Source organism: Capra hircus, chromosome 18 (genome assembly GCF_001704415.2).
Source record: "Capra hircus breed San Clemente chromosome 18, ASM170441v1, whole genome shotgun sequence".
Classification (NCBI taxonomy): domain Eukaryota; kingdom Metazoa; phylum Chordata; class Mammalia; order Artiodactyla; family Bovidae; genus Capra; species Capra hircus.
The window spans coordinates 45648045-45914191 of record NC_030825.1 but is presented as its reverse complement, the minus strand read 5'-3'; the positions used below and the strand labels follow the sequence as shown (position 1 = coordinate 45914191).

Here is a 266147-nt window from a genome sequence, read left to right as displayed (position 1 = left end):
TTCTCTTACTTCCAGGCACTTCATTCCTCAGAGAATTCAAGGAAGGCAACTACAGTGCCTCAGGGAACAGGGAACCTGGGTAGGGAAAGGTCCGGGCGCAGGCTGACCAGGGCGTCTGGCCTCAACGTTGCTGAGGAGCGGGCTGTGGCGCAGTCTCAGCTGGCAGGGGAGCAATGTCTGACCCAGCTACTCCTCCCTGCTTCCACCTTTCAGAGCTGGGAGAATTCCAGCCCCTACTCCCCAGGCTGGGTGGCAAGGAGGCACAGGTAGGGGCAAGCCTTTTGTGGGGAGCAAAAAATCCAGAGGCGCCTCCTGGTGAAAAATGATCTCCCGCTCCGCGAAAAGAAAATAAATTGTCAACAATAAGGTATCCTATTCCACTGATCACATTATCTACCACCTAAAAATGGAAATATTGGCAAGACTGTGGGGAAACGTGTGTATTTTACTGGTAATGAGTGTAAGCTGGTACCTCCTGTCAGAAAGAGCAATTTGGTGTTAACATCCTCACAAACAAAAACATTCTTGAAAGCAGTAATGCTCCAAGAATCTATTCCGGGGAACTAATCCCATCGCAGATGACAGTGTAGGCACAACTGTTTATCACATTATTTATGTAATCTATACAGTCCTAGAATCTCCAGCCTTTGGAGCTCAGAGGGAGCTCTCTGCCCTCCAATGTAACTTAAGTTCCACCCTTATCTGCCCACTTAGAGCTTTCAATATTTAAATAATATATTGGCGTCCAGGGTCAGCTAAAGGGCTTTCTTACTCAAATAGATAGATGACAATAACCACCGACACACTGGAACAGAAGCAACCTAAAATATGTTTGCTTTCTGGCAGTCGTGGCTTGGCAGCTGTTCTTGGCTGGGGGACATCCCACATCTAAGACAGGAAGCTGGTGGCAGCAAAGATGAAAAAGTTGCTGGAGTCAGTCCACTCTAGGCTCCTAAAGTACTGCTGGGGTACACGCCAACTCTGAAAATGATCAGACACGGCAGAACAAAACCAGATAGCCTCCACAATGTCTCAGCCTTGAGGAAATCTGAAATAGAGATCTACACCTGTTGGCCAAAATTTGTGTCCATCACTACTGCAGTGGCAATAATATTGAACTGAGCAGAATGGGTAGAAAATATTAGAGTTCCAACACTGGCTATCATTATTCTAAGTGATCCTGTTTAGAAACATACTCAAACAGACTGGTGAAAAGTAAATCACACAAAATTATTCTTTAATAAAGTCAACCAGAACCTGTTTAAATAAATATTCACTGTTTAACATTAAAGTACTTCCATGAAGTGGGAAACTCATTAATTATTTTAAATACCTTTAAAATATTTAATGCAGTGGGGAATCCTACCATCATTCCACGAAGTGGATACAAAGTAGAATTTGAAATTGTATGCTCTCCTTTATATATTAACTGAATGTGTCCCAGACCCCATCTTCCTTTCCTCACTAAAGATGTGTCTGATCTGTTAGCTGGCTCTTTCTGCCTGAGAAGTGAAGGGCCCCTGATTTATAGCATTTGCCAATAACACCATGGTCAATTTTATGTTTTTATTAAAAAAATTTTTTTTCACTGCACTGCACAGAATGTGGGCTCTAATTTGCCAACCAGGGTTCTAACCCCCATCCTCTGCAGTATAAGTGAGGAGTCCACTAGACCACTAGGGAAGTCCTTCACTAGGGTCAATTTTATTTTTTAAAATATTTATTTTTGGCTGCATCAGGTGTTGGTTGCCCTATGGCATGTAGGATCTTAGTTTCCTGACCAGGGATCAAACCTGTGTCTCCTGCCTTGTAAGGCAGATTCTTAACCACTGGACCATGAGGGAAGTACCCCCATGATCAACTTTAAACTGCCAATATGGTGTTATTAAACAGAGTTGGAAAGAAATGGGTATAATCAGCTCTTGAAAGCTAGAATAGAGCTGGCTCCAGTGACTACTGCCTGCATCCCACTGTTGGAAAAGTTTCACAACAGAACTGCCAGTTCTCTGGTTCTATCATTGTTTCAAGTTAACTAGGATCTTCTGTCGAGACAAACCAACACTCAGAAGGCTAGAACAGGGCATGTTCAATCTAGTCTCACACCAAATCCTGAGCCACCATCTTTTTTTCTAAGGCTGATCCTATCCAGACTGTCTACACTAACAGTGATTTTTGTTTTTAACAGATCCCATTGTCTCTCCTTGTAGTCTAGCTTCCATAAGACCCCCTTATCTGTCTGTAGTGTCTGTATTTTCTGGACCCCAAGGGCATCCCTGGTGGCTCAGATGGTAAAGAATCCTTCTGCAATGCGGGAGACTTGGTTCAGTCCCTGGGTTGGGAAGATCCCCTGGAGAAGGAAATGGCAACCCACTCCAGTATTCTTGCCTAGAGAATCCCCATGAACAGAGGAGCCTGGCAGGCTACAGTCCATGGGGTCACAAAGAGTCGGACACAACTGAGTGACTAAGAATGGCACAATTATGATCACAATTCAGGGGTTTTCTCAGTCTTGGGACACACTCAGATGTCAATCAAATGTGGACTAAGTAACTTGGGTTATGAGGGAAGGGGATGGCATGCAATCAAACACCACATCTAAGAATCGCTGAGATCCACATTTCTCTCCCTCCCCTGAGCTTGCAGCAGTCTACCTTTATAAGTTTTCCTGGGGAGAGCACAATCTTTCACCTAAACCACATATGGACCCTTCCCAGCTCAGCACCTGTGTGCCAATCCCATTAAAACACTGCACTAGACCCAACATGCATGTTCTGCTTAAGCCACTGTGAGGCTGTCCACTGGGAGTTGTGCCCAAAGGGATTTTTCCATCCATTTTCTGAGGTCCAACTCTTCCTACCAGATTGAGTCTACCAACTTCCCTTGGTCCTAGACACCCTTTAGGCCTCTCTAGGGGCACAGACGGAGAAGGCAATGGCATCCCACTCCAGTACTCTTGCCTGGAAAATCCCATGGACGGAGGAGCCTGGTAGGCTGCAGTCCATGGGGTCTCAAAGAGTTGGACATGACTGAACGACTTCACTTTCACTTTTCACTTTCATGCCTTGGAGAAGGAAATGGCAACCCACTCCAGTGTTCTTGCCTGGAGAACCCCAGGGACAGGGGAGCCAGGTGGGCTGCCGTCTGTGGGGTCCAACAGAGTCGGACACGACTGAAGCAACTTAGCAGCAGCAGCAGCAGGGGCACAGAAGTTTCAAAGAATTAGGGTTGGGACCTTATCCTGCATTCAGGAATGGCAATTTATGCATTAACTTTACAGGGCAAAAACCCCAGTCAGTCTGCAGCTCCATGGGGAGGAGCTATTTGGGGATGCTACAGCTTTGGGAATCACATTAAGCAAGAGGTTGGTGTTGATGACTTGCAGTACTGCTAGAAGCTGCTGCCGGGACCAACTGGAAAGCTTGGCAACTGAGGATATGGGTTCTCAGATCCTCCTCCCACTACCTACCTATTGCGACAGTAAGAAGTTACGTTTCTGTGTATACCAGCACTTAGTGTCTTTCGACTTTCAAAGACTTCTATCAGACTAGCAAACTTGGCAAGGTTTTCCAAATGAAGCATAGTGCCAAGTAGGGATGCAATACATTTACTATCTGAAGCTCCAATACTTTGGCCACCTGATGCGAAGAGCAGACTCATTGTAAAAGACCCTGATGCTGGGAAAGTCTGAAGGCAGAAGGGGACAGCAGAGGACAAGATGGCTGGATGGCATCACTGACTCAATGGACATGAGTTTGAGCAAGCTCCAGGAGCTGGTGAGGGACAAGGAAGCCTGGCATGATGCAGTCCATGGGGTCGCAAAGAGTTGGAAACAACTGAGTGACTGAACAACAGTATGTTTATAAAATGAATGATGGTGTGCGCAATGCCTATATCTTCTGAAACTGATCTGAGAAAGAACTCTTCTAAAATAAATCCTGAGGAACTTCTTGGAGCATTATATATTCTAATATTGATATACTCTTTCCTCAGTCTTTCCGTATGTAGTAAGTTATCATTTGTTGCAAGATTTAAAGTTTTTAAAACTGTTATAGGGAATTCCCTGGCAGTCCAATGGTGAGGACTCTGAGCTTTAACTGCTGAGGGTCTGGGTTCAGTCTATGGTTGGGGAACTAAGATGCCATAAGCTGGATGGTGTTGACAAAAAAAAAAAAAAGCTTTTATGAGATACATTTAGCAAAACTTCAAAAAATGTTACCAGTTAATAACTGTCTTCAGAAATACAAGCAAGTGCACAGTAGCCTCAGAAACCTGTAGTTCAACCCAGTTGCTTAGTTAAGCAGTTCAAACATTTCTCAAATTTTTGGCTAGAACTTAAATTACATGCAGGAAAAACAACAAAAGAAGTCCCTTCTGTATGCAGAATACAAATAATGTATTCCCAGCATGAAAAGGTCTATAAAAATACTTTGCTAAATATATCTTGCAAGACAGTCAAATGGATCCTGGTCCTTAGCTACACTGCTTTACGAAGGAAATGGGAGATCTTCACATCTGCAAGCCACAATGACTAGAAACACATGCCAACATTTCTTCTTCCCTGATTTCTCTGGGTTTTTAAGATTTGTTTTTTGTTTATTACAAGAGGTGTAAATTTGCCCATGTTCCTGGGTCATAGGAAACAATGGGAACAATGATGGGGAAAAACAATGGAAACAGTGACAGACTATTATTTTGGACTCCAAAATCACTGCAGATGGTGACTGCAGCCATGAAATTAAAAGACGCTTGCTCCTTGGAAGAAAAGCTATGATCAACATAGACAGCATATTAAAAAGCAGAGACATTACTTTGCCAACAAAGGCCCATCTGGTCAAAGCTGTGGTTTTTCCAATAATCGTGTATGGATGTGAGAGTTGGGACTATAAAGTTGAGCACCAAAGAATTGATGCTTTTGAACTCTGGTGTTGGAGAAGACTCTTGAGAGTTCCTTGGACAGCAAGGTCAAACAGTCAATCCTAAAGGAAATCAACCCTGAATATTCATCAGAAGGACTGATGCTGAAGCTGAAACTCCAATACTTTGGCCACCTGATGCGGAAGAACTGACTCATTGAAAAAGATCTTGATGCTGGGAAAGACTGAAGGCAGAAGGGCACAACAGAGGATGAGATGGCTGGATGGCTGACTGAACTGGGTCATAGAGCAAGTCCACTTCAGACATATGTGCCACCAACAGGTGAGTTTCAGGAACATTGATCACGAACCAAGTGTGTTCTGGCAGCTTCCCATTGGACCACTAACCTACTGGAAGCAACTGGTTCTCTTGACTTCCCTAGAAAATCAAATGAGAGAGACTTCTTCCTAAGTCACAGCCTAGTAATAAGGATGAGTAAAGCTGATTTCATCAATGCCAACCCAGGAATTGCTGTAACACTTTCTCATTCCAACTGGCATTTTTAATAATCTTTATTACTTTTCTGATTCCAATCACAGGATATATATTCAGTACAAAACTTGAAAAAGTCACAGAGGCACTAAAGGAAAATACAAAATATATCTCCACTTTTATTATTAAAGTTCTCAGAGAAAAGTTAGATGGCACAATAAACAATATATATAGGCTCCATTGAGATCCAATGTTAATTTGGTTTTTCTTCCTGTATTTTTTATTTTGCTGAGCCATTTAGAAGTTGTAGGTATTGTGAGCTTCATCTCTAATCTCTCTCAAGAATAAGGACAATGGCCTACATAACTATAAGAACAATACCATAGCTAAGAAAATAATTCCATTATCACTCAATTTGTTCCATTTTCAAATTTCCAATTGTCACAAGAATCATTTATTTTACACTTGAGCTCTAGAATGTTACACATTCTATATTCATCCAATTATTTCCCCTTAATGTTTAACTTTTCTCTACTCCCTCTGCTTCCTGTTAGTTGGAAGTCTCTAGATGCTAAATTCAAGTTACCTTTTTGGGGTGAGGGACCTAGATGTTGGATCCTTCAAATCATCATCTCCTATCAGGAAACACATACCAGGCTGTCCCATTAGTGATGCCAGGTTTGATCACTTGATTACAATGATGATAGATCAGTCTATTGTCAAGACAGAGAGCTTTTCACTTTTGCAAGTTTATATAGCAACATTTGAGCACTCCACAAAGATTCTGTTCCTTAGTAGCCTTTTAGGTTTTGCATCCACAGATGATCTTTGCCTGACCAGTTATTCCGTTAATGGTTCAGGCTCTCATTAAAACATCAAATCCTTTCATGGTACCTGCCAAGTACGCAGCATGATCTTTGGGACAATGGACTCTCTAGGTAAACTTGAGTCACTGGACTGCTCCCAATGAGGCTGGAATATGGTTTGTCAGACTGTTTCAGGATGGAGCTGCTCGGGAAGCATGCTTGTCGAGCCTGCTTCCGGCTCCATAAACTGAGAAAACTCACATAGGAAAACCATGAATACAAAGGCCAGATCTAAAGTACCTCCACACTCTGGGGACAGAGTAGCAGTTTGGATCTTAGTCTACTTAAACAAGACCACTATGGTCAGGCCTGCTTTGCTGGTAAACCCAGATTTTATAAAAACAGAAACTGCTGGAAAAGTAATAACAGAGTTGTTGCAAAACTGAAAACTGCTGGTCTGCCAAGAGAGAAACACATCTCTACAAATCACACTGGCATTTAATACCACTATACATTCACATAAGAAAGAAAACAGAACAGAAACAAAATGCTAGAAATACACTGTTGATAACTGTTGAAAAATGCAGGATGGATGAGGTTTAAAGGAATGGAGAGACTTCCAAAATTCAGATTTTCTTGAGAACTCTTCAGATTTCAAAATTTCAAAACAGGAGATGACCATCAGTGACCAACCAGTTAACCAAAATTTGTTTCTGAGAGGGTATTTCAGGATATCCCATTTTTATCTGTAACACAGTTCTATAATTTCGAAAAAAAATTTTTTTTTCTGGAGGAAAATGAAACCTTCGTAAGCTGGATGGCAGAGTAAGAATTACACAACGGCAAACAACATAATGAATTACCAAGTTGAAATTTCATTGACAGTGGCCAAAAACACCAAGGCAGAGGTACAGAACGGGGACAAACAGCTTCATGGGTTTCTGTTATCTGAAAACTCCAGGCACATCTGCAGGAGAGCAGCCTAGGGGCCAAGGCGTTCGGAGGTTCAGGAGATATGAGAGCTGATCCGTCGGACTGGCCTGGCCACATGTGCTGGTCAGAGTTGGGCCCGGAAGAGTACATGCAAGAAGGGCCCTGGATGACCTGGGGACACCCAGAGTGGAGGAGACTTGCCATGTGGAATCTCAAATCCACGACTCCAAGTTACTGGGGCTGAGCAAAGATCACTTGAATGTTCTCAACAGAAGGCCAACAGTTTACAATCATTTAAAAAGCAACATGCCTTTAAAAACTGTCTTTTAAAAAGTACTCATCTGTGGTAAACAGTACTCATCTATGTCCATTTCTGAGTTAATTTTCTAAAAGGAAAGAAAATAGTATGCCTGCAGCAAATACAATGTACAAACCCAGTAAGGCAGCAGAAACATGAACTGTGCAGGCATGTATAACAAGTATGCAGATGTCATTTATTTGGTCCATAAGTACAGTATAGTTGTATTTGAGTTTTACAAAACATCAAATATAAATAACCTGAAACTGTAACAATACACAAAAATTGGCTTCTTACACAGACATACCAGGCAGTACAAGCTGAAAACTTGAGTAAATTAACAACTGTTTTACATTAATATACATAGTGCCAGTTAACATTTAAAAACAAGTTTCAATGCATAGCACTTGATACTTCTTTGAATCTGTTTCAGTCAGTTAAGAGTATGAAAATGGTTAGATCTAGGCTAAAAATAATTCTTCTTCTAACCAAAAATAAAGGCATAATATTTATAACCAGGTATCAACTTTACTAAACCACAATATTTTAAAACTGCCAAATGATACCTAAGGGTATTTACATTAAAAAGGCAACATGCATTGTGTTGTTTCATCTCATGGACTGGTTATGCACATACTTTGTTCAAAGGGTTTTAAAACTATATTCCTACTTTCAATACAGCATACTGCAATGTTTCTAATAGTTCTAGCAAAATGAATGCTTTCAAAGAGAGCAGAATCATCTTCAAGTCACTGGTGTCAATTTTTTCCCTTTGGAACAAAGGACGTAACAAATAACCTGGTTCTGCCCAGAAGGCCTTAATGGAGTATAAGAGGTTCCATTCAGAGGCATTTCTGTTCAATCTAATGCTATAACCTCATCAAGCTCCTCTGCCTGCTCTATGCGTGACCTTTTTGCACTGACACTCTCTTTCTCATCTAGCTTCCTCTTGCGACTTCTTTCTTCTTCACTGATATCAGCATTATTTGAGGGACCTTCTTCATCCGAATCAACTATGAGCACATCATCTTGCTCTTGTGCTTATTTCAGAAAAAAAGGGAAAAGAAATGGTTAAAAGTGGGGGGCGACCAGAAGCTCACTACAATTTTATGTACATGAAAAACTAACTCTTCTAACACACATCAAACTTCCGAATGCCTACCCTTAGGGAACCTTTACACATTACATATTTCTGTACTGTTTCACTGTTTTCTGTTACAAGCACCTATTTCTTTCCTAATCAAAACAAAAAATTTTAACAAGCATTATACAATTCAGAGGAACTGTTACAGTTCCTTGTTTCTATTTCTCCAACAGAAAAGGGGAGGGTGCATATCCTAATATTCGTAGCAGTGATAATAATAATAAACAACAACAATAACAACATATACATAGCACTTACAATGTGCCAGGAACTGTTCTGAGCACTTTGCATATACAACTCATTTAATCATCACAACCACCCTATAAAGAAGATAACATTATTATCCATTTTCCAGAAGAGGAAACGGAGGTACAGAGACTTGCCCAAGGTCACATAGTAGCAGCAGAGGACGGGATCGATTCAAACCCACAAAGGGGGGCTCTACAGTGCATGCGCTTAACTCACACTATGGCTGGAATTGTGTCACCCACCCCCGACATTCCACCAAGTCAAAGGCACAGTACCTACCTTACTGCTAGTCTCCAAAAACCTGCCCACATGGTGGAAAATAAATGCACGCTGCAAATTATGATTTTTGAAAACTACCAGTCCTTTACTCCAAATAGGATGATGAACCTTTGTATTTTTCGGGGGTGGGGGGGGCAGGGGTGAAGGGTCATGGCCCACTCTAGACCAGCAGTCTGGACCTCAACCTTTTTGGCACCAGGAACCAACCTCATGGAGACAATTTTTCCATGGACTGCGGTGGGGGATGGTCTGGGGATGACTGAAGCGCATTACATTTGTTGCGCACTTTATTTCGAATCTAATGCCACCGCTGATCTAATAGGATACTGGCTGATGGCCCAGAGGTTGGGCAACCTTGCTCTAGACGACGACTAAATTCATTTTCACAACGCTCAGAGAACATCAGAACCAAAGACACACCAATATTCCAAAGAATACCAAAGACACAGCGTCAAAGAAATGAAAATAGAGAAGGAAAAAATGAGTAACTTTTAGCTTCCTGACACTAAAGAACGAAGAGGTGTGTGTGTGTTTGGGGGGGCGGGTGGTGCAGGTAGTGTACATTCACACTGGAGTACAGTAAAGCACCAACACTGAAAACCCAGGAAACAGAGCTTCTGACACACTCTACCAAAGTCACTGGTTCTGAGAAAACTGAAATGTGTACTTACCAAGCACCTGTTCATTCAAAATAGTCAGATGCACTGATTCACTGTCCCCCAAAACATGCATATAAAATCCCGAAGTAGTACTACTCAGAATGAACTATCTTTACGCACTAGTAAACTGACATTTCCAGTTGTAAAAACAATAAAATCAATGTATTTTCTATAAAAATTTTACCCAGTCTTAAATATCTTCATGGGTTATACATTCAAAGTTCCATTAAAACAATGCCGAACCAACACACACCTCTAGTAGTCCTGTGAGTAGTTCTATTTTATGGTCAACGTTCATAAGACAATCAGTTTGTTGTAAACCGTCCTGCTTGGTGGGTGACTGCTGGCTGGGGCTGTGACTCACCTGTGGATGTGGAAGGCTGAGCTCCATCATCGCTGCCATTGGTTATGCTTTTGGCAGCATCTTCAGCTTGCTTGGGCCCCACTTTTTCTGGAGCATCACCAACAACTTCAAATTCAACATCCTTTCCTAGGTCTTCACTGTAAGGAGAATAGCGTACTGTAACACTGAACCACTGCTATGACTACTTACAAAAGAAAAGGCACACCAAACAGAAACTGTCCTCAAACCTCGAAAGGCGTATACTACATACACACCTTTTATTTGGCTTCTGATTTTCAAAGCGTTAAAAAAAGACACATAATAGGTTTTTATGTATTCGAAGCTCAATTCAAATGGTCAATAACACTGTCCTTTCAATTCAGGGAAAAAATTTTTAACTTTTATACCTAAAGCAGAAAACTTGAGTCAAAAATTGTGAGGCCTGGTGTAATTCTTAGGCATTCTTTCTTCAGCTATATGAAAAGATTCTATACACACTCTTCTGATGAGTGTTTGGGGGCAGAGTTACATAGCTTCTTGGTTTTCCCTCCATCTTCACAGGCAGCACCCTGCTTTTGTAATGAGTTCCCAAAAACATGTACAAAAATTTAACACATGAAAGTCAAACAAAAGACTTACATGTTATAAGGGGGGTTCTGTTCCCAGGGAGCTAAAAGATATGATTAAAAAGACCCTAATTATGCCTCCTCTTTTAGACACCAACTGATGTATTTCCATTTCATTGTACATGTCCTTCCACAACTGCACACAAGCACACCACTGACATCCAACTAGTGTGTAACTGAGGCCAGAGATCACCCCCAGCAAGACCTATCTCTGACTCACCTGTCTCATTTTATACTATTATTAATAACCCACATTCAGTTTTTCCTGTCCTTTCCTGCTTTTTATAAACTAAGTATCTATAATGTAATACTCTTGAACAATTATACAAGTTCTGTATATTTGGGTATAGATGGCAACACTGGCAGTATTTTGGGTATAGATGGCAACACTGGCAAAAATATCTATATAGTTAGATATAACCTGAAGAAATGAGCCAGGGTGCAGCTCAGAGGTATCAATGAGCATGAACCAACCTTATTCAACAGACAACCACACCAAAAGGAGAACCATCTGTATTTAAGCTGTGCTACACATGTACAAATATCCTGTAATGCAAACAGTATGGATACTTTTTCAAATAAAGAGGGCAGGATATAAAATAAAGTAAAAAGAAAAAAAAAGTGACTCAGGGATCTGTATATGGTAATATTTAATGCTCTCTTGTTACTGTTCCAGATCACAAAGAAATATTTGTTTTACAGGAGAGATATTTCTTCCTTCCAAACAAATCTCTAACAATTAAAATTTTTTATTCCAGTTCAACTATGAAAAGGAATGTACCCCTGATTATAACTATTCACACACCTGCATTTCTACCCTCTCTAGGTCTGTCTGATCAGCTACCACTGATGAGTTACCCTCAAACATTTCTTTCTGGATTCTCAGATTTTTCTGTAGGTCAAACCTCAGGGAACTTGAACATATGTATGGTGCAGCTTCAAATGAACAGCAGGATTTAAGGGTAAGAAAACATTTTCTCTCCACTTTAAGTTTATATATTCAAATAACTTCTTACACTTAAAATATTAATAGTTCCTACCTATGAAGGATGTTGATCAATAAAGTGTAGTCCTGAAGGAAGTCATCTGCTTGAAGTCGGCTCCCATTTCTAATTCCAAATTCTGACAATTTCTTGTGATTATTAGCTAAAAATTGTTTTAAAGAAATTTAGATGCTTTAGTTATATCTCCATGAAGCAGTCAACCTTAGTTTTTACAGGTAAATCCCCTGCTATAAGCTGAATTGTATCTCCCCAAAATTCACATGCTGAAATGTCTCAGAATGTGACTGTACTTGGAGACAATATTTTTTTTAAAGAGGCGTTAAATTAAAATGAGGCTGTTGGGGTGGACCCTAATCCAATCTAATTGGTATCCTTAGAAGAAGCCAAGGAGAGGGGTCTCAGGAGAAACCAAACCCGTCAACCACCCCTCCAACACTCTCGCTAGACCCTTTCATCTTAAGACTTCTAGCCTCTGGAACCAGGATAAAATGTGTTAAGTCACTTGCCTGTGTGTTTGGGTGTGATGGCCCTAGTAATCTAGTTCACTAAAATATCAGGCACTTAGGAACTCAGCCCCGAAAACTCAACTACCAAAACAAGGAAACTAAACTGAGAAGTTCTGAGAAACTTCTCCCTTTGAAACCAAATTAATATGGAATCCTACAGCAGTCAACGACAACTTTTAGAATTGTTCAAAACATACTATTTCTAAAAAGGCTACCCACAAGCCAATTTTACAATTCAGTTATTGAATTGTAAACTTTAATAATTTTTTTAACATAAATTTTCTGCATTTCTCAATGGACAGCCAGAGAGGTCCCCAAAAGCTAATCACTCCAACTCAATTCTCTCTTCCATGTCATTTCTGCTAAATGTGAACAGCCCCAGGATGTAGCACACGATGCCAAGCACCCACTAGCACTCAGTAAGCCTTTGCTACATGGATTATAAATATTCCAGTGAAGAACAAACTCTCCAATCAAACTTTTGGTGTTACCACCTCCTCCTACCTATTCTAGGGCCTTCCTGTCTTTAACCATCCTTTCTCTCCTGCATGTTCAAATGCTCAAGTTTCATTTACAAAACTGCCTCCTCATTTAGCTCCCAATTTACACTCTCTCCTCACAACAGTCAGTCTGCTTTACTGAGAATTTGCTCTTGCCTATGGACTGTATAGAATCTGTATAGCCACAGTGCCTGGCACATACAAAGTAAAATGTATTTTAAATTCTTAAATTTTGCTTATAATTTTAAAATTTATGTTGTTTTCTACATAATCCAATGGATTCTCTGGCAGCTCAGCTGGTAAAGAATCTACCTGCAATCCAGGAGATCCCAGTTTGATTCCTGGCTTGAGAAGATCCCCTGGAGGAGGGTAGGGCAACCCACTCTAGTATTCTTGCCTAAAGAATCTATGGACAGAGGAGCATGGTGAGCTACAGTCCATGGGGTCACAAAGAGTCGGACATGACTGAGCAACTAAGCGCAGCACAACTATCTTTTTTTTTCTTCTTCTTTTATACCTTTTCAGTCTACCTGGAATGTCTCTGGAGAACAGTTAATTCTACCCAGACTTCCATTGCCAAGCTCTTTCACTCAAATTCCACAGCCCAACATGTTCAAAAGGGAAATAGCCTCTGAGCAATTCTATCCGGGTGAATTAGCATCACTTCCGAAGCCAGAGTCTTGGCAACAGTTCTGTCTAAGCCTAACAATGCTACTCTTCCTCACCTGTACTCTACATTCAGACTCTACAAATCTCAAAACTGTCATTTGCTTTTGCATTAGTAAAAATCTCTCACTTCCCTCAATTATTTTCCAACTGGCTCCCCACCTCCACTGTCACATCCTTGCCTTAATCTTCTTCAGATTACACATTACGCCCCTGCTTAAACCCTAGAGGGAGCAGGATATCGGCGGCGGGGGGGGGAGACACACACACCCATACACTACACACATGACACACAAAATCCTCAAGTTGCATCACTGCTGCCAACCCCACAGCACCCCACCTACCAGGAACCAAAACAGCTGGTCATTCCTAAAGCCCTTTATATTGCTTTGTAAGTTCATGCCTTTGCAGATGCTGTTCATTCTGCCCAAATGTCCTCTCCCCTCTCAGTTCAAGAACTGCCCCAGGAATCCTCTCTCCTGTGATATGCCCCCTTGCTCTGTTAACCTTCCCTTTACAAAACTTAATTCAAACTTTGTACACCTTCTCTCTATAGTATTTCTTAGATGACACTAAATCTACTTGTTGCTAATCTCTCATCTCCTTCTAGGCTGTGAAATACTTTAAGCCAGGGACTATTATTTATCCTTGAATTACAAATATCTATGACTATGCCTGTAATACAGCACTCCAAAGGCTACTGGAATAAATGCTTTCTCACCCTCAACAGCACATGTATTCTGTGGAAAAGGGTCACATTTAAGCCACTGAGATTCTAGACCAGTTTCCATTTTAAGGTCCTAGCCTGAAAAACAGCTGGCTAGAACTAATGGGAGGACGTTTAGTCATTTTTTCTTTTTGGTGAAAACATATTTAACTAGATTTTTAATAAAAAACAGACTACTACCCAGCCAAAGCACAACCTCCAATTACTTATGACCCAATATCCCCCAATTTCTGGGCAAGGAACTATAGCCAAAAAGAATCCTGACACTTTCCAACAAGACAGATGAGGTGTGGGAACTTCAAAGTCTATTCAGATTGACCAGTGTGACCCTCAGTACTATTTACAGTAAATGGAAAAACTAATGTGCACCCCTTCACTCAGGCAGTCTCCATCCAAATGAGGGTGAGTGAACAAGGCAATGTATAATACCTTCTGTCTCTCCCTCTTCTGAAGATATTAGGATTGTTCCTTTTCCATCTTCAATTTGGACATCTGGTGCTACCATAGCAAATTTTTCTTTCACAATCTATAAGGAAAAAAATTCAAAATGTTAACATATGGAATTAAAAGACCACAAATAGCCTAGACTTCTTATAAAGGCGCTTAATTCTCTCCTTCCACTGGAATTCATCCAATTACCTCATGCCCACGTTCTATCCGGAGAAGGCAATGGCACCCAACTCCAGTACTCTTGCCTGGAAAATCCCATGGACGGAGGAGCCTGGTGGGCTGCAGTCCATGGGGTCACTAAGAGTCGGACACGACTGAGCGACTTCACTTTCACTTTTCACTTTCATGTACTGGAGAAGGCAATGGCAAGCCACTCCAGTGTTCTTGCCTGGAGAATCCCAGGGACGGGGGAGCCGGGTGGGCTGCCGTCTCTGGGGTCGCACAGAGTCGGACACGACTGAGCGACTCAGCAGCAGCAGCACATTCTATCCCATGTTTGACCACTGATAAAGATCAGGTAACACTTCCTCCCGATGGAGACTAAGAACTCTTGGCCGGCTCTTGGTATTTTGTCCTTCCCAGCAGATTAGGTATTATGCTAGACATTTAACATATTTTACCTTAGTCTCTATTACAACTCAATATTGGAAGGTGTTTTATAGATGAAAAACTTATCATCAATCTGATTCTCAGATAAATAGTTTTCCCCTTCCCAAGCTCCATCTCTTCCCACGTTCCATATCCCCTTCGCAAATTCCAAGATGGATCAGGAGTGAAAATACTATTAAATCTTACCTGATCCTAAACAAACAAACAAGCCAAAAACCCAAACAACAGATAACTCTCTAAAGATCCAATTACACTCCAAATATGTGGAATTACCATTAGCTCAAGAATGAGTAGATAGCACTTATAATCATTTCTTTCCTAAGAAAGAACACGGGGAAACCACCCTCTGCTGGCCAACATATCAAGTCCAGCTCCTTCTCCATCCAAAACATAAGTTCAAATCAACCTGTCCAATGTAACCAGTTCTGGGAGAAAGGCTATTCATTCTCAAGCAGCCTTTAAGGCCACGAAGTCTACTCCTTCATGTCGGGAGGCATATAAGCATGAAACATCACAATGTACATAATCAGAGGAACTATGTGAAGTGATTTCCAAACTGAGAAGTGTCACCATTCAGGTCACTTGCTCTTCCCTAATTAAAAAAATACTAGGAGGAACTGAAGGACCAGGCTATAGGACCAAACCCTACCTTAACCATCCATCTCTCACACCAAAGCTCTACAGGTGAATCCAGGTGTGCTCAGGGACTAGCTTAATACACCATCACCAGAAACCCAAGGAACACAGAATTTGCTTGTAAAGATACTATGCTACCTATCTATGTGCCACCTGTGGTCCACATTCTAGCGAAATACACTCACTCCTCTCTGGGATGTGAAACACACATTCTGGAACCACAGAGAGAAAAGTCAACAGGACACAGACGGCAAAGGAACACACCTCAGTCTTCAGGGTAATTATCTGGCTTTTAGTTTATCACAGTACACTGTAAAAGGCAAAAGGGGACTTGTTTTTTTCCTTACAAACAGTAACCCTGTGGAAGAGAACCAGGCTCTGCACTTACCTTATCTTGTAAGGTGAGAACAGTCACTTTATGAACATTCAGCCGCACAGTCACCTCTGGCTTGCTGGCACATACGTAACAGTTAGGGTTGGGAGCATCCAGTGCACAAGGCACGAGAAGCTTCTTTCTTGGGTTTGGTTGTTTATTCAAAAAAATCTTTGGCGAAAAAAAAAAACCACGAGCAAAAATCAGAAATCTGAGTTATAATTTATATACCATAGAATAGTCACTTAAATTACTCCCTTCCAGATGGCAGAAGATAAGGAAAATCAAGACCTTAAAAGGCTGACTTTTTTCCCAACCTTTTCAAATTAGCCACCTTGTAAATAAGGCTGAACTTACTGAAATCTCATTGTACTGAAGACTAGACTATTCTGCAAACTAACTTAGCATGAATAAGGGCCTAATCATACTTGTTTCTGGTATCATCACTGAATCAGTTTGGAGTGCCTTCCTAGTGGTTATTCTTACCAACTTTAAGTCAATTTCTAACAAGACCAGTGCACTAATTTCTCTAATTAATGTCTGCAGAGATACAAGGACCAAATGAGCTGCATTTCTTTTCTAATTTTCTGATGATTGTGATATTAACATTCACATAACTAAAGGAAAAATAATGTATGTCTGGCACTATTACCATTTTCCTAATACCCAAACCAAAAAAAAAAAAAAAAAAAAAAATTACATGAACCAAGGGAAATAAAAAACAAACTGCACTGAAGTTACAATTCTCAAGAGAACATTGGACGCTAATACACAAATTCTTACTGTGGAACTACCATGTAGTATGGTATCTGTTAAGATGAATTATCTCTAAAGAAGAACCCTATCGATTCCCCCCAACTTAAAGAAGTAAATCCCTTGACGGGCATTAAGTGCTAGGCAGAGGCCTCCTGTAGCCTCTCCCCACAATGAATACTAGGCGTATACACTTGTACTGCCAAGGCTGGAATAGGGGACAATGGTTGACCTTGAGCTTCACTGGGAGGGTAACTCCGCTAAGGGAAATCGACAGTAATAAAAACATCTGCTAACACTACTAATACTCAGGCTAACACTTCTGTTAACCTATCCTGATATTCATTTATAAACGGGAACAAAGGAAGCCCAGACATATGGGTATCATTAGCCCAAGAGAGGAACAGAGATGAGCAAGCAAAAAAATGAGAAAAATGTTACAGGACAAAGTAAGACACTTGTTCAGGCTGCTATAAAAAGATAAGACATAAAAAAATATAGTTCTTAGAAATTAAAAACATGATAGCCAAAATAATTTAAACAGAAAGCTGAACCAAGATGTCAGACTGGCATTATGATTCTACATTCCCTTACCCTAAAGTATTTTAAGAATGCGTTAATAATGACACTGAAAAGTAAGAATACCATCATAGACTAGACTAGGTTTTTTGCTTTTGTTTTTAAAAGACATTCCTGAAAATAAACTGGTCCTTTTATTTCAACATTACTGTAAAAAGGACAACCTAAAACAATAGCAAAATATTGGCTCCAATATTTATAGGAAGTTTTTAAAATCCTCAGTGGTATGAAAGCAAGGTATCTTCAGACATGCAAATTCAATTCAGAAAGAAAGCAGGAATCCAAAGGGAATATTCAAGTGGCTTTATTCTTAAGAGATACACCCAGTCCAACCACTACTAGTGCAGGAAACTCATGATAGGAGATGTTCACATCAAGTAAGGGGACGATAAACAAAGAGGAGAAAAATTTCTTCCCTGCAGAAATAGCAAGAAAAATTATCTCAACCTTGGTGCTTCGTGAGGGAAGAATATCTTCCTTTATAATTCATTATAGTAAGATAGGGTTCATGCAGATTTGCTGTCTGAATATATATGTGGGCTAAGAAGCTAAAACTGAGAATGTAAAAGTGGTCTCAGGTTGGTAGAACCCCAGGCACCCAGATATAAACACACACAAATCCTCTTTGAAGAAATACACCTTCAGTGGGTCCTTAAAGAATTATCACAGATATAGTGTTAACAAATATAATTCTGTTAAAAAAATATATATATATATATCACATAAGCAAACAAAACATTATGAGAGAGATCTAACAGAAATGACATAAGCTCATCCATAAAGATTTCAGGCATTAACACAACCAAATATAACATAAAGTCACAATAACATAAAGTTTAAAATAAAAAGGGAGACTGACAAAAATACCTGAAGAACAGGGGACTATCAAGTGACCAAACAGAATTTTAAAACCAAAGTACTCTTAGAATTGGAAAACAATGCAGAAAAGTTAATACAAAGGACCCACAGAATGAGTTCTTCTAAGAATTCAGTAAAACTAGAAATGTTAGAAGCAAACTAGCTTCTGCTTCCATTTTAAACAAAAATAAGAGAAGCAAATGTGTTTTCCTTTTTGTAACTTCCAGGAAGCTTATTTAAACATGCAACTCACAAGGTAACTTGAACTTTTCCATTGCTTTAAACCATATGTTATTGTTTTAATTTTAAAATTGCAAAGAGAAACACTCACTGTTCTACACTGGTCTATTTTTCCTGATAATATCTTCAATCCTTCCAATACTATCAACCCAGCAATCACTGCATTAGTAGTAGCGATAGCAGGAATAATGTTCCCTGCCATTGCTGGAAGAAAAAAAAAAAGATTAGCTGTTAAAAAAAACACAAAAGAATAAACTTAGAATTTAGATGATACAACTGAAGTACAAACAACTTACATTTGATATCGAATCTGCTTTTCATATTCATACTGAAAATATGCATCCTGAGATTTGCAGCAGAGGTGACAAAATCCATTGCAGATGGGTCATCCTGTCAATAATTTAAACAATTTAACAAGTCTCCCCACAAATTTACTAATTTGGCTAGTACTGCTTTCAGAACAGCTCTTTCACAAGTTTCTAACACGTCAACTAGAACAAGAGATGCCCTCCAGGGAAAGGCTGGTCTGGATGAGAAGTGAGCAAGTGCTTGCTTGGGATCATCAGCTCCAGGGATACAGGAATGGGGCCTGCCAAGAGCCAACAGGTTTTAGGAATTCACTCCTGCGTCCACAAACGCACTGGAGACGAAGCGTACAAGATCAGAACACCAATTCTATTTACTGATGGTGGCAAACCTTCTCTGGGTCCATATAGTCAATAAGCTTGTCTGACGAGTACAGAACTCAGGGATGAAGACACAGACTGGTTTAAGAAAGCTACTTCATTAAAGCCTCAGAAATACCTAGACTACCTCTTTTTGCTTTGTTTCTCCAAACTCCCTTCACAAGCACTGCACCCCTATATTGGCTGATTCTTTTCAGATGTGGCAGGACAAAGAAAGTTTTCCATTATTCCTAAGCATATATCCTACTCTAATTCAATTTCAGCAAAGTTTCATGCTTTGAACTGAGAAAAACCATACTAGCCCATAATGCAGAAACACCAAAGTATGAAAGAAAAAGCACTGATAGGACTTAGGTTCTTCACATACTTATCTGGCTGGCTGAGTAACCACAGGCAAATAAATCCCCCTGACCCCAAATTCTTTAATGTGTTAAATGGGAAAAATTATATAAACATCTTATAAGGCTGTGGTGAGGATAAGTATGATTACTTAAGAGTACCCAAAACAGGGTCCAACAGGTACTTCCCCAGGCAACTGGCTTATCACATCCATTAGTTACAGATTTTACTCAAAGAGAGTAACAATTTGCAGTCCCAAGTTTTGTCACTGAGTCCCTGTATACAGATGAACACCTCCTAAACCAGTTATAAAAATACAATGAAAAAAGGTTTTAATACTGATCCCTTATAGCACACAAAACCTAAAGACTGATGTTAGCAACTCTCCAAAATCTAAATTTACCAGCTTTATTTCAGATGTCTGATTCAACCCCCATTTCAAAATTTGCACATATAAAGCTATCATGTGCTGAGCTGTGTCCAACTCTTTGCAACACCATGGACTGTAGCCCGCCAGACTCCTCTGTCCAAGGGATTCTCCAGGAAAGAATACTGCAGTGGGTTGCCATTTCCTTCTCTAAAAGTTATCTTAGTTCTCTAAAACTGATCAAACTTTTCTCTTTACTTTGAAATTAATGGCAAATCTTTACCAACATCTGAACAAACTTAAGCAGATTAATCACTTATACTCATAGAAAGTACTGAGTATAATTTTAAAAAAGTAAAATTAATTTACTAAATACCAAAATGTAACATTTAACTGCAAGATACTATTAAATATTGTTTTAACTTGTAAGAATAACTACATATCCTTATTGTACAGATAAGTCTCTCAGAACTCAAAGCATTATTAACTATTTCAATAGAAAGGCAATTTTATTACTTTCAAGGCCAAATAAGGCCTATAAGCTGTTGTCTCCAAAAGGATATTATGACTTCTATTAATAAATCTCTATTACGTAAGAAGCTCTCTTAAGGCTATTTTCTTAAGTCAGAGAAATATTTTACTCCAGTAAAGTCACATTATTTCTCTAGTCAACAGTTACAAACCATGAACATATGAGAATTTAAAATGAGGTTTTATGATATTGCTTAAATTCACATATAGAAAATTCATAGTTCAATGTAGTAATTAGAGATGAAAACATCAAAACAAAATCAATGTCCTCAAAATCTGGTAGAATAAAAACAATATCCCAACATTACTAGTTTCTGATATAGTTCAAGAACTGAAACACACATTTGATATACAAGTAACTGCCACACATTTTTGACACAAACCTTGTCCCATATGAGCTCAGCTCCATCCCCCTTTTCTGCTAAATGAACTCTCAAAGTCTCAATGCTCTTTGAAAAAAGACACGCATAGCTCTTGACATCTAGAACCTGCTGGTCCTTCAGACCTAACTGAGGTTCATTTTGTTGATCTGATGCACTGGTTTCTTCTCCTGGAAAAAAAGTATTAGAAAATTTACTCCTAACATCTTTCCTCTACTCAGTTTAACATTCAATGCCTGACAATAAAAAAATTATATAATATGAAACAAGTTCCATTAAAGTAATTATCACTATGACACAATTATGCATACATATGCAAGAAACTGGTCAATATTATGGAAAATTAAGCAAGAAAATGGTCAATATTGACGTGGGAAAGGTGTGAGACTGTCTCAGAATTTCAGATTACTGGAGGATTCAAGAATACAATGTAGGCAAGGTAATAAGCATTATGCCCAGAACATAGTAGCAATAAGTGGAAGCTATCACAGCAATACTAGAATTGAGCTGTAAAAGGAAGTATTTGTTACTGTAGATAACTACAGGAAACCGCTTCAAACTGACACCCTAAATCTCCCGGGGACCTTTTAAATTTCAATATGCTAAACACTGCTATGCAAAACAAGTTGAGACACAATGTGTTGAGAGGGGTAAGGAAGCAGTCACTACTACATTAGTTTTTCCTCACTTAAAGCTACAAATATGTCCCAAAGTTTAAGGAACAACACTTCACATCAGGGAGAATATGAAACAATTAAATGTTAACTGATAAGGGACTAGCTTAAAAGATACTAACTGAAAACAGCAAGTCAGAGTATGTAAGTAGTATGACTCCATTTACATAAAATGACCACACAACTGCCTGTGTCTATGTGCAGTTATCACCAAGACATTCTTAAAACATTCGTAGTAATTATTTCTCCAGGTGATGAGGTATCCAGTGATTTTGCTTCTTCAAACTTTTCTGAACTGTTATTTCTTACCATGGGTGTATACCACTGTATATCAAGAAATAACAAGGCTATTTAAAGACTTCAGGTGAGAGAATTTCCAACTTAGGAATCCCAAAGAGAAAAATGTACCCTTCACCTTGACTTTGCACTTCAGCCCAATCCAATGGAACTGGAGGTTTCCTTTTCCGCCATAGTTTGTCCATCGTCAACAGATACCTGATATCATCTTTAAAAAGCTAAGACAGAAAGGAAGAAAGATAAATTCCATGAACCCTATTGTCACTATCCTGATAAAAATATAACAAAATTACCCTGCTGACTTCACATTATAAAATCTGATTTAAAGATTTGAGGACATGTTATATAACAGGAGATTACAATTCTCAAGGGGGCAGGGCAGGGGGAAAGTGTGCACCTAAAATCTTTGGGTAAAAAGAAATTTTACACACAACGCTTACACTTGAAACAGTTAACATCAGAGATGCTGACAAAAGCAGAGTAAGGGAGCTCTGAACTGTGCTGATTGGACCCCATCCTCTCAAACCACTTCCCCATACTGGCTCCCCAGATCAGCTGCAATCACAATCATACCATTCAAGGGACTGAGTAAACACACACCAACTCCACAAGAAGTGAGCCTAGAGGTGCCAGTTAGCAACACCTTCAAGTTTGTGGGCACTTACCAATAAAGCATACACATTTTAAAAGTGCTCAAACAGAAATTAAGAACCGCCTGCAACACCTTTGAAATGGCCTCCCCTGCCACCCCCCACAAAGAACCTCAAACACACAAAACAATTCCTATTTCAAAACTAAAACCAAACATTACCACATATAGACTGAGACAATCACACGAATCACACTTTCTATGTGGTAGAATTTCAGATGATTTTAATAGTTTTACATTTTCCTTAGTTCTATTTCCTATTGTTGATTTACTCCACACATTTTTTTGAATATATTGGATATGAATTTAGATATGGCTAAAAGTTAGAACTATTTGTCAAAATATACTCAACTGAGTATCTATCAAACATCCTTAATCTTTGGAAAATCAGCCAAATATACAAATAATAGTACAATTTAGTGTGAAAATCACACAGCTGAGTACTGTTATTCTGTTCTACTTGAGGAACAGGGTCAGAGTTGGTAACGTATGACATGGGTACAAAGGGAAGGAAATGAGGGGTCCTGTATGATTTGCGTAACAAATTTAGCTAGAGACATTTTATAGAGGAACCTTAGTGCTTGGCTGTAAAGCCTGCCAGGCAATGGGGAATTAGCATGGATTTCCAAACACCAGCTCCACAGCCTTCTCTGTTCAACTATTAAATACTAAGATCTTCATACTCTGTCTCTTTCTATAAACCTAACTCAACCAAATCTCTAAACTGGTTAATTACCCACAGAACCATGCGTCATCTCGCTCATACTCCACAGAGGAATCTCTGTCTGTCGCCTTCCACACTCCCCCGATCCCTAAGCACCCACCTGTCTCCCTACCTACCTCAGAGACTGGCACCACTATTCACCTGCTGCCCAGCAGGAAACCGGAAAGTATTCTTGGTTTCTCATGTTATACAAAGTTCAGTCTGTATAAAATGGATAATCCATGCTCCAATGGGACTGCAGATGGGTTCTACTTCCAATTACTCCAGAAGGCACTGTCCCATGCTGGTTACAAGAGGAACACCAGGTCCTACAAGAGTGCACTGCATATTTCCTATACCTTATACTGACCCTAAGGACTACCCTTCAATGGATTCCCACTGTCTTGGTGTAATATCCTTATCATGACCTAGAAAATCCTGCCAGATAGAGTCTCAGCTTACCTTTACAGTCCTCTTTCCACTCTCCCTTTAAATGGGAATTATTTCAGTTCTTCAACCTGAGACTGACTTTCTACAGGTTGCATTCTCATCCCCACCCTTATTTTTTGAAATCTGGAGTTGAAATGCCATTTCCTCCGGACGGCCTCTTCTGAACCCTCATTCCAGTCAATAATAATGTTTAATAACACGGAGGATTAAGTCTACTTATTATTACAGGGTTCCAATACATTTGAACTTAATCTCATTACACCCTGAACTCGGAACTGCTTGTTCAATGTTTGACTTCCCTTCTGGACTCTGAGTTCTCTCCCCTACAAAGAGCTGGGACCCTATTTTCTGTCTCTGTCACTGTTAAAGCTTCTGTACTTTAAGTGTGTGGCACACAGCAGATGCTTAAAGTTACCTGTTGAACAACAGACTGGAGACATACTTCAGATTATTCTGGCATTCAACTGCTCAAATTGGAATGGAAATAGGCATATGGACACTAGTTTAGAAAATACTGTCACTATCCATATCAGAGTTAAGCACATTGGATTTTAAGCATAATCAAAATCAGCAAAGGAGTGAAAGAAGAGAAACAGCAGAAACCAAAGGTGAGTTATATAAAGAAAATCAGTGAAAGTGAGGGAAGGAAAGACAAGTAAGAGTGCATAAATAAGCCTCTGTATTTATCTTCTATAAAGATGCTATACTGATTTAGTATTCATGTTAAAATTTCAAACCTGTTTATCCCAACTACATCACAATGAATTCACTAAGACAATGCTGTGTTCTCTGTGTGTGCTCAGTGGTGTTCGACTCTTTGCAACCCAGGGACTGTAGCCCACCAGGCTCCTCTGTCCATGGGATTTCTCAGCCAGTAATACTGGAGTGGGTTACCATATCCTTCTCCAGGGGATCTTCCCAGTCCAGGGATCAAACCCATGTCTACTGCATTGGCAGGCAGATTCTTTACCACTGTGCCACCTGGGAAGCCCAATTAAATCACACACTAGCTTAAAACACCGTGATAAAAATCGGCCACAGTTATAAAAAAGGCAATCCTAACCTTGGTAAAAAGCTTAACTGGATCATATCCAGTTGATTTAGCCCATTCCTTGGTGGAAACACGTTTAATGTCACCATCTTCATTAGATGCTCTGGCTCTGGCTTCGGCTTCCATTGGTTCCCCTACAAAACAAACACTAATTTATTTTCAACTGTAGTTCATGTAGAATGAATCTCTCACCCACCTTTGAGGTGTGGGGTGGCATGGGGTCACTCATGGAAGCCACCAGCATATGACACATTCTGAATTCAAGGAGAAAGAATCAGAATATGCTCATCACCGTTTTTTTCTACTTCAGTTTCTGAAGGCCACATGCAGAGTAGTACAAGTATAGACCTGGGAACAACTCCTACCCAGCTCGATTTACTAGATTTGTGAGATTTCTCTGCAGCGTGTTTCTTCACAAGTAAAATGGCATGACTTGTTTTTTAAAACATCATTTAAAGATCAAACAAGAACATAATACATTATCTAGCTTATAACAGCAATTATCTCCCCCTCTCCCTGCCTTAAGCTACCAATATTAAATTAGCAAAATAAAGACAGTGGTCATCAATAAAAAAATATATCCCAACTAGTTTACTCACAGGAAGCTTCAGGGTCAGCTCTGTCAGGAGATACTTCTTGATCAGCATCTTCTTCTCCAAACAACTGGCTATAATTTAAGAATAGTAAATATTTATGTATACCAAAATATTCTGAACAAATGTTACCTTTTCCAAGCTTCCTCAAATCTTCAGTTAGGGATGAAAATTAAATAATTGATAAATTATCTTCCAGAAACCTCAAAGTATTTAACCAATCTGTTTAAAACAGCTTGCATTCTCATTTGAAACACAACACAGAGAAGGCAAAATTTTAATAGACCCAGATTCATTTCTGTCTGCTAGCTTCTGCAAATTCCTGTTAAAATCACTCATCAAGAGACAGGTGAGTGGCTTTACATTCCAAAACAGACAATATTTCACTTCGAGAATGACAACTGTGACGTATACCTGCAACTAGCTATTAAACAAACACTGACACACCTATTATGTGTGAGGCACTGCTAAAGGTGCAGGAAACTCAGCAGTAAGACATTTTATCATAGTAATATGTATCTTTACCTATCTTTACCACTTAAGAGTCATATGAAATAATGGGAAAGTATTAAGCTGAAACTCCCTCTTATTAATCAAGCTATCCTAAGAACTGTTTAATAACTTTTCAACCTTCATTAAGCACAGGACTTACATTAAAATCCCAAAGATCTTGATATATTTTACAAGAAAATTGTTTCCAACACTGGTTGCACCCCCAAAATACACTCCCAAAATAGCATGCATAAGTTCCTACCGATCTCTCCAAAACATTTTGCCAAACTACCAAGTATAAAATATCAATAGTATGTTACTGTGGCTTTATTCTTGATTTTCCAAGTTAATCATACAGTTGAACATTATCTGTTTATTGCCTAGATTTCCCTTTAAGTAAAAAAAAGTGTCTATTAGTACTGTCAGGTTGTCCTCTTATTACAGGAATATATTCCAGACCACAATTTTAGTTCCTTATGTTGCAATTAGTTCATCCCATATAATAGCTTAATTGTGTATACATCATTGAACCTCTCTTGATGATGAAATACTAAATGAATTTGAATGTATCAATCCTTTTTTATAATTACCACTTTTATATCTTGAGAAATTGTTCTTTAACCCAAAGGATAAAGATTTTCTCCTATATGCTATATCAGAACAATTTAAAATTTTGCCTTTCACATATGAATAATTAATCCACTTGGACTTAATTTCTATACATTATTAAATTACACATATTGTTTTAAGTAGAGAATAATTTTTTCCACATTGGTTCCACTTAGGCTTTAGTCTTCCATATAAATTTTATAATCAGATGAACAAGTTCCATTAAAATCCTTGATAAAATTTTAATCAGAATTGTACTGAATCATTAATACTTTATATACACAAACTAAAATAAATGTACATTTTGCTCTGTCAGCTAAGAAGGCCTAAAACAAATGGCACCCACATCTATGCCTAAGCAGTTGTATCCGGGCTTCTAATATCATTCTTCAATAAAAGGAACCAGGTTTCCTTGAAGAAATGTCTAATTCTAGGGCTGAAGCAGGAAATACACAAGATGAACCTGGAGCATCTTACAGTCCCAGAAAGTAAGGAATTACTCCAAAAGAAAACCCCCCGTCACACTTTAATGGCTACATATCAAAGAGCACAAGGCCAACTGAAGAGCTCCCAATGGCCAAAGATGGAACAATCTGAGCAACAAAATTAAACAGTGTATTAGATTATAGTCAAAGTCGCTCAGTCACATCTGACTCTTTGCCACGCCATGGACTATACAGTCCATGGAATTCTCCAGTCCAGAATACTGGAGTGGGTACCATTTCCCTTCTCCAGTGGATCTTCCCAACCCAGGAAATTGATTTGGGGCCTCCTACACTGCAGGTGGATTCTTTACCAACTCAGCTATCAAGGAGGAAAAACCCATTAGATTATAACCCAAAGTATAAAATACATTCAATATCAATGAATCTACATGGATGACAAACACTACCTTAAGTGATCAAGGCCTACATTAATAGTCATAAATTACGTTGATAACATGTATCCCTCATATGATATGAGGAAAACAACACTTTATCTCTGAGGTCTTCCTTCCAATAACCTATAACCACACTGATATGAATAAGAAAAACATCAGACAAATTACAATAGTGGGGCATCCTACAAAATACCTGACTAGTACTCTTCAAAATTAACAAGGTCCTCAAAAACAAGCAAAGTCTGAAAAACTGTCACAGCCCCCTTAAGGGGGATCTAAGGACATGGGAAGTAATTATGTGGTATCCTGGAATAGAAAAGAAACACTGGGTAAAAACTAAGGAGATTTAAATAATCTTTGGACTTCAGTTAATAAACAATGTATCAATATTGATCCACTGTTACCTATATATCATACATTAGTATGATAGGATGTTGACAATAGAGGAAACCAAATGTGGGAACTTGCTACCTTCTCAATTGTTTTCTAAATTTGAAACTTCTAAAAACTAAAGCCTACTGAAAAGAAAAAAAAAAGTTTCCCAAATAAATAAAACCTGCAAGTGTGTTTCTTGTGAAATTTTGTCATTATACCGTTATATGTGTACTTTCCTGAGTGAATATGTTATACCTTAATCAAAACATAAAACTGTTTGCTGCAGACTTCTAGAAGATATCAACTTGATAACGTTCTCTTCTTAGTTTACTAAGGTGAAAAAGTATTTGCTAAATTTTACCAAACATTTTTCCTTTATCTATGAAGATTATACAGTTTCTCTTTCTTAATGAAATAAACGGCATTTATAGACCTTTCCAGTGTTAAATCATGCTTGCATTCCTGGAATAAATACAACGTGGCATCCTTTCCGTTTTACACCATTTAGATCTTTTTACTTTATTTTTGGCTGTGCTGGGTCCTCCAGGTGTGATGTGGTGGCTGCTCCTGCTTCGGAGCACAGGCACTTGGCTGCGCGGGCTCCAGCACTCGTGGAGCACAGGCTTAGCTGCTCCGTGGCACGTGGAGTATTTCTGGACCAGGGACTGAACGCGTGTCCCCTGCACTGGCAGATGGACTCTCAATCACTGGACCACCAGAGAAGTCCCCCTCTTTCCTTTTTACAGTCAAACCTGCCAATTTATTTTCCACTCTTATCTCAATTACATCCTAATTTTTTGACTTTATGTTGTTCTTTTTCCAACATGAGTTGGATCCTTTGCCAATTAATGATCACCACTCTTCATCTGTGTAAGCCTGTTAACTTCTTTCAACTACCACATACAATGTATCCTACAAGTTCCACATGTATTTTCAGTATTATTACAAACTATTCTCAACTTCCATTATTTCTTATTTAACCAGTGAGTTACTTCTAAGTATGTTTTAGTGTTTTCAAATACAAAGACTTGTGCTCATTTAGTTATATGCCTATTTCCAGTCAGAGTAAGCTCCATCATCGTTAAGTACAATTTCTCCATGGTATTTAAATAAATAACCCCACTGTCCATCACCAGTACTAAAAATATGCCCAGAAATATATATACTCTTACTTGAACAAATATTTCGCCCAGACAATGCAATGAATAGGTTCTGAAGGTGTGTTACGAATTGTACAGCCAGGAAAAGTTCTCTGGGTTGGTTTGGGATGACATTCGTAACACTCAGTCACACCCTGCAAAGTAAACATGTGAGAAAAACATTTAACCCATGACAATGGTTTCTCAGTACTGTAATTCATTCTTTCATTTACATTCCAACTATCAAGAAAAATTTAAAATATTAGTGACTCCCCAAATCCTTACTTTACAGATAAGAAACTCTAACATAAAACCTAACTGAATCTACCTGTCACAGCTAAGGCTAAGCCAGGACTCTTGATTCCTGGCCCAGTGAGGAGAAAACACAAGTTTATCTTGGTCACAGTGAATAGAGGAAACTACTGAAAAAACAAATAACAACTTTCCAACCAGTTATCTTCCAAAGTTGTGAAACTCTTATTATTTAAATATTTATAGCTTTCCCTTATAAGCTCCTAAAGATTAAGTGAATTTAAAGCATTTAATTTCTAGAGCTAACCAGGTACATGGAAAAAAGTCTTAGGTGTTGCTAAACCAAATACTCTTCATTTCATTGCTAAAGGGTTATGTTTAAATTTACGCTGGAAGGAATCTCTGAATGAAGTCTACAACACCTGTGATAATTTTTCAAAACTTCAAATGAATATTCCTCATTCTGGCAGTTCTCTATCTCAATCTTAATAGATACTAGCGTCTCAGTAGTGGATCATGATAATGAGCAATGTCTTTCTAATAATGGTTAAAGACCCCAAACCTGCAAATACCATTTTAATAAAAATTGCAGCAGATCCAGGGTTTTCTCCATAATGCCATTTCTGGTGTCCTTCCAACATGCTTTCTTGGGGCCAGCCATATAGCAAGCAGTCTATCCCTCATAAATTAATATTTACAAGTTTTTGTAGAATGATATGAAGTAAGCTCCCAAGAGTAATACTAAACACTAAAAACAACTGAAGCAGAGCCACAATTTTCGCTATGGATAAACTGCCAAAAAACAGACAAAAGTATCAAATTTCAAGTAGAGTATATAATTTCTTTTAGTTTCAAGACCTGCAAATGATTCTTCCAATGGATCTGTTTAATTTCTTAAAAGAATTAAGAGAAAAAAAGATTTGAGCAGAAAATGAATAACAATATTAAGATGATAGAAAACTGAGTTATGAACATACAGGTACTTGTTCTTACTCTTTAGTTTTATCTAAATACTTGAAATACTTCACAAATAGACAAAAAAATTTTTCAAAGTACTCCAGACTATAAATCTGGACTCCAGCCAAAACTAACTTTTTAGAAGCTGGTTTAGCATACATCAACATGTCATGTAGCCTCTTATGCTTGCCAACCTAAGGATTTTAATACACAAGCTACATTTTAATACATGCAAGGATTTTAATACATAAGATCTTTGCCTGTACTCTTTCGTACCTTCATAGCATCCTAAGTTTTAGAGGAGCACAAAAAAATCCTTACATTCTGGAGGCTGACAAACCCATGTAATACATAGCCAAAGTTAACTTCTTCCCTCCTTAAGGTCCCAAATAAATATTTGGGGAGCAAAAACAAACAAAAAAGATGTTCTTTACCTTTTTGATAGTGGTTACTTGCCCAAGATAACCAGCAGTTCCACTCTCAATAAGAGGGACATCAGCTGCTAGACACATTCTATTAACATGGTTGCGGGCAGCTGGAAGAAAAATACTAGTTAACAGGAGTTCATAGGGGAAAAAAAAAAAAAAGTTACGTAGTTACCGGTAATCAAATGAAATTTACCCGAACCATTCTCTACTGTTTTTATTTCATGTACAATTCTCTTACAACTATGACCAGAATAATACAACTACTATAGACATTTAAGAGACATGCAACAGTAAAATTTCTAACATAAGAAATTCGTATTACAAATTTACTATATGAGAAGCACCCCTATATACTACTTTTTAATTCCAAAGTGCCATCTTCCTCTTCTACTGCTGCTGCTGCTAAGTTGCTTCAGTCGTGTCCGACTCTGTGAGATCCCATAGACGGCAACCCACCAGGCTCCCCCGTCCCTGGGATTCTCTAGGCAAGAACACTGGAGTGGGTTGCCATTTCCTTCTCCAATGCATGAAAGTGAAGTCGCTCAGTCGTGTCTGACTCTTAGCAACCCCATGGACTGCAGCCTACCAGGCTCCTCCGCCCATGGGATTTTCCAGGCATGAGTACTGGAGTGGGGTGCCATTGCCTTCTCCAACTACTGTGGCTACCTTTTATTAAACTTGGCTAAAACATTGTTTCAATGTTTTGCAAGCCCCTAACTTACTCTTATTCTACTAAAATTATCAGACAATACATGGAAATGAATGGAGAATATGGAATATCAACTTGGAACTATTATGGCAGTTTAAGATTGGGGGGGGAGGAAACAAGATAAAGGGAAAAAAGATGAGTCTGGTTAAAAGAGTTATCCTGCCTCTTTCTTATGCTACTTTGTATGTCTTTTCTTTTGATATTTCTGACCTGAAATTGTTACAAACTCACTTGACAGATGTACTTTTACATGTGGAAGTCCTTAGAGAAGGACTAAGTATTTTCATTCCACATTTCAGACACACAGATCTGTTAACAATAACTGGCTATACAGTATTTGATATATGAAATATCACCAACTTGTACAAGTTTAAATGGTCTAAAATGTGTACATGCAATAGGATCCAGTCTGGTATCTCACAGCACCAGATATACCGAAACTAATTCAAGAGCCATGATTTCTATAACTTTGGCATCCTGTTGCCTTACTCTCAAAACAGTGGTTTTTAGCCCTAATTGCCCTTTAGATCATCTGGGAAACTACGAAAAAAAAAATATGATCATTAGGTCCCACTTACAGAGTCTGATTTAATTGGCCTTGGGTGAAATCTGGACCCTGATATTTCTTAGATCTCCACATAAACAAAGGAAGTCACTGTGTTTAAGTGCTGGGATAATGTGAAACAAATAAACATGCACACAACATACGCAGTCATCCTCTTTAATAATTTTAGCTTCCCCTATTTCACAGCAGTTCCAGTTAAAACTACAATCAAATGGCAATCTTTAAACCTGATCTTACTTCCCTTTAGCTCTTTTAAGATGTAACTTGTAAGGAAATATTTTAATTAACACTAACTGAATAAACAACCTTGTTACGGAAGAAAGGAAATACTTAAAATTATTAAAATAATCTCACCTCTGTTATCTAAAGCATTCATAACCAATATAAATTGTCGAAAAAATTCCACATTATAGTCAGGGCTACAAAGTAAAACAACAAAAAAAAGTCACCAAAACAACTGGCCTTATACATGAGCTTTACAGAATAAAACAGGGTACTAAAAAGCATATTAAACTAATAACAGTGCAAAAATAACTGGTATTAGGGGTCTCTACCATATATATATAGGTCTGACTATTCCCAAATACCATCAACAGATTTAAAAGAAATTATTTCCCTTTAATCCCTGTGAATAACTACACATCCTTTTTGGCCAGTTACCTTGGGCACTGAGCAGAAAACCCAAACTGGCACGACTTACGAGTCCCACCAGGCCTTCCTGGGGCAGCAAGTGCCTGGGAACATACAAAGAATACATTCCCAGGATCTGCCTAGCCTGTGGCTTCACCTCACATGGTCAAGATCAGTAGGGTTCAGGCCCCTAGGGTCCCTGCTTTTAGAAGCACTGGGAAAGCAACACAGGGTAAGAAGGTTGTAGGGCTATCAGCAAGCTTGTAGAGCAAACATCCAGAGAATTAAAAGGAACCTGGAGACATAAATTCCCTGAGAAAGCATAAGACTTTCTTTAATTCCAGGCCTCAAAAAAGAACTCATTGTTTTTAATACCATTTATACTTGTTAGCCGGACAACGACTACAGATAAAGGATTATTTTAGACACAGGGTTCCTTTGCCCCAACACCTCCAAAATTATATATTTATCCTATCTCTACTGAGATCAGAGAATACTTATGTACCATCAGAATTACTGCCCCATCACAATCCCCAACGTTATATTATAGAACTCACAGCCCTAATAAACAAATTATTTGTGGAGGGAACCTTTTAAACTGAGAAAGGCTGTAGCTGAAGTCGACCAGAATGAGTAATATATTTAGAAAGGTCTGAATCATCACATATAATGATTTTTCATAGAATTATATATTTAAAACAGGAGTATAAGTTCCTTTTAAGTTTTCATAACTTATTTACGATTTATTGAAAGTATTAAAGTATCTCACTTATCTAAATCATTCAAACCATATGTGTCTGTGTATGAACATATACATATGTATATACAAATATACTGCTAAAAGAATGCCACTTAACTTATGTGGGCATAATCTACTGCATTTTCATTATTCCAGAAAAACTTAGAAAGCAGAATGACTTTGAGTTCATATATTTAGCTAATAAAAATATACTTTGAAGGTTTAATTAAAAATTCACAGCAAATGCAATTCTGTGACATAATAATCAGAGCATACTTCATGATGCTGTCATGGTAGGCTATGATATTAGCTTTCGGGTAAAACTGCAGTACACTCTCTTTGGCAACCTGGAAAAACAAACAACACTAAATTACTAATGTACTAAATTACTATAACAATTCTAATTATATACAAAATCTATTTATGGCAGACAACTGCTACTTCACCTTATATAATATTTACATTAAAAATAAAATACAAAAATGTAACAGGAAAATTTCAACAAGATTAAGCTATATACACCTATTTATAAACTAACAGGACAGCTGCCTCCTCTCATACACACTTGTACGTGAATGGCCAGCTTCAGCAAAAGTATCAAATGCTTTAACCAAGTATCATTCATCCATTCAACGACTATTCACTAAGTATCTTCCATATATCAGAATTTGTATATGGCACTTGGTGAATAAAAGTGACATATATCAAATAACCATCTAGATACATGTAACTACAAAGTATGATAATGATACACACAAAAAGCAGAGATTGTAATGAAAGGAAGATCTGATTTAGAGATTTAGGAAAGAACTCCTAGAGAAAATGTGAAAAATGAAAAGGGGAAAAGAGTGAAAGTTCACCCAAAAGGCTGAGAAAAAAGCAAAGGCAAAACGTATTTCAAAACCTTGAATCAAGATGGAACATTCAAGGAACTAAAGAAAGGTCAGAATGGCAAGAACTCAGGGGACGCTGTCTTCTTCTAAAGTGAACAATGGCCTAAGCTGTAGCTTCACCTGCCCAAAATACAGGAGAAGCCAACCTCTGAGGAATGCAGAACACAAGGCTCACTCTAAGTAAACACTCCAAAATTTAAGCAAGAAGGGGACCCATTTACAGGGTCAGGAAAAGCACTTATCTTCTCTGCAGACAAAAAAAGGACAGCACAGCCTTCAGTCCTTTACTAGACAGATCTTTCTATTCTTCATAATCCCTCAGCTGAAAAAGAGACAATTTCCCCCATATTCTCCCTCCTGCTAGAAACCCCAAATTAATCTAATGCCAGAAATAGAAGATCCCCCAAGGGCAGAAATAATAATGAACAGATAAATAGAAACCATATGAGAAATACAATTACCTGGGCCTTTGATCTTCCAACATGTTTCTTTTGAAACAAAAACTGCCTGTTGAGGTTGCTGACATCAATAGTATCCAGATCAATCTACAAATACATAGATCAGAAAAATCACCAATTTTCTTATGTTTGAGCAATAAATATCACTATTCTCTTCATCCATAACCCAAAACTTTTGGTATTTACTACATATAGTGGAGAAAAGGCTCTTAATACCAAAGTGTTAAATTGATAAAATAATTCAATACATATTAAAAAAAACAAGATTTACTTTCAAAGATAACGTCCTCTCTCCCCCCAAAAAACTGATTCTTTTCTTCATTTGCTTGTTTAATCATCCTGGCAAATATGTTAGGAAATTCCTTAGATGGCACATAATCATGTTGAAAATGCATTAAAATTTTTTTCCTTTTTTCAATTCCCATCACTTCTCTATTAATCTCATCAATTACTCTTTCAAATCCAATATAATAAACTGTGCCTTCTTTTTCTTAAATGATACTTGACAGATTTATTGGATTTTTAGCACGTTCTTTAATTCAAAAGTCCTTACCCATCCACAATTTTATTTACAATTATTACCTGAGGCCTGTGGAGGGAACCTTCTACACAAGGTTAAGTGTCTCACGTTTTAAGTCTTACCTAATTGCTGTTTAAACGTTAAATAAAAGGGAATAAAAAATAATTATAACTAAAACCACTTTCATTCCACTTCAATAAACTTACATGAAAGGTAATCAAACGTTCTGTATAACATCCATGGTTTTGGCTATAATTTGTGAAAATTACCAGTACATATAATCACATAACTTTTTTTATTCGTGCTTTCTAAATTACTATAAAAACCAAACCAAATAAAAAAAGATCAACATTTATTTCTCAGGTGCCCCAACTCATTGTCTATGACAAAATGAACCTTTTAAAGGAGTATCAGTAATTATCAGCTATGCCACATTCATTTTTGGGATCTGTGATACAGAACTGAATGGGAAGACAAACCCTATAAAAACCAAAGGAAAATGCATAAATGCTTTTCCCTCCAGTCACTCATTTATTAGTTCAGTCGGTCATCTCTAATTCCATGTTTCCACTACACCTTAAAACGCTATAAACTCACAACCAAATTGTAGGTTACAACTCCAAACCTCTTAAGTTTACATAACAGAAATAACCTGACTCAAAATTGCAGCAGATTCTCGCCACTGCACACCAACGCAAAAGTTAAAATCCTAACCAATACCTTTAACGAAATAATCTATGGTGATAAAAATGATTGTCATGCAGATTGTCTGTACCCAGAAGAGAGGAGCGCAAGCCCCAAAGGAGTCCTACCAGTTGCCTGGCGACCCAAAGTAAGTTACCAAACTGCATCTCACTTTTCCTCTTATTTGTTAAAAATAAAATGGGATGAAAACAGCGCTTACAAAGCCTGATAGCAGTGACGATTAAATACGTTAAGGCGAGTAAAAACCTCAGGACAGAGTCGGACTCGGGACAAGCGCTCAGTAGGTCCTGATTGTTATTAACGCGCCATACTCTGCTCTGGATATTAAGAGGGACTTTGAATTGAACACTCGCAACATCCTCAAGGGACTCGAAACAACCATCTCCTGCCTCCCGTTCAAACTGGCGTACCGCTCTGAAGCGAAAGCACGAGGGCTCCTCCACAGCCTAGAGCCGCCACAAATTGGCGGGGCGCGGGCGGGGTGGGGGGGGGAGGCCCACCGCAGGACGCCCGGAAGACCCGGGCCCTCGGCCTCAGCATGCGGAGCGGGCCCGGCGAGCGGCAAGGCCCGCCCCGTCGCTGTGGAAGAGCTCCCTCTCCGTGGACAGCCACGACCCTGGGGCCTCTGGGTCTGGCCCCGTGCTCTCAGCTCCAGTCCCGACCTCCGGGCCCCCAGCCCCCCGACCCCGGCTCCACAGCCCGCCATTCAGCCCGCGCGCACGCCTGGCCCTCACCAGGTCGATGTGGGAGAAGCCGGTGAGCACGAGGTTTTTGAGGAGCTCGCAGCCGATGCCACCCGCCCCCACCACCAGGACCCGGCCCCCGGCCACGGCCTCAGCCAGTTCCCGGGGCAGCCCCCGCGACAGTGCCATGGCGGGACGACCACGAGCCGCGGCGGAGGCGGAGGCGGGAGAAGTGAGCCGCGGCCGGAAGCAGGTGGGGGAGGGGCGGCCCAGCTTCCGTTCCTGCGCACGTCGGCCGCCTATCGGCGCCGAGTGGGCGGAGCCCGAGGGTGTGGCCAGTCCGCCGGCCCTAGACAGGGTTGGGCTTCAAAGTGAGCGAAGGGCTTCACACCTCCGGTAGTAGTTTCTCAGCGACGCGCACGGCCGGGTCTTCGGCCTAAGTAGCCTAAGGATGGTGTTTGGCCTGGGATTTGGATCTCCCAACCAAAACTTCTAACAGGTTAGAAAACCTATGTCCCTCTATGTAAAGAGCTCTTACAAATTAACAAGAAAATGAATGTCACACAAAAAATACAGGCAATGGATGTGAAGGAGCACTCATGAAGACAATGGGCAATATGATCAATATTGAAATTTCATCAAAGACATGCAAAATAGTTTTCAAATGCTTTTCACCCATTGAATGGCAAAAACATTGTGTTAGGCACTCCCACACACTGCAGGTATACTAAGGCAAAGCTTCCTAGAGTATTGTGGCAATTTGATATTAAAAAAACCCCTAAAATTATGCATAGCTTTTGATTCATTCTTTTCAATGCGAGGAATTTATCCAATGGCAGTTATCACTGGTTAAAAAAATAATTAAATTGGAATAGAGAGGCAGATGTACAGAATGGACTTGTGGACTCAGCAGGTGAAGGGGAGCGTGGGATGAATTGAGATAGTAGGATTGACATACACACACCACCATGTGTGAAACAGTGGGAAGCTGCTGTATGACATAAACAGCTGGATGCATACTTTTCTTTTTTTGAAAAATACTTTGCAGCATATGTGTAATGGAGTAAAGGCCTCTTGTGCCCCAAGCGAAAAAAGCCAAACTCTGACAGTGGGAATTTGTAGATGAGCCACCCCACGCCCGAGGAATGGAGGCTGCACGATGGCCGAGAGGAGCTACTTCACGTTCAAGGTCAGGAGGGGCAGCTGTGAGGAGATACCCCTCGTCCAAGGTAAAGAGCAGCGGCTGCGCTTTGCTGGAGCAGCTGTGAAGAGATACCCCACGTCCGAGGTAAGAGAAACCCAAATAAGACGGTAGGCATTGCGAGAGGGCATCAGAGGGCAGACACACTGAAACCATAATCACAGAAAGCTAGTCAGTCTGATCACACGGACCACAGCCTTGTCTAACTCAATGAAACTAAGCCATGCCATGTGGGGCCACCCAAGATGGGCAGGTCATGGTGGAGAAGTCTGACAGAACGTGGTCCACTGGAGAAGGGAATAGCAAACCACTTCAGTATTCTTGCCTTGAGAACCCCATGAACAGTATGAAAAGGCAAAATGATAGGATACCAAAAGAGGAACTCCCCAGGTCCATAGGTGCCCAATATGCTACTGGAGATCAGTGGAGAAATAACTCCAGAAAGAATGAAGGGATGGAGCCAAAAGAAGGGGACGACAGAGGATGAGATGGCTGGATGGCATCACTGACTCGATGGACATGAGTTTGGGTAAACTCCAGGAGTTGGTGATGGACAGGGAGGCCAGGCATGCTAGATTCATGGGGTAGCAAAGAGTAGGACACGACTGAACTGAACTGAACTGAAAGACTTATTGCAGGGTGTCAAGCAAGGAAGTGGGGGGCAAGCCTTAGGTCCCTTCAACTTGGTCTTTGAGTTAGGGGATTTTTTTAAAGGGAAGAACAAAGAGAGATTAATCATCATCTTGTGACATTTTTAAATAGTAGTTTGGGGAGTTAGGATATGTCTCTAGTTTACAATTCTCTGGTCACGTGGTCCATGCCTCTGGGATCTGTTAGCTCACCTTCCTCTGGAGAAACAACTTGAGTTTGTACCTTAACAATGACATCTATAATAGCAAGTTTACTACATTAATGAGGTTATCTACAACAGCAATTTTAGTCATCTGACTCTGGTTGATTAGTGTTCAGTTAGCATCAGACTGAGATCAGAGGAGGTTACGAAAGGGAGTAAAGTTGTGGAGAGATTTATCATAAACTCAGTAAGGGAACTTGGTTTCAGGAGCGGGGGAGACCCAGTTTCAATTACAAAGTACGTAAAAGATTAAATTTTATTAAAAAGTTTTCTCAAATGGCAAGAAAATAACCATGGTTAGCATTTTTGTGTACTTATGTATGCTGGAATTGTGGACAATTTTTATTTCTTCTCTAAACTTTCCTGTATTTCCCAGATGCTCATGCTCCTCAAAGAAAATGTGAACTTTAAAATCGGAAAAAAATTATTAGAAGAAAAAAGGAAAAGATGGTGTAAAAGGAAAATCCAAAGAGTCATTATTGCTGAGAGAGTTCTCTAAAATGGAGGTAGAAGGCCACTGATAAAGTGTAACTTATGCAAGGCTTCCATGAAGAAGTGAAGTGAAGTTGCTCAGTCGTGTCTGACTTTTTGTGACGCCCATGGACACCAGGCTCCTCCATCCATGGGATTTTCTAGGCAAGAGTACGGGAGTAGGTTGCCATTTCCTTCTCCAGGGAACTTCCCAACCCAGGGATCGAACCCAGGTCTCCCACATTGCAGACAGACGCTTTACCGTCTGCGCCACCAGGGAAGTCACCATGAGAAGGCTTCTGTAAGACCCCCTTATCTGTCTGCAGTGTCTGTATCTTCTGGACCCCAGGGCTTCCCTGGTGGCTCAGGTGGTAAAGAATCCTCCTGCAATGTGGGAGACTTAGGCTCAATCCCTGGGTCGGGAAGATCCCCTGGAGAAGGAAATGGCAACCCACTCCAGTATTCTTGCCTGGAGAATCTCCATGGACAGAGGAGCCTGGCAGCCTACAGTCCATGGGGTCACAGAGAATCAGACACCACTGAGTGACTAAGCACAGCACGGCAGTGAAGTCTGACCTTCTGACCACGCACTGTCCTAATGAAGGCATTCAAAACATCTGCCAGAAACTCAATGCTTATTCCCCTTACCCAAATATAACTCATGACAGCCTATCTATATCAGACCCTTACCCTAAAACAACTCATGACCATCATCCCTGAAGGACAACTATTTCCTTTCTTGTGTCAGAGTACAGCCTCAAGGCATTTGTCTTCATAAGCCCCTGAATCTCTTCCCTGGAACACTCTTTCCATTTTACTCAAATCTGTGTCTTCTGAACTATTACTTCTTTAAGATTTATTGATTTATTTATTTTGGGGGGCTGCACTGGGTCTTTATTGCTGCACATGGGCTTTCTCTAGTTGCGATGAGTGGGAGCTACTCTCGTGGTGCATGGGCTTTGCATTGTGGTGGCTTCTCTTGTGGGAGGGCGTGGGCTCTAGGGTGTGTGTGGACTTCAGGAGTTGCAGAATGTGGGCTCAGCAGTTGTGGCACATGGGCTTCCTTGCTCTGAAGCATGTGGGATCTTCCTGGTCCAGGGGTCAAACAGGTGTCCCTTGTATTGCAAGGCAGATTCTTAACCACTGGACCATGATTGAAGCCCCAAATTGCAATTCTTATGATGCCAAATATACTCTTTTCTTCTTTGTCTTGTTGGTTGACAAAGGAAAACAGAAGAAAATTCCTTTTGACTTCTCTGGTCCTTTTCATCAGTTGATTGGTTCCCCAAGCACCCACCAAGCTTGGTCTGTGAGAAGCACTCAGGCTGTGGTTCTGAACAAGGTAAAGGAGGGGCCGGGGAACCCAACCATGGCTTGGGTGGGTCGAGGGGCAGGGGGCACACCCTTGCGTAGTACGCTGCTGACGTCCCTTCCCTACCATTGGCCTGCCTCTCATAAACAGACATCCTGAACAGGGGGCTCACCTTCCTTCTCCCTCAAGACACGAAGTGGATAGAGCCACCTTCCTTTGCTTCTCTCCTGCCCACAAAACTGCACACCTAATCCTACTCCTCAGGGCCTTGCTGGTATTTCTGTTTTCCGATCTAGATCTTTTACACAGCATGTAAGGGGTTCACACTGGACTTGTTTTCTCATGTCTTGCTTCCTTAACAATTATGTTACAAACATTATTTCTATTGGATGATGGCGATGCCTCTGCAATCTGTACTCTATTTAGATAGATCTGATACAAACATGTATAACTAGATTCAAGAACGCATTTGGTTGGAAGCACAAATTGTCTCCACCTAAAAGAAACATGACACCTAACTCATATCTGAAAATGGCTGTATCAACAGTTTCAAGCAACAATTATACCCCATTCTCTCATCAAAGAAGGGTACTCTCTGGCCACTTAAATAAATCCAAAGTGATGTACCTGCAGTCTGATGTACCTGATATGAGCAGTCTGTTTTCTGCTCTAGTTGGAGTGAGTGGTCTGAAGTCTGAGGAATTATCTGCCCACAACAGAAGTGCCACAGGGGAACTGGTGATGGCTTCTCCAACATGACAGAGAGGAGGAATCAAAACCTCTTTCTACAGGACTTCCCTCGTGGCTCAGTGGTAAAAAAAAAAAAAAAAAAAAAAACAAACCCGCCTGCCAATGCAGGAGACATGGGTTCAATCCCTGATCCGGGAAGATCCACATCGTAGTTGCCATGGAGCAACTAAGCCCGTGCACCACAACTGCTGAGCCTGCGCTCTAGAGCCCAGGAGATGCACCTACTGAAGCCCACACGTGCCCTAGAGCCCATGCTCTACAAGAGAAGCCAGCACGACGAGAAGCCGTGTACCACAACTACAGAGCAGCCCCTGCTTGGAGCAGAGAAAGTCCTCGCAGCAGTGAATCCAGCACAGCCAGAAATAAATAAATGAAACGAACAAAAAACCTCTCTCTGCAGGTCCACACTCGGCCTCAGCCCGACAAACCCAGTGTTCCTGAAACATCTATAACCAACACCCTTGCTTGCTTCTACACAGCCAGCCACTTTCCCCAGGTACCTCTGCCCACCTTGGGAAGCAGGGAGAGGGCAAGGAAGCAGTCAATAACATAAAATCTAAATGGAGAGAGGGGAGATGAGTGGTGGACAGCTGGGTGGAGGGACAATGTCCAGAAGAGACAAAAGGGGCAAGAGGTGGGAGTAGATGAGGGTGGGAAAGTGGGGTAGGCCTCAACAGCTCACGTCACAGGGCAGGATCCTCAAGCAGCTGGAACAGTCCCAGCAGTATGCTCTGTCAGCATCCAGGGACAGCAAAAGTGCAGAGGCCCTGCAGGGGTAATACATGGCTAGCTGCTGCTCACAGCGCTACAGCTGCTCTCCCTCCGAGAACCCGTCAGGGTCTTCCATAAGATCACCTGCCCTGTGGGCTACAGAGGAGCCATGTTCTGAGCTGCCTCTGTGGATGCAGGCCACTGACCCTGAAGGGCTAACCAGCCCATAAATGAGAGGTTCTAAATCCTGGCTCCAGACCCAGCACAGGTGCCAAAAAGCAAACAGAAACAAGAGCTAATATAAACTCTGAGTCAAAATGAGGTAAAAACACAATTTAAACATTAAAGTTTAATTTATGTAAATAAAAGGAAATGCACTACTTAAATAATAATTCATCTGGGTCCTCTTGGATAATACAGAATTCTTCCATGGGTGCCTGATCATCCTGAGGCCAGCAACTCTTCTCACATGTATAAATTAGAATGGTTCCGAATTCCACAGAAAGATCTGAAAAATACAACATAATCAGGATTCCAATAAAGAGAAAGTATTAGGAGATACACTCAATATTCAGTTTGCTTAGTGAATATAGCCCAGACACTGGAACAAGACTGCTTGGGTTCAAACCCAGCTCTACCACCTAGTGATTTCACCTCTATGATATTATTATGTATTTATCATGATGATAAGATTACTGTGTGGAATAAATTAGCTAGTACATATAAGATACTTGGAACAGAGCCTGGCACATCTCGAGTGTTATCTGTAAAGCAAAAAGGTTAAGCAGAAGAAGCTAATAGGAAGGAGAAGGATTGCTCAATATCAGGATAACTGATGTTGCCATAGGCAGTGGTTTTACCTTACAAGCTGAAAAGTAATTACTTAAGGCAAAAACAGTGCTCATTAGCGCTCAGTCACAATACAGTCACAGTATTCCTATAGAAAGTGACTGCCGATTAAAAAAAAACAGATAAGCAAAATATACTTTAAAAATATGGTACTTCCCAGGTGGTCCAGTGGTTAAAGCTCTGTGCCTTCCACTGCAGGGGGCACAGGTTCAATCCCTGGTTGAGGAACTAAGATCTTCCATCCTGTGTGGTGTGGCCAAATCCAGACTATTTGACATTGAAGATCATTTTAAAATGTCATGCTAACAGAACACTAAGTCCAAGAAAGGATACAGGCAAAAAGCAGAAAATAGATAAAAATTTATAGAAATGTATCAATGGATGGAGCCAGGAAGAATGGCATTAAGAAAACGCGAGTAATAAGAAAGCCTGTTGATATTAGAATAGGAAAACAGGAGTCAACAGGATGAGCTGAGCAACTGGTTTGGAGCAGCAAAGGCAAAATACTTTTAAAAAATGTAGGCAGGGCCTCCCTGGTGGCTCAGTGGCAGAGAATTTGCCTGCCAATGCAGGGACACGGGTTCAATCCCTGGGTCAGGAAGATCCCACATGTGCTGCAGAGCAGCTAAGCCGCTGAGGCAGTTATTGAGCCTGTGCTCTAGAGCGTGGGAGCTACAGCTACTGACGCCCGAGCACCCCAGAGCCCTGCTGCGCAACTGGGGAAGCCACTGCCGAAGAAGCCTGCACACTGCAGCTACAGAGGAGCCCCCACTTGGCACAACTGGAGAAAAGCCCACGCAGCGCCAAAGACCCAGCAAAGCCAGGATAAATAAATAAAATTTTTAAAAAAATGTAGGCAGTTGGGCCTTCCCTGGGGGTCCAGTGCTAGGACTCCGTGCTCCCAATGCAGAGGGCCTGGGTTCAATTCCTGCTCGGGGAACTAGATCCCACATGTTACAACTAAAGAGATAGCATGCTGCATACCACAACAAAGACAGAAGAGTCTTCGTGCTGCAACTAAGACCTGGAGCAGCCAAATAAATGAATATGCAAATAAATAAATATATAGATTGAATGTAGGTGGTGATAATAGAAAGAAAGTCAAAGACAGTCCCCAAAAAGGGTGAAATAGAGCTGATTTTGAAGAAATAACCTGGTGAATTTGAGAAAATTCCCAACTAAAATGTATAACAGGCAGTTTATAGAGGGCATGAGAAGGCTGCAGCCTCAGTAACAGTAACCACCAGGAGAGGAAAGAAGGAGGTGCAAAGAATCAGCATAAGTATGAAATAGCTGAGTATTATACATGAAACCAGAGACCTCCCACAGTGGGGACTGAAGGGTGGGGAGGAGAAAGAGGCATATGGAGATCAAAACAGTCCCATTACACATGTAATGAAAAACATCAGCAACCTCAAGAAACAGAAAAGACAGGTAAAATCTAATTACAGGTAGAAAGGAAAGGCTTCCAAGAAGTTCAATGAATGCAGAGGGAAAGAGAAAAGATGTTATCATGGAGTTGAGAAGAGAAAGGTGACCCAACCAACTGGTGTTGCTTCTGCAGAAAAGCTACAAACTCAACAGAAAAGATATTCAGGGGAATTCTCTGGTAGGCTGGTTAGAACTCTTCACTTTCACTGCCAAGGGTGTGGGTTCAACCCCTGGTTGGGGAACTGAGATCCTGCAAGCCGCACAGCATGGCCAACTTAAAAGAAAGAAAGAAAACAGAAGAAAAACTAAATATGCAGGTCCGAAGACCCATCCGATCCCATGATAAACAAAACTGCATGGGACTTCCCTGGTGGTTCAGTGGTTAAGACTCTGCCCTCTCAACAGGAGGCCAGGGTTTGATCCCTGATCAGGGAACTAGATCCCACATGCCTCAACTAAAAGTTCTCATGATGCAGCTAATGGTCCTGCATGCCACAACAAAAATCAAAGATCTCTCATGCCATACCTAAGACCTAGTGCAGCTAAAATAAGTAAATAAGAATTACAGAACAGTGGGACTGCAAGACCTGTTAGTTCACTGACAGGACTTCATGGATAAAGAAAGTTCTATGGGGTAAGTGTTAGTTACAAAGGGTGGAGGGGCATCAGTCCACCCTCAGACTTCTACAAAGCAACATTCAATGCCAAAAGATATCTATATGATCGTGAAAGATCTCAGGGATTTTCAGAAAAACGTCCTTCCCAGTGAGGCCCAGCCATGGGAGATGATAGGAGGTACCAGGTAAAAGGGCTGGTGGGGCCCTCACTATTAGAAGGTGACAGCATGGGGTTTACCAAGTTTTAAGAAAGAAAGTGGGGCTTAATAACTTTACATATAAGTTGTCCTTCAACTAGAAAGGCAGACTAGTTAGGGCTCAGACCTATGAGCCCTCTTTGAGGCAATTACATGATGGAATCCAACTAGGAGAGAACAGAATAAAGAATTCACAGGCTAAACAGCTATGAGAATTATGTCTACAGAATACAGATTGATAAACCTCGATAAAGCAAAACTGATACTAAAATATGTGGACATGGAGTAGGGTAAACATTTCCTTATCTATTAAAGGGTCAAATGCAAACTATTTAAAATTGAAATATGGAATGAATATAATTTTCTTAATTTCAGAGGATCTTTTAGAAACTAGGGCCTCTTTTAATAAAGAACCCATTACCTAAAAAGTCTAGCAGCTGCTTCACTTACACTTAATTTTTCTTATGTTAAATTTTCATGAATTTATTCTAGTACTTTAAATTAATATTACTAAATCTTTTCCTTTTGAGAAAAAAAATTTCTAGTCATACATCTATTTTAACTTTCTGTCTGCATTTATGTCAAGAATGATGACTGGAATGATCCTACACATGTGCTAATGGTGATTTCCAAGGTTTACCAGATATTTGCAGAAAATCTTCAATAGAAAACTCAGGGATTAAAATAAACGGAGGAAAAAAAGGTAAACTGCAAGAAACAACACAGGAACAAGTAAAAATTTTAAAAAACAGAACACATCCCAAAGATATGAAAGAAGATACTGAACTCATAAAAACAAACCAAAAAAGGGGAACTTATAAATAAAAAGACTTATATATACCCTATGAGTCAATGAGATTTATCCCAAGAATGAAAAGATGTTTAAACATACCAAAATCAGTGTAATATGCCACATTAATAGAATCAATAGAATTACATGATATCTCAACCAATGCAGAAAAAAGCATTTGATAAAATTCAATACCCTGTAGTGATAAAAATCACTCAGTAAATGAGGAATAGAAGGTAAATTCCTCAATCTGGAAAAGGCCATATACATGAAACACTCACAGTTAACATAATACTCAATGGTGAAAAACTAAAAGCTATTCCCCTAAGACCAGGAACAAGACAAGGATACCCACTTTTGCAACTTATATTCAATGAAGAAGTTCTATACCAAGAGATGGGACAAGAAAAAGAAATAAAAAGGCATCCAAATCAGAAAGGAGGAAGTAAAATTATCTCTATTGATCTGATCTTTTTTCCAAGAATGCTTGTTTTTGTCTCTGTACTTACATTTCCACACTAACAAAACAAAATCAAATTATCTGCAACTGAAATAATCTGACCACAAACTCAGTTTTTCATCTTGATGTTTTCAAATAAGAATTGTTTAAAAAATATGTAGAACTCATCAGTTCCTAGGATAGTTACCAGAAAGTGATGATTTTTTTTTTGGTGGCACCTCACGACTAGTGGAGCTTCCTTGACTAAGGACTGAACTTGCACTCCCTGCAATGGAAGTGGGGAGTTCTACCCAATGGACCAGGAGGGAAGCCTCTGAAAGTAACACATTTAAAGAAACTGAAATAGTAGTCTCCCAAGTTATTTTAGTTGTTGCTATATTTTGTCCTAGAAATAAGTTACCCCTTTGAAAAATTATACTAAGATCAAACCCTGAAATGCTTTTCAATGTAGTAAAACTCACATGTTATTATAATGTCCACATAGCTAATGATGTAGGTAAAGATAAACAGTGATCTCTTCTTACGTGTTCTTAGGGCTTCTCTGGTAGCTCAGCTGGTAAAGAATCCGCGGGCAATGCAGGAGACCTGGGTTCGATAACCTGGGTTGAGAAGATTCCCTGGAGAAGGGAAAGGCTACCCACTCCAGTGTTCTGGCCTGGAGAATTCCAAGGACTGTATAGTTCCTGGGGTTGCAAAGAGTTAGACACGACTGAGCAACTTTCAGTTTCACTTTCTTATGGGTTTAATGCAATTCAAAGAATATGTAAAATGGTCCTAAGAAATCAGGTTAAATTGAAATACAAATTTAAGTTGGGAATATAAAAAGCAAACCATTTTCCTTGCTTTTGATGGTGTACGAGAAGCAGCCCATGTGACAATTATGTCACATGACAAAGTGTGCTCATGTTAGGAACACTTCCATCACCACAGAGGAGAGATTTACTGATTGTATTGAAATAAAAGAAAAAATGTACATGACGCATCTTAGGTAATTACTGATAAACTGGAAAAAGACGACGTTGACATAAGAAAGCCCATCATCATGAGTGACTCGCTCGTTATGCAGGAGTGACTACGGCGGCTGTGCAAAGAGCTAGAAGCCATTATTCCTCAGCTGTGCATGATTTTGCCAAACGTGTGCCCTGGTTAGCTCATTATCTTAACAGACAAAATTTCTGCTCCTAAAATTAAACCACAATAACCTTTAAAATACTGTACAATGGATAAACATGTTTTGTGAATTCAGTAAGTATTTTCATGTCTGTTCTAAAAAGTACTTTAACGTGTATACCTGTGGTGGATACCCGCTGATGTATGGCAAAACCAATACAATATTGTAAAGTAAATAGCCTCCAATTAAAATAAATAAATTTATATTAAAAAAAGAAAAAAAAGTACTTTAAATACACATACTTTAAAAGTACTTTAAATGACACTCAGTGGTCATAAAAATCAAATGTAATCAGTCACTATATGTATGTGTGTATATATATGTACATATATATATGTTTATGAAGCCCTAAGTCATCTCAGTGGTGTCCGACTCTTTGCAATTAAGCAAGGATACTGGAGTGGGTTGCCATGCCCTCCTCCAGGGGATCTTCCCGACCCAGGGATTGAACCCAAGTGTCTTACGTCTCCTGCATTGGCAGGTGGGTTCTTAACCACTAGCGCCACCTGGGAAGCCCAATAAAATATATATTAGGAAATACAGATGATCTGATATTATATGTAGAAAATCCTAACAAATCCACAGCAAAAAACTTGGTTCTGAACAGTTTTCTGTTGTTTTTATATCATCCTTAAAGGCTCCGCCCTAGCCCTTATTCTTTCCTTTCTTCTGTGAGTTTTGGTTGGTTGGTCTTCTTTTTCTAGTTCCTTAAGGTAAACAATTAGGTCACTGATTTGAGATTTTTCTTTGTTTTCAACATATGTGTTTAGAGCTCTTAAGATGACACGGTTGGGGACTTCCCTGGTAGTCCAGTGGTCAGGATCCCATGTTTCTGCTGCAGGGGGCACAGGTTCCATCCCTGGGTGGGGAACTAAGATCCCACATGCTGCACAGTGCAGCCAAAAAATAAAGAAATTAAGACCCAGGGATGCCATTCAGAGGATATACCCCAAAAAACTAAAACCAGTGACTCAAATGTATCTGTATACCACTGTTCCCAGCAGCATTACTCATAGTAGCCAAAAGATGGAAAGCCCCACCACCAACTTAAAGAATTTAAAAAATCTGTGTTATACAGTGAAATCTGTATATCATGAATGAACTATATAAAGGAAAGACATTTTGATACATGCTACAACATGAGCCCTGAAAACATTATGATAATGAAATAAGCAAGACACAAAGGGACGAATATCATATAATTCCACTTGTCAGGTATCTAGAATAGGCAAATTCAAAGAGACAGAAACAGAATAGAGGTTACCAGCAACGAAGGGAAGAGAAAATGGGCTAGGGCTGGGGGGGGCTCATTCTTTCAGGGGAGGGGCAGAGTAGTTAATGAGTACAGATTGATGTTTTTGTTTGGGATAACAAAAAATTTCTGGGAATAAAATAGTGGTGACAGTTACATAACACTGTGAATATATTTAATATCACTAAATTATACACTTAAATGGCTAAAATGGTCAATTTTTAAGTATGTGTATTTTGTAACACATTTTTTCAAAAAATCAATTATATTTAAACATTTAATACTAGCAGCAAACATCAGAAACTGAAATTTTTTAAATGCCATTTACAATAGCATAAAAAAGCATTTAACACATAGACACAAAACCGAAAAAAGATATGCAAGACTCTACACTGAAAAGACTCTATTGCAAGAAATTAAAGAGGACCTAAATAAATGGAGAGATATACTAGGTACATGGATTGGAAGACTCAGCATTGTTAAGACATCAATTCTCCTCGATCTGATCCAGAGAACCAACGCAATACCAAACAAAATCACAGAAAGTCTTTTACTTTTTTTAAGAAGTTGAGGAAATAGCAACCCACTCCAGTATTCTTGCCCGCAGAATCCCAAGGACAGAGGAGCCTGGCAGGCTGCAATCCATGGGGTCACAAAGAGTCAGACATGACTGAGTGACTGAGCATCCACACACAGAATGGCTACCTTATCGGATAGCTCAGTTAAAGAGTTAAGAAATAAAACGCAATTTAAAAAAAACCCACAGAAACGCAAATGATCTGGAAGAGGCAAAATATTTTTGAAAAGGAAGAATAAAGCTGAAAGGCTGATACCACCAAGTTACAATTCCAACACTTTGGCCGCGTGATAAGAAAAACTGACTCATTGGAAAAGACCCTGATGCTGGGAAAGACTGAAGGCAAAAGGAGAAGGGAGCCGCAGAGGATGAGATGGTTAGATAACATCATGGACTCAGTGGACAGGAATCTGAGCAAACTCTGGGAGACAGTAAAGGACAGGGGAGCCTGGCATGCTGCAGTCCATGGGGTCCCAAAGGTCAGACATGACTTAGTGACCAAACAACAACAACAAATCTTACAAATCTACAGTGGTCAAGATAGCGTGGCAGTGGCGTCAAAACAGAAAAACAGATTAATGGGACAGAATGCAGAATAAAGAGTACAGAAACAAAGTAACACACATATGGACAACCAATATCCAACAAAGGTAAAAGTACCTGAGCAGAGAAAGAATATTCTTATCAATAAGTGGTGCTGAAACAACTGGATATTCACATGGAAAAGAAGGAACTTGAACCATACCTCATACCATATATAAAATGTAACTCAAAATGGACGCAAATCTAAATGTGAAACTAGAAACAAAACTTGTGTCCTTGGGCTAAGCAATCATTTCTTAGACAAGATATCCAAACATAATTCATATAAGAAAAGATTAATAAATTATGCTTCAAAATTAAAAACTGGTTTTAAAAGGACAGTTTAGAGAATTAAAAGACAAGTCAGTACTTTATGGAAGGGGGAGAAAAAGGCACTGTTTTCATTGGAGAAGCCTAAAATACCAGCCAACATCAATAATCAGTGTTTAGAGAGGCACCCTGGATAAGATGAGTGAGATGAAGAAAACGGCAGTTTACCCCGCACCCCATGATTTTCTTCTCAATAATCTGCAGTCTCACTCTAATTATGAGAAAAAAAATCAGATGAATTCCAACAGAGGGGCATCTTACAAAATAAGTGACCAGTACTGCCACAAATTGTCAAGATCATCAAAAATGAGGGAGTCCTGGGATGTCTCTGGCAGTGCAGTGGCTAAGACCCCACACTCACAATGCAGGGGGTGCAGGTTTGATCCCTGGTCAGGGAACCAGATCCCACGTTCTACACCTAAAAATCCCACATGCTGCAACAAAGACCCGGTGCAGCCAAATAAATAAACAAATATTTCTTTTAAAAAAATCTTGCTTAAGGAAAAATGAGGAAGTCTGAATTTTCATCACAGGCAAGAGACACACTAAGTGATATCCTGGATGGGCTCTTGGATATTAGGTAAAAACTAAGGAAATCTAAATAAACTATGGACTTTAGTTAATAATGCATTAATAATGGCTCATTAATTATAACAAAAGTACTATATTAGTATAAATTTATTTTAATAAAGGGGAAACTGGATGTGAGGTATATGGGAATTCTAGGTATTTATTTCTCAATTTCTCTGTAAATTGAAAGCTTCTAAAGAATAAAGCCTACACTAAAAAAAAAAAAAAAAGAAAGAAAAAAACCCAAAAAGAAAAATTGGCAAGCTAGACTTAGAGAAAATATTTGTACATTATATACCAGATGAAGGACTTGTATCCAGAATACATACAAAACTCTCAGAATTCAATAAGAAGACAAACTACCCAAATTTTAGAAAGAGAAAATGATTAGAACAGACAAAACATATAAACATATATAAACATACATAACAGAGAAAACATACAGTGATAAATCAGCACATGAAAATAATGCTCAAAATCATTAGTTATTAGAGAAATGAAACCATGAAAACCGTGCACTATCACTATACACCCGTGAGACTGAAATGAACAAGACAGACAGTATCGAGTATTGCCAAGGATGTGCAACTCTCACGTACTATCAGTTGGGATATAAGTGGCACAGGCTCTTTAGAAAACAAGGTGGCAGTGTCATAAAAAGTTAAACACACACCTACCGCACGATTCAGCTGCTTTTCTCCTAGATACTTAATCCGAAAGCCTATGTCCACATAAAGGCTTGTACACAAATGTTCAAAGCAACTTTATTTATACTAGCCCCGAATGGAAGCAACAAATATGTCTCCTAAAAATAATTCTAATTTCCCAAATTTTCTGTAATGCTTATATTTTATAAGGAAACAAAGATGAAACACTAGGTTTTCATTTTTTAAATTAATCCCAAATTAGTGCCAGAAACCCACAAACTCGAATAAATAAAGGGCCTTTTACCTAAATTAGCACTTTTGAGCATGCTGACCAGTGCTGGCATAAGCTGAAACTCAAATATCCTTCGGGCTCCACAGTGGCTGCAGGCTGGGAGTTCAGTGACTTCTGATGTAGGGCAGGTCAAAAAAAGTGGTTCTCCACTCCAGGAGTACCTAGAACAAGGAGAAAAGGAACACTGAATTAGGGCCACATACAAGTCACATGTTAACATCCAAGACTATACTTGATCAATTTTGTTTCTTTCTTGGAGAATATCCAGAGCAAAACCAGATAGCAAGGAAAATCCAAAGGCCCAGAAAACTAGCTGCAAGGCTGGAAATCACAGCAAGACATCTGAATTCTTATCAATGCTTGATTTAAAGTCTAGATGAATGCACTAAAGCTAATGTTGAACTGAATTTAACTAAAACCGCAACAAAGCCCAGACTGCTCGATTGCAGATTGAGACTCAGCTCCCCACAGTTCTGGTCTTACAGATAAAGGGGTGTGCACCCCTAAGGGATGAGTATTAACTTCAGTATCTATTGTCCTCCAACATATAGTTTCCAGTAAATAATTTTTTAAGTTACTAGATATGCAAAGAAGCAGAAAAAACTAACCCATAAAGAAAATGAATACATGGAGAGCCATAGCCAAAATGATGAACTTTTCAGACACACTTTATGTTTTTAAAAACTTCATTGAAGTATAGTTGATTTACAATGTTGTGCTTAACTTCTGCTGTACAGCAAAGTGACTCAGTTGGACATATAAATACTTTTTCTTTCTTTTCCATTATGGTTTATCACAGGATACTGATTACAGTTCCCTGTTCCATGCAATAGGACCCTGATGGACAATATTTTTAAAACCACCACCAGACTAAGTCTCTCACTTCAATCACTCTTGTAATCAATGTACTTTAATATTTGCAGATTTAGTTCTTATTTCATTTTGGGGAAATTTCCTATTTTATCTTTCAGTATTGTTTTGGATCTATTTGTTGAGGTCTCTTCTTTGGACACCAGTTATATTTATAGTAGTTAAATTTATCCACCTTCCAAGATAGCACCTTCTAATTGCTTTCTCTTTTTGTTCAGCATTCATGAGATTTTTGAAATTCTCTTCACATCAGTACTTTGATTTTCAGCCAAGTCGACTACTTCTAAATTTATTAGATATGCAATGTGTGGCTTGATTTCTTTAGCAATTCAACTTCCCTTGGCATCTTATTTTCTCAACTTTGAGCTCTTGGTTTTATTGAACACATTGTCTTGCAAAGTTCTTCTGTATCTTGAAAACTCTGCTGGGAATTATGTGCTCCTCAGATTATCTTTTCTTCTAGATATGGTTCTTGGCTCATTTTTGAATGTACAATTCATTTCTCTGATTTTACTCCCAACAGTATGATTACATGGGTGGCCTGCCACTTTTCAGCTAGTTCATGCCTCAAGAGGGCAACTCTGTTTAGACCACCTGTTTGCCTCAAAACAGTGTGTGGGTTTTCTTACTGACTTCCTGTCAATCACATCAGAGATCTGTTCTTTTCCCCTTCTCCAAACACATTTTTCGTTTCTTCTCCTCTTCTGTAGGTGAATCGGAGTTGGGGTATAGTTCTGTAAGACTCAATGCAATCTACTAGAACACCTGGGCTTCATTTTTATTTCTGACATAGTGTAAAATGTCTTACATGTTGGGGGATACCACTCTAACGGGCAAGAAATTGCCCTTGACTTCTTTATCATTTCTGTAACGCATCATGGAACCCAACAACTTTTGCTTCTGAGAGGCAATTCCTAATTCCGTGTATCTTCACCCACACCACACCCAGTTGTGTGGCCAAAAGCCCTACCGCAGAAGATACAGATTCTTCTCCTGTTTGCTTCTTTCCAGATTCAACATTATTACCACAATTCTCAGGATGCTACGGACTTATCAGTGGATTTTCAAGAAGTGAGAGAAGAAGGTTGAATGGCTAGAACTCACACTAAAGGTACAGAAATGTCTGTACCTTCCTCTGTGAAAAGAAAGTTAACTAAATACATGTGAGGCACCCAGAACCGTATTAGATGTTTGATGATATCACATCCTGGATTGCCACTTTGAGGTGTTTTTTTTTTTTTTTTTTTAATGAATTTAGGTTAATAACTTCGCTAGTTAAAGTGAAGTGAAGTCGCTGAGTCGGACATGTGTCCGACTCTTTGTGACCCCACGGACTATAGCCTACCAGGCTCCTCCGTCCATGGGATTTTCCAGGCAAGAGTACTGGAGTGGGTTGCCATTGCCTTCTCTATGAGTTTTATTTCAATGCAGATGGAAGGGATTTTCTTTTTAAAGTTTGTTTTTTTCTACTTTATTTTTGGCTGATTTTTACTTTTTATATTCACTGTAACCAGGTATTAGGATAGAAGGACCACTTGATTTTACTCTGACCACTGTATCTAGACCCATTTTTCCATGTTTTCCCTGTGTTGTCATTTTTATATACTACAACCTGCTGGATATGTCATTTCCTCTGAGAGCCTCTGTGACTTCCTATTTAGAATAGTTAAATGTTTTATTTTCCTCATTTATCACTTGTGGAAATCATACAATGTATCTTTTTAAACTCCCCCACTAGAAGGTAAAATCTATAAAAACATGGACTTTGTGTCATTTTCTGTTGTACCTGCAGCACCTATAATAGCTCCTAACATCTGGCTTAGACTCAGTAAATACTAGCTGAATGAATGAACATAGCTCACATGAACGAACATCCTTCCAAACATCCTACAAAGTAGGCATTAGGCCCATTTTACAGAAGAGTGAATAGTCATCTGCCCCAAGGCCAAGTCTTCTAAGACCAAAACCAAGGTTCTTTTCATCCCTACCATGTTTGAAAATGTACTGGTATCACCAATACCTATTATATGTAGGCACTATGCTCTGCATGAGAATAACATACTGTTCTCACTGCCAAAGATCATGAATACATAAGTACACCAATACTATTAAGAGATCCTTATAGATCTCTGCTTCCCCAAAACAGCATAGTGGGTTTCAAACAACAGTCAGTATTTATGGATGTTGTACAGAGGATTTTCATCATCACCTCATTTAGTTCCCAGAGGAATCCTATGAAATAGGTAGTTTGCATTATCATCCTCATTTTAGAGATGAGGCACGGAGGATAAGAAAGGTTAAGTGAATTTGCCCATGGACCTTCAACTAGAAATGGAAAACCCAGGCCTTGAACTTCCAAGACCTCTTATTCAATATCCTCTGGGCAGTTGTTACTTATTACAAAGTATGTCTTTGGTATAAGAAACTTGTAAAGTAGAATGCACAAGGGAAATAAAACCAAAACTATAACAAAGATTTAGTTTCAAAGATGTAAATCAAACTGACAAGAACACACTCTGTAGTCTAAGAAAAATCAAGACTCCACACCCCAAATAACAGCCTCCTAAATCCCCATCTCCAGCATTGCATCAACACTTATCCAATTTCACAAGCCAGAAGCTCAAAACCACTTTGTTGCCTTCCAATCTTTTACTCTCATATCCAAGGGTCACCAAGAACTGCCATTATACAAATATCTCCCAAACTCATTTCCTGTTTCCCACATCCTCTGCCTTGATCCAAAACCTTATACCATCTCTCATCTGGATTCCTTGAATCCCAAGTGATCATATCACTCCCCTGGCATCCACTGGCTACAGAATAAAATACAAATTCTTTAGTAAGAAATGGATTGAAAACATACCTAATCCATGCCAGTACTAGACACCAAGTCTGGGGAGTACCCAGTCTGTCAAGGAGGACAACAAGGGTGTGTGTCCTAAAGGAGGTCAAGGTGTGGAGCTGTGGGAGGCAAGAACCAAGCTGTTCTCACTTCAGACACCATGGTGTCCAGGCCATTGGCTTGCCCCTATCCCACCATGATGCACTTGGCCATCTTTTTCCTTAATCAGTTACCTCTGTGATGCAAAGCATCCTTGGCCTTTATCCTACAGGATAGGGGCTAGGGGCTCCAAGTGTGTCTCCCGCATGGTGCCTTCCCTGATGAAACAAGGCAAAGGGCCCTGGTCCCTCCTCTGGGTTGCTGGCACCCTTGTTCACATCTCCGTTGGGCACCTATCATAGCATATAGTGTCCTGTCTCCTCTGAGCAGACCAGGTACTTGTGTGGCTAGCAACAAGACCGGTTGTTATTGGACCAACTCCAAGCCCAGCACACAATAACTCAGCCCTATAGGAAGAGAGGATGAGTGTGAGCATTGAGTCTCATCAGTGAAGAGGCCCCTCCCGAGGGGTGGTCTCCACCTAAGAATTACTGCCACTACTGAGGGGCTACATGCTTAAGTAATTGGTTTAATCTGAAAATTCTGGTGAAGGTTTCATAATTTGGGCATGTTTTCAACACAGCATCTCTAGCTGTCATGCCTAATTAAAGTAAGGAGAAATAAAATGAATTATCATCAATAAAACTAGAATGCAAGAATCAAGAGTAAAGTCTGACTTTGTACTTAGGAGTAAAAACTACAATCAAACTATATATATCAGGAACCTTTAAACTTCAAAATTTCGCTCCTCAATTTCACTCCTAGAACTACTTAAACAGAAATCACTACCACATTCCAGGAGTTGTGAACAGGATGCATACTGCAGTGCTGAACTCTGCAAAACTGAAACCAGATGGAAACAATTAAACACCCAACAATACTGCCACAAGTACAGTCAAAAAACAAACAGGCCCAGAAAGTAAATCATAATGATTTTAATCATACAAAATTAATCATAACAATCTCTCCAATATATAAAAAGTCCCTAAAAATCAAAAGGAACAAGAACTTATGGAAAAACGGGTAAAGGTTATAAATAGACAATATTTGCTCACCTTTGGCAAATAGATCTTACAGAAGAACCTGAACAAACTTTTGGCTCACCCAACAAAAGTAATTCTACAACTCAGAGGAAGATATTCATAAGAAAAAAGTCAGGTAAAATTATACCAAGAGGCCCTTTTTCACCTTGAATTGACAGAAATACAAAAGCATGAAGCTCACCCTGCTGGCAAGGCTATGGGAAAACAAGCACGTATAGGTTGCCAGTAGGAATTAAAGATCACATATTGCCACAGGAGTTAAAGTCCAATGGGAGAAAACTGGGTGCTGTCAATTAAAACCACAATTGCATAAACCCCTCTGCTTAACTATGCCATTTCAGGAAATGCATCCTACAGAACAAGTAAAATGGACATGGGACTACAGTAACCTTTTTTTTAAAACACAGTTCTCAATGTTCTTAAAAGATACAGTAATAGATAATAGCACAGTTAAAAAAGAAGGAAACGGAATGTTTCTTGAATGCTTTCTTGTGATTAAAAAAAAGGAAAGTAACATGTAACATTTGCTTTGACATGTATAAAGAAATTATATAAGCACACATAGGAAACTAACAACAGTGATGACCTGAGTAGATATGAATAGTAGGAAAGGAATTATTTCATTATATTTATACATATATGCACACGTACATACTTATATGTTTTTCAGTCTTAAAAATGTGTTTTACCTATTGAATATTTAAATTTAAAACAGAAGAAAATCACTTGGAAGAATTTTTAATACATAGGGAAACCCTCAATACCAACAAATGTTTATGAAAAGAGAATAGCTATATACCATGACCCCAGTTACCAACAACAAAAGAATACACACAATACCTACTTATACATATACATCTAGATATGTGAAAAAAAACACTAAATACACTAAAATCTTAGCTTCTTGGTTTGGGGAATATTGTGGATTTCGGTTTTCTTGTCCTACTTTTCTGTGTTTTCCTAACTAGCACACATTACTTTTATCACCAAGAAAAACAATAAAAGAAAATATGCCTTTACCTTAAAATCTGCTCCTGACAAGCAGCAATTCTTTTCATGAATTTGTAAAACATCTTATCTCCACTTTTAATTATAGTCTTCTCATATTTTTCATCACCATCACTAGACAGACTAAAAAGAAAAGCATAAAACACTGTTGTGTGTCTACATTCAGAGAATTACTGTATTTAGAACAGGACGCAGGGAATTCCCGGGTAGTCCACTAGTTAGGACTCCACATCCTCACTGCTGAGGGCCCAGATTGAATCCCTGGTTGGAGAACTAAAATCCCACAAGCTGCTCTGGGCAGCCTAAAGAAAGAAATACATTTTTAAAAAAGAAAACAGAGTACACTTTTTAAAAACTTTACCACAGTAAAATATACATACATAACTTAGAAATCATAAGTTTAATACTTCATAATGAATAACAGTAACCCCCTGCCCACCTTTCTCCCCAGCCCTGCTTCTTAGCCATTTTCAACACTGGATGATTATCTGCAATGTAAAAAGTCATCATGGGGCTTCCCTGGTGGTCCCGTGGTTAAGAACCCGCCCTGCAGTGCAGGGGAGGCTGGTTCAATCCATGGTCCAGGAAGATTCCCCCATATCTCACGAGAACTAAGCCCATGCACCACAACTACTGAGCCCAGGCTCTCGAGACCCGGCTCCACGATAAGAGAAGCCACTGCAACGAGAAGCCTGCACACTGCAGAGAGGAGCCCCCACTCGTCGCAACTAGAGAAAGTCCGTGTACAGCAACAAAGACTCAGGGCAGCCAAAAATCAATAAATAAACAAAATAAAAGTCACATACCCACTGGCTCTTGTCAGGCCTTTCTCCATTACGGAGTATTTTCAAACACCAACACGTCTTTGTGCACCCCCACACTATCTTGAAAATGCTTACAAATGAAACAGCTCTGGTCATTTTCGTGAGAGTCCTTATAAATAAAACCAAGTGTTTTCAAGCTAACTCAAGGGTGGCTCATAAGATTTCCTCGTATCTGTCTCCGTTTCTAACCCAAGAGGAGTGAAGCAGACAGGTCCTACACACCTGTCCGTGTGTCGGACCCGAAAAAGTTCTGCCTGAAAAAGTATCCCCAGTTTTGAGGATAAAATCAAAGAGTACCCACTCTGGCAGCCTCCTGATCAAACCACCTCTCAAACTCAACAGCACACAGGCTCACCTTTGGGAAAGCAGGTGTTCCATATCAACTCCTTCTCTCTGCTGATACTCCCTCAGAAGGCTCTGAGCATGGTCCAGACTGACGAAGTCCGTGTAGTCATCCTCATCAACGACACAGATGTAGTAGGGCAGGAACTGCGGCACCGCAGGAGGCAAGACGGGGCCTTCCCCAGGAGGTGCAGGAGGAGCAACACCTGGGACAGTATCCTGCAGGCGGAGGTCCTGGAGCTGGGAGGTCCAGTCTCTGTCCCTGGCATTGCTCGAATCATTTCCAAAATCCGAGATAGGCTGCGGTGGAGACGCTTCCTCACTGTCACTTCCCCAGTCATCTGCACCTTGACACCAGTCCTCGGCTGTGAGGCCATTTTCCTGTTTCTGGAAAAATACCCAGCGAATGAGGTTCAAGCACACTGTTCCCTCGGCTTCCTGAGCCACCTAATCCTTCACCTGCCCCTCCCTCTCCAGCACCTCGTGGTTTACTCAAAAGCATGCTGGAGGTGACGAATGTTGTGTTTCCTTCTCAGGGGCGCTGTGGGAGATATACTGTGGTGGTTTCTTCAACACCTCTTTCAGTTGTGCTTCATGTACTGCAGAAGCTGGTAAGAAAGAACTACATTTCCCAGACTCCTAAGCAGCTAGGGTTCTAGATACGGTCAGGGGTTCTGCTCATAAGGAACACTAGAGAGACAAACTTAACAGAATGAAGCAGAAAGTGACCATGACACAAAAGGCAGCTGGTGTGTAGATGGAGGCAGAGCAAGGCTCTGGAGTCAACAGTGCTGACAAGGGCAACTTCATCAGAATACATCTGGGCTTCCAGACTGCATGGGAGGTGTCATGGTAGCTCCCTGACAGGACAGTTCTGAGGTGTAGTTCTGCACGTCACTCCTGGAGTAATTTCTTCCAGCCTATCTAGTAAGATAAGGAAAAATTTAACTTTAAATCAGCCTCAGCTATAAAAAGTCAAAACGCTTTACTATTATCTGCAATTGAACCCCAAGAAATACAGGCAAACACCACCTTTTTATTCCTATTGGTAGCACAATGCTTCGCACACATTAAGAACTCAGTGAATGTATAAGCAACATTTATTGGCAAAGAAAAGCTGGATTTTGTTCTGCAGTCCTATCTTTGCAGGCAGTCCACGGGGTCGCAAAGAGACACGATTTAGCGGCTAAACAACAACAATATGATGGTCACAACTGCGTTACCTGAGCGTTCTGAGTCTCTTTCTCTCTCATCTGCAGGCACTGGGAGCGGAACACCTTCCAACTTCATAGTAAAGAAAAACTGCGGTGAGGACTCCGTCGCCAACTGCCGGAGGGCTGGCCAGTCCCCTCCCGGTGCACCTGGCGCGGCCGCCACTCCCGCCCACTCGACAGAAATCCCGTGGGCAGCTCCGCTACTTCCCCGCCTACCTGCGCGCCCCGCCGCTACCGCACTCAGGGCGAGGGCAAGCGAACACGTGCAGGAGCCGATGAAAAGGAGAGCCTTCCAGCGGGCAGTACACCTGCACGACGAGGGCAAGCGGCTGCCGGCACAGTTCACACACCGGCCTCGGAGCTGCCACGGCGGGCAGGGCGTCCTGAGGACAAGGAAGGCGCTCAGACCCTGACTTTGTCCAGGGACCTCGCCCACTCCCTCACCCCGTAGCCCAACACCAGTTCCAGCCGACCCCGGCTCCCGCGCCCCACCTCACCGGAACGCCGCCCAGCTTGCTTGCGGTCCAGGCGCTCGGCCCCGTGGGACGGCCATGCACTGCAGCATCTCGAAGCCCGAGCAGCACTGGCTTCCGAACGGCCGCCATGACGGCCGGGAGAACACGTGAAGAGGCGATCTACGGCAGCCGAGAGGATGCGCCTCTCTGCGCATGCGCTTCGCTGACGCCTGTGGGACAGCCCCGCCCCTCCTAGACCCTTCGGGCGATGTAATTTGGAGTTCTGATATCACCAACCTAGATAGCATATTCAGAAGCAGAGACACTACTCTGCCAACAAAGGTCCGTCTAGTCAAGGCTATGGTTTTTCCAGTGGTCAAGTATGGATGTGAGAGTTGGACTGTGAAGAAAGCTGAGTGCCGAAGAATTGATGCTTTTGAACTGTGGTGTTGGAGAAGACTCTTTGAGAGTCCGTTGGACTGCAAGGAGATCCAACCCGTCCATTCTAAAGGAGATCGGTCCTGGGATTTCTTTGGAAGGAATGATGCTAAAGCTGAAACTCCAGTACTTTGGCCACCTCATGTGAAGAGTTGACTCACTGGAAGATTCTGATGCTGGGAGGGATTGGGGGCAGGAGGAGAAGGGGACCACCGAGGATGAGATGGCTGGATGGCATCACCGACTCGATGGATGTGAGCCTGAGTGAACTCCGGGAGTTGGTGATGGACAAGAGGCCTGGCGTGCTGCCATTCATGGGGTCGCAAAAAGTCGGACACGACTAAGCAACTGAACTGAAGTTCAATATCCTGGATCCCAGATGTTTTTTTTCCCCTGGTAATGCGCCACGAAAGGAAATAGGTACCGTCTACTGTGAGGTATCTTGCCGAGAAGTTTTATCTAAAATCAGGGGGTACTTCCCTGGCGGTCTGGTGGCTCTGACTCCGAGCTTCCAATGTAGTGGGCGGGGTTCGATCCTTGGTAGATTCCACTTGCCCAAGGGGCAGCCTCCCCCTAAAATTGGGGGGATAGCATTTTCCTAAACAACCGCCCACCCCACCCCCGGAAAAAAAGAAAAAAAAGAGAGAGTCCTAAATTTTTAGAGAAAAAATGTAGAAAGTATTAGTCGTTCAGTCGTGTCTCTTCGTGACCCATAAACTGTAGCCCACCAGGCTCCTCTGTCCATGGAATTCTCCAGGCAAGAATATTGCAGTGGGTTGCCATTTCCTTCTCCAGGGGATCTTCCTGACCAGGGATCAAAGCCGGGTCTCCTGCATTGCAGGCAGATTCTTTATCATCTGAGCCAACAGGAAAGCCCACATTTTTTAGACACATTGAAATGCCTATACTGTAGATGAAATGATATATCTGGGGGTTGGTACGTGATGCAGGGGTCGTAGATGAAATAAAATTGGCCCTGGGTTGATAATTGTTCGAATTTGGTGTGAGGCACAGGGTGGTCTGTTATGCTATTTGAATTTTATATGTTTGAGTTTTTCCCTAATAAAAATTTTAAGATGCCTGTGGCACACCCAAGGGAATTTTAAAAAGGTAATGCTAAGTGAAAGAAGCTAGATACAAAAGGCCACATTCTGGAAAAGGTAACTTTGTAGTCAAATTGATGCTTGCCAGAGTTTGGGTTTAGAGGGCAGCGATTGACCACAAAAGGGTGCCAGAACTTGGGGTGATGAAAATGCTAAAGATCTCACTTGTGCTGGCTACATGACTGGATAGAATTGTCAGAACTGTACACCAAAGGAAGATGAATGTTACTATATGTAAATTACACCTAAATAAATTGGACTTAAAAAAAGCATGTTGCAGAAGTACTATTTCAGGCTTTGTACCATGGTGTGTAAAAAGATAAAAAAGACACAGGTGCCTCCTTTTGTTTGACTCCAGCCCCAGTGAGGACTTGGAGCTGAAACCTGGTTTACTCCTGGTTTATTACTGCCAATCTGATGGCTTTACAGATACTGTGAAGTCCAATCTTGCTGTTCTCATCATGTCTATCCAGAATGGTTGGATGACTTGGTAGATACTTGTTATTTTAGCTAAATATTTCCCAGGATACATTTCTAAATTACTGCAATAAGAAACAAACTTCAAAATTCTTCCTGGGGATTTCTCTGGTGGTCCAGTGGTTAAGACTCTGTGCTTCCACTGCAGGAGGCACGAGTCCAACCCCTGGTCAGGGAACTAAGATCCCACATGCCCCCCCAAAAAAATTTTTTTAAGCCTTCTTATTCTTGCTAACATAGCAAGATCTCCTCCAGCAAAAGGCCACATTCTGGAAAAGGTAAACTTTTTGTGATTAAATTGATGGTTGCCAGTTACTGAGCTCTCTCCAACGTCATCTGATTATACCATAACACTACCTATTACAGCCTCTCCATCAACATGTGATCACAGCATGAAGGTTTATTACGTAAAAGGAATTTTTAATATGTGAATTACTACTGCATTCCAGAATTCCAGAAGCAATTTAAAAGCAATTTGACACTGGCATTATTGTGAAGTCCTTGGGAAGAGTCCTTGCATGTGTGAGACTTCCAAGTGTCTGACTTAATTCACGATTTTGTAGGGTTTGGGCCTCCTGACAAACTCACAGAAATCATCAAATGATGATACAGTTGGTATTTGAGGAAATACAGAATGAAGATGTTGAACACTGCTTCAGTCTCACCCAAAGAGCTGTTTGTGATGGTTAATTTTACATGCCAACTTAACCGGGCTAAAGAATGCCCAGATAGCTGGTAAAAACATATTTTCTCTGATTGTCTGTGAGGGTGCTTCAGAAGAGAATAGTCTACTTGAATTGGTAGACTGAATAAAGATCTGCCCACTATAATGTGAGTGGGCATTCTCCAATCTACTGAGAGCTCAAAGAGAACAAAACGATGGAGAAAAGATGAATTTTCTCTCCTTCTTGAGCCAGGACAACCATCTTCTTCTGCCCTTGTACATCAGAGCTCCTGGCTCTCAAGCCTTCAGACTCTGAACCTTAACATCAGTGGCCTCTTTGTTTTCATGCCTTCAGGGTCAAACTGAATTATGCCCCCTGGCTTTCCTGAGTCTCCAGCTTGTAGACAGTATATTGTGGGATTTCTCAGCCTCAATAATCGTGTAAGCCTCCTCCCATAAGAAATCTCCTCATTCACCTATATAGAAATATACAGACATATCCTATTGGTTCTGCTCCTCTGGAGAACTCATATACTATTCAAGATTTGCAACAACTGGCAGCCACAGAGTAAGTGGACGCTGTAAGTGATGACAGTGGCAGTGATGAGCAAAATAAGGTAGGGCCGAGGGACATGTGCCCAGTTGGTGGTTTCCAGGTCCTCTTCCTCCTGACATGAGACTTAGCAGCTGGCCTAGAACTCGGGGGTCTCACTGCTACAAGATCCTTTGTGTGAAACCAAGTCAGCCGGAGACCGTCTGCCACCAGGATTTTCCTCTCTGCAAGTTTGTGTGCGCTTGCTCTTTTGTAATAGAGGAAGTGCCTTTGCTGGGAATACAGCTCACTTTTCATCAGCTGTATTAAGAAAGGAGGTGGGTCAGCAGGGGTTTCAACAGAGCTTGAGTGTTGAAGAGCCTCTATCACTTCTGCAAAAGTGGGGAGAGAAGTGGATGTTCACTCTGGGAATAAAAAAAGAATCTCACTTCACCAGTAGGAAGATGAGAAGTGGTGACAATTGCTATTACTTTAGGTGGACATTTGCACCTATATGGTCACTCTACAATCAGGGTATTCCTTCCTTTCATGGGTGCAGTTTGTCTTCTTTTTATACAAGTCCTGACTTTTCCCTGTTTTGAGGAAGGAATATGACCAAGCCAGTTCAGTTCAGTCACTCAGTCGTGTCCGACTCTTTGCCACCCCATGAATAGCAGCACGCCAGGCCTCCCTGTCCATCACCAATTCCCGAAGTTCACTCAAACTCACGTCCATCGAGTCGGTGATGCCATCCACCATCCCATCCTCTGTCATCCCCTTCTCCTGTCCCCAATTCCTCCCAGCATAAGAGTCTTTTCCAATGAGTCAACTCTTCACAGGACAACTCAAATGCAGGCAGCCCAGAAGATGCGGTCAAGGCCACCCTGATGACAGGGTCGAGGGCAGCAGGGCCTTATGAGGGGCAGTAGTTTTCCTGGTTGAGATCATTCTGTGTCATGGTCTAGGGTGTAGGTCTGCAAAGCTCAGCCTCTAGCCTGCCCATCATTTCTGCTCATCATTTTTTTTCAATCTTACTTATTTTGGGCTTATTTATTTTGGGCTTCCCTTGTGGCTCAGCTGGTGAAGAATCTGCCTGCGATGCAGCCACCTGGGTTCAACCCCTGGGTTGGAAAGATCCCCTGGAGAAGGGAAAGGCTGCTCACTCCAGTATTCTGGCCTGGAGAATTCCATGGACTGTAGAGTCAACGGGGTCGCAAACAGTCAGACATGACTGAGCGACCTGCACTTCACTTCATTTTTGGCTCTGCTGGATCTTCACTGCCACGCCAAGTCTTTCTCTAGTTGCAGTGAGCTGGGGCTGCTCTTTAGTGACGCACGGGTTTCTTGTTGAGGTGGTTTCTGCTTTCGGGTACAGGCTGTAGGGCGCTCAGGCTCAGCAGTTGTGGCTCCTGGGCTCTAGAATTTAGACTCAGCAGTTGCGGTGCATGGGCTTAGTTGCCCCGTGGCATGTGGAATCTTCCTGGACCAGGGACTGAACCCATGTCCCCTGCACTGGCAGGCAGTTCTTTGACCACTGGACCACCGGGGAAGTCCAAACAATTCTTTACATGAAATTCCTTTTCAGCTAAGTTGGCCAGAAGTATTATTTAATCTTGAATAGAAGTACCTTAAATAGAAGATAAAGAGCAGTCTGTTCAAAATTCCTTTTTTTTTCAATATCTACCTTATAAAAGGAAAGAATTACCTGAGCACCTGGCCAGGAGTTATCAGTCACTCTTGATCTGGGCCAGGAATCCATCCAAAAGAGACATAATCTCACTGTGGTTTTAAAAACCATTCAGCACATGGAAGGATACAGTCCCTTCCAAAGCCACAGAGGTGAGCAGTGTAAGAAGATGGAGAAGAGATCCAGCTGCAGAGGCCAAGCTGCCCTCGAGACATGGACAGTGCTCCGCTGCACCCACTCTCTTCTCAAGGGACCATCTTCCAGTGTGGATCTGCTCACCAATTTACAGTCACGCCTCAGTCAAGGCAACCACTCTTCCTACTGGGCACCTTGACTTCTGCAGAGAGCCCATCTCATGACAAAGAGGCTAAGCCCATGACCTCCTTTGTGACATCTTTATTTTTCTTCCTGGTACAAGAACAATACACATAGATCAGAAAAATCAGTTACACTGAAACACTGCAGCCAACTGTAGAACAGAGAAGGTGTGGACACGGAGAGGGCAGGGGTGGCAATTCCAGACCAGCTTCCCCCAAAGGGCTCGTGGTCCAAGCCCAAAACCAGAGGGTGCTCTGGGCAGGGCCGTGCAGTGCAGACTCTGGGCAGGCAGACAAGAAGCACTAGTCACAACAGGGACTGCTGCTGGGCACAAGTTTATTAGCTTCTGGCCTCGCGCTCCTGCTTGATAAAGTTGATCAGCCCATTGGTAGAAGAATCATGAGAAGTCACTGGGCTGCTGCCATCAAGCTCAGGTTCAATTTTCTTAGCCAGCTGCTTTCCCAGCTCCACTCTGCCAGGGACAGGAGAAAGAAGGGTATGAGGAGGCTTCCAGCATTACTAGTCAAATCCACAAGCCAACTCACCTTGGGTAGGCATTCCCTACCCTCCCCTCGAGCCAGCAACTCACCCCCACTGGTCAAAGCTGTTGATGTCCCAGATGATGCCCTGAACGAAGATCTTATGCTCATACATGGCTGTGGAGGGGGTACATGTGAAGGGAAGCATGTCAGGGTTCCCCCAGCCCACTCAGACCTACCCCAAGCTGAGACCTTCCCCGCTTACTCACCAATCAAGGCTCCAAGAATGAATGGCGTGAGTTTGGTGAACACTATTGAGTTGGTCGGGCGATTTCCTTCAAAGACCTTCAGAAAACACCCACGAATATCCCCCAGTTAGTCGTGGTCCCCAGCTCTTCAGAAGGGAAGCACACCCTGCCCAAGGCTGGGGTGGGCAGGTCCGTGAGGACAGCACCCCCTACTGTGCAGGACAGGACACTGCTCCCCGGCCATGGCCACACAACTTTATCCTTCCGACTCCAGGATGCCACCCCAAAGCCCACTCCAAGAGAAGCACTGACCTTGTGGGGCAACAGCTTCTCAAAGTCCTCTGGACTCCTTCCAGCAGCCTGTAGCTCCTTCCGGGCCTCCTCTGTCGACTTCCCCCTCATCAGGGCCTCAGTCTGGGCCAAGAAGTTGGCCAGGAGGATCTGACGAGAGAGACATCAAGTACCATCATGAAGCCCTGTGTGAGCTCCAGGCAGACAGATGAGACTGCCTGGCACTGCCCAGTCAGGGTTAGTCTCAACAGCTGGGGTCAGCCTGACTGCCTTCGACTCTAGAGCTTATCTGGAGCAAGCGGGGACAAGAGAGCACATCCAAGGACACCAGAAACTAGGTAACGACAGTAAGGACCCTTCAAGGACTATGTACTGCTTGCTGAGGGCCCTTCTAAGAACTTTACCACTGTCTATCTTCTAAGACCACGAGGGGCAGAGGCATCATCTCTCTTTTCTAGCTGAGCCTCAGTTTCTTCAAGTCAACAAAACTGAATCCCAGCCAGAGGGACAGAGGGGAAGAATCAATTCAAACCCAGGACACCGAGTCCAAAGCTTGTGCCCACAGTAACCTGCTACTCTGCACACCCGAGACAAGGCAGGAGCAGTCCTCTGGTAGAGTAGGGTGGTTTTCCCCTTGCTGCTGTGGCAGACAAGATCTTGAATCCCTGATCCCTGCTGTTAATGCCTAGGTACCCAGCATGGCAAAAGGGATTTGGTAGAGAGAGGGATTTGGAGCTAAGGTTACACACGTTAAGATAAGGAGATTATCTGGGTGGGCCCAATGTAATCACATGGCCCTTAAAAATAACAGAAGGGGAAAGCAAGTGAGTCATCCAGAGACATGCAACTGAAGAGGCAGGACAGAACTGAAGCATCAGACGGACTCAGCCCACCCCTGCTGGTTCTGAGACCAAGAGCCAAAAGGGTTTCTAGAAGTTGAGCATGGCTCCCAGCTGTCAGCAAAGAAACCATAGGGAAATAGTAAAACTCAACATTCCAAAAACAAAGATCATGGCATCTGGTCCCATCACTTCATGGCAAATAGACGGGGAAACTGTGGAAACAGGATTTTATTTGGGGGGCTCCAAAATCACTGCAGATGGTGACTGCAGCCATGAAATTAAAAGACACTCGCTCCTTGGAAGAAAAGCTATGACCAACCTAGAGAGCATATTAAAAAGCAGAGACATTACTTTGCTGACAAAGGTCCATCTAGTCAAAGCTATGGTTTTTCCAGTAGTCATGTATGGATGTAAGAGTTGGACTCTAAAGAAAGCTGAGCACTGAAGAACTGATGCTTTTGAACTATGGTATTAGAGAAAACTCTTGAGAGTCCCTTGGACTGCAAGGAGATCAAACCAGTCAATCTTAAAGGAAATAAATCCTGAATATTCACTGGAAGGACTGATGCTGAAGCTGAAACTCATACTTTGGTGACCTGATAGGAAGAACTGACTTCTTGGAAAAGACCCTGATGCTGGCAAAGACTGAATGCAGGAGAAGGGGATGACAGAGGATGAGATGGTTGGACGGCATCACTGACTTGATGGACATGAGTTTGAGCAAGCTCCGGGAGTTGTTGAGGGACAGGGAAGCCTGGTATGCTACAGTCCATGGGGTCACAAAGAATTGGACACGACTGAGCGAATGAACTGATAGGGAAATGGATTCTGCCAACAATCTGAATGAATGAGGAAAAGGCTGCCCCCCAGAGCCTCCAAAAAGGAACATAGCCCTGCGGACACCCTGACTTCAGCCTGAGACCCTGAGCAGAGACCCAGCAAGCGTGATGGACTGGGGCCCAAAGAAACCAAGACAATGAATGAGTGTTGTTTTTAGCCACGAAGCTTGTGGTGACAGGAACAGCAAACTAGTCACTGCTGACTAATGCATCAGTCTTAAGAGGTCTGGGTGTGACATGAATCTGAGACAGCTGAAGAGGGTCGGGAAGAGTGTTTTTACCTTGTGATGCAAACCATTCCTTATGGGGTGCTGGCTCTGGACTGGGATGAGGAAGTCGCAGGGTATCATCTTGGTACCTGTGATGGGTATGGCGGTCACTCAGATACCCACCCCCGCCATGGGAGCCGCCCATATGGTCTCCAGGAGAACCCTCTGAAGGGTTCTGATGGAGGGGGCTCTGCCGGCAGGCCCTCCCCATCCCCAGTAGCACTCCTGCGCAGGCCAGACGGGCCCTACCTTGGTGGATGAGCTGGTAGAAGGCGTGCTGGCCATTGGTCCCTGGCTCCCCCCACACAATGGGGCCCGTCTGGTGGTTCACGCGGACGCCGGACTTGGTGATGTACTTCCCATTGGACTCCATGTCACCCTGGAACAGGGCCAGAAACCCAGCCCTCGATCTGCAAGTCCTGCTCTTCACACACCATCCCCAAAACCTGCCTGGGGTGCACCAGGTGTGCCTGCCCTGCCCCATAAGATATCCACAGGCACGATCCTTTTACGTCCTCACCTGGGAGGGCAGAGGTCACAAGCTTTTTGCCTTTGACCCATGACCAAGAGAAGGTAGGAATGGAGGTCCAGGGAGGACCTATGACCAGGGGAAGGCAGGTATGGCAGTACAGGGAAGACCTTCTTAAGAGGAGAAACTGGTCACAAAATCTTTAAGTGATTTCTTAAGGAAGGCTGGGGTCCAGGCTGTACTGCATTTGAGGGCCACCACCCCAACCAGACTCTGGTCTTGAGGGGCCTCAGCGCCTCCTCCAGTCACAGAATCTGCTGCTTCAAGGGGGCTGTGGAGATTCCAGGGGCAGAGGGCTGTGAGGAGCCCAAAGAGGCACCACAGACTGGGTGTAAACTTGCTTTTCTGGAGGGAGACAAAGGCAGTGCAAACTATGGGGATCCCAGGCTGTGGCCTCAGCCTAACAGATGATGTCCAAGAAAGAAGTGACCTGGTTGAGGCATATGCTCTGAGCCATGCCAGAGCCTGACCAGCATGATGCCATGCCAGCCAGTCCTGCCCCTCCCATGGTAGCCCAACTTGACTGACATGGATCCTGGTTACGGAGATTCACCATGAGAGGGGAGCACAGGTGGGCCTTGGACACGCCTGAGGCTAACAGGGGGAAAGGCCCTAGGAGGAGAAGTCACCTGGGCTCAGGGGGCCCCTGACCCAAGGCCTGGCTTGGCAGCTGGTACCTGCTGGAAGTAGGCAGCAAAGCGGTGCAGGTACTGGTCATAGGGCAGCATGGCGTGCGTCTCACACCCAAAGCAGTTGATGTACCATATGCCCAGCAGAGCCAGCAGCACGGGGGCGTTCTTCTCCAGGGGCGTCGTGCGGAAGTGCTGGTCCTGCAAGGAGACCAGGGCGGACAGGGGCTGAGCAGTGCCGAGGGGGACGGAGCTGCACCAACCCACAAGTCTCTGGCCGGCGCCTACCGGAGAACTCGGGCCTCAGCACTTACCATCCAGTGAGCCCCTGAGAGCAGCTGCTCGAAGTTGTCAAATCCTGCAACACAAAACCAGCGTCACCAGAAATGATCGTGCCCTGTGCTCCAGGCCATGGACACAGCTTCTTCTAGAACCAGGGGAAGGCTGGAGGGGGAGCCAGAAGCAACAGGATCTGGGAGGACGAGGGCCTGTGGAAAGCCTCTCAAATCAGAGTCAGTCCTGAGCTCAAAGACAGCTGTAACTCCACCTGGCATGGGGAATGAGCCAGACCACAGCTGTGAGGGGCAGGGAGAAAGGCCAACCTGCAAATCCCAAGGGTCACTCGGCCTTTCCCATCTGACCTGGGAGAAAGGGTCCCATCAAGGGCAGAGAGGCTAGCAGCCTGAGGGAACAGGAGGGCACCTGGGGACATGAGCCCCCACCCCTACCTCAGACTGCAGCAGCATCTCCCGAGACAAGAGACAAAACACACACTCACCTACGTGCAGGGCAATGGAGAGTCCGATGGCCGACCACAGCGAGTAGCGACCTCCCACCCACTGGAAGAGACAGGAACAGGCACTGAGGAGGCGTTGGCACACCCCGCCCCCCTCCCTCCTGCCAGGGAACTTGTCCCCGGGAGCCACGCTCTTCCACATGCTCTTCCGAGAGCCTGGCCCAACCCACCTCTGAGAAGCAAGACAGCAAGCCAGGTGCTGGCAGCTATTGGGCTGACCAACAGCACTAACTACACATGGACCGACCAGAGCCACAGACTCGACCCAAGACCTTACCGTGGCTGGTCCAGCCTCCCCAGACACCGACAGACCTGGGCCTCATACCTGAACCAGCTCCAGCCTCCTCAGACACTGACAGACCTGGGCCTAATACCTGAACCAGCTCCAGCCTCCTCAGACACATGACCGGCATACCGACAGGCCAGCTCCTCTGACACCAAGGGCCTCATACCTGCACAGGTCCAGCCTCCTCTGACACCGGACCAGAGCCCGAGGTCTCTTCACCCTGCACGCGGTCCCAGCCTCCTCAGACACCGACAGACCTGGGCCTCATACCTGAACCAGCTCCAGCCTCCTCAGACACTGACAGACCTGGGCCTAATACCTGAACCAGCTCCAGCCTCCTCAGACACCAATAGACCAGGGCCTCATACCTGCACAGGTCCAGCCTCCTCAGACACCGACAGACCCGGGCCTCAAACCTGCACAGGTCCAGCCTCTTCAGACACTGACAGACCTGGGCCTCATACCTGCACAGGTCCAGCCTCCTCAGACACTGACAGACCCAGGCCTCATACCTGCACAGGTCCAGCCTCCTCAGATGCAACAGACCCAAGGCCTCATACCTGCACAGGTCCAGCCTCCTCACACACCGATAGCCCCGGGCCTCATACCTGCACAGATCCAGCCTCTCCAGACACCGACAGACCCGGGCCTCATACCTGCACAGGTCCAGCCTCCTCACACACCGACAGACCCGGGCCTCATACCTGCACAGGTCCAGCCTCACCAGACATGGACAGACCCGGGCCTCATACCTGCACAGGTCCAGCCTCACCAGACACCGACAGACCCGGGCCTCATACCTGCACAGGTCCAGCCTCCTCACACACCGACAGACCCGGGCCTCATACCTGCACAGGTCCAGCCTCCTCAGACACCAACAGACCTGGGCCTCAAACCTGCACAGGTCCAGCCTCCTCAGACACCGACAGACCTGGGCCTCATACTTGCACAGGTCCAGCCTCCTCAGACACTGACAGACCCGGGCCTCATACCTGCACAGGTCCAGCCTCCTCAGATGCAACAGACCCAAGGCCTCATACCTGCACAGGTCCAGCCTCCTCAGGCACTGACAGACCCAGGCCTCATACCTGCACAGGTCCAGCCTCACCAGACACAGACAGACCCGGGCCTCATACCCGCACAGGTCCAGCCTCACCAGACAGGGACAGACCCGGGCCTCATACCTGCACAGGTCCACCCTCCTCAGACACCGACAGACCCGGGCCTCATACCTGCACAGGTCCAGCCTCACCAGACACGGACAGACCCGGGCCTCATACCTGCACAGGTCCAGCCTCCTCAGACACCGACAGACCCAGGGCCTCACAGTTGAGCCAGGTCCGGCCTCCTCAGACACCAGCAGATCCAGTGCCGAGCCCACCTCCTTGGACACTTGACAAATCAGAATCCCATACCTGTGTCTGGTCATGCCTCCTAGGACATCAACAGAACCAGGGACTCATACCTGTGTCCAGCCTCTGTAAACACTAACAGAGCCAGCACCTTCTACCTGCGCCCATGCTACCCTGAACAATGAAAAACCCAGCACCTCCTACCTGACTGTGGCCCCTGCTCCTCAGACCCAATGCCTCATACCTGGGGCTGGCCTTGCCTCTTCTGACAGGAGATCCAGTGCCTTGTACCTGAGCCCCTCCCCGACTCCCAGGATGTACTGACAGACACAGCTCCTCCTACCTGTGCCAGCCCTGCTTCCTGGGACACTGACAGGCCCAGTAGCTCATACCTGGGCTTGACTGATCTTCAGCATCAGCCCAAGACAGACCGAGACCTACCATCCACACTGTGTCCTCCCATGCCACACTGCAGATTCCACTTTGTACCATCGGAATCCTCAGAGCTCCAATCACATCTTTCCAACAACTATTTATGGAGTACCCATCAAGTTCCTAGCATAGGCAATGCCAACAATCCATGGGTGTGAAAGATATAAATGAAACAACCATGCCAATAAATGTGAAAATGAGAATAAAGTGCTTAGAAGACAGGAATATAATACTGAAACCAATAATAAAAGGACTCTGAAGGTGCTTCAGCCTGGATGTGAAGAATGGGACTTAGTTTCTCCATATTCCCAAGGTTGGTCCAAGGCTAGCATCCTTCCAGATGCAAAAGAGGGATGCTAATTCATTATATCCAATGGCTGCCTTGGGGCATTAGGATTTAATTCTCTCCTGAAAGCCCACTGAGAAAGGCTGGGCAGGAAAATGGGCAGCACAGTGTTGAAGATGAAGGAAGGAGTGATAAACTGGTGGGCAGAAGCTGAGGGGCAAGGATGGAGAACCAAGTCTGTGGGTGAGGGGAGAAGGGAAGCAGGAAACCGCGCGGGAGCCCCAGTGGTCATCCCAAGAGCGATGCTACCCTGGATGGGGGTGGTGCGGATGCACAGCACTGATTCAGGAAGTCCAGTTAAACAGGATGAACTGGAAGAATGAGAGGATCAGGAGTGAGAGGATCAGACGTTTCTGGCTTGGGTAATAAAGAGGAATATGATGGGGTTCTTTACTTAGAAAGGGTCTGGGTTTGGGGGAACCTGACCCAACAGTGTCAGGCCCACAGACCACACTATGCCTGACAGAGGCTCTCAGATCTCACCCAATAGACTCAAACCCAGAAACTGGACTGAACAGACGGCCAGGGCTCAGACTGACAGATTCCAGGCTGCTGACCTTGGCTCAGGGCAGGGTCTCAGACCTGACTTTTGGGAAGAGCCCAGCAAAGCCAGTATCTGACTTGAGCCTCTGAAACCTCAAGCTGCAGACACAGATCACTAGACCTCACCTTTACCTGCAGTGAGTTCAAAACACACCTTAAAGATATAGCACCTCAGTCAGTTCTAAGTTCTGAGCCTCACTAGCCTCAGACCTCACCTTCTCCAACCAGGTATAATCCAGTCTCTTTCCATACTTGGTTAGTGCAGACCCTGCCAACCAGACCCCAGTGCGACAGACTACACCCCGGACTGGTTACAGATCCCCTGGCCTCCGCAACACTGCCCATCACACTGGACCAGGGTGCTAAGGACAGGTGGCTGACGTGGCTCAGCATATTCTGCCTCTCCTACCTGAACCCAAGGGCTCCACAGACCTCCCCAGGCAGACCTAAGTACACATACCTACGATCACTCCGGCTTTCCCTCGATGACAGTCCACGCTACCCACTTAAATGTCCTGATCGATCCTACCACTGAGGGCCCCACCTGTGTCTGAGTCACCTTCTCAGGCCTTACCAATCACACCAATTATGTATTTCTAGGCTAGATCTTGCCCCATTCATTTCATCTAACAAGTCCAGGGATGCCAACTTGTACCTGAACCCTGGGGGCAAACACCCACCTAAGATCATGTTTATATACTTCTGCCCATGTGACCCTGATCCACGGACTCATTGACAAAGCCAGGCCCACAAAGAAATCCTGGGCAATGATACAGTGGCTTCACCTGTGAGGTTAACTCCGCCTACCTATGTCTGACTCCAGTACCTCATACCACAAGGTTATATACCTGTCAGAGACAGGCTCCAGACAGTCCAGCTCATGAACCAGGCTTCACACACCTGTCTGTGCCTAACTGTGACCTCTTACATCTCAACCAACAGACCCAAGCCACCTCCTTGAGCCCAACTCGACTCCTCACACCTTCCCAAGGAATCTCACCAAGAGATCCGATCAGTCCCTGTATCAGTCCCTGCTTAACCTGGGCATCAAAACCTCAGCAGGGAGTCTCAGACCTCATCAGACGCAAACATCTCTGCATATCTGTGCTCAGCAGTCCACCTCTAAGAGCTGTGGTTCTACCTGTGATTAACCCCAGGCCTAACCTCTATGACCTGGGTCAGAATCATGCTCCAAGGATTTCACCTGCAAGACCCAAGCATACATATGTCTGACCCCAAAGTCCTTGCTTGAGTCACCTCCACCTACTCATGTCCAACCAAGAGCCCCCAAATCACCTATGACCCCAGAGTTCCACCTACCTGCAGAAGACCCCAATGCCTGAGCAGAAGTCACTCTACCAATCCAGGCTTAACCCTGGTCCTTCAGCCATCACCAAAAGACCAGGGGTATATACCTCTGCCTGAATCCAACACCTGAGGGAGTCACATCTACCTATCTGTGTTCAAGCCTGCTCCTACCACTGAGGGTCCCACCTGTGTCTGAGTCACCTTCTCAGGCCTTACCAGTCACACCAATTATATATTTCTGAGCTAGACCTTGCCCCACTCATTTCCTCTAACAAGTCCAGGGATGCCAACTTGTACCTGAACCCTGGGGGCAAAAACCCACCTAAGATCATGTTTATATTATACCTCTGCTCACGTGACCTTGATCCTTAGGCCTTCTCAAGACTACACTTGGCAGACCAGCTTTGCCTTCCTGCCTGACCTGGGCTCCTCAGAACACACTTGCTGGGCCAGCTCTGCCTACCTGTACATGACCCTGGATCCTCCAATCATACCTAGGGGACCAGCTCTGCCTACCATACACGACCCTGGATCCTCCAATCATACCTAGGGGACCAGCTCTGCCTACCGTACACGACCCTGGATCCTCCAATCATACCTAGGGGACCAGCTCTGCCTACCGTACACGACCCTGGCTTCATGTGCAGTACCCCATGGACTATCTCTGCCTACCTGTACATAACCCTGGACCTTCAGACCGTACCCGACAGACTTTACCCACCTGTATATGACCCTGGCTCCTCGTGCTGTGCCCTGTGAACCAGTTCTGCTTACCTGGGTTTAACTCTTGAGTCCTCAGGTCATACCGACAACAATTCTGCCTACCTGAATGTGACCGTCTCCTCAGACCATACTTAGTAGACCACCTCAGCCTACACAAACATCACCCTGGATCCAGTCTATACCTGGCAGATGAGCCTTGCCTACCTATACTTGACCCTGGGTCCTCAGATTGCACTTGGTAGACCAGTTCAGCTTACCTGTACTTGACCCTGGTTCATCAGACCACGTCTTATGGACCAGCTCTGCCTACCTGTACATGACCCTGAGTCCGCACCTAGCGGGCCACCTCTACCTACCTGTACTTGACCCTGGTTCATCAGACCACGTCTTACAGACCAGCTCTGCCTACCTGTACATGACCCTGAGTCCGCACCTAGCGGGCCACCTCTACCTACCTGTACTTGACCCTGGCTCCTTTTGCCATACCTACCAAACCAGATCTGCGTACCTGCCTCTGACCCAGGCTCCTCAGAACACACTTGCTGGGCCAGCTCTGCCTACCTGTACATGACCCTGGACTGTCAGACCATATCTAGGGCACCAGGATGTACATGACCCTGGATTCATGTGCTACACCTAATGGACCAGTCCTGCCTACCTGGATACAACCTGGACCTTCAGATCATACCTGAGAGCCCAGCTTTGCCTACCTGTGCTTGACCCTGGCTCCTCAGACCATACATTATGAACCAGTTCCACCCACCTGACCACGACCCTGGCTCCTCAGAACACATCTTATAGACCAGCTTTGCCTACCTGTACGTGACCCTGGGTTCCGAGGCTGTACCAAGCGGGCCAGCTCTATCTACCTGTACTTGACCCTGGCTCCTTGTGCAAACCAGCTCAGCTTACCTGCAGGTGACTCTATCTCCTCAGATCTTACCTAGTGGATTAGCTCTGCCTACCTGTGCTTGATTCTGGGTCCTCAGACCATACCCAGCGCAACAGTTCTGCCTACCTGTACACGACACCAGCTTCTTATGCTGTACCTAGCAGACCAGCTTTGCCTACCTGCCTCTGACCCAGGCTCCTCAGACCGTATCTAACCAGACACCTCTGCCTACCTGTACACAACCATACCTGACAGACCAGTTCCGCCTACCTGTACAAGACCCTGAGTCCTTGTGCTGTGCCCAGTGGACCAGCTCTGCTTACCTGTGCCCTTGACCCTGGCTCCTTGCGACACACCGTGTGGGCCAACTCTGCCTACCTCTGCTGGAGTCCTCAGCCCGTATCCAGCGGACAGTTCTGCCTACCTGTACACGACCCTGGATCCTTAGGCTGTACTTGGCGGACCAGCTCTGCTCACCTGTACACAATTCTGGACTCTCAGACCATACCTGACAGACCAACTCTGCCTACCTGCGCTTGGCCCTGCATCCTCAGACCATACCAAAGAGCCCAGGCTCTGCCCCCTGAGTGTCCCTGGTCCCTCAGGCTGCACGCGTGGGCCGCCTCTATCACCTGTTCTCCACCCGGGCTCCTAGCGCTGCACCTGTGCTCACCCTTACCTGTGCTTGGCTCTTGATGCTTGGACTATGCTTAGCGGACCAGTTCTACCTTCCTCTGCGTGGCCCTGGATCACTTGACCATACCTAACCATACCCTACCTGCCTACTTGTTCATGGCCCTGGACCTTCAGACCATCCCTAGACCACATCTACCTACCTGTTCTTCACCCTGGCTCCTTGTGCAAGCCAGCTCTGCTTACCTGTGCACGACTCGATCTCCTCAGACCTTCCGCCTACCTGTGCTTGATTCCAGGTCCTGAGACCATACCCAGTGGAACAGTTCTGCCTACCTGTACATGACCCCAGCTTCTTACAGTGTACCTAGCACAGGCTTTCCCTACCTGTGCTTGACTTCGGTCCCCAAGCCATACTGAGCAGACAGCTCTGCCTACCTGCACATGACCCTGGGTCCTCAAACTATACCTACCCAGCCAGCTCCGCCTACCTGCACATGACCCTGGATCCTCAGACCACACATTATGGACCAGCTCTGCCTACCTGCACATGACCCTGGGTCCTCAAACTATACCTACCCAGCCAGCTCTGCCTACCTGCACATGACCCTGGATCCTCAGACCATACATTACGGACCAGCTCTGCCTACCTGCACATGACCCTGGTCCTCAACTACCTACCCAGCCAGCTCTGCCTACCTGCACATGACCCTGGATCCTCAGACCATACATTACGGACCAGCTCTGCCTACCTGTAGTTGACCCTGGGTCCTCAGACCATACCCAATGAACCAGCTCTGCCCACCTGTACATGACCCTGGCTCCTTGTACTGTACCTAGCAGACCAGCTCTACCCACCTGTGCCCCACTCTTGAGTCCTCAGACCATACCCAACAGAACAGTTCTGCCTACCTGTACGTTCCCCTGGACCTTCAGTCCATATCAGGCAGACTAGCTTGGCCTACCTGTATATGACCCAGATTCTCAGGCCATGCCCAGCAGACCAATTCTGTCCGCTTGTTAATGACTCTGGCACCTCACACACTGTACCTAGTAGACCAGCTCTGCTTACCTGTACTTGACTCTGGTTCTTCCTGACGTGTGACCAGTCAGTTCTACCGACCTGAGACCGACCCTGGGTCCTGAGCCCGCAGCTGGACGACCTTGCTTCTACCTACCTGTGCATGACCTTGGGTCTTTCAGCTGCACATGGTGAGCCACCTCTGGCTACCTGTACTTGATCCTGGCTCCCGAGGCTGCTCCTGACAGGCTAGCTCTGCCCCAGTTCAGCTCGCCAGAGGTCATCTAAGACATTTGGTTCTTTCCTGGACTTCCCTGTGACTTTTGAGATTTCACTGGACAGACCCAGTTTCCTGAACTTGTTCCACAGACTTTACCCGACAAACTCTATTCTACTCACCTGTGCTTAACTCACCCTGTGAGACCCAAAAATAAAACCTGTTCCCTATGCAGACTCCATAGATCTTACCTGAGAAACTCAATTCCACATACCTGCATCTGGGCATGACTCATCATCATAAGACATCTGCCTAGCAGCAGTTCTATCTACCTATCTTGACCTTAACTGGGAGATCCAGCTCTATTCATCTGGGCCCAATCCCAGCTCCCGAGATCTCACCTGAGACCCTCCCTCTATCCAACTGTCTTCACTTTATATTCTCAGAGATCATCTAAGAAATCCAGTTCTTTCTAGATAAGCCTAACTCCGGCTCCTGAGGCCTCACTTGACAGATCTACCTACTTGTTCCTGACCTCAACTATGGGACAGAATTTAATTAACCCAATCGTGGCTTTTCAGCCTACTTCCAGCTTGCCTCTGGCTTACAGACTTAACCTGAAAAACTCAGTTCTATCTACCTGCACTGAACCTCAGCTCCTCAGATTCAGAGTACAAACCAGGGACTAACCTCAACAACTCAGACCTCACCTGTTCGGGAACCAGGAGTACAAACCTGTCTTTCGCCTCAACTCCTCCAACCTTACCTGACATACCTGCTCTGCACACCTGAGACAGACAAAATTCCTGAACCTTCCAGATGGACGGATGCAGTGCTCCATCTCTTTGCCCGACTCCAGTTTTTCAATCTTTTCCCAGGGGCCCCTGGGCCATTGCCCTGAGCATCACCAGAACTGCTCAGACAACAACTGAGGACACAGTTCTGACCTGGGGCCAATCGTGGATTTCTAAGCCCACTTGTCAGACTCAGCTCTGTCTCTAACTATCTTTGGCTCCAGTGTCCTTATCTGACCAATCCGCTTCTGCCCAGATGTTGTCTAATCTCAGTTCCTCAGGTTTCCCCAAGACACCGAGTTATACACACCTCGTCTGATTCCAGCTTCTGAGACCTCAAACAGATGTAGCTTTACAGATGACCCCTAGCAGACCCCGCTGTACAAACCTAACCTGAACAGACTTTTCCCAGAGACCTGACAGATTCCTGGCTGCTTGCCATGGCCTGAGGGAAACCTGGTGAGAGCCCACTGGTGCCAAACAGGGTCTGAGTGGTCTGTGCCTCTGGCACTTCTAGAGACCTTTGTCTACCATTAGCCTCTCACACCTGGAGAAGGCAATGGCACCCACTCCAGTACTTTTGCCTGGAAAATCCCATGGACGGAGGAGCTTGGTAGACTGCAGTCCATGGGGTCGCAAAGAGTCGGACACGACTAAGCGACCTCACTTTCACGCATTGGAGAAGGAAATGGCAACCCACTCCAGTGTTCTTGCCTGGAGAATCCCAGGGACAGTGGAGCCTGGTGGGCTGCCGTCTATGGGGTCGCACAGAGTCAGACACGACTGAAGCGACTTAGCAGCAACAGCAGCAGCCTCTCACACCACATCTCAGTGATGCAGCTCCTCAGCAGTTCACCTGTCTTCACCTGCCCCGACTCCCCAGTCCTTACCTTTGATAACCAGGTACATTCCTGTCACTCCCTCATCTGGGCACCTCAAACCCTACCCCAGCCAGACCCCAGTGCCACTGACACGTCCTGGGCTGGTCACGGGACCCCAGGGGGCTCGACAACACCCTGAGCTCTGCCTATCTCACTGGGTCAGGATGCTGAGAACACGGAGGCTGACCTGGCTCGGGGACTTTTCCATGTTTGTCTCATCTGAATTCTAACAGCCTCGCTTGAGTGATCAGCCATCCAGTACCTGAGGCTCACTCTTCAGAGCCAGTCAGAGAGATCCCACTGTATACACTCATCCTGAACTCAGGATCCAGGTCTAAGTACCTGTGCGTAATTTTGGCTCCTCAGACACCACTCAACAGAATAAGCATCTGAATTCTTCCAGAATCTCCCCTGTACCTTTACCCATCCTGGGGCTGCCTCTTCAGACATCACCTGCACCTGTTCTGGCTCCTCTTCAGACATCAACAGCCAAAATGAGCCCCCCAATATATGCTGACTCTGGCTGAGCCCTGACAGACCCCCCAGTTTACCACCTCACCTCTGCCTAAGCCCGACACACAAGGATGCCCCATGGACCCTGGACCGTGGCTGCGTCCCCTGGACACAGATGAGCAGGCCTCACCACTTACACATGCCTACGCCTGACTGGACTCTTCTGATCTTACCTCGCGGCCAGCACAATATCGCTGTATCTATTCTGATGATTCTTTCTCAAATGAGAGACCCTAGGTCCAGAAACTTCACCTGTTCCTGGCTCCTCAGATGTCACTTTCTCAATGCAGCAATATACAAGCAGGTCCCTCCAGGTATGCCTGGCCCAGAGGCCTCCACTGTGCCCACTCCAGGCACTTGGACCTCACTAGCCAGTCCCAGCTCCATGTTCCTAGGCCTTACCTGGGAGACCCAGGTCTCTGTTTAAGCCCCACTTCAACTCATTTCTTCAGACTGGGTGGTTACACGCAGTGAAAACCCAGACCAGGACACAGCCCCGCTCTGCCGGGCTCCTTGGCTCACGGGAGCCCCCGCACGGCCCTGACCACCACCTGCTCAAGCTCGAGATCCCAGGGAGGAGGATGGCGCCCCTTCCTGTATCAGGCATGCATGCATTTGTTAGCAGCTGCACAGTCTCTCTCGACCGGGGCTCCTCATCTGAGCCATGCGACGCAGACAAGGATCTGAGTGACTCTTCTCAATTCTTCCAAGGATGGTACATAACTAGTCCCATTCTGGAAAGAAGTTAACTCATTACACACAAGAGACGCCTTAGGGCACGAAGGCTAAATTCTCTCCCAGACTCCAAGGCCTTTACAGCTTTCAAAGGAGGTTACATCTTCAGATGCTGCCACTCAGCAGAGAGCTTACGGTATAAAGGCTTGGAATCAGCCCCAAGGGGAAATCCCTCGATTAGAGGCTGCTCTTAGGTACACCTGCCAAGGTCATGTGTTAGAGCCACACCCACTGCACCCACGCCACTCGCTGCACTGCATCCCTGCATCCCAAGCCTGCCTGCATTCTGCAGCCAGAGCCTTTCCTACACCACGGCTGGACTCAGGCCAGCCGCAGGGACAACTCTGGTTCGCTGCTTGGCACCCACGGTGGCTTCAGCAGAGATGAGCCTGTGGGACCACCGTGGCTAGACTGGCCCACAGCTCTGCCCCTCAGCAGTGCTGGCTCTGCAAGCTGCCCAGCCGGGCCCCACCCAGCCCCAGGCCTGGCACCTCCTCTCTGCCACCTCCAGCTGCCCTGCAGCTCCTTTCCAGGCCTGCCCAGTCACACTCCTGCCTCGCCCTGCCCCTTGGCCTTTACAGATTGCGGCTGCGGTTTAGAGAAAGGTCATTACTGAGAATAACTCACAACCTCAGCTCACCGAGGGGGATGGGGGTGGCTCTGGTTACCCCACTGTGGGTGCTACTGCAGGCACCCAGGGGGGTGTCACCCTGGCCCTGAAAGCCCCCATCGGTGGGAGGGGGGCCATATCCTGACTGAGCGAAGCTGCTCCTGCTCCCTGAGGACCTCCTGGCCTGTCCCAAAGCCAGGCATACAGCAGGTGCTCAATAAACATTGACCTGACTCCATGGGCCCCTCATCTGTGGCTTGACTTAGTAAAGGACATAATTCACCCACCACAGGCAAGTGCCATTACTTACATCCCAGAACTCGAACATGTTTTGAGGATCAATTCCAAACTCCTTCACTTTGGCCTAAAAAGGGGCAAAGGGAGAGAGAAGGAAGAAGCCGGGATTAGCTGCGCGAAAACCTGCAGGCATGAGGAGTCATGCTGTCCAAGCTTCAGGAGCAACACACCTTCCACAGAGCCCTCACTGGGGCGGGGCTGGAGCTGCCTGTGAGCCCAGGGCAGCACCAGGAGACGCCCACCCCAGAGTCAGATGTCCGGCCAGCTCACACCCAGCACATCGGTGGCCTGGTACTGGCCAAGCCCTCCTCCTGAAGGGGAGCTGCACACTCACTCCAAGGACCTCCCTCACACTGCTCTGCAAGAGCCACCGCCCAGACCCAACTCCCGGGATATCGGGGAAACCAGGCCCCGGGCTGGACCCCGAGCACAGGCAGGGGCCACCTCCCAGGCCAGGGAACAGACAACCTGGACACCTGCCGAGCCCTTCTGATGCTGGGAAGGTGACTGAGCCCCAGAAAGCCTTCAGGAGATGACCAATCTTATTCTGTCCTCTACACAGACAGCGTCAGCAGCCCCCTCCCTAGACCCCACAGGAGACGCCCTACTGACCAGCTCTACCTGCAGGAGGCGGACAGCTGTGCTGTGGCTAGCCAGCCCTAAGATGTCCTTCTGTCTCCTCTCACAGGCAGGTCAGCACTGGAGGCATGGGTGGGGGTGGCATGGAAGGAGTAGGGGTCCAGAAAACCTGGGTGTGCTTCCAGCTCAGACCGCCCAACCCAAGGCCCACCACACAGCCAGCGTTCAACCAGGTTTGCCTTCCTTTTGATTCCCGGAGCAAAGCCCCAACTCCCACAGGCCTGCCCCCAACCCTACCTTGCACAACCTGGGGCCAGGAGGAGCTGGCACATGGGTAACCACGTTCTAATCCTTACATCACTGACTCATACAATCACTGGGCAAACTCACATCCCTTCACTGGGCTTAACTAACATCCTTATGTGAGAAGTAAGCCTGGCATGCTGCAGTCCATGGGGTCGCAAGAACTGGACATGACTTGGCGACTGAACAACCACCCTCCACCTGTACCTGGCACATTTCGTCTGGGGGGAGGCCAGTGGCAGAGGCCAAGGGAGGTCACACGTGTGGAATGCTGTGGTTATCAGTCAGGTTCCGGGAAACAGGTGGGGTTGATGTGATCCCACTGATTGCAAGCCCCTCAGGGAGCAGCAGCAGTTCGTCTGCCTTGCAGAAGTGGCAAGTATGGCTTGCAACTCACATCCCCCATAGGCAAGCAATCCGTCTTGGCTGAGCCAAGATCCCTGATGCTGTCAACACACGTCAGCTCATTTACTTGGAAAGGCTATGACCCTGACCTGGCTGGGGCCCCAACCCAGGGTGGTGGTACAAGAACCCCTGTGGGCACTTACAGTGTTGGTAGACAGGGCCACAAAGTGTTTCGCGACTGCAGAAGGCTGCAAGAGATAAGCCAAGTTAGACCACACTCACCCTGGGGACCGCCCCCAGGGACAGTGACCCTCCTGCCTTTGGAGAAACCCAGGCCCTGGGTGGGGCCCACCGCCCCCAGTCCTCAGTTCTGAGGCTGCTGGAGGAGGCCCAAATCAAGGCAGAATAGGCAGAGGGGTCAGAGGCTGGCTGGCCCATCCTACCTCACGGGCACACGAGGCCCAGGGTGCTTCCCCTGTAAACTCGGCAGGGCCAGGGGTAGAGAGGCTCCGCAGGGCCAGTAGCCTTAAGGAAAGGGCCCTCAGCAGTTAGAGCAGGGTCTGCACCTTGGGCTTGTCTGGGCTGACAAAGCCAAGCATCTTAACCAGAAAGGCTGCCTCCTGCTGCCAACTTCAGGGGAAACAGGGCTACAGGGCTGGGCAGACCCACTCTGTCCTTCCCGGCCTGCCCACTGCCCATGAGCACTCACGTCCCTGGCCGACAGGAGAAACCACTCCTTCGCCGTCTCTGCGTTCGTGATGGTCTCCTGGGTGGTGAAGGTCTGCGGGCAGAGAGTACAGCAGTTGGTCCCCAGCTGATACGGCCCTGAGCCAGAGCTCAGCAGCGGAGGCCACGTGGATGCCCAGTTATCACATGGAGTAGCGAGTGCGGGTCAGTGAGTTGCTCCGCATCACCTCCACCCACATGTCCTCAAAGCCCCGACTGGTGTGTGTCTGGGGCAGAGGCCTGGAAGCACCAGTGTCATTCTGTGATTCCAGAACTTCACAGAGGAACCACAGGTCAAAGGTTAGAATGTCAGCCAGGAGAGCTGCTGTGGCCTGGGACTCCTTCAGCCCAGACTTGGCTGTATCTCAAAACCCAGATGGAATTATTCTTAATATTTAATGTGTATGGATAAGAGTAAACAGGGTATAAATGACAAAAAAGCAAATGCTTACGTTATCTGGGCCTGGCTCTGGGATAAGAAAGGAGCAGACATTAGGGACAAATCTCTGAGAGAGACAGGAATGGTCCTGGGCTGAGCAGAGATTCAGCCAAGTGAGTGGGTGTGGCCTCAGACAGAGGCACACGTGGACCAGTGTGGGCTTTCACTGGGTGAACTGATGGCCACCAGATAAGGAATGGTCTGAAGGCAGCTGTGCCCACCCGAGCCACAGAGCACAGCTCATTCAGGCAGGAGGGTCCAGTGTGCAGGGCAGCGGCAAAGCACCCATTTCCCCCCACCCCTGCTCCCACCCCAGCACACACAGGGCTGGGAGACAGGTCGGGGCTGAAGCCCGTACCTTAGAGGCAATGATAAAGAGAGAGGACTCGGGGTTCAGGGTGGCCAGCGTTTTGGCAATGTGAGTCCCGTCAATGTTGGAGACAAACCAGACCCGGGGACCTCCTGAAGAGTAGGGCTTGAGGGCTTCAGTCACCATGAGGGGTCCCTGTGGGGAGATGGAGGATCAGAAAACAAGATTCCACAAGGGGTGAGAACAGCCAGGTCCCATCTCTGGGGAAACCAAGGCCGGATAGGACCCCCTCCTCTATCCCAAAGCAGCCCTCTCCTTACCAGGTCAGAGCCGCCAATGCCGATGTTGATGACGTCCGTGATGGCCTTGCCCGAGTACCCTTTCCACTCACCGCTCCGGACACGCTGGCACAGAGCAGGGAGATGCCATCAGCCCAAACCCCCAAGTATAAACCGCTGTTCAAAAGCATCATTACTTCTGTATCCTTACACCTTAGTTCCAACTTCCAGGCCCTCAGAGAGGCCTACGGAGACCACAGTGTCAGATTCCTGCCACACTCAGGCAGGGACTAGACTCTCATCATCAATTAGACCCTCGTCCATCATGAGTAAGGGTAGGAGGGAGGGGTGATACCCCCATCTCATAACCAGCAACATTATCAGAATTTGCAAAAGAAGAATGAACTTCCAGCAGAACCTAACATGACAGAGGCCAAGAGATGTGAAATGCCAACTACTGTGGCCAGTCTGTGCCAGGGACAGAACGACAGACATGCAGCCAGCCTCCACGTGCTCCTACGGAGTCCTGCCTCCTCAACCACACACTCTAGAGGCGTGGGTGCAGAGTGAGCCCTACAGAGGTGTGGGTGTAGGGAGCCCCCCGTGCTGTATAGGGCTGTGAACGTGAAAAGTGAAAGTGAAGTCGCTCAGTCGTGTCCGACTCTTTGCAACCTCATGGACTGTAGCCTACCATGTTCCACCGTCCATGGGATTTTCCAGGCAAGAGTACTGGAGTGGGGTGCCATTGCCTTCTCCAGTACAGGGCTGTGAACCCACCAGAATACTGCAGAAGTGATGGAGCAGGACTTCGGAAGCCAGGTCATGAGAGACCGTGCAGCTTCTGCCTCGCTCTCTTAGATCACTCACTTTGGGGAAACCATGTACATTTTAAGAAGACTTGGTTGTGTGAAGAAGCCATTGTGGTGAGGAACGGTGGCCTTCTTCCAACAGCCAGTGCTGACTCACCACCCACGAGTAGGAACCACCTTGGAAGAGAATCCTCCAGAACCCTTCAGATACAGCCCTGGCCAACATCTTGAGTACAACCCTCAAGAGAGACCCCCCCCACCCACCCCGCAAACCAAGACCAACCAGTTAAGCTTGAATCTCTGACTCACAGACACTGTGTATGTGTGCGTGCGTGCTAAGTTACTTCAGTCATGTGAGACTCTGCAACGCTATGGACTGTAGCCCACCAGGCTCCTCTGCCCATGGGATCCTCTAGGCAAGAATACTGGAATGGGTTGCCGTGCCCTCCTCCAGGGCATCTTCCCAACCTAGAGATCGAACCCATGGCTCTTACCTCTCCTACCCTGGCAGGTGGGTTCTTTACCACCAGCGCCACCTGGGAAGCCTCCATAGAAACTTCGAGATGGTAAATATTTACTGCTATTTTAAATCAAGTTTTGGTGCAATCTGTTATATGATAAATAACTAGTGCAGATTTTGGCACTAGAAGTAGGGTATTACCATAAAAGAAATTTAGAAATATGGGTAAAAGCTAAAAGAGCCCTCAGGAGAGTTAATAAAAGCCTGGAATAGACTGTTAGCAGAGGTTTAAAGGTCCTCGAGGGGGTTGCTGATGTAGATTTAAAGAAATAGGAGGAAAACATTATTGGGAATTGCAAGAAAGAAAATCCTTGTTATATAGTGAAAGAAAATTTAATAACACTGTTGCCTGCATTAATCGGGGGAGGGTGAAGTAGGGCTTCCCTGGTAGTCCAGTAGTTAAGAATCTGCCTGCCAACGCAGGGGACACTGGGTTCAGTCCTTGGTCAGGGAGGATTCCACACCCCGCGAGGTAACTAAGCCTGTGTGCCACAACTACTAAGCCCAAGCACCTAGAGCCCGTGCTCCACAACAAGACAGCCTCCCCCACTGCAACCAGAGAAAACTCTGCAGCCAAAAACCCACATCCATCTTTAATTTCGGAAGCAATTACTGCCTGGAGAGGCTGGGAATTTTCAAATCCTACAGTTCCTGGCTTCTTTTTGTTTAAATGTTCTATATTAAGTTTATTTCTCTCTGCTTGCATTTTACTGTAAGCAGTAAGAAGACAGGCAATTTGTAACAGCCTGAAAACTCTGTAGCTATGTCATCCAAATCATAATAGATACATCTTTTACTTTCCCTGTTTAAAAAATTTATTTATTTATTTTTGGCTGCTGCTGCTGCTCCTGCTAAGTCTCTTCAGTCGTGTCCAACTTTGTGCAACCCCATAGATGGCAGCCCACCAGGCTCCCCCATCCCTGGGATTCTCCAGGCAAGAACACTGGAGTGGGTTTCCATTTCCTTCTCCAATGCATGAAAGTGAAAAATCAAAGTGAAGTCGTTCAGTCGTGTCCGACTCTTGCCATCCCCATGGACTGCAGCCTACCAGGCTCCTCCACCCGTGGGATTTTCCAGGCAAGAGTACTGCAGTGGGTTTCTTGCTAAGATCATTGGAGTAATTTCAGATGCCATTTTCTCCTCCAGGGGATCTTCCTGACCCAGGATCGAACCCATGTCTTCTGCACTGGCAGATGGATTCTTTACCACTGAGCCAACAGAGAAGCCCATACCTTACTTCATGCATTTCAACCTTACTTTCATACTTTCTTCCCAAAGCAGCTGCTTTCCATACATCCATGTTGGGATAAAATGGAGCTTAAAGCTCCATGCTGAATATATAATCATCAAGGAACAACTGCATGGTATGTCTAAGTAAACTACAGATACTTTTCAAGAATGCTTTTGGAGACAAGAACACTGATCAAAAGCCCCTAGGAGTATAAAACTATACTAACAAGCTTACGAAATAACAGCGTGGAGTTATTTTCTTTCACTCATAGAACTTTCATGGTCTTTTTCCTTTTAAACTTTTTCTTTATTATAGCGAAACAATGTCAGATATCAGAAGGGAACAGAAATACTTATGGACCTGCTAATATCTATTCTTTTTTTTAAGCTATCTGTAAAAGATACTACTGTATTCAACTTTCAGAGGTTTCTAAAAAGTATGGAAGCCGCCAGAGTGTAACCATGCAAATATTCAATATAATGAGGACACTCAAATAGCCTGTGGAGAGGTTCACAAGGTGAGGAACTAAAGCCTCCCAGAAGTCAGCACTAACTGCTGGTGAAACATCTTGGGAGAAGATCTTCCAGCCCCCATCAAGCCCTCAGATGAATGTGACCTTGGGCCAACACCTTGACTAAATCTTGTAAGACCAGAGCCAGAACCAATCAACCGAAATGTTGACTGTTGTTTTCAGCTGCTAAATTCTTGAGTCATCTGTTACACACTGATAGGAAACTAATACACATGGCTTTCCCAAAACCAGTAAGACCTGGTAACATTTCTTTTAGATAATAATCAACTGCCATGAACACTTTTCCATCAATACAGAAAGAAAAATAAATTACTCAGCTTTTCAACCCTCAATCTCATCATCAGTTTTGTTATAATACAGCATCCGAAAAGGGAAACTTTGTGTATCTTTACTAGAACCACACTTACCCTTTATTTGACCAGATGGTGTCTAACGAAACCCACCAGTTTTGCAACTTCCCTTTTTGACTTCACAATATATCCTGAACAGAAGAGCAGGTCAAAGCAGCTGTAGGTCCCTAATTCCCAATGGTGCCCAGGACTACAGGGTATGAACACACACTGATTTTACTGGTCAGTCCTCTGATAACCAAGGGCAGGCTGTTTTCAGGTTTTGCCATGACAATCAAGGTCACAGTGAACATTCTCACCCAATCTTGGCGAACTTTTGCGAGCACAGCCCTGGGGAGTGTTTCTCACCAGGGAAATGCTGCTATTCAGCAGCTTTTTTGTACTATAAATACCCATCAGTCTGAGTCAGGTACTCCAGCAGCCAGCTGTAAGGGAGGGTTCTCCTGGAAACAGCTTCCCAGACAACCAGTGCCACACTCTCCATCTGGCATGCCTCTGCACACCAAGGTTGACCAAGCAGAGCACCATGCTTCACACAGAGCACATCAGTTCCTGCACTCACACCTGACAGCTGGAAACACCCTTTGTGGTTGTCGTGCAGTCACTAAATTGTGTCTCACTCTGCAACCCCACAGGCTGCAGCACGCCAGGCTCCTCTGTCCTCCACCATCTCCTGGGGTTTGCCCAGATTCGCGTCCACTGAGTTGGTGGTGCTATCTAGCCATCTCGTCCTCTGCCGCCTCCTTCTCCTCTTGCCTTCACTATGACCCGTCTGATCTGGGCGGCCCTGCATGGCATGGCTCATAGCTTCACTGAGTTACAAAAGCCTCTTGACCACGACAGGGCTGTGATCCATGAAGGGGGGCGGAAATGCCCTCTCCTCCACCCGAAGCCCATCACCAGCACCAACCTCTGTGAAGGGACATTCTGGAATTCAGATTCCAATCAGGATCCCAAGCCTTCCTCACCGCGTGAAGTCCGACTTGGCTGCCTTTGCCTCTAGGATGGATGCCCAGATCGCCTCCCACTATTTCAGTCAGAAGATGGCTCTCACCCAAAGTGACCAGACTTTGACCAGCCACACATGGTGGATACTGCTCTCAGGGAAAAGCTGACCAAAGCTTAGATTATCACTCCCAGAGCACGCATCATCCACACACACAGACATGCACAGGCCCACCCAAACAGTCCAGCCCACAGATATCACCCTTGCACTATAGGCTTAAGGACATCACGAACTCTTGCAGAACCATCCCTGGCGTAGACACTGAGGCAACGGCAATATATGTGGGGAACTCTCCAGGAGGTCTCTGAGGCAACCCCAGCACCCACAGAGGAGGAGGCACAGCCACGTGCGTTAATGCTGCAGCAGGGACAAGCTGCATGTGTGTGCACGTGTGTGGGTGTGTGTGCTTCAAAGAGACGACAGACAGGCTAGCGCATGCACAGGAAACTTCTGCGAGATTTCACAGTAAATAAAGACTGCCTCTGGAAATCTGGCAGGGGTGTGGTCAAGAAAATCCTAAGTTTTAAATTTTATCGAGTTCTAGACCAGGAAATAAGGATCCATGACTTAAGAAGTTACAAAAAGCAAGTCTCTCCCCGACTGTTCCACCCTCCAGAGGCCTCACTTTGCTTTTCAGATCTCTGACCTGGCCAGATTGTCACCGTGAGCCCACAGCTATTACAGTTCAAGAAGGAGGCTGCTCCACAGCTGCTAGTAGTGATTTCCTCGAGAACAGGGTTGGCGAATCCGTGCCTTAGCAGAGCCCCCATGGCCAGCAATCACACACACTGCCCCCACCTCAGGTTACTGAGAGCTGGGGTCCTCTCCAAGGAGAGTGGAAGGGCGGCCCATCGGGACCCTTAGATTCCCAAATACAAGCACACACGGCTAGTGGGAAGTCCAGCCCATACCTGGCAGAAAGACTTCATCTTCTCCAGGACTCTGTTGACCTCTGGCATCACATCCTTACCATCCACCAAAATGGGTGTGTTTGACCGGTTCCGAAGGGCCACGTGCAGCACAGCCCGATCCTGGGGGCGAGAGTCAGTGCGTGAAGGCCTTCGCCCCAGTGCAGCCACACACCCAGCTGCACCCAATGGACATTCAGGCCCTAAGGTCTGTTAAGCATTTGGACTCATACAGAGAACCCACTGTGTGTTCACGGAACTAGGGACCACCCCCAGGATCCGGAGGAGGGAGGAAGCATGGCAAGTGCCCCTTGCTTTATGTGCTCCAGATAGTCACAAGGGGAGAGAGACCAGAATGAGCCTAGGACAGGCCCCGATGACCCCCGGACGTTCAGGGCATAAAAAGTCAAGGAAAGCTGAATGGAGTGAGCGAAGGCAGACTGGTGGCCACACAGGCCAGAGACAAGCAGTAAGCGGCTACAGAGGACCAACGCTCATGATGCCCAATCTCATCTTCCTGGTAAAAAGTTCATGGTGCTTGCTGGCACCTTTTGAAAAGTGTCCTGGCCCCTTGGAAGTGGAGCATAGCAGGCAACTGAACCTTCCCTCACCAAGTGTTTCATCACACCCACCACCGGAAACCAAAACAGATCCTAAGTCTGTGATAGGCGCCAGGCAGCTGGCCTTATCAAGTGAGAACAGTCCCATCGAGCTTCGGGCAGCAGAGGCCTTGAAAGAAACACATCTGAGACTCTGGAGGGACAGGAAGGGATGATCTTAGGACTCTAGCCCAGGGAGCGGCTCGCTAAGGTAGAGGGCTTCATGCCACACCACCCTCACCCTGTCCAACCTCACTTCTGAGCCATGTTCTATAGACAATGAAATGACCTCTCCAGGAAGCCCTCCTTGATTGCAGCCTCCCTCAGACTGCCCAGCAGCGAAAGACAGGACGTGTTTGAATCTTGAATCTGCCACTTAGAGAATGACATTAGATAAGTGACTTGATCTCCGAGTTTCAAGTTCCCCGTGTGTAAACAGAGACTAGTAATATGAAGATGACGCTCTGCGTGCTCAGTGGTTCTTAAGCCTCCAAGGCTTCCACAGCGATTCAGGAACAGGGTGACCCAGACCTGGCCCTGCCATAGCTTCCTGTTGACTCCTCCCACTGAGGAGATTGATTTTGACAGGAGTCTGCTTTTCACTAATAAAACTTGCAGCAAGAACAGGTCAGAGTTAATTTCTCTGACCATGTCTTGAGATGCCCTCTCCCTGCAGGCTTGAGAGCTGCTGTCCCCAGGCAGACATAGACACTGGACGTCATCCAGGCTCACCAGACCTAGACTGCAGGCTTGGAGAAGACACACCATGGGGTGTGTCTTGGGGTGTGTTGGGCCCTGCAACTTGCTTGAGGAAACAGACCTTCAGGTCCCTCGTTAAGCAAAAGCATTGCCTAAGAGGAGGAGTATGACACAAGGCGATGCTGCTAACAGTCAGACGCACCCCAAAGGGAACCAAGAGGCTGTGGAGGGTGTGCAGAGACTGCTGTCCACTGGCCAGCTCACCTCAGTGAAGTTGATCTTCTCACCGGTAAACATGCGCTCCCGGGCGGCCTCCACACCCCTGGACTTAGCCTGAGAAGAGAAGACACTGAGACCCGGTCCCACCCACGACGGTCAAGAGTCCAAGACCCCAAGCACAAGGCTTGGTGCAGATCCCCAGTGGGACTGACGGACGGCTGCAGCCTGGCGCCCTCCCCCATTGCCTGGGAAGGGTCTGCTCAGATATCCCGGCACTGGGTCCCCTGGGCTGCCAGTGAGAACCTGAGCCAGGGGCAGGGGCACACAGGCAGTGACTGAGATTCACTAAGAGAAGGAAGTAAAGATGCTCAGGAATCTGGGGGCGCCAGGAGCCCTGCTCGCCTGCCACATCATGGGTCACCAGTCAAGCCTTCCAAAGCAGAACATTACCAGGTCCACCAGCATCTGCATCACAGTCTCCGTCACCAGGTTCTTGGAGTAGTCCACCAGAATATGCCCATGGTTGGTGTTGAGGTTCAAGCTGCAGAAAGATAGCAGAAGCTGCCCACCACACCCCAGACAGCTCCCTGACAAGATACTTCCAGAAAAAACATCCTCCCCGTGCCAAATCCAAACAAGCCTCAGCTGGCCAGCACAGTGGTGTCCTCTGTCAGCTGCCCGCCCACCCGGCTGACCTGCAGCAGGAGCAGCACAGCACAAGTTGCAGACACTGGGTGAGGGGCCCTTGCTCCGCTAAAACTGAGCTGGGGGATGGGAAGACAGAGTTGGGGGCCCTGCCATCGCCTTGGCCAGGGAGTGACCATTCTGGCCCAGGGCTCCTTAACCCAACCTACTCAGGGAATGCCCCGGAGGACAGGGCTGGCCATCAGGGGCCTCAAATCTGGCGCCACAGATCTCCCCTGCCCAATACCTGCACCAATGGGTTCGCCATTCCCAACCCCCAAGATTTCCTCTTTTACCCCTGATCACGGGTCTCCAGATCTAGCCTCCAGGGCAGGAATCACAGCCCCACCTCTCCAGCGTTCCACCGCGGCTCCCCGCAAATCCCACGGGCCTCTCCCACCCTGACCACACCCTGCGGATGGTCCGTTCTAAGCCAGGATCGCATGAAGTGGGGAGCAGCCCTTCCGCGCCTGCTGCGTCAGCGAGGGCCCTTGCTCACAACCGCGGAAGGATGGGCTGCTTCAGCCGGCCGAGACTGGTGGGCGGGTAGGGGAGGGAAGAGAGAGATCCCCCTGGAAGGGAAGCGGGGGGTGCGTGCGGAAAGGGACTCCTCCAGACGAAGCTGCCGGGGCCCCGAGACCTCCAGCGAGCACCCGGAAACCTGCTTCAAGGAGGCGTCAAGGACGAAGTGCAGCCTGGGCCCAGGCCCGGATCCACGGCCGACCCCCACCCCGGGGACCGCCGCCCCGCCCTCCGGGCCCTGGCCCTGCACCGCACGGCCCCGCGAGCCGCCTCCCGGGGCGGCACGTCCGCGCCCCCGTTCCCGTCCGCGCACGCACCTGAAGCGGTTAAAGCGGTCCCTGTCCCCTTCGAAAAGGCGGCGCAAGTTGAGGTCAGGGCCGTGCTGCTCGTACCACGTCTTCAGTTTCTTGAACTGCGGGTTCTGGGTGAGCGCGGCCATGGCGTGAGTGGCTGGGAACACGGACCCGGGCGAGCGCCGACGAGGAAGCGTGGAGTGCGGCGCACGACAGGCGGAGAGCCCCGGAGCGCGGCGAGCTTTATGGCGCAGGCGCCCGGCCCGCCCCGCCCCTGGCCCCGCCCCGTCCCGTCCCGCTCCTCCGTCTGCGCCCCGGGGGCAACCAAGCCCACGGCCAGCCGGGGATCCGGGACCTCAGCTCTTCTCTCCTTGCTAACTGGCAGCCACTTGGACTGCTGCTACTCCACCAGCCTTTGCCTGGAATTGATTGGGGAACAGAGGCCGAGCTCCTGCCTGCTTCATTCGTTCATTCGTTCACTCATTCATTCACTTAACTCCCTCCAACACCTTCTGTGTTACAGGCAGTGTTCCAGGTGTTCGGGCTGCTTAGGTGACAAGTAAAATATATGGCTTATCAGATGCTGGTAAATGCTACTGAGAAAAGGAAAACTGAAAAGAGTGCTGGAGATAGAAGATGCAATTCTGAACAGAATGGTCAAGGCAAAACTCACTAAGGAGGTGACATTTGAGCAAAAGCCTGAAGGTGAGAAAGCAAGCCACTTGGATATCTGGGGGAGAAGTGTTCAGGCAAAGGGAAGAGCAGCTGCAAAACTCCTGAGGAAAGCACGCTGATATTTTAGCAACAGCAAAAGGCGAGTGTGGCTGGAGCGGCGTGAATGAGGGGAGAGTGAAAGGATGAGGTCAGAGAGGGAAGGAAGGCGAGAAGTCATTGTGAGAACTTTGAGTTTTATTCCCACAGAGATGGGAAACCATTGAAAGGTTTAAACAAAGGAGGGGGGGCACCATCTGACATGTTTACCAAAGGATCAGACCAACAATTCAGTAGGCATGAAAGTAAGGACAACAGACAGGATGCTACAGCAAGAATGCAGACCAGGAATGAAGGTGTCAAGGTAGGAGGAGTTGGGCCTGGTGATCTGTATATATGAGTGAAGAAGTAAGAGAAAGAAAAAGAACAGTCAATGATAACATCTGGTTTTTTTTAGCTGAATTCCTGGAAAAATGGAATTGCCATTGCATCTTGGAGAAATGCCAGTTTTACAGGGAAGATCATTACCTTATTTTTGACAAGTTTTCAAAACCTATTAGACATCTAAGTGGAGGTGTTGAGTTGGGTGTTCATGTCTGGAGTATGAGGAGGGATGGTTCAGGCAAGATGAAAAACTTGGGAGTCATGAGTGAATAGATAGCATTTGAAGTCATGACCCTAGAGGAGAGTGTGGGTAAGACGGAGTAAATGTAGTCAGAGAGAAGAGGCCCAAGGACTGTGCACTCAAATTGAGCTTCTCCATCAGCCAGTTCCCCCAGAAACACCATCCATCCAGGAGTGTGCCCTGTCCTGCTGCAGTCCTAGGCTTAGATCTTCCTCTGACCTACCTCCCAGTACCATGCTGTCACTGCCACTTCTGGCCTTTCTCTGTCTGCCCAGAATTATTTGGGTTCCTGAAGATAAGGAAAAGAGAGAGGGGTCAGAGATTGAAGAGATGGTCACAGGACTTTGCAGGGAACAGCCCTGCCACATGGCCCTTATTTGTCCAGAGTTTTGGGTCATCTGTCAACTCTGAGGTTTAAATGGGCTTCCCATATCCAGCAGAACCCTGACAGTGCTGAACAGCATCTGTTCCACTAGTTTCTGAGAAACCCTCCAATCAGAGTTCCCATCCAACCAGCTATCTGCACAGAACAGCACTCTCAACCCTCAATCCTGTGTTTCAGAACAGAACTCCATCCAACAGGAAGGCCAGTTTCAGTAGCTATTACCCATATCATCCACTTGCTCTATGATTCCTTTGATGACTCTCGACAGTAGGAGCCACTGCCTCCCTTTTTCTCAAGCAGGCTCTTTTCAGTGATCACAGTAGACGTCTGTTTATCTGTTGTCTTGATCCAAAGCCACTACCTCTCACCCTTGGGTTTCTTCCTCTGCCTCCTTGACTAAATCAGAGATGAACATATGACTTAAGCCAGAGATGAACACATGACCTAAGTAGTCAGAAGTGAAAGTCACTCAGTTGTGTCCGGCTGTCTGCAATTCTGTGGACTGTAGCCCACCAGGCTCCCCTGTCCATGGAATTCTCCAGGTGAGAATACTGGAGTGGGTAGCCATTCCCTTCTCCAGGGGATCTTCTTAAGCCAGGGACTGAACCTGGGTCTCCCACATTACAGGCAGATTCTTTACCATCTGAGCCACCAGGGAAGCCCAAGACAGCCAAACAGGGGCCCAAAGCCAGTAGGAAAAACTCAAGTTTTTTTTTTTTGTAGTGTTAAGCTGCCTGTCAGAAAGGACAGACCATGAAGAGAAGGACCTCCAGAGAGATGGCAGAGTGAACCCCATCACCCAAGTTCCTGGGGCCAGGCCACCTCAGTCTGCAGCTGCTGCACGAACCACTGATTTCCCCTCATCTTGATGTTGTTCTAAGCTAAGCTGTCATTTACAACTCCCAATCTTTCCAAAGATTTTATGGGTGTTCACCTGCCCCCTGCCACACTATCCTCCCCAATGTCCACTTCCATTCACCTGAAACCCACAGGAGCAGCTTAGGTCCTAAAGAGGAAGGAGGCAAGGCCTCCAATGATTACCTTTTTAGAGGTTTCATCTTCTTTTTAACATTCTATAATGTACACCTCCAGCAGTTTGGCCTCTGTGATTCCCAGCAGCTTCAATTATTCTAGATTTCCCACCTATTCTCAGATCTCCCCGTAATATTCTAACATTGTACGTTGAAGTTCCAGTTATGTGGATTTTCTATATTAGCAGGAAAGTATGGGTAGTTTCCTGCTCCTGCTAGTTTACCGCATGCAGAGCTCTGCGCTAAATTCTCTGCCACATACCCCTCGTAGCACCCCATGAGTGATATCCCTTATCCTCTCCACATAACAGACAAGCTAAGAAATCTGAAAATAGCCATTCTGCTAAACCAAGAAGAGAATCAGTTCAAGGTTGCCCCAGTCTTGAACCCTGTTCTTAATCACAACCCTGCCCTGGCCCTGTCCTGGGCCACTTCCTGACTCTTCAGCCTTGGGGAAAGGGTACCAGGAAGGAGAAGAAGCAGGCAATTCTTTCAGGCCCTCTCCACCACCCCTCCCCCACCTTCTATTTGCACATCAATTAAGCCTGTAAATCTGATTGACAGGGTAGAATTTTACAAGAGGAAATGGCCAAGAATGACATTTCCAAAGGCAAGAACAGCAGCATAGGCAAAGGCAGAGAGGTAGGAGAATACAACCACTGGATCAACACTGCTCCCCTTGGACTGGATCTGAGCATCTGAGTAGGGCAGTAGGGAGATTCTTACCAGGAAAGGTGCAGTGTGTGTGTGTGTGGGGGGGGGGGGGGGTGCGGGGGAGGGGGCAACGATCAGACACTGGGGTGTGGAGGTAGCCTCTCTAATCAAACCTTGGGGAGTAGGGTGAGGTCTGCAGTTTGGAAAAATATTAAGGTAATTTTATATTTATATTGATAAAGTGGCTTCCCTCGTAACTCAGTCGGCAAAGAATCTGCCTGCAATGCGGAAGACCTGGGTTTGATCCCTGCGTTTGGAAGATCCCCCGGAGAAGGAAATGGCAACCCACTCCAGTATTCTTGCCTGCAGAATCCCATGGACGGAGAAGCCTGGTGGACTACAGCCCATAGAGCAACAGTCGGACACGACTTAGTGACTAAACCATATACAGATGAAAGTTAAACCTGTTTTCTATCACCATCCCCACAATCGTCTCCGCATGCTGAGCCAAGCCCTGTCTGCAAACCGCACAGTACCAGAAGTGGCTCTCTCAGAGGGTTCTATGCATCCAGACCCGGGGCTGACAACCACCATCCAAAGAAAACCTGGCTCTCAAAGTTCAATAGACCGCTCCAGTGCCAGGCACTTTCAAATGCCCTCGGCAAAATGCTATGAACCGAGATAGAGGGGTGGATTAAAGGGTGGACCTAAGTCAGGCCTCAATTCAGGGCCGTTGGACAGGAGTCAGGCAGGGCATGGAGACCAGGAGATCACCAGGACAAGGGCAAAGGGAGGTTCCGGGACAGGGTAGCAGCAGTTCTGGGGCTCGAGTGTGAAGGAGGTCGGGTGTGGGGCGATACACGCCGATGGATTTTCGGGAGTTGCTCCGAGGCGGCGCACCCACCGAGGATGCTGAGTCACGGTGACCTGGAAAGGGTGAGGAGTCGCGGTTCCCCGGAACTCCGCGAATCCCCTGGCACCCTCCACGCTCTCCAGAGGGGCGGTGCGCACGCGTCTAAGCACAGGGAAGGCGGGACCAGCGCAGGTAGCGAGCGGGCGGGGGTGCGCACGCGTCTGCGTGTGGGCTCGCACGTCCGGGGGTGCACGTGTGCGCATGTCCCCGCGCTCAGACAGCCGCCGGCTCCTGACCGGCGAACTTGCAGACGCCTCTACCCGCACGTCTGGGATGGACATGTGAGCGAAAGTGCGCAGACTCCGGGTCGGGGCAGACTGCGCGTGCGCAGGCTAAGAGAAACCCGGATGGCTGAGTCAGCGCCCCCAGGAGGTTCGGAGCTGGTGTTCCGTGCTCGCAGTGCTTGCCTGCTCAGCTGAGTTCTGTCGCTTTGGGATGTCGCCAGATTTTCCTGGTGAATCCAGTTACGTCTTTAAAAAATATTTCTTCTCCGCACATGGGCGTAGGTTTTCACTCTAAGAGAAAACTCTGTACTTGGTAAAGAGCTAAACAGCCCTTCCTTGCGGCTCTAGTACAAACCCTGGTCATTGTGTATTCTTTTAGCCCTATGTGAAAACCGATTCAAATCTAGTTCTGTGTTTTGGTTTTGTATTAGAATTTGCCTCTGGCCTTGGCGGCACCTCATTTCGTTTGTATTATCTGGAGTTGCTTCGCGGTATTCTGCGCCCTGCACTTGTGGCCATGAACTAGACTTACTCCTTGCTCTACTGAGGCTTTGATTCTGGCGAGAGGGACATGTGCAAACACACATTATGGCGGAGTACTAAACAAGGCCGGGCAGAGGCTGAGCTCTGGCCGGACAGAACTGATGGAAAGGCCCAGGCACGTGGGCACCGCAGGTAGGCTTCCTCGAGGTAGCAGGGGTGTCCAGGAGACGTTAGGCCTGAGAAGGAAAGGCAGGAGATGGGGAGGACCAGGTTGATGGCAGTGGAGATGTAAGAACTTGGTGGATTTGAAATATGCTTGCAGAAGCACTTGTGCTGTGCTGTGCTTAGTCGCTCAGTCGTGTCCGACTCTGTGACCCTATAGACTGTAGCCCTCCAGGCTCTTCTGTCCATGGGATTCTCCAGGCAAGAATACTGGAGTGGGTTGCCATGCCCTACTCCAGGGGAATCTGCCCTATCCAGGAATTGAACCGGGGTCTCCTGCATTGCAGGCGGTTTCTCTACTGTCTAAGCCACCAGGGAAGCCCGAGAATACTGGAGTGGAGAATACTGGAGTGGATAGCATTTCCCTTTCCAGGGGAATTTCCCGACCCAGGAATCGAACTGGAGTCTCCTTTATTGCAGGCGAACTCTTTACGGGCTGAACTACCAGGGAAGACCACAGTAGCGCTTGTAGGACTTGCTAATTAAGTGAAAGAGGAGAGTAGAAAAGATCAAAAATGTCTTCTAGGATTTCTGCCTGAGCAGAGTGCTTGAATATGTATCTCTTACCAAGAATGGGAAAGAGGGAGTTGTCTTCCCTAAAAGACTGAGTTTATGGGCTGCTGCTGCTGCTAAGTCACTTCAGTCGTGTCCGACTCTGTGCGACCCCAGAGACAGCAGCCCACCAGGCTCCCCCGTCCCTGGGATTCTCCAGGCAAGAACACTGGCTGCTGCTGCTGCTGCTAAGTCGCTTCAGTCGTGTCCGACTCTGTGCAACCCCATAGATGGCAGCCCACCAGGCTCCCCCGTCCCTGGGATTCTCCAGGCAAGAACACTGGAGTGGGTTCCCATTTCCTTCTCCAATGCATGAAAGTGAAAAGTGAAAGTGAAGTCGCTCAGTTGTGTCTGACTCTTGCCAACCCCATGGACTGCAGCCTACCAGGTTCCTCTGTCCGTGGGATTTTCCAGGCAAGAGTACTGGAGTGGGGTGCCATTGCCTTCTCTGGAGTTTATGGGCAGAGACTTCATTTTCTATGCAGCCTGGCTCCTATCCTAGCAAGGAGCGTGACAATAGTAAATGTTGAAATGAACGTGACACTCAGGAAACAATCCTTCCTCCTCACCTAGGCCCACATACAAGACCCCTCACAGACAAGCAGAGGCCTGGGCCCAGCCAGCCAACCCCTGTGGATCCTAAGGCCATCTGTTTGTGTTACTTCCAAGAGCCTGGCCCCAGAGGTTCCTCAGACTCCTGGGCACATGTGGTTGAGACCCTGACAGTCACTTGTCCACATACATCTTTTTGGGAATCAAGGAGCTGACCTTTGGCAGGGTTTTTCTTGAGTCCACATCAGGAAGCAGATCACAAGGGTCACACAGTGGGCCGTCCTTTCCCAGAACCATGGCTGGGATGCAGAGTTTCAGCTACACTCCCAGAGCTGGATGCCCACTCTCCCAGGAACCCCAGATGGAAAAAGAGGGTCACCAGCCTCATAAGGACCTGCCTGCGTGTCCTCCGTTTCTCAGCTGAGCCAAAGCCCCCAGGGACCATCTTGAGGCTCTGGTGAGCATCTGCCTGCTTCCATCCCCACCCATTCAGGACGGAGCTGGGTTTACAGGACTCCTGTCTCCACCACTGTTGTCAATTAGAACTCAGTGAACAGGACCATGTGTGTGAGTGCGTGTGTGCCAAGTCACTTCAGTTGTGTCTGACTCTGCGACTCTCTGTAGACCTCCAGGCTTCTCTATGGGATTCTCCAGGCAAGAATATGGGCTTCCCAGGTGGTGCTAGTGGTAAAGAACCCACCTGCCAATGCAGGAGATGTAAGAGACTCAGATTCAATTCCTGGGTCAGGAAGATCCCCTGGAGGAGGGCACAGCACCCATCCAGTATTCTTGCCTGGAGAACAGCACTGGGTATTAATGTTAAATAGGAACACATATGAATAAAATGTGTTCACATTTTATGCAATTTATAAATAGTTACATTTATAACCGTTTACATTTATAAATGTTACATTTAACATTTATAAAATGTTCTGGCTAGCATTTTAATATGAACTTTCAGTGTCTTCCTTAGCAATACTCATACAGCATGGCTGCTACTAAGTAACCTTGTCCTGAGGTGTATTTAATGTGCCCGTGCTCAGCTTCTGGGAGTTTCTGCAGAAAGAAGCCAGAGTGGTACTTGTACTGTAGGTTATATATTCATACTCATTTACCCCGTTTTCTTAAGTTCATGGAGAAGTTCCAACCAAATGCTGTCTTGCTGTAAGTGACGATGAGCTGAGGCTCCCCTGTAACCCCCGCTCCTTTGGTGGTTCCCACTGTACAGCCTTCCCTTCTCCGCAGCAGGATGGCTCCACCCAGTGCAACGAGTCCTTCTTGTCCCTGTGAGGGAGGGTCTGCCACATGGCGGGTGTCTGGCAGAGTTAGGGGAGACCTCCTGCCTGGGTCTGCCTCTTGGAAAGGCTGGCTGGGCAGCTCACAAGTGCCCACACTTGGTGGAATGTGTGTGTTGGCAGACCACAACCCAAGGAGAGTCTGCATTCTTCACCACAACAGTGGCTCTGACCACACAGAGGCCCTTTCAGCTTGGCCTCAGGGAAGCCAACAGGAGAGATGTGGTAGGTTGTCCCACTTTCTGTATGCCAGCACCCCCCTGCCCCGGCTTATCCTAATACCCCCAGAGGTATTACAAGGTATTACAAGCCCTTGCAAGGGCTCAGAATCAGAGGACAGGCTGACCTGAAAACCTATTCGTGTGCAGCTTTTCAAAGTAATGAATCAGACAGGGCTTCTGGCATAATTATCTGCTGCAGTTCATTTTAGACAGAGATCCAAAAATTATTAAAGGTATATTTTAATAAAGCCAATAGTTATTTTACTTATAGGAGCTTTAAAAGTAAGATACAAAATGTAGAGTTCCAGTTTGGAAGCGTTGTAACTAGTCACACGAGCAAGGCAGCCACGCCTGGCCACACAAAGGACACACACACTCACACACGCATACACATGCGCTTTGGCGAGACCCCTCTGCCGAGCGCAGCACCTGGAATTACCAGTGTTCAAAGCAAGGCGGTACTGAGAACACAGCACCCACAAGGAGACTACACAAACAGCTTCACACAGTCTCACAGCCCATGGAGACGCAATTACAAAATGTCTTCCTTAATCGAGAAAAAGAGACTGGAAAGTGGCAGTTAGCAATGTGGATGTCACCTGCGCTGGAGCACACAGGACTGACCTCTGTCCAGGGCGAGGTCTCTGGGGAGGCACTATTAAAACAAGGGTACTTCAGGACAATAGAACTGGAAACGCGGGGTACTGGAGACACATTACTGAAGGAGAGGAGAAAACTATCTCACAAGGAAACAGCCACAGATAACTTCAACAGACGTTAGCGCACACACAGTGACAGCTAACACGGACAAGAGCCACGCAGGGTCGGTGCAGAGCACGTGCCTGAAAAGTCTATGTACAAAATAGTTCTCTGTAAACATGGTGAGGTGAATGTTCAGAACCCACGGTGAAAGGATCATGACTACAGGCAGCACTGACATCCCCACTCAGCACAAAAGACAACACCCGAGGCCTGGAGACAGCCTGGCACCACAGTACTAAAGATTCAATGGCTGGGCTCAGACACCCTAAGGGTCCTCTGTAATTAGTGTGTCTACATACATCATATATATATATATTCTTTTTGGTATTTTTAAATATAAATTTACTTATATTCATAGAAAAATGAGAACATAACTGTGTTATTACAATCTTTGCTGGAAAAGCTTATATGGAGTTAGAAAGAATAAACCATTTATTAGTAGTTAACATATATTAAAATGGTTTAATGATTTAAGAAAATATAAAAAAAATATTAATACTGTCAAACTTTCATACCAGAAAATATTATGGATTTTTCTCAATTAGACTTTTTCAAAGATGAAATATGAAAAATTTAAATAAGTTTTATATAAAGAACTTCTGTAACCTCAATTAATATACAGTGGGATATGTCTAGTCTATATAGATATATTTATTATTTCTCAATTTAAGCACCATTCAATTCTTCTGGATCCATTCTGGCTGGAAAAATATCCCTAAATCCACAGGATGTTATCTATTTAACAGCACATGTTAACTGAAAATGAGGTGGTTTATTTTTTTCTTTAAAGAAAAACTTTTAAATTAATTCCTATCTACATCTTAATTGGTTTGTCTTGAGCCAGCTCACAATGTTACTGCAATTTCAAGTGTCTCTTTGCAGCCCCCTGACCACACCCCCATGCTAGGAAACCGTGTCGAAGCCTCTGGCCGTGTGTGGAAAGATGTGAGGGCAGAAGGTGGAGCTTTATCCCACACACGGGCAGCAGCCAGCAGGCTCATGTCCACGCACCATCAGTGCTATGATCCTGCTTCTGTAAATCCCATAAAGGTCACACCCCTTTGGTGCTGCTGGGGGTGGCGAGGGGCTGTCCATCTACAGAAAACCCAGGTGATTGCTTCTCATCACAAATATGCTATCCTTTGCCCAGTTCATACAAGCTTAAATATAGTGTTGAAAAACCTCCAGCCACTCTATTTGTTATCTTAAAATATTCAATGCATTTTAGGCAGGAGATATTTTAACTAAAAACCTATATGAAAAATAGCTATAAAATACAGTGATTGGTGTGGTCATCACTCAACGTGTTAAGGAGGGAAAGGGAAGGTTTCAGAAGAATGGTCAGTTTTGCTCTCAGCCTTCAGCCCCAACGCCTTCCCAACACACAGTGGGGTCTACAAACTTGAGAGCTGTGTTTCTCAAAGTGTGGCCAGTGGCCCACCTGCATCAGAATCACCAGAGGTGCTTATTAAACTCAAACATCCCCTGGCATCTCCCTGAGGAGAGTCAGAAAACTCCATCTTCATCTGGCCCTCCAGGTGTCTGATGCCTCCAGAGTTTTGAGAAGCCAGGCCTTAAAGGCTTGGAGCTGCCAACCACCTCCATCCCCAAGGATCCCTGCCTGGGACAGGGGTACACTGGTCCTCTGGGGGGCTGTTGCCAGCCAGTCAGCCCTGGGCTGGGGCCCCTGGCCCCAAAAGCTCTGGGCAGGCAGGCAGGCAGGCCCGGGGTCAGTACTGGGGCAAGTAGGCCGGTCTGCGCTCAGCCTTCCCAGGGAAGGCCTTGAAGCCCTTGGGGGCTGCCTTGTGTGCTGGTGGGGGCGGGGGCTGCGGCGGGGGCTGCACGTAGGCGAAGGAGGCGGCACTGCAGTCACTGGTGGCGGCCCACACCGGGGACTGCAGCATCTGCATGGGGTCGCTCCACTGGCTGCCGGGGCTGGCGACTGCATAGAGTGGTGCGCTTGGGCCAGGCAGGGTGCTGGGCAGCGGGGAAGGGTGCTGCCAGGGGGCTTTGGGCGGCCACGTTTTGGTTTTGTTATCCTGAGAGACAGAAGACGATTCTTAGTGGCATTTCTGGCAACTGATCCTCCTTTCCCACCTCCCCCGGTCTCCGGTCCTTATTCCCACCAAGGAAATAGGGTGTGAGCCCCAGCCCTTCCCAAAGTCCTGGAGCAGTGCCGCCCAGCAGAGCGCGCAACCTCAGGCGCACTCCATCCATGCCACCCAGTACAGCAGCTGCTCACCACACGTGGCTGGCGCAACTCAGGAACTCAATCTTTACACTTAGGTCATTTCAACTTAAGTAGCCACATGGGCTAATGGCCATCATTCTGGACAGCACAGCCCCAGAACTTCCTCTGCACGTGGCTCTTGAGTCTGCTGAGATGGCTGATCATTTAGACAAAAACCATAGGAAGAGTTGTTCACCACAAAGAACCCCACACAACTCTTAAAACTTAAGGGTTTGGAACTTTGCCCATGGTCCGTACCCATGAAGCCAGCCCTGTGTGGCCAGAGCAGGGCCCACATACCTGGTTCACGTCCTCCGCTGCGGTGAGAAGAGGCGCTGAGGGCGGCGTGCTGGTCTCCTGGTCACCACTGCTGTGTTTCCTGAAAGAGCCCAGAGCTCAGGCCGCAGCTGCCTGCCACCCAGCCCCCTCCAGGGCACACCTAGCTGCTTGCTGTGGGCGTCTCTAGGCCCTGGTTCTGGGTGGGGAGGCCCTGGGCCCACTGTGTGCAGGGGGCAAAGGTGGGTCTCCATGGTATGGTACCCTTCTGGAGGCCGTGACAGGGCTGGGCTGGGGGTGGGGGGTGGCGGGCATGAGGACTGGCACCAGCCGCTTCAGCTGCTGAGTCCGCCAGCTCCAGCCTTTTGTTAAGTTAGTCAATAGATACAGACTGACTGACTACCATGCACTGGAGACAGATGACTTAAAAAAAAAAAAAAAAAAACAGCTGTTAGTTTTACCACTAACATGAAAAAATGTGTTATTAAGTGGAAGGAAAAAAGCAGACGCAGCAGCAGCCAGCCAGGTAAATCAGTCTATCAGCGCTCCGGTGCGCAGCAGCAGCCTTTGCTGAAGTGGTGACTAGCTGGACCTCTGGCCAGCCTCTCTGATTTCCAGTCTGCACTTCTCCTCAAGGCTCCCACTCCTCCCGCAGCCTCCACATCAGGGTCCATGACACCCCCCTTTCACACAGAGGCTCAGGCCAAAACCCTGCATCTCACCCTTGATTCTTCTCTCTCCCACATACCCACTGCCACTTCCTCCATCATTTTGTTCAGCTTTCTGCTCATCAGAAGCCTCCCTGACTCTCATTTGGAACACAGGAAATCCACCTGTCCCCTGCATTCTCTGCCCTCAGACCCCGCTTTATTTTTCTTTATAGAACCTAATCCAAACCAACATACTGGATTTTTTTATCGGCCTTCCTTCAGTAGAATATCAGTTTCATGAAGAAGGGGACTTTGATTTATTTGCTGCTCTATCACCAGAGCCTGGTACATAACAGGAGCTACAGAATAAATGAAGGTGTCCCTCCCCCGCCAAATTCATACGTGAAAGCCCCAACTCCCAGTACCTCAGCGTGTGACTGCATTTACAGATACGCTGTTTAAACAACTAAGTTAAAATGAAGTCATTAGGGTGGGTTCCAATCCAACGTGACTGCTGTCCTTATAAGAAAAGAAGATCCGGACAGAGGTGCACAGAGAGAAGACCACATAAGACACAGGGGAAAGAGGGCCAGCTGCAAGGCAAGGAGACAGGCCTCAGAAGAGAGCAACCTTGCTGACACCTTGATCTCAGGCTCTGGCCTCCAGAACTAGGAGAAAAATCCTTGCTGTTAAATACTTCCCTAGTCTATTGTTCTTTGATATGATAGCCCTAGTAAACACACACAGTGTTTGCGATAATTAAGTGAGAAAACGCATGTGAATGCCAAGCCCAGGGCCAGGCATGAGAATGCACCCCAGCCTGGGTCAGCAATCACTGCCAACACCACAGTGACTCCTCTGTGCATCCAAGTCTGCGTGACTCAGGTACCCTTCCATCTTCATCTACCTGCTCCCCACTCTTATCCGACGGACCCTGGTCCTATCACACGAGGCCATGACTTCTGACGCCCAGGCGACCCCATGTGCTTTCTATTCCTGCTCATGTCCTTTTTACCTGGCAGGCCTCTGCTTTCTCACACCCACAACAGTCTCTCCATTTCTTTCTAAACAAATTCTTCTCTTATTTCAGGGTCCATTTTCATTTTTGTGACTACTTTTGAAAACTTATAATGCCTTTGGTGGCTCAGATGGGAGAGAATCTGCCTGCAATGCAGGAGAACTGGGTTTGATCCCTGGGGCAGGAAGATCCCCTGGAGAAGGGAATGGCAACCCACTCCAGTATTCTTGCCTGGAGAATTCCATGGACAGAGGAGCCTAAAGAGCTTCAGTCCATGGGGGTTGCAAAGAATTAGACACAATTGAGCAACTAACACTTATACTTGAAAACTTTAGCTCCAAATATACTCTGTAACTGCTTTTTCCAACTTTGAAATACCATTCAGAGGTTATTTTTATCCAGTTCCACCTTTGATGAAGAAACTGAGGGTAAGAGGGGGCCAGGCCCATGTCTGGAGTTGCAAAGCCTGTTGGTGAGTTGATCAGAACTTGGCTGTCCTGGCCCTGCTCCTCCCACAGAAAGCCCTGTCCCCTACAAGGTGCAGACCAGCCTCAGCAGACCCTGCTCTCTGTAATACTTCTTAGCCTGTCATACGGGTGTTTTGGGCTACCATGAGCATGAGACTGTTCTCCCAGTAAAAACTCAGCCCAACTTTACATCACCACCCAAGCTTCAGCAAGACAGTACTGGAAGAGGTCCTCTCCCTCTCTCAACGTGGGTACCTGGAAACAATGGGGCTACTGAGCTTTGTAGAAGACTAAGCTGTGGATCACATTCATGCACCCTCTGTTCTTTGGTTTAAAGATTTCTTCATACCTTCTCTGCTTGACAGCAGCAACGAGGTCAGGCCCTGAAAACATGGAGAACAAGCTATCTCCATTGGCAGAGGATGTCTCATCACTCGAGCTGGCTGAGTCTCCCTGAGCCCCTGTCCAGCCGCTGTGCAGGCCATCCCTGAAAGCCAAAGAGAGAAGCTGGTGCCAGGCCTCAGGCAGCAAGCCTGGACCCCAGCTAGACAGCCCGAGGCCAGGCCCACCTCCACCCCCACCCCAGCCCTCAGGGAACAGTCTTTTCCTTGCTCTTATCTCACAACCCAATAGTGGTCCCTTGTCTCTCTCCTTCCTCTAAAAATGCCTCAGAAGCTGTGGTGTATATATGCAATTCATGTCTGAGCAAACAAAAAGCTGAGATGGTCTTTAGCTGTGCGGAGTTATTAATCAGGGAGCAATAAGAGGTGTTAAAAAAAAATCACTCCCCCAAAGGTCTTTATGATGAAAATCCATAAACTGTACACCTTTGCCCTTTTTTTTGTAGGCTATAAGGATCACATTCCATAAATGACACAGGTTTCATCACCATGCTCATTTCAGCTAAAGGCTGTGTTGAATAGGCAATTATGTCCTAAACACGACCAAATAAGATCTTTGTCCAGGGCAGAAGAGCCTGTCTCAGAAATCATCAATTCATACCAATGGTGTATGTACAGGGACACCACATGCCACATGGCATTCTAGTCAGTCACGAAACTCTTGACTCCTAAGATCTGACCATGTGCCATTCTCTCACAAGGGGGCCTAGAAATGAATGGCCTGATAAGAGTATACACCAAGGTCCCCTGCAGAACGCCCAGATGCCAAACTCAGCTTCCCGCCCACACACCCAGCACTCACCCTTCTGCAAAGAACTCTGGGAACGGCCAGGTCCGATGGGCATCATCCATGGGTGACCAGTGGCCCCGAGGGTTGCCTGGGCGGCGACCATGTTGGACTTGCCGTTTCTGCTGCATTGCTTGGCTCACTCCTGCCACATAGCGCACAAACTCGGGATCTGAACCCACTGTGTTAAGACAAGAGTAATAAACAGGGTTGGGGGCCAAACTGGCCTCTTTGTTTCCTTCCCTACCTTCTGAGGGTGTCCTGTTGACAAACACAGTGACAAGTGGTGAGGGGCTGCCAGGCATGCGGCCTAGAGTGGGCTGTAGAATTTGCTCAGAAGCCTACTGTGGTGAGGTGGGGCTTTTAGCACACAGGTCTGAAGATGGGGAATGGTCTGTGCACAGGGACTGTGAGAAGCGGTTTGCCTAGGGCAGGGCAAGCTGAATGTGCACAAAGACAGAGAATAAAAAGGTCTGCTGTAGCCAAGGCTAAATTTGAAAGACAAATACTAGTTACTTTAAACATTTCCAATGTCTGGAGCTACATACTTAACAACTAAGAGGATCAGATGATGACTTCAACTAAGAGATAACCTGAAAGTTATCAAAGCATTAGGGTCAGCCAGATAGAGAATACCTGGTCTTCCCCCTTGGGCTCAAGTCTGATCCAATATTCTCCTGGATACTGAGGGCACACCTGCTAGTTCAGCCTGAAGATCGTAAGAGTGATAGTGAGTAGGGTGAAATTTATTAAAGTATGAAGAGGTGGATGGAAACATACTGGACAGAACTGAGTAAGGATGTGCAGGCCAGTACCAGTGGAAGAAAAACAGCAAAGAAGCCATTTAGAGAAAGTCAAACAAAAAGACACAGTATAAAAATGTCTGTAGGTCACAAACTGAATATGACTCATGAGTGAATACTTTCTAGCTTCAAGGTGGGAAAGATACCAGGCCTCAATCCTTAGATTGCTCTCTCTGGGAGCCGCCATGTGTGCACTGCACGAAGATGGCCACAAGAGGGCGCGCAGGGGCTGCATGCGCCTGTGCAGAGGCCGCACTCGGTTCTAGCTGCCCCTGCCTGAAAGGGCGCCTTCTGGAATTCATCCTTCCAGAATGCCCTTCAGTTCAGTTCAGTTCAGTTGCTCAGTTGTGTCCGACTCTTTGCGACCCCATGAATCGCAGCACGCCAGGCCTCCCTGTCTATCACCAACCCCCGGAGTTCACTCAGACTCGCTTCCATCGAGTCAGTGATGCCATCCAGCCATCTCATCCTCTGTCGTCCCCTTCTCCTCCTGCCCCCAATCCCTCCCAGCATCAGAGTCTTTTCCAATGAGTCAACTTCGCATGAGGTGGCCAAAGTACTGGACTTTCAGCTTTAGCATCATCCCCTCCAAAGAAATCCCAGGGCTGATCTCCTTCAGAATGGACTGGTTGGATCTCCTTGCAGTCCAAGGGACTCTCAAGAGTCTTCTCCAACACCACAGTTCAAAAGCATCAATTCTTTGGTGCTCAGCTTTCTTCACAGTCCAACTCTCACATCCATACATGACCACTGGAAAAACCATAACCTTGACTAGACGGACCTTTGTTGGTAAAGTAATGTCTCTGCTTTTGAATATGCTATCTAGGTTGGTCATAACTCTTCTTCCAAGGAGTAAGCGTCTTTTAATTTCATGGCTGCAGTCACCATCTGCAGTGATTCTGGAGCCCAAAAAAATAAAGTCTGACACTGTTTCCACTGTTTCCCCATCTATTTAAGAGCCACGTAGACCTTATGCTGATGGGGTGGCATCTGCAGGAAGCTACATGAAGGACTTGAAGGTAAGAAAGGGATATCCAGAAGGAAAGCTAGGAGTCCTAGGTTAATGACATACAGGCTGTTCGGGCCCCAGAAGAGATTAAAGATGATAAAGTCCTGCCAAACACCATTAATACTCTGGATTTAATTATAGGACTGTCAAAAAATGTACACACTGTTTCTCAGCGATTGAAAAATGTACCACACCAGCCCCCACTGGTGGTGGCTAGAGGAGCTTGCTCTTCCATAGCAGCGTGGAATCGTAAGACCTTCCCCAACGTAGGGGCCCCAAATCCACCCACACAAGGGGAGCAAGAACAAAAGAGCACACACCAGCAGTATGAGGAATTCTGAGAAGACATAAGGAAAAATTCCTTTCCTTTAATTTTAGATAATGCTGGGTACACTTGGTCGGAAATCTTCTGGTCGTTATTTTTCACTTCCATATAACATTTGCTAAATGAGAGTAAAAAGTGATCAATTTGTATCTATTTATCTTGTACCTTGCATGCAGCATGGGGGTCTAGTTCCCTGACCAGGGATGAAACCTGCACCCCTTGCATTGGGAGCTCAGGGTCTTAGCCGCTGGTCACCAGGGAAGAAGTCCCAGAGACGTGCTTTTTTAATCTCTTTTCTAATGCATATTATACCACTTATTTCCTTTGTTTTTGTCTTGCTACATTTGCCAGAAAGTTCAAGACAAAGTCACATGGTATTGGTAGTATCATTTGCCACACTGTTTGGGTCTTGATTTAACTGGAGTTTGTTTCACTGTACAAAGTACTACTTGCTACTGGTAGATAATCTTTTTCATATTCAAGACATTTCCTTCTATTCATGTTTTGAGTTTACTTAAGAACTGCTGGTGTCTTTTACCAAATGTCTTGATGGCATCTTCTGCTGAATTTTTCTCATTTACTGGGTGAAATAACAGATTACTGTACAGGAGCTGAGTTCCTTAGACTGAACTATCTTATTCTACTAAAGTGAACCAGATGTAACTCCTTTGATATATTGCTACATATTCTTGCATCTATCTACATTCCTAAAAAGTTACGTTTTTACAGTAAAATCATGTTGGCTTTGTAACTCCCTTTCCAATCTCTTTTCCTGGAATAGACTGGGTAGGTTTTCCACTACTTGGTGCAATTCTGATCATACATGTTTTGTGAGAAAAGATTCTATTTTCCATTCAGTTTTCTAGCATGGTGTCATCACATCATATGTGATAATGTCTTAAATTAGGGTTTAATAGCTCATTTACTTGGTCTTTGTTGCCATGCACGTTTTCTTGAGTTGCGCCAAGGGCTACCCTCTAGCTGTGGTGCATGGTTTCTCATTGCGGTGGCTTCTCTTGATGCAGAGCACGGGTTCTATGGTGCACAGGCTGTCGTGTGGCACACAGGCTTAGTTGCTCTGGGGCACATGGGATTTTCCCAGATCAGGGATTGAACCTGTGTTGCCTGCGCTGGCAGGTGGATTCTTTACCACTGAACCACCAGGGAAACCCTTCAAGTTCTTTTCATCTCTCCTATGCTGCTGCTAAGTCGCTTTAGTCGTGTCCGACTCTGCGCGACCCCACAGCCGGCAGCCCACCAGGCTCCCCCGCCCCTGGGATTCTCCAGGCAAGAACACTGGAGTGGGCTGCAATTTCCTTCTCCAGTGCATGAAAGTGAAACGTGAAAGTGAAGTCGTTCTGTCGCGCCCGACTCTCGACTCTCGGCGACCCCACGGACTGCAGCCCACCAGGCTCCTCCATCCATGGGATTTGCCAGGCAAGAGTACTGGAGTGGGTTGCTATTGCCTTCTCTGAATCTCTCCTGTATCTGTAGCTATCCTTCTCTTTCCTAATCTTGTTTTTCTTTGCTCTGTCTTTATCAGGATTATAATAAATTGGCTTCTCTATTTTATCGGTTTTCTAAAGACCCTTCTTTTAGATTTGTTTATAATGTTTACTATATTTTTCTTTCAAGTTTATTTAGCTTTGGCTTTTATCCTTTTTTGAAATTGAAGTATAGCTAATTTACAATATCATTTTAGTTTCAGGTGTAGAAAAACTTTTATCCTTAACTCCTCCTCGTAGTTTACTTTTGTTTCTAAATTCTTTTTCTAATTTCCTAAGATAACTCTGGGGAACTTTCACAATGTAGGCCAGGAAAAGCCAAATTCTGTGAAGGTAGGAGGGTGCTTTACCACCTTTCAGGGGTTCTAGACTTCAAGCAAAAGAGAATCGCAGAACAGGTTATGTAATCAGGGAAAAAGAAGCCCACGAAGGGCCAGTCATTTTGGCTGCCATGAATGGGAGGGCTCAGATTCGAGCCCTCTTGACTAATGGGACTTTGAGTCATTCAGCTTCTCTCAGCCTCAATTCTGTCATCTACAAAGTAAGAAAATAGTTCCACTTACCTTCTCAGACTCATTCTAACTACTGCTTCTTCCCTTTGCTGGAGCTGCCCCATACTTGGCATCAGACAGTGAGAAAGGGTCTTTAAAGGGGATTAAGTCACTGCCTCCCACGAGGAAGGCCATGGCAGACAGGCCCTATAAAGTCCTTGGTGATACTATTTAAGCTAAAACTCCAAGGTGGGGAGGGGGCTCACATACCTGCAGGATCAAAAGGCAGAATCTCTCCCAACATCCCGAAGACTCCATCGCTTTGGTCACGGTTTGGCCAGGTGTTATTTCTAGGTCCCTGTGCCTTTTGTCCCAAAACCTCCGACATCACATCATCCAAACAGCTGCTCACCAGACCCAAGCTGTACAAGTCAGAACTGAGATCAGATATGCCAGGCCACTGGCCAAGGGGAGACAGACCAGCTCCGACGGGTTGTGCTGGCTGCTGGGATGAGCCAGGTACCCATTTCCCAGGGGCCCGGGGCTGGGGCGGGGGCTGCTGAGGTCCGACAGGTTGCAGCAGGTGTTGGTAGTACTGGACCTGGGGCTGCGGTTGCTTTGGGGACTGCTGCTGAGGTGCCAGGCCTGGCTGGGGTGTCAGAGGTGTGTGCGCCCCGGCCTGGGGTGGCCGCGGTGGTGGGGGCACTGGCAGTGATGGCTGCTGTGGCTGCATGGCTCCTGCCTTCTGCTCAGTCCCCATGGCTGTGGCAGCAGAGTTACGCCGTGTCACCAGCGGGGAGCCCTGGTGTGACTGGCCCATGTTAAAGCCCGAGAGAAAATCGATCACCTCCTGCATTTCCTGATCGGTTGGCAAATTCATACCCTTCTCGTCCTTGCCATCATCCCCTTGCAGGAAGTTGTCACGCCTCTCCAGGAGAAAACCATTGGCCATGTGATTACTGGAATTCTGAGCTGACTGTGAAGGGTCTGCAGTCCTAGGGAAATTACCAATGTTCAAAATGCTTTGTAGCCTTGAATCCATATTAGTGGGCATTTTGGCCTTCTCTTCCGAACACCCGGCTATGAAGATGTTTTTGGAAGGGGTATTTGGAATGGAATAACTCGTGTTGCTGCTCGAGCTGGGACACGAAGCTTTCTTGGTGAACCGGGAGGTCAGCTTGGAGAATGTCTTTTGCAGGCCACCTGAAGACTTGTTCCCATTCCCAGAAGGCAAGTCAGCCTGATTTCCAAAATCACAGATCTCCCTCTGAAGCTGGATCTGTATGCAGGGTAAAGCTTGTTCCCTATTGAAAGGGAAATGTATTTTTTTAAAAAAAGACAAATATGCAAACTGGACAATAAGATGGGATTGCTTTGGTGTTCAGGAAGGACTTTAAGAATGAAAAGACCTCTTTGGAACTGGGTTCATTTATTTCATAAACATCCCAAAGTTTTAAGAGTACATAATTTAAGCACTTACTATCTACATTTATTATAAAACATCTACCATAGCCAACTGAACAACTAACACTTTCACTTTCACCGTGTCTAACACAGGGCCATGAAAACTACATTAGGATTCTGGAATGAGGATTTTTGAGTGAAACCCTCTGACTGCAACGCAGGAGAGCAAATCACGCCTAGTCTAGCGTGGGAGATGCATTTGGCAGAGGTCGGCTGTGTCCCTGGATGACAGGGGAGCCTGGCAGATCCAGCAGAGGGTCAACAGACTAATCCACACAGCAGAGAGGGGTGAGTGGGCAGGACCCAGGGACACGAGGCAGCCCGGCTTGTCTTTGAAGGTAATTCACAGACAGTGCCAAGAACAGAGGGCTGTTACTTCCAAAGTTTTCTGCATATTTTTTTCCAGTACTGAAAGAAAGTCCTAGAGATGGAAAGGGCATGGGGTGGGGAGCTGGGCAGGTGATGGCTGCAGTGACCCTGGTTAGGTCACCTTGCTGTTCTGGGCCTCTGTGTGCTCAGGAATGAAGACATGCAGAGGGCCTGTGGCTAAATGTTCAAGGTCTCTATCAGTTCTAAAGTTTACTCACAAATAGATAATCTTGCAACTGTCAGCACTTTCAGATATAAATAAATTTAATGCAAGATATAAGTAAATTTTCTAAACACCTTTCTGCTCTGAGTTCATAGGGAGAATGTGAGCTTGGTTAAAATCCCTTTGATGGACTTAACTCTGAAATGATACAACAAATGAAGGCAAAAGTGTTCACAAACTGGGGAGTCTGGGTAAACAAAGGGCGATTCTCTGTTCTATTTCTGAAACTTTTCTGTAAGCTTGAAATTATTCCCAAAAAACAAGTTGACCCAAAGTTCCCCTTCTCGCCTTATTTACTCACATACTATGAGTGACATGAGCTCACATGACCCTGTAAGTGGTCACACTGCTCCTCGGCAGGGACACCCACCTCCCTGCCCTCCAGCGGGTGAGGTCCAGCACCGCAGTGTAGAGCACATCCACCAGGCCCAGCGTCTTCTCGGGATCTAGGCTTCTCTGCAGCAGGGACATGGTAGCCGGGTCTTCTTTCAGGCACCTAGGCACCAATCGGAGAAGGCAATGGCAACCCACTCCAGTACTCTTGCCTGGAAAATCCCATGGACAGAGGAGCCTGGAAGGCTGCAGTCCATGGGGTCGCTAGGAGTCGGACAGGACTGAGCAGCTTCACTTTCACTTTTCACTTTTCACTTTCACGCATTGGAGAAGGAAATGGTAACCCACTCCAGTGTTCTTGCCTGGAGAATCCCAGGGACGGGAGAGCCTGATGGGCTGCCGTCTATGGGGTCGCACAGAGTCGGACACGACTGAAGCGACTTAGCAGCAGCAGCAGGAGCAGCAGCAGGCACCAATCAAGTTGCGTGAGTCTAGGCTGCTCTTCTCCACAACAGGGTTCCAATTTTCAAGCAGGCCTTATACAAAAGGCCACAACTTTTGGCACCAAAGAAATATTTAGTAATCATAAGAATATTTAGAGGTTGACAGGGCTAACACTGGGGCTTGCTGCTCCACAATAGGAAGGGGAAGCAATACAACAGGGCCTGGCATCTCCACAGATTTCTAACTGTCTAGAATCTGTTTAGTACGAAGAGAAGAGTTCGGTGCAGGGGCTGCCTTCCAGGTGTCCTAATGCCCTTTCACTGTCCTACACCAGCTTCAGCCCTGACTTTCCTCCACACAGCAAGAGAGTGAGCCTCCTCTAGCACAAATCAGAACACACCACTCCCCTGTGCAAAACCCTCCAGTGGCATCCTATTGTGGCTGAAATAAAATTCAAACCCCTCACCACAGCGCTCCAGACTCTGTGACCCGGACCTCCTGCCTCTCTGGGCACAATCCTCTTCACTGTCACCTCTTTATGGTGTCCCAACCACAAGGCTTCTCATATGCCCTGAATATGTTGGATCTGCTCACATCTCAGGATCTCTGATGCTGTTGCCTTTGCCTGAACTGCTCCCCTTTGAGAGCTGCTTTCCCGCTGGCATTCAGGTCCCCACTGCCCACCTGGGGCACCTCCATCAACAGGCCTTTTCTGAGAGGGAGAACCAGGAAGATGCCATCTGTTACTGAGTGCTATGGGAGCTAAATGATGCAAATCACACTTGCTGAAGCCACCCTAAGGAGGCGGCAACATCCCCCAGTGTGACTTTGTCTTGAGAAGAAATTTTTGTGAGGGTGTGAACTGGCCAGTCTCAGAAACCCCAGAGAAAGCAAGCAACAAGGCAAGCTCTGCCAGCACCCGACGAGGCCCTGGGCTCCTAGGAGAGAATCCTGGCCAGTGGACCTGGCTGAGGTCCATGCACCTGATTCTCTCAGCCTGGAATCACTGATCTCCAGGACATACTTGCTCTATGTTCTCAAGCCAACTTCTGCTTGTGATCTGGCTGGTCACATGTCCGCCCACTAAGTGAGCATTTTCTGGTCATGCAGAAAGTACTACGGTTTCTGGTGATACTAATTATTTCTTTCTAAAAATCAACAGAATGGTATTTTTATGTTATTCATCAGTCTTGAGAACTGATCAGTAAAATCGCCTGAAGAAACTAAACCTATTCTTTTTGACAAATTACCGTGATTGGCTTAAAACCTTCTACCTGTTCTTAGATAAAACTCTAGTTCCCCAGGGACCCTGCAAGTCCTGGCTTCCACTCCTGTCTTCACCGCCACCCAGCATACCTCCAGTCACACCAGCACACTCCTCAGGTCTCTGCATTTGCTGTTCCTTCTGCCTGCGATGCTTTCCCCATCTGCTCTCTGCGTGGCAGGCTCCTCTCAAATGTCACATCCTTAAAGAGACCCTTCATGACTGACATCCTCATCCAAAATAGCTTCCTCTTGCCATCTCTACCTGTTATTCTCTAACAGATGATGTCACTCTACTCTTATTCCCCTCATACACTTGCCAGTGCTTGAGCTTAACTCCTATGCTTATCAGCAGTCCCCTCCCCAACCCCCACGCCATTACAAGGCCAGCTCTATTAAGGGCAGGGACCCTGTCTGTCTTGCTTCTGATTTAATTCCCAGAGCCAAAACAGTGTCTGTCACATATTAGGTACTCAGTAAATATTTGATGAAAGAAGGAATGGGTAACAGCTTAAATATGACAGTTTAAAAATCTAAGTAAGATACTACTTTTGGGGGGAAAAAAAGAATTTAGATATTTCATTATGCTAAAAGCAAAGCAAATAATAAATTCTTGACTAGTTTTGCTAAAAATTTCACTTTCTCTAAGTTGGAGTAAAGCAATTACTTCTTTTTGAGTTCTTCTTAACAAGCACATATTCTGTAAATTGAAACAAAAACATGAAAACTGTGCCATTTTTACCAAAAGTAGCCAGCAGAGGGAGCCTCTGTAGTCTGTGAGGTCTTTCAAGGATGGGCAATGAATTACAAAGGAAATCAATCAAAAAGGGAGAGTTCTGGAAGTAAACTGCATTGTTAACCATTTTAGTACTAGCTGTTTATATTTACCCAATTATCCAAGAGTTGGAAATGTTTTCTTTAAAATGAGAATCCTAGTTAAGTTTAGTATTTTTCAGTAAGAACCTGAATTAGAAAACAATTTCAGGAACACAAAACTCTTACAAAAACGTGAGCTTTTAATTTACTGCTTGGGGAATTCCTTGCCAGTTCAGTGGTTAGGACTCCACACTCTCACTACTGCAGGCCCGAGTTCAATCCCTGATTAGGGAACTACGATCCTGCAAGCTGAGTCCATAAAAAAAAATCTACTGTTTGATAGGAATGAAGACATGAATATAAATTAACTAATAATCAAATTTAGAAATTTATGGAGAAACTCACAGAAGGGAGATTCTGGGACATGACGTGAATCACCAACCCTTCAGATGGTAAAGCATCTGTCTGCAATGCAGGAAACCGGGTTCAATCCCTGGGTCAGGAAGATCCCCTGGAGAAAGGAATGGCAACCCACTCCAATATTCTTGCCTGAAAAATTCTATGGACAGAGGAGCCTGCTGGGCTACAGTCCATGGGGTCACAGTCGGAAATGACTGAGTGACTTAACACTTTTGCTTTCACACTTGATATATTAACAAATTCTAAAACTTCAAGCAGAATCTCCACTGGACCCCCTTCACGTTTCAAGAAGAAATGGTTTAAATACAATTCAAATGCATTACCCAAATACCATGTTAGTCCACACGGGCCCAAATAGTGTCAATATTCCTTACTATCTCTTCCTACCTAATTACTTCAAACATTTTCTATATAGTTAAATATTCATTCTGCCCATGATTTTAATAGCAAAATTCTTCCAATATATGTTTAATTTTTCCTATTTACTAATGAAACTGTGCTGAATCTGTAGGCACATCACAAGGATAAATCCCTAGACATGGAACTGCTGAGGTCACAGCCCTTATTTTAGGCTTCTGACAAATGAAACTGCCCTCCAGAAAGGCTGTGTGATTTATTCAACAACATCTGTGCCAGTTTTTGTACAGTCTGGACCAAACCTAGTACTGTTATTCTAAAACGATTTAATAACATGATGGGCAAAATGACACTGTGTTTTCTGCTTTGCCTTCCTTTCTTTGTTAGGGGAGGTTATACATGTTCTTCATCTCTTTGTTGACCATGTCGCCTCTGATTTACCAGTCTACATGCTTTGCCCATTTCTTACTGATCTGTAGGGGCTTTTGTTTGAATAAATTAAGAATACTTCATTAGTTTATAAATATAAGCAAATAATTAAAAATGAAATAGCTCAGTCTGCCTCCAGATTTTCAGTGACACTGGGCGTGTGATGACATGACCTCTAGGTCAGCAGGGTTGTTGCTGGAACAAAGGAGAAGAAATTCTATGTTTTATACTCAGCTTCAGAGAAATGCTGGGTGACTTAAAGAAAATGATATACTCTGTTCAAAAGCTGTGGACTCAGTAACAAATTTGTCACAAGCAATGCAATCTTTCCAAAGATGTGCAAACATCAACCAAAGCTTAGGCCTGCATTAGCGTAAGAGTCATGTTACCATGTGGATGGGACTTGAACCACAATTCTGGAGCCTTCTAAACTGATCTGGGGGGCATAGGCTTCTTTATTTTCGATCTGTGCTGTGTCAACTACCACCTAAGAGAGAAACAAAAACAACAATCAGCCTTCAAAGAGAAAAGTGGATCATAAACAAATCAAATGCATGAGCCTATCAATGCTGAGCGACTCTGGTAAGACAGCAAACTATCTGGCAACACAGAAACACACAGGCCAGTCAGGAATCCCACGGAGACAGCAGCAAGTAATAAAGATGACTGAAAGCAGTAATACAAAAAAACAGAAACTGCATTCTAGGTGCAGGATGTACTGAACTTTGCAATCATTTTTAGTACTTCTTCCAAGCTGTAAATATGTTAATTAGGAATTAATTTGTTTCCTTCATCTAAGTATTTTTTCACTTGATGCACTTGAAAGAAGTAAAAATGTCATTAAAAATCAAACCAATGCTTTTAGAGCAGCCTACGTGTCATGACCAAATATGAGCCAGAAGATGGTGAGGCTTTTTGTTAAGGCCACTTTATCCTCAGCCATCAATAAGAACAGAATTACTTCAGGAAAAATGCAGAACCAATCCTTTCTCAGTGATTTTCTCTTGTTTTATTTCTGGTCACACTGTGCACTTGTGGGACCTCAGTTCCCCAACCAGGGACTGAATCCGGGCCACAGCTATGAAAGCATGGAGTATTAACCACTAGACCACCAGGGAACTTCCTGGAAGAGAGTTGTTTCTTTCTTCAGCTTTTTGTTTTTTGTTTTTTTTGGCTGTGCCATGCAGCATGTGGGATCTTAGTTCCCTGACCAGGGATTGAACCCGTGGCCCCTGGATTGGAAGTGTAGAGTCTCAACCACTGGACTACCAGGGAAGTCCTGAGGAGAGTCTTCAACATTACACAGATGGTATAGTATCCTTTGTAATTCAAAGGGTGTGACAAAGTGATGAATATATTTTCAAATAACTAAAACAAATTTAAGAAAATAATCATAAAACACTTTAAACACAAATCTGTACTATTTCAGGAAGGGCGAAGCTGTGCAGAGTTGCTTATTAGGAGTCCAGATTCAGCACCTAATGGAGCCGATTTCCATAGCTGTAAAGAGAGCTCCCACAGCCAGTCTGCAGTGTCCTTTAGAAAAGACTTCCTGTCCAAGTAACAGCCATTGTTGGAACAAGCAGGTGTTTCCTCTCTCCTCCCATCCCCAGAACAGGAATCTAAAGTTTCTTCATCAGTCACACACAAAGGCGCTCTGGGATCAAGGAGCAGAGAACTAGGAAGAAGTTTTTGCTCTCTGAATAACATGGAACATTTTTTTTAACTGCTGTTTTCTCAAAACTGCCTTTGGGTCTTCCTGCCTTATTTTACACACTCCTTTCTAGAGAACTTACTGACATGGTTCCCCTGCTGCTGCTGCTTAAAATGGTCTTTGGGAATATGGATCAATCTACTCAAGGCAGTGGGCTCCAGGGGTCTCCAATTTACTCTTTTTCTCGGGGGTTCCTATACTAAGGAACAGATTTTAAGGGAAATGTAACTCAACACTGTGGACAGGACCCACCTGGCCCTCTACAAAGCAAGTACTACCCTGAGCTGGGCCACTGGAGCGCTCACCCGCACCAAACAGAAGGACTGCACCCTCCCAACAGCTCCCTTTATGAATAAAGCAGGAAGCAGAGTAGAAACAGCTCTTTAATTACCTTGATCTCTAATTAGCTTCCTTTAATCTCTGAAATGCTATGCATGTGTGCTGCGTTGCTTTTCTCGTGTCAGACTCTGTGTGACCTGCTGGGCTGTAGCCCACCAGGCTCCTCTGTCCATGGGATTCTCATGGAGGAGAACCTCCTGGAGGAGGACCTATAACACTTCAAAAAGCAATCTTTCATGCTAGAACATAGGATAAATACATAAGGTGCACAGATCAAAGGTGCCTGACAAAAACCTAGATGTTGTTACGTCCCTGGTGGTCCAGTGGCTAAGACTCCACAATCCCAATACAGGGGGCCCAGGTCTGAGCTCTGGTCAGGGAACTAGATCCCACATGCAGCAACTAAAGATCCTGAGTGTCACAAAAGACCCGGTGCAACCAAATAAATAGTGAAAAAAAACAAAAATTAAAGACATCTAGATGTTGATTTCCTAACCCCACCCAAATTTGGCAAAAGTTATTCTTCTCACCGAAGGTGAAGAGATCAAACTTAGTTTGGAGTTGCTGTTGTTATTTTTATTGTATAAAAGGAGATAAACAGAGAGCTGGGGTACAAAGTGACTGGATGGGGCACTACTTATACCATCAGAGGAGGTGATGTTGGAGCTGACATATGGAAAATGAGAAAGAGTGAGTCACACAAAGATCTGAGAGGAGTATTCTCAGGGAAAAGGAACATCAAGGGCAACACCTGAGACAGGAAGAAGGCTGCTGTGTTTGAGCAACAGAAAGACACCCACTATAGCCCTGGAGAGTCAGGCCAGGTGAAAGGGCCTACCAAATCATCACTAATGTAATGGTTTCCTTAAAATCTGGAAAGCCTGAGACACCGTTTTGCAACTAAGTCCCCTGCAAATACATAACATCAATCTAGTAAAGGACCAAAAAAAGACATTTTAATGATGCTCTTCCTTTCCCATCTTGTCTAAACTCTGCAGCAACCAAAGGGCTGTTTATATTATCCAATGTTTTCACACATGAGCCCACACCACATGCTCACGTGCTTAAAATGTCTTCCTCTACTTTCCCCAGTCCTTCACAAGTGTTCACTCACCAGTCCGGCCTGGCCAAACAGCAGCTGCACGGCAGTCTTGCAGGCACCCCGCCACGTGGATGGGCACACCTGGTTCAGGACTTCAGTCACAGGAAAGTCGTCCCTGGGCGTAATTCCATTATAGCAGCCTGCCTCCTTGATCAGCTGCAACATCGTATGCTACAGATTGATAAAAAGAAAGTTCACACCTCAAAATAAAGCCACACAAGGTTCCAAAATTTACAGAAATGCATTTATAGGTACAAAATAGCCCTCAAGAGAAGAGAATTTTATGTTCTCCCAAGTCACTTAATTTTGATTTCTTAAGTAATTCTCATCAATTACCTTCAAAGATTTTCTCAAACCTGTGACTGGCTAGATATGGACACATGTGCATTAATACACATATGTGATTTCTATTCTAGCACAAAACACAGCATTATTTAACAATCTACTGATGCAAATTGGCTAAGGAATTTTGAAGTTCTGAATCCCTCTGAATAAGGAAAGAAAATTATCTGATACAAGTAAATACCAGAAAACTTCATCCTTATTCTGGATGAAAAAGTGGTCAGCACGAGCTCCAATTCCAGTCTGCAACTTTCTAGCTGTGCGGCCTTGGGCTCTAGTTCCTCTATCTGTCAAGTGGGGAAAAGGGCTGTGCCCACCTCATGGGTGAGCATTAACTGAGACGATACATGGGGAACATTTGACACATGCCTGGCACATAGGACGCTCCACAAATGGTCCTAATTACTTCAGTACTAGGGTAAGATTTCTCCTCTTATTTATTTCACTGAAACATTAACCATAAAGAGCCTCCTAGGTTCTGACAGAAACACAGGACAAAGGGGCCTCAGCTAGAGGATTAAGGGATGTGACCCTTGAGAAGAGGACTTAAAGTAGACAAAGACCTGATGAATAAGTGTGGGGGTGAGGCTGGGGCTGTGAGACAGCCAGGAAGTGAGAGCCTGTCCCAAGAGCATAACCACAAACAACATTTTTATAGTGTACTTTCAAAACCTTTTATTTTATACACTTTGAACAAAATCATAAATGAAATTAACTTGGCGAAAGTCTCTTTACAAAAGTTACCCTAGGAGCTTCTGGGCTGGAGAACACAGGGAGATGCTGGGACTGTGCTGCCTGGAGAGAACAGGGAACTGCCAAGCTCCTTCCCCAGGCATCTCTTCCATCTGGCTATTCCTGAGTTACATTCTTTCACAACAAACCGGTGATCCAGAACTCTCCCAACAAGATGGACTTCATAGCAACAGCATACCCCGATCAAGGTACTGTACGGATAGTACACCGTGGCAGATACAGCACATGCCTGAAGAAGTTCATGTATGGCCCTGTGACTATAAAATAGTCACGGCCACTCTCTTAAATGCCAAAGTTTCCTTGAACCCCTTTCACACTCTTCCTGGACTCCCCCAGCCTCTCTTCTGGCTCCAGAGACCACCTGTCTGTGAGGACCCAGGCCCTGATCCCACTTCAGAGCTCTAGATCCATACATCCAACTGCCTGCTGGATGGCTCCACTTGGACATCTCAAAAGCAATCTTAAAATCATGTACAAAAATGTATTTTTGACGACTATCGCCAAGCCTTAATAAGCAGCACCAAAACTGCTGTCCAAGCCAGAAACTTGGGCCTCATCTCCCTTCCCCTCCCTCTCATAGCCAGTTAATCCTGGAGTCCTGCTTATTACAACCTCTAGGTTGCTCCTGAATCCTTCCACTTGCCTCCCATTATCACCAGATGGGTCCATGGCCAAAAGCCTTCAGTGCTGCTCTCCTTCCAGCCAAAAGTCTATCCTGAAGCCAGGGGGATCTTTCAGAAATGCCAGTCTAATCACGTGACCTGCCATGGTGGGGCACCAGCCTTGAACTGGGGGCTTTCCATCTCCCCGGGCTGCTTCTCCAGCCTTGGGCAGTGCCATGTCTCCCCTTGTTCTAGACTCTCAGGTCTGACTACATGTTAGAATTACCTGGACAACTTTTACAAACTGGAAGAGCCCAGCCCTCATTTCAGGACAATTAAATCCAAATCCTACCAGGGACTGTACTGGATAGCCAGAGGACACCCTGCTTCAGCTCTAAGGAAGGCCTTCAGCTCTTGGGACAGGCTCTCACTTCCTGGCTGTCTCACAGCCCCAGCCTCACCCCAACACTTATTCTTCAGGTCTTTCTCTGCATTAAGTCCTCTTCTCAAGGGTCACATCCCTTAATCCTCTAGCTGAGGCCCCCTCGTCCTGTGTTACTATCACAACCTAGGGGGCTGTCAAATCTCCTAGCCTGGTACTAACGGTTGCTCAGTAAAGACCTATCAAATGTGTGTGTGCGGTGGCGGGGGGGGGGGACACGTCACTCTGCTCTGCTTCTAGACAACAGTTTACTGAGGAAGGTCAGTGCCTCCTGGCTTCAGTTTTGCTTTTTAACCCAGATTCTTTACAAGCCGCCAGGTGTCCTTAAGAACTCTATTTTCACGTTCACAACCGGGTTGGAGGAACCCCATGGGAAGCTACCGTCTTGAGTTTCAGGTTGTCGGCGGCCGACTCGTTGAAGGAGACCCCCTTCAGGAAGCTTGATCCTATCTGCACGGGCACAGTGGGAAGCTCACACTGCATGGGCTGTGGCGGAGTCTGCCTCCGCCCCGTCTGCTGGGCCTCTGCCTCGCTGCAGCAGCCCTGGAAAATGGGTGGAGAGGACAAGAGAGGTGACCCGCGGCTCAGCTCTCAAGACGACTGGCTCACGTGGATGGCACGACTGGCACACCACAGCTCACCGGAGCCACCAGACGGAATAACGTACCTGCAAACTGGCTTCTATTGCCTTTGGATTCAGGTGGAAACCAGCTTTCATTGCGTATTCACAGTGACCTAAGCTTTCCAGAGCTATTTTATATGCCTGCAAAGAAATTGTTTTTAAGAATCAAGATTACATAGTAGATTTTAAACTGACACGGTCCAATGAAAATAGAAATCGTAAATTTCTATAGTTATTAAAAGACATGAAGCCAACTACTATCCTATTACTTTTCCAGTTGGTTCAACATCAAAACTTTAACTCCTCCCCTTGTTTTCATTCCTCAGATATTAATGTGCTAGTTTTGAAAAACATACTTGCAGAGCACTATCAATTTTTATGTTCAGTTCTTTTAGCTGGTGCTCGGGAATTGCTGCACTTTGAGAACAGAAGAGCTGCTGAACTTCAATTCCCGCCAGGCGGCCATCACAGCCTCTTTCTCTCAGTCTAGACGTTGCCTGCAACAGAAATAATGACTGGTAGGTAAAAGAAGATGCTACAGATACTAGCAAAATTAAAAAAAAAAAAAAAAAACAAGAAACAATGAAAATAAAGCAAGAAACTATCTAAGCATTAGTCATTCTGGATTATTATTCTATTATGAAGAGAGCAGCCAGAAATTCTGAAAGATTAAACCAAGCACTGATGAGAAAACAAACCCAACATAGCACTACCTTATTTAAGAAACCCCCTGGGAATTCCCTGGTGGTCCAGTGGTTAGGGTTTGACACTGTCACTGCTGAGGGCCTGGGTTCAATCCCTAATCTGGGAACTGAGATCCCACAAGCCTCATGGCACAGTCAAAAAAAACCCTGCAAAAAGACTTACCTACCTGTTACATATATATATATATATATATATATATATATATATATATATATATATATATAACATTTTAAGTTTCTCTGCTTTAAAAAGATAAATACCCTAGCATGTTGGCCCTTGAAGTTTCCAAAATTAAAAAATGTATCTATTTGGTTGAGTGGTCCTTTACACCAAAGTAAAAAAACCTCACCAACAGGAAAAAAACTACATTGTAACATTAAAGGAGAAACCGAACTTTTGAAATCCTCATAGAAAAATGAAATACTTATTGTTTAGTCATTAAATATATGCTTATGAAGAGTACATTGAACTTCCCAGGTGGCTCAGTGGTAAAGAATTTGCCTACTAAGCAGGAGACACAGGTTCAGTTCCTGGGTTGGGAAGATACCCTAGAGAAGGAAACGGCAATCCACTGCAGTATTCTTGACTGGGAAACTCCATGGACAGACAAGTCTGGTGGGCTACATTCATGGAGTCACAAAGGGCTGGACATGACTTAGCAACGAAACAACAACAATGAATACATAAGACAGAAAAAGAAGACATAAGGACATAAGACAGAAAAACAGGAAGACTAGTCTGTGTCTTGTGATGAAATGCTAGTTATCTATACATATGGATCAGGACTAGAGAATATAGAAAAATATATATTCGATTTATTAGATGTAAGGAAGGATTCAGGATGAACTGTCTTTCAATTTTTTCAACATCTATTTTTATTGCAATAATACTTGTGCAACAAATAACAGTTTTAAACAGTAAATTTTTGTTCTTCTAGGTTAATGGAGTTCTAACATTTACCAACACTGCAAGACTGAAGGAAATTAAGCAGCTATAATGTCATAGATTTCCAAAGCTTCACAAATTCTATATGAAGACCAATCACTCCCTGCACCCTAATAGTCTCACATTTTAAAACCATTTGACTCTCTTTCTAGAACTCTTCATTTAGTCGAAATATGTAGCTCACAAGGAGTACGTTAGAGGAGTCACTGGATAGACAGTGGAGCACCAGTCCTGGTCCCTATAATCTTGGAGCTAAAGGCTTCGTAGGTTGAAAAGGCAAGCAAATAAAACATTTGAAAAATATAAAATGGAAAAACACATCCCAAGGGAAATAAAGAACTGTGACAGGGAGCACCCAAGAAACTGAGAAATCATCATTGAGGCTGCATTTAAAGAGGAGGAGGCAGTCAACAGAAGTGCAGGGTCGGGGAAGGGATGGACAGGCAGAGATGGAGGCGCAGGAACTAGAACCCAGGGAGCGGGGAGAGGGGCCAGAGGCGGCTGGTGGGGAGGCAGGAGCCAGACTATGCGGGACTAGGCAGGTCAAGGGACAGGTCTACCCCTTACCCTAAGGAAAGAGGGAGAGATGAGGGGCAGCAAGACAGGAAAGGGAGAAGCAGGCCCAGACTCTGAAGACGTCAGGGGAGAGTAAGGATCCCCTGAAATAAGTCCGTGACGGTGGACACAGAATGAAGGGACAGCTCTACAATAGCCTTCTGGAGGCAGGGTCTGCGGGGCTTTCGTATGGACTGGATGCAGTTGTGACAGAAAAACTGGAGGGTAAACGTCAGGTTTCTTGCATAAGGGACCCAGTGTGAGAGGGCACTACTTGCTAGCGCAGGGACAGTTTGAAGAGGAACAGGGGTATGTGGGAAGGCAAGGGCTGAGCCATCTGAAGACCTGAGGAGGTCTGAACATGGGGGCCTGAGGCCACAGGAGAAGGGAACTGGGCACACACGCGCCACAGCCCCAGCACACAAGAGGTTTTCAACGTTCCAAGACTAGATGGAGGCCCTCCGAGAAAAGGACATGTAGAACTGGGCCTTGAGGAACTCACATTCGTAAGTTATGTGGAAGAGAAGATAGCAAAGTGGTTGGAGAGGCTAGCCTAGGAGGTAAGAGGGTAACTAAGAGCACTTGGTTCTTCATAAGGAGAGGGGATTTCCAGGGCCCAAGTCGCTGTGAGCTGCTAAATGGAGTCAATGGGATCCCTGGATTTCTGCCAATGTTTCTGGCAACACGGAAGGCACCAGTGACCTTGACAAGATAAGGCGTGTTCTGGTGGAGGACTGGAAGCCAGATTTTAGTGAGCTGAATGATGCCCGTTATATATAAAGCTTCATATTGTGCAAAACAATACACATATGGATACACACATATAGAATAAAACTATAAAAATATGCATAGGAGTCACACTCCAAAATCAAAAGAGGTTCTCTCTAGAGAGAAAGGAACATGAAAAAGACAGTGGAGAAGTATAAAGGGAATTCAACTGCATTTGCAACTATTTTTCTGTCAAAAGGTATGAAGCAAATGTGGCAAAAAGTGAAGATTTGCTTGACAAAGCTGAAAGGAAGATAGATGGTTATGTATGTGACATTTCCTATATGCTTGAAATATCTGATAATAGTAATCTTTTTTTAGGGTGAATCAAAGGTGAGGCAAACAATTCTTCCAAGAAGCTGACTATGAAAAGAGCAGAGAAACAGGACAGAGCATGGAGGATTTTTATTTGTAAGTCTATTTGTGTATTGGTGGGAATATGCTGAGGAGGTGGGAGACAAAACCTAGGGTCCCAGCACAGAGGCCCTGAGGGTGGGGACAGGGTGGAGAGAGGCAGACTCTGCACAGGAGTGGAGGGCGCCTCCTCTGCTGTAACGAAGAGGAAGGAACAGGAGAGGGTCTGAATGGGAGAGGTGTGTCATCTGGGTGGAAATGGAGAAGAGGGGCTGCTGCTAGGTACATTCTGTTTTCTCAGTGTGTAGGGGGCAGGGTCACTGGCTGAAAGCAAAGTAAGGAAGGCAGAAAGCCAGGGCAGACAGAAGTGGGTGAAGGAAAAGGTCAAGGCCAGGAGGTCACAGGAGCACCAGAAGGCTGCTCACTTGGGCTGGGATCTCAGCATGAATGATACCCACAGGTTGGGTAGAGAAGACCTTGAGTCACGTACAAGGCTGTAGAGTGTGAGCAGCATGATCAGGAGACTGCAGTCAGGAGGGCACAGAGGGCTGTGAGGTGAGAAGATAAAGGTGTGGACCCCACTGCCCGGCCACTTGCAATGAAGTCAGCAGGTATCACTCCTGCACTCAGCCCCCAATTAGCACTGCATGGCTGCTGCTCCCATAAACACCAAGAAAGCAGAGGAGAATCTTTAAGATGGAAGAGACCAACACAGCGAAAAGAAATTGAGAAGAAATAACAAAGCAACGGAACATCATAAAACTGAACTAAGTAAACAACAGAACATATAATGTTAAAATGTTGAAAGATGTTTACAAATTTGATTAGAGGAGATTTCTAAAACAAAATCAAATAGTTTGCCAATTTAATTGAGATTATGAGTCAACTAAATATTATAATATAAATTCTCTTTTACTCTGTGAAATGGAACAGTAAATCCTAGTTAAAGTGTTGACTTGCAAGCCTTTTTTTCCAGCCTCAGAAACAAAGGAGTATTAAAATACCAACAAAAACAGTGTCATTGCTGACTGCATCCCCACCTAGCTACCTAGCTGACTGCTTACTCCACTTACCCTCCAGCCTCTTTGCCCTGGTCCCTCTTTCTAAAAACTTTGCTGCACTTCTTGTCAAAGGCCTCTCCTCAACCCTGTTTTTGTAAAGCCCTTTCTCCTAGGAGGCTATGAGTAGAGGCTGTCTTCCCAGTACCTGGTGCATGCCTGGTGTGAAGTGAGCATTTACAAAGGCATTCACTGTTAAATGAATCAACAATCTAACGACAGCAGCTGAAAACTCACACTTCTAAATAAAAAGGCCCTTTTAAGAACCAACAGGCAAAGGCCCTCTGGAGCCTCTCCTATCTGAACAAAGGGCACTGATCTCCCCAGAGTCAGGGTTACCTCAGCAGCCCCTCGCCAGGATCGCACAGCTTCCTCCAGTTCCGATGTGTGGCCCATGCCAGACAAACCGCCGCCACTGCTGCTGTTCTTTTTTTCTGGCACAACAACTTCAGCAAAGCAAGAGTGAGCCACAGGCTGTACCTTCTGTAACGCCTGGGTCAAAAACTGGAAATGGACCTGCACCACTGTCAAGAAGCAACGTCCCAACACCTGTGAAGACAAGAGAGTCAGATACTTTCAGGTTGTGGGTTGACACTGCATTACTGCAATCAATTCTCAACTATCAATTTGAGTAGAGGTAACAATTAACTGGAATTCTGAAATCACATGGAAGTTACAAAGTCACCATGCCTTTGTTCACAAAGGATCTGCCTTTGTTCTCACAGGATCTGCCTTTGTTCTCACATTTGGACCTGGGTGGCCTGGTGCCTAGAACTCAAAACATTATAACCAAGTTGCCAGCCTCAAGGTTTGAACGGACCTCCCCACTTCCCACCTAGCCTCCCCTCACTCCCGTCGTCCACTCTCCTCATCTGGATTCTTGTTCACACCAACCCTAACTGTCTGTGAGCTCCAGTGGAATCACAGCAAGCCACAATTCCAGTTCTCTCCACACAGTATTCAGAAGGCAGAAAAAAAGCCAGATGATTAGAAACCTGAAAGGTCAGTTTGACTATAAGAACATATTCCACTGGAAATGGAATCCAAAGATACAGGTTATTTTAGTAACAGTGTTATTAACATAGTAATTACATAGTTATTAACATAGCTATATGTCATATTTCCAGTCTTATGAAACAAAGCTGACAGACCTGTCTTCTCAGAGTTAACAAAACATACTGGTACATCCATGTGTCAGATCAGGAGAAAACCACTTGCCTAATACATATTGGTATAGCTGATTGATTGATACAACAGTCCATTAAAGCAGAAAATTTACTTTAGAAACTACTAAGTACATAATGCTATGTCAATGTATACTATTAATATATAATTATAAAAATACGTGTACTAAAAACATACAACATACCACCAACAAAAGATACAAACGTGCCTTTATTTGCCAACCTCTGGCACTGGCAAGAGCTATTCTCTGACACTGTTGTTCTCTGCTTTCTTGTGTTAACTCCAGCTACAAGGTATTCTCTACAATTTCCTATCTCTTTTTTCTTTGAAGGAGATAAGAATTTGCTACTTGCAAAGCAACTTGAACAAACACTTTTCAGATTACTGACATTTTCCCTAATCTTTTACAGTTGTTTTATCCATACCAAATTTGACAACAACAACAAAACTTTATTGTAACTTTTTTACATGCCATAACATTCAAAAAAAACTATATATATACATATATATATATATATATATATATAGGCCATGCCATGTGGCATGTGGTATCTTAATTTCCCAACCAGGGATTGAACCTATAACCCCTGCATTGGAAGCAGAGTATTAAACCACAAGGCTGCCAGGGAAGTCCCTCAAAACATTTTTAATGGAAAGTATTTCATATTTCACTGGCCTATAGAGTGGTTTGTTAAGAAAAAATTACTTACTAAGTTTGTAATTTATCCCACTGGAGGACAGCAAAGAGGGCCCACCAGTTGCCAGCATCAGTGCACTGCCCGGGGGCACAGTGACGGTTCCCACTGCTGTTACAAGCAGCTACAGTTCAACCCCAGTGCCCTCTTTGGCCTGGTACTGTCCTGTGAAGCAGGTAGAAATAAGACCCCTCCCTGGACCTCTCACCTCCCAGCACACGGTTCAGATGCTGCCCCTTCCTACCCGCACTAGGCAGAGTTCTTCCTCCTGGAGAAATAAAGTCAGGCAAGTTCCCAGTGGTGACACTTACTCCCTCTGAATTATTTCCCCCTGTGGAAATCACCAGGACAAAACTAAAACAAACACAGAAATTTCACATCATAGCATCCTCCCTCTGCAGGGAACAATCAGAAAACCAGGCTGAATTCCCACCCAAACCCCCTGGGTTTCCACTTACTCCCTCAAAGCTCTTTCCCATCAGAGATGGGCAGAGTGAGCCACACAGAGTAAACAGACCTAGCAACCTGGAACTTGTGACGCAAACAGAAAAAACAGGATTTAATTAGCACTGTACACAGTACCAGCCAGCTTGAACACTCAGCATGCACCTCACTTGCGCTGAAGATTTCACATGGATTCTCTTATTCAATCCTAGGAACAACCATGTGAGGTCATTCCCATTTCACAAACAGTAAGCCTAAAGCACAGAAAGGTTATGAAACTTTGTCAAGGGGACACAAACTGAATTTGGCAAAGGGCTCACTTGACTCAAGTGTCTATGCCCTTAGCCAGCGTGCACCTTGCCCTCAACAAGATCTACACGCCTGGAGACAGCTGTGTGCTCACAACACTGAAACCAGACCCATGACAGACGCTCACCCTTAACTGGCTCAGGCCAGAATGACGTGGTGTTCTGAAGCTCCACACAGAGCAAACCCAGGAGGAGGCCTGAAGCCTCCAGAGTCTCCAGAGGGCCTTTGCCTGTTGGTTCTTAAAAGGGCCTTTTTATTTAGAAGTGTGAGTCCTCAGGCACACAAACTCTTCCTCCTCCTTCTTTCTTGGCTGCTAGGAGAGAGCAGTGATGTGCCATGTGCCATTCGCTCTGGGCTCACATTCTTTCAGCTTCTGACAGATACAACTGAGTCACTCATTCTTTCAACAAATGTGTAATATGTGAGTGTGTGGTATGTACAAAGCACAAAAAAAGCTAGAGGATACTACAAGAAATACAGTGAACAAGTCACTGTCCTGAGGGTTACCTTCTAACGGTGGGGGACAGTAAGTAGATGTGCAAAGGCAGGGGCTATTGGAGAAGGAACACTGAGGGGCTAGGTGGGAGGGTAAAGGCTCTCTGATGACAAGAGCCCGGGAACAATGGGAGTACCCCATCCATCCCTTCTGAAGGGAAGTTCTAGGAACGGCCTGATGCAGGGTCCTGGGCCTGGAAGAGGACACTCTGATAATGCTGCTGATGGCAGGCTAGGGGCTGGGGAGGGTCCTCTTGCCGTTGAGGGCAGAATGGTGGAAAGAGGACATCACTGCTGCAGGAATGAATGGGGAGAGATGGTGGTCAGTTTTAGAAGGGGGACGTTCGGAATGTTACCACCACCACTTCTCACATGCTTAACCCTGGATGAGACATCTAACTTAAATTTCTTCCTTATGTATGCTGCTGCTGCTGCTAAGTCGTTTCAGTCGTGTCCGACTCTGTGCGACCCCATAGACGGCAGCCCACTGGGCTCCCCCGTCCCTGGGATTCTCCAGGCAAGAACACTGGAGTGGGTTGCCATTTCCTTCTCCAATGCATGAAAGTGAAAAGTCAAAGTGAAGTCGCTCAGTCGTGTCCGACTCTTAGCGACCCCATGGACTGCAGCCTACCAGGCTCCTCCGTCCATGGGATTTTCAAGTGGCAAAAACAAGGCCTCAGCATCTCCCTCTCCCTACTTATGAGGTATGGAGCACAAATTATGGTTGCAATAAAATATTTGTGTTGTAAACAATTCACTAAAAAGCCAATCAAAACGATGGTTACCCTGTATCTTGGAAAAGCTATCTAAAGAATGTTCTACAAGTGTACCTCAGTAACAGAAGAGGACTGAGCTCAACCTCCAGCCTGTCTCTGCCCACCTTTTCTCTACAATATCTCCTGTCTTAGCCCATTTCCTTCCTGTCACAGGCTCCATCCTCCCTGACCCAGGGATGTGCCAGTCCTTGGGGTCTTCCTGAGAAACCTGGAAACCAACAGAGCCTCTAAAGTTATGGATCTGAAAGCATGTGACCCAAGGGCCTAGGACAGTTATTTTCTCTTTAATTTTATTTTTAAAGTTGCATCTATTTACTTATATATTGGCAGAGCAGCATGTGGGAATTTAGTTCCCTGACCAGGAACTGAACCCATGGCCCCTACATTTTAAGTGCAGAGTCTTAACCACCGGACCAGGGGGGTCTCAACTTTCTCTTCCACAAGGAGACCATTTCCTGGATTATGGGATCCCATGAAGATGCAGAACATGTGTAGCAAGCTAAAGGACAAATGAGTGGTCAGTGAGATTAAAATGTCACTGGAGCTACAGAAGTCCATGTCAATCAAGAGCTACCATTTACTGAGTGTTTAACCCATACCAAGTACTTTACATGCAGTGAAGTGAAGCTGTGGGGGTGAGAACAATTCATCCATTTTACAGATAACAACACTGAGGCTTAGAGAGAGAAAGAACCTTGCTCCAGCGTCAAGCAGGTAATAAGTGGTGCAGTAGAGATCTGACACTGAGTCTAACTCCAAAAACTGTTCTAACCACCAGACTGTGCTATTTTCATGCGACAAGATCCAGGAGGTAGTCACAACAGTGGCTAAGGATATCAAGAAGGGGAGGGGACCGCTGTGCAGGAACGCTGATCAACAAAGACTGGGAGGCACGGCTCAGTCTTCTCTGATAGTGGGAAAGGGACTGCAACAAATTTCACAAGCGCCTGTGGCACTTTGGGGTGGCATGAGTCTTGAAGTTCATGATTTGCATAGCAGACAACAGTTAAGACTGGCTGCAAACAGCAATGATAAAATGGGAGAGGGCACATGGAGCTTGGGAAAAGGAACAACTTCTCTTACCTCTTAAGGAATTCCAAGCCCCAAAACATCTGTTTGGGCCTTCAGCCCATCAGTCTCATTCAAGAATTATGAAGAAAGCAATCAGACTTAATCTTACCCTTGGCATCTGAACTAAAAAAAAAAAAACAAACACACGTTCATCTCAAGGCATCCCAACTGGATGGAATTGGGGGCAATATGAGGCCACTCTCAGAGATGCACTAAGAGAAACATCTTGGGGACTTCCCTGGCAGTCCAGTGGTTGGGACTCTACTTCCACTGCAGGAAGTGTGGGTTTGATCCCTGGTTGGGGAACTATGATGCCACACACCATGCAGCGGCACAGCTTTAAAAAAGGAAGGAAGAAAAGAGAGAGAGAAATATTTTGGTGTGACTTAAATTCCTCATAAAAGCCCAACTCCTGAATACAGACAGTAAGTGACCTTGCCACTAGTGCTTCTAAACATCCATGGAGCATTCTGGATTGTAAACAGCCATCGAGCATCTACTGAAATAAACCTTTGTTTTCTGGGAATTGCTGATGGCGGAGGAAAAGGGTACGTGTTCACTTTCCCATGGCTCTATAAGTGGACCTATATAGGGGGTTATCTTTATGGATATAACCAGGAAACCTTTTCTTTTCAGTGATTTTTCTATTTTATTAATTAAAACAGATTTTAGTTTAAGGTCATCCTGTTTTGAGCCCCAAAAGACCACCCTTTCTACACCACCATAGTCAATTCTACCTTCCTAGAATATTTTCAAATTTTTAGCTACTCCTCTTCCAGGGCTACTCCTCTTACTCAGCCCTTACTATATCCCCACGTGTTGAAATTACAGACTGCCCAAGTCCACCCCATCTGTGACACACCTTGTGATTTTCACATCGATATACACAATGTCTAAGTTCATTTTCTACTCAAACTCACTGAATAAATCGTCTTTCTCATACCCCTGCAAAGTGAAGCACAAGCAGAAATGTTGCATATGCCATAGTGTCAAACATTTGGGTCCTGGTATTTATTTCTGATCAGTTTAAAAGTCAAGAATGAATGAAATGAAGTCAATCCGGATTGGCGACTTTTATTAGAAATTCCAAGGTCATTCAATCATTTCTTTCTCTTCAAAACTTACTTCTACCTTAAACATTACAGTTGGTTCCAAGTGTTCTCAATCTTTTGTCCTTATGATAATTCCACAGTTATTACATAATGACCTAACCAACAGACCGGAATGTGATATAAGAACCTAAATGTGTCTCCAGAGAAATAGAGAATGCAGCAGACCACGCCTGGACTATGGAAAGTACTTTATGGAGATTAAATTACAGTATGAAAATGTAAAAACCAAGCTCACTGAAACTAAGATGTATAGTTTGACCTAAAAACTGATTAACAGTGAGTATTTAAACTTTTTGTTTTTTAAAGCAATTAACAAAACAATAATCTCTTTGCAGTTGGTATCAACCCAGAGCACAAAGAAGCTGCCATGCTATGTACAGGAGAAAGAACTAGGGACGAGAGAAAGCTAACACATGCCCAAGGATGGATGAGCCAACAGCAAACGTTCAACATTCAGACAAGATTACATTCTGCCCCTGACACGCTGCTTTACTGCTGGTAACAATATCATCAGACACAGTTTCTAAACTGCTTCACAGGCCAGGCACTGTGATTCACAGAAACTTTTATACCAGTAATACATATTCACTGCAAATAAATTAGGAGGAAAAGATCGGCTCAATAAAGAAACAGTGTCAGATATTACTGAATAGATATAACCACTGATTACATGTTTGCAAAACAGCCTACATCTGAAACTTTTTTCTTTTTTTTCCAAAATTAGATATTTTATATGTTGTTTTGGGGTTTCCTTGATAGCTCAGTTGGTAAAGAATCTGCCTGCAATGCAGGAAACCCCAGTTCAATTCCTGGCATTGGGAACATCTGCTGGAGAAGGGATAGGCTACCCATTCCAGTATTCTTGGGCTTTCCTGGTGGCTGAGCTGGTAAAGAATCCACCTGCAATGCGGGAGACCTGGGTTCGATCCTTGGATTGGGAAGATCCCCAGAGAAGGGAAAGGCTACCCACTCAAGTATTCTGACCTGGAGAATTCCACAGACTATATAGTCCACGGGGTCGAAAAGGGTCGGACACAACTGAGCAACTTTCACTTTCATATGTTGTTTTAGTCTGCTTTCCAAAATAAAATATATCAAAAATTTATTACCCTGCAACACACATAGGAAGTTTTATATTTTAGCTACACTACTAAACATCTTTACATAACTAACAAGTATAATTATAAACTATCATCCAGGACATGAGACAGTGCAAGGCCAGTGACAAGAACTAAGTCCACGTCAATTACGGTAGACGGAGGAGGAGGGGCAGTTATTGTACAGAAGGCAGACACTCAGTTTGGGAAGAAGATGAAGTTTTGGAGGTGGATAGTGGTTGATGGCTGCAAAAAATATTAATGTACTTAATGCCACTGTATGCTTCAAAACTGTTAAGATGGCAACATGTATGCTTTGTATAGTTTACCACTCTGAAAAAGAGCAGAAGTGCTTCTAGTCACCCCCTCTGCTACCATTCTATTCCAAGCTACAGTCATCTCTTGCTTGGATTACTTTAAAAGCCTCTTAACCGATCTTCCTGCTGCCTTTCAATTAGGATTCATTTTATCTACACATAACAACAACAACAAATGCAGTGGCTTACATAAGATCAATGTTTACTTCTTTCTATGGTGAAAATCAGCAAGGAGATCAAACCAGGCAATCATAAAGGAAATGAACCCTGAATATTCATTGGAAGGACTGTTGCTGAAGCCAAAGCTCCAATACTTTGACCACCGGATGCAAAGAGCAAACTCATTGGAAAAGACCCTGATGCTGGGGAAGACTGAGGGCAGGGGGAGAAGGGGGTGAAAGAGGATGAGATGGTTAGATAGCATCACCGATTCAATGGACATGAATTTGAGCAAACTCCTGGAGATAGTGGAGGACAGAGAAGCCTGGTGTGCTGCACTCCGCTGGGCTGCAGAGTGTCCGACACAACTTAGCAATGTGAATAACAAAGGTGAAAATAAATCTAGGGTTTGGCAGTCCAGAGCTAGGATGAGAGCTCCTGGGTATCACAGGGAGCTCAGTTCCCATCTTTCTGCTCTTCATCCTCACACAAGACTTACATAGTTAAATAACCTCTCAGTTCTAAGTAATTAAATGACCTTCAGCCATTTTGCCTGCATTCTAGACAGTAAAAAACTGGGGGGAGCGAGGAAAAGGGAGCACCCTTTTTCCCTCTAAGGAAACTTCCTTATAGTCTCATCCAAAACCTCCAGTTACATCTTCATGAATCAGAACTTACTCAAGTGACTGCTCCTAGCTGTAAGGGAGGTTGGGAAGTATAGTCCTATTTTCAAGAACAATATTCCTTAAAAAAAAAAAAAAAAAGGGAAACAAAAAACCCTCCAGAGTTGGTTATTTATTTTTTTGGCTGTACCATGCAAAATGCCACATTGTGGAACCTTAATTCCCCAACCAGGGATCAAACCCAGGGCCCAGCAGCGAAAGTGCCAAGTCCTAACCACTGGACTTTTAGACAATGCCTAGTGTCCTTTGAAGGAGGCCCACACTGACCCTATTTGCAAATGAACCAATATCCTACCTGGAGCATCCTTCTATCTCTCAGACAGACATTGCTCAATGTCCCATCCTCAGAGAGGTCTTTCTTCTTCATTCTTTTTCTTCATAGTGCCTCTCACTACCTGACATTATGTTTGTATGGGCCATTTATTTTTCATTTGTTTCACTACCTAGGAGTTAAGCGGAATGTGGACAGGGTCTTTTGTTTTGCTCCCAGTCACATTCTCAGTGCCTGGCACACAGCGGACAATCTTTCTGTACATATTTGTTGAAAGAAGAAAAAAAGCAGTTGCTACTCTCCACATAAAAGCACCAATCTAGTCCAAGAGCAGCATGTTCACTGAAGAGCTGAGAGCAAGACATCATGGCAGCATCCAGGCGCAAATGTTATTACCCCTGAACTCTTCCTGCTTTCTTTCCCTGGACAGCTCTTCTGCAGCCAACCCATGGACACCAGCTGCAACCTCGAGCTTACTTTGAGGGTGATATCCCCAACAGGCAAGGGGGAGATAATGACTCTTCTGGAGAAAAAAAGGCTGTAAACCATGCAAGGCTTTCCTGTGAGTGACACACTTGCCCAGAATGAAGAATCGGGTATAACATGTCACGCCCTGGAAATGCAGGCTTATTCTCTCAAACCGAGAACCAATATTGCAGTTAACAAGTATGCTACTGAGGGAATTAAGGGTGTATATAGGGCCTAGAAAGGTGTATTTTCCTTGTATGTTTGTGTATGTGTATCTACTTGTGGTTTTCTGCCCAGATACACAGTTAATAGTGGTTCCACCTGGGACTGAGATGGAGTTGGAAGAGAGAAGCATGACCTCTGGAGAAGTGAACTTATGGCATTCAAAATGTTTGTACTTTTTACCGTAAGTATGCATCACATACACAATAAAACCAATTTATTAAAATTAATAATCAATAGTAATACATCCAAAGCATTCTCATTAAAATGAGGACCAAAGCAAAGATGCTCATTCTTTAAGAAAAAAAAAAAAAAGATGCTCATTCTTAGAGCTCATTGTTTTATATATTAAAATCTATGCTGATAGTCAGAGAGTTCCCTGGTGGTCTGATGGTTAGGATTTCTGGGCCTTCACTGCCATGGACTGGATTCAGTCCCTGGTCAGAGAAGATTCCACAAGCCATGTGGCATGGCCAAAAAGTAAAAGTAAAATCTATGTTCAATGCAACAAGATATATAACTACTGGAAGGGAGAAGATATATATAGATGACATGATCACATATACCAAAAAACCCCAAATAAACCAAATGAAACATCAGAATTATTGAGTCCAGCCACAGACCAGGAGATAAAACAAAAATATAAAAAGTCAAGGGTGTTCGTATGTTACAGAAAAAAACTTTCAAATAAAATTTCATCCTGGGCTTCCCTGGTGGCTCAGTGGTTAAGAATCTTCCTGCCAGTGCAGAAGACACTGGTTCAATCCCTGGGTCCAGGAAGATCCCACATGCCCAAGCACCCCTACAATCGAGCCCAAGCACCCCAACTACTGAGCTCGAGAACCCGAGAGCCCACATTCCCCGACAAGAGAAACCACTGCAACGAGAAGCCCGCACACCACAACTAGAGAGTAGCCCCCACTCACAACTGGAGAAAAGCCTGCACACTAACACAGACCCAGCAAAGCCAAAAAATACATAGATAAAACTTCATTCACAGTAGCAACTAAAATAAAGATTAGTTAAGAATGTTAAAAATATACACAGCCACTAGAACGGAAATTATGAAATTTTACTAAGAGACATAACTGAAAGCTTCATAGAGGACATAATAAACTGCTAAAATCCTGAAAGCGAAACAATTCAACAGGTGTTTCCAGGGTCATAAATATGTTCCCCATCACATCCTCTGACATGCTCCACCTGGAACCTGCAGTGTGGCCTCTCCAACACCTAGTCCCGTGGCTTTGGAAGCAGCCGTCAGGGAACTGCTCCCCCTGCGCCCTCAGCCTGGAGGCACCCCAGCACCAAAAGCGGACACACAGTCAGGCCTGACGAGTCAGTGCGTTAGTTTAACCTTTTTGCCAACCAGGCCCAAGGATAGGCAAGTGACCCAAGTCAAGCCAATCAGACTGAGTTCCAGAACTTTTGTCAGACCTGGGAGAGAACAGAGGTGTTGGTAACTCTGACATGGAGACAGTCTGGATCTGTTCAGCACTGTGTGAGCCCCTGTATCCAGTCATGACCAGAGAGAGAGAGAGCTAACTTTCTTCAGTTCATGGGGTCAATCCCTTGTTTTGCTGAGAGGCAGTACAGAGCTACTGTCAAGAATTTGTACTCTACAGAATCAGATTGTCTGTGTCTAAAGTCTGGATCTGCCATGAAACTTTTAAAAAGTTGTTTAACCACTCCATACCCATCTCATCAAAAAATGGTAACATGAATAGTACTAACTTCAGTTCAGTTCAAACTCTTACCTCAGTTCAAACCAGGCCTCCCTGTCCATCACAAACTCCCAGAATTTACTCAAACTCATGTCCATCAAGTCGGTGATACCATCCAATCATCTCATCCTCTGTCATCTCCTTCTCCTTCTGCCTTCAATCTTTCCCAGCATCACGGACGTTCCAAATGAGTCAGTTCTTGGCATCAGGTGTCCAAGGTATTGGAGTTTCAGCTTCAGCATCAGTCCTTCCAATGAATATTTAGGACTGATTTCCTTTAGGATGGACTGGTTGGATCTCCTTGCAGTCCAAGGGACTCTCAAGAGTCTTCTCCAACACCACAGTTCAAAAGCATCAATTCTTCAGTGCTCAGCTTTCTTTACAGTCCAACTCTCACACCCATATATGACTACTGGAAAAAAACATAGCTTTGACTAGATGGCCTTTGTTGGCAAAGTAACATCTCTGCTTTTTAATATGCTGTCTAGGTTGGTCAAAGCGTTTCTTCCAAGGAGCAAGCATCTTTTAATTTCATGGCTGCAGTCACCATCTGCAGTGATTATGGAGCCCCCCAAAATAAAGTCTGTCACTGTTTCCATTGCTCCCCCATCTATTTGCCATGAAGTGATAGGATCAGCTGCCATGATCCTAGTTTTCTGAATGTTGAGTTTTAACCGAACTTTTTCACTCTCCTCTTTCACTTTCATCAAGAAGCTCTTTAGTTCTTCTCTTTCTACAATAACAGTGGTGTCATCTGCATGTCTGAGGTTACTGATATTTCTCTCGGCAATCTTGATTCCAGCTTGTGCCTCATCCAGCCCAGGGTTTCTCATGATGTACTCTGCATATAAGTTAAATAATATGACAATATACAGCCTTGATGTACTCCTTTCCTGATTTGGAACAAGTCTGTTGTTCCATGTCCACTTCTAACCATTGGTTCCTGACCTGCATACAGATTTCTCAAAAGGCAGGTCAGGTGGTCTAGTATTGCCATCTCTTCAAGAATTTTCCACAGTTTGTTGTGATCCACACAGTCAAAGGCTTTGGCGTAGTCAATAAAGCAGAAGTAGATGTTTTTCTGGAACTCTCTTGCCTTTTCGATGATCCAATGGATGTTGGCAATTTGATTTCTGGTTCCTCTACCTCTTCTAAATCCAGCTTGAACATCTGGAAGTTCACAGTTCACATACTGTTGAAGGCTGGCTTGGAGAATTTTGAGCATTACTTTACTAGCGTGAGATGAGTGCAATTGTGCGGTAGTCTGAACATTCTTTGGCATTGCCTTTCTTTGGGATTGCAATGAAAACTGACCTTGTCCAGTCCTGTGGCCACTGCTGAGTTTTCCAAATTGGCTGGCATATTGAGTGCAGCCCTTTCACAACATCATCATTTAGGATTTGAAATAGCTCAACTGGAATTTCATCACCTCCACTGGCTTTCTTTGTAGTGATGCTTCCTAAGGCGCACTTGACTTCGCATTCCAGGATGTCTGGCTCTAGGTGGGTGATCACATCGTTGTGGTTATCTGGGTCATGAAGGTCTTTTTTGTATACTTCTTCTGTGTATTCTTGCCACCTCTTCTTAATATCTTTTGCTTCTGTTAGGTCCACACCATTTCTGTCCTTTATTGTGCCCATCTTTGCATGGAATGTTCCCTTGGTGTCTCTAATTTTCTTGAAGAGATCTCTAGTCTTTCCCATTCTGTTGTTTTCCTCTATTTCTTTGCATTGATTGCTGAGGAAGGCTTTCTTATCTCTCCTTGCTATTCTTTGGAACTCTGCATTCAGATGCTTATATCTTTCCTTTTCTCCTTTGCTTTTCACTTCTCTTCTTTTCACAGCTATTTGTAAGGCCTCCCCAGCTGCATTTATTTTCCATGGGGATGGTCTTGATCTCTGTCTCCTGTACAATGTCATGAACCTCAGTCCATAATTCATCAGGCACTCTATCAGATCTAGTCCCTTAAATCTATTTCTCACTTCTGCTGTATAATCATAAGGGATTTGATCTAGGTCATACCTGAATGGTCTAGTGGTTTTCCCTACTCTCTTCAATTTAAGTCTGAATTTGGCAATAAGGAGTTCACGATCTGAGCCACAGTCAGCTCCCGGTCTTGTTTTTACTGACTGTATACAGCTTCTCCATTTTTGGCTGCAAAGAATATAATCAATCTGATTTCATGGGGGGGCCATGTTCAGTAAATCTTTAATCCAATTTTCTGCTGATGGGCAGGGCTGTGTTCCCTCCCTGTTGCTTGACCTGAGCCCAAACTACGGTGGAGGCAATGAAGACGATGATGACCTTCAAAGGTCCCATGCATGCCCTGCTACACTCAGCACCTCCGACCCCGCAGCAGGCCACCACCAACCCATGCTTCCACCGGAGATTCCTGGACACTCACTGCATGTCTGGGTCAGTTTCTTGTGGGGTCACTGCTCCTTTCTCCTGGATCCTGGTGTGCACAAGGTTTTGTTTGTGCCCTCCAAGAGTCTGTTTCCCCAGTCCTGTGGAAGTTCTGGTGGTTCTATGGTGGGGTTAATGGCACCCTCCTCCAAGAGGGTTTATGCCATTACCCAGGTCTGCTGCACCCAGAGCCCCTGTGGCAGGCCACTGCTCTTCCTGATGGGAGAGCAGCAGGAAGGGGCTGTGTTCCCTCCCTGTTGCTTGACCTGAGGCCAAACTATGGTGGAGGTAATGAAGATAATGATGACCTTCAAAAGGTACCTGTACCTCCACAGGAGACACTCAGACCCGGTTCTGGCTCAGTCTCTGTGGGCTGGGCATGTGTTTTGCGCCCTTCCCAGATCTAAGCATCTCAGGTGACCAGGTGCTTGTCAAGCGTACTGTCCCAGGTGAGCCGTGCGTCTTAATTACCTCCCCGGTCCCGGCCACTTGGTTTCCTGGGTGCACCGCATGTCTCCTCTAGAGAGCTGATCTCAGGCTGCGACCCTCCTGGTGGAAGATGTGTCTCTGGGGTTGAGACTGTAGCAGCCCCTTGCTTTCCGGCTCTGGCTGTCCCAAGCCTGCCTCTCTGCCTCTGGGCGGGGAGGGGCCGGTACACAGCTAGCTCTTCTTTGGTATTCGTTTAATCCTTTGTTCTGTGAGCAGGCCAGGCCAGGTTAGGTTGTTAGGTTAGAGCCTTTCTGGCAAAGTTCTTTTTTCCGCAGTAGTGGTTAGACTTGTATTTTATGGGTTTCTTTTTTTTTTTTCTCCCAATTACGTTGCCTCCTGAGATTCCAAAACTCCCCACAGACCCGCCTGTGAGAGGGTTTCCTACTGTGTGGAAACTTCAACTCCTTCACCATTCCCTCCCCAGGACAGGGCTTCGTCCCTAACTCTTTTGTCTCTCTTTTTGTCTTTCATATTTTGTCCTACCTCCTTTCAAAGAGAATGGGCTGCCTTTCTGGATTCGTGGTATTCTCCACCAGTGTTCAGAAGTTGTTTTGTAGAAGTTGCTCAGCGTTCAAATGATCTTTTGATGAATTTGTGGGGGAGAAAGTGGTCTCCCCTCCCTATTCCTCTGCCATCTTGTCTTTTTAGTAACTATGACTTTTTAGTAACTATGAAACATTAAATTATAGTCTCCTAAAAGAAAGCAACACTGCCATTTTAGTCACCAAAATTGCAAGCACAGCATTCTTTCCTCGACTCCTCTTTGCTGCTGGGGTCCTGCCTTCAGAGGTATCTTTCCTCTATTCTCATCATTTTCTTCCTTGATTCACTTTTATTTCCTTCATTTTTTTCTGAAAAGCACTTGCCTTTTTTCTCATCACTATACCTTATTCAATAATACTCTCTGTGATATTGTGATTAATAATAAATACGTATTTTGGTCTTTTCCCATGGTTCCTGGCACACAGCTCCTAAAACCCTTGGAATTTTCTAAGTGATAAGAGAGAGAAAGTATCTTTTGTTATTCATAACAAGCATCTTTCAACCATACCTGAGTTTGTGTTAACAAGGTGACTTTTGGAAAGTCCCTAAGGATAGGGGCTGGTTGCCAGGGGAACCAAGTTTGAAACTTTCAGCCCAACCCCTCTGGAGAAGGGAAGAGGCTGGAGAGAGAATCCATCACCAACAACCAAAACTGAAGCAACCACACTTGTAAAATGAAGGTTCAGAAACGCCCAAAGGATGGGGTTCAGAAAGATTCTGGGATAAAGACCATGTGCAGGTGCTGGGAGGGTAGCAGGCCTGGAAAGGGCATGGAAGCTCACACCACTTACCACGAACTTTGCCTTATGCATATCTTTCATCTGGCTGTTCCTAAGTAACATCCTTTTATAATTGAGTTTTTTTCTGAGATGAAGAAACATTTCTCAGAAATGTTTTTTTCTGAGCTCTGTGAGCTGTTCTAACAAATTAATCAAATCTGTGGAAGGGGTCATGGGATTCTTTTGATTTACAGCCAGTTGTTAAGAAACATAGGTAACACCCTGGACTTGTAACTGGTATCTAAGTGAGGGGGTAGGGGGAATCTTGTAGGACTGAGCCATTAACTGTGGGATCTGATGCTAACTCCAGGAAAAAGTGTTAGAACTGGGGCTTCCCTGGTGGTTTGGTAGCTAAAACTTTGTGCTTCCAATGCAAAGGTCCCAGGTTCGATCCCTGGTCAGGGAACTAGATCCCACATGCCCGCAACTAAGAGTTTGCACGCTGCAACTAAAAAAGATTCCACATGCTGCAGTGACGATCGAAGATTCCAAGTGCAGCAACTAAGACCCAGTGCAGCCAAATGAACAAAGAAAGCAATAGATACATATTAAAATATATATATATATAAACGTGTTAGAACTGATCCCAAATTGCTTTGTATAGGAAAACCCCCCAACAACAAACTTAGGACCAGAGTGCCAGAGGAGTATTCTGTGAGACAGAACACAGGACTTTTCCTAAATACTTCTGTTTCTGTTAGAAGACCACTTCGTATGAACAAATCACTCCATGAAATGGAATTATTTATTGGGTGTTTATGATACATTACTCCTGTCATGTGGTCATAAGTTTCTCTCTCCCTTTTTTTTAAACTTGGAAAATGTCTAACCATACACAAAAACAGAGTATAACAACCCCTCACCCCATGCACCCATCAAAAACCTTTAACAAGTAAAACCATTTTGCTGTTTTTTTTCATCCTTCTCCCCAACTCTACCTTATTCTGCTGGAATGTTTTGGAGCAAATCCCAATCAACCAGGACCCAATACATGTTCAAAGTTCCCAACTTATCTTTAAAAATGTCTTTTTGGGGGGAATTCCCTGGTGGTCCAGTCCTTAGGACTCCATGCTTTCAATGCTGAGGACCCAGGGTCGAGGAACTAAAATCCCATCAGCTATGTGGTGTAGCCAAAAAAAGTCTTTATTTTTTTGGTTTGAATTTCAACTCCAAAAACCTCATTTTAGTTGGTTGTTTTATCTCAATTCTCTTTTAATTTGTATCTCTTAACTCTCTACTGAATTTTTCTTCATGCTACCAGACCTGCTGAACAAATCAAGTCAACTGCCTATAGAATATGCCACTTTCTGGATTTGTGTGATTGTGATTGCTCCCTTATGGTGTTATATAACTTTTGCCACCACACCCAAATTTCCTGTAGAGTGGTAATTCCTTCTAGAGGCTTGACTAGATTATTTCAGGGTCCTTCCTACGCCAGGATATGGCAGAAAGACGGATAAGTACAAGACTGCATTATGGGAGTGCTGTATAGTTCTTATCAGGAGACACAATCACAAGGTTGTCTCGGATTCAGTGATGCTGAGGTTGACCAATGGATTTGGCTGAGAAATGCCCGATTCCTCTCCAGCAGCCTTTCATCAAATGATTTTATCCCCCATTGTTGACCACCACCTGAGTCAATTAATTCATTATGGTATGCAAAATGGTGAGTTTTCTAATCGTATCATCTTTTCTACACAGGAGAGTACTCAGAGTCTTCTAAATAGAAGAAAACTTCCCTCATCCACTAGGGCTATATTTGGTTACCCTGAAAAATGTCTGTAGTGGAGAAGCAGGAAATTTGCTTAATTCCTCATTTTTCTCCTTTTAATTAACAATTTTCAGAATAATGAGTGGGCTGCACAGCACTTTTTTTTTTCATCTTTTTCCATCCTTTTATTTATTCTTGTTGGCACCGAGTTTTCTTTTCTTTTTTTTTAATTGGAGGGCAATCACTTTACAATATTGTGGTGGTTTTTGCTATACATTCACATGAATCCACCATGGGTGTATATGTGTTCCCCATCCTGAACCCTCCTCCCACCTCCCTCCTCATCCCATCCCTCAGGGTCATCCCAGTGCCACTAGCCCTGAGCACCCCATCTTATGCATCGAACCTGGACTGGCAATCTGTTTCACATATGATAATATACATGTTTCAATGCTATTCTCTCAAATCATCCCACTCTCACCTTCTCCCACAGAGTCCAAAAGTCTGTTCTTTACATCTGTATCTCTTTTGTGCACAGTACTTCTTAACAAATCAAAGGGTCTAGTCCCTCCAGAGTGACTGATACCCTCTGGCCCCAGGAGCTTCTACCCATAAAGATGGGCTGGGAAGGCAGTAAATCTTATTTCTTGTTCACAATGAAATTTTGCACAATCACCCAAATTTCAACTGCCTAATTAATTACAGCTTCTTCTAATAGTTAAAATCTGAAGACAATTTAGATAACAGATTCAGTTGGTTAAAAGAACAGCCAAGAAGAGTGACAGAAATTAACAGCCTGAAAACTGGATTTATATATGTTTTTTTATAAAATGAATTTGAGTTTCTGATTAAAACCAGCAATTTGAATTTTCACTTGGCATATATAGTTAGGAAACATTTACTCCATAATCTGCTATGGAAGGTCAACTAGACGAAACAAGAAAGAAGTAACACTGAATTTTACCTGTAGGCAAAAAAAAAAAAAAAGAAAAAAAAAAACACTATGCAAATTTAATTCCATTAGGGTTAATGAAAATCACATTTTGAAACCAGCTTCTAATATTTTCCATTACTGTTGCTCTGCAGCATTTCTGGCATACATCTATCCAAAATAAACGTTAAAATGCCTGAATTAAGGTCCTTAAGAGTCAGTCAGTGCTAACAAATAAATTATTTCAAACATATTCATAGGTACACAGTATAGAAAAGATATCTGTCAATGCAGAGAACTGAAAGCCAAGGTGCAATTACATAAAGACTTGATTTAAAGTCTATTTATAATATGGTGACACAGGGGGTCCTCTGATTTACAATTTCCACTTGTGCAGATTCAACCAACTACAGGTCAAAAATATTCAGGGGAAAATACTCCAGAAAGTTCCAAAAATCAAAACTTGAATCTGCCATAGGCAACTATTAGATAGCATTTATACTGAATTTAATAACTATTAACACTGCATTTAAACTGTATTAAGTTTTATAAATAATCTAGAGATTATTTAAATTACACATGGGAATGTATGTAGGTTCTATATAAATATTATGCCATTTCATATAAGGGACTTGAGAATCTTCAGATTTCAGTACAGGGGGTTCTAGAGCCAATCCCCCGCAGATGTTGAGGGACACTGTACTTGGAAAGTCACTAAAAATGCTGGAAGATATAAAATACATCCCTTTAAAGGCATACAACTCTTGGGAACCCCGTATCAATACTGAGGCCCCAACGTGAAACCAGAGCCCCAGAGCTCCCAAGTGGTGAAGAAAGCAAGGCGAGAGGTGTCATCACTTCATCTTGCTGTCCTCCTCTCATCCTCCCTGCAGAGAATGACCTCTTTACCTGTCTGACCTCACCCCTCGTGTCCGTTTCACTCATTGTTTCAGCCACGACAGACCCTCACTGCTCTTCACACACTCAGGTTTGCTCCTGCCTCAAGAGCTTTGTTCCCTCTCCTCAGAACCCTCTTTTCCTGGCTATCATCAAGGCCTGCTTCTTCATCTCCCCCAGTTTCTTTCTCAAATATCACATTCTCACTGATGCCTTTTCTAACCAAGTGTCTAAGATCACAGTCCTCATCTATCTTCATGAAAGGAGGCACTTCTGTCTTGTTCGCCGCTGCTTCCTCTGTGCCTGGCACAAAGAAAGTGTGCAACATGTATCTGTTTAATGAACACATGAACTACAAGTCAGTTTCATTCTTTCACTTACATATTTGCACTGAAAAAGTAATTTCATTTAAAAAGAGTGACAGATGTTTGTAAAAAGAAGTTAACATTTGTGACTTTCTAATAAATAAAAACCTAGTTAGGGGACTGCCTATACTTCTTTAATATGAACTACATGTTTTGCTTGCAAATGAGTCTAAGGCTCAGTATCAGTTAGGATACCAGATTTTTAGGACAAATAAAACTGAGGTAGACAAAACCAAAGAGAACTCACAGCCACTCAACTCACGTAGCCTGGCCTTTAACAGGAACATTGGAATTAACATACCAATGAAGATGCCTCTAGACTCGAAAAGATAAAGACAGCAGGTCTCATGTGGTCTACCTGCAAAAAATGCTGTGGGATGTCAAAGCTTTATATGATGAACAAATTCAACGTGGGAAACCATATTTTTCCTGAATCCATTTTGGCTGGACTGATAGAGACTTACACAAAGGAATCCCCATGGAGCACTTGATTAAGATCATATTTCTAATTTTAGACAACATTCAAGTTCATATACAAAGTAAACTCTACATTTTCTATAAATCCAGAGGGGGGAAAATCCCATCTGAACTGTCAACTGGCTTGTTCAAAAAATCCTAGCTACTGCAAGTGTCCCACATCCCTCTCCATTCCCTTCCCTGAGCATCCCCATTCTATGCATGCTCAGTTGCTCAGTCATGTCTGACTCTTTTGCAACCCCATGGACTGTAGCCCAACAGGCTCCTCTGTCCATGGAATTTTCCAGGCAAGAATACTGGAGTGGCTAGCCCTTTCCTACCCCAGGGGATCTTCCCAACCCAGGGATCGAATCTGCATCTCTTGCATCTCCTGCACTGGCAAAGTGGGTTCTTCACCACTACACCACCTGGGAATCCTAGTTACAAGGTAATAGAGCAGTGACTACTGGTAGAAGAGGTCCCTAAGGGCTTTTATGCTGAAAAGATCCTGACAGTTTTTACATCAAGCAAGGTAATACTATTGCCATCTTATAACACCCAAAGAGACAATAACACAGAAGGGAAAGGGAGGTGGCCTGCCTAAAGAACCAGGAAATAAATGAGCAGAGCAAATGTCCTAAGACTGGCAACTTTTTCCACCTAAAAGCGTTCTGGGGAGAAGAATGACCTGCTATACATTCCTCTCTGATGCTGACTCTGTACATAATTGTGCTCTGTACTTCAGAGAAGGGCTAATAGCACCTTTCAGGCCATGCTGGAAGCAATAATAACATGGGATGACAACTAACTGGGTAAAGTATTTCACTCACTAATTGCTTCTGATCTTCACAAGAACTCTTGTGAAGGTGGGTGGTAATTCCATTTTATAGATGGGCAAACTGAGGCTTACAGACGTTAGAAGATTTGCTCAACATCACACAGACAATAAGAAGCAGAGTCATCTTCTAAACCCACATTTTCTGATTCCATGCCCCATAATAAGCAGTGTCAAGAGCACTAGTTAATCCTCACAACTTACTTCTCTAACAGTGGGATTATGAGGGTGAACCACTTGAAGTAAGGGGCAGAGTCACTAATGAATACAGACAGGACAGGACTCATGTACACCCTGCCTGCCCCAGAGCACACAGTCAGCAACTGCAGTTCCTAGACACAGGCGGCAGGGTCTGTCAATCAGTGAGCATATCCCAAACCTGACTTTAACTCAGGGAGCATCAGAAGCATGTTTTCGCCCCCTCAAGGGGTGGGACAGTGGAACTAGTACTCTATCTCAGGTTTAAAACGGTCAAGCATTTGAACACTGAATTCAGGGCTTTCTTCAACCACAGTGCTAGGCTCAGCTGCCAAGCACAGGTCCTTGCCTAGTCAGTCAAGTTCATCGATGTTAGACCACAGATTCTTTCCCCAAGGATGAATGCTAAAGAGCATCTCTGGGCCTTGCTGATAAAATCTTTAAAAGCCAACACAGGGGAAAAAATACCTAACTATTCCATCTGAATTGATGAATATCCTGAGAGAGAGGGACCACGGCGGTACATAAATTCCAGAAACAACAAATACTGTTCTGTGGAAAGAGCAAAATGTTAAGTCTGCAGGCCTACATTTGGCAATCACATTTTAGGATTTATTTATAAGTCAGCAGTTTGAAACCCAGAATACAAGCATAGATTCTAAAACCCATCAACAGCACTTAGTTTCCAGTTTAAGACTCTGAAAGCCTGTTTAGCCCATTATACACAAAAACATGGTAGTGTTCCAACTATCCTAATCACATTTCAATGGGGAAAGTCAAGCCAAAATTCCAAAACACAACAAGAAATACTTCCCTTTCTCAGCTCAAATGGTCCACACTGGTCCCAGAAAAGCAGAAGGGACCGGCTAAGTGCTACTGCACCCAGTGGGTTACTTCACTCCAAGTCCTCAGGGTTAGCGCATCCTTCTCTAGTTGTCCTGTCCTGGGGAACAAGGGCACTTGGCCACTGGGTCAGAGGGGAAGTGGCCCTGGAGGCCTAGCTCTGTCTCCTCCAGCACTTGGAGGCATGGCCTGAAGAAGAGTTCAGTAATATTCATGTTAAAATAAGAGGCTTTGGCCTCATTTTTCAAACCACTCTTGACTGAAATTCTAAATAAAGCTAATGATGGTTGTGCCATTATAGGATGATAGCTGTAGCAGTCTGGGCCTAATACTGTTCAACTGTTTCAGAGAACGCAGAGTCTCTAAGTGCTCTCTTGTCACATCTCTGCGCAGCAGCAATCAAGCACACAGGGAGCTGCACTTGGTTTTTCACATAAAACAAACAAAAGTCACAGCTGTGTATCTATGCATGTATACACAGTAGTCTGGAATGGCACACACCAACCCAGTTAACAGTGGTCTCTTCTGGGAAAAGGAATGAGATGGGAGAGTCGAGCAGTACTGTTAAATTTTACTGCTTGAGTTTCTTTTGAGAAGTACAATTAAAAAAAATATGCTTTATATATGATTTACATGTATAATATTAAAAAATACTTTAAACTATGCCAAGCCACTTTTAGAAACACTGCAAAATCATGCTTTCTCTGACTATATGCCATGACTATAGGAAAAAAATCAGAAAATAAAAATATATTTGGATAGGTTCAAAACAGAATGACCCAAGGAAGATATTACACATGTATACATTTATACCAGCAGATTCAGCAATAGGCCAAATCCAGTCCAATAGACAAGTCTACAAGGGAAAACTGGTTATCAGATTTTTAAAGGGTTATTTTTTTAAAAACCCAAAAAACAAAGAATTTGTGACAGAGACAAATGTGGCCCACGCAGCCTAAAACTTACTATTAGCCCTCTACAGAAAAAATCTGAAGATGCCTAATGCCTGATTTAAACCAAGACTATTATGTCTTTTCGAAAATAATTTTAAATTCCTCTTGGAAGACTTTCCCAGTAGTTCAGTGGTTAAGAATCCACAATGCAGGAGACATGCGTTCGATCCCTAGGTCCTAAAAGATCTCACATGCCGTGGAGTAACTAAGTCCGTGTGCCACAACTACTGAGCCCCCACGCCTGGAGGCCATGCTCCACAACAAGAGAAGACACTGCAATGAGAAGTCGGCGCACTGCAACTAGAGTAGCCCCCTCTCACCACAACTGGAGAAAACCTGTGCAGCAGGGAAGACCCAGCACAGCCAAAAATAAAACAAAAAAATTCCTTTTGGAAATGCTTTCCAAATCACAATATGCCTTTTAAACACACTAAAAGTGAGTCATAATACTTAATAGCTTAGCTTTTGTTCCCCCCAAACCCACAAGAGTATAAATTAGCTTATTCAGCCACTGCAATCATGAGATTTGGTTCAGATGACTGGTGATTTCCAAAAATCAAATACAACCCCGGGATGCTGGAAAAACATTCTCCCTCCTAGCATCCAGAAATCTAACCTCTGATGTGCTGCTAAAATGTACAAGGACACATGGAAAAATCAAACTCAGACGAACTCTCTGAGCAACTAAAAATAATTTTAAAAATCTAGCAGTGGAGTGAATTTACCAGATGACAGTTCAACAATTATTTTCTAAATGAAGGAAGGAAAAACATCACCTTTATTCTGAATGAAATTCATATTCCAATTTTATAAAGCCCTGAAAAAGGGAGAGTATTTCATTTTGACTACCAAAGACCTAAGAAATGTCCTGAATAAGAATCAAATGTATCCTAGTATGAACAACTAAATTCAGAAATGGAAAAATACCTTTATCCTGTAAACATGTGTAGAACTTGCTACATTAAACCAACGGGTCTATATAATGACAATTCACAAATAAATCTTTATAATCACATTTAGAATTCTCAGTCCCTACTGTGTACTTTATCCCCTGGAGAAGGGAATGGCAGCCCACTCCAGTATTCTTGCCTGGGAGATCCCACGGACAGAGGAGCCTGGCGGTCTACAATCCATGGGGTCGCAAGAGTCGGACATAACCGAGTGACTATCACATCACATCACTGTGTACTTTAACAGCATGTTATTTGGAAATTAACTTCCAAGTTGAAAATTTAAAGAAAATCTAGGCTAATTAATTTGTTTAATAATCTTCTATCCTACTTAATTTTAAATGAAAGCAATTCAAAACGTGGCATGCAAAAAATATTTTTTTTCATAAGAACAGAGTATCAGTGGAAAGAGGACAAAGACCATCATTTCAGTGATTTGAGAAAAAACTAAAACAACATTCTCACTTACCTCTGGAATACACTTTCCAACCCAAGTATGACAGAGAAGATACTCTACCTCAATGTCCTGGAGACTGAATTCCTTCTGATCCGTTAAGTTCGCAGCCCCAGCACTAAGCTCCATCAGCATCTTGGCAATCTCGGGCTTGATGGCTGAAGTCAGCCGACTGGCTGCTTCCATGACGTGCTCCTGCACATCTTTGAGCTGCATGGCTGCCTTGGAGTAGTGAGAGTTCCTGAACACAGTGCTGAAGAGATCTGTGAGGAAAGTACTGGCACGGCAGAAGACGTTGAGGGCGTCCAGGTACTTGGAGATGCCCTGCTGGATGTCGGCAATGGGAGTGGAGTGGGGCATGGCGTGGTGGCAGCTGCCTGCAGCGGTCAGGCTGCCCAGGGGCGTGGTGGTGGCCGCAGATGCCAGGGGAGCACTCAGTGCTCGGCCCAGCTCGGGCACTGGGTACTGCTGGTGCTGCTGCACCTTCTGCTTGGACCCGCCAAGCAGGAAGCGCCGCTTGTAGTCCATTTTACTGTCCTGGGCACTGCAGCAATACATGCGGGAAGGGCACTGTCCCAGTGACCGGGAGAGGGTCAGGGTTCTGATTCCTTTTTTTTTCTTCCTAAAACCGTGGCTAGGTATAAAAATAGTGGAGTTCTGCAAATCTAAGTTTTAAAAAAGGCATTTCCATGAGGCAGGTGACCATGTGATCCAATGTCGACGTGAAAAGGACAAGAAGTTTATATAGTTAATATTTTCAGTGGAGGCAGGACTTCTGACAAAAAATAAGTGTGTCCAAAATGCTATATAAGAACTGTTAGCATTCCATCCTCTTAATAAAAAGATATGGTTGCTGAGGAAATGTTTACTGAGAACTGCTTTGCAAGAATATTTTGATACTTGTATTTACAATGGCAGAAAAATAACTTAACTTTAAAAAATGTAATATAATGTATCTTCAATATATCAGAAAAGTTAGAACCCAAAAACCCACAAGCTGATCAACAGCAATTTAAAAAGCAGTACAGAATCACTTCACACTAAGTCCTTAGGAAGGAAGATCAAATCTCAGAATTTTGACAGAGCCTGCCTGCCAAATCCATTTACCTGTAAAGCTTTTTCTAAATGCAAAAAATTTCCAAATTTCCTTTAATATTTTCTGAAAACAAGTTTTTTTTTTCTTCAAAAAAATGGCATTTGTTATTATAAGTCGTCTTCTTTCCTTTTGTTTGCTGAGGTAGCGGTTTCCTTGTAACATTAATAAGAGGTGCTTCCAGACTGGGTTGGCCCTCAATTGTAAAGTCTGAAGCAAAAATGCACAGATGTACTTGTAAGGCTTCTAAGTCATTTCCTGTGAGGGGGGGAAATAGACAGAATTAGGAGAGTTATAGGACAGTGAGTAATTCTCGAACATTAACTCCTGAAATGCTATCATCCACAAAGGTGGGCTCCAAATGAATAAGAAACATTATAAAAGAGTAGAACTATGATATGATGATGGTTAGAAAATTCCTCAAGTTGTAGTACAAAAATAACACAACAAAAAAAGTTTGATTCCACACAAACCGCTTCAAAGTTCAGGCTGACAAGTGACACATCACGCGGGGCCTGGACTAATGTTTGTGTTTGGCATTCCCTTGTTTTTTCCTCAAAGAGCTCACAAATCCAATTAGAAGAGTACCCGATTAGGACTGTTGACAAATACAGCACTCACAAAACCTTAAGGGGGATTGGGAAGTGCAGCGATGAGCAAAAGACTGAGAAATCAAGGTTGTTATGAAGGAAATGTTACTCTACCCTAAGGAGGTAGGCCATGATTGTACGCCAGGTTTTGATAAGCACAAGAGTGATGGCCAGGGCTCATCAGGTGAAAGAACTACCACAGCAAAGACTCTGAAGCAAGATGACTTTAGGTCTGTTCAGGATACCCAGGTTGGCCGAAGTGCAGCATCTGAAAGACAGAGGCTGGAGAGGTGAGTGGCTGGCAGGTTTGCTTCTCATCCTCATCCAGTACCACTTTCCCCTCTAGATGATCAAAGCAAAGTCTAGGAGGCTGTGCCAGTTCCTACACCCTCGGGAGGCTTCTACACAAGCCCTGGCTCTGGATAGGTGCAAAAAGCAAGGTCTAAATATCCCTCGTTGTCATTTCTGAACCTACAATAGTGAAGCAGTGTGATTCTCCCTCCACAGCTAATTAGGTTTACACTTGCCTTAACAATCTGCTCTCTCAAACATAACAATAGTTCAAATACACTTTATTGAATGACATATGTAGTCTACATGATGTCTGAATATAGTTTGATCTACTTATTGAGAACTAGCTTTTCTTTCTACTTTGCTTTTTTGGTAGATAAAAATAAATACGTCATACCGTGACATCACCGATTCAATGCACATGAGTTTGAGCAAATTTCAGGAGACAGTGGAGGACACGGAAGCCTGGCATGCTGCAGTTCATGGGGTCACAGAGTCAGACATAATTGAGTGACTAAACAACAACCACCTTTTCACTCATTATAGCCAATTACCATGCCTTCTTTATGATTCTACAATTCCATTAGGAACCCAGGAAGGTAGACAGGTTATAAGAGCAAGAGATGAGAAAAGTGTTATGAATACAAACACATACTCTAAAAGTACAACCCTAACCTGGCTAGCATATAAATCCAATTAAACTGGCACCATTTGTAGCTCTGTGTTCAAGAGAATTTTGACTCTTAAAAACTCTCATAAACTTTTCAAGAAATGATATATCAAACAGCTATATGTAAGAAATATGTTCCCAAATGTTCATTTTTCAAATTAATTACATATAATAAGGCAATCATATCCATCCCTACTCAAGTGTTCCACTGTTACCAATGTGGCTGTACAAATTCAGAAGGGCAAGAGAAACACTCAGCAGGAGTGCTGAAGGATAGAAGGCTGCTCACATGGTAACGGTGTGTTCTGTGAAGGACAACTATCACCTTGAACTGGCCACAGTGAGTGTCTTACACCCTTCTTTGTTGTGTGTTGCACACTGGTGCTCCTGGCTCTGAGAGTCCACCCCCATTCCTCTGCCAATGATTCAAGAAGGTCAAGTAAGGCCCACACACTCACTTAATTTTTTAATAAACATCGTAAACATTAAACTTTTTTCCACTTTCAGTTCAGTTCAGTTCAGTTCAGTTGTTCAGTCGTGTCTGACTCTTTGCGACCCCATGAATCACAGCATGCCAGGCCTCCCTGTCCATCACCAACTCCCAGAGCTCACTTAGATTCACGTCCATTGAGTCAGTGATGCCATCCAACCATCTCATCCTCTGTCGTCCCCTTCTCCTCCTGCCCCCAATCCCTCCCAGCATCAGAGTCTTTTCCAATGAGTCAACTCTTCGCATGAGATGGCCAAAGTACTGGACTTTCAGCTTTAGCATCATTCCTTCCAAAGAAATCCCAGGCTGATCTCCTTCAGAATGGACTGGTTGGATCTCCTTGCAGCCCAAGGGACTCTCAAGAGTCTTCTCCAACACCACAGTTCAAAAGCATCAATTCTTCGGCGCTCAGCCTTCTTCACAGTCCAAAGTTTATGTAAATGAAACTGGTAATGCTTAAAAATATACTACTTCACCAAATTCATCTGCAAATTCAATGCAGTCTCTATCAAAATTTGAACCTTTTCCACAGAAATAGGCAAGCTAATCCTAAAATGCATATGGAAGTGCAAGAGACCCAAGATAACCTACCAAGTACTGAAAACAAGACATCAGAGGACTCACACTTCCTAATTTGAAAACCTAGGTGTGAAGCTACAGTAATAAAGACAGCAGAGCACTAGCATAAGGAAAGACATATATGTAAATGGAATGCGACTGAGAGTGTGGAATAAACCTAGACACCTATGGTCAGCTAATTTTAGACAAGGGTGCAAAACCATTCAGTTGAGAAAGAACAGTCTTTTCAATAAATGATGGGACAACTAGATATCCTCATGGAAAAAAATACATATGAATAAGAACCCCTCTCTTATATTATAAACAAAAGGTAACTCAAAATGGATCAAAGACCTCAATGTTAGAACTAAAACTTTTAAAGCTCTTAAAAGAAAATATAGGTGTAAATTTTTGTGATCTTAGATTAGGCAATGGTTTCTTGGACATGACATCTTAAAACACAAACAATAAAAGAAAAAATAGATAAGCTGGACTTCATCAAAACTAAAAACATTTGTGCATCAAAGGTTACTACCAAGGTGAAAAGACAACCCACAGCATGGGCAAAAATAATGGAAAATCATGTATCTGTTAAGAGTCTAGTATCCAGAATATAAAAAGAACTTTAAAAAAAATTTTTTAAAGACAAATAACCTAGTAAAATGTGGACAAATTATATGAACAGATGTTTCTTGAAAGACATACAACTAGCCAATAACCAAATGAAATGATCCCCAACACGGATAGTCACTAGGGAAAAACAAATAACAGTAAGATATCACTTCACACATGCTAGCATGACTACAGTAAAAACAAGCAAAAAACAAAACAGAAAATAAGTGTGGGTGAGAATGTGGAGAAACCGGAACCCTCCTAAGTTGCTGGTGAGAATGTGAAATGATGCTGCAACTGTGAAAAACAGTTTGGCAGTGCCTCAAAACATTAAACAGAGAGTTGCCATTGAGACCAGGCAATTCTACTCTTAAGCATATACCCAAGAAAATTGAAAAACATCAGTTCATTAAAAAAAAAAAAATTACACATGAATGTCCATAGCATCATTATTCATAACAGCCCCAAAGAAACAATTCAAGTGTATCAACTGAAGAATGAATAAACAAAATGTGGTACAGCCACACAATGGTATATTATTCAACCATAAAAAATGAATGAAACATTGATAAATGCTTGGAGAAGGAAATGGCAACCCACTCCAGTATTCTTGCCTGGAAAATTCCATGGACAGAGGACCCTAGCAGGCTATAGTTCATGGGGTCACAAAGAGTTGGCTACAACTGAGTGACTGAGCACACTGATAAACGCTACCGTGTGACTGAACCTCGAAGACACTATGGTAAGAGAAAGAAGCCAGAAATAGAAGGCCAGATAAAATGTGAGATTCCACTGACATGAAACATTCATATAAATCAAACGCAAAGAGACAGAAAAAAGTAGATCAGTAGTTGCCAGGACCTAAGGAGAGGAAGGAAATGGGGAGTGGTTATCAATTAATACAGCTTTTTTGAGATAATAAAGACATTCTAGAATTAGATGGTGGTGATGGTTGCACAACTATACTTCAAGTTTAAAAAAGTCATTAAAAAGGAAAAAAGAATTAAAGAAAAATATGAGAATGATGTCTTAGCAAATTCAGAATACTAATAAAAGAGATACTAAGAAAAAAAAACAGGACCAAACAAATTCTGGAGTTGAAAAATATAATAACTGATAAAAAAAATTAAGGGCTCAAGAGCAGATGTAAACAGGAATCAGTGAAATTACATATTAACCAATTGAGATTATCTAGACTGAGAAACAAGAAGAAAAATGTCTCAGAGACTGTGGGACACCACCAAGCATACCAGCATCACAGAAGGAGAAGAGAGGGAGAAAGGCACAAAAAAAGTATTTGAAGAAATCAGTTCAGTTCAGGTGCTCAGTCCTGTCCAACTCTTTGTGATCCCGTGGACTGCAGACTTCCCTGTCCATCACCAACTCCCAGAGCTTGCTCAAACTCATGTCCACCAAGTCGGTGATGCCATCCAACCATCTCATCCTCTGTCATCCCCTTCTCCTCCTGGCTTCAATCTTTCCCAGCATCAGGGTCTTTTCCAAGAAGTTCTTCGCATCAGGTGGCCAAAATATGGGAGTTTCAGCTTCAGCATCAGTCCTTCCAACGAATATTCAGGACTGATTTCCTTTAGGATTGAGTGGCTTGATCTCCTTACAATCCAAGGGACTCTCAAGAGTCTTCTCCAGCATCACAGTTCAAAAGCATCAATTCTTTGGTGCTCAGATGTCTTTATAGTCCAACTCTCACATCCAGACAGGACTACTGGAAAAACCATAGTTTTGACTAGACAGACCTTTGTTGGCAAAGTAATGGCTCTGCTTTTCAATATGCTGTCTAGGTTGGTCATAGCTTTTCTTCCAAGGAGCAAGCATCTTTTAATTTCATGGCTGCAGTCACTGTCTGAAGTGATTTTGGAGCCCCCAAAATAAACTCTCTCACTGTTTCCATGGTTTCCCCATCTATTTGCCACGAAGTGATGGGAGCAGATGCCATGATCTTCGTTTTCTGAATGTTGAGTTTTAAGCCAGCTTTTTCACTCTCCTCTTTCACTTTCATCAAGAGGCTCTTTAGTTCTTTAATTTCCGCCATAAGGGTGGTGTCATCTGCATATATGAGGTTACTGATATTTCTCCTGGCAATCTTGATTCCAGCTTGTGCTTCATCCAGCCCAGTGTTTCTCATGATGTACTCTGCATATAAGTTAAATAAACAGGGTGACAATATATAGCCTTGATGTACTCCTTTCCCAGTTTGGAACCAGTCCATTGTTCCATGTCCAGTTAGTTCTGTTACTTCTTGACCTGCATACACAGATTTCTCAGGAAGGAGGTTAAGGTGGTCAGGTATTCCCATCTCTTTCAGAATTTTCCACAGTTTGTTGTGATCCACACAGTCAAAGGCTTTGGTGTAGTCAATAAAGCAGATGTTTTGTTGGAACTCTCTTGCTTTTTCGATAATCTAACGGATGTTGGCAATTTGATCTCTGGTTCCTCTGCCTTCTCTAAATCTGGCTTGAACATCTGGAAATTCACAGTTCACATACTGTTGAAGCTTGGCTTGGAGAATTTTGAGCATTACTTTGCTAGCGTGTGAGATGAGTACAATTGTGCAGTAGTTTGAACATTTTTTGGCATTGCCTTTCTTTGAGATTGGAATGAAAACTGACCTTTTCCAGTCCTGTGGCTACTGCTGAGTTTCCCAAATTTGCTGACACACTGACTGCAGCACTTTCACAGCATCATCTTTTAGGATTTGAAGTAGCTCAACTGGAATTCCATCACCTCCACTGGCTTTCTTTGTAGTGATGCTTCCTAAGGCCCACTTGACTTTGCATTCCAGGATGTCTGGTTCTAGGTGGGTGATCACACCATTGTGGTTATCTGGGTCATGAAGATCTTTTTTGTATACTTCTGTGTATTCTTGCCACCTCTTCTTATTATCTTCTGCTTCTGTTAGGTCCACACCATTTCTGATCTTTATTGTGCCCATTTTTGCATGAAATGTTCCCTTGGTATCTCTAATTTTCTTGAAGAGATCTCGTCTTTCCCATTCTATTGTTTTCCTCTATTTCTTTGCATTGATCACTGAGGAAGGCTTTCTTATCTCCTTGCTATTCTTTGGAACTCTGCATTCAAAGGGGTGTATCTTTCCTTTTCTCCTTTACCTTTAGCTTCTCTTCTTTTTTCAGCTATTTGTAAGGCCTCCTCAGACAACTGTTTTGCATTTATTTTTCTTGGGGATGGTTTTGATCACTGCCTCCTGTACAATGTCACAAATCTATGTCCATAGTTCTTCAGGCACTCTGTCTATCAGATCTAATCCCTTGAATCTATTTGTCACTCCCACTGTATAATCATAAGGAACTTTAGATCATACCTGAATGGTCTAATGGTTTTCCCTACTTTCTTCAATTTAAGTCTGAATTTGAAGAAATAAAGTTCCCAAATTTCTCAAATTTGATGGAAAGCACATGAATCTATACATTTATGAAGCTCAACAAACTCCAAGTAGGATAAACTGAAAAAAATATTCAGTCTAGATACATTATAATCCAATGCCGAAAGCCAAAGAGAGACTCTTGAAAGCAACAAGAGAAAAACAACTCAACATACAGTTGACTCTATAGTTATGTAAAGTTGCTATGAACACTGAATTAGCAAATACTAAATCACTACTCTTAGAAGACATGCAAAGTTAAGATCCTGTAAATGTCTGGTCAAAACATTTTCACCAACCAATTAACATATAACCTTGTTTTATGTTTTTATTTAAAGACACCTTAGTTAACATATATTGTTGATTCATTAACAGTGAACTCGCAGGCAATAGCACTATAACTCATATCTAATCAAACTCATCAAACATGGATTTTCTCTGTTAGGTACATCACAGACTTCCTGGATTTAGGAACACTAGAGAGCACTTCAGCAATATACTTGGGGGCCATTTTAAACAGTGAAACTGCCAACAAAAAGTATAAAAATGCAAAAAACGTGGCACTAAAGAGACTATGAAAAGAATACTTGTTTATAGTCTGAGAGCTGAAATGAGAAGGCAGACAGTCACCCTGTTCAACCCCAGCTGGGGGTGTGCATGTTGGGCAATTCAAATTTTTTGCCACTTTGCACATGTCTACCACTGACCACAAGAGGTCTGCAAGTATTTATTTTATGTTGCAAATAAATTTTAGCCACTAAGCTAATCTGCAAACACAGGATCTGAGATTTGTGAGCATCTATGTGAGGATCAACTATATACATAATACTACTTCAAACATTTGTATTCCCAACATAATGGGGTACTCCTCTTCTTAAAAATAAACAAAAACATCAATCTACGAAACAAATAATCAGAGGGTTACTGACCATCTTAAAAGGTACATAGAAACTCCTTTAAGTAGTGAACCCCAGGATATATTTAATGTAACAATTCAACTACTTCATTATGTAGAACCTTTCAGGATTTCATTGTGATTTTAAAAGGCTCAAGCTTATATATTTAAGGTATAATCTATCTGACAAATTAGAAGTACATAATTTATAGAGACAAATTTATGCTTAAAGAGAACAAGTATAGACTTGCCTGATGGTACAGTGGGTAAGAATTCATTTGCCAGTGCAGGGGACACAAGTTTGATCCCTGGTCCAGGAAAATCTCCATGCTGCAGAGCAACTAAGCCCATGCACCACAAATACTGAATCCATGCTCTAGGGCCCATGAGCTGCAACTACTGAGTCTGTGTGCCACAACTGCTTAAGCCCATGTGCCCAGAGCCTGTGCTCCACGACAAGAGAAGCCACCACAACGAGAAGCCCGAGCATCACAGCTCGAGAGATCCCCGCCTTGCCGCAAATAGAGAAAAGAAGACCTAGCACAGCCAAGAAATAAATTAATTTTTTAAAAAGAGAGACAACAATTACATTTGGAGAATCACCTACTCCCTTTTTCTCCCTTCTAGAATCCATTATTTTAAAAATAAAATTTGTAAACACTAAACGAGCAGACGAATTGTTATTATTCATTACACTTTTTATTTTAGTGCTATGCTTATGGTGAATATTTTTATAAAAATGCCAGTGTATATTACAACTGCTTAAAGAACAACAAGTTAAAATATACGTTAATATCTCACTGACTGGTTTGCATGTAGCTGCTTCATCAAAGATGATTACTTCAATCAAAAAGACAAACAATAACAAGTGTTGGTGAGAATGTAGAGAAACTGGAACCCTCCTACATTGCTGGTAGGACTGTAAAAAGTATAGCACTTTGGGAAACAGTTTGGCAACTCCTCAAAATAAGTACAGTGTTACCACATGACCCAGCAATTCCACTCCAATGTATATATTCGAGAGAAGAAAAATATAAATTCACACAAAAACCTACACATCGATGTTCACAGCAGCATTATTCAAAATAATCAAAAAAAAAAAGAACACAAATCTCTTATCAACTGATGCATGAATAAACAAAATGCGGCATAGATATACAATGGAACATTAAATATATATTACGCACATATAAAGGAATGAAGTACTGATACATGCTATTATAAAACATGGACAAATTTTGAAAACACTGTACTAAGTGCAAGAGAAGCCAGACACAAGAAGCTATATATTATATACCCTGACTGATACGTAATGCCCAGAATAGGAAGATCCATAGAAACAAGTAGATTATGAAACGGAGAGTCACTGCTAATTGAGTACAGGGTTTCTTTTCAGGGTAATAACAAGGCTTTGAAGTTAGATAGTGTGACTGTTGAACAACTCTGAATATACTATAACACATATGGTATGTGAATTATATCTCAACAGGACTGTTATTTTCCCTATGTAACTTCTCATTTAACAGCAAAAGGTACGTAATAAAAAATAAGTTTGGGGGACTTGCCTTGCAGTCTAGTGATTAGACTCCAAGCTCAGGACTTCCCTGGTGGCTCAGTGATAGAGAATCCACACGCCAATGCAGGAGGTGTGGGTTTGATCCCTAATTCAGGAAGATCCCACACGCCTTGGAGCAACAAAGCCTCTGCACCACAACTACTGAGCCTGTGCTCTAGAGCCCAGGAGCCACAGCTGCTAAGCCCATGTCCCCTAGAGCCTGTGCTCCTCCACAAGAAAAGCCAGTGTCACGAGAAGCCTGCGTATCACAGCTGGAGAGCAGCTCCCACTCTCCACAACTAGAAAAAGCCCGCACAGCAGCGAAGTCTCAGTACAACCAAAAACAAATAACCAAATAATTTTTTAAAGTGACAAAATCTACATGTTAAAAAAAAAAAAAAGATTCCAAGCTCCCAATGCAGAGGGCATAGGTTGGATCCCGGGTCGGGGAACTAAGATCCTGCATGCCACACACACACACACAAAAAAAAGTTTTCCAGGGATACCTTTCAATTCAGATGAAGGAAAAAGATCTCAAGGTACTCAATGTCTGCACTAGACCACACAGTACCTACATCTTTACTCCCAGAACTCTAAATGCATATGGAAGTGTTCTACTCAGCACTATCCTTGTTAGGCTATGCTATAGGAACAAATCCTGAAAGGAGTGGCCTAACCTAAGATGATTTATATCTTGCTCACATAACATTCAATGAGGGTCTGGCAGCCCTTCAGCTTGTAGGGACATCACTGGAACTTGTACTTTCCACAGTCACCTTAGCACAAGAAAAGAAACCCATACCCATTCTTCACTGCCTCCCAATATAAGTGACACACATCACTTCCCAATATAAGTGGCACACATCACTTCCCAACATAAGTGGCACACGTCACTTCCCTTTGGTCAGTATTAGTCACATGTGCCAATGTAACTGCAAGATAAACTCGGAAATGTAGGGGACACATGGAATATTAGTTAAGCAGTACAGCTGGCCACCCAGCCCAGCTGTGGCTTGCAGTTTTTACCAGATGACGAACAGCAATTCTGATTCCACAGAGTAGAGACTGTTTTGCAATTTGGTGTCCCTACAACTGCTGTCTAGAGGCCAGGTGATTCTCACATAGGCTGCTCTAGGACACGGCTCTCTGTTGTGTTGTATGTATGCAGAGTGGGGGAGTGGAAAGAGGTGGGGAGGGAAAGGTCACAGATTCCTTTTAGAAACTGATGACAAAACACTCCATAGTCAAACATGTATCCAAAACACCAGAGTTTTCCTTCAGTTCTGGATTTGGAGTCCCAGGTGAAGAACCACCTGCTGTTCACACTCTCCGTGCTTCCCTTCCCTTCCCTACAGAAGAAGGCTGCATAGAGCTGGAGGCAGCAGGTGACATCATCAAAACTGCATTTAGGGTTGGTCCAGCAGATAACCAAACAGGGGAGGACAAAGGCTCAACTTAACACATTCCAGGAAACCAAAGAGAAATACATACTGGACCCTTAGTGATTTTTTATTTTTGCTTACTTTTTGTTTGCTGGTTGTTCATTGGCCATGCCACCTGGCTTGTGGAATCTTAGTTCCCCGACCAAGGATTGAACCTGTGCCCCCTAAGGGGAAGCACGGGGTCCCTAATCACTGGAGCACCAGGGAATCTCCATATTGGACCCTCAGAATCCACATCATGGCCTGTGCACCTATATTCTTGAGGTGTGGTCCTCAGGTCATGAGCATCATAATTGAATTGTTAAAGACCAAAGACGTAGGACTTCCCTAGTAGTCCAGAAGTTAAGATTCCACATGCCAAGGCAGGGGACACGGGTTCAATCCCTGGTTCAGGAAGATCCCACATGCCAAGGAGCCACTAAGCCCATGCCCCAAAACTACTGAAGCCATGCGCCCTAGAGCCCCTGCTCCCCAACAAGAGAAGCCACCTCAACGAGAAGCCTGCACACCACAACTAGAGAAAGCCCATGTGCAGCAACAAAGCCCTAGCCCAGCCAAGAGAAAAAAAAAAAAGACCAAAGATGCATCTGTATTAGGATAAGGCTGTCTGTCACATCAGTGTTCAAGGAGTGGTGATAATGCCCACTGAACATGTTATTAAGAATGGTGAAAACAAAAGATGGAAAATTTTGAGCAATTTTTGATAAGATCCCATATTAACATTAACCTTGTTGGACTAGGTTGAAAGGAAAAAGCCAACCAAAGCTTAAGAACTTCCTTCTCTGACATTAGAATTAGAATATCCCTCTTAATGAAATGACTGTTAAAATGCTGATTCCTGGGGTACACTCCAAATCTAAAGAATCTATCTTTGGGATTAGGAGCAGAAAAAAACATGCATTTTTTACAAGATTCTCAAGTGGTTCTAGACACATACTATAATTTGAGAACAAAACTGGTCAGCTGAAAACCTGCTGAAAGTCACAAGGATGAAGACATGTGAAGATGCAGACTATAAACACTACTTATGGCAACTCGTGTATTTCATCAACATTTCTATTCATTCAAAAATCCAGAAAGGGACTTCCACCTCCATGTGATAAATGATTCTATATCTTAAAATCAAGGGGCTGGCTGGACAATTCAATGAAAACTTCTGCTTATATCATAATTGCTTCTAACAAAACCATTTTAGTCACAGTTAAGGTTGCGGTTCTTCACCAGACAGAACAAACATGACCCTTAAGAAAATAAAAATTGGTTTCTACTTATTCTTAATAGATCTGGTGTTCCTGTGCTGATCTTTGCTGTAATCAAAACTAGACAGTGTTGAATTCAAGGAAGTACCATGGAACTGAAATACCATTAAAGTCCTATCATTTTCAAATGGGACTTTGCCAGAAAATATGCAAAGAAGGTGGTGACATGCATCTAAGGATTATGGCAGTCATCATAACAGCCCTTCACAAAATGTTGCTGGAAGCTCAGCGACAGGCACGCACGAGGTTCATTGTTTTATCTGTTCTACTGTTGCACATGATCAAACATTTCTGTAAATAAAAAGTTTTAAAAAGGACTTCCCTGGTGACACAGTGAATAAGAATCCAACTGCCAATGCAGCGGACGTAGGTTCGATCCCGGTCCAGGAACACTTCACATGCCATGGAGAAACTAAGCTCATGTGCCACAGCTACTGAGCCTGTGCGTTGCAACTACTGAAGCCCGAGCACCTAGAGCCTGTGCTCCACAACAAGAGAAGCCACTGCAATGAAAATCCCATGTACAGTATCAAAGAGCAGCCCCTCTACATCACAACTAGAGAAAGCCCATGTGCAGCAACAAAGACCTAGTAAAGCCAAAAAAAGTTTAAAATGCTCACAAACACGTATGTAAGCATGGGGATACATCCCTTCCTTTTTTAAAGTATTCTCAGTGCTTGTCTTGCTGTTTTTTGAAAGCCTTCCCCCCCCCATTTATCTCCCTGAAGGGCTAAAATATGTTCAATCCATTTAAGGACATTTCTGCTCTGTATTTTCTTGAAAAGAATTTTCACTGGGAAAATATTCACCATTTATGAATCCACTATTCATGCTACATGGAAATAAATATTTATTGTGAAAGACCTCAGAAATTAGCTGTAGCCAAGACTTGTAAGATTTGTGTTGTATTCATAAGTTTTAATGCTGCCTAAGACTCTCAAACACATAGTAGAAAAGGACATTTTAGGAGATGTCACATCTTTTCAACACTACAGTAATTTGCAAAAACTCTCAATAAATTAAAATTGAACTCAGACCTAACTATATCTTTTAAAACATTCCTTTCTATAATCAAAGTCAGCAGCAATTTGTAATTCAACCAATAACAAAGAACAGGCTTGAAACTAGGCAAAAGCTAAGTATAAAAGGGTTTTCCTTATGGCAGAAACCAACACAATATTGTATAGCAATAATCTTCCAATTAAAAATAAACAAATTTTTTAAAAAGAGCTTTCTTATACCCATAACTGATAACATTTAAAAAAAGTGGTCATCCTGAAAAAACTTGAAGGGCTTCCTTTCAGATGTAGTGAAAAACAGTGGCCTTGGGGCAGACTAACTGGGTGGGATCCTGGCTCTGCCACTTACCAGCTATGTGACCTTGGGCAAGCTCCTTAACCTCTCTGTGCCTCAGTTTCATCGTCTGTAAAATAGGGATAATAACCGTAACTACTGTTATTGAGTTAAATGAGTTTATACATAGAAAGCATGTAGAATAATGTCTGGCACATATTAACTACTAAATGTTTGATGATCCTATTATCATCATTCCAATAAGTGAAAATAAGTAGGCCTTATTATTCTGCTTGTCTGAGAAAAAGTTACTGACAAGAAAGGTCTTATAAAGTCACCCAATCCCTTAACTGAGTAGAAACCTCTGTATTCTAGGGTGGCTGGCATCACGTTTCAATGATGTGATAGCTATTATCTGTGAACACAGAGAACAATTTAAAATCCATTTCAGTCATTAAGCCAATAGAGAAAAAGGAGTGAAAAACAGTCCTACTATCAGAATGGGGCTTCACACGTGGCACTCGTGATAAAGAACCCTCCTGCCAATGCGGGAGACATAAGAGACTCAGGTTCGATCCCTGGGTTGGAAAGATCCCCCGGAGGAGGGCATGGCATTCCACTCCAGTATTCTTGCCTGGAGACTCTCACGGACAGAGAAGCCTGGTGGGCTACAGTCCACAGGGTCACACAGTCAGACACCACTGAAGTGACTCCGCACGCACGCAGCACTCAGCACGTGTTGTCAGAAACGGTATGGCACAAAGTAGCTTCATTTCAAGATGACAGGCTAAATAAAACAGCACATGTACTTACCTGCCCAAGTTGCTCAAATCCCAAAGACATAACAGTAAAGATATTCACAAGGGAATCAACGTAACAGTAATAAGAACAGATGAGGGATACAGTCTATTTAAGTGCTGGTCATTTTCTAGAAGACAGAGAGGAAGCAGAGGAAATTGTACGACAAGATAAACCAGAGCAGAGCTAGACATTTCACAGAACACGTGAAGCCAGACAGGTGGAGAAGTACAGCCCTCCTCCAGGAAGAGCTGGATAAATGTCCAGCTTTGAATCAGCAGGTACAGTCAGGAGTGGGAAACAGGTTCATCTACCTGGTCTCCTCCATATTTCTCACTCCTGGCCACTGAATCAGCCAACTCCTATTAGTGGTACAGAGAAGGGTTATTTCGAATTAAAACAGGATCTTGACTGTATCTCTCTGGTCAACAAAAGAAAAGAGAGACAAATATAAAATCAAAGAAATAAAAGTCTTTTAATCCTTCTATTAAATTTGAATCATGATTTATCTTTTTCTTTCTAAAAACCACACATTTACTTTACTGAAAAAACCTAAATTCATATCTCAGTTGCAATTATCTCCCTTAATATGATTTCCTCCCACCAACTAGAATGAGAACTCCTTATAGAAATGGCTGATTCTTGGGACTTCCCTGGTGATACAGTGGATGCCAATGCAGGGACACAGGTTGGATCTCTGGTCTGGGAAGATTTCACATGCCATGGAGCAACCAGGCCCGTGGGCTGCAACTACTGAATCCCATGTGCCTACGGCCTGTGCTCCACAAGAGAAGCCATTGTATGAGAAGCCCCTGCACTCCAGTGAAGAGTAGCCCCCACTGGCCCGCAACTAGAGAAAAGCCAGAGCACAGCAATGAACACCTAATGCAACCAGAGATAAGTAATAAATAATTTTTTAAAAAAAGAAAGGAATCGCTGATTGTAGATCTAGGCTCAAAAACTAAAAGATAAGCCCAGGAATTCTCATCCAGTCAGAAATTAGGGAACCCATTTAACACTACCCAGCCCGTGTCCTAGGACTCAGAGTCAACCTGAAAATTAAGCTCTATTAATGGCCAAAAGTGGTAGAATCTAAGAATCAAAAGAAAAACTCTTTTGGAGTGAAATTCCCTAAATATATAAAAATCAATGAGTTTGGACTTGGCAATGATTTCTTGCATATGACATCAAAAGCACAGGCAACAAAAGAAAAACTAGACTAATTTTACTTCATCGAAATTAAAACTTCTATACATCAAAGGACACAACTGGCAGAGATAACTTTGGGTAAAAAGATAACCCAAAGAATGGGAGAAAATATTTGTAAATCATATATCTGAAAAGGAATTAATATCCAGAATATAAAAAGAACTCATACAACTCAAAAACATACATGTAAACAAAACAATTGTCAAATGGGCAAAGGACGTGAATAGACATTTGTCAAAGAAATAAACAAATGATCAATAAGCACATGAAAGAATACTCAACATCACCAATCATTAGGGAAATGCAAAACAAAACCAAAATGAGATACCACTTCATATGCATTAGAAACAATATTATAAAAAGAAAAAATAACACAGAAAACAACATGTTGGCAAAGATATAGAAACTGAAGCCCTGTTCATTGCTGGTAGAAATGTAAAATGGTATAGTCACTTTGGAAAACGGGATGGCAGTTCCTCAAAAAATAAAACATACATTAATAACTAATTACCATATGATCCAGCAATTCTACTCCTGGGTATATACAGAAAAAAACCGAAAGCAGGGACTCAAACAGATATTTGTACACCAATGTTCATAGCAGAATTATGCATAATAGCAAAAAGGCTGAAACAAGCCAAATGTCCATCAATGGATGAATGGAAAAACAAAGTGTGATATAATCATATAATGGAATATTATTCAACTTAAGAAGGAAGGATATTCTGATACACACTTCAATATAGATGAAACTATTAATCCATGTGGCAACTGACCTCTCTACTTGTCAGACCATAGATCTACAGAAACTTGGCAGTGGTTGCAATACCTGTAGTCTTAAGACAAAGTGATGTGCGGAAGAGAGAGACCATGGTAGAGGCTTTACTTTGGAAGAAAAGTCCCAGCTAAATAACAGGATCATCAAGCACCCTGTTTCTCAAGCTCATGCCTGAGATGGGTAAAGAGTGCTAGTTATTTCTCTGGGGAGCCTGTCCTTCGTCTTTCTCTGTTTATAGCATCTTTTACCACCACATACACACGCATGCTTTTCCCTCATTTCTCTATATGTTCATCTGTTCTTTTACAGTATCAGGTTTTACAACTTCATCTACCTTGTCCAAAGTGATGATCAAAAATAGATGAACCCTTTGAAGAAGATATACAAATTGCCAACAAGCAATGGAAAGATGGTTAACATCCCTAGCTATCGGGGAAATGCAAATCAAAGTCATGAGATATCACTTTACAACTAGGATGACTATGATAAAAATACAGTCAAAACAAGTGTTAGCAAGGATGTGAAGAAACTGGAATCTATGGAAATATAAAATTGTGCAGACACTTTGGAAAACAGTCTGGCAGTACCTCAAAAGGTTAAACAGAATTACCATTAGACCAAATAATTCCACAACCATGTATATACCCAAGAAAAATGAAAGACATATGTCTACACAAAAACCTGTACATGAAGGTCCAGAGCAATATTATTCATAATAGTAAAAGAGCAGAAATAACCCAAATGTGTAACAACTTAGTGGCATATAGCCATACAACGGAATAATATTCTTCAGGCATGAAAGGAATGAAGCGTGAGAATTCTCTGGTGGTCCAGTAGTTAGGATTTGGGTGCTTTCACTGCTGGGGCCTGGTTTTCAACCCCTGGTTGGGAAACTAAGATTCCACCAGCCATGCCAAGTAGCCGAAAAAAAAAAAAAAAAAAAACCCAGAAATGAAGTACTGATACATAAAACAGCATAGATGAGTCTTAAAAACATTATACTAAGTGAAAGAAGCCAGAAACAAAGTTCACAAATTGCATGATCCCATTAATATGCAGTGTCCAGAATAGGCCAATCCACTGAAACAGAAAGTTTGATTAACGGTTGCCTAGGGCTAGGGTGACTGAGAAAAACAAAGAATGACTGCTAATGAGCACAGGGTTTCTTTTTTTTTTCCCCCAGCGTTTCTTTTTGGAGTGATGAAAACGTTCTGAAATTGTGGTGGTAGTTGTAATAACTACGAATACACTAAAAATCATTGAATGATACACTTTAAGTGAGTGAACTGATGGTGTGTAACTTACATTTTAATAAAGCTGTTATTTAAAATAAAGATGACGACTCCAAAAACAACTCCTTCAGAGAAAACAGAAAAATCTCTGTCCTCTCCAGTCCACAGCAATGTAAATCTAAATACCCACTCTTGATAATGTGGGGACACTCACAGGAAATTAGGGAGGTAAGTGAAGCTATTGTCCATGAAGTTCAAAGTCCAACCATTTCCATGGTGATTTTTTTGTTTGGGGGGGTCAGTCAGAATGACACAAGCCATATTTAGAAACACATTCCAGAAAAATGCTTTGAAGAATTTTATTCCCAACATTCACAAATTTAAAGTATCTATTCAGACAAGAGAAAATGTCCAGAAGACCCAGTTCTTCGGTCTCTCTCGCTCTCTCCTTAGGACTCTTCTTTTGGCTCCCCTTCTGTTGTCACATTAAAAAGAGCGATAGACAAAGATGCTAGTTCTCCTTGCTCTCCTCCTGCCCCTCTGGCCATTCTCAGTCACCTCTCTGAGTCACTGACAGAGCTGAAATGCTGCGGTTCCTCAGAGCTCTATGTTGCGCCGTTTCTAAGATCAACAAATTCTCACTGGGAGGATCCCCAAATCCATCTCTCTAGCCCCAATCTTTCTCTTGTGCTCCATATTGCAAATATTCAACAGCCCAGTACACAGGTCTTTGAATCAAATGTCTAGAACCAACTCTCCCCAGTCTTTCCATATTCCTTCCCTGTCTTGGTGAATGGCGTCACTATTAACCTACACGAATAAGCCAGAAACCTGGAGTTATATTCAATTAATCATTTAGTCATGTTCGTTCTGTCTCCTTAACATTTTACAAGTCTTTTCTATTTTCACTGCCAATCCAAAGTTCTAACTATCTTTATCTCCTGCCTGAATTATAGAGGAGCCTCGTGAGTGATCTTCCAAATGCATGGACTGCTCCTCTCTGGTTGCTGTGTGATTAATCATGCCACTCTCCTGCTTAAAACCGATTACGGTTCTCCATTACCTTCTCATCTTTCTCCCACCTCCCCCACCCCATTTCTGCCTAGTTCGTGCCTGTGCCATTTTTCCTCTCACCATCTACCCACTGAGCTCCTTCTGCATGGAAAGCTCTCCTGGCTAACTTTCACTCCTCCTGGATGTCTGACCCGTCACTTCCTTTGGGAAGAGACCTTGACAGAGCCTGCGGTAGGAGCACCTGCGTGTGCAACCATAGCATCCTGTCTTTAGCCCTGTCTTAGCCTCATCTCCGCTGCACCGTAATGTACTACATCACAACTGCCAGCTTCCCCTGTGTTTCTCTGCCACCTCCAGCAAAGATCAAGAAGCTCATTTAAGATATTCCAGGGTGCTAAGCACCTTGTAAACATTCAACAGCTATTCGCTGAATAATTAGTTCATCCTCAGTATGTATTTAATGGCTATTTCTATACAGCATTCATATGTTCAGCCTTGCTAGCCACAGAAGCAGTAAGCTAAGTGCTAGGTAAGAGTCCACTTGAAAAAGAAAAAAAAGCTGACAAAATGGCATGTTCACCCAAGTTCTCCTCAATAAAACTGATCATTAAGTGACTACTATGTGTCAAGCATTACACCCAGAGCTTCAGATACATAATTTCTTTAATATTCACTAGAACTGTAACAGAAAAACAACTGACAGTAACTGAATAGATACTAAGTAGCAGGCACTGTGCAACACACTTCACATTTGTTACCTAATGACCCTGTGAGGTAATATAAGAAGCTGAGTGAGTTCTTTAGGTTCCTGCTACACTGGTGAGGTAAATAGTCCCCAAAAGAGCTGGTTTGCACCTGGGGGGCCTGCCACTAGCAGCAGAGCTCTCCATCACTACATTACTCTACCTCTGTCAATTATCTAGACTGAGACATTCTATTTATTATCCTTAGGAGATGGTTTCATGCTATAGGATTCTTGACAGGAACTGGCAGGAAGTTGAGCTGGAGAGATGAAAAAAGAGAAAAGTTGTTTCTCTTTAGATCATACCCATGTCTATTGCTGAGGACCCAAATTCAACTCTCCTAGGACTAGACTCATAAGACATGCTAATCATCCTTCCATCCCTTGGTCTCCCTCCTGTATATTTACTGCCTTGATATCAACCCTAAATGTGTTAGCTCAGGTGGTCCCTATCCTGTTCCCTTTCCTTACAGTCTCTTACAACATTCAGTCCTGCCAATTGCGTTCACCACAGTTCACAGTTCAATCCTGGTCACCTGGTCTGCATAAACACTGCATAAATGTTGGCTATTGTTACTGTTACATCCTAAATGCCTCTTGCTCTCTCCTTTACACTGTTCAGCTTCCAAAGAACTAGCCTTCAGGAGCAAGCATGTAAGGCCAAGAAAGAGTATCTTCTATGAGGACTAGAAGCCAAGCCTCCAGATGCTCAGGCCCCAAGACCTTTCAATGAAAGCATAATAGACAATAGCAAAATCTAAGTAGCAAGCTAAAAATGCATGAGAATATCAGATACTGGAATAAAACTACCAAATAGCTCCAATCCCAAGGGACCAAACATTCTATTTTATCCCATTTCACAAAACTAGTAAGTCAGCACTCAATCTTTAACATAGTGGCTCTCAACAAGTGAAGACAAGGCTATACATACAAACACACAAACACACTCTCACTCACTCACAAACACAGACATCCACCCAGGGGACATTCTGCAACGTCTGGAAACATTTTTTGGTTGTTACAACTGAGGAAGTGCTAGTGGGTAAGGCCAGGAATGCTGCTAAACATCCTGCAATGCACAGGACAGCCCCCTGTCCACCTAAAGACAAACAATAATCCACCAAAAGCCCTAAAGCCTTGGACTTCCCTGACGGTCCAGGGGTTAAGATCCCGCGCTTCCACTGCAGGGAACACAGTTTCAACTCCTGGTCAGGGAAGTTCCACATGCCGTGTGGTATGGTCAAAGAATAAGCATAAATAAATATAAATAAATTAACTAAATTTAAAAAAAAAAGAGCCCTAAAGCCTTGCTCTCTGCCACCTAAAATCAGGACTTAGCAGCTGCCAGCCAGGAGACGCCTCACTTCCTGTAGTTGCTCAGTAAAAATAGGAAGTGGGGGAGGAAATTCACAAAGCAGAAACAAAAGTAATCACTGCCTAGCTTCCTGAACACAAATCACTGAGCAGGGAGGGTATCATTAAAACATGGAAACGGAAAGGGAGGCATGGAGAGCCAACATCAGGGGAAAGGAAGTGACGCTTAGGCGTCCACCAAGCCCAGACTACTTCTGTGCCCAGGAGACTGCTCCCAAAGAAAAATACATGCAAAACTGGGCTCTAGTTTATACAGAAAGTTTCCAAGGAATATAACCCATGTTAGTTTAAAGAATCGTGCGACAACTCCTGAAACATTAAAGTTACATCAGAGTTTAAAAAAAAAGTCAATGAAAAAAATTTAAGGATGCCAAGATTAAACTATCGTTTTCCTGGTCAAGAAGTGGCTACTAAAACTGCTATTAAGACAGGGACTTCCTTGGTGGCCCAGTGGTTAAGGCTCTGAGCTTCCACTGCAGGGGGCACTGGTTGTAGATCCTTGGTTGGCGCACTAAGATACTGCATGCCCAGTGGTGAAACCCAAATAAAATAAAACAAAAAGTTACTAAATAACTGACTGGTTGAAAAATCTGAAGCCCATGCTTTCCTGTATGAAAACTCAAGTAGACAGGAAAAAAACCCTACTAAATATATAGCTTTGTGCAGCCAAAACAAAACAAAAAGTTACTAAATAACTGACTTGTTGGCAAAATCTGCAGTCCAAGCTTTCCTATACTGAGGTATGAAAACGCTAGTAGACAGGAAAAAACCCTACTAAATATGCAGCCTGATGCAGCCAAAACAAAAAATATTAAAATCATATTGAGGTATGAAAACTCAAGCAGACAGAAAAAACTCTATTAAATAAAAATTCTATTCACAGAATTCTAAAAATTTCTAATCATAGCTAGAATCTATCGTAGTTAAAGATACTTCTGCACCTGTGTCCTCTAGCATGGCTCAACCCTGTAAGTTGCGCCTGAATGCTCTAGGCACCTAGGATGCAAAGGTTAACAGTGCTGGTGTCAAGGAGATTTTGGTCTAATGGGGTAACACTGCTTCCACGGGGTGACACCTGACTGCCTCCTGTACTGACATCTGCTCTAAAACAATTTATCATCACAAAATATGACATTCCTCCATAAAAACAAAGCAAGTTAGCATTAGCAGACTGTCAAAAAGCTTTTATATAGTAATCTATGAATAACTGATAATTTCAGTTACAGCAGAAAAAAGAAATATTCTAACCTCAAAGGCAACAGAGTTGAAATTTAGTTTCAGAATAACACAGGTTAAAAACAAAATAGTCCAGGACCCTGGTGGTCCAGCAGTTAGGACTCTGCTTTCACTGCCAATGGTGCGGGTACCTGTAAGCCATGAGGTAGGACCAAAGAAACAAAACAATATGAGAACTTTTGAATTGTATTAGAGAAATGCTCTGAGTCAAAAAAAAAAAAAAAAATCTCTGTTGAACAGAAATCTCCAAAAGAAAAGGAAATGGGGGGGGGGGGCGGTGGTGCAAGGGGAAGTCAGAGTCTTGCCAAGAGGATTTATCTGTAAACAACTACCCCACATCTCCAAAAGGTGAACAAAGTTGGCTCCTAAACATCTGAAAAAGTTTACTCAGGGAAACAAAGTTTTTATCTATAAACTGAAATTGTCTTGAACCATTTAAAATTTGCACATCAAAATGCACCCAAGCACTATGAAGACATTCATGACAACAAACTATGCTGCTGATGGAAATTAGAGCGTAAATCAAGGAGAGACAATAACTTTAAAGTAAACCATTAAATTAAAAGTTACAAAACACTGATGTAATTTTTCAAATCCGATTTGTTTAAAAATATATTTTTTTAACCTTAGACCTATTAAAAACCTTCAGTTTTTGTTTCAGTGTGTTAGAGCACGAAAAGGCTTAGATCTACTCAGCTCTGGTTAAGTCTAGTCCAAAGTTTCCAAATTTATGTATCCATTAGAAAGTCATTTAAGAAAACTTTAAAGTTCTATAGCCCTACTCATTCTTAACAACTTGCACTGTGGAACCTATCCAAAATTAACCTCTAATGGGGAAAAACAAGTATTTATCAAGAAGCTTACGTACAAATGGGTAAATCAAACTGTAATATGGAAACTATTTCTCTTAATACAGAGAGGAACCATATAAATTTTAGATAAATACACTTCAGATTCAGGATAATTTCTGAAAATTTAAGGTACCCATGAAAAATTTCATCAATGAATATAATAGAAGTTCCATCCTTTGGACTGGAAACAAAGCTCCAATTTTCACACCCAGCAAGCCTTCCCGTCTCTCAAAAAACTCGAGTAAATCAGAGTTACAGCTCAGGAGCTCATTCTTCTCCGCAAACATTCCAGCAAGTCAAATATTTAGCAGTGAGGACATTCAAGGAACCTCCTACCCCCACTTCTTTCCGAAGCAGGCAAGACAGCCCTAGGAGGAGGACTGCAGCGGCTCATATTCTTAATTTGCGGGCTAAGATGCTCCAACATTGTGAGATTTCATGGAAACAGTTACGGCTTTGGTAGACAGATTGACCTGGATATGAAATCCTGCTCTCGGTAACTATCAGCTGAACGAATGGTATTTACTAACCCAAGATCTTATGCAAATTACTGAACTCCTGTGCCTCAGTTTCTTCAGGACTTCAGTGAGGATTAAGTCCATAAAGGACAGCACTCAATAAATGGAAGCTACTGCTTTGAAACAGACCAGTGAGAGGGCAGCATTTTATCTTTTTTTTAAATTCTTCATTCTGGCCTACTATCATTAAAAATACAAATTCCCCTTCACCCCCACCCCCACATAGTTATAACAACTTTCAAAAATACTTTTTACCTTCTTGCAGCTCTGGCCTCAACTCCCAAAGTCCTGGCAAGAAACTGAAAGTAGTGCTGCCCTGCGTTCTCCAAGAGGGGAAGGAAACCAGGCTCCTCCCACTTCCCTGCTGCCCACTCCCTCCTCTTTCAGCCCCAAACTAGAGAAAGGACAGGGGCAGTGCTAAGGAATGAATCACCCTGCATTACAAAGTACATTACAAAGCGACTCAAGCACAGGTGCCTTCTCTCCTACCTTGAGATGGGGAACAAGACAGGTCCTCATAGACTTCCCCGGTGGTGCAGTGGATAGGAGTTCGCCTGTCATTGTAGGGACACAGGTTCAATTCCTAGTCCAGGAAGATTCCACATGCTGTGGAACAATGAAGCTTGCGCACCAATTACTGAACCTGTGCTCTCGGCCCCACAAGCCACAACTACCAGAGCCCCTGAGCCTCGAGCCCATGCTCCGAAACAGGAGAAGGCACCACAACGAGAAGCCCTCACACCGCAACAAAGAGGAGCCCCGGTTCGCCTCAGCTAGAGAAGGCTGCACACAGCAACAAAGACCCAGTGCAGCCAAAAATACAGATAAATAAAGGAAAAAAAAAAAAGACGACAGATCCTTGTCCCTGCTGAGAGGAACCACTTTCCCCTCTCCCTGCCTAGGTTCCAGACTGCAGCTCTCACGTCTGGGAGCCAAGCCAGCTTCCTCTACCTGTTCTCAGGCACACACATCACCCTCTGGGATGTGGGAGTTGGGTAGTGGAAGACTCAGGTATTTCTAGGTTAGCCAGTCATAATGACCATCTCACTGGCACCTAATCCCCAAATCATTTTCAATCAAGAAAATTTGAATTTTTTCCAGGTAAAACCTAGCTTTAATTGCACACTCAAAATCAATCTTTCACATTACGATTCTTTGCAACTACCAATTTGAAAAAGCACATATCTGACGGTGGCCTAGACACAAGGAACATAATCAAAACAGTTTCTAAAAAAAAAACAAAACCATCTAGGAATGAATCCTAGAAACAGACTCAGGAAACGTAGAGGCCTGTATCCAGGATGCCCACTGGCAGCACTGACTACAAGCACCAACCTGGAAGTAACCCACATGTACTGCATTAAGGCGTTCATTAAAAAAAATTACACAGGAACACCCCACAATCATGTGAAAGATCAAGGTAGAGCTACCACATTTCATCAAGCCCAAACTGTCATTATCATAAATCTATCATTATTTTACATATATTAAGAACAGTGACCGGCCATGGCATTAATATACCCCAGTTTCAGGCTCCCTCAAAGCTCTTTCCTGCCTCACTTCTCTGCCTCAGTCCATCTCGGACACATATCACCCCCAGAACAAGCCACTCTGTGTCCTTGTCTCTCCTTTCACTTTTTCTAGAAGTTACCAATATTTAAGATCCACTGTTTCTTCGGCCCCTTTAGTTCCCATGGAGCCTTTGCAGATGAATTGTGGACACACAGAAACAGACTGGACACATCTTCACAGTCACTTTGGTGCACAACACAGGGCCCCACCACGACCACCACCAGCAGAAAACCACACCTGTCAGGAACTGTTCTAAGGACTTCACAAACTGCAACTCCTTTAAGCATGACTATAACACCAGGAGGTAGGCACCACTACTTTCCCCTTTTTCAGACAGGGTAAACTGAGGTAAAGAGAGGCTTAGGAGTTAGTGACTAATTAAGAGGTAGAGGCAGGTGTAAACTCAAGCAGTCTGGATACAGTCCTTGCCCTTAACCTCTACGCTACATTCCCTCTCTAAATGACTGCTGTGTACAATGGACATTTAGCTTTTAATTCCTTTTTTTTTCTTTTGGCTGTGCCATGCAGCCTGTAGGATCTTAGTTCTTGGACCAAGGATAGAACCTGTGCCCCCTACACTGGAAGCGTGCGTGCATGCTCAGTCACTCAGTTGTGTCCAATTCTTTGCAGCCCCATGGACTGTAGCCTGCCAGGCTCCTCTGTCCACGAATTTTTCAGGCAAGAATACTGGGAATAGGTTGCCATTTCCTACTCCAGGGACTCTTCTCGACCTAGGGATCAAACCCGTATCTCTTGTGTCTCCTGCACTGGCAGTCGGGTTCTCTACCACTAAGCCACTTGGGAAGCCTTACAGTGGAAATACAAAATCTTAACCAATGGACTGCCAGGGAAGTCCTCCTATTAATTTTTAATTGATAATATAATACAAGTACACCATTAAAAAAATCATATCGTACAAAAGAGTATGCAAGAAAAAGCTAGATCAGTCTAGCAACTTCAATTTCTGGAACCTCATTCCAATGGCAATCACTTTTCTTTTCTATCAGAATTCTTAACAGAATCACTGTTTCTTTTCTATCATTCGAGAATTGTCTTCCTGCCCTTAGAAATCTGTTTCATGAGTATTCTCTCTCTTTTTTTTTTACAGAAATGGGCACATATACACATTGTCTTGCATCTTGCCTTTTTCACTGAGATGATATTCCTCTGTGCTTGATGCATTCTGTACGTATGCTATTTTGATTCAATACTAAGACATACATATTTTCACACTTTAACCCAAGATGTTTTTATGATGTCAGAAAATCTTGTGACCTTGGACTTTATTAGGAAACAGGAGCCACAAAAGGCTTTTAAGTGCATAGCAGATATCAAGGGTTAGCCTTACAGCAACATGCAGGCTCAGTCGAGGGGCAGAGACCTTGTAGGTGGTATCTGACATGTCATTTCTCTTTAACAGTAAATACCTACATTACAGGATTATTATGAGGAACAAACAAGGTAATATATGCAAAGCACTTCACATGACACCTGGCTGGCACAGTGAGGCTAAGGGATAGACACAACACCTGATGCAAAAGCTAGAGACTGTTATGAAGTATACCTTCAAAAGCTGGCCCCACTTTCCAGTCTCATTTCCCTCTACTCCCCTATTCATGTCTATCCACCCTTCACCCTAAATCTCCTTCAAATCACAAACCTCAAGGTTGCTCAGCTCTACACCTCTGTAGCTGTCATGACCGTGCCTAAAAGCCTGCTCCCCTTCTGGAAGAGATGGACTCACTACTTCCCACAGTACTCAGCTCAAGACCAGCCTTCCCCTGGAAGTCTTCCTTGACAACTGCGGCTGAATTCTTTGAATAAGCAGTTTGGGAAGAGCCTATCTGTCTGTCATGACTTCCCACCTTCTAGCTCTCAGCTTTGTCAGTGCACTCAGGAACAAGTAGGTTCAAGGGGACTGATTCAGGCCATCTAAGCTCAAAGATGACCGATGTATTAACCAGAGAAGTGAAAGTCAAAGTTGCTCAGCCATGTCCAATTCTTTGTGACCCCATAGACTATACAGTCTATGGAATTCTCCAGGCCAGAATGCTGGAGTGGGTAGCCTTTCCCTTCTCCAGGGATCTTTCCAATCCAGGGATCGAACCCAGGTCTTCTGCATTGCAGGCGGATTCTTTACCAGCTGAGCCACAAGGGAAGTCCAAGAATACTGGAGTGGGTAGCCTAACCCCGTCTGCAGTAGATCTTCCCAACCCAGGAATCGAACCCAGGTCTCTTGCATTGCAGGCAGATTCTTTACCAACTGAGCTATCAGGGAAGCCCTGAAGGCCAGTTACAAACTCTATAAATACTGACAAGAGCTAATACTGAGCACTTACCGGGGGTCAAAGAGGAAGGTGTTATTATTACCCCATTTTTTTATCCGATGGGGAAACAGACCAGAATCTCACCCATCAGTCGGGATGAAGAACACTCTCAACAGGCAATCTCCATGTAAAGTCATGTTCTAATCAAAGGGTTTTCGGATCATGAGAGCAAAGGAAAGATTCTTCCCACTAGAGCCCACTAGAGGTATCAACAGAGATGCATGCATCTGTTTGGAAGTGCAAAGGCCCAGTGGAGGACTGCACACAGCTCCTCCAATTAGGGTCCCCAGATGGTACTACAAACACATAAGTCAATTCTTCTCTTGGACCCACCAACCCAATTTCCAAAGATATCTTCCGAAACCTCTCCTTCCAGAGTCCCAGTCTTTCTTCTGAGGATACAACATTAAGTTTAAGCATTTGGCCACAAACACATTCCAATCATGCCTTCTGAGGGTTATAGCTGGGTCGTTCTGGTTGAACTTGAAAGTTTTCCCTGAAATTCTCAAACCTACATTTACGAACTTCTCTTGCCTTGTATTTTTTCTATAGGTAATTGATGTAACATTCATTCTGATTTCATTCTCAGATGATCATTGATTCAATCAACAAATAATCCCTCTGGAAACACTGTGCTTCAGGCTGTGGAGATAGCAGCAGTGAACATGACAGACAAGATCTCTAAAACCTGTCTCCTGCTTCTAGGCATTTGTGATACTTGATGAAATTGCTTATCTGGTTTTCTTACCTAGGCCATGCCTTCCAGCTCTGTATTCCCATCTTCCAGTACAGTAACTGGCCTACACTGTAAATACTCTGTAAACATGAGCTAACTAAATTCATGACTAAATTAACAGGGTCTCGCTTTTCTAATTTAGAGTAGGATCATATTATGTCTGAAGTCCCTGAGAGCAAAGGTACAAGTTTACCTCAAACTGTAAGAAATAGAAAGCAAATGGCAAATGCAACCCAAATCAAGAAAGGAGAAGAGTTGTAATAAGTCAACTGGTAAGAACTTGAGAGTCACAAAGGACAAGCCACCTTGGGAAGCAGTGAAGGGCTCCCTCACCTGAAGACAGTATGGCCTTGGGAACATGTCCAGGGGTCAGTTAGAGTGAAAGAAAGAAATTACTTGCAGCAAAGTCTGAGTTGGGGTCACCAAGTGGAAACAGGGTGAAGGGATGAAGTGGGTCTCTACCTAGAAGTCACATACTAGATGAGTGAGGAGCATGCACTGAGGGACAGAGGTAGAGATATTCAGCCAGGCCTTAGAAAATGCCTAGACCCTGATGCTGGGAAAGACTGAAGGCAAAAGGAGAAGGGGGCAGTAGAGGACGAGATGATTAAATAGCATCACTGACTCAATGGACAAGAATTTGAGCAAACCCTGGGAGACCGTGAAGGACAGAGAAGCCTGGTGTGCTACGGTCCACGGGGTCGCAAAGAGTCAGACACACAACTTGGTGACTGAACAACAACAAAAATACAAAACGCTCCCAGGCAGATGTGGGAAGAAGAGAAGCGAAGACAAATGAGAAAGCACAGTCACAAAGTTAAGATAATGACCATGATAGCATCAAGAAGGCCAACCACGAGGAGGTTCACAACAGCAAGAAAGCGTGGCTCACCATGCCAAATACTTATGGTCAAGGGAAATGAGAAAGCAGCAGCCACTGTGTCTATCCATTAAGGGACCATCATGAGGATGGATTCAGTATGAATAAAGACATTTGAAGCACAACCCCTGACACATCCAGGCTTTCAGTGAACTTATACTAAGAGAAAATGGGATCTCACTTTTTCTGTAACTCCAAAAAAGCAATTCCTTATTCAAACCAACATTCTCTGTCCACCTTGGAAGGTCATCATTTTCCATTGAGCAGAAAGTCACAGGAGGGAAAAGAAAAGAGTGGACACTCAACTCATGTGATGTCCCAGTCCACTAACTCTCAGAAACAGTAATTTTCCTATAGACTTGTTAGATTTGCGTGACAAAAAGCTCCTGGTGTATTAGGCTTCAGATCAGCAACAGAATAAACATTTAGCAAAAATTTCAGCTGAATCATGTGCAACTTGTTTAAAATTTTTTAAAGAGGATGCTTAAAACATGCTGTCTTCCAAAAATCCAGGGATAATTTTAGATAGAAAAATCTAGGCTTGCCAAGGGAATCTGAGAACTTTTCTATCTTGGTCTCCAATGCTAACCTACGTATTCGTGTGCAAAAATAGAGGAAGATTAGAATCTCAAATGCCAGACGGAAAAGTTGCCACAACAAACCTGAACTCTTCATATGGAGTTTGTTATCTTGTCAGCAAGAAAGCAAATGAAACTGTAGTAACTAAATTTTCTATCTCAAAAAATAAATTTTTTTTTTAAATTCAAACATTAAATACTCCCTGGACTTGTAAAGAAAAATAATTTTTACAAAAGATACTGTGAATGGAATTTTGAAAAAGCATACACAAAATCTAAATATCAAACCTGTAAGGAGTCTTTTACAAACACATACTTAGAAGTTTCGATGTAAAACATGATAAAATGGCAATCATAGCTTATTCAATAAAATTGGGAAGGTATTTGGAAAATTTTTCATATCTTAAACCAAAACTCTATTTTAAGTAAATTAAATAAGCTAAAAGAAAAACAAAACAAAACTATGAAAAGAGAAGCAAAGATGGATGTATGTTATAAATACTGGAATGAAGAATAATTTTGGAAGCGTCAACAAAAGAAAAATAATACTACGCATTTTTAAAATGAATGTTACCTTTGACCTCATTTGTTAATGTATACTAAAAGAACCATCAGACAAATCCCTGTGGCAGAATCATCTCTCCCATGACGAACTGGAAGCAACCTACATGTTCATTAGTAGGACTTGGTTAAATTGTGATATACAAAGGTATATTATGAAGTCCATAAAAGTGATAACACATGTATTTATTGGTATCACCAAAATGTTAGCAATGGCTATCACTGGGTGGGAGGTTGCAGGATGACTGTCACTTTAAAAAGTACTGTCACAACACTTTGTGTTGTCTTGAGCGAGAAGAAAGGAGAATGAATTGCTTTTATAATGGGAGTGAGGGGCGGAAACAAGCTATTTTCAAATTAGGGCCTCTCCCCCCAAAGCTAAGTATTCCATCTGGCAAAATTTGTGAGGAGAATAAACAAAATTCTTATCATGCCAACCAGGCAAGGTTCTTTCCTCGCACCGAGCAGAAGAGGAAGACACACCCCTGACCCTACGCTCGCCTCTCGGGCTTGGGTCCTTCATCCTCAGCCCCGGCCCTCTCGGGGTCCCCGCGCAACCTCCCTGGGCCCGACTGCGCCAACGGGCTCAGCGGGGCCGGAAAATCGTGTTCCTCGGGGCCCGGCCCGGCCCGGCCCCGGCGGGGAAGGTGAGCTCAGCCGACCGGCAGCCGCGGGGCGGCGTGAGGGCCGCGTCCCTAGGCAGTCCCCGCGGACCCCGAGACCCATAGGCCGAGGTCCCTCCGCGGACTCCTCCGAGGGGTTTCCGGGAGCGGGTCCCAGGGCCAGCCCGACCTCCCCGGCCCCGGTCGCCCAAGGGAGCGCCCCCGGCCCCTCATGTCCCGTATCCGCGGGGTCCCTGCCGCGCCCCCAGTCCCAAGCACGAGCCGCGAGGCCTCTCCGGGCTTCCGTCCGCCCGGCCAGCTCCCCCTGAGCCCGGCGTCCTCCACAGCGGACAGGCAAGGGGCGGGAGCCGACGGCCCTGAGCCCTGAGGCCCCGAGCGGGAGCGACGCCCAGCGAGCTCATCCAGTCGCCAGCCCCGGCAGCGGCCCACCGCCCTCCCGCCCCGCGGTGGGTGAGCCCGCCCGCCCGCCAGCCAGAGCCAGGCAGCGCCTGCTCGTGCCCGCTCCTCACCTGCGACGCGCCCCGGCCCCCTTCGCACCGCCAGGACCGGCTGTGTACACCGGAAGTGACGTATCCGGGCCGGCCCCGCCCCCGCCCCGGGCTGACGCCGGGTGGCTGAGGACCCAGGGGCTGGGAGCCGACCTCGCCTCGCAACGCGCTACGCGAGCGGGGGACGCGGGCGGCCCTGCACCTCCGTCCCGACCTCCGAGTGGGAGGGCCAGGGTGCGCTGAAGGACCGGCGGCCAGAGCCACCCAGTTTCTCTACTGTGACTTGGCCTCCGGGCGGGAGGGGTCAGCTGCGTCCACACAGATTTATTGTTAAAATTAATTACTGAGAAATTGAGCGCGTATTAGCTGCCTGGTCTTGGTAGGCGCTGTAGGAACTGGATAGTGCCCTCTCCCTCATACGTTTATTCTCCAGCGATGGAAACATAATAATTGTTACAAATGCGCTTGATGATACAGTGCCAACTGAGACAAGTGCTAGGAGGGGAAAGTTGATGGGGGAGGGAGAGAATCCCCAGACCTAGTGAAGGAGAGTGACCTGAGGATTCTTCCCTCAGGATAAGAGCAGGAGTTAAGGTCCTAAGGTGGGGAGGGTTGAAGAAGCAGGGAGGAAAGGATATTATTGCAGAAGTACCGGCAGGTGTTTTCAGTGGCTTTGTGTTCAAGAAACTAACGTGATGAGAAAATTTTACTTGATTTGACCATACTTGTGGGTTTAAAAGCATTACTTGGGCTATATTATGAAGAAGGACTAGAGAGGAGAGACAAGAGTGGACATAGATTTGTATGCCCATGTTAATAGCAACATCATTCGTAAAAGTCAAAAAGGTGGAAGCAACCCAGTGTCCATCAATGCATGAACTGGTTAAACAAAACGAGGTATATCCATTCAGTGGACTATTATTTAGCCTTAAAAAGGAAGGGAAATCTGACACATACTACAAAAGGATAAACTGAAGACATTATGCTAAGTGAAAGAAGCCAATCACAAAAAGACAAGTATTCTATAATTCCAATTAAATGAGGTACCTAGAATAGTCAAGTTCATCGAGAGTAGAATGGTAGCTGACAGGGATCGGGAGGAGGGGAGCATTCGAGCATTCAGAGTTTGTAATTAATGGGTACAGAGAGGGACTTCCCTAAATGATCCAGTTAGGGTTGACTCCATGCTTCCAATGCAGGGGGTGCGGGTTCATTCCCTATTTGGGTAACAAGATCCCACATGCTGCATGGTGCAGCCAATAAATAAATAAATAGATACAGAATTGTGGGTTGGGAAGATGAGAAAGTTCTGCAGATGGATGTGATGGTGATTGCACAACAGTGTGAATGTACTTAATGCCGCAAAGCGGCCACTTAAACATGATTAAAATAGTGCGTTTTATGTATATTTTACCAAGCTAGTTGGATGGATCGGAGAAGGCAATGGCACCCCACTCCAGTACTCTTGCCTGGAAAAATCCCATGGACGGAGGAGCCTGGTAGGCTGCAGTCCATGGGGTCGCTAAGAGTCTGACACGACTGAGCAACTTCACTTTCACTTTTCATTTTCATGCATCGGAGAAGGAAATGGGAACCCACTCCAGTGTTCTAGTCTGGAGAATCCCAGGGACGGGGGAGCCTGGTGGGCTGCCGTCTATGGGGTCGCACAGAGTTGGACATGACTGAAGTGACTTAGCAGCAGCAGCAGTTGGATGGATGTGGAGATCAGTAAGGAGTCTATTTCCTTTTTTTTTTTTTTTTTTTGCAAAAGGTGATCCTCGTTTAGACCAGGACCTGCACATGTTTTTTGTTCTTGAAAACATTTGAATATCGTGCAGGTTTATTTACTTACAACTTATATAGATGTAATACACTACTAATATGCTGCTTATGTTATGAAAAGTTTTGAAAGATAAGTCTTAAGTCCTAATATTTTCTTCCTTTACTCCAATAGATCACCTTCTTACATTAGTGAGTGCGTGACTCTCACTTTGAAAGTCATTCACATACTATGGGAGTGCCAATGGGGAATAAAGTCAGTGGTGAACTAGACATGGAGGATCAGAAAGAGGAGGGAATCCTAAAGCTCTTCTGGGTCTCTGGGATAAGCCACTGGAGTGGTGACACTCAGTGCAGGGAAGCTCCTGAAGACCACATTTGAAAGTGAGGAAGAGAGGTAAAAGGTCATGAGTGCCCTTGTGAACATGATTTCATGTGGAAGAGGACACACCAAGTAGGCAGTTGAGGTGGAACTCTGGAGCTTAGGTGAGAGCTGGAGATGTCAGTGGGGCTTAGGGGGCTAATGCAGCTAAAGGTGAGTGTAGTTTGAGAAAATATATTTATCTATGGCTGTGCTGGGCCTTCATCGCTGCATGTAGCTTTCTCTTGTGGTGGTGAGCTGGGGCCACTCTAGTTGTGATGTATGGGTTTCTCATTGTGGTGGCTTCTCTTGCAAAGTGCAGGCTCTAGGATGCGTGGGCTTTAGTAGCTGTGGAACACGGGCTAGCTGCCCCATGGCATGTGGAATCTTCCCAGACCAGGGATCAAACCTGTGTCCCCTGCATTGGCAGGTGGATTCTTTACCATTGGACCACCAAGGAAATCCATGGTTTGTTTTTTTTAAGGTGGAGAAACTTAAGCATGTTTCAGTGTCAGAGAGAAAAATCTGGTTGATAGAAAGAGGCTGAGTATACAGTAGAAAGATGATGTGACTCATCTTGTGAGGTTCTGAAAAGGCTGGAAGGGTTCTAAAATGCTTGGCCATGGGCTTACCTCAGTCTGCAGTAAAGAGTGAGGGGAGCCTAGGGACAGGGGTATGAGGAGAGTGACAAAGGTCTGAAAGCAGAAAGGAAATATGTGGTAGAATTTCTAAATTGTACTGAAGGTCTGTTTCAGGTGGAGAGAACCTTCTTTCCTATTTAAGTGACTTGTCCCAGCAGTTTTCAGGTAAAAGTGAAGAAGACAAACAAGGATTCACCTGGGTCTTGAATAACAGAGAGAGGAGCCAGTGTTACTGACATAATGGGCTATGGAACTCAAGCTACAGGAGAGGGGATGTGATGTGGAAGAGGACAGCGAAGTTGGAGGAAGTGTCCCTGGGTGCTGGTGTCACCACACCTATGTAGGCTGGAAAAGGAATCAGAGATGATGGTGCCTGCAGTGGAAGCGAGGGATCTGAACCAGTGGACCGTCGGGGAAGTCCCAGTGGTGCTTGGCTTCTGAGTGAGCCAAATGTGGCCCCTGCAGTCTCAGGATAAGCCCAATTCTTGTTTGAATGTTCTCCTAGCTCCCATTTTTCTCCTAACTTCTATTACAGACCCCCAAAGCCTCCAGTGGTTATGCCTAAAGGCACCTGGTAAACACTGGATGGGGCTTTAAAGGGGCTCCTCCAGTAAGCTCTAACCCACACACCCAAGCACTGTTTCTCACTTCACTCGCGGTCCCAGAGTAACATCCTGGAAACCACTCATGCCTGGCACCATCTGTGCCTTTCTCTAGACTTCAGTCCTGGACCAGGAGTTTCCAGAGACCCATTCAGCCATGCCTGCACTTCTTATTGGGATTTAGTGTGGACATTACCAATCGTGGGGATCCTTTGGTGGCCTTTGGGGTGCTCTGAGCATCAGGCTATCTTGGATCTCCCAGGCTTACCTGAAGACATTTTGTATTGTGGAAATATCAAGTCTGCTTTGTGAGCACACCTATCTATCATACGTACCTCCTAGAGGGTATGACACTTATTTTCATTCGTCCGACACACACAGATATAGAGAGAAAGGGAAAAAACACCCATGGACCCACCACACAGGTCTGAGACATTTATCACTTCATTGTTATCATTCAGTTGCTAGGTCCCACTTTTTGCAACCTCGTGGACTGCAGCATGCCAGGCTCCTCTGTCCTTCACTGTCTCCTGGAGTTTGCTCATATTCATGTGCCTTGAGTCAGTAATGCTATAATATCTAACCATCTCATCCTCTGCCACCCGCTTCTTGTTTTGCCTTCAACCTTTCCCAGCATCCAGGTTTTTTCCAGTGAGTTGGCTTTCGCTTCAGGTGGCCAAAGTACCAGAGCTTCAGCTTCAGCATCCATCCTTCCAATGAACATTCAGGGTCAATTTCCTGGAGGATTGACAGGTTTGATCTCCTTGCTATCCAAGGGACTCTCAAGAGTCACTTCATGTCACCTCTTTATTCCAAGCTCCCTTGCAGCAGAGTGCCAAGAAAAGAGGATGGAGCCCACAAGTCTAGAGGTGGAGGCTGGACCCTCCTGGAGCCCCCACATCCTCGGGGACCAAAGCTGTGATCCTCCAGCTCTGCAGAGAGGTCTATGGTTAGAGCTTCAGCATGCACAGGGGGATGGGTGCCTCAGAGACCACCAGACAAACACCTGAGTTTGTCACTCAGAAAGTCCAAAAGGCCCAGGCCAGGAAACAAGACCTCTCCCTGAATCCACTCGCCCTCCTGTATATTGATTTAGAGGTAGAGTTGGAGCCAGACCCTGTGGAAGGGAAGAGAGCTTCAGAGGTTGTTCTCTGGGAGGAGAGAGCAGAACAGAATGTCAGGAGCCCCTCAAGTGGCTGAAGAGCCCTGCATCAGTGAGATGGGCCAGAGATGCACCTTGGCCTTGACCTGAGATGCCTCCTCTTGTTGAGAAAAACAAAGCTGATTTGCTCAGTCTAGCCTTCCTGAGGGTTCCACATTCCTAACATCAGAAGAGCTGCAGAATAGGAGCATCCCACAGAAAGGGGCTGAGAAGGGATTAGAGAACTGATTTTCTTAAGCAGTCAAAGTTATTACTGTTGGTTTGTGCGCTGTTTGTGCAGTCGAAGCCAGAGCTTCCAGGCTGGGCTCTTACATGTTGGTTTTAGTGGGCATGTCTGAAAAAAGATCCTGCAGGGAAGGAGTTTTCATAGCCAAGTGTTCTTGGTGGCAGTGGTTGGGTAGGGGAGGGGGGCACAGTGGGCAGGGGCTGTGGGGTTGAGTTTGGAGAGTAATTTTCCTCCTTCACCTTGTTGGTCTCCCTTGGTCAGAATGTGAAAGTTGCAAGATGGGCTGTGAGCCCCAGGAATGGTATTGGCATCCAAGAATCCATGGGATTTGGGAGCCAGTCTGAAGAAGGTTGGCCAGACGTTCTGGGCACAGAGCAACTGGCCGACTGCTGGGCACAGAGAGAGTGGCTGGGGCGAGGCCAGCCCCAGTCTGTTGGGTGGTGTGGACCAGGCAGGAAAGGGGCTGAGGGCTTCATGGGTCATTTGCCAAAAGGGAAACTTCTCCCCCAGTCTCTAGATTGTCTCCCTGAGGAAGTCACTCCACACCCCTCCCTTTCCCCTGTAATCATTTGAACATCCTGCTGTTCTTTCTGCATCCCCCCTGCCCCCCCGGCCCTGCTGGCTGGAAATGACTGGGCTGTGGCCAAGAGGCCCTTGCCAGGTTGAGCCATCTTGTCTCACCCCCATCTCTCAGATCCCAGGTTGCCTTTGATCATTCTGAGGGTCTGGGGCTGGCCAGGAGCCTAGGAGATCCCTGATGGGTGGGCTGGACCCCAGAAGTCCAGTCCCTTCCCCCTGCAGCCAGGAGAGGATGCCTGGTCTACATAGGCAGGAGGAGCTGCTAGGGGACTCCTTGAGGGCTCTCCTGGGCTTGGTGAAGCAGTGGGGGCTGGATGTGTGTGGGGTGAGGGAGGGGTAGCTGCTAAATGCCCTAGGGGCCACCCTAGAGGCTGTGCCCACCACAGTCATCAGCTGTGAAGGTCTGCACAATGGCAATGGCTATTTTCCAGAACTCATAGACTGCCAGGGGTCCAAGGACTTAGGATCAGGAAAGGAAGAAAAGATGTGCTAAAGAGGGAACCAAGCAAGATGCTGGTGGAGACAGAAGGTCTGTACAGCCTTGAGGTCAAGTTATCCTGAAAACCGGGGGCAGCTCCAGTCCATTCGATGCTGACAGCCAAGGTCTGTCTCTCCTCAGGTTCTGGTACGTGGACCTGCCGATGGGCACCACCCTAACTCAGAAGATCCGCGCTGTGGTCTTGATCCAGAAAGATGTGCTCTCGGTAGCATGGAAGCATATACACTACCATATGTAAAACAGACAGCCAGTAGGAATTTGCTGTAAGGCTCAGGGAACTCAAACCGGGGATCTGTAACAACCTAGAGGGGTGGGAAAGGGTGGGAGGTGGGAGGGAGATTCAAGTGGGAGGGGACATATGTACACCTATAGCTCATGCATGTTGATGTATGGCAAAAATTAAACCAATATTGTAAAGCAATCATCAGTCAATTAACAATAAACAAATATAATAAAACAAGGAAAGATGTGCTCTCAAGAACTGCAGGAGGGTCGTTTGCAGAGTTGATTCTGTGGCCTTGTGATGAGTTCAAAGTTGAAAATTTGGGAGTTCCGAACAATTATATGTGTGAGAATTCCCTCATACATGTGGTTTGTAAATCTACTGCTGCTGCTGCTGCTGCTGCTAAGTCGCTTCAGTCGTGTCCGACTCTGTGTGACCCCATAGATGGCAGCCCACCAGGCTCCCCCGTCCCTGGGATTCTCCAGGCAAGAACACTGGAGTGGGTTGCCATTGCCTTCTCCAATGCATGAAAGTGAGAAGTGAAAGTGAAGTCGCTCAGTCGTGTCCGACTCTTAGCGACCCCATGGACTGCAGCCTACCAGGCTGCTTGGTCCATGGGATTTTCCAGGCAAGAGTACTGGAGCAGGGTTGCATTGCCTTCTCCGTGTAAATCTACAAGGGGGCCAAATTTGTAAATCTACAAGGGGGCCAAGACTGAGGGTCCTGAGTCCCCCAGATGTTGAAGTTGTGGTTGAAGAAACCAGAACTCTGTCCTCTGTCCTGAGTGCGGGTGGACTCTCCTTTTTATCAAGATGTAATAACCACAACTCATTGTCACTGAAACAAGAGAGGATTTATTAATCAAAACAAAAAGAGCACTGTGGCCACTAGAATGGCTGTCCTTGGCAACGGTCCTGATGCTTGGGAGTAACTTACTGGCTCCCGCCCTGCAAGCTGTCTGCTCCCTCCGGGCTCAGTGGGAAGGAGCACCTCAGGGTGCTCAGGGAGGTTGTTTCCTGCATTTCTTTCTTTCTTTTTTCAGTATTTATTTCTATTTATTTATCTGTTTGGCTTTGCTGGCTCTTAGTTGCTGCACACAGGACCTTTAGTCATGCCAACTTTTAGTCATGGCATATGGGATCTAGTTCCTTGACCAGGAATCAAACCCAGGCCCCTACGTTGGGAGGGTGGAGACTTAGCCATTAGCCCACCAGGGAAGTCCCCTCATTTCTTCAACATGTAATGCCAAAGTCTTCCAACCCAACAACTCTGAACTTGTTTAGGTCTCCATTCCGATGTTTTTTACATGTGGTTGCCCTCTAGTTGCAGCTTCCCAGGTGGTGTTAGTGATAAAGAACACGCCTGTCAATGCAGGAGACATAAGACACGCAGGTTCGATCCCTAAGTCGAGAAGATCCCCTGGAGGAGGGCATGGCAAGCCATTCCAGTATTCCTGCCTGGAGAATCTCATGGACAGAGGAGACTGGCTGGCTATAGTCCATGGGGTCGCAAAGAGTCAGACACGGCTGAATCAGCTTAGCAAGCACACACACCCTTTAGGGCTTGTCAATTGGGTCTTCAATTTCTAGCAAGCAGGGACAGTAAAGCTGCCACTGGCTGAGTTTCTGGTGTCAGTGGTGACTTGTGCAACCTTGGGCACTGGTCACAGAGACTGGGTCTCACCCAAGAGATGGACTCAAGTTTGATGTAGGTGCTGGATGGTAGGACCATAAGCACCAGACTCCCATGATCAGACAGCTGGATGCCTCCCGTGTGGAATGTGGAGCACAGCTATTCAGCTAGGTCAGGGAGCAGTGTGTGTGAGCACTGAACAGCCAAAGGGCTTTTTCCCCACTCACTCCACAGGGAGATGGGCTGAGGGCCCCGAGCTCCGGTTTTCTTGGTTTTCTCACTGCTCGGCAGTGTTGTGCCTAACCTTAACCTTAACCCACACAGCTGCCAAATATTCATGCTTTCCATTTAGGGGCAAAACTGGGCAGAACCAAATACCATTTTGAAGCCAAGTTACTAGAAATATTTGAGAAAAGACTGAGTTTATAAACTAAAATTTGGCTCTTAACCTACAATGATTTCACTACTACTGTGAAACGTTGCTATTACAGTGCAAAATAATGAACTCTGCTCACTCGACACTGCAACAGATGAGTCTGGGCAGCTCTATCCAGTTCTGAGATTACAATGAGGCTCTCAGAAGAAGCTGATAAAACTAAAAGCCACCTTTGACTTACTTATAAGAATCATTGAGGGAATTCCCTGATGGTTAGGGACTTAGCTGTTTCACTGCTGGGGCCAGGGTTTGATTTCTGGTTGGGGAACTTAGATTCCATAAACTGAACCGTGCAGCCTTCCTACCCATCCAGAAAAAGAGATTGGACTTATTGAAAGGGAGCCAGTTCGCTTTAAACACATATGGAGAAACCCTGAAAGTAAAACTTTATCTCACATAAAGTCTATTAGATCAGTAAGAAGAAATGGGATTACTTCTCAAAAATTCTGTGATCTCATCAAATGAACAAAGTTGAGAGGTTTCCACTTCTGCTCAGGCATGTGCATGCTTGCTAGGTTGCATCAGTCATGTCCAGCTCTGTGTGACACCACGGACTTAGCCCACCAGGCCCCTCTGTCCATGGGATTTTCCAGGTATGAATAGTGGAGTGGGTTGCTATGCCCTCCTCCAGGGGGTCTTTCTGACCCAGGGATCGAACCTGCATCTGTTACAACTAACCTGCATTGGCAGGCAGCTTCTTTACCACTAGCACCACCTGGGGAGCCTAGGTATAGGCAGATCCAAGACAACCATGTGTCCAGAATCTGTCCCAAGCTTGGTCCCCTCCCAGAACAGGCTGCTAGTTGTGGGGCTCTTTAAGCTGTTTGAAAGCATGACCTCAAGGAAGCCTCTAGGAAGCCTTCTCTGAAATCCAAAACCCAGTCATAGTATTTACCTCCCAAAGCAGTTATGTTTTGCCCCTCCTGAACTGTGAGCTTAGGTGATATTCATCTCATATTCAACTGTAGCTGCAGCACTTGGCACTGCATACAGCAAACGGCGGGCATTCGTGAAGTAACTTGCTCCTTTATTCAACAAGTTTCTAAGCACCTACCACAGGCCAGGCACAGTGCCAGGTACTGGGGATGGAGTGGCGAATAAGACAAAAGCGATCCTTCCCCACAAGCAAAAATGATGAAGATGAAAATGTAATATTCAAACTGACATTTGAAGAATGAGACGCAATTAGTTGGGAAAGAGACCTCCAGGTGAAAGGAACTGCAAAGGCCTTTGGAATTTGGCTCATTTTGGAATCTGGCACTGAGGGAAAGCTAAGGGTAGTTCTCCAGGGACTAGATCATGAAAGACAGCCTGGGAAGGATGGAACACTTTCTTAAGAGAAACAAGAAGTCACTGGAGAGTTGTAAAAATTTGTGTTTCCATAGCACTGGGGTGGTGAGGGCAGAGGCAGAGGGAGTCAGCAAGGCACTCAGAGGGCAGAGCAATAGAGAGAATCTAAGGCCTCCTTCCATATAGCATTTAAAAAAATCATTTATTTGGCTGTGCTGGGTCTTAGTTGTGGCATGTGGAATCTAGTTCTCTGATCAGGGATTGAACCCAGGTACCCTGCATTGGGAGCGCAGAGTCTTAGCCACTGGACCACTAGGGAAGTTTAGTGTTTATAATGATATTTAATTTATATAAAGTACACAAATCTTAAGAGCACGGTTCAAATTTTCAATTATGTTCTGTACCCATCACTCCAGCCAAGATATAAATACATTAGCAAGGCCTACCTCCTCCAAATGTAACTGCTAAACTCCATCATCATAAGTTAGTTTTGCTTTTTTATGAGCTTTATATAGATGTATGTAACTGTACAGTATATATTCTTCTGTATTTGGTTTCTTTCACTCAAATCATGTGTGAGATTTATGTTGCATAAATCAAGTTCTTATTTTTTTCACTGTATTCCGTTATATACCATTATTTGTTCATTCTACTGTTGCTAGACATTTATTTCCAGGTTTTGGCTATTATGGCTTATACTATGACATTCTGACATGTCTTTTGGTGGACATAAGCCAATCATTTCTTTTTCTTTTTTTTTTTTTTCATGGTAAAGACTGCTTTATTGGTGGCAGCTAATACAAGTCAATAAATATTGATCCCCAAAGAACTCAGTTATGTATCAGATTACTGATCCACAGAGAGCTGAATGGAATTGAACCAACTGACTGCTGGGAGGATAAACTGAAGCCAATCCTGCTTCTTGGGAAATGAAGCCACAGCCAGTTCATACATGGCATATGCCGTTCCACCAACTGTAAGAATCATGGTGGCTCTATACAGGAGGGCATCAGCTACCCCACCCTTCAGATGCACTGGAATTCCATTATCCTCTTGAAACAGCTTTTGTTTCTCTGGAACCTTATTTTCAAACTGCCTGCGTGAAGCAGTACTTATGGTCCTCTTAGCAATCTGACGGAGAGCCAGAAGATTCTGCAGCATCTTGGCTCAGTTACTGCCCACCAACCGCGGCAACTGACCAACAACAACCAGAACGCCTCACGCTGGAACCGGACCTCAAGCCAATCATTTCTATGGGGAATATACCCAACAGTGAAACTGCTGGTCATAAATATACAAATTTAGCTTTTAATTTTTTCATATTTAGTTTTAACAGATCTTGCTCCTTTGCTTTTCCAAATGGTTGTACTGATTTACCCTTCTACCGTTAAAGTGTGAAAGTCCCAGTTTCTCCATGTCCTCACCAACGCTTGACATTACATCTTTTAAAGAAAGTTTATGTCGGACTTCCTTGGTGATAGAGTGGATAAGAATCTGCCTGCCAATGCAGGGGACACAGGTTTGATCTCTGGTCTGGGAAGGTTCCATATGCTGTAGAGCAACTAAGTCCGTGCACCACAATTATTGAGCCCTTGAATCTCAACTACAGAGGCCTCGTGCCTAGAGCCTGTGCTCCACAACAAGAGAAGCCACCACAGTGAGCTTGTGCACCGCAACAAAAGCAACAAAAGGATAGCCCCAGCTCACTGAAACCCGAGAAAGCCCTAGCAGCAATGAAGCAGCAATGAAGACCCAGTACAACCAAAAATAAATTAAATATACAGATATATCTATTTATATATATAAATGTTTAAGTCACTCTTGTGGTGGTTTGAGTGGCATCTCATTGTGCTTTTATTTTTATTTTGGCTGGCCGTACAGCTTCCAAGATCTTAGTTCCTCAACCAGGGATTAAACCCAGGCCCCAGCAGTGAAAGCACTGAGTCCTAACCACTGGACCACCAGGCAAGTCCCTCATTGTGGGTTTTTTTTTTTTTCCCCAAATTTTATTTTTGTGGCTATGCTGGCTCTTCAGCGCTGCTCGCTCTTCTCTTGGGTGTAGTGGGTGGGGGCTGCTCTCTGGTTGTGGCTTCTCTGGCTGGGCACAGACTCTAGGGCACTGGGGCTTCAGCAGTTGCAGCTTGTGTGCTCAGCAGTTGCGGCCCTCAGGCTCTGGAGCACAGGCTCAGTAATTGTGGTCGACCTGCTTAGTTGCTCCACAGCACGTGGGGTCTTCCTGGACCAGGGATCGAACCTGTGTCTCCTGCATTGGCAGATGGACTAATATCACATAAAGCAAGTATCTTCTCCTGGGCTGTGGCTTTCATTTTCACTCTCTTGACATCTTTTGATAAAACAAGTTTTTAGTCTTAACAAAGTCCAGTTTCTCTTTTGTGGTTATCACTTTTTATGTCCTCTTTGCCCACTCCAAGGTTCTGAAAACATGCCCTTATTTTTTCTCAGAAACGTTTTGTAGTTTCCTGTGTAGAGGTATTGCACATCTTTCATTAGAATGCTAGCCATTTGGCTTTTTAGTACTATTATAAATGATAATGTTTTAAATTTTCATTTTCCAATTACATAGAAACAAGTGATTTTTGTAGATGCTGATAATTCACTTATGGGAGCAGTTTGTAGATAGGTTTGGATTTTATACATATCTCACTGTGTCATGTTAAAAATAATCATCTTCTCTTTCCCCCAATCTTTATATGAATACCTTTCTTTTTTCATTCTAGCTAGGACAGCCAATGCAATGCTGAATATAAGTGATGGTAATGGATACCAATCACAGGAGGAGTGTTCACTGTTTCACTATTATATGTAATGCTGGCGTACATTAAAATATATATATTTATATTTTATTTGGTTGCTCTGAGTCTGAGTTGCAGTACGAAGGATCTTTGACCTCCATTGCGGTGTGTGGAATCTTGCTGCAGCATGCAGGATCTAGTTCCCTGACCAGGGATTGAATGCAGGGCCCCTGCACTTGGAGCTTGGAGTCTTAGCCACTGGACCACAGAGGAAATCCCCGCTGGTGTACATTTTTTGTATCTTTTATTAAACTAAGAAGTTCCCAACTATTTCCAATATTTTGAGCTTTTAAAATTTCCTCTTCCATTTTGAAAAGCAGAAGACTGTGAGCACACCCCGTTTGTTCACAGGGGTATAGAGAGGATAACTTGTGAAAAGATGTCAGCCTGTTCCATTAGGTAAACGGGGACTCATGCCAGCAATTTTGGGATACTGTCAGCCTTTCCACCAATGATCTCTGTGGGCTCAGCATTGCCAAGTCATCTGTAGCTGGCTGTTACAGACATTACTTGCACTCACTAACACTTGGTTCTATACTTCCTTGCCTCTTAAGTTAAGTGTGAACAAGGTAAGTTTTAATTGGAATAATGCAAAAATGAGCATGTCTGACAGCTCCTTTCTATTTCTGGGAAAAGAAAAAGCAGCTATCTTCGGTCAGTACTAGGAATAGACACCAGGACAGTGGTCTGTCTCAGCTCAGTGGAAGTCTGAAGACTCCAGGATTTCCAGATTTAAACCAAGGAGCAGCTGGAAAGAAAAAGTAAGCTGGCCCAGACATGAGGTATGTTTTGAGGATTAAGTCACAACCTGGGATGATGAAAGCTGCAGAGCAAACCCATTGACTGTCTGGGATGGGACTTTCCTGGTGGTCCAGTGGTTAAGAATCCATGCTTTCCTGCAGGAGGCAAGGGTTTGATCCCCTTAGGCATGGGGAACTAAGATCTGCATACTGCACAATACAGCCAAAAAAAAAAAAAAAAACCACGGGGAAAAAAAAAAAATCAACAAAAAAAAGACAATCCTGGCAATCAGACATTGAGAGGCATCTGACCCAGGAATATACCCAGGACTGGTTATAGAAAATTTGGACAAGGTTGGCATTTCTTGCTCTGTCAAGAAGCCCTTTAGATACTTGCAGAGGACAGCCCTGAGATTCTGATCATACACAGCTACAGATAAACCCAGTGCCAGGTTTTGAGCAGCTCCAACGCCTAGTCCTTCCCAGTGTTGAGCCAGATCTCCAGGCTGTTTGGAGCTGTACAGTGCTGGACGTGGACTCACTCCTGCCAAACACCAGCTAGCCACAGAACCAGAGGTGTGCTCCTGCCCTGCTAGCTCTCAGCCCCGAAACTTATTTTTAGATCTGTGACTCAGAGGTCTAGACCAGGACTGAGACCTTGGGGAGACAGAAGCCTGCTCATGAGCTGGCTCTTGCGAGTAGCATGGGTCTGGCTGTTTGACACCATGATCACATCCATTACAGACCGCGGCTGCAGTGATATGATTTCCAGTAGGACAGTCTCTTGAGGCCTCCACATTAGATGCCTTCTCTAAGACATGTGATCTAATCTGGCAATCAGACTTGTATCCCCAAAAGTTCATCCTGCTTGCTGCATAGAAAATGAATGGCAGGAGCACAGTATGGATGGAGGGTGGCCAATGGAGAGGTTATTAAAGTCGTACAGGCAAGAGCTGACAGTGTTTCACACTAAAGTAGAGGCAAACAGAGTTACCAACTACAAATGTTTGCCTTCTTTTTCCTTTAAGACTACAACTGATGCTTTTGAATTGTGGTGCTGGAGAAGACTCTTGAGAGTCCCTTTGACAGCAAGGACATCAAACCAGTCTATGCTAAAGGAAACCAACTCTGCATATTCATTGGAAAGACTGATGCTGAAGCTTTGGCCACCTGCTGCAAAGAACTGACTCATTGGAAAAGACTGATGCTGGGAAAGATTGAGGGCAAGAGAAGAAGCGGGCAACAGAGGATGAGGTAGTTGGATGGCATTACCAACTCAATGGACATGAGTTTGAACAGACTCCAGGAGATGGTGAAGGATAGGGAAGCCTGGCATGTTGTAGTCCATGGGGTCACAAAGAGTCGGATATGACTTATCAACTGAACAACAGCAACCTTTAAGACTACACTAAATAGTCAGTAAATGACTAAAATGATATTTAGAATATAAATACAATGGGGCAGGGAGAAATCTGTGAGGTATGTTTCAACAAATTTCTGGACTGATTAGAGCAGATGGAAGAAGTACGGTGACCCAGGGAGGAACAAAAGATTGCTGACACCATACCCAGGGTTGCTACTGTGCAGGAGGAGCTGCTTGCCTGAAACTCTGAAATGCTTCAGACTCTGAAGCAGCAGGTAAGACAGAGGGCAAGCATGAGAAGGGGGCTTGAAAACAGGAAAACTAACCTAAGGTGTGTCTGTACAACAAGCAGCGAACAATTTTGTTTCTTAATGCTTTTAAAGTGACCTACAATTAGCCAACACACTCTTAGGAAAGACAAACAATAAAAGGAAGATTCTTTTCTGCAGATACAGAGTATTTGTGGATCTGGAAACACTGGCACCTCTGAATGAAGCCCTTGGGAATTCAGAGACCTCAACAATAAAGATGCACCCGGGAGTATTTGTTGTTGTTCATTGTTGTTCAGCCGCTCAGTTGTGTCCAACTCTTTGAAACCCCATGGACTACAGCACGCCAGGCTTCCCTGTCCTTCACTGTCCCCTGGAATTTGCTCAAACTCATGTCCATTGAATCAATGATGCCATCCAACCATCTCATCCTCTATTGCCCCCTTCTCCTGCCTTCAATCTTTTCCAGAATCAGGGTCTTTTCCAATGAGTTGGTTCTTCGCATCCAAAGTATTGGAGCTTCAGCTTCAGCATCAGACCTTCCAATGAATATTCAGGGTTGATTTCCTTTAGGACTGACTGGTTTGATGTCCTTGCTGTCCAAGGGACTCTCAAGAGTCTTCTCCAGCACCACAATTCAAAAGCATCAATTCTACAGTGCTCAGCCTTCTTTATGATCCAACTTTCACGATAAAGATACACCTTAGAGTATTTGTTAGATGACAAATCCTGGTGACACCCAGAGCTCCAAGGCAACTCTTCTGCTTCCTTCCAGTGAGAAGTAAGAAAGAATTCTGAGATATTTGGATAAAGTCTACTACAGGAAGTGTACTACCAAGATTAACAATCCTGGTAAAAATACCTAAGAAACACAAAAGTTTGACTTGACAGTTTTTACTTTTGAGTAAGAAGGAGATTTAGTGAAAGAACAGAGTGGGTGGCATCAAAGATATTATCTAAGAAGTAGTAAGAGAAAGAGCTAAAGGAAAGATACAAATCTTTAAGTCAAAAGGGTCTACGTGGGAATTCCCTGGTGGTCTAGTGGTTAGGATTCAGTGCTTTCACTGCTGTGACCTGGATTCAATCTCTGGTTGGGGTACGCCCACAAACTGTGCCCTGCACCACCTCCCCAACCCCCAAAGAGGAAAAAACACATCACCTATCATGGAAATAACACATCAAATTGGCATCAGACTTAGCACCGCTGCATGTTAGATGAACGGTCAGCAATTGAGCTGAGAATGATGTTTATATTTTGAAAGGTTGTTAAGTAAAAAAAGAAGAAGTTGTGACAGAGATCTTACTATCTGACCCTGCATACTTTTAAAGAAAGCTCCCTAAAGTAAGAATTCTAGCAAACAAGAAAATGTAAAACATGACATCCTAGAATCTGTGACTTTAACCCAGGAGAGCAATGAAGAGGAACCCTAGGATCCTAACTTTCCTGAAGATCTCAAAAGCAACATGTGGGAATTTTGGCAGGATGGCAAAAGATTATAGGATGATGGGCTGTAGGAAAAAAAGGAGCCTTTGTAAGCTAAATCAAATGATAGTTCAAGGTTAAGGGTTTGGGAAAACTTTATTATGTGATAAAGGCAACAAACATAAGCCAAATAGAGCATTCAGAAACTCCAGGAAAACAAAAAACTATAGGATAAATAATGATCCAAGGAAACAATGGTCTAAATGAGATTTGAAAATTGGTGAGCTCAAGAAAAAATGGAATAGATTCCAAGTAACAGAGAATATACACCAATTGTGCAAGAGCCAATCAGAAATTATATGGAAAAATACTGTAAACAAAACCAAAATTACGATAATATACAAATTTCAGGATAGTGATTTCTTTTTGGTTGAGGCAGAAGTGAATGGAAGAGCTTTCCTGGTGCTTCAGATGGTAAAGAATCTGCCTTCAGTGTAGGGACCAGGTTCCATCCCTGGGTTGGGAAGATCTCCTGGAGAAGGGATTGGCAGCCCACTCCAGTATTCTTGACTCGAGAATTCCATGGACAGAGGAGTTTGGCAGGCTACAATCCATGAGTTGCAAAGACTCAGACTAGAGTGAATGACTAACACACACACAGACGTACACAGAGAGAGAAATGGAGTAGGGGAGTGGTAATATATACACACAGGTTGTTGGTAGTGCTCTAATTTGGGGGTTAAGTGACAGGTTCATTTGTTCACATTGTGGGTCACATATCCTTCTGTATATATTAAATGTGGAAAAGGTAAAGGAAAAACAATCTAAAAGTTGAAAAAGGCACGGTCCCGTCATGAAGCAAATTAAACTGTAGATGGTCTGGGCTTCCCTGGTGGCTCAGTGGTAAAGAATCTGCCTGCCAAGGCAGAAGACATGGGTGATTCCTGATCCAGGAAGATCCCACATCCCACGGAGCAACTTAGTCCACGCACCACAACTACTGAGCCACTGGGAAGTCTCCACTACCGAGCCTACACGTTGCAAGTACTGGAGCCTGTGCAGCCTGCAGCCTGTGCCCTGCCACAAGAGAAGCCCGTGCACCGCCATGAAGACCAGCCCCTGCTCTCCGAAACTAGAGAAAAGCCTGCACAGGAAGCAGGACCTGGCACAGCCGAAAATAAAACTAAGCACAATTTAAAAATAATATAATATAGATGATCCTAAGAAACTGATGGAAATTCAGAAAAAAGGATAATCCATTTAATCTTTTTTTTTTTTTTGCATTGGTTTTATTTTACAGAAGATGCTTTCTGCTGATTGGCTAGTTTGTCAAAAGCAAAATACGAACAGTCATAGGTTTAACAATACAAAAGATTAGCTACATATGGTCAAATTAAACACATCCTAGTGGACAGGGCTGGACACTGTCATTTCAACTACAATCTGCTGTCCCCAACTATGATTTAATTCTCTCACAGCTGAACTCTGACTATGATCCCTGCCACAAAAGGAATCTGAAAACTACTCGAAAGCCACAGGGAGGAAAATTAAGTGTGTTTTTCTACCTCATTGGAGTATGACCGGGGGAGTTTACAAATTTTGATAAGCCAGAGTCATCTATGTGTTGTAAGCAAAACAGAGTTTCTGGATGCTAGCAAGTCACTGCTACTGTGAATCCTGGTGAGTGAGGCCACCTGCATCGCTTTCACACCGGAATTCACCTCAGCACATAAAGGACCCAGGACAGCACTGCAGCCACCGAGGATGAAGTAAGGTAAATAGCAGAAGATGTAGCTTCCTCTTATTTAAAGGGAGGGTTAACAGGCCTCGTTTCCTTCCCTCGCCCCGTGAGACTGCCAACCAAATGAACACTTGCTGCCACAGCAGAGTCATTGCATCCTTTAAGACACAGGCTCTGGTTCACATCGACGGAGGCAACACGGGCATCCACAAGGCCAGGAGGCGGGCTGGGGGATCCTACCAGCTGTGGGCAATGTCTTTGGCTGTGGCAGCCCATTCGTGGGGACCCCGAGGAGGAGGGTGCCGGGACCAGGTGGGTGAGGGAGGCAGAGTGAGCAGAGAAGCCTAGAAAAGAACTGGGCTCTCAGCCCGCTGGGCACTCCTGCCACCTGGGCGCCCAGGGTGACCATGCCGTTGTTCACAGACCACAGGCTGGCGTACTGGCGGGAGCCCATAGGAGGACCAGCCTTGGGGCCCATGGGGAGCATGCTGGTGTGGGCAGGCATCCCAAGGCTGGACAGTTGTCATGGGTTGGAGTATGGACATGCAGATGAATTGTCAGAAAGGGTTTGAGAATTGTTCTGCTGCATAAGGGCTGGGGTAGGGTCTCCTGGATGGTGGTTCCTCAGGGCCAGGTACCTTTCACAGCCGTGCGTGGAAGCCTGTGAGAGGAGGGCGCTGAACTGAGGGTGGGGGCGGCAGGTGACACAGGGTGCTGGTTCCAGGAATCAGCCAGCATTCAAATGGCTGCTGGCTCCAGGTTTTTCCATCGTATCTTTGTGATCGCTTCTTTCCTTTGCATCAGGGAAAGCTTTTGCAAATGGACTGTATTAAATTTTAAGAGCTGCTAGCTCCTCATTTTGGTAAGTGCTCACTGCCATGAACTGGGTCTCCTGGGAAGCAATGTTTAACATGATCTAGTCCCCTCCATTGAGCTTGTTGGTGAGCTTGACTTTGCTGAAGGAGACAGGCACCTTCAACCGGTGTGCTCTGAAGTTGGGCAAGTCAGGGTGGATGTAGACTCAGCTGGGCGTCTGCAGCTCAGGCTTGCCCCCTGGTACCCACTCTTGGTTCAGGTACTTCAAGCGGTTGGAAGTCCAGCAGGAAGGAGTACACGGCATTGGGGTCCAGGCGGGACACGTTCACCTTCAGTACCGGGAACACCCTCCTGCCGCTCGTTGGTGAGGTCCTTGAAGCACAGCCCCAGCTAGCTCTCCTCTAGGCCCAGGCGCAGCTCGTGCTCCCTGGGGCCGCCTTCTCACTGCCTGCCTGCTACTCGCTCTCTACAGCTCAGCAGACGGTCTGAGAGGTACTGCAGGCTCTTCCCCACTCTCGGTGTGGGGGAGCTCATCCTCTTACCTGCCCCCTCCCCACCACCCCACAAGCCCTGACTTGGCTACTCGAGAGGAGAGCCACCTTCACCTCAGTAGGCGGCCGCTCTTTCAACAAGAGGGGCCTCCCGGGTCCCAGACCCGGGTGGATGGGGAGGAGAGAGATCTGGGGAGGAGAAGGGGCGGTGGCAAGGGATGGGGTGGGGAAAAAGGTTATTTCACTTGAACTGCAGACAAAGGGACAAAGGTCCGTGTGGTCAAAGTGAAAGTGAAAGTGACTCAGTCATGTCCGACTTTTTGCAACCCCATGAACTATACAGTCCATGGAATTCTCCAGGCCAGAATACAGGAGTGGGTAGCCTTTCCCTTCTCCAGGGAATCTTCCCAACCCAGGGATTGAACCCAGGTCTCCCACATTGCAGGCAGATTCTTTACCAGCTGAGCCACAAGGGAAGCCCATATAAGGTAATACACATCCTGAAAAACCAGCTGAATGTAAATTGCTATAATTTCTATCGAAAAGAACACGGGAATATTAGAATTATGAAGTCATGTTTCCCATTATCCAGAAGCTCAGTTATTAATCTTACAGATACATTCACCTATTTGTTAAATGACTCATTCCAACACTGTTTGGACTAGCAAAACTTGGAAACAACCTGGTTGCAAGTGAAGAGGGCAACTTGAAGATCTGGGTGACACTGAGAAAAAGGAAGCAGATTGCAATTGGAACTCTGTTTAAGTTATTTTTGAACTGTTTGAATGCATACATTAAGGCCTCAGCCGGGGGCTTTCCTGGTGGTCCATGGGTTAAGACTTCGCCTTCCAATGCAGGGGGTATGGGTTTGATCCCTGGTTGGGGAGCTAAGATGCCACATAAAAAACCATAACAAAACCATAACAAAAAAAAATCCATAATATAAAAAAAAAAGATAGAAGCAATATTGTGAAGCCTCCGCCAGAGGAACAGTCCATTGAGGAGACCAAACAGGTCCCCAAACTACAGATCTCTGCCACTGGAAATCTAGGCCACATGTTCCAACTGTCAGAGGGCAGGGAGAACCACTCTGGGTTACTGTGCTGGTTTCCTAACTGGCCTTCCTACTAATTTATTCTCAACATAGCAGTCAGATGTTTTTATTTTTTTTTATTTATTTAAAATCCAAAGACATACACATGGACGAGATTCACTGACCATTGTAGTAGAAGTGCTTTTTTTTTTTTTTTGGCCACAACAAATGGCTTGTGGGATCTTAGTTGCCCAAGGAACCCAGGCCCCCAGTGCTGACTCCTAACCATTGGTCCTCCAGGGAATTTCCCAATTTTTTTAAAATGTAAGTCAGATTGTCACTCTTCTTTCTATTCAAAACCCTACAATTGCTTCCCATCTGGGAACAAACGTCAATGATTAGAGTGGACTCCACTATTCCTTCCCTATCAAGACTCCACTGACTCTAACCTCATAACCCAAAAGCTTCTCCTCCCTTACTCTGTGCTGCGATGTGTGTAGTCACTCAGTCCTGTCCAACTCTTTTCCACCCCATGGACTGTAGCCCGCCAGGCTCCTCTGTCCATGGGGCTTCTCCAGGCAAGAATACTGGAGTGGGTTGCCATGCCCTCCTCCAGGGGATCTTCCCAACCCAGGGATCAAACCCAGGCCTCCTGCATTGCAGGAGGATTCTTTACCATCTGAGTCACCAGGGAAGCCCATGAATACTGGAGTGGGTAACCTATCCCTTCTCCAGGGGATCTTCCCGACCCAGGAATTGAACCAGGATCTCCTGCAATACAGGAGGATTCTTTACCAGCTGAGCTACCAGGGAGGCCCCTCCCTCACTCTACTCCAGCCATAATAGGTTCACTCCTGCTTCAAGGTCTTTGCAGATAACATCTCCTCTGCTTGAACATCCAATCAGCTTCTTGAGTCATTTATCAAATGTCAGGTTCCCTAACCTATTTTAAATTGAAGCAGCAATCCCCCCTCACACCTATACACCCTATGTTGTCCTCCCTTCGTGGTTTTTTTCTCCATAGAGTTTCAGCATCTTTTTGGTCATGCCATGTGGTTTTCAGGATTCTGGTCATTGGCCAAGGATTGAAGCTGGGCCCCTGAAGTGAAAGCATGCTGAGTCCTAACCAATAGACCACCAAGAAACTTTCCCTTAAGCATCTTCTTAACAGACTACAAATTTAATTATTTGTCTGTCTCCTCCCAGAACACAAGCTCCAAGAAGGGCTGATTTTATTTTGTTCACTGTTGCTTACCCTGCCAATGAACTGTACCTCTTGCATATAAAGGCTTGGTAAAGATTTGTTGAATAGCTTTCTGTTTTCCACAGAAAACCAGTAAAGCAAACCAAAAGACTAGGTGGGAAGGGATGACAGTGTGACTGAGGGCTTTCATTATAAGCCTTCTGAGGCATTTAAATTAAAACACATGTCTACACATATCTCTTATCAACATAAAACATTTAAAAAATAAGAGACATTAGATGTATTTAAGAAGTAGAATTGATAGGACTTGCTAACAGGCAGGAAGCTGGTGTGAAACTGAAGGAAATGGAGTGTCGAAGGTGACTTTCACATTCGCAGCACAGTCGGGTTAGCAGATGGTATTGCTGCCTACTAGACCAAGAACTCTGGGAGAAAAGTAGAGGGATGGGAATTTCCTGTGGTCCAGTGGTCAAGACTCAGCGGTGTCAATGCTGAAGGCTCAGGGAACTACTACCCCAAAAGCTGAGTGGCCAGCCAAAAAGGAAAAAAGGAAAAAAATCCATCGCTTTAGTTTGGGGAACATTATATTCGAGAGGCTACTACTACTACTAAGTCACTTCAGTCGTGTCCAACTCTGTGCGACCCCATAGATAGCAGCCCACCAGGCTCCCCCGTCCCTGGGATTCTCCAGGCAAGAACACTGGAGTGGGTTGCCATTTCCTTCTCCAATGCATGAAAGTGAAAAGTGAAGGTGAAGTCGCTCAGTCGTATCCGACCCTCAGCGACCCCATGGACTGCAGCCTTCTTCTAGGCTCCTCCATCCATGGGATTTTCCAGGCAAGAGTACTGGAGTGGGATGCCATTGCCTTCTCCACGAGAGGCTACTATAAAACCTTTAATAACAAAATCAGGAAGTGAGACTCAGGGATGTCCCTGGTGGTCCAGTGGTTAGGACTCAGCACTTTTACTGTGGTGACCCTGGGTTCAATCCTTGGTTGGGGAACTAAGATTCTGCAAGTGGTGCAGCCAACCGAAAAAAAAAAAAAAAAGAGGGGGAGGGGTCAGATCCAGACTTAGAAAAGATCTGTGCTAGATAAGTGAATATGGGAATAACTCCATATAGATAAGTGCTCCCCCAACCCTCCAGCCGAAAAACAAGTGACCTTAGCTAGCAGGATCACAAAGGTGGTTTTCCCAGGGTGAGGCTTTTCTGGATGTGCTACTCCTGTGATTTCCCCAAATGTGGGAAAGTCCACTGAATAATTTGTGGTAGTATGTGTATGTGTTGGGGGGAAGACAGGGAGTGGCAGGGAGAATAGAAAAAAAGCTAAAGTCGAACCCTGAGGAACACTACTATTTCAAAATGGGGTGACTGTAGAATCAGAATTAGGCAGACTGAGGAGCAGCAGCTAGAGGGGTGGAAAGAAAACCAGGTGAGTACGGCAGCCAGGAAGACAAGAGTAGTTTCAGAAGAAAGAGGTGGATGGTATGGAATGGTTCTGCAAAGCAAGTAAGAGAGGAAAACCTCGAAAGGCTCACTGGAGATCATTAGTGACCTTACCAAGAACTGTTTAAGTGGTGCACCGGAGTGGAACAAGGTGGGTTAAGAAGTGAAAGGGAGATGAGGTGTCAGACAGTTAAGAGCTCTAAGTAGGAACTGGTAGGATGTAGGATTCAAGGATAATTTTCTTAACAAAGAAGCTTGTAACATAAATGCTACATAGTTACTATATGTATTCTTTGTTTTATTGTTTTGCAGATATTGCCTTTTCTACAAATTGAAAGTTGTGCGGCAATCCTGCACCTAGAGAATCTATCAGGGCCATTTTTCCGCCTCTTTTAAAAATAAAGGTGATGTGCATTGTTTTTTAGGCACAATGCTATTACCGCACGTTTCATAGACAAAAGTACAGTGTAAATCTAACTTTATATATACTAGGAAAGAACAAATATTTGTCTGTCTCACTTTATTGTAATATTTGCTTTACTGGGGTGTCGATCTGAGCCCATATCTCCATTATGCCTGTATATAGAATAGGGCTTCCCTGGTGGCTCAGACGGTCTACAATGCTCTGTCTACAATGCGGGAGACCCGGGTTCGATCCCTGGGTCGGGAAGATCCCCTGGAGAAGGAAATGGCAGTCCACTCCAGTACTATTGCCTGGAAAATCCCATGGACAGAGGAGCCTGGTAGGCTACAGTCCATGGGGTCGCAAAGAGTCAGACACGACTGAGCGACTTCACTTACTTATGCCACAGAATATGCTGGCATAATTATTAAATGTGAATGGGAAGGATCCTTAAGGAAGAAGTTGAATACAGGCAGAGAGGTAACTCAATAATGTTAAGTCTGGGAATGGGAATGGTGGGAGTTAGGGAGACAGAACATGAGCAGTTTTTTGATCCGTGGTCTTTTCTGTTTTTACAGGACAACCAGGATAAGGCTGGGTGCACATGAGCTTAGCATATAGTATGGTTTAAGTGCCGGAGGCAGTTTCCTTCCAGTGTCTTCTAGTTTTTTGAAATGCATAACAGGGCCATTTGCAGAGTAGCAGTATGTTTTACTGGCAGTGTTGAGGGCCCAGGAGAGAGCAGTCAGGTTTATAGTGGTACTAACACATTCACCTGTGATTCTCTTCCACAGGACACAACCCTCTCAGTGAATACTGACCATGTGGGCGGGTGGCTGTTTTCCGGGTTGAAGTTTCTCTAGGCAAGAACACAGAAAGTTCAGAAGAGCACAAGCGTTTAAGGTTTTTAAGAGAATGATGGTTCAAGGAGTCTAGGCTAGATGGAAATGGGAAACGGGAAAGCAAAAGATGGAAGCAAGGTAGAAAGATTCCAGACCTGGAGGTCTGCACCAATCAAGCTGAAAGCAGTTACTGAGCAAAGGAATGGTTAGGTCACTCTGTGTGTAATTATTATTTCTTAAGAAGTCAGTTGGAAGAGCCAAGTGTGAGGTGTCTAAATCCATGATTCAGAGATTGATGCAGTTGAGGCTGATGGACAAGGTCCAGGTGTGTGTACAGGTTTCGATGGGAGGAGATGAGAAGAAAAGGTCACGGGATAAGGAACAGGAACTAGGGTGTGGGGTGGCTCCACAAGAATTAACACAGCAAGGCTGACTACTTTCCTTTATAAAGACGGCTTATAAGTTCAGCCCTGGCTGACACTTGGAAACTTAGGATTTGAGGAGGGTTTCCATCGTTCCCAACACTTAAGAGTGGCTCAAGATGCCTAAACTGTTTGCACAATCAAGGTGGTTTACTTATGCTTTCAAGTCTTGGATTTTAGTATGTGCCACACGGAAGGTTCCTACATAACCAGACCCCAGTCAAAACCCTGGGCCCTCAGTTGCTGAGGGGGTTTCCTTGATAAAAAAACATTCCATCCAGGTTGGAACAATTTGTTGCTTGGGGAATCAAGTATTGATACATCCTTTGTGACACCCTCCTAAAGCCTGAGCCTGGTTTGCTCTAGACTTTGCCCACATAACTTTTCCTTTTCTTAATTTTGCGTTGCACCTTTCTAATTTTGCCCTAAGAATGACAGTCCTTGAGTAGGATGATCCTGGGGACTCCCAACATAGATGGGTAAACCACACAGATGAATTCACTTGGAAGGATGCAAGTGTAGAGGAAGAGAAAGACAGGAATAATTTTTTTTTTTTAAGACGGTAGTTATCAGGTAACCAGGAGAGTGAGAGGATCACATAAACCTCAACAGAGTAAGTAGGGGTTTTGCCAGGAAGGGAGGGAGGAAGGACATGGAGCCCACGTCCTGAACACTGGTTTGCAGGGCAAGGAATACTCTGGTGCTGCCACTGGGAAGGGTGGTGGGTAGAGCAGTGTCCTTGGGGAACAAAGGCTAGGCCCGTAGAGGAGTAACCCTGCATCTGCTCTAATGGACACATCTATGTCTACAACTGCAGCACACCAGGGTTTCTGGTACTTTATTCTTAAGTTACAAACAGGAGGGCACTTGTGGAGCGGCACCATAGCTGGGCACTACTATCCTTCACAGCAGTCCAAGTCCTTAAGTGGTGTAAGTCAGTGTTCCTCTCACCCACTCCAACTTCAGCTTCTCTTGAGGAGGAAAAAAACAGTGCCAGCATTATTTTAACATCCAAAAGCTAGAAATGACCCAAATATGGTATCAACAGTCGAATGGATAAAACCATTGTTCTGTAACACAATGGAATATTATTCTGCAACGAAAATGAAGAGTGCACAGCCAAACACAACCTGGATGAATGTCACAAATACAATGTTGAGCTAAGGACAAGAGTATATACTGTATAATTCCATTTTTATAAATAACAGGCACAAGTAAAAGCAATCTATGTTGTTAAAATTTAGGTTAGTGGTTACCCTTGAGGGGGTGGAAGCTACTGGAAGGGAGTTGTAATGCGCTTCTGGGTAGTGTTTACATAGGTAATTATGATATATGTACTTGTCTGTGTACATACCATACTTTAAAACAAAGCAGTGCTACTTAATACACTATGCTAAAAAAAAACCAAGTATCACAATAGTATGTATACTACGAATCTATTTTTGCTGAGAAGTACATGCCTGTATAGAACAATGCCGCCTGGAATATATAGCCAAATAGTGTTATCAATGGTCAGCACTGAATGGTGGAACTATAGATTTTCTTTATTCTATCTTTTTATAAACCATCTTCCATACGCCCCACATCCTTTTTACAATGTATTACTTTTACAAAAATGAAACACCTCATTCCTTTGTAGACCGCAATCTGCAAAGGTCCAATACCATTTGGGGACAAAGAAATGCTATTAACTTAAACACTGGGGAACGAAGAAAGGGATAACTGCCACCCAACTAACCCATTAAAAGATTTTTTCAGAACAATTTCAGCACAAGCAAAATCCTGGACTGCAATGCAGGGATTTGCATTCTCATCAACAATCCTGTGTAGGGCTAGCTCCGGAGGATTATCAGGATTAAATGAGAACCAGGATTACAGAAGCGCACTCCAGACATCCAGTAAACACGTTTCTGTCCTCTGTCCTGCAGTGACTGTAAATCATTCATTGGAATTCATTTCAATCTCGCCTGGGCCCCGGCTTCTCCCACTTCCTCAAGCTGGAATTCTCTCCTCTGCCCTTCCACTCCCAAACTGCTCTTCAAGTCTGGAGGCGAACGCAAGACTTTCTGGGACATGAGCTCCTTGCTGGCCGCTCTCAGTTGTTTCTGTGTGCCTAGACTATGAGTCACTCTAAGAAAGCCTTATTATTGAACTGAAATGTGCTTTGGCCTCACAGGGCTGCTTTCTTTACAAACCACAATATGCACACCAGTGTGTTCAGGTTGATTTTGGTGTTTACGAGCTAAACCTGAAGTCATTTTCATCAGTCAGCCATATGTGTTAAATATGAACCAAGCTGGAATTTAAAGAACACCCATATCACTGGCTCATAGCTCAGCACCATCATGGAGAACAGAAACCACATTAGATTCATAGTCTCACTACGTGCTCTTGGGGTCAGATTTATGAATGTCTCAAAACCCACAAACTTGCTTTTACCAACCCTGGCCCTGAAAAACAGGATACAAACCTCTGCATCACTCCTCCTCAGGAGGCTGGGAAGCCCCAAGAGCAGGGCCTGGGTCCTCCATCTGTAGCTTCCCAGTGTACACAGGAGCTGACCGACTGGTGGCTGCTGGTCTCCGAGACTGCCACTCAGAGGTACACTCTCCTTTGGGTCTCTTGCCTGACTAGTTCCTAGGCCAAGTTGTCCCAGTGTCTATCCTGGGAGAAGCTAGGGCAGCCTGCTCTGTGCAAAGCCCCATTGGCACATCCAGATTCAGAGATTAATGGTGCTACTTTACTTCCAAGTTGGATTCTCATTGTATTAATACCTGTCATCTTCTAAAATCAGTCAAAACAGGCAAATTAAGCAAATTCGTGACATTTGAGCTCCTCTAAAAGTTCACTCACATTCATTGCTTTATACTGTGACACTCTCTCCACTGTCACGGTTTAAACCAGCTTACAATCTCCGAACTAACAGGGCAGGGAGATCCCGCAACACTGAATCCAGACACGATTAGATAGATGTGAGCTGCAACCGCAGGGTTTTGCGCAAAGAGCAGCTTTTCTTTCAGCTGGACAATCCATGGAGACACGGATGAAAGCCATGTAAAACTGACACACAGGAGCACCACCACACACTCATTTCCTACATGCTGGGAACTGAGCCTCAGTACTCAAAGCAGCTGAACAATGGAGGAAACAAGTCTCCATCTTTGTTTCCCCCTAGATTCTGTCCTGCAGACATGCACCCCCTCTACCACTTAGTTCTTTCCCATTTTTCAGGATGGAGCCACAATTTAGATATACCGAATCTGGAACAATAGAGAAATTAAAAAAAAATAGTTCTATGTGGAAACCTCACCAAGGCCCCTAACATGGAGGGGGCTAGATGAGCCAGCTGTGATGTTTTAAAATTGGCTTTCTAAACCTGGCTCATCAGAAGTACCGTGGGATTTAAGGTTGCCAGTTTTCACAGCAGAACTTTACAATCAGACACGCTAAGTGTGGGGCATGGGAATTTGCACTTTAAAAAATGCTCCTCAGCTGATTCTGGTAAGCGATTTATGAACAACTGATGGAGAACAGGATGAATCGGTAATTCCTACGTGATAATCAGTTTCCAACATGCCGACAGTATTCCTGGAAGTAAGGTTCTTTTCCTTTCACATACCATATAGCTTCTTTAGTGAAGTTTTTTTTTTTTTTAAATCCTGGGGGCGGGGGGATTCCTCACTCATCGCCTTTCTATGCAGAGGGACTTTAGTATTTCTCTAAATGGAAGGGACACTGCTGCACTTTGGACTGGATAATTAAGGGGCACTGTTCAGCAGAGCACAGGACATTTACCATCCTGGCCCTTACTCTTTAAATGTCAGTGGTGTCTCAAATCATTCAAATCATTGTGATAACCAGAATATCTGCTTTCACATTTCTAAATGCTCCCCAATGTCAGATCACCCCTGATTTAAGAGTCAGTGAGCTGAATGAACATTCCTGACCTCTCTTGCTAGCCCTCACACCAAGTTGTGCTTTTGGAGGGAGAAATGGTCTCTCCAAAGACAAGTTTGGAGGAATCAGCCCTCCCCTTTTCCCTCTTTTGCACCTGCCTGTCTGTAGAGCATGCATTCTAGCCTGAGGTTGCCAGTTTGGCCTGTATCTGGCTGGCTTAATCTCCTCATGTCATGGATTGTAACTACGAAGCTGGCTGCATGCTAGGAGCGGGGAGAAAGGGTTTCTAGCTTTACCTAAACACCTACAACAATATATAAATCCTAGGAAAAGAGAAATTAATTTTGCTAATTTTAAGGAATATAAACTCTTACGTATTAAAGAGGCCTTGTACTGTATTTCTTTCTATTGTAAGGAGAATATTAGTGTTTAAAGAGAAAGAACTTTGACGAACATTTTTTATTGAATCATTTTATTCTGTCTCAGAATAAAAATCTGCTTTAATATTTAAGGTGCACTGCAGGTATGTCATGCTGCCAGTTATTGGGGTACCAAATGCCCTAGTCAATGACCCAGAGGGCTTGGAAAAATGCATGAATTCATACTTTCAGAGCATGTAGAATTGGTATTTACAGTTTTTCTTTTTTCTTCAAAGTAGCCCAGGATATCTCCAACAGTCTACACAGGTATTGTCATAGCACTTGATGTTCCGAATGTCTCAGAAATGTGTTCAATATCATGATTTGTGGGTCCTCCAAAAGATTTTGTCGTTAACATGCAAGCAAACAGTATTAAACAATATCATCTAAACTATGGCTGCCAAGTACTGGACCTCAATACTGAAACTGAATTACAAAACATTTTCTTGTAGAGCCATACAAAAGATATAAAATTAAAATTAAAAATATCAACCACCTTTAAATATTTCAATTCTCCTACAGTGCAGTTTTTTGTATCTTTACCACTACTGATTATTTTAAGGAGAAAGTTAACAAAAATCAAAATAGATAAAAATGTTTAAATCTTTGGATCCCTTTATTCCACGGCCTTCATAAAAACACGAAAGTGGCCAGATTTCCTCCCCCCCCCACCACTATAGCTTAAAATAGCAAAAAGATTCACTAATAATTTATCATTAGCAAAGAACTCTATACTGAGTCATCTGTGGGTCACAGGCCTAAGGACCAGTGTTATGGTATTTCATAGGTTGCCAAAATAATTTCTAACACTCTGAATCCTCTTGAAATATAATGGAATGAGTCAAGGTATCACAACAAAATTCCAGGCATATCAGGAAGAACAGGTTAACTGACACCTAGTTTTATTGTCTTAAAAAAGGGGGGATACTTATTTGAAAATACAGCTAATACATTCTCATCTATGATTATTTAACTTGTATACTGAAAATATCTATTATTTGGATAAATCCTGTGATATGCCATTTGCTACAAAATAAAGTTCTCACAACAAGCATGAGTAATTTATCCTTTTTAGATAATGAATGTATCAAATCTTCATTTATGTTCCAAACATTTAAAAAAAAAAAAGTCAAATCAACAATCTTAAGCCTGAAAAGCTACAAAAAAAAGACCCACCCATAGTTCTTCTCAACACATCAACTTCTGCAAGGACACAGTATGTTTGCTGACTTTAAAATGTTTATTCTTTAAAAAATTAGTTGCTTTTTATACAGCTATACAAAGTTCTTAATGTTTCTTTGGCAATGGAATATAATGGAATTTTACAACTATATAAAAAAGTTACCTTTGCCTAAGAAACAGTATTTACTGTGTGTACATAGTTGACTGACAAAATTCTCTACCATCCAGCACCCTAATTAATTGACGAAATAAGCTATCTCAAAAAGGATATTACAGGATTTCCAAAAAAGAAAGAAAGAAAAAAAGAAAAAAGGAAAGAAAAGATATAGACAGACAGACACACACACACACATACACACACACACACCCTTCTGTGGCTCAAAACACAGTATCACGGCCCTATCTGCAGGTAACTTGCAGGAATTGCCAAATACAATTTAGTGATAAGAAAAATCATTTCAGTGATGAAAAAATACTTATAAGTTTCACTGGAGTACTGCTTTAGTTTAACTATACATAAGAAATTACTTAACCTTCTGCTATTCCAAATATAATTAATGCTCATTTTTTAAGATGAGCCTTCCCCCCACCCCCAAAAGTAACTGCATTGTATCTGAAATTAAGCAGAAAAACAAACAAACAAAATCCCAGTGCTGGTGACAAATATACAGCAAAGTCACGTCTTCATTCTTCCAAAGACTGAGACCAATTCTCAGGACCACGAAGAACTAGGAACCCATCTATTTCCAAAGACTTGTTTGTAGACTATGCAGCAACTTTGTTGTCTTTCTAAAAAGTAAAAAAAAAAAAAATTAGTTGTTTCAAACTACTGGGGTTTATTAATAAGTATTTCTAATTTGCTTAAGTATATTTTTTATTACCTTTAAATTCACCCTCCTCTTAACTTTCATATATAAATTTGTTTCACTGATTTCCAGGAAACACTTTTTATACCTTACACACTCAGCAGTAGCTCATTATTGTAACTGTATTTTCCAGTTAATAGAGGTTAAAGCAGTGGCAAGAAGGCTCCCCAGCTAAAACAGAGGTATGCCCTACTACCTTTGGTGCTGTCCTAATAATTTCAAAAAATAAGCCTTGAACATAGTGATCAAACTCATCAAATACCACTGACAACATATATTGGAAGAAGATTAATAAAATCCCTAAGTCTCTGATATCTTTACTAAGCAATAAAATATCAGGTGGCAAAATAACATTTCTCTTCAAAGTTTCATGCCAGGAGAAAGCAATGATTTGAAAAATTCATTTTAAAAGGACAACTTTTATGAAAATATGAAATATTAAATATGATTAAAATAAATATTAATATGATTTAAAATATGAAATCAAGTTATGAAAACCAAAGCACTGTTTGTGAATTAAAAAAAAAAAAAAAAACTAACCAGGGAGAAGAAAGCAATAAAAATCTCAAGGAGCCTCTAGTTTTCCAGTGAGATTAATTCTAAACCAAAGGCCTGTACACAGAGCCAAGTGAAGGGCTTCTCTTTTCCTCAGGAATAGCTGCTACCACGTGCCTGATTTTTACTGCCGATTCTTACCCTGACTGTTAGAAACACACACTTTGTGAAAAACTTTATCTGCATATACAAAAATCATTTGTACAATGTTATTAAGTTAGAATACAAACAGCATGGCATTAGTTGATGCAGAAAGCAAGCTGCTGAAGACGATCCTGTTGTCCCCACCAAGGCCAAATTTCACATGCGCCCCCCCCTCTTTTTTTTTTACCTTTCAGAAAGCTGTATGATCAATCCAGACCTTTTAGGGTTGAAATGCTGTGGTCTTCTGAAAGGTAAAAAAAAAAAAAGAAAGAAAGCAAGAAAGAGAAGAAAAAAAAGAGGGAGGGAGGAGGCAGAAGGAGGGGGAGACAGAGAGGTAGCAGGAAGGAAAGGAGAAAATAAAAGGGGCAAGGGAGAGAGAAAGTACTATGCTGAGTCATTTCAGATACTTGTCTCTGGACCCTCTGTGAAGAACGTAAGACTCAAGTGGAAGGCAACCTATCTCACCCACCATGGCAGCTCAACCTCCCTAGCAGCAGCATATAAAATAATAGTGGGCTACTCTCTCATCATGCCCAGCCTCATCTTCCATTCCCAAAAATAAAGAAAAGAAAAAGCACTACAGGACCAAACTCACCATAAGTCTACGTTTCTAACACTATCCTTAAGGAAAACTCAGAAGTCAAGGAGTGAATTTTGGCTTGCTTAGCTTGCATTTAGATCAAGGAAGTTAACTCCTCCGGGTTCCTGGCTTCCTAACTATCTACTGGGAGGAGGGTGGGAGAGAGGTTCTAGTTTGACTGATATTTCTGAGGAATCCTTAAAAAACAAAAAACCTACGATTCCATCTTTATCCATGTTTGCATTAAACAACCAGACCTACTTATAATGTTTATGCCAGTGAAGCATAAAGAGAAAAGCTAACCCATTACATGAAGGCTGCTGCAAATGTCACTGCACTTCATCTCTGAGAAGTACTAGACGTTTCAGAACAAGTTTAATCCTTTGAAGATAAATCTCCTTTATGTAATACTGGTCTCTCACTATTTCCACTTTTAAAGGTGCCAGATGGTATGATTTGGAATGAATACGCTGCTGAGAAGGTCTAGGATCTAGTGGTAGACAGAAGAAGGATCATTTAACTTTGGAACAATCAATCAATGGGAACCCACACTGATGGACCTTCAGCCTCACTGAAAGCTGGTGTAACTTATTCCTAATTAAGGAATCACACTAATCACGCTAAGTACTTACTTCAAGCTCACTATGGCTCCACGCTGGCATAGGTGTTCTGGTGGAAAGAAAAGTAAAATACATATTCACTAATGCCAAGAGGTCCCATCTACCTGGTGATGCAGAACAAAACAAAACACCTGAAACAGGGAATATGGGTATACATAAAATGTGTGGTGATGAAAGCAGATGCCACAGGAGGTCAGAAAAGAAAGAAATCAGAGGTGGAGGGAAGAGAAATTTCTAGGGAGACAGCAAACCTTGGGCAAGCCTGAAAAGAAACCCTTGACTTTCAGCTATGTCTGTCTTTCCACTGGAATATAATATCAAGAAGGCTCCAAGTGTTTTGTTACCACCAATGTCTAGCACAGAGCTTGGCATATACTAGAAATTCAAAATATTTGGTCAATGAAAGAAGTTTAGTTGTAATCAAGCAACTGTTTAAGAGATGATCAAGGTTCAACCTATTTGAATTAGATAGTTTAAAGGGTAATAAGAAATGGGGCTGGATATATCAAGTGGGACTCTCATAGGGTAAAAAGAGAAAGCTGTGCAACGTCATGTTAGAACCTTCTAATCATCAGCATAAGGTCCACTCAGGTTTCACTCCTTGAAACACCCAAGCAGAGGTTGAACTATCCGTCAGGGATATCCTAGTATGGATAAAGACAAATGCAGGACTTCCCTGGTGGCCCAGTGGTTAAGAATATGTCTGCCAATGCAGGGGACAAGGGTCCAGTCCCTGTCTGGGAAGACCCCACATGCTGCGGGACAACTAAGTCTGTGAGCTGCAACTACTGAAGTCCGTGAGCTCTATAGTCTAGGTTCTGCAGCAGGAGAAACCATGGCGATGAGAAACCTGCACAGCATAGCACCACAACTAGTGAGCAGCCCCCTGCTTGCCCCAACTGGAGAAGGCCCATGTGCGGCAACCAAGACCCAGCAGAGCCAAAAAAAGAAGACTGATGCAGACAACCCCTATAATGCATTCTAATTCTGCAATATATATGACAGAAGTTTAACTAAAGCTCAATAGAGCTGAACAGTGAGACTCGGCCTTAAAAAGGAGGTTGGCATCAGTAAACCATGCACACAGTTGTTACTGTTCAGATAAAGGGAAGAAATGGTCCAGTCTTAAAGATAACATGACAGCTATTTTTTTTCAAATATATGAAAAATCATCATGAAGAAGAGTATATATTATTTGTATAGAATTAAACTAATAGGTTGACGATAGAGGGAAAAAGATTTTCATTCAAATTCCATGTGTCTGTGAAATTCTAATAATTAAGAGCACCTTTGGGGTGGAATGGATGCTCTGAGAAACAGTAGTAAGTTCCCAGTCCCTACAGGGGATACCAACAGAAGAGGCGTTTGGGTTGGCCAGGAGGTCACATCTCTCAGATGTTTTCCAACTCTTGAGACTTTAATGGTCTTTTAAAAGCCTATCTAAAATAAATCTGTTCAACTCTCTACCCACAAATGTCAAAACTGAGGGCCTGATAGGTTTAACAACTTAAATCGATGCCATACTGGCAAAGATTACAAAAATTCTCATCAGGATCACAGTATGATTTAAATGCATTTTTTTCTCAAACCATGGACTTCCCTGGTGGCTCAGACGGTAAAGCACCTTGCTTACAATGCAGGAGACCTGGGTTCGATCCCTGGGTCAGAAAGATCCTCTGGAGAAGGAAATGGCAATACACTCCAGTACTCTTGCCTGGAAAATCCCATGGACAGAGGAACACGGTGGGCTATAGTCCACTGGGTCGCAAAGAGTCGGACACGACTGAGCGACTTCACTTTCATTTTTCTCAAACCAAACTGACTCAATGTGGTCTTCGACAAGGAGCTGCCATAGGTTCTTCAACAGGTAGCTGATATGCTTCAAGTGAGGTAAAGACAGACTGAAGGTCTGAAGAGCAATCAGTGGGTTACTATGGTAACTGGCAGAAATATCTCAAAGGAATGAATATGGTGATGTGGACATGGATACTCCACTACCAGGGTGACCAAAAGAATACCAAACTGATATGGGAAAGTGAGAAGATGATGAGGTCATTCTGAGGAAGGTTAAGTTTAAGCTGATCACAGGACAATGCAAGTAAACACAGAAATATGTAGGTCAAGGTCCAAGGTCCAAGTTGAAAAACTGATTAGAAGCTATGAATAGATCAGCTCAGAGAGGGGAGGGGGAAATCTCTGCAGGAGAGGAGAGAGGGAGGAAGACAGACAGAGAGGGAGATCAAGCCTACACAAGAGTACAAATAAGAACACAATAGAGCAAACTGAACACTGCAGGCAGAAGGAATGGGTAAAAAGGTTGTGAGACAGGAATAAGCTTGGCATTAAACACGAACAAGGTCTCTGTATCTGTAGCGGAATGGATGACAGAAACGGCTTGCAGTCCCACTAGCAACAAGATCTAGAGAAAGTACTAGACTTCTGACCTGGAGAAGCAAGCAGATCATGAAGTACCTTATAGGCTGTGGTGAGGAACATACTTAATTTTTATAATGAGAAAAATATCGAAAGTATTTATGGAAGAAAAAAGAAACCCAGGAAGAAGATTCCAGGTTGGGTGAGTAGTTATCAGTGTCAAATATTGCAGAGTAATGAAGGGCAAATATTTGCAAAAAAGCTATTGAATTTGGTAAGCAAAAGGTCACTGGCAACCTCAAGAGGAGGAACAGTGGCAAGAAAGAAGCATTCCATGGTTCCTAAGACAGTCTCCAAGTTGGAATGGCTATTTTGGAAGTCAAAAGTCCTGCAGATGTATCAGGCTGTGTCTACCATGGCTGGATATCTTGACCTAATGATCTGAGGCTAATTTTCAGCAGTCTTGGCTGTGATGACACAGTATCAAAGGCATTAAAAATAACAGAACAGATCCAAAGGCCACAATTAATGATCCTTGAAGAGGGATCTCAACAATGACCAGTTTTAAATATAGAAGAGTGAAATTCCTGATAGTGGATCTTTAGGTTTCTAGCTGCTTTCTGTAATTCCTAATAGACTTCTTTATGATGGGATTTTGATCCTTTCTTTGATTATATACTTTCCTTTCCACTATCCCTAACGTCAATAACTAGGATAGTAACATTGATTTAAAGACTCCTTTAAATACATTATACATATATTTTTTTATACAAGGTCCTACTGTATAGCACAGGAAACTATATTCAATGTTCTATAATAAACCATAATGGAAAAGAATATGAAAAAGATTGTATATGTGTGTGTGTTTAACTGAATGACTTTGCTATACACCAGAAACTAACACTGTAAATTGGAAATTGCAAGCAGCAGTTTCCATATGCCAATATGATATTTTTAAGACCATGGTAAAATAAAAAACCAGGGAAAATGTAGTTGAGTTTTCCACAAAACTAATTAAGATCATGAACTGAGGAACAAATGTACTAGGTTCAAGATCCAGCATCATCACTTATTAGCTAACCTTGGGCAAGTTATTTAATATTTCTTTACCCATTTCCTCATTTGTACACAAAATACTACATCAGCTATATTAAATGCACAGCTTTGCCTTCCATTCTGGAATATGTTCTTCCTAGATTCTTCCGGTATTAAAGCATACTTTGTAACATGAAATAAAGCTGATATAATATGGTCCTTTTTTGTATTGTGTAATATCTTTTAGTGATTCCCTGTGCCTCCAACGACAAAACTTTTTAAGAAAAAGAAATTAAGTCAGTCTCTAATAGTTTTTTAGAAGAAATTTTACCAGTCCATGAAATCTGAAACAATGGTTCTAGAACAGAAGATAAAAATATATTTCTCTCACTTCCTCCAATTGTAAAAGAAAATAGTTTAAAAAATTAGATCCATTAGCCAAGAAGTTACTGTTCCTTAAAATTATATAAATATCATAATCAAGTATATCCTCCACTGAAAAGTCAAATGGAAGTTACACAGATGTCCTAGAAATACTCACTCCCAATAGATAAAAAATTTAAAACATTTTGAGTTTCATACAATTGCAAGCCAACCCCAAAACAATAACACTTACCCTATACTCAAAATCTGCAAACTCCCTGCCCCCACGACCTCCTCTGAATCCACCACGAAATCCTCGAGGAGTGGTGAAGGCACTGCCTCGGCCACTGCCACGCCCTCGGCCACCACGGAAACCAAGACCCCCTCTGCCTCTGTACCCTCCACGGCCACGGTTTGGACGAAGCGGGATTCCAAATGTTTCTGCATTTAATCTTCTCTCTTCAGCCCAGGTTGGTCTCCGCTCTCTATTATGAGGACAAATAATCTTTAGTATATCGTTTTTTTTTTTTTTTTGTAGTGTATCAACTTTTAAAGAACATTTGCCAGCAAGACTATGAGGCACTTAATTTCCAAACTGAGGCTAAATAATTCCTAAGCATCAAAAAAATCACAAAAAACAACAAAAAAACCTACAAAAGTACCTCATCTAAGTCATCACAAGCTGTCCATGGCAATATGTTCCTATTATATTCTGTTACACTTCATGTGAAAGTCTGACTGGTATTGTTTATTGCAAATGCAGCTGATGATACAAAGAAACTGGACAGCCTCAATAAATGGGATTGGTAGTTGACTCTACCCTCCAATCAGCCTCAAAGGAAGAAAGGGAAAGGAAACCCTGCCTCAGGATGGGAGGGGATAAAGGGTTGATTCCCTAGATACTACTAGGCTCCTGGTCCAACCTCTGGACCTGATGCCTAAAGCTTCTGAATCACTGCTGCTGGCCGACAGCCCAATCAGATTCAGCACCATCGCCATCCATGTTTAAACTGAAGCAGACAACCACCACTGGGTGGCACCAAAATGCAACAGAAGGCAGGCCTGAGCCAGGCAGCAGAAACTGCAACTTTGTTATGCCGAGTCCTCCAATCAACCAGTTTTCTGGATTCATATTTATTGCAATAGAGCAGAGTTTTACTACATCAGCAAACTTCAACTGAACTACACTGTAGAGGGGTAAAGTAAAAGGTATTTAGATGTTAGACGAATGCTTCTATTTTAATTACTAATTTTCGAATGTGAATGCACCCCCAAACAAAAATAGATGATTATTTCTTCTTTTCCAAAAGTAATATCATTTAAAATTTTAGTATTAGTTATCTTCTTTTATCAAAATATTAAAAAATTGTAGTCATTAGATTTTTTGGGGGGTTTGCACCACACAGCAAGTGGGATCTTAGTTCTCCAACCAGGGATCAAATCCATGCCCACTGGGAAGCATGGATCCTTAACCACTGGACTATCAGGGAAGTCCCTAGGGACTTTTAAGTATTCATTACACTCTGAATTTATCAGGAATCACTTCACACTTCAACCTCCTAATTGCACAAGAGCAGCTTAAAAGACTGTACCTATTATCATCACAAGAAATATTATCAAAGAAGGATTTAGTTTTGTCATAATAGCAATTAGGTCCAAGTGGATCTTCTTCATCTGCATTTCCTTCACTGTTTTGGGTATCAACTCCTGAGTCTCCTTTATCTTCACCATTGACAGGCTTCTCCTGCTTCTCAAGTTTATCTTCTAATGAGAAAAAAAAAAAAGGTACATACCATATAAGTCAAGATTTGGCCTAAATATCCATAATTCACATGGTCAGAAAAGAGTATTCTCTGAGGAGAAAAATAAAAACTCACCTTTCAATTTAAGTTTATTATGAAACTCTCTGTCAATTTCCTCCTTGTTAAATTGTGCATTTGCACTTTCAAAGTCAAAATCTTTCTCAAATTTCATTGGACCATCTCGTCGAATACCAAATCTTCCTCTGCCACCTCGATGACCCCCACGCCCTCTCCTTGGAGCTGAAGGAGCACCTGGCACTATATTAATAAAGAATAAGCTGGTTTAAAGCAGAAGCTATTATTATGGTCTTTATGGTCAACAACAGAAATGCTTATAAGTCTCTATATACCTGACTATATTTGTATTTTTTTAATACAAAAAAGAGATGAAGTTTCACAAATAATTAATACGTAGTAGACTGAGAAGAAAGTGAAAGAAAGTGAAAGTCGCTCACTCGCAGCCAACACTGTAGACTATACCGTCATGGAATTCTCCAGGCCAGAATAATGGAGCGGGTAGTCGTTCCCTTCTCCGGGGGATCTTCCCAACCCAAGGATCGAACACAGGTCTCCCGCACTGCAGGCTAATTCTTTACCAGCTGAGCTACCAGGGAAGCCCAAGAATAGTGGGAAGCCTATCCCTTCTCCAGGGGATTTTCCTGACCCAGGAATCAAACTGGGGTCTCCTACACTGCTGGCGGATTCTTTATCAGCTGAGCTACCAGGGGAGCCTCCTGAGACTGAAAAAAGTGCACATAAAATTTATAAATATGAAATTTATAAAAGTCCTTAATGAAATTTATTCTGATGGGGTCTGTATTCAAACATGCTGCTGATACAGTATGGTAGTAGTGGTTTAGTTGCTAAGTCGTGTCCGGCTCCTGCGACCCCATGGACTGTAGTCCGCCAGGCTCCTCTGTCCATAGGGTTCTCCAGGCAAGAATACTGGAGTGGGTTGACATTTCCTTCTTGAGAGGATCTTCCCAACTCAGTGATTGAACCTGTGTCTCCCACATTATAGGTAGATTCCCCACCAATTAAGTTAGGGCTGATACTGTATACAATCAAACAATTTGGGAGATTTCTGCACTACATTACTTTGTTCTGCTTATATCCCTAATACCTATGAAGTGTCAAATGTATACTGGGTTCTCAAAATTTAGGAAGCCTTTTATGGAAAAAAATCATAGAAACCAAGATTTACAGGGAGAAAAATAAATGAGCACATTAGCACAAACTGCAAGAGACCTCAAAAGACAAGAAGCATCAGATCTCAACCCCTCCAACCACTTCCTGCTTCACCTTTACGGTCTCTCTCTAAATAGATCCATATTATTCAAGTCTTCCTGTATCTATCCTTTCTTTACAATTTAATACAATAACAAGATTTATGAGGCATGGTAAAGCAATACCAAAGTAGCATAAATTACAGTAAAAACCTGAGAATCCAAATAAGAGGAACAGTTAAGAAAACAAAATTATAAGAGAAACATGGAATAGTATTTGACGAATTGACAGAAAAATATGGGCTCCCCTGGTGGCTTAGAAGGTAAAGACTCTGCCTGCAGTGCAGAAAACCTGGGTTTGATCCCTGGGTTGGGAAGATCCCCTGGAGAAGGGAATGACTACCCATTTCAGTATTCTTGCCTGGAAAATACCGAGGACAGAGGAGTCTGGTGGGCTACAGTCCACGGGGCCACAAAGAGTTGGACAGGGCTGAGTGACTTTTTTTCACTTTCAACAGAAAACTATAAAAGCAGGATGAATTCAATGATTATAATTATGTGAAATGTATAACACATAATGACTGCACAGTAATAGACATCTCTGTGCTCACTAGTCTCTAAATAAAACTTTGCAATTGCCCAAGTTTGAGAAAACAAACCACAAATATCCTCAGCAGTATAGCCAGACACTTAAATGTGGACAGGCAGGATGCTTAAATATTCAGCTTTACTACTGAAAATGTCTTGGCCACAAGCCAGCAAGTACAGCATGATATTTATGTTTTAAATTTTGAAAGGCAGCGAAAGATACTTTTATTTATTGTTTGACATGATTTATTTATTTGCTTGCTTATTTGGCTGTGCTGCATAGCTTGTGGGACCAGTTCCCTGAGCAGGGATTGAACCTGCGTCTGTGGCGGTCAGAGTGCAGAGTCCTAACCATTAGACTGCCAGGGAACTCCCTATTTATTTTTGTAGCTGTAGTTGATTCACAATGTTGTTAAGTTTCTGGTATATAGCAAAGTGATTCAGATAGACACACACATTCCTTTTATATTAAAATATGAAATCTTCATGATTTATCATGCATGTTATCCTTGTGCAGAAGCCATGTGAATTATTCCAATATTAGTATATGTGTTCCCAAAGTGAACACTACTTTACATGATTTTTGAATGATGGAAGCATAGCAATTATTTTATCTTGAGAAGAGAGGAGTTCTTTCATTTTTTGCAAATTAAAAAAAAAAAGTGAAACACAGTAAAACCAAACCCTAACTTCTGTTAATTCTATGGCACACAGCATAAATAAAAACACATATGAAAATGTACAGAAGAAATAGTGTTTTCTAGCTTTCTAAACTTGAAGATCATCTCCCAACTATTATGTAATTAAGTTGATTACCCACTGCCTTTCTTTTTTAACTTGGAAGAGTTTTAAATCATAATTTATTCTCTGCTAATGAATATGAAAATAATAAAATAGATGGATTTGGGGTATGTTACAGATTACCAAAAAGACCAAGTATACAAGTATTAAGTCAATAATTATGAAAGAAAGTTAAACTTCTTAAATAATTACTTCAAAAAAGAAAGGACTTAATTTTAATGAGAAAACTCAAATTTTTAAGGTACAGATAATTTCATTTTTTAAAAAATTTATTTTATTGAAGTATAGTTGATTTACAATGCTATGTTCACTTCTGCTAGTGATTCAGATATATATATAAAATATATAGTCTTTTTCATATCCTTTTCCATTATGGTTTACCACAGGATATTGAACACAGTTTCCAATGATTCCATTCTTTTCTCTTTTCTTTTTGGCTGCACCATGTGGCTTGTAGGATTTTAGTTCCCAGAAGAGGGACTGAATCTAGGCCATGGCAGTGAAAGCGCCAAGTCCTAACCCATGGACCACCAGTGAATTCTCGATTCCATTTTTAAAAACACAGAAAACAAAGAAAGCAATTTTATAATGCTAACATGACACAAAAACATAAAAAAATACAAAAGACAGTACAAAAGAGAAAGCCATTAAACAATATAAAATATAAAAATAAAAGTACACCAATCTCGCAGATATTTAAGATTAAAAGACAATTGCTTACCAACAAGCAGGTTTTATTCCAGACATATAATGATGATTAAAAAAATATATTTTGAAACAATTAGATTAAAAAATGAAAAAAGTAGTACAGAGTGTCCATCACCCAGCTTCCCCTCCAACAGTAACATCTTGATTATCTATTGTACATTATTAAAACTGGGAAAAACGAGGACACTGGCACAATATAATTAACTACACTAAGATCTCATAGTCAGATCTCAATAGTTTTGCATGTACTCATTTTCTGGTATGTCTTTATGTACAGTTTTATGACCTTTTGCTACATACATAGATCCACAGCATCAGCACCATAATCAAAATAACACAATGAAACTCTCCTGCGCTACTCCTGTATAGCTACCAAACCTTGCTGTTCTTTTTTAAAAATAGTAATTACACATCATACATTTCAAATGTTTAATTGATAAGCATAGGATTAGATCCTATGCTTTCAGATCCAAGTAACTACTTACCTATTTGTCTCTTGCTATCATTTCTGAGTTGTTCATTTTCTGGTCTTGAGACTTTATGTACTTCAGCTATAGAATATACAGAAAGTGACAGTCAACTTGGGACACATAATCAAAAACTTCTGGAAAGTCAGAAATGGAAAAACAAACAAACCCAGAACAAAACCAAAAATCCATATAACCCCACCACCATCACTACTTTGTAGAATTTGAAAGACTGAATGAACATTCTCTCAAGTTCAGTTTAAACCTTCTAGGATCATTTCACATAAAGTAAATCTTTTTAATGAAAATAAGTTGAATGGAAGATGCTGACCGGTCAATCAAGAAATAGTAAACAGCTAAAGTTCTACCTCGCCTGTGCTCTTGATTCTCTATTGGTTTTTGGCTGGTAGATGGTAAAGGCCTGGTTGATACAGGGCTCCTTCTCCCAACAGGTGCTGGAGCAGGTAAGTGAGCCGAGGCGGTCTGTACTGCTTGTTCCATGGTTGGGCTTTTTCTCAAAGGGTCTAACTGAGGGCTTGAACGACCTAAAACGTAACCAAAAGATAAGAAACTACCCTAACCTTTGGGTGTTTCAAAATAATCTAGACCCTAAAAAAACATCTAGAGCTTTATTTCCATCAATTCAAATCCTCTGCATACTTTGGATCCATCTACTCATTAGACCAGAGCTTAAAACTGTTTATCTTTTAGTGGGCTGGTCACTTAACTACTGTAAAAAAAAAAAGAAGAAAAATAAAGTAAAAATAAATCCCACCCAAACAAACAAAAAACTGTGAAAACTGAATCTGTATTTCTACTTAGTAGAATAAGGTTTAACTTTTGTGGATGGAACAAAATTCCCCATGTATATTATCAAAGAGCATTTAGGCAGATCAGATGTAGGCTTTCCCCAACAACCACAATCACAAGATTATATTGACACTTCAGTCATTATTTTCAGAGGCTTTAACATTTTTAGTGTTTTCTGAAGATATATCTAAAGTGATACACTTATAAGTATTATAAAGGAAGTAAAGCAGCAGAAAGTACAGCAAAGTTCTTCAATACCTTAGGGGCTTGGGTAATTAATAGTAAAAGACCAGCAACAAATGAAACCTTCAGATAATTACACAATAACTATACTCAATCTTCGCTATTTGAATGATCTCTAGGCAAGTTTTTGCTTAATATAGGTTTTGTACTTACAAATTCCATTTTTCCTTTTATGAGGTCAGAGCTTGGTCACAGTACGAACAGAAGAATGTAACACTGGGTGCTCCCATCATGCTTTTTGTCCCCTATGTTTGCTGTAAATCTCTGCTCAAGGTGCTCTCACATTCCATGATATTGTACCAAAATAGCTTTTGCTTTAAAAAATTATGCTCACTTTTATGTAAAAGAAAAAAAAACCAAAACATCCCAAATGTGCTGCAAATGTTACTATCCACCTGTGCTATATGCACAGGCTCCAAACTGGGGACCTGGCTGAGTGCTGAGAGCACACGGGCTGCTGTGCACCAGGTGCTTCAGGTATTATTTATCAGTATCCTCCCCTGGTTTATGGTTATCTAAAGTATGCAATGACAAATGTGTGTCACTATTTCCAGCATGACATTAATGTCACAGTTCAGTCTGCCGTTAACAGAAACACTGTAATTTTCCCATTAATTATAATGGGAAATCATGGTACAAGTTTATATAAGTTTGGACCTAAGAGAAAAATTTCTGTAATTATTTATCACCTTATAGAAGTATTTATTTGTTAAAATAAAGGTGATTTATTTATTGAACAAATGTTTTTTGAAAAGCTTGTTATTTAGGTAATTCTATCTTTAATCTCTATTTGTTTACTTAGTCACATCAGGTCTTAGCTGCGACATGCAGGATCTTCAATGTGTCACGTGGGACCTTGTGGCACAGACTCTTGTAGCACACGGGCTTAGCTGCTCCACAGCATGTGGGATCCTAGTTTCCTGACCAGGGATTGAACCTGTGTGCCCTGCAATGTTATATGGATTCTTACCACTGGACCACCAGGGAAGTCCCTGTTTATAGGTAATTTTATGACACTACATTAAATGATCTTATATAGAGGCTTCTCAGGTGGTGCTAGTGATAAAGGACCCACCTGCCAATGCAGGAGATGTAAGAGACATAGGGTTCAATCCCTAGGTTGGGAAGATCCCCTAGAGAAGGACATGGCAATCCAGTCTAGTATCATTGTCTGGAGAATCCCATAGACACAGGAGCCTGGCAGGCTATACAGTCCATAGGGTCGCAGACTTAGATACAACTGAAGTGACTTAGCATACATGCAAACATAAAACTCAAAAGCTCTTATTATAAACACACTCTCTCAAGTTACCTTCATTCTTATCTTCCCAGTTACAAGAAAATTCTAGGTGTTAAAATTTGATAAATTTCAGAAATTTAGTTGGTGAAATTAAAATGCAGAACCCCAGGCCTCCTTTCTCATTGTTTCTTGTAAAAATTAAAAAAAAAAAAAAAAAACATTTTAACCTATTTAAGACCTATTTTAGGCTGAGGTATGAGGGAAGAATTCTGGAGTTAACATTCCAAATGATCAGACAGTTATCTGCTAACAATATCATTTACTGGACAACAAGTCTTTCTCTACTAATTTAAAAATAGCATCCTTATCATATATTAATTACTTATTTATACTTGGATCTATTTCTGACTTTTGCTCCATTCATCTCTAAATTTATTCCTGCACTGCTTTATTTTATGTATACTTTATTAAGAGGTAAGCCCTATCTCATTACTTTTAAAACATGTCTAGGTATATTTGCATGCTTTTAAGACAGTCTGTGTATGTGTTTTATTAGGTTCTCTTACAAAGTACAGTAAAGTTATTATGCGAAGTAAAGTCTTCCTAAAACTAAATCTTTGTATTTAGAGATAAGATATGCTTTTCTGATTATAGGCAACTTCTTTTATGTCCCTCTATTACATTTTCTTTCATCAGAGGCTGGTCATATTTATTATGTATTTTCTATATAATTTCTATTTCTCATCATTGTGAACATCTTCTTTTATCCCCATTAATAATCAGTGGGTTAGGTTTTAGGACATCTATTGATTTTTGTACTTATTCTCTACATTTTAGCTCTAATTTAAGTCCCTTATTAGTTTTAGGTTTTTCAGTGAATCTCAATTCCAAGAAGAAAGTTAGCATTGACAAATAATGCTAATTCTAGTATTCATACTTCTTTTTTCTGACATAACTAAAAATTCCAGAACAATGCTGAGTAGCAATGAGATCCAGAGTTCTTTATTATGATTTTAATAAGAATCTTTCTGGTGCTTCAATATTAAGGTTAATGCTAGTTATTAATTAAGACAGCTAACATCTACTGAGCATGTTCCCTGTCAGGTACTATGCAAAGGGCACTACACACATTTTTAAAAAATTAACCCTTACAATAAGTCTGTTAGTTTATCAGTAAGGTCCTATTTTATAGTACAAAAACTTAATGCTTAAAAAGATCAAGTATTCTCTCTCAGAAGGAAATCTTATGTTAAAATCTGCAAATAAATATGTTATTCCTGGGTAGTGAAATTGAGTATTTTTATTTTCTTCCTATACTGAGTGTATTTCTTTCTTTAAAAATTTATTTTATTGAAGTACTCGCAAAGTTGTGTAATTTCTACTGTAAAGCAAAATGATTCAGTTATATACATACACACACACATTCTTTTTTCATGCTTTTTTTCTATTATGGTTTATTATGGGATATTAAATATAGTTCCCTGTGGTACACAGTACACTTAGTCTATTTCTAATTTATTAATACTTACAAGAAATCTTCAGATTGTTAACAAATTAAAAATTAAGTTATTTTAAGTTAATATGAATAAAAGTACCTACAACTATTTCAAAATATCTAAAGTGAGATACACAGGACTATGTTTAGCACTGGCTTGATTTTACCCTGAAGAGTTTTTGAAAATATTGTCCTGATTACAGCATATTTCTGAAATGACTTTATACTGTTTTATTTGAAAGTAAATATCCATATAAAGCTATGGGCCAGTATCAGCTATTTTAGCAGATAAAGAAAAGGAATCTTAGAATCACTGAAGGTTATGAGACTGGCTGGTAGAAAAACAAACGAAACAGGATCCTCTAAGAAGTTTATTAAAATGCACATCTCCAAGCTCCCAGGATTCTTATGTAGCAGTTCTCAGGATCTACACTTTAAAGAAGCATTCCAGATGAGATGATTTGGTTCTAGGTGGCCACACTGAGAGCCACTGCTCTAGATTACGAGGACGATAGGAAAGATGCCACAGCCTAAGGAAGAGCTTGTTTCCTCAGCTACTATTTCAGATTCACAGAGAATTCATCCTCAGTGGTGAGTCTGAGACTAACCTATAATATTTAAGTATTATATACAAGTATATATTATATATGGCTCAGCCAGTAAAGAATCTGCCTGCTATGCAGGAGACTCAGGTTAGACCCTGGGTCAGGAGGATCCCATAGAGAAGGAAATGGCAACCCATTCCAGTATTCATGCCTGGAAAATCCCATGGATAGAGGAGTCTGGTGGGTTACAGTCCATGGGATCACAAGAGTCAGACATGACTTAGTGACTCAACCACCATATACAAACAATCTAATTGCTTCGTTAGGAAAAAAAAAAAAATTCAAACTGTTCACCATTTTCGTTTTATGATCTAAGAATTATGAAAAGTCTAGGCAGTGGAAGTCATTCAATAATATACTTATTGGGATAACAATTTAAAAAGAGCTAAATAGAAATTATACACATAGTTTACAAGCTGCAAAAGCTCTTCCATTCAAAGAAAGACAAAAACCACCACAGAAACTTAGAATGGAAATTTTTGAAGGAAAAAACAGCTTACCTTGAGATAGCTGTGTTTTTAGAGCTCTTGTATCCTGTGTAAAGGCAGAACCAACGGCACTGCTTTGGGAGAGGGCACTGCTGCTTGATGCTTCTGTTCCAAAGGATGTCAAGGAGCTTCCGGCTTTAAGAAAAAAAAATTTTAATGACAATAAAAAAATTTTTTAAACCTTTCTATTATATAAAGTAATATACCATGTTAGTGATGATAAGTGTCCTTCCCCATAACACTTGAGCAAATTAATAACACTAGAAATCAATGAAACTCAATCAAAAAATAATTTTGAGAAAATTTTGGCAGTATATACAAATAAAAGCAAGCCCATATGTACTCCAGCTTCTCTGGAAGCAAATGATTTTGGTAACATGCAATACTGTCTTGAGCAGTTATGCAGGTAGCACAGCAGAATGCACATCAGATAGAGAACCTTCAACACTAACATGAAGGTTCAATTATTTTAAAACCAAGTATCTGTATAAACAGCCAAATCAGCAGACAGGTCTACAAAGAGCTTTTCCAGCATTTCCAATGGACAATGGACTCCAGTCCATTTTAATGCTTCTCCTCAGGACAGCATTGTGGGGCTATGTTCTGCCTAAAGCAACCACGAAAAGTTCTGACAATGGGAAGAAAAAAATCCCTCAAAAGGACTCAATTCTTTGCTATATTAGGTTATGTCAATCTTCTCTACATTTCTTCAGAATTTATGAATCAATCACTTTCCACATGCTGTGATCTCTTAATATTTAATCTACATAGGTTTCCAACAGTCTTCCTTCCCCACCTCTAAATTAAATCTTAAAGTGGTACTCAGAATAATCTTTTATGAAATAGAAACATCATCACATCACTACAGTGCTTAGGACCCTCTGGTGGCTTCCCACCATCCTCAAGATAAAAAGTTCAAATTATCTGCCTTAGTTTATAAGCAATCGCCCTCACCCCCCGCCAATCTGCCTACCTCTTCAAAGCCTCATTATTTTCATGTCTACTCCACAACAGTTTAACCATCTGCTTTTAAATTACTTGAACATTATGAACATGTCCCTCACATCTTATTTTCAAGCTAAGCAACTCTAGTTCCTTCAACCATTACTTACCTTCACATATTCTTTAAGCCTTGCCTCTTTGACTTCTCCCTAATTTAATGAATTCTAGTTGTTCAAATCCCTCTTAAAATGGGGCCGCAGAATTTATCACAGCACCTCAGATGGTAACAATGAATGGATTCCTTAAGAGTTGTAATCCATTCAGGCTGTGGTCGCAGTCAGCTAAGGAGAGGCCTAACATAATCTCCCACATGCCCAGAAATGTTGAGACTAGTGCTCTCGATAATTCTGTAGAATGCTGAACCCATTTTTATTACCCCTAGTATCTCTAGGTACTGACCAAGATATAGACTACTCTGATGATGCGTATTCAACCTCCATCCAGCTCTGTGTTTTCTCACCTGACTCAACCTCCCACTGCTTGCCCTCTGGTTAGAAAACTCTTCTATATCTTCCATCTCTTTTCTGAGTTCTTGGTCATACAACACCCACCTCCTTCATGCCAATTCTGCTACTGATTTATCTCAAATTACCTTTTATGTACAGGGTGAGGGAGGGATCAATGTTAATTTTTTCCAAATAGATACCCAGCTGCTGCAACATTATTTGCTGGAAAACTTTCCTCCTTTCCACTGAACTATATTGGCATCTTTGTCTTAAGTCAGCACTTAAATAGGTCTATTGCTAAATCCTCTATTCTCTACCTGTGTTTGTCTATTGTTGTGTCATCACTCCCTGTCCTCAACCTTGAAACAGCATATACTTCAATCTTCCTCTTTCTTCAAGAGTGTATCGGTTATTATAGAGTTTGTATTTTCATACAAATATTAGGATCAATGTGTTAATTTCTACTTTTTAAAGTGTGATGGGATTTTTACTAAGATTATGTTCAACCTGTAAATTTGTAATTTGGGGCAAAAGTGTCACCATAAAAATACTGAATCTTTTAACCCATAAGCATGTATTTATGTAGATTTTTAATCTCTCTCAGCAATGTTTTGTCATTTTTATTGAAGAGCAGTTTTCCCAGCGTCAGCACTACTGACACGGTGGGCTAGACAATTCTTTGTTTTGAGGGGTTGTCCCATGCATTGTAGGATGTTAAGTAGTAACCCTGGCCTCTATCCACTACCTAGCAGTAGTACCCAAGTTGTGACAGAAAAAAATGTCATCAAACATTATCAAACGTCCCCTGAGGGAGGGGGATGAAATGATCTTCCCTCTTCTCAGAACCACTATTACAGAGGCTTTTAAATATCTTTTTAAATATTCATTCCTAGGTATCTGATGTTACTGATGCTATTATAAGCTGCAATGCATTTTATATTTCATTTACCAATAATCTGTTCTCGATCAGCAAATTTTATAATTTGTCAGATGGTAAATAAAATATTCTAGGCTTTTCAGGCCACATGATCTGTTACAACTATACAACTCTGCACCTGTAGTGTAAAAGTAGCCACAACATGCAAATAAATGGGTATGGCTGTAGTCTAATAAAACAGGAGGCTGGCAAGATTTGGTCCACAGGCCATAGTTTGTCAACCTGCCTATTCCGAATATAAAAATTTGGTTGATTTTTGTGTGTTTACCGTGTGTCCCTTACCATGTTAAATTCACTTATTCATTCTAGTGGTTTTAATATTCCTTCGCATTTTCTCTACACACAATCATGTCACCTTCAGATAATGACACTTTTAGTTCTGCCTTTCCAATCTCTGAATCTTTTTTCTTGCCTTGTTGGACTGAGTAGGACCTCTAGAAGAATACTACATGAAATAAGATACAATTCTGCTTTCACTTTATTCCTTACCTTAAGGGAACAGCCTTCATTATCCCACCATTATTTATGCAAGCTTTTCATTTCACTGATCAAATTAGGAAATTCCTTCCTATTCCTTAGTTGTTGATAAATGAGTATCAAATTTTATTGAACACTTCCTCTATATCTTTTGGGATTGCAGCTTTTCTGCTTCATTCTGTTAATGTGGTAAATTACCAATGATTTTCAAATGTTATAACATCTTTGCATTCTGGAGATAAACTTTGTCATTATGTACTAACCTTCTTATGAACTGCTGACTTCCACTAATAAGACTACGTTGAGGATTTTTATATGTATGTTCATGGAAATTAGCTGTAATTTTATTTTCTTGTAATAATTTCACTTACATTTTGGTATCTTATCTTGCCTTCATAACCTGGTGAGGAAGTGTTCTTCTCCTTTATTCTCTCAAAGAGTTTGTGAGATTGGTAAAATTATTTCTTCCCTAAATGGTAGAATTTACCAGTAAAGCAAACAGTCTAGAATTTTCTTTATGGAAGATTTTAAGTTGCAGTTTCAACTTAACTTTATGAAATTTTTTTAAAAGCCAATTTCTGGCTTTATTGATATTATATATATAGGATTAGTTTCTATTTCCTTTCTGTTTTACATTTTTTCTTCTTTCTAGTACTTTTCGGCTAATTTTCTTTCCTTTTTTTTTTACCCTTAATAAACTGGTGGCTTAGAGCACTGATTTTAAAATATTTTTGTTTTCTTATATATGTGTTTAAAGGTATAAGCTAAGCAATGCTTAAGCTCCACTCAAAAAATTTTGATATGTTGTGGTTTATGATCATTATATTTTAAAATATCTTCTAATTTCTCCTATGATTTCTTCTTTAATTCATTAATGATTTTTATAAGTTTGTTCAACTTCTAATTGTTTGTACATTTTTTCAAGTTATCTTTATTATTAATTCCAAACTTAACTTCTTGGTGGTTTGAGAAAATATCATGATTTCAATCTTTCTGAATTTAATGTAACTTCTTTTATAGACCAAGACTTGATCTATCCCATTGATTGATCCATATTTACTTTAAAAGAATCTGCTGCTGCTGCTAAGTTGCTTCAGTCATGTCCAACTCTGCGATCCCATAGACAGCAGCCCACCAGGATCCTCCGTCCCTGGGATCCTCCAGGCAAGAATACTGGAGTGGGTTGCCATTTCCTTCTCCAACGCATGCATGCATGCTAAGTCGCTTCAGTCATGTCTGACTCTGTGCGACCCCATGGATGGCAGCCCACCAGGCTTCTCTGTCCACAGGTTCTCTAGGCAAGAATACTGGAGTGGGTTGCCATTTCCTTTTCCATGAAAAGAATCTATATTCTGCAAGTGTTGGTGTCGGTGTACTATTTTATAAAGTAACATTCACATTTAGGATTGTTACAGCTTTCTGATGAACTGCCCGCTGTACTGTTACAAAGAATCCTTCTGTATCTTTGGCAGTACTTCTGACTTTTAAGCAGTGTTGTCTGACGTTAATTTTTCTAACATAGTTTTCTTGTTACTAGTGTTTATATAGCATGCCATGCCTTTTTCTATTCTTTTACTTTCTTTCAATTCATCTTTTATAAATATCATATAACTGGGTCTTTTTTAAAATTTTTATTTTAATTTGAGGCTAATTACTTTATAATATTGTGGTGGGTTTTGCCATACATTCACACGAATCAGCTATGGGTGTACATGGGTTCCCCATCCTGACCCTCCCTCTCCCCATCCCATCCTTCAGGGTCGTCCCAGTGCACCAGCCCTGAGCACCCTGTCTCATGCATCGAACCTGGACTGGCGATCCATTTCACATATGGTAATATACATGTTTCAATGCTATTCTCTCAAATCATCCCACCCTTGCCTTCTCCCACAGAGTCCAAAAGTCTGTTCTTTACATCTGTGTCTCTTTTGCTATCTCGCATAGGGTCATTGTTACTATCTTTCTAAATTCCATAAATATGCGTTAATATACTGTACTGGTGTTTTTCTTTCTGACTTACTTCGCTCTGTATAATAGGCTCCAGTTTCATCCACCTCATTAAAACGTAACAGGGTCTTTTTTAAAAAATTCAGTTTGATGATCTCTGCCTTTTTACCAGAATGTTCAACTCCTTTACACATTACTGAAGTAGGTCTTTTATTTATTTTTGGCCACATCACATGTCATGTGGGATCTTAGTTTCCCCCAACCATGGGCACCCTGCAGTAGAAACACAAAGTCCTAACTACTGGACTGCCAGGGAATTCCAAAGTAGATCTTTAATAATCCTTAGTCTGTCATTCTTAATGCATGAAACACTCTCCTGGTTTATACTAACTTTATAAAGTTCATAAGCAAGTTAAGTGTTCATTAAACTCAGTGATTAAAAATTAATCTGTACAAAACACTAGAGACCTAAGAGAATCACTGTCTAATATGATTTGATTATTTAAGCAGCTAAAATGTATTCATTTGCCTGACTGTTCAGGCAATATACCTCCTCTTGCCCACAAGAGTAGTATGAGAGAGAGCATGCCATGGCTGTTTGCTGCTTCAGTTTATTGAGATAATTAATTTTTCCTAAAGGCCTATGAATTAAAGGCAGTAGTGACCTAATCTTTGCACATAAGAACTATCTGAGTGTCAGCTTAAAAAAACAACATTTTAATTCTACACACTGCATCATTCCATTCAAAGTATGAGTATCTGTTTCCTCACAGTGGTGACAAAACAGAATATATTCAAACTTCTGGGTTTCTGTCAAATTGATAACAAGAAATGGTGTTGTGGTGCTGATTTAATTATCTCACCATAAGCAAGATTTAAGCATCTTTCCATGTGTAAGGGCCATCTGTATTTTTTTTCTGAAAAAAGGCAAAGTTAGTTTCTAACCTTAATCTATTTTTCAGTTGGGTTGTAGATCTTTATTTTCAGAAGCTCTTTAGATAATAAAGATACTAATCCTTCATGATATAAACTGCAAATAAAACTATAAAAAGATAATATATGAAAATTAAAATGGAAAAAATTCCCCCAAACAGCAGTAGAGTAATCCCAATTTATTTAAACCTCTTCTTTACATCAGAATACTAGGCACAGAAAATGAAAACAAGAGGCTTAGATTAAAATCTGGCTTAATTTGTATAAACACAAACTGTATCTGAGTTAATTCTGTTTCTAAAGAACATCTGCCACCTTAATCAATGCTACAGTTTTCCTCCTCCTCATTTAACTACTTCTAAATACTATATATAGTTCTTTAGCCCCTCCACAAATTATTCTACCAGCATGGAAATCAAACAATCAAAAATAATTTGCTACTGCAAAAACTAGTCTACTCATATGGAAAACACAAGTAAAACCTACATTTTGACATTCAAAGAACACTAAACCAGCAAACCCCAATATAAAAATTAGATTAAAGTATTTATAAGGAATATATTAATGTATGTCACCACCACAAAATACTCTGATCAGAGGAGCAGGATGTGAGGAAGAGCAAAAGCAGCATTTGCTATGCAGACATTTTGTGCTAGACTCTGTTTCAAACACTTTTATAAATACTGTCAAGCAACTTCACAGTAATGTAGAAGGTAAGTACAATAATCCAGATGTTGGCTAACTATTCAACTTAGTGAAAGGAATCTCAAAAGGATAAAATAATTTGCAACTGTCCCTTATTCTGAATCCTCAGAATAGGATTCTAATAGTCGTAACTAAAATAGGGTATACCTTGATTTAACATGGATAAGTTAACATTGATCTTTCCTTGAGTAGGATTAGGAGGTACATGGACCAAAGTTATTTCACCTATCCAAGAAGTAATTAAATATTTGAATTTTGATTAGAGATGAAAGAACTACCACCCCCAACAAAAATATATAAACTTGAAAAATGTCAATATTGGGTCAAAAAAAGGGAGTAGACTGAATATCAATATATTCCTCACCTAGCTCACCAACTACTAACTTCTCAACCACGCCTATCCCATTTTTTCATTTCTTCATATTGTGATATACAGACTTCTCTTTTCACCTACATATGCCATAATCAATCTGACTCTTCACCCTTCAGTACTAAAGTCATCTCCCTAAAACATATTCTCCTATATGGTTAACCACAATACCATTACCACATCTAAGAAAATGAACATCATCCTACATTTAGTCCTTACTCAAAGTTCCTCAAGAGTCCCTAAAACATTCTTTATTATCAGCTTTTCCTAATACTTGGGATCTGATCATACATTACATTTGGATGCTATGTTTCTTCAGTCTCCCCAAGTCTATAACAGCCCTGCTCCCTCTCCTCTTCACAACAGTGAATCCTTTGAAAAACTTGACCTTCTGAAAATATATGTCAGTTTCTTCAAGGTTAGAATCTGCAGTTTTAGCAAGAATGCCCAGAAGTGAAGTTGTTTACACCTCTCCTCTGTATCATCACACCAGAAGACATATAATCAATAATTATGGCAATACCAAGCTTGATGAATTAATTAAGATGGTGACTGACCATCAGATTTCTCCACTATAAAGGTACATCTTATCCCTTTGCAATTAACAAGTAAACTGTGCTATGATACTTTAAGATTATTTTAACATCCTGTTTCAACCTCATTCACCCAATGATTTTAGCATCCACTGCTAATCCCTGCTAATTATTTCACTAATTAACAATGGTGATTTTCTATGTTCACCATTCCTTATACTTCTTAGCTAGCGTTATTTTACCTAAAAAAAAAATAAAAGTTTCCTTTTCCTTCTTTTTAAAAGGGGCCTAGATTCTGTTTAGTGGGGAAAAGTATTTAGAAAGCAAGAACTGGGTCTACACGTGTCCTTTGCTACTGGGTATCATTGCTTCTAAGCCTTTTCTATGAACAGAATCAGGAAATCATCAGTTTTTAAAAAATGAGTTCACACCTATACCTCTAATTCACATTTACTACCACAACACTGTTCTTTACCTTTCCCCATTCAATATGTGTATCTCCCTTCTCCAAGGTAAAAATACCGTTTATCAACATCAATATATTATTCATATGCCTTATCCTATTATACATACAAAAAATAGTTTCGAGATGAACACCACCAATACCACTAGAAATTATAAACCCTAAATCACATTTTCTAAGAGTTGTATTTCTTCTTGTAAGAGTGTAAAATATGTTAAAAGTTTACTTAATTAACAAAACTATTAACATACTAATGAGTTTCAAGATAAACTTGAAAACTGGATTTGTGATTCAGTGAAATAAACTGATAAGTGATTATATCAATGAAATCAATAAAGGTATACTTAAAAGGTAAAATGCACAGCTACAAAAACACAAAAAAGTTAATCTAACTATATCTAGTTGTACAGGAGAGCCTTTGTCTTCTAGTCACAAGCAGGACTGTTATTAACCTGTCTGCATTTTCTTATAGTGTTGTGTATGTTAGTTGCTCAGTTGTGTTCAACTCTATGCAAAGGACTGTTGCCCGCCAGGCTCTTCTGTCCATGAAATCCTCTAGGCAAGAATACTGGAGTGGGTATTCCAGGGGATCTTCCCAATCCAGGGATTGAACCCGTGTCTCCTGCACTGCAGGCGGACTCTTTTACTACTAAGCCACCAGGGAAGCCCACAGTGTTGTTTACTATTCCTTAACAACAGGATTATCTCCATTTCCCTTTTTGAAAACCCATCCTATTGGAAAAAAATGTTTATTTTAAATGGCTATATCTTGTGTAAATTTAAAATAATGCTCAATAAAATTTGGTAATTGGATATACCTAGATTTTAAAAAGCTACAATTCTAAGAGATGGCCTTTATGGAACCACTAATCATTAAGGACTGAAGTCTTCAAAATAACAGGTTACAAAAGGAAGATCAAACAATGTCTGAAAACTTGTGGAAGGTTTTATATATCTTTATGATAAAGACAGGAAAATTATGAAAAAGAAAGAAAGGAAAAAAGCACAACATACCAACACCAACAGCCCCAAACTGCTGGCCAACTAATGAGCTTGGACTGAACTGACTGTACGTTGGCATCCTGCCAAAAGGTCCATAGGAGCCCACTGACTGGAATGAAGAAGTAGATGAACCTAGTGAAGACTGAAGAAAAGATTATGGGTTAATTTATCAGGCTCTGAACAATATGTACATAATGGAAATAAATCTGCATATTTATATTTTAAAGAAAACTATTAAATTACAATTACTAGACAGAAGCAATTACAACAACTTGCAACATGCCTTTAATGTTATAACAGCTGAATAATCTGACTGCAATATTTGATTATATTTGTCAATTATACTTACTGTGATTTATAAACACTTTTTTCTACAATGAACTCCTCTTTTAGGTTTCATTTTAGAGCAGATTTAGGAAAGAACCAAAGAAAAGTTACCTGCGTAAATAAACTGTGTTTAAAGAAAAATCAAATTTGGTTATATCAACAGTACTAAGTTTCAGTCTTGTGCTGACATACATAATATATCTCACTTTTGATTTTACTCTTCTTTTCAATCGTTAGAGGTATACTATTACATTTACAGGCAAGAGATGCAGAAACAAACTATCCCATACAAAATCATTTACTATCTATACTTTAAATATAGTTATCGTTATGCTGGGGCTTCCCTGGTGGCTCAGACAGTAAAAAACCTGCCTGCAACGCAGGAGACCCAGACTTGATCCCTGAGTTGGGAAGAGCGCCTAGAGAAGATCCCCTGTTCAGTGCAGGCAACTATTTCTATGAGAACGTGTCTTTTCTCCCTTCATTTAAGAAGTTTACATTTTCTCAGGGATCTTCAGTTGTGGCATGCAGGATCTTTAATTGCGATATGTAGGATCTAGTTCCCTGACCAGGGATCGAACTCAAGCTCCCTGCACTGGGAGTGTGAAGTCTCAGCCACTGGACCACCATGGGAGTCCCAGCCATTTCTTAATAAAAAGCTTATCTTGTATTCAGAAGAAACAGTAAATAAATGTTAAAAGGTACTTTTTCTCCTCCTCCCCCAACCATTTTAATTTTACACAGCACTTAATATTTTCTTTAGGAGCGTTCATTAGGTATTTCCTTTTAAAAGCTGGAAGGTACATTCTATGCAAGATAATGCACATACATTCTGCGTATTTTAAACAATCAGTTTTGTGAAAAACTAAGACTTTTATCACTCACAGCATAAAAGAGTAAGTTAAAAAAGACAACAAGCATAATTTAGTGCAAATTACCAAAGACTTCTGATAAGAAAAAATGTTGGTAAGAAAATGGATTCAGGAGGAAAGCCACACGGGGGCAACAAAGCTTTTAATCAGTTATGCCTACAAAAATACTCTTATGTTAACCTGTCTCCTGTGCTGCTGCTATAGTAGAAATCCAGAGTTTCTATGTATTTCCAGTTAACATATAAACGGGTACTATAATGAACATCCTCTTTAACTCATAATTTGCAATCTATTAGACATCACATGTTTCTGTTTTTAATAAAATACACAAATTTTCAAATTTCTCTTAATGAGAAGCCTTAGGATCTTCTTTTTAATACTTTATTACAGAATCGAATAATATATCTGTATATGTTAAAATCTTTTTGTGTTTGTGCTGACTATATAACACTCCATGTACACTATACAAACATATAACGTGATTCAGCATTTTTCTCATTAAACCTAGTAATCATACCTAAGAGTAGCCACCATCATCCTGGTTTGTAAAATGAACCATGTGTGAATAAAATAATAATAGAATATATGTGAATAATATAGTGGAATGGATCTTGGATTCTGGAGCCAGAATGCCTGGGCTGTTCAAATTATGGCTCTATTTCAATTTCCTCACTTATGAAAAAGACTAACTATAGTACCAAGCTCAGAGAGTGTTGTGAGGTTTGCCTTATTATATGCGCAGTGCTTTTGACAGTGCTTCTCATAAACTCAGAACTCAATAAACATTAGCTACTTTGTTGCTGCAATCAGAAAATTCTTATGATAAAAATTAATTCCTGGTTTTCTCTGCTGATCCAGTGGTTAAGATTCCAGGCTTCCACATGGGAACTAAGATTCCACATGCTGTGTGGCGGAGCCAAAGGAAAAAAAAAATCCCTCAGCTATTTCTTACTCTATTTAGTTCTGATTTATCATCTAAAGAGAGAAACCTGGATGAGAACATTACCCAGTTATTCTGGGTATCTAGGTAACTAGAAAATGGTAATAAGCTCCATGAATATTCAATAGAGAAAATTTAAAAGACTAAAACAAGGAGGTAAAATCCAAGGCTAGTTATGTGTATGAAATTTATTTGTACTCCAAGACAGATTTACAACATTACCTGAACAATAGCTGGGTCCTGAGGCAAAGAACATTGTGGTTTTGGTGGCTCACAAACAGTAAGGTCTTTAATATCACTCCCACGGAATATTATGTATTCAAAGACTTCATCTCGAGGTGGTATTGGACGATCTGTTGGTCTGTCTTCTGTACCAAAGGACCGAACTGGTAAGAAAACAGAGGATATGAGACAGGCGTCTACTCACTGTATTCAGATAGCGCCTTTTACAGTGCACTGTTTCCAATACTAAGGGGCACTTAAATGTCCTCCATGAGAAAGCATTCATTAATCTGTAGCTAAAGTAAATTTTGTTTAAAGTGGAAAAGAAAGTGGATTTTGCATAGAGTTACATGTGTTCAATTTAAAAGACTATCAGTATTATGAATACTGTATTAGAAAGTATTGTGTTCTTTCTACATTGTCACTTACATCTTTGGTGGTTGTGGTAAGAGGTGCTAAAAAGAGCCCTTTCATTATTGATTTATTTTTAATGTTCCCATTCAGCAAAATAAAAAACTGGCAACTCGTATGAGTGAGTGAGTGAGTGAGTGAGTGTGTGTGGTGAAGATTTTCCCAATCTACAAAAATCCCAGAGTCGGGAAATTGAGCTTCAGGTTTAAGATAAGACAATGAAAAGAATATCTTCCTTGGTTAGTAGTACATCCTCTAGAAACCAAGTAAAGCCTCTGTGAGCTACTCGGCTCCATGGGACAGCCTGAAATGCCCTAGTTACCTAAAATATCTACCTCGTAATTAAATCTGACTATTCTAACACTCAGGATGGCATTATTCAAAGTTGAACTGTGACCAGCTGTTTCAGGGTAAACTAGCTAAAAAAAAAAGATTCTGGAATCCACTGACTCAGATTTTCTGTGAAGAGGATACAGAAATCTATATCTATATTTTAAATCAATTCCTCAAGAGTTTCTTATTAATACTAAAGTTTCAGGTTCACTATCTTAGGAGACTTCTGAAAATGTTGACATCCCCATAGACGCTCCAAATAAGAAAGCCTGCCATATCAGATATTATTCATTTAAAGAGTATCCTAGAGGAAGCAAATCCCTTAACACTGTGCAAAGTTTTATATTTTTCTGCAGAACTTATCCATAGCTAGACTGAAGATAATATTTCAGCTTAAATGCCTTTTTCTTAATCCTAAAAATTTTTTGAAGTACTTATGAGACTTTCAGGAAAAAATAATGGCATAGTTGTAGGTTTGCAGATGACTATTCCACCCTATAACTAAAGAAAGTTAAAAAGCTAAAATACCCCTAAACCAAGAAAATACCTCAAATCTATACCATAAAACTTTATTAAAAAGTATCATGCAGATATTTTTTGAGTTAGTCCACTCTGGAAGGCCAACTCCAGAATCCACATATAGCATGCTAAGAATTTCCCAGGCATACTCCAGCTTGATGGATGGGGACACAGATGTGATAAAGGAAAAGATGTAGAATGTCAGAGCTGAAGCTCCTCTCTCTCTCTGGAGGCCAAACAATACTGTATCAGGGCAGAAGTAACAGACATGGTTTTATGTTTTGTCCTTTAACCGAAAAGAAAGCTAGGAAAATTACAAATGGATCAATCCCACTCCTAAACTCAGCACCAGCACTATTACCACCATACAAAGTTTTATTAAGTCCCAGACCTCCAAAGGAACAAATCAGCTCATCCTGAAGCTGCGGGCAGGTGGGGTGGGGTTAAAGGTCTTCCATCTATAAAACCAAAGAGAAGCTCTATTAGGCTATCCAATGCATAACAAAACCATTCAAATGATATCCATGTATCCAAAAGAAAGATGCAACAAGGAAATTTCAGAAAGAACTGCTTTATAGTCTCAAGAAAAGTAAAACTCACATACTGAAAACAGAGTTAAAAAAAGAAAAAAAAGAGGTAAGACAAACATAGCTGCAGAATAAACATAATAAGAATAGTTTCTCAGAAAGACAACAGAACAAGTAAGACAAAATGCAACTAAAGATAAAACAAATTTCCTGACATAAGGACCTAAATATGATCAGAAGGTTTCACTGTATTTCCAGGAAAAAATAAATAAATAAATAAAGAACTTTAGTGCAATATAAGCCATACAGACTTATCCTTTGCTACATCAAAATAAAGAACTCACAGAGACAATGGCATTGAAAAATAAGAGATGGACAATAAAATCATTTAAACACATTAATGTATGTGACAATTTACCCAGGTGCGAGTGTGCATGCGTGTTCACTCACTCAGTCGTGTCCAACACTTTGTGACCCCATGCCTCCCAGGCTCCTCTGCCCATGGAATTTTCCAAGGAAGAATACTGGAGTGGCTGGCATTTCCTACTGCATTCCCCACCCAGGGACTGAACCCATGACTCCTGCATAGGCAGGCGGATTCTTTACCACTGAAGGTGCTAGGATAGGATGCAAATTTAATAGTTCTGAAAGACTACAAAGTTACCAAGTGTTAGAAAAGTTAAGTGAAGCTGCTCAGTCCTATCTGACTCTTTGCGACCCCATGGACTGTAGACTACCAGGCTTCTCCAACTATGGGCTGTTAAGACGGTATCTATTTCACACTCTATTCTCAGAAAAGTTGGGAGATGAAAATAAGAAGCAAAGGAAACATGAAAGGAAATTCATAAATGAATACTCTCAGCTTTTACAGTAAGGAGTTACCTAATAAAAGTTTGGGGGAAGTTGATACATTTACATACTTTGGCTTAAAAATTTGTTATCTGCGGTCGTAAAGATAACCCACAGTAGAGTTGAAAATTAAAAGCATACTTTCCAACATATGGTATGAAGAAAATCTCTATCATCAGCAAGAGAGTCAAAGTAAAAAATCATGGCAACAGACACCATGAAGAATCATTTGCACACACTAAGAGTTTGAGAAACAGGTTCTAATGATAGAGACTATTTGATCAGATTTAATGTTTTCAGGACAGTTCTTCTAGTATTATAAAAAATAACTTAATTAGAACAGCAATAAGAAGGGTATAAATGTCTGGAAGATAACAGAACAAATGAGAGGTAGTGAAGGCTGGAACCTGGATGCTAACAGCAGAAAGAGAAAGCAGGACAAGAACAGACAAAGTAGAAAATTACCAGTACTATTCTGCTACAAATAATTTTAATACATGAATTAGCTCATGTGCAACTGGCTAATAAGGGAATCACGTCAGTACAGTCAGAAATCACATTGTTTCATCCCTAATTTATTTTAACCTGCTATTTTATTTTATTTATTGTATTTTAGGGAGCAGTGGCTAAACATAGAAAACCGTGTAGGAACAGTGTATGATTCCCACTCACCCCAAGCTTCCTCCTGGCTCAGTAACCAGTCCTTACTGTGTGGTTCTTCCTGATCCTGATGCACTCTGTCCTTGCCTCCAAGTAGCAGACTAGCTCTGTTATACTTTCTTCCATCATGCTACCTTACTTTTTTTCCCTTTCAAGCTGGCAGACAACTCTATTGTTAGGTATACTTCACCAGCAATTTTGTTAATGTTATCTATTAATGCTTTTTCTTTTTGGTCACATCACCCGGCTTGCAGCAACTTAGTTCTCTAACCAGTGTTGAACTCAGGCCTCAGCATTGAAAGCGCCAAGTCCTAACCATTGGACTACCAGAGAATTCTCGATTTTTCTTAATTGCATTGTTGTTGTTTAGTTGCTAAGTCATGTCTGACTCTTTTGCAACGCCATGGACTCTAGCCCATCAGATTCACTGTTGTAAGAATACACCACATGAGATCTACCCTCTTAACAAAATTTTAAATGTACATCACAGTATTGTTAATTACAAACAAAATTACAGCAGAGCTCTACAACTTTATCACCTTGCTTAATTGAAACTTTCTGCCCACCGAACGACCATGCATCTTTTTCCCCTACCCCTAGCAACTACTATTCTCCAGTATTTTTTCTTCTGTGACTTGGAAGATACAATGAAAAAGGAAGCAGAGGGTCAGTTTGGAAGTTACTGGACAAGTGATGGTGAAAAGGTACTTAAAGAGGTCAAAATATAATATGATTTATTAAATGTAATTTCTTACTCAGAATCTACAACTCTGTCCACATTTTTTTTCCCCAAAATAGACTGCTATATTATTTGTAATATTAAAAAGTTAGGTGAACATACAACAACATTAAACATACTATGCATGAGGCAGATTATAAAACTATTAATTTCAGAAGATTACAACTATTTAAAATAAATACATAGGTGTAAGGGGCATCATGCAAGATGGTGGAGTAAGAAGATCCAGGAATGGTCCCTCCACCCAAACAACTACTGGGCTGGCAAATGATCTGAAGAAACCATTTTGGCATTATGGAGTCTAACCAGATGCCTGTAGAATCCAAGTGAGCATCTAACGAAGAAAGAGGTTGCTAACTTTTGGTGAATTCTGGCATTTTGCACAGCGGCTGGCTATTACCATTCATCATCTCCCATCTCTGTAAAAGGCAGCTATGGGGACAGTAGCCCATGTTTCTGGCTACCTTGCTGGTGCCATGTGGGGAACAGGGATACTGTCCTACAAAAATTTAGGGTTGTATGCTATGATCTACCTAAAAATTCACTGAGAAGCCAGCCAGAGAGGCTGACCATTGTTTTAACCCTCAAGGGCAGGGCAAAACTGGCTTCCTCAGTAGTACTGGAGAAAGCATTTAGAAGATTTAGAATATCTTTTCTCCCCCTCAACAACAGCAGAATGCACATTACATTACGCATAGAACATTCTTCACAACAGACCAAATTTTAGGCCAAACCAACCCTCAATAAATGAAAAAAATTGAATTTTATCAAGTATCCTCTCTGACTAAAATGGAAATGAGGCTAGAACTCAGTAATAGAAGAGAACTTAGAAAATCACAAGTATTTGGCAATTAAACAACTGACTCATAAAGAGCCAATAAGACAAAAAAGATACCGCTAGGGAAATTGAGAAAAATTTTGTATGGCTGATTCATGTTGAGGTTTGACAGAAAACAACAAAATTCTGTAAAGCAATCAACCTTCAACTAAAAAAATAAATTTTTTTTTAAAATAAAGAAAAAACTTGAAGACAAATGAGAAAGAAAACACCACCTGCCAATATTAGGGGATATAAAGAATGCCATACTCAAGAAAGAAATTTATAATTATAAATGCTATATTTAAAAAATCTCAAATCATCTATTAAGAAACTAGAGGAATCTGCCTGTGGTCCAGTGGCTAAGACTCTGTGCCCTCAACGCAGGGGGCCCAGGTTTGATCCCTGGTCAGGGAACTAGAACCCACAGGCCACCACAACTCATAGTCTGCACGCCGCAACTAATGAGCGAAGAAACCGAGGGTTGCAACTAAACCCGGTGCACTCAAAGAGAGAGAGAACAAAAAGATGAAAGAAATCAGAAAAAGAGCAGACTAAGCCCAAACCCAGCAGAAGGAAGGAAGGAAATAATAAGACTGAATTCAAGCCAAGATAAACAACACAGCAAACAGAGACACAGAACCATTAAAACCACAAGTTGGTTCTTTGAAAAGATCAACAAAATAGACAAACTTTCGCTAGTCTGCTGCTGCTCAGTCGCTCCAGTCGTGTCCGACTCTGTGCGGCCCCATAGACGGCAGCCCACCAGGCGCCCCCGTCCCTGGGGTTCTAGTCTAGACTACAGAAAAAGATGGGGAAATGTAAACAACCAAAGTCAAATGAAGGCAAGAACATTCCTACCAACATTACACAGATTAAAAAACTTATAGGAGAATACTACTAACAATTGTATGCCAACAAAATAGATAATCTAGACGAAAAAGAAAAATTTCCAGAAATATACAAATAACCAAAACTGACTCAAGAAGAAACAGAAAATCTCAACAGATCTTTAACAAGTCCAACAAAAGACTGGGCTGGTAGTCAAAACCCTCCAAAGAACGAGGACCAGACTTCACTGGTGATATCAAATTTCACTGGTGAATTTTACTAAACATTTTAAGAATTAACATCAATCCTATTCAAACTCCTCCAAAAAAAACAGAAGAAAAAGGAATATTTCCTAACACATTCTATGAGGCCAGCATTATCTTGATACCAAAGCCAGACAAAGTTACCATAAGAAAACTACATGAAAATCTCTTAAGAATACAGGCACAAAAATCCTCAACAAAATACTGGCAGGCTGAATCAAAGAGTACATCAAAGGGACTATACTTCATGACAGTACAGTCCCTCTGACTAACTGTGCTGGCTAGGCCTTCTAATACACTGCTGTGTAACAGTGCTGGAAGTGGACAACCTTGTCCTGTTTCTGTTCCTAGGGGAATGTTTTCTGTCTTTCACCACTGAATATGATGCTGGCTATCATGGAGTAAACTTCTGAAAATCCCTTGGACTGCAAGGAGATCAAACCTCTATCCATGCAATTCTCCAGGCAAGAATTTACTGGAGTGGGTAGCCATTCTCTTCTCCAGGGAACCTTCCCAACCCAGGGATTGAAGCTGGGTCTCCTGCACTGCAGGCAGATTTTTAACCATCTGAGCCACCAGAGTGAAAGTGAAAGTGAAGTCACTCAGTCGTGTCCGACTCTTAGTGACCCCAGGGACTGTAACCAGGCTCCTCTGTCCATCGGATTTTCCAGGCAAGACTACTGGAGTGGGCTGCCATTTCTTTCTTCAGGGGGTCTTCCCAACCCAGGGATCAAACCCAGGTCTCCCGCATTGCAGACATGTGCTTTACCATCTGACCCACCAAGGAAGCCCATATAAATAGGTTCTCATCTCTAGCTTCTGACCAGAGCTCCAAAACTTCTGTTAATTTTTTAAAAGATAAATGTTCCAATGTTTGGTCTTTGACCCTGGTTTCTGACACACAGCTCCTAAATCTCTTTGAATTTCCTAGGTGATATCAGAGCATCACCCAGGAACTATGGATGGAGGTTTGTAACACTGTACGGGAGGCGGTGACCAAAACCATCCCCAAGAAGAAGAAATGCAAAAAGGTAAAATGATTGTCTGAAGAGGCCTTACAAATAGCTGAGAAAAGAAAAGCGAAAGGCAAAGGAGAAAAGGAAAGATATAACCATCTGAATACAGATTTCCAAAGAACAGCAAGGAGAGATAACAAAGGCTTCCTCAGCAATCAATGCAAAGAAATAAAGGAAAACACTTGAGATCTCTTCAAGAAAATAAGAGATAAAAAGGCAACATTTAATGCAAAGATGGGCACAATAAAGGACAGAAATGGTATGGATCTAACAGAAACAGAAGATATTAAGAAGAGGTGGCAAAAATACACAGAGTGTGTTAGTCGCTCAGTCGTGTCCAACACTTTGTGACCCCAGGGACTGTAGACCACCAGGTTCCTCTGTCCATGGAGATCTCCAGGCTAGAATACTGAAGTGGGTTGCCATATCCTTCTCCAGGGGACCTACCCGACCCAGGGGTTGAACCCAGCTCTCCTGCATTGCAGGCACATTCTATACCATCTGAGCCACCAGGGAAGCCCCCAATGTATCTGGTATAATAGAAGACTATTTAGCCATAAAAAGGAATTAAATTCTGAAATACACTACAATATGATGAATTTTAAAAGCACACTAAGTGAAAGAAGTCCATCACAAAAGAGCTCATATTAGGATTCCATTTATCTGGAGTCAGAAAATCTACTGAAATAGAAAGCAGATTAGTGGCCACCAGGGGCTGGGGAAGGGGAAATGAGAAATTAAAGTAAGTGTCCTTCAAACTGTGGGCAGAACACAGAAGAAGTACACAAAAAAAGATCTTCATGAGCCAGATAACCAAGATGGAGTGATCACTCACCTAGAGCCAGACATCCTGGAATGTGAAGTCAAGTGGGCCTTAGGAAACATTCCTACGAACAAAGCTAGTGGGAGTGATGGAATTCCAGCTGAGCTATTTCAAATTCTAAAAGATGATGTTGTGAAGGTACTGCACTCAATTTGCCAGCAAATTTGGAAAATTCAGCAGTGGCCACAGGACTGGAAAAGGTCAGTTTTCACTCCAATCCCAAAGAAAGGCAATGTCAAAGAGTGCTCAAACTATAGTATAATGAACTTTCAGATGTTCAAGCTGGATTTAGAAAAGGGAGAGGAAAAGGCCAACATCCGTTGGATCAGAGAAAAAGCAAAAGAATTCCAGAAAAATATCTACTCCTGCTTTATTGACTATGCCAAAGCCTTTGACTATGTGGATCACAACAAACTGTGGAAAATTCTTAAAGAGATGGGAACACCAAACCACCTGACCTGCTTCCTGAGAAATCTGTATGCAGGTCAAGAAGCAACAGTTAGAACTGGATGTGAAACAATGGACTGGTTCCAAATTAGGAAAGGAGTCTGTTAAGGTTGTATACTGTCACCTTGTTTATTTAACTTATATGCAGAGTACATCATGAGAAACACTGGACTGGATGAAGCACAAGCTGGAATCAAGACTGTAGGGAAAAATAATCAATAACCTCAGATATACAGATTACACCACCCTTATAGCAGAAAGTGAAGAGGAACTAAAGAGCCTCTTAATCAAAGTGAAAGAGTAAGTGAAAAGGCTGGCTTAAAACTCAACATTCAAAAATGAAGATCATGGCATCCAGTCCCATCACTTCACGGCAAATAGATGGGGAAACAGTGACAGAGTTTATTTTCTTGGGCTCCAAAATCACTGCAGATGGTGACTGCAGCCATGAAATTAAAAGATGCTTGCTCCTTGGAAGAAAAGCATGATCAACCTAGTCAGCATACTAAAAAATAGAGACATTACTTTGCCAACAAAGGTCCACCTAGTCAAAGGTATTATTTTTCCAGTAGTCACATATGGATGTGAGAGTTGGACCATAAAGAAAGCTGAGCACCGAAGAATTGATGCTTTTGAACTATGGGGTTGGAGAAGACTCCTGAGAGTCCCCTGGGCAGCAAGAAGATCAAACTATTCAATCCTAAAGGAAATCAGCCCTCAATATTCATTAGAAGAACTGATGTTGAAGCTCCAATACTTTGGCCACCTGATGAGAAGAGCTGACTTGTCTTCTGGAAAAAGACCCTGATGCTGGGAAAGATTGAAGGCAGGAGGAGAAGGGGACGACAGAGGATGAGATGGTTGGATGTCATCACTGACTCAATGGACATGAGTTTGAGTAAACTCTGGGAGTTGGCAATGGACAGGGAGGCCTGGTGTGCTGCAGTCCATTGGGTCTCAAAGAGTCAGACACAACTGAGCGACTAAACTGAACTGATGGTTATACAACACTGTGACTAGATTAACTCATACATTTTATGGTGGCTAATTTTATGTTATTTGAATTTTACTTCAATAACACACACAGGGACTCCCCTGGCAGTCCTGCCCTTCCACTGCAGGGGTGTAGGTTCCATTCCTGGTCTCCCAGGTAGAAGAACTAAGGTCCCACATGCCTTGAGGTGAGGCAAAAAACAAAAATGAAACACACAGACACACCCCTACAAATATAGCAGTAAGAAAACACACAAAATGACAGTAATAGTTGGAATAGAATGCTGAAACTAGGAGAAGTTGTCCTCTATATGCTTAACTTCACGTTGTTACATTGCTTTAGTTAAGTATTCTAGTTTTTATTTCCCAAAATAGAAAAGTACACATTTTAAGCTAATGTTAAAAAGAGTGGGAAGTAGGGAAAGTATTTTTTTCCTGCATTAATTTTTAAAGAATATAATCAATTCCCTACTTCTGGCTACAAATAGCAAAGATTTATTAATAGAAATGTATCCCATGATACTTTTTTTTAAATAAAGAAATAGGGTCAAAGTTCTGGCAAAATCATTTATCCAAAATATCTCTATCTCTGAAGCTGAAGTGAATTTGCTCAGTCGTGTCCGACTCTTTGTAACCCCATGGACTATAGCCTACCAGGCTCCTCCATCCATGGGATTTTCCAGGCGAGAGTACTGGAGTGGGTAGCCATTTCCTTCTTCAGGGGATCTTCCCGACCCAGTGATTGAACCCAGGTCTCCCACATTGTAGGCAGACTCTTTACCGTCTGAGCCACTCTATCTCTAGATCATGGCAAACTCAAACATACACTAATGTCAAACTTGGTTCACAGTGTATTAATACCCATGTGTGTGTATACTCAGTTGCTGAATCGTGTCCCCAGGGACTGCAGCTGGCCAGGCTCCGTTGTCCACGGGATTTCCTAGGCAAGAATTCTAGAATGGGATGCCATTTTCCTTTTCCAGGGGATCTTCCAGACGCAAAGATAGAACTCACTTCTCCTGCATTAGTAGGCGGGTTCTTTACCACTTGGCCACCAGGGGAAGACCCTTAATACTCATACATATAGTCAAAGTACACAACAAGAGGGAAGAGCTGTAGTGACCAAATTCCCAATACAGTATCTCCATTATAAAATACCAAAGCTTTGTTAAGTTTAAATACAATAAATATATCCATAGTTAAATGTAGTTGGCACCATCAAAATGACATTAATATTTTCCAAAAGCCTTAACTTTTGGACACAAACTAAAAATTATAAATTAGGCTCTGATACTGATTGATAAACAAGAAAAACAAGTCTCCTGAATACTAAAAGGTGAGAGCAATAAACAAAAGGTTGATTACTCAAGAAATGTCCAAAAGTAAGTTGGAAAACTAAGTTCAAATGGAAATCCATAATAACATTTATGAAGCAATCTTAAAATTAAAACTCCTCTCAAGTATCAATTGCAAGACCTGGTCCCAATCACTTATCCGAACGTAAGTTCGAACCAAGCTCATCATTCTCCATACACAGACCAAGTTTTCTGTCCTCCACCAAAGTGCCTCTCTACACGTGACCTATCCTAAAGTTCAGTTTAGATACTACTTATATTCATCATAGTTCTGTAGGGAAACAGAACCAACAGAATGCACATATATAGACACAGAGAGATTTAAGAAATTGGCTCATCTGAAAATCCAAAATGTGCAGAGTAGGCCAGCAGGCTGGAGACCTGAAGAAGAGTTGCAGTTTGAGTCCAAAGGTGGTTTCCTGGTAGCACTCTTTCCTTCTGGCTCAGAAGAGGTCAGTCTTTGTTCTATTAGGACCTTCAACCTGACTGGATGAGGCCCACCCACATCCCACATCCCACATCACGGGGTAGCAAATATGCTTTACTTAAAGTACAATAATTTAAATATTAATCTGGTTTAAAAAAAAACAAACCTTCAGAAACATCCAAAATATCTGACCAAATATCTGGGCACTGTGGCCTGGCTATGAGTGGGCTTCCCTCATGGCTCAGAGGGTAAAGAATCCATCTGCAATGCAGGAGACCTGGGTTCGATCCCTGGGTTGGGAAGATCCCCTGGAGGAGGGCATGGCAACCCACTCTAGTATTCTTGCCTGGAGAATCCCCATGGACAGAGGAGCCTGGCAGGCTATAGTCCATGAGGTTGCAAAAAGGTGGACATGACTGCACAACTAAGTTCACAATGGCCCAGGCAAAGTGCCATAACACTAGCCATCACCCAACTCTACCAGTAATATTCCCAGGTGCTGGTAACATATTCTTCCTTTAAAAATCATATAGCATTCTACCACTGTATATAGTGACCTTTTTTAAAATCGAAAGATCTTCAGGACAAAGATTTGTATCCTTGCAATTAACACAAGTAGCTAACACAGTGCCCTAAATAGTGCTGACATTTGAATATTTCTTGAATAAATTTCACAGTGGAAAAAGCTATTAAGTAAGCTATTTCCAAAATTACTGAGAACTGTTTAATACCAAAGGAACTGAATTAAACTACACAATAAACCTACTTAGAATAAAATGGGAAAATGACTATTTACAGCAAAAAGAAATAACAGCTGGACATCAACAGAATGGGAAAACAGAAAGTATAGCACATGGATTAAAAAAAAAAACCAGCATATAAGCATCAAGTGGGGGTTAGGGAGAAGTGCTGAAAAGCTACATTTGGGGGCTTCCCTGGTGGTCCAGTGGTTATGAATCTGCCTTACAATGCAAGGGACACCGGTTCAATCCCTGATCCGGGAAGATCCCACATGCCATGGAACAACTAAGCCCACATGCCCAGAGTCCATGCTCCACAAGAGAGTAGCCTTTGCTCTTCGGAACTAGAGAAAGTCCATGAGTAACAACAAAGACCCATCACGACAGCTAAGGTAAAATAAATAAATCTAAAAACAAACAAAATGCTCCACTTGGTATTTTTATTTTCCTTACATTTATCTTTAAGTACAGTTCTTAGTGCATATCCAGTATGCTATACAAACTCTTGCTGAAACTATTTGAGATTCTACATATTTGGAATAAGCTGTTATACAAGGGTTTAACACAAGGTTTAATTAAATACTAAAAGATCTTCATTTATCAACTCTCTCTTCTACAACACAGTATCCATAGACCCTGAGAGCAGGATAGTGGTAAGTGGGCTCCAGATTTTTTTTTACTTGGGTGGGGAGATTTAAAACATAAGATTCCACAGGGCTGCTCTTTGAAATCACGTCCCAGCTTTTAACTGCAAACCTCCACTTCTGGCACACCTTATACGCCCTGCTTTGGTCCATTCTTCACCCTTATCCACACTGCTTTCTGTTAGGGTCTAATACTGCGCTATAAAACCATCTGTCTCCAGCCTCCGTAATCCTTTCCTGTACGTACTTCAGACCTGTCCTCCCCAACAGTGACTTTACTACTGACCTCTCTGCAGTATTCTCAATCTCCTCAGCGTCACAGGCCAGTCACTGGTGACTCTACGATAATAGAGTTCATGGCCCAGATAACTTTCTCTCACCTTTTCAAACACATTCTTAAAACCAACTCCTTTATCACTTAATTCTAAAAGTGAAAGTAAACTCCTCTTTGACTAGAAAGACTCCAAATGATCTCGTCCTTCTCATTAATACATTTCATATCTTCACTCATTTTCTCCCCTCTTCCTCACAGTTTTGGGGGAAGAAAGACTTCTACATTTCTTTCAGCCCAAAGTCATCTTCCATGATTATAGACTTAAGATCCTGCAACTTCACTTGCTTCCTCCCAGTGGATTATTAATATGTGCAGATTTACTCAAGACATACCTTTCTTTGTTCAATCATTAGCATTTCAGATTGAGTACAAGGAAATAATGACTAGCCTAAGAATTTAGAAAGAGTGCCAAGAAGAGAGAATTATAAAACCAAAAGGCATTTTGATAATTTAGATGGTGATACAAAACAACAGCAGCGGTAATGCAAAACACAAAAATTAGGACTTTTTTGAAATGGCAAACAGGAGAGATCCTGAAACAGTTCTGTAAAGCACAGGACAGCAAAAGTAAATACTTACTTATTAATTATTAATACTTATTATTACTTCCTAATCTGAGAGAATAAAATATCCTCAATACCATCTTCATTTATCATAGTGTCCTTTCCTATAAAACGTCAAGTTCAACCACTCATTTTCTGATGAAGAAGACTTTTCAGAAATAATAATCCTTCATGTTATCAACAGTTAATTTGTTAAGCACAAAGGACACAAGGAGGGAAAGATGTTGAAAACTAGTCTATAGCGAAAAATAAGAAAAGGTTGCTAAGCACAAAAAGAAAACAGAAGATAAACTGCAAACACAGAAGATGCAACATACAGTTTCTGACCAGGGTAACTGGGGAAGGCTTTGAAGGGGTGAGGATGCTCAAGTAGCATCTAGAAGGATAAACCTGATTCCCTCTTGCTCCTTTCCTAATTTTGGTGGATAGGAATCATTATAGGTACTATCATTCAATACTGTCAGCTCCAATTGTCCCTCACTCACAATTTTTGCACAATGCTGTCAGCATAAATATCCTACAGCTGGACTCCGACAAATCACTTCATTGGCTAAAAACTTTCCAGGGATATCCTTACAATCCACCTGATAGCTCAGTTGGTAAAGAATCCACCTGCAATGCAGGAGACATGGGTTTGATCCCTGGGTTGGGAAGATCCCCTGGAGGAGGGAACAGCTACCCACTCCAGTATTCTGGCCTGGAGAATTTCATGGACTATACAGTCCATGGGGTCACAGAGAGCTGGACATGCCTGAGCGACTTTCACGTTCACTTTACAACCCACCAAGAAAACTGACTTGTTAGTGTGCTATTCAAATGACAAACTGAATAAACTAAGATAAATGTAGCAGGGGAAGAAAAATAAAAGGGGAGGAAGGGGCCTGCGTCTGTTATTTGATACATTTTCATTGGGACCTTCCAGAGCTGTTGGTTCTCTTTCCTTTGTGACTTTGTGTTCACTTTCCTGACAGACTGCAAAACTCCCCGTGACCTAGGACTGGACACTTCTTCCTAGACATCCTCTTCCTGTGGCTAACTGTGACTATCTGTCAGGCCCTACCTCAGCTGCTGGGTCCTCAAGAACCCTGTCTCTGGCTCTTTGGTTTCCTAGAATATAGCACAGTGTCTAACACAGAGTCATAAAAGGTGCTCAGCAATTCTCCTGAATGGATGTAATAAGTCCCAGGCATGCACAAGCTGCTCTTATGCTCCCTGTGCTCTGTGCTGTCTTTGGTGTGGTAGGTACCTCTGCTCCTAAATGTGCTGAGGTTTCTCCAGAATCTCTAGTTTAACCTCACCAGAGTACCAGGATAGGAGAGAAGTAGCTATCCACCTAGATGTGGGAAATGCAAAGGGGGCTTTGGAAATCTGGCCACTGTTGAAACAAATTTCAAGTTAATCTTCCAGTTCTGACCTCTATCTTCACCCAATTACTACAGCCCTTGTTTTCATTGCATATGATGATGCCAATTCCTGAGATTTTTAGGAGTTTGGGTACAAATCAGGTTTACTTCTTGGCTTTACCCACTGCCTCCTTAGTCTGCAGCTAAATTCTGCTAAGAAGACATTTAAACTCAAAAGACAAAAACTTTTTTTTCACCCTTCAAAATTTTGTTGCTGTTGTCCCCTTTCCAATTCTACTTTCTCTTTTATGGCTTTATGTGTTTTTTAAAAAATGCCTTCTCATGTAGTTTGAGTTAAGACTTATAAACAGGAAGAAAAAGGAAAAGCAAGTCCAATTTGCAGTCTAAATTTAGCCTCAACCCTCTAAGCTGCTTTGTTGGGTATTCTTTCTTATGGTTGGATTTTTATTTCAATCTCCCAAAGATATAACCAATAGGGATATAAAAATATTTTTAAAAGCAAATTTATTAATTAAAAATAACTATCCAATAGGAGTTAAAAAATAAAAAACACTGGCGTGAAAGAGAAACTGAGAGTTGGACAAAGACAGCAAATTTACTAAGTTAAAGAAACCTGAGTCTTCAGATTTACAAGACCCACTGAAATCACTCAGGAAAAACACACTCCAGTGGGGCAATATTTCAAAACTCCAAGAACTTCCAGAGAGAAAAGTGAGAATCAAATTGGTATCAGCAACACCAGAATGTTAGAATACAATAATCCAATAATTTTAAATGTCCATATGAAAAAACAATCTGATTCATAATAATATAGCCAGTCAATCAAGCAATCAAGAAAAACATAGATTCACTAAGAAAATCTGCCACCCACACACACCACCTTTTTTTTTTTTTTAATGACAAAGATGCACTTATGCAAAACTGAGGGGAAAAGAACCAACTAAGAAGTCAACATGGTAAACAAGGAACAGGAACCCCTGCATGTCTCTGAACAGACTGGACAGAAATAATGCAAAGTAGTAAAGTAGCAGAGGTGGTAAGAAGTAAAATTCTGCATATATCTTGGAATTAGTTGACGAGATCCGAAACACGTACTGTCAGAGAAATTTAAGGATGACTCAAAGATTTTTTTATCTTAACCAACTTAAGGAATAAATTGTCTTCAATTAGAAGGAAACGACTAGATGAAGAAATAGGTTTGGGACATATTGAATGGGAGGTGCCTAGCAGACATCCTTCCAAGTGGAAATATCAAGGAAGCTGATGGATACACAAATCAGGAGTCTGCGGGGCGGGGGGCGGGGTGGTGGTGGTGCAGGATGGAGACAATAATCTATAGACAGCATCTGAAGTCATGAAATTCAGAATGAAATCAAGAGAAGAGTGCACATGATAAAACAAGGGAATAATCTGTAACCAACACGAAAGAAAAAAGAGAAAGAGAAAAAGACAGTGAAGATGTGAACTAAGCCCTGGTCCCCTCCAACAATGGGAGGAGTAGGAGTTGAATCACAAAGGAGACAGTGAGGTCTGAGAGAAAACTAGGATGACCTCAAGTGAAAAAACAGCCAGAAGCAGAAGAGACAGATTGTGCAGTACACTGCTGATCAGTCAAGTAGACTGAGGATAAGAACCAGCCACTGAATCTGGCAACATGGAAATCTTTGGCAACCTTGATATAGACAACTTCTTCAAGGAGTTTTGGTGTAAAGGGAAGGAGAGAGATGGGGCAGTAGATAGAAAAGAGTAACTGCATTAAGAATAACAGTGTTTTTGTTGTTGCTGCTGCTGCTGTTTTTAAGATGGATGAAATAACAGCATATCTGTGAGTAGACAGGAAAGGTCTGGTGGAGAAGGAGAAACTGAATATGCAGGAGAGGTTGTTGGAGCAATGTCCTTGAATCATCAAGAGGGGATGAAACCTACTGCACAAATGCATGGGTGACCTTAGGAGAGAACAGTTTATCTAAACAGAAAAGGAGAGGTTTGGGACAGATGCAGGTTACTGGGTACATGTGGGATGAGTTGAGCAAAATTCTCTTCTGTTTGCTATTCTCTCCTCAAATAAAGCAGCAGCAAGGTTCACAGGCTGAAAGTGAAGATGGGGGAAGAGATGATAGAAGTCTGAGGAAAACAAGGAATGGAATGGTCATGTACAAAACCGGAATGGAGTAAGGACATACAATATATACAATATATGGGAAGTAACCATGACTTCTGGGCTTAGTGAACATAAATGTACAGCGAAACTGGCCAGCATGTCTGTGCTGATATAATCAGGGCTGTGAGGTTTGTACAAGAAAGTGGGAGGGGGAAGGGGGTTGATAGTATAAGCTCTGCTCTGACCGTAACAACTCCTCATGGAATTAAAACAGGTGGCAAAGTTATAAGGAGAGTGTGGGTCAATGAAAGGTAGTAGGATCAACAGGCTGTAGGCTACAGTGATCTGAACGACTGATGGAGATGGGTTACCTAGACAAAGATGGAGACAGTGGTTGGAAATAACAATGAGAAAGCTACTCTATTAAGCACTGTAACAAACTAGTTCACTTCTGGTATTACCTCATTTAATTCTGAGAATGACTCTGAAAGATGCACGTCACTATCCTTACTTAAAACATAAAGTTAAAGCTGAGATTAAATTACTTGTCCAAGGACACTACTAAGTTTTCCAACTGGCCTTTTAGGTCACATTTGCTTAGAAAAGCAAACACTGCACAACACTAGAATAAATCTTTGTGAGTAAAATACTTCACAGACTCACACTTGATCCATTAAAAATTTTACTTCACTGATATCCAGTTCTTAAAATAGCTAACTGAAGTACTACTTTAAAGTATTACAGAGAAAATAAAAGGTAAATTGCTTCCATAGAGATCACCTTTTATCATGGAGTAATAAATTCACGTTAAACCATCTACAGTTACTGCTATTACTACTTCAGCACTGAGTTAAATACAACACTCTTGCTATGTGTCACACAGGTAAGATCTCTTTACTCTTACTATTTCTTTTCTTCTACTATTATTTTCCTCAGGCTTTATGCTGTTTTCTTTACTTCCAATTCAGATAGTCATGTCTTGGGACATCCCTGATGGTCCAGTGGCTTCCCTGAGCGCCCAATGCAGGGGGCCTGGGTTGACTCCTGGTTAGGGAACCAGATCCCACATGCCACACCTAAAGACCCTCACAGACAGCAAAGAAGACTGAAGATCCTGGTGGTGCAACCAAACAAAAGAAATAAATATTTTAAAAAAGAAAGAAAGAAAAAGAAAGCCATGGCTTTTCTTACTGTACTGGAAAATGTACAGTTAATTTCTGGCACCTGACCTGAGACTCTCAGAATTACCAAGAACTTCTGTGGACTATGCAACAACAACAAACTGTTTCCAAGGCTCCAACTTCTGGCAATCTCACTAAATAGGGCAACCAAAAGAAACTGCAGCACTTAAGTTTCACTAGATCTTTGCTGTTCCTAAGTAGTGATTTTGTGAATTGCTAGATTCAGATCCCCCAAATCAGAGAGAAGGCAAGAAATCAATAAAGCACTTCACAGGCATTTCACCCAATAAAAGCTCTCCCACTCTCTCTGGAGTTTATGACTATGTGGATAATTAACAATCAAGAGGTGAGTAAGCTATGCCAATGGGCAATATCATTACCCACTTACCCACCAATTTACCCACTTTTATATTCCTCCACCAATCACTTGATTCTTTAAGAACTGTTTGTTTTAAAAGCAGCTGGCTTATATAATCATTCTTCCTCACAAAGTCTCTCTTGCTAATTCAATGGCAACATGATTTTCATTTTAAGGGTTTATTAACCAGGTACAGTTAACTAAATGCATGTTAGATAAGAATTTTACTCACTTTTGTCTATTTAGTTTATTTTGGCCACTTGATGGGAAGAACTGACTCACTGGAAAAGACCCTGACGCTGAGAAAGACTGAAGGCAGGAGAAGGGAACGACAGAGGATGAGATGGTTGGATGGCATCACCAACTCAATGGACATGAGTCTGAGCAAGCTCCAGGAGTGGGTGATGGACAGGGAACTGGCATGCTGCAGTCCATGGGGTCGCAGAGTCACGACTGAGTGACTGAACCGAGTCTATTTTACTCAAATACTTTTAAAATCCACATATATAATACTTATAGGATATGTGAGTTTCCTCCAACTTTGAGATTCCCACAAGGAGAAACCTTCAAAAGCTATGTTTCCTTTCATTTATTCAAATATTTACCAAGGGTCTGCTCTGTGCCTGGCACTATTCCAGCTGCTGAGGACAGAGCAATGAATGATACAAAACCCTTGCCTCTACAAAGTTTCCATTCTGTGGGGAATCTCTTGGTATCCAGGATCTATTATGTGTTTGGGTGTCATATTCACAAATACAAGTGCATATACAATTGGAAGTATCCTACAAACTACATCATCACTTTGCAGCTCCCTCAAACATTCTGAATTGATTCTTCCTTTAAATTTTAAATGAAAATTATAATTAAGCTTGAGCCATAAGGTGAAAAACTCTGTCTCCCCAACAATGTCATTTATATCATGCATGTCTTAAGATTTTATCCTGGACTTCTCTGGTGGTACAGGGGATAAGAATCTGCCTGGTGCGGGAAGATTGCACATGTCACAGAGCAACCAAGCTCATATGCCACAACTGCTGAGCCTGTGCTCTGGAGCCTGTGAGCTGCAGCTACTGAAGCCCAGGCACCGAGAGCCTGTGCTCTGCAAGAGAAGCTACTGCAATGAGAAGCCCGTGCAGTACAGTTCGCAGTAACTAGAGAAAGCCTGTGCACAGAAAGACCCAGCACAGCCAAAACCCATTCTCCAAAATTTCTTACTCTTGGTGGAGGGAACATACTTTATGTATTTTAATTTTAAAGAGATACAACTGCAAACATTTGGAGATATCCCCAAGAGACTTCTATAAGATTAATAAACTAAAATGCTAAATAATTTTCATTTATTCATTCATTTAATAAATATCTGTTCGTCCCAGGGGCTCAGACAATAAACACATGCAAATAAAGATGATTACATGTAGGTCATGAGCAGTACTAGAAGAAAAAAAACTCAGACCTGTGATAAAGACGTCAAGAAACAAACAATAATCCAGATTATCTATTAACATACTTATACTGACATTAAATTCTTCCTTACTTCCCCTTAAAACTTCCTGACATTGATTTAGAAGATTCCAATGTATCAAAGTTCATCAAACTTACCTCAATTTCACTTTTATAGAACTAAAGCTAGTCTGTGAAATCTCTAGCAGAAAATAAAAGATAACACCTATTTGGCAGTACCTCTGGCATTGGGCTTTTGACTACATACAGTGGGACCATACAATTTATTATCTAAACTGCAAGATTTTAAAGAGAGAAAAAGGATGTTTTAACAATTTCACCAAAATAACAGGCACAAACAAGGACTTTTCACCAGGGCAAAACAGGCCATATGGTCATCCTAATTATATACCATATCAAACAGAGCTAGCCCCAAATATTAAGAGTATTCTATAGTTTCAGATGGATTTAAATTTTAAGTAATATCCAAGTGAAGAAACTAAATTATAACCTGGACCATATAAGCCAAGGGACTTCCTTACTAAATGTAAATATTAAAATACCTCACAACATACACAAAATCAATTACAGGGGCATCATAGTTGAAAAGATAATCAAAGTAAATCCATGACCCTTGGGTAGGGAAAAGCTCCTTTAAAAAAAAAAAAGGACAAGAAACACTAGTCACAATTGAAAAGAGTGGTAACATATTTACAATAAAAGCAAGAACTTCTATTCACCAAAAGAAACCATTAAATGGGAAAAGATACTTGCAACAGATATATCCAGCAAAGGATTCATATTCCGATACTGAACTCAAGAAAAACAACAACAACAACATGCATTTCAACAGGAAAATGGACAAAAGATTTCAAAGGCACTTGATGGAAGATGAAACCCAAATGACCAAGATATGAAAAGGTGTTTACCTCACTAGTAATCAGGAAGATTAAAAACCAGGGACAAATACATACCCACCAGACTGGACAGAACTAAAACACCTGATACTAACTAAAATACCTGATTGGATAGAACTAAAATACCTGATTGGATAGAACTAAAATACCTGATAAAAGTGGTGGTTACAAATATTACTGTTGGTGAGAGATGTGGAACAACCGTAACTCTCATATACTTTACTAATAAGTGAAATAAAAATTAGTAAACAACTACCTTGGAAAACAGTTTTTCATGATCTAATAAAGACATACTCCCCAGGATCCTGCAATTCAAAGTACACAGCATAAAGAAAATTACATAAACATGTATCAGTAAACTCAAACACAAAGTTATTGTTCATAATTGCTCAAAACTGTAAACAATTTGAATAGCTTCAGAATATCCAAAGCAACTGGAGAAATAAACAAGTTTATATGCATGACGGAATACTATGTCACAACAAAAGCCAAAACAAGTATATGCAACATGATTCCATTTATATAAAGTTCAAAAAGGGACAAAACTCTTATCATTCAGAGATGTAACTTAAGTGATAAAACGATCAATGTCAGAATAATATTTATATCAAGCTTAAGAAGGCAGCAGTTGTTGATGAGAAGATGCAGGAGTGGGAGACTTGTGGGATGTTGGCAAAGCCTGTCTTTCCCTGGGTGGTAGTTACAAGGACCTTTGTTTAAAAATATTTCATTTTTATCCACATATCTTTACAACATATGTGGTTATATTTCACACTGAGGGGAAAAAAAAAAACACCTCTCTCTAAAGGGGAAAAGAATTAAGGTCCTAAATAGAATTTTAAGAATGTTAAAGAGATAACTCAATTCATAGTTTAAAAAGAGTTAGCAAGGATCTCTAAATCCAAATACATACTGTATTCTAAACACACTGTATTCTAAAATCCATGAATGAACTTTTGGTTTCATCGGGTAGACTGCCACTCTTCATCCAAATTTTGAAAAAGGTGGAATTTCAGGTTATCAGATTACTCAACAAATCACATAAATTCTAAAATCTTAACACCAAACATCCCACTTCTAATTCTGAAATCTGAAAGTAAGTACCTGGTTGTTGACTGCACAATTACAAAGCAGTTTTAGATTAGAAACTGCCAAGTAGAATAATATCCACATTTGGTAACTCCAATTTTTGCAAACACAATTCCCAAACCTCTGTTATACATTCAACAACTCAAATTTCTTTAGAAAAGAAGAATATATTACTGTACGTGGGATTACATATCAAAGCCATGAGAACAGACATAAATTAAATCAATGATTAAAAAAGACTTCATTGCTATATAGATGTTTTTAGGTTCTTGCATAAAAGAATATATTTATAGGTTTTTGTTTTTAAAAAGACAAATGAATACATTAGAAATCTTAAAAATGCATAGGTTCTTTTCTTTGTAAGAAGTAAAGGTACCACAGGAAACTCACTGATAAGTCACTAACCTGGCAAGAAACCTTCAAAGTCAGATTGGCCCAAACAATGCTTTTAAAAAAAAAAAAAACTATTAAACCACTTTAATGAGAAATACTATTTTCAGCTTGTATATGGCTCTCATCAAAAACTTTAGAGGGCCCTTTTCACAATTCCACAAAACCATAAAAATTAAAACTATACAGCTAAATATGCACGCGGGTGGGGGGAGGGACGGGTGGGAGAGGAAAGTAAAGAAAATTTAGAGAAAATAATTTTAAGACTCCCTACCTAAATAGAAAATTTGTCCCAACAAGAGTGTTTTAAAAAGGATGTACGAGGGAATCCAAAAAGTATCTTTAAATATTTGCGTGATACCGTGAAATGACTCTCCTATCGGTCAAAGACTAATCTTTTTCTTAAAAAAGATTTAGAAAATTTTCTTCCTATCGCCGGACTTCTCTCCTTACCATGCTATTCTTTCTGTAACTCTCCCAGATGTGCTGCGAAAATGACCTTAGTTATCTTGCTTCCCTCTCCTATATGTTCCCAAAACTTGTGAGGTTTCTTTAAAGATCAGGAGCTAAAGTTTATTTTTTTCCTGGTTTCCTGGAGGAACAAAAACCCAGACTTGTGAACGGAAACAAAACCCACAAGACTGGGCGATGGTACGTACTTTGGGGTGGACACCTTCCTCCCCGACCCCAGAACTCTCGGACCCAGAGAGCCTCCACCGGGGTCGGTCAGCGCCCACTGACCACTTAGATCTGCCCTGGGAAAAAGGGACACGGAAAAAGCTGGCACCCTTCTTCCCACCGGATTTCCAAAAACAAGGCCGAAAGGAGAGTAGCAAACATCTGAAAGAGATGGTTGCACAACAGGTTTGGAGAAGGATTCCGGTTTAACAGGTAAATACCACACAGGAGACAAGTGGGATGTGATCTGCTCCAGGTACCAATGGCATTTCGAGGCCGTCTGCGTCGCAGGGGAAACCCAAAGTTTGGGCACATTACTTAAAGTTCACCTGAGGAATATGCAACGAATTGAAATTAAAAACGCGAGAAGACGGGTGCTGGAAAATCAGCAAATCAGCGCTTTAAACTCAAGCTGGGCGGAAAAATTCTTTGAATACTCTGGCTTTGTTTGGTGATTAAGAAGACAGAACCACCGAATTTCGGAGTTGGAAGACGCGTATCTCCGTGTTCTTCGGCCCGTTCTCGGACTTCAGGGCTGCCCCGCCCGGCCCGGCCGCGGTCCTTAGTCCCCGGATCGAAGGCGGAAGCCTGGGAGCCCCGGGGAGGCCGCGGCCCGGCCCGGCCCGCGACGCTGGGGCCCGGACGGAGGGAAGGGAGCGGCCCCCCAAGGAGGACGGTGGAGCGGGGAGGGAGCGAGGAGGTCGCGAGCCGAGAGCTCGGCGGAGCCCCGCGCGCTCGGCCCGGCTTCCCACCCCGAGGCCCGCCCCGGCATACCTTTGGCGAGAGCTACGGTAGAGTTCTCGGTGTCGATGGTGTAGAGGATGCCCTCGTAGCGGATCTCCGCCTTGGAGATAAGGCTGATCTTGCTGCCGATGTAAGGGGTGCCCCCGCTCATGGCGCCGCCGCCGCCGCCGCTCCCGGCCGCTCGCAGAGAGGCAGATCCCACGCCGCTGTGGCCGTTCTGCTCGCCCACTTGCTCGGTCGGCGCCTACAGCAGCCGCCTCAGACCCAACATGGCGGCGGCGCCGGCTCCGCTACCCTCCCCCAGCCTCCCGCCCTCAAGCCGCGGCGCGGCGGCGGCGGCGGCAGCGGCGGCGGCGGCGCGGGGCATGCTGGACGGGGAGGCCGAGGTCTCGCGAGACTCGCCTGGCGGCCGGTGGCTCAGGGTTCCTTCGCTGCCTCGGAAGTCCTAGCAGTGCCGCTTGGCCTGGTCTGTCGCTGTCGTTCCCCGAGGCCTGAGAGGAGATCCAGGGAGAGGCCAGGAGCCTCGGAATGTAAGGATACTGTGGGCTGGCGTGGCGTCGCGCGCGGTCCTCTTGATCTCCGCTGTGGCCCACGCCATTTCCAGACCCTTTGTAACCTGTCCTGAGTCCAGTTTCATTGCAAAAGCGGATCCCTCTAGCTAGAAAGTTCCAACGTGCCTCGAAGCTCTTGGTGAGCACCTCTGAGACCTGGTCATTTTCCTTTGGAAGCAACTGCGCCCCTCATGGAGCCATCATTACAGCATCTGTCACCGAGCGAGTCTCCCCTCTA

At 43.0% G+C, this 266147-nt stretch overlaps 5 protein-coding genes, 1 long non-coding RNA gene and 1 pseudogene across 17 annotated transcripts; all 7 read right to left on the bottom strand.

Annotated features, from left to right (window-relative positions):
- On the bottom strand, nt 5501–36591 carry UBA2 (ubiquitin like modifier activating enzyme 2). The gene is made up of 17 exons (XM_018062297.1): nt 36390–36591; nt 34434–34517; nt 33356–33426; nt 32065–32129; nt 30443–30543; nt 28833–28954; nt 25311–25378; nt 24724–24845; nt 21977–22076; nt 20891–21057; nt 18881–18974; nt 18676–18788; nt 16170–16325; nt 14516–14612; nt 11724–11829; nt 10079–10215; nt 5501–8423 (listed from the first exon to the last, which is right to left on the bottom strand). The coding sequence occupies exons 1-17, from the start codon at nt 36525–36527 to the stop codon at nt 8242–8244; spliced, it is 1923 nt and encodes a 640-aa protein (XP_017917786.1). The 5' UTR covers nt 36528–36591; the 3' UTR covers nt 5501–8241.
- PDCD2L (programmed cell death 2 like) lies at nt 41955–60293 on the bottom strand. Its single transcript, XM_018062296.1, has 7 exons — nt 60141–60293; nt 59860–60026; nt 59653–59713; nt 58443–58816; nt 57276–57386; nt 51414–51562; nt 41955–42144 (listed from the first exon to the last, which is right to left on the bottom strand). Exons 1-7 carry the CDS (start codon nt 60246–60248, stop codon nt 42014–42016), a joined length of 1101 nt encoding a protein of 366 aa, XP_017917785.1. The 5' UTR covers nt 60249–60293; the 3' UTR covers nt 41955–42013.
- On the bottom strand, nt 65381–94142 carry GPI (glucose-6-phosphate isomerase). The gene is made up of 18 exons (XM_018062294.1): nt 93199–94142; nt 92126–92216; nt 91721–91789; nt 90162–90281; nt 84845–84928; nt 84573–84719; nt 83759–83830; nt 83253–83297; nt 81836–81889; nt 70222–70282; nt 69758–69801; nt 69492–69644; nt 68535–68664; nt 68298–68374; nt 66357–66485; nt 66066–66141; nt 65907–65973; nt 65381–65789 (listed from the first exon to the last, which is right to left on the bottom strand). The coding sequence occupies exons 1-18, from the start codon at nt 93318–93320 to the stop codon at nt 65657–65659; spliced, it is 1674 nt and encodes a 557-aa protein (XP_017917783.1). The 5' UTR covers nt 93321–94142; the 3' UTR covers nt 65381–65656.
- LOC102188967 lies at nt 70289–77517 on the bottom strand. Of its 3 annotated transcripts, none has more exons than XR_001919480.1 (3): nt 77507–77517; nt 70783–77404; nt 70289–70551 (listed from the first exon to the last, which is right to left on the bottom strand). It is a non-coding gene; the product is annotated as an uncharacterized LOC102188967 (long non-coding RNA). The 3 variants fall into 3 exon arrangements; XR_001919481.1 differs by having other exon boundaries at nt 70289–70613; nt 70796–77404; XR_001919479.1 differs by having other exon boundaries at nt 70289–70629; nt 70861–77404.
- KIAA0355 (KIAA0355 ortholog) lies at nt 101265–183794 on the bottom strand. Of its 5 annotated transcripts, none has more exons than XM_018062290.1 (15): nt 183707–183794; nt 153131–153374; nt 152087–152688; nt 128525–128734; nt 124157–124297; nt 123846–123941; nt 123560–123721; nt 121052–121210; nt 118274–118371; nt 114193–114318; nt 112037–113070; nt 107649–107814; nt 106795–106932; nt 104335–104413; nt 101265–103843 (listed from the first exon to the last, which is right to left on the bottom strand). In XM_018062290.1, the coding sequence occupies exons 2-15, from the start codon at nt 153279–153281 to the stop codon at nt 103535–103537; spliced, it is 3471 nt and encodes a 1156-aa protein (XP_017917779.1). In that variant the 5' UTR covers nt 153282–153374; nt 183707–183794; the 3' UTR covers nt 101265–103534. The 5 variants fall into 5 exon arrangements, with proteins under 5 accessions (XP_017917779.1, XP_017917781.1, XP_017917780.1 ...); XM_018062292.1 differs by lacking the exon at nt 183707–183794 and adding an exon at nt 176176–176232; XM_018062291.1 differs by lacking the exon at nt 183707–183794 and adding an exon at nt 153821–154363.
- LOC102188435 lies at nt 201012–202640 on the bottom strand (annotated as a pseudogene).
- On the bottom strand, nt 212475–265705 carry LSM14A (LSM14A, mRNA processing body assembly factor). Of its 6 annotated transcripts, XR_001919478.1 has the most exons (12): nt 265389–265704; nt 241806–241969; nt 239457–239586; nt 230642–230764; nt 226117–226293; nt 225767–225832; nt 222034–222216; nt 221749–221920; nt 220410–220641; nt 216398–216434; nt 215373–215429; nt 214328–214409 (listed from the first exon to the last, which is right to left on the bottom strand). XR_001919478.1 is itself a non-coding variant. In XM_018062285.1 (11 exons), exons 1-10 carry the CDS (start codon nt 265507–265509, stop codon nt 216408–216410), a joined length of 1395 nt encoding a protein of 464 aa, XP_017917774.1. In that variant the 5' UTR covers nt 265510–265704; the 3' UTR covers nt 212483–214409; nt 216398–216407. The 6 variants fall into 6 exon arrangements, 5 of the variants coding, with proteins under 5 accessions (XP_017917775.1, XP_017917774.1, XP_017917776.1 ...); XM_018062285.1 differs by lacking the exon at nt 215373–215429 and having other exon boundaries at nt 212483–214409; XM_018062287.1 differs by lacking the exon at nt 216398–216434 and having other exon boundaries at nt 212483–214409.

Excerpts from the sequence above, each read along its gene's own strand:
- UBA2 (XM_018062297.1), bottom strand. The coding sequence starts at position 36,527 with ATGGCACTGTCGCGGGGGCTGCCCCGGGAACTGGCTGAGGCCGTGGCC. Across the intron at positions 32,130-33,355 it reads TACCATGACAGCATCATGAA|CCCTGACTATAATGTGGAAT; the intron begins GTATGCTCTGAT and ends TTTACTTTGTAG. Across the intron at positions 30,544-32,064 it reads GAATGCTTTAGATAACAGAG|CTGCCCGCAACCATGTTAAT; the intron begins GTGAGATTATTT and ends TTTTTCTTCCAG.
- PDCD2L (XM_018062296.1), bottom strand. The coding sequence starts at position 60,248 with ATGGCGGCCGTTCGGAAGCCAGTGCTGCTCGGGCTTCGAGATGCTGCA. Across the intron at positions 58,817-59,652 it reads AAGAGACTCAGAACGCTCAG|AAACAGGAAAATGGCCTCAC; the intron begins GTAACGCAGTTG and ends GTATTTTTCCAG. Across the intron at positions 42,145-51,413 it reads GCTCAAAAGTGCTAATTTAG|ATCTTTCTGTGGAATTCGGA; the intron begins GTAAAAGGCCCT and ends TGTATTTTTCAG.
- GPI (XM_018062294.1), bottom strand. The coding sequence starts at position 93,320 with ATGGCCGCGCTCACCCAGAACCCGCAGTTCAAGAAACTGAAGACGTGG. Across the intron at positions 83,298-83,758 it reads TTCTCCTGTCGGCCAGGGAC|CCTTCTGCAGTCGCGAAACA; the intron begins GTGAGTGCTCAT and ends TATCTCTTGCAG. Across the intron at positions 66,142-66,356 it reads AGAAGCTGTTGCCCCACAAG|GTCTTTGAAGGAAATCGCCC; the intron begins GTCAGTGCTTCT and ends TGTTTTCTGAAG.
- KIAA0355 (XM_018062290.1), bottom strand. The coding sequence starts at position 153,281 with ATGTTACAAGGAAACCGCTACCTCAGCAAACAAAAGGAAAGAAGACGA. Across the intron at positions 106,933-107,648 it reads CCAGAGTTCTTTGCAGAAGG|GGATGGCCTGCACAGCGGCT; the intron begins GTGAGTGCTGGG and ends TTTGGCTTTCAG. Across the intron at positions 103,844-104,334 it reads CAGCGGAGGACGTGAACCAG|GATAACAAAACCAAAACGTG; the intron begins GTATGTGGGCCC and ends TCTGTCTCTCAG.
- LSM14A (XM_018062285.1), bottom strand. The coding sequence starts at position 265,509 with ATGAGCGGGGGCACCCCTTACATCGGCAGCAAGATCAGCCTTATCTCC. Across the intron at positions 230,765-239,456 it reads GTTTGGGGCTGTTGGTGTTG|CCGGAAGCTCCTTGACATCC; the intron begins GTATGTTGTGCT and ends TTTTTCTTAAAG. Across the intron at positions 222,217-225,766 it reads TGATAGCAAGAGACAAATAG|TGCCAGGTGCTCCTTCAGCT; the intron begins GTAAGTAGTTAC and ends TTATTAATATAG.